Source organism: Trichosurus vulpecula, chromosome 1 (assembly GCF_011100635.1).
Source record: "Trichosurus vulpecula isolate mTriVul1 chromosome 1, mTriVul1.pri, whole genome shotgun sequence".
NCBI lineage: Eukaryota > Metazoa > Chordata > Mammalia > Diprotodontia > Phalangeridae > Trichosurus > Trichosurus vulpecula.
Genome location: NC_050573.1, coordinates 263,381,335 through 263,669,692, shown reverse-complemented (window position 1 = coordinate 263,669,692; position 288,358 = coordinate 263,381,335). Strand labels below are relative to the sequence as shown.

General features: G+C 36.0%; 1 protein-coding gene across 1 annotated transcript; it reads right to left on the bottom strand.

Annotated features, from left to right (window-relative positions):
• Positions 1–73,430: 73,430 nt before the first annotated feature.
• LOC118836753 (gamma-1-syntrophin-like) lies at positions 73,431–271,134 on the bottom strand. The gene is made up of 13 exons (XM_036743949.1): positions 271,028–271,134; positions 267,437–267,490; positions 248,878–249,012; positions 225,872–225,928; positions 210,090–210,147; positions 207,264–207,307; positions 207,108–207,149; positions 113,009–113,111; positions 109,406–109,488; positions 80,610–80,740; positions 74,441–74,570; positions 74,026–74,085; positions 73,431–73,484 (listed from the first exon to the last, which is right to left on the bottom strand). The coding sequence occupies exons 2-13, from the start codon at positions 267,461–267,463 to the stop codon at positions 73,431–73,433; spliced, it is 924 nt and encodes a 307-aa protein (XP_036599844.1). The 5' UTR covers positions 267,464–267,490; positions 271,028–271,134.
• Between the last annotated feature and the right edge of the window lie 17,224 nt (positions 271,135–288,358).

Below are 288,358 nucleotides of genomic sequence, written 5' to 3'. Positions count from 1 at the left end.
GGGGACTGCTTTGGAATTAAAGAGGAGGAAAGATATTTGAAAAATTTAGATCCCCCTCAGAAGTCACTGAGCAAACAAAGCATAATTCAGTTGTTTGCATGTTCAATGGTATCTATTCGCACCATTATTAAATTTATTATGTTTCCTGGAACCCATTTTTCTAACGGGTTAGAATTCCTCCACACATTCTTTCTTGGCTTTGTGTACCTATATTCACTCATCCGTCACTATATGTATTATTTTTCAAACTTGGCAAGCATATCACTCTGTTTCTTCCTTAGTATTTCAATCCTTGTCCTACTCCCTTCCCAATGTCCTACCCTTTGGATGGACTGCTTCATACTCTCAGTGCTCTATCCCACCACTTAGAGGTGATGGTAAATGAGACAGTGCCAGGTCTTCCATAGCAAATAGTCATGAAATTGTAGGGATTCATTCCTTCCTCACCACTCTATCCCCACCATTATTTTTCCTTTCAGGCAGTAGTTAAAAATGGATATGCTTAAAAGTTATCTGTCAGTTTGGATTTCCATCAAATAATCACTTTTAATACTTTAAACAGCTAATTCCATGTTCATTCCCTAGTTAAATATTATATTGATGTGTTTCCTGTATTCAATATAGTGAAAACCTCAAGGATTAAATAAAATAAATGAAATATTTTATTCAGAAAACATTACCTTGAGAAAATTTTTAAAAAGCTAATTATATCAAATAGATATATGATTATGAATTAATTTTACATGTATATTTTAAATTTGTTGCATTAAAATATTTGATAGTCCACATTATCATTTTAATGTTTTGATTAAAAATATATAGCCTATAGAGTTCTAGAGGAATAAAAATAACAATAACAACAAAAATTATAACCATCTTTAATAGTAAAATAACTTAAGTGGTCAAATTTGTAATTCAATAAGTCTATGTTGAACTTAGTTAAAAGACATAAGGTCAAAGGTAGTGGTCGATTACATACTATCCAGAATTACAGATATATAAAGGTAATTATGCTTAACCATTCATTCTATGGTGGACACTTTTCATACATTTGGTGAATCGATCTTTACTTTTGTAAAAATCATTCCAACCTTCAAAAATTTTAAATTCTAATAAGCTTAGAAGAAACATCTATGGAAACAACTGAACATTTCTATGGACCAAGGTAGGTCTCCAGTCAAATGCTTATTCTTAAACCTAAATCCCACAGTGGAGAACGTATGTATGTTTTTCTACTTTCTTCTCTGAAATTTCATTTTTTTGATAGTCTATTAAGTAAAAGCTAATCAAAACAAAACAAGACCCCAGCTCATATGCTGTCCCAGGTTCTAATAGACTATTATATTCCCATGGTTTGTAATTTTGCTTTCATCTGCTTTCTTCTGCTTCTGCTTCTGCTTCTTCTTCTTCTTCTTCTTCTGCTTCTTCTTCTTCTTCTTCTTCTTCTTCTTCTTCTTCTTCTTCTTCTTCTTCTTCTGCTTCTTCTTCTTCTTCATCTTCTGCTTCTTCTACTTCTGCTTCTTCTCCCTCCCCCTCCCCCCTTCCTCCCCTTCTTCATCCTCCGCCTCCTCCTTCTCCCCCTCCACCTCCTCCTCCCCCTCCTTCTCCTCCTCCTTCACCTACCCCTCCTCTTCCTCCTCCTTCTCCTCCTTCTCTTCCTTCTCCAGGTTTGTTTGTTTTTTAAGTAAATCTATTGTTTGCTAATCTAAGGTACCTTAAAAAAATCTGACATTGTTGGCTGACAGTCCCAAAAATCTCCTTGATTATAATTTTAGATTATTGTATTGGAAACGAATTAAGAAAAATACTATTAATTTTAGGCTCTCAAACTATCAACATGTACAGCATAAAATTATGATTTTTATCCCAGTAAGACTCTAAGAGACAAGAATCAAATGTCAAAATAAACAATAAGCCAGAAGGTTAAAGAAGCAAAATCTCAAGAACGGTAATATACGTGCTTACTGGGAAGTGGGAAGTTATTTTATCATTCTTATAGTAAGAAAACTTAGATTATCTTTACTTAATGAGCCATAGTTATTAAAATAAATATAAACTTTTTAAAAATACTGAGAGATTCTAATTGTTTAATAGGTAAACCTTTGCTCTTAATCATCAGTTAGGTGTATATCTGTACTAGTTAATACTGGCAAAAATATCTTAATAATTCAAAGTTGCCATTTTGAGATAATCATCTCATTTTAAAATGAAGTTGTATCAAAACTATGTTAGATTTTTGTAATAACATGCATGGTATTTATTACCATAATCACTAGCCCAGGGCACTAGGCTCTGAACTCATATAGACAAAAACAATTCATTTATTTAAAAAAAATAAAAATTATTATTTAAATTTACTGAGGACAAAATAATGAAAAAGAAAGCTTCCCTAATCTTCAAGGAGCTTACTCAATGGCAAATTTAAAAGAGAAAGTTTTAAAAGAGAAAGATTGAAAATTAACATCAGTGAATTAGACCAGATTCTAAGATTCTAGAACATATTTTTCAAAGGTTTATGATATGTACTCAGAAAGGGTAAACACTATAAACTAACTGGGTTCATCATGACATTTCAGCACTAACCTCATTTATATTCTACATGTGTCATCTAGACTGATAGTTTAAGACTTCAGATAAATATACCACAAAGTATTTTGTAACTATATTCTTAATAGAATGGATTGATGTGTATTAGACTAGAATTGGAGACAACTAGGTGGCTTAGCAGAGTGAGAGCTGGGCTTGGAGTGAATTCCCTGAATTCAAATCTGACTTCAGACACTTATTAGCTTTGTGACCCTGGGCAAGCCACTTAACCTCTGTTTGCCTTGATTCACTGGAGAAGGAAATGACAAACTGCTCCAATATTTTTTCCAAGAAAACCCCATGGACAGTTTAGCCATGATAGTTAGGTACAACTGAACAACAAGAACAAGATTAGAATTAGGTGATTTAGAAGTGCTTGGATAACCATAACCAAATATTATTGACCAATAAATTCATGTCAAACGGAAGTCTCTAGTTGAGTTCAACAAAGTTATTTTTTAAATAAAAATTATTTGGATAGATGACAAAGACTAGTGCCTTGGTATGTTTAGCTTTGAGAAGATAAAGAGTTTGGAAAGCAAGACAACTCTGAGTATCTGAAGAGCTGTTATACTGAAGAAAACCTTGTAATAATAGGTGATATTTGTAGAGGAATAGATTTAGGCTAAATACAGTGCACTTTTAAGCTTTATTAGCTTAAAGGGGAGAGGATCCTAATAAATACAACTACTTAAGAGCAAAATAGACCACTTAAAGAGGAAGTATGATCTCACTCAGAATTCTTCAAATCAAGTCTAGAATTTGATTTGTTTGAGATGGGGAGAAGGAATTTTACTTAGGAGTGAATGGGGCTATATGCTCTGATTTCCCACTTAACTCCAGGTTTCTATAAAACTATCTTGAATTTTCCTTCAAGACATTAACTTCAGCAACATTTAAAATGGAGGAAAACATCAAAGAAGGATTATCTGGATTACTAATTCAAGGTTCTAATATTTAAGGTCCTCTATTCAAACATAAAGGAGGGGAATCCTACTAGCACATAAATCTAGATCAAGTCCAATTTTGTGAGGTCTAAACATAAGCCCAACTTTACATTTGCAACACTTTAGTCCTTAAAATTTGTTGCTAGTATAAAAATAATTAATACAATGCATAAGTATGTCTAACGGAAAAAAAAGAATATGTTGCAAAGCAAAAGATGAAAAAAATCAAGCACCTTATTTTGGCCATAAATTACATCCATTACTATTATATTGTACCATGTTATATTATGTTATGTTATATTATATTATACACATATTAAGCAAATGTACTTGGTTTTCAAGCATTTTTCCATCTTACCTGCTGGTTTACAGGGAAGTTTCTGTTGATTTTTTTAATCTGTAAAAAATAAAAAAGAAAAAAAAAATATCAAAGCTTGGAAAGACAAAGAAAAAAATGGTACATGGGCACAATAATGTTTCTGGAAATGATATGCACAAATGGTACCAATATTGTTAATGCTTATAATGAAAAGATGCAAATACTTCTCTGACAATTAAGAGAACATGTTTTAAATAATATCTACCAACTGTTTTTTTGTAAATGTAATCGCCTTTAATATTAAATACTGTCCCAGTTCAAAATTCACATGGAAATATTACAGCAGTATTTATTTATGCTGCCCTGAGGGTTATTGGACTAGTTACTTTATTTTTCTGGTACTTAGTTTTCTTCTCTGCAAAATGATGGGTTGGACTAGATCTCCATTGTCCTTTCTATCATCATTTTTCTGTGGTCCTTTGACTGGGTACAAGAATCATTTATAAAAGGCATGTCAACAGATAAAACTGCTTGTTGATACTTTTAATCTAGAGAATATCAAGAACATCTTTACAACTCACATTTAAATGTTTTAAGTATAAAAGAGAGCAAAAACTGCTGGCACTTATATTTATTTTTTCTAAGCTATACCATTCTGCTATTTTTGACTCTTAAGATTGCAGAGGAAATAAGCAATCTAAAAACTGGAGGATAAAATATGTCCATCTATATACTGTCAGTCAGACCCCCAAATAGAATATAGCATTTACACTAAGCCAATTTAATATATGACATTTTATCACAACATAAGCTGAATCTTCTGAGAAAACATCACCTATATTACCTGACACCTAACTAAACATTTCCACCAAAATGGCAATACTTGAGTATTAATTTAAAGTAAATCCCAAAACACTGCTGAAGTTTAATGTAAAATGTCTTGCACTAACTCTGACTTTTTTTTTTCCAAGTCCTCTACTGAATCTTCAGCATAATGTAGAGGTAAGTATGGATTCATGAAGGATGTGTCAGATTAGTGCCAGCTCTCTCAAGTCCCTAAGTTGGAAAAATTTTAAATTTAGACATAGCAACGGAATATTGTTTTAGGATTAACCTGCTTAATTTCATAGTGGCCAATCACTGGAAAGTTGGCTACCAGATGATTTCTTTTTTTCAACAGGAAGGCAATAACATAGGTATCGACTATGGAATTAAGGGAGTACCTACATCAGTGGGTTGTTTTTTGTCGTTAAGTACGAGGGATTCTTTTTTTAATTTCCATGTAGATTCTATAAAAATTGCACATGATACAATTAATAGTACTAAATATTTTCTCATAATAGGTCTGATCTGATACATTGTAATAATTTCTCAAAAGAATTTTACAATCATAGATTTGAAGGTAAGAGTGACTTTAGTAACTTTTTAGTTCAATCTCCACATGTTATTTATGAAGTAACTGAAGCTCAAGCGTATGTAGGTGGTGCAGTGGATAGAGTAAGAGGCCTATAGTCAGGAAGACTAATCTTCCTGAGTTCAAATCTGGCCTCAGACACTTACTGTGTGACCCTGGGCAAGTCACTTAACCTTGTTTGCCTCAGTTTCCTCATCTGTAAAATAAACTGGAAAAGGAAATAGCAAACCACTCCAGTATCTTTGCCAAGAAAATATCCAATGAGGTCACAAAGAATCAGACATGACTGAAACAACAAGCTGAAGCTAAGAGAAATTAAGTGACTTCCTCATTTCACAAAAATTGCAAAGTTTTCATGGACAACTTTGCTAGTATATTTTCTAGAACTTAGATACCAATAATTTAAACAACATTCAAGAGCTAAGACAATGGTAAACATAAAGAAGTGAGGAAAGATGTTGTGGAAATAGATAATCAGCAAAGTATTACAAGAAAAATTAAGCATAGGAATGAAGTACTAACATAAAATTAGGGTGGGATAAATAAATCTAAAAAGGAATATGAAATAAAAAAATGAAGGAAAATGGAGATCTAAAATTCATAAAATTTTATATAAGTAGAATAAACAATTCAGTAAGTGACATAATGGATGAGGGGAAAAATATACTGTATTGTATTCAAGAAAGATGTAAAAAAGGTGATATAATAAATGAATCAATATGAGATACTAGAACAAAATTTACTATGAATCAGGTGAATCTGGATTAAAGCAGGGGTAGCATCATGTTATCACCAAAACTTTTTTTCAAAAAAACCTCAATTTCAGTGGAGATAAACAAGGAAACTCTTATGCTTAAAGAAATAGACAATTAACTAATTCCATCTTGAAACATACATTCATTATATGGCATAATAATTAAATTCATTAAGGATAAATGAAATTATTTTTAAAGATACAGATTGCAATACAATAATTATGAGACTTTAAAAGTTTCCTTCTCAGAGTTTAAAAAATGTCTTGCAAAAAGATAAATCAAAGAAAAATGATGAATTTAAGAACAGTGATAACTTAGAGCTTAAAGCCCTAAGGAATGTTATGATTAGTAACATCAAACAATATAAGTAGATAAAGGGGTAAATTTAAATATGATATAGATGATACTTAAATTTATAGATTTACTGCTATCGCAATCAAAGTACCAGATGAATAACTTGATACAGAAATGTAAAGTAAAAACAACATAAATTTGGAAGAGATCTAGAATCTCAAAGGAAATAATACTAATAAGGTAGGAAAGGATGAATGGCATATCTAGGCATCAAATTATCATGTAAATTAGTAATCTTCAATATTATTTGATATTAGTTAAAAGAAAATTATATCAAAGGAAAATCCAGGACAAGGAAGAATCAGAAGCAAATAAATTAAATAATGTAGTGTTTGATGAATAAATTGCTTAGGGAATAACTATTTATATGTCAAGAATTCTTAAGAAAAAATGAAAGCTAACTAGCAGAAATTAGCTTTATTTCAACGACTTGTATGATAAGCCACAATTAACTCATTTATGTGATATGGGCAGCTAGGTGATGCAGGGAATAGAGCAACATCAGCCCTGGAGCCAGGAGGACATAAGTTCAAATGTGTCCTCAGTATTTACTAGCTATGAGACCTTGGGCAAGTCACTTTACCACAGTAGCCTCCAACAAAACAAAATGATAGGTGACCTAAATATTAGTGCTCAAACCATTCTTTTGCCTAACCGTGAAGTTTAATAGCTTTTTCATGAATAAAATTAAAGAGAATGGGATAAGAAGGGAAGCAAAAGAGTGGAAAAATATTTTTGTCAATATCTCTGATAAGGTTTAGCTATTTTAAATATGAGCAACTGACAAATTTATAAGACCCAAAGTCATTTCACAATAGCAAAAAAGTAAAAGGATATGAACAAATTGTCTTCAAAAGTCTTGCAAACTATTAACAATAAAAGGCAACATTACTCTGAATCACTACTAAAAATACAAATTAAAACACCTTTGATGCTTTGCTTCACATACGGCAAATTTGCACACATGAAAGAAGGAAGGAAGAGCTAATACTGGATGTTGGAGTTATGCATTCTATTCTAGAACTCAGTTTGGAACACATTAATTTACAATTTAATCATGAATTGTTTTTTAACAATTTTGGAAAGTAATTTGGAATTATAAGAAAGTGAATAAAATGTCCATGACCTTAGGCATATACTTTAAGATGATCAAAGACTAGAAAAAAAATAGAACTCATATATTCTAAAATACAGAAAAAAAAAAAAAACTTTTTTTGGTAGTAGAAAAGTAGTTAAAACCAAGTAGATAATCATTAATTGGGGAATTACATTTCTTTTTTTTCTTTTTTATTTGATATTTTTTAGTTTTCAGCATTGATTTCTACAAGATTTTGAGTTACAAATTTTCTCCCCATTTCTACCCTCCCCCCCACTCCAAGATGGCATATATTGTGATTGCCCCACTCCCCAGTCAGCCCTCCCTTGTGTCACCACACTCCCCCCCCCCATCCCCTTTTCCCTTACTTTTCTGAAGGGCAAGATAGATTTCTATGCCCCATTGCCTGTATATCTTATTTCCCAGTTGCATGCAAAACAACTTTTTTGAACATCTGCTTTTAAAACTTTGAGTTCCAAATTCTCTCCCCTCTTCCCTCCCCACCCACCCTCCCTAAGAAGGCAAGCAATTCAACATAGGTCACACATGTATCAACCCTTCCACAACACACATGTTGTGAAAGACTAAGTATATTTTGCTCCCTCCTATCCAGTACTCCTTTACTCAATTTTCTCACTTGACCTTGATAACCTTTTCGTGCTTCTCTTGATTCTTGTGTTTCAAAGTCAAATTTTCTATTCAGCTCTAGTCTTTTCACTAAGAAAGCTTGAAAGTCCTCTATTTTATTAAAAATCCATATTTTGCCTTGGAGCATGATACTCAGTTTTGCTGGGTGGGTGATTCTTGGTTTTAATCCTAGCTCCATTGACCTCTGGAATATCATATTACAAGCCCTTCCATCCTTTAATGTGGAAGCTGCTAGATCTTGTATTATCCTGATTGTGTTGCCACAATACACTATTTTTTTTTCTTTCTGGTTGCTTGCAGTATTTTCTCCTTGATCTGGGAGCTCTGGAATTTGGCAACAATATTCCTAGGAGTTTTCTTTTTGGGATCTTTTTCAGGAGGTGATCTGTGGATTCTCTCAATTTCTTTTTTACCCTCTGGCCCTAGAATATCAGGGCAATTCTCCTTGATAATTTCTTGAAAGATTATATCTAGGCTCTTTTTGGATCATGGCTTTCAGGTAGTCCAATAATTTTTAAATTATCTCTCCTGGATCTATTTTCCAGGTCAGTTGTTTTTCCAGTGAGATAGCTCACATTGTCTTCCATTTTTTCATTCCTTTGGTTCTGTTTTATAATATCTTGATTTCTCATCCAGTCACCAGCTTTCATTTTCTCCAATCTAATTTTTAAGGTAGTATTTTCTTCAGTGGTCTTTTGGACCTCCTTATCCATTTGGCTAATTCTGCCTTTCAAGGCATTCTTCTCCTCATTGGCTTTTTAGAGCTCTTTTGCCATTTGAGTTAGTCTATTTTTAAGGTGTTATTTTCTTCGGTATTTTTTTTGGGTCTCCTTTAGCTAGTCATTGACTTGTTTTTCATGATTTTCTTGCATCACTCCCATTTCTCTTCCCAATTTCCCCTCTACTTCTCTTACTTGCTTTTCCAAATCCTTTTTAAGCTCTTCCATGGCCTGATACCAATTCATATTTTTCTTCGAGTCTTTTGATGTAGGCTCTTTGACTTTGTTGACTTCTTCTGGCTGTATGTTTTGGTCTTCTTTGTCCCCAAAGAAAGACTCCAAAGTCTGATTCTGAATCTGGGTCTGTTTTAGTTGCCTGTTCATGTTCCCAGCCAACTACTTTACCCTTGAGGTTTTTGTAAACGTATGACAGCTTGTAGAGTAGAGAGTTCTTTGTCCCAAGCTTTAAGGGCCTTGTGCTGCTGTTTTCAGAGCTAATTCTACACAGCAAGCTCAACCACACCAGCAATCCTCCTCCCCCAAGAACCGCCAACCCGGACTGTGACTCAGATCCAATCAGGCTCTGCACTCCCGCTCTGATCTGGCACCTAATTCCTCCTACCTGTTGGGCCTGGAGCCAGAAGCAACTGCAGCTGGAAGCAGCCCCAGAGCTATACCACTTCCATGCCCCCAGGCCTAGGGCCGACCACGCACTCCTTTCCCTCCATTCTAGCATTCTACCCACTAACCTTCTCTGTCATCTTTGGCATTTGTGGGTTGAGAAGTCTGGTAACTGCAACAGCTCAATGATTCAGGGCCCTATGGCCTGTTCCTCCCGTCTCCTGGTCTGGTTGGTCCTGGTGTGGCCCACACTGCTCAGCTCCCCTCCCAGCTCCATGTGATATACCCTTCCCTGCGACCATCCAGGCTTTCCTGAGCTGAAGCCCTGATTTACCTCTGTTATTTCATGTATTCTGCATCTCTAGAATTTCTTCAGAACCATTTTTATAGGTGTTTGGAGGGACCCGGGGGGGAGCTCATGCAAGTCCCTGCTTTCCAGCCACCATCTTTACTTTGTACCCCCTAATTGTGGAATTACACACCAAGTTTTGGTACATGAATGTAATGTTTCACTTTCTGAGGTAACTTTCATGCCTTCTCTAAAGCATCAAGACGAAGAACAAATATGTCTGTCTAAATGTGTAAAGAGAGATTTTTTAAAACGTTATTTCTGTACTTTTATCAAACATAAGCTTCTGTAGAGGATATTGGGGCATATACTGTGAGGGTATTTTCTTATGGGTAACTGAAATACTTAAATAAAAGCAATGCAAATCCTCAAAAGTATAAATTTAATAATGAAGGCAACAAAATAACAGCAATATTGCTTACTCTTAATAGCAAATGTAAATCCAGTTCTGAAAACACTGATATTTTCATATTGTTCTATGAACAGATATCTCTAAATGTCCATGACAGCTTCATTAATTAAGAAAAAAAAGTTTTAAGATTTACAAGCACTTTTGATACCTTCTCACTTAATTCTCACAACCACCCTGTGAGATAAGCACTGAAGTTGTTATTATGTTCATTTTACTGATAGGGAAATGAAGGCTGAAGTTAAGTGACTTGATTAAGGTCACACAGCTAATCAATTTCTAAGGTGGTATTCTAACCTGTGTTCTAGGTTCCAAATAAATTACTTTATCTACAATGCCAGTTGTATCTCATTCAAAAGAAAAAATGTTTTACATTCTTAATGAAGTTATATTATTAAGATGAACAAGTATAATGTTATGGCAAAACAAAAAATTATTCTTACCTTGAATAACAAAAATACAGTGCTCAATGGCTTGGAGAGATGAGATGAAAAAGAACACAGTCATCATAGTTTATACCACAATGCTTATGGAGTATAATACTGAAGCTACCAGTCATGGTTTTTGTTTGTTTGTTTGTTTGTTTGTTTTTTTGTTTCTTGGGAAGTAGGCTGAAAGTGATTGAGAAATCATAGGCAAAGCATTAGCCTATAAATCTGAAATGTATTTCTCCTGTCCACGTTTACTTTCAAAAAAAGAATTGATGTGCCTTAGGAGGGAAAAAGAGTCGGTGGTATGAGATGGTGTAAATGAAAAGGTTTCAAAGAGAACAGAGTACAATTTCTCTTAATTCTTACAGTAGAAAAAACAAAATGGAAAATAAATTCTATATATGTTTTCTTTACTCCTGCTCTTTGAGGGGAGAAGCAGTATGTTGCAGTGGATAAAACTTTGCATTTGGAGGAAGGAGGAACAAGGTTCATATCCTACATCATTATGTCTGTGACCCTTAGAAAGTTACTAATTTTGTACCTCCACTAGCTAACTGTAAATTGAGGGTCTGGGATGCAATGTCCTCTAATGTCTCTCTTAGTTCTAAATCTATGGTTCTATATGGGCATGGATTATGTCTTACATTCCATTGCATCCTAACAGTAGCCACACTATAGAATCACTCGCAATCAGTTTTATCATCCAGATGATTAATATCCACATTTTCTTGAATCAGATTGCTTACATCAGTTTCCTCTGAGCTCCAATAGAAAATCCAATGATGCTGCCAAATAGTCCCACTATGTTAGCTCATGTAAGAGATTTCAGGGGTAACTATTAGAAACCACCTCTAAGGCCTTTCTTCCAAATCCTATACCTTCTTTCAAGATAACTTCCATTTCATCAATATTGATTTTAAATTCTCCTGAAAGTATTTATTGCTCTTCTCAGGTTTAGGAAAGCTTCAGACAAGAGCCAAGACTGGTACAATGAAGGATAAGGAGGCTAAGCGTAGGGAGTTAGTGCCGACCCCAGGGCTGCTCGGACACTAGCGCTTGGCCTGTTTCCTGGGTAATACCAGACAGGCTTAGTAGGAGTTGGAACGGTAGGCGCCCGGAGGAAAGACTTCCATCCCTAGCAGCCCCCCTTAACAGCCCCCCCCCCCCCCCGGTTGCTCTGGTAGCCATCCTTTCTCATGCAGGCAGAGTCCATTCACCAAGGACTCACAAGCCCAGTAGGAGGAACCCAGCTGGCCATTACCGAATGCTCTTGAACCAGTGCCTAACACAAACATGCTTTAATTAATGGGAACTTCTTGGATATTTTACAAGGGCATCCTGCCCCATGCCTCGCATAGCTCATACAGTTCTGATACCAGTTTGTATCCTGCCCGAGCCTTCCCATGCCTCTTTAGATACTGTAGAACAGCACTCCCCTCCTGTTCCCAGCCTTCCCTGTTACTGTAGAACAGCACTCCCCTTCTGTTCCCATACTCCTATGGAAACCACCTTACCACAGCCCCAGTTTTTCCCATACGCTTGTAGGCAACATAGTTTATAATAATCTAGATTCTTCCCACCAGATATCACTACTTACATCTAATCTAATCCCGCCTCCGACACTTAATAGCTGTATGACCCTTGATAAGTCATATGACCTCTTAATACCCTCAGATTGGGTTGTTTGCATTGCATGACATAGCTTTTTTCCTCATTATCTTTCTTTCTCCTGGCTGTTTACTCAGTTTAATCTTTGCTTTACAAACTTGGTAGTCTGACTGTACACTGAAAAGAGATCCAGGGATGACTCTCACATCAGAAATGACTTTATTCCTGTCTATTAAAATACTTTTACAATATTTTTTCTTTAATTTTGGCATATCCTCAGTTAATTTATTCATTTCTCAACAAAGCATTAGTGATATAAAGACATAAGGCTTCTGTGTACACTGAAAATTTTCATGGTTGTTTGGAGGTGAATATGGGAGAGTTGTAGTAATTTACTGCATACTCTGCTATCTTGACTCCTGGAATTTGGGCATCAAGTTTTTCATCAACAAAATAAGCAAGATGGACTAGAGGGCCACTAAGGTCTCTTTCATCACTAGATATGATCCTGAAACATTTCTCATAAAAAATTAAGTGTAAAACAGAGCATTCCTATTACTCATCTTTAATATAGTTTTATAAATCTTAGTAACAATTAAAAGATTGTTTGATGGATTAAAACCTTTGGTTTCTTTAATTCCTATTTGACCCATGCTTTCTGCTATATTTCTTCCCATCCTCATCTATTCCTCCTTTAACAACTAAGTCACTAGGTGTCAAAACATATGTGGATTTAATTTGTAAGGTCTACCTGAAATATTCACTGAATTTCTCTGTGTTTACATCTTTGCAATTAATATTAATGCATAGGCAATGATTATTTTCAATGAGATTACAGGTTCTTATTTTTAAAAAGTAAATTCTAAATTATTATGTTTAATGTTTTTGCATTAGCTTGATGGAGAAAATATTTTCCTAGATAAATAAGCAAATATTTTTCTGCTGTTTATAATTTCTTATTTGTAATACATTGTAAAACTACATATAATTATATAATTATAGATAATTGATCTTTTAAAAATAACTATGTAATTTTCCAGTTATTTTTATAGAATAATGATTTAATTCCCCAATATTTTGTTTACTAAACACAAATTCATGTAAATATATGCAAAGAGATTTATTTGTGTGTTACTGAAATAATCCCCTCTACCCAGTCTGACCTTCCAGATTTTGCTTCAGCTGCAGGCTCACCCTGGAACTTACTTGAGCTCCTGAGGCCTTCTGAACTTGGAACACCCTTTACTCATCAGAGCTCCCTGTCCTCATTGGTGAGTTTCTCTTGAGGACTGCATTTTGGGCAGGGGCTAAGACTGGTCAATAATTATTCTCCTCTTGGCTCTACTTATGACTTTGCTGAACTTGTTTGATGCCATTCTCCACCTCCTTTAACCCCTACCTGTCAAGTTTGACAGGATTGTTTTGTTATAGATGCCTTACATTGTCGATCTCGATGGTTTGATGCTTATATATTTCATACTATTTTTATTATTGTCAAAGGCATTTTTTTTCAAATGGTTTTCCTTGATTCTTTTTGATGCTGTACAGAAATACATATTATTTTGTGGATTAATCTTATAGGCTGTTATTTTAACAAAGTTTTTGCTACCGCAATTCATTGTTTGTTAACCATTTTGACATTACTAGATATGCAAAATGTATCACCTACAGAAGTGGTTATTTAAAATTCTTTGTTGCCAATGATTATTTTAGTTTATTTTTTGTCTTTTGATTGTTACTAAGATTTACAAAACTGTATTAAAGGAGTAATAGGAATGCTCTATTATATACTTAATTTTTTCAGGAATGTTTCTGGATCATATCTAGAAATGAAAGAAATCTTAGTGGCCCTTTAGCCCATCTTGCTTATTTTGTTGATGAAAAATTTGAGGCCCAACTTCCAGGAACCAAGATAGTGGAATAAGCAGTAAATTGTTGTAACTCTCCCATATTTACCTCCAAACAACCATAAAATAGCACCCAAAATATATTCTGCAACAGCAGAAAAAGCAGGAAGACAGGGCGAAACAATCTTTTAGCCCAAGGAACTTGGATGATCAGCAAGAAAGGTCCATCTCATTCATGTAAAAGGAGAACACATTCCAGGACAGGAAGCATCCCAGCAATCCAGCAGCAAGCCGCACTGCAGCAAACCAGTGGGAGACCTTGAGCCCCAGTGTGGTAGAGAAGGCAAATGCCAACACTAGCACACACCATTTTCTTTAGCATAGCCAAGAGAACCAGCAGACTCCAGCTGTGAAAATCACCATATACTTCAGTGTAGCCTCTGGGAAATGCAGAAACATCCCCCCACCCAGGCCTCGGCACACAACAGACACCACCACTAGGATGCCAGCTCAACATTAGGCAAGGTGCCAGACCCCTATGGCCTCTAGTAGTACTAGGAACCCCTCAACCCCAGCCCCTCAGCACCAGACACAAGGGTCCCCTGGGGGCCTCAGGGCAACAGCAGTGCAGCACCAGGAAAACAACCAGGGCCTGAAGCTACCAGTACAAAGAAGCCTGAGGCAGTGCCCTTTCCACTCTGGGTGCAGATTTCAAATTTAAAAGAAATGAAAAAAGTAAAAAAATATAATGAACAAAAAACAATGAAAAAAGAATATGACCACAGAAAGATATTATGGTGACAGGCAATACCAAGACAAAAACTCAGAGGAGAGCAACAAAGTCAAAACACCTATGGGCAAAATCCCAAATTAAAATAGGAACTGGTCTCAAGTCTAGAAAGAACTCATAGAAAAACTCAAAAAGGAAATAAAAATCATGTAAGGGAGATAGAATAAAAATGGGAAAAGAAATGAGAGTGATGCAAGAGAATTATGAAGATGGAGTCAACAGCTTAGAAAAAGAAAACAACTGCTTAAAAAGTAGAATTGGCCAAATGGAAAAGAAGATACAAAAATCCACTGAAGAAAACATCTCCCTAAAAAGTATAATTGGCCAAACAGAAAAGAAAGTATAAAAGTCAACTGAGGAAAACAACTTTAAAATTAAAATAGAGCAAGCGGAAAGTAAGGAATCTTGGAGACTTCAAGAATCGATCAAATTCAAAAGAATGAAAGAAATGGAATAAAATGTAAAATACCTCATTAGAAAAACAACTGACTTGGAAAATAGATCCAGGAGAGACAACAGCACAATCATCGGATTACCTGAAAGTAATCATCAAAAAGGGGACATGGACAGCATCTTTCAAGAAATTATCAAGAGAAACTGCTCTGATATCCTGGAGCCAGAGGGAAAAATAGGCATCGAAAACTGATCACCTCAGGAAAGAGTTCCCAAAATAAAAACTCCAAGGAACATTAGAGCCAAAATTCAGAATTATCAGGTCAAGTCAAAAATACTATAAGTGGCCAGAAAGAAACAATTCAAATACTAGGGAGCCACAATCAGGATTACACAGGACTCAGCAACTACAATATTAAAAGATCAGAGGTCATGGAAAATGATATTCCCAAAGGCAAAGGAGCTAGGACTACAACCAAGAATCACTTACCCAGGGAAATTAACCATAACACATGAAGGAGGAAAAATTGTCATTCAATGAAATAGAAGGGCTTCAAGCTTTCGTAAGGAAGAGGCCAGAATTAAACCAAAAATTTTATCTCTAGTATCAAGACCCAAGAGAAACATAAGCAGGTAAAAAAAGAAAAGAAAATTTAAGGGATTCAATAGAGCTAAACTGATTACATCCATATATGGAAAGAAAAACTATCACTAATAGTACCATTAAAAGCAATATATAAAGATAGAAGGTATGGGTAGAAGATGAATTTGAGAAAATAACATCTTTTAAAGAATTAAGGAATTAGGAAGAGGAGTACAAAGGGTGCAGAGAAAAGGGAGAGGTCGAATGGGGTAAATTATTTTACATGAAGAGGCACAAAAGACCTATTACAATGGAGAGAAAGATGGGAGGGTGGGTGGTGAGTATTGCTTGAACCTTATCATCAGTAATGGCACAAAGAGGGAATCATATACCCTATAGTTGAATATAGAAATCTATCTTACATAATGGGAAAGGAGGAGGGGAGGAGATCAAGTAAGGGGGGCAGAGTACTGACAGAAGGGAGGGCAGATTAGGGGATGTGGTAGACAGAAGCACAAACATGGTGAGGAGGGAAAGGGTGAAAGGAGAGAGAGGATGAACAAAAGGAAGAATAGGATGGAGGGAAATACACAGGTAGTAATCATAACTGTGAATGTGAATGACATGAACTCTCCAATGAAACAGTATTGGAAAGCAGAATGTACCAAATATTAGAATCCTACAACATCTTGTTTATGAGAAACACACTTGAAGCTGTGACACACACAGAGCAAAGTTAAGGGACTGGAGCAGAATCTATTATTCTTCATCTGAAATACAAAAAAAAAAAACCCAAAACAAAACAAAACAAAAAACAGGGATAGCAATCCTATTCACAGACAAAGTAAATGCAAAAAATAGACCTAATTGAAAGAACCAAGGAAGGAAAATACATCTTGCTAAAAGGTACCATTATCAGTACTAATCATATATGTACCAAGTGGTATAGCATCCAAATTCTTAAAAGAGAAGTTAACTGAGTTACAGGAAGAAACAGACAGCAAAACTATACTAGTGAGGAACCTCAACTCTCCCCTCTCAGAACTTGATAAAACTGAACAAAAAAGAAACTAAGGAGGTAAAAGAATATTAGAAAATTTAGATATGACAGACCTTTGGCATGATTTAGACATAAAGGGTAACACCAAAAGTAAATTAGTCTACCTGTCAGAATTCATGACCAAATGAGAGATAAAGAATACTACAAAATTAAAAAAATAAATAATTTTGATTATATTAAAAAGCTTTCGTGTACACGAAACCAAAGCAACCAGGATTAGAAAGAAATCAGAAGCTGGAGAACAACCTTTACAACAAGCATCTTTGATAAAGCCCTCATTTCTCAAATATGTAAGTAAATGAGTCAAATTCAAAAGAATACAAGCCAATCCCCAATTGATAAATGCTCAAAGGATATGAACAGGCAGTTTTCAGATGAAGAAATCAAAAGTATCTATAGGCATATGAAGAGATACTCTAAATCACCTTTGATTAGAAAAATGCAAATTAAAACAACTCCGAATTACCACTTCACACCTATCAGATTGACTGAAATGACAACAATAAGGGAAAATGATAAATATTGGTGAGGATGTGGGAAAATGGGGACACTAATGCACTGTTGGTGGAGTTGTGAACTGATCCAACAATTCTGGAGAACAATTTGGAACTATGCCTAAAGGGCAATTAAGCTGTGCATAACTTTTGATCCAGCAATACCACTATTAGATCTATATCCCAAAGTGTTCATAAAAGAGAGAAAAGGACATATATGTGCAGAAATATTCATAGCAGCCCTTTTGTGGTGGCAAAATATTGGAAATGGAAGGGATGCCCATCAATCAGAGAGTGGTTGAAGAAGCTGTGGTACATAAATGTAATGGAATATTATTGTACAATAAGAAATGATGAACAGGCATATTTCAGAAAAAACCTGGGAAGGACTTGAATGAAATACGAAGTGAAATGAGCATGACCTGGAAAACACTGCCCACAGTATCAGCAGCATTGTGTGATGATCAACTATGAACGACACAGCTCTTCTTAGCAACACACTACAAAGGACTCACGAAGGAAAATGCTATTCACATCCAGAAGAAAGAACTGATGGACTCTGCAGATCAAAGGGTATTTCTTTCACTTACTTCATTTTTCCTCCTCTTTTTTTTCTTTTTGATCTCTTTCTTCTTTCACAACTAAGACTAATATAGAAATATTTTTACATATTAAGACATGTATAACCTATATCAAATTGCCTACCGTTTCTGGAAGGGGGAGGAGATGGAGGGAGGTAGGAAGAAAAATTTGAAACTCAAATCTTGTAAAAATAAATGCTAACATTTTTCTTGACATGTAACTGGGGAAAAAATAAAATACTATTTAAAAAAAGAAAAGTCTTATTTCTCAAATATATAGAGAACTGAGACAAATTTATAAGATTACAAGTCCTTCCCCAAATGACAAATGGCCAAAGGATATTGATAGGCAGTTTTCAGATGAAAAAGTTAAAGCTATTTATAGTCATTGAAAAAATGTTCCAAACCATCTTTGATTAGAGAAATGCAAATCAAAATAACTCTGAGGTACCACCCCATACCTATTAGATTGTTAGTATGATAGAAAAGAAAAATGACAAATGTTGGAGAGAATGTGAAAAAACTGGGACATTAATGGCATTGTTGGTAGAGTTGTGAGCTGATCCAACCATTCTGGAGAGCAATTCGGAAGAACGCCAAAGGGCTATAAAACTGTGCATACACTTTGACCCAGAAATACCACGACTAGGTCTGTGTACCAAAGAGATTTGTTTAAAAAAGGAAAAGCATCTATTTGTACCAAAATATTTATAGTCGCTCCTTTTGTGGCAGCAAAGAATTGGAAATTGAGGGCACGCCCATCAGGTGGGTAACTGTTGAAAAACTGTGGTCTACGATGATGATGGAATACAGTTGTGCTATAAGAAATGACAAGCAGGATGATCTCAGAAAAAACCTGGAAAGACTTACATGAACTGATGCAAAATTAAGTTAGCATAACCAGAACACTGTAAACAGTAACAGCAATGTTCCACAATGATCAACTATGAATGACACCTCAGCAATAAAATTATGTAAAATTGTTCTGAAGGACTGACTCATGATGAAAAAATGTCATTCAACTCCAGAGAAAGAACTGATTGAGTCTAAATACAGAATGAAGCAATTTTTTAAATTTCATTTTCTTTTTTTAATCTGTTTTCTTTCACAACATGACTAATAAGGAATTGTTTTGCATGACTGCACATGTGTAACATATTAAATTGCTTGCCATCATAGAAAGGGATAAGGAGAGGGAGACAGAGAATTTAGAACTCAAAATTGTTTAAAATGCAACAAATGTTAACTTTTTTATATTTGATTAGTAAAAAATTGAAAAAAAAAGAAAAACTTGAGGCTCAAAGACATTAAGTGACTTTCCCAAAGACAGTCATATAATAAATAGTTAAGGTGAGTTTTGAACTTGGGCTCTTTTATTCCAAATTTATTACTCTCTCTTTTTTGGCCCCTTCATGACTGGTCAAACATTATTCCAGGTGATGCCTAACTTTTTGGCTCTCGATAACATATTGCTGAAACATCCTAGAGGCAGTCACATGTCGTTGTTCAGTCTTGTCAACTCTCTGTGACCCCATTTGAGGGTTTCTTGGCAAAGATACTGGAGTGGTTTCCCATCTCCTCTATTTTATAGATGAGGAAGTAAGGAAATAAGTTTAAGTGACTTGCCCATGTTCACACAGCCAGATTTGAAATTGCAAAAATGAGTTTTCCTGACTCCAGGCTTGGCACTCTATCTACTGTGCCACCACCACAAGGACAATCACACAGAGGCAATCACATAGCTACTACTTTATACTACCAAATCTCAACTGAGACCTCTCTCTGTCCTCATTAAATGGTACCTTCCTTCTGAGCCTATCCCCAATACATTCTGCTTAGATCATATCTCTCTCTCTCTCTCTCTCTCTCTCTCTCTCTCTCTCTCTCTCTCTCTCTCTCTCATTACACTATAAGCTATTTAAGATTAGGGGATATTTTCTTTGTTTGACCTTTTTTTTTCTTTTCCCTTGTACTTAGTATAGTGACTGTCACAGACTAGGAGATTAGTAAAAGCTAGTTGACTGACTGAGCTGAACATAGCAAAGCAGTGCTTCTACTACTCTTTTTTGACTCTAGTTCACTCACAAAACAGATATTTCCAAACTTGTCCTTATTCATCAATGCAACTCCTTACATACCTTCTCATCTGTAGATATCAATTAGTATTTTACTGAGTAAATAAAGGAAATTAGCCCTGAGCTCTCTTTTTTTTCCTCACTCTACAACTGAAAAAAAAAAAACCAACCAAACCAAACCAAACCAAACCAAACCATCGATCATTCTCCAATTTCTCCTCCTTCACTATAGTCTCTGATGAAGATGGTGGTCCTTATCCTGCCCAAGGCTACTTCTACCCTTCATCTGATCACTTTTAATAGTCTCATGCAGAATTCCCCTACAATTATTCCTTATTTCTCTCTAATTTTTCATCTGTTCCTCTCTACTGTGTACAGATATGACCTTCATGCCCAGGTCTCTGCTATAAACAAGAATAAACAATAAACAATCACACTTTACCATCTCTTTAATTTATCATCCTAGATATCTCCTCTATCTCCTTGCTAAATTAAAAAAAAAATTATGTACCTCATTGCTTGCTTCCTCCAACTTACTGAAATTTGGCATCTGACCTTTTAATTTAATAGTAATAGTCTTTCTTCAAAGCCAGTGATGCATATCTTCAAATCCAATGATCTTTTCTCAGGTCTCAGCTTTCTACACCTCTCTGTAGCATTTGACCCTCTTGGCCCCTCTGGATCATCCCTGTTCCCTAGGTTTTCATGACACTTCTGTTTTAATTTTCCTCCAATCTATCTAGACTCTCATCAATTTCCTTTGTTGAAGCCTTATCCTCGTATCACTCCCAAACTGTGGGTGCACTTCGGGGGTCTGTCCCTCTCCCAATATTCTACCAGTTGCTAAATCTTGTTGATTTTATCTCAACAATATTTCTTGCATATTTCCTTTCTCTATATTCACATCACCACCAGCTTAGTTTAGAGTCTCATCACCACATGCCTGGACAATGTTAATAAATTTATCCCCCATTCATTCCATCTTCTGCAGAGCTGCCAGTTTGATATTCCTAATATACAGTTATGACTGTGTCACTCCTCTACTCAAGAAACTTTTATGTCTCATTTTTGTTTCATTTAAAACCATTGCCAATCTAGATTCACTTACTTATCTGTACTTATTACTCATTACCTATCATTACTCACTTATCTATTCATATTTATTATTCATTACACTACGGTGGTCCAGTCAAATTAACTAATTGCTGTTCTTTAAATACCGCATTCCATTTCCCACTGTGCTTTTGCAAAGGCAATCCCCAGAGCATGGAATGAACTCAATCCATACCTTGTCCACTTAAAAATTGACTTTATTCAGAACTAAGCTTAATGACCACTCTCCCCATGAAGCCTTTCTTGATTCCATCAGCTTCTACTACAGAGATTAATTTAGGGTCCTTGAAATTTATTTAAATATTGTTTTTTTTTATAATTGTATTTTAAGTTAAATGGTTTCCTTTGAAATACTATGTATTTTATTTCACACAAACTTTTTTTTTTTTTGGAGAAGTGCATCTCCTTCAGCAGACTACAAAAGTCATCCAGGAGACAAAAAATAGTTAAGAAATCCTTAGCTAATATTCTCCCAAAAATACACCCCAGAAAATATCTCATGTATAATTTTATATGTTACTTATTTACTTATTCATTTATATACTGGGATTGTACATTATATTTAATTGCATCTCATAAGTACATATGAGAGAATTGTTTCATCTGTGTCTTTTCATCCCAGTGTTTATCCCAGTGACTGTGATATAGAATCATTGGTTCACAGATGGAGAGATAGAAAGCAACACAGAAGTCATCAAGTATGGCCCTTTCATTTTACAGATGAGAAAACTAAGCCTCAAAGAAATTTAAAGTCTTATTCTGTTATAACATAGTTATCATAAGGGGTGGGATTTGCACCCAAGTCCAAAGCTAGTGTTCCTTTTGTTACTGGTTTCCAAAATGTGTTGAATTAAAAGATTTTGGTTATTTCATGAGACCACTCATGGTGCTCATTTGGCTGGATACAGAATAAAGAAAGAGGCATCAGTCTATCATCATTTTCTTCTTTGTGCTGGGTGAGTGTTAAAAGTAGCAATGCTTTATTCCGTTAAGAAATACTTATAGGTCGACCGACTTATTGATCAGTATAAAGCAACTTTCAGGATGTATTATTACTCTGAATATGATGTTTTCAGGGCCATAATTAATTTATTTAATGGTTGAGGTTGAAGACAACTAACATCTCCCCTCAAGTTTTCAAGTATTCAAACTGATTCAAAATTCCTTTCGGAGGAAGAAAAAAGTTGGTACTATTCTATTCAGACTTCTACTTTCATGCAGAAGTGAGCTGGCTTGCTTCCTGGGAGTGAATATTAAGCCAACTCCCCAAATTTTATAATAGGTTGTGAATTGTCTACCTTCCAATGTATAGTATCACAAGTACATGGATCTCTCTTTAAAAAAAAGAAAAAAATTGAAGCTTCAGGTATTTAACAGAGGATTCAAGTATAAATTGCATGAGAACGACTATTTGTCAAAAGCTAAATCATCAGGAGGCAATGGACTTGGACCTTTTCAGTTGAGTTTGCTATAGAAATGTGGATAATTTTGAAATTTTATCACCAGCTTTTAAAGATGATCCATATAAGAAATGTGAATTTGAAGAATGCTCATATATCTGTTACAAAGGTATAGTTGAAGGCATTAACTAGCTAAACTCTGATAAAATAATTTATAAGTGGAATTCTCCAAAAATTCTGTGTCAAGAAAACCGTGTTTCCATTAACTCAACAACAATACTTGCATAAGCTAATTATTTGCTTTTTTGTCTAATTTACCAGGAAATTCAAAACTAAAATCAATAGTCAAATATAATAGCTATCTCATTCTAGGTGACTGGTAATACCTATTTCCTTATTCATGTTCATTTTCCCCGTTTTGATTTTCCTACTTGAAAACTTTGCTTTAGATTCCTTTGGGACACAGGCAGGATATACTGACTTTCTCCTACAGGATTCTCCTAGTCTATTCTCAACTCTATATTATACCCTTAAATTATATTTATGTGTTTAATTATTTGGTCCTAGAAAGAAATTTAGAGGCCATCTTATTCTGCAAAAGAAAAAAAAATGAGATTAAAGACAGGTTTTTACCTACTTATTCATATGCTGATAACGTTTCTAAGTTTGGATTTCTATCCAGACCTTCCAGTCTCTATATCCAGAACTCTCCCCACTAGGCTACAATGCAAGACATAATATATAATATATGATGTGAATATTTAGGGTGTTCTAAAAGTTATAGCCCAGTTTTAAGTTTTAATAGCTTGGAATTTCCTATACTGTCTTTGCCTACCTCTTTTAAGTTTTGTACACTACTTTACATGAATTATCTTTTTCAATCATAATAACCCTGTGAGGTAGAAGCTACTTTTATTCTCATTTTCTTGATAAAGAAACTGAGATCAATTTCCAGAGATGTTAAATGATATGCTTGGAGTCACATATCTAGTGTCTAATACAGGATTCAAACTCAAGTCTTTCTGACTCTAAATTATGTCTTTTATCTGCCACTCCAATTGGATTTTTAATGTTTCTAATTGTTCACATCAAAAAAAAAATTGTATCAATTGGAACAATATAAGTGAAGAATTAAAGTTGACACCTCCCAAAATATTAAACTGGTCAATATTACTTCATTAGCATTAAAATAAAAAGCATGCCCTAAAATGCCTCCTTTTAAATTCAATTTAATAAAATTTGTTTATTAGTACCTAGTGTATGAAAAGAGGTAAGGGCACATAGGTAGAAATAGTATGCCTTTAAGATATTTTTTGCTGTATATTTTGCTATAGGGAGAGGAGATATAACATGCATGGATAAATAGTTACAAAATAATTTGAGAAAGGAAAGAGCATTAAGGACTGGAATGGGAGGGGGCATAAAGGAAGGTTTTAAAGGATTCATGGGGGCAGGAACTCTTACTTTTGTCTTTATATCTGCAGAATGTTTCACATCTAGCATATAGTAGACACTTAATTTCCCTCACCCCACATATCCAAATAATTCTTAAATCTTGACAATTCTCCCTTCACAATATCTCTCAAATCTGACTCTTCTCCACTTACATGGCTGCTGTCTTAGTTCAGGCTCTTGTCACCTCTAATCTGGATGATTGCTGCAACCTAATTAATTTTCCTGCTTCAAGCCCCTTACCACTTCAGGAAATCCTATATACTGCTTCAAAAGTAATTTTCAGTAAGCACAGATCTGAACACGTAATTCTTCAATTCAAACAAATCCATTGTCTTTCTATTACCTCTGGAATTGGGGTATTGTGTGTGCTCAGGCAAGGCTAGCACTTCTGGTATGAGGGCTGCCAAGCCCTTTTCAGGGCTGCTTCCCGCCCCTGGTATCCAGCTGATCCTCCTCACTCTCACCTGTGGCTCCAAGATATTATAGTATGCACAGTAGCCACACCCTGGTAAAACATTTCATAAGACGGGGTAAACCAGGTTGAGGGCAACTGAGGGGTCTCAAACCCATCAGTAAGTTAGGCAGGTGTCTACCCCAAGCATGTGAAGATTTCCCCTGGTGGAATAGGTAGGTGAGAACAATTCATGCCCATGGCCATGAAGGCAGCTAAACCAGGTGCTGTGGAGCACTTGGAGCTCGATTTGACATCGAAGATACTAAGATCACCCACATCCTCGGCCATCACCAGTCATCTTGACTCTGTCCTGCCACTGGACTGTGAGGACTCTGGAAGAGAGAGTGAGGCTAATGACTTTGTGCAACTCTGCCTCATTTAAATACAATTTATGCATGCATAAAAAGACAGCACCCATACCATTTTACCATTATAGCTATCTCACAGTCCTGTGGTGACAGGCAAATGATGAAGCAGCAGATGCAGATACACTGCGAGCTGTAGTCACAACCCTGCACATAGACAACACAGGCCAAAGGGTTGTCTTCTCACTGGAAGCAGCAGTGGGATTCAGGAGGCCCCTGAGTGTCTGAGTAGCCTTTTTAAGAATTGCACTGCTCACCTCTTGGTGTGAGGAAGGGGCTGGAAAAGATGCCTTAAAATTGTCTGCTTGCCCAACCCTGGCTTAATTTCTGTGGCAGGTAGAGATCCCACCCTGCTGCAGTTGAAACACAAAAAAAAATGTACAAAAACTTCAGCAAAAAATGATTCCAGTGAGTGGAATCAACTCACCATTGGCACGTGGAATATGCACATACTTATAGATAGCACAAAATCCAATAGACCTTAAAGATGAACAGCTCTTATTGCAAGAGAAACTCAGCAGGTATTCCATACAAATAGAAGCCCTGAGTGAACCAAAGCAAATGAAAGCCAGCTTACTGAAATTGGAGGTAGATACACCTTTTTTCGGGAGTAGCTGCAGTGAAGGGGAATGCCACAAAGCTGGTATAGGTTTTGCAATCAAAACTAATCTAGTCAACAAATATGTAAGAAAAAGGAGGGTGAACAGACTCATGACAATGTAGTTGCCACTTGCAGGAAAATGCCATGCACCATCATCAGTGCCTATGCTTCCATCACGACAAACCATGATGAGGTCAAAGAAAATTTTAATGAAAACCTGAAGACCCCTATCATCAGTGTGCCAAAAAAGGAGAAGCTTGAAATTCTGGGTGACTTTAATGCTAAGAGTAGGCACAGAGGAGTAGACATGACAGGGAGTCCTTGGGAGGAATGGAGTTGGAAACAGCAGCAGCAGTGATCACTTACTACTGAAGACCTGGCATTTCATGACCTCATCACCAGCACTGTCTTCCATTTCCCTAAATGCAATCAAACTTCATGGATGCACCCTCACAGCAAACACTGGCATTTAATAAACTGTATGATTGTAAGGTGAAGAGACAGACAGGATGTGAGGGTAACAAAGGCAATGAGTGGCACAGAATACTGGACTGATCATAGATGTATCGTCTCCAAGCTACATATTTGTATTCAACAAAAGCATCAACCCCAAGGTAAAATGACTACCAGAATGTCAACAGATTAGAACTTTTCGCTGAACACTGAACATTTGTTGCTAACTTAGAGGGAAAGTTGAGTCAACAAACAGTTGTCAACAGTGGAGCAGAAAAGGAATGGGCAGCTTCCAGAGATTTGGTATACAGCACTGCATTTGCTCTTCTGGGTCAGAACACTTGTAAACATCAAGACTGGTTTGATGAAAATGGTGGGGAAATTCAGGAGTTGATAAATGAAAAATGAGAACTGCCCAGGGTTTAACAGCCCATCCCTAAGAAGTCAACATTTAATTCTGACAAAAATAAAGTACAAGTAAAGTGTAGAGAGAGATGCAGGACTATTGGCTCAGTAAAAAGACAGATGAAATTTAGTTTTAGGCTGATAGTAACAATCCAAAGTGCTTTTATGAAGCCGTGAAGACTATTTTTGAGATCTATGGTGAATCTCAACTACTCAATGCTGATAGAGATACATTGATTAGTGATAAGGACATGATCCTAGTGAGATGGGCTGAATACTTCCATAACATTCTCAATAGACTGTTATCAATCAATGCTGAAGCCATGACCACTTCATTGAAGTTAATTCCTCCCTAGCTGAACTTCCAATTGAAGAAGAGGTTTAGAATGCCATTAGGTTCATTTTGTGTGCCAAAGCATCTTGTGCTGATTCTATTTCAGCTGAGATTTACAATGTGTGTGTGGGAGGAGGGGGGTCCATTGCGCATACAAAAACTGACTGAAATTTTCTGGGTTATATGAAAAGTAGAGGTGATCTCCAAGGAGTTCAAGGATACCTCCTTAGTCCATCTTTATAAAGGTAAAGAAAATACATTGTCTTGTGATGGTCACAGAGGTGTGTGTCCCTCTTAGTCGTCACTGGCAATATTCTTGTCAGAGTCCTCCTTAATAGGCTGATCTTTCACCTGGAACGTGATCATCTACTTGGGAGCCAGTGTGCCTTCAGAAAGGGCTTAGAACAGTTGATATGGTACTTGCTGCCTGACAACTCCAGGAGCAATGCTAAGAGCAGAACAGAGGTCTGTATACATTTGTAGATCTGACCAAAGCCTTTGATAACTGTCATTTGTGAGGGTTTATGGAAAATTATGTCAAAATTTGCCTGCCTAGCGAAGTTTATAAGTATTGTATGTTAATTTCATGATGGGATGCTTGCTCAGCTTCTGGATAATGGACAACACTCTTACACTTTCCCAGTCACCAATGCAGTGAAACAAGGCTGCATCCTTCCTCCCATGCTTTTCAAGCATGATGTTTAATCCATACTGTCAAATGCCTTCAACAAGGGCAAATTCGGTATCAAGGTCAGCTACCACACTGATAGTAAATTCTTTAACTTGAAAAGGCTATAAGCCAAGATCAAAGTAGAGGGAGTGTTGGTTCATGATTCTTTGTTTGCAGATCATTGTGCCCTCCACACAGCTTCTGAAGCTGAGATGCAACAAAGTATTCAATTCTTTGCTGCTTATGCTAATTTTGCCCTAACAATTAACAGCAAAAAAACACAGGTGCTCCATCAGCTAGCACCACACCATCCATATATGGAACCACTGGTTACAGCAAATGGAGAAGTTCTGAATGCTGTGGATAAGTTCACTTACCTTGGCAGTATATTTTCTAGGGATGTACACATTGATAATGAAGTTGACACAAGCATTGGCAGAGCTAGCTCAGTGTTTGGGAGACTCTGAAGGAAAGTGTAGGAGAAAAGAGGTATTAGACTGACTACCAAAGTGAAGGTCTACAGAGCCCTTGGGCTGACCTCATTGTTGTATGCCTATGAAAAATGGACAGTATACCAATGCCATGAAAGGAAATCGAATAACTTCCATTTGAATTGTCTTAGGAAGATTCTGACGAAGACCTGGTAGATTAATATAGTAGACACTGAGGTCCTTTCTCAAACTAAACTACCAGGCATTCAAACCCTACTGCAGAGAGCCCAATTCCAATGGCCAAATGTATGCTTGCCAAAAAGACTTTTATGGAGAACTCATATAGGGCAAGTGCTCACACGATGGTCAGAAGAAGCAATGCACGGACATTCTCAAGGTCTCTCTTAAGAACTTTGGCATCAATTGCATTACATGGGATACATTGGCACAGGACCACCCAACATAACATGTCCTCATCAGAGAAGGTACTGTTCTCTATGAGCAAATCAGAATTGAAGTAGCTCAAAAGAAATGAAAGATGCATAAATTTGGAGAAGCCACCCCAAATGTTCACGTGAATCATTTTGCCTCACCTGTGGGAGAACATTCTGAGCTTGTATTGGTCTAATTAGCCACAGTCAAACACACTGTAATGTCTCTAACATGATGTCATTTTTGTCCTCTTCTAGAATAAAGGACAACCAACAGCCAACTCTAGAATTACATATAAATTTCGCTGTTTAGCATATGAATATAGCTACCACATCCTAACTTGCCTCCCCAGTCTCATTGGATATTCCTCATTTTCTAAATTCTGTTATCATACAAAACTGCCTTTTCTATGTTCCTCACTCAAGACAGTCCATTTACTATCTCTGTGCCTTTGCCTTTACACTCCATCCTTACCTCAACCTCAGAGAGTCTTTTTGTTCCCTTAAGAAACACCTTAGTCACCACCTTTTGCACAAAATCTTTCCTGATCACCCAATTGCTGTCTTCCTTCACAAACTGTCTTGCATTTAACTACTTTGCATGCATATTTTTATTTATCATATTTATATATTTTCAGTGTACGCACACACATATTTATAGTCATCCCATTAGACTGTAGACTCACTGAGAGAAAGGAATGCTTAATTCTTTTTGCTTTTGTCCCTAGCCCATAGCAAAACACCTCATAAATAGTAGGACCTTAATAAATACTTGCTGATCTTTCAACTGTCCCCATAAAAAGTTTTCTCTTTTTTTTCTTGTCGTTACTGTGTTGGTGGTATCTTCTAAAGAGAAAACCCTTTTCTTGTATCCATAAAAAAGTCTAGAGTTCATATTACACTTGAGTTTGTTTTGTACATTTACAGAATATGAATAAGCCACTAAAGGCCTTGGGATAATCAATATTGGCAGTATAAATGTCATGGTGTTTGCAAGATGCTTGTTCAATAATTATTGACTTGATGATAACTTGACAATGCTTAGAATTTTTTGTCGCGTTTTTTGCTCCTGACTCAATATTTTCAAATTCATATTTATAATTGTTTTCTAATGGTAAAAGTTGAGAGAACATTGTCTAATTTACGTAACACATAATTGGACAAAATTTCGCAGGGGTCATTTTTGGGTGGTAGATAAGTTAGAGCTTCTGTTAAGTATGATGGAATCACTCCTGTGGCTGAAAAGCAGTCAGCAAAATCCTAGGCAGGTGATTCAAGTACCACTGGGAATTGTTTGAGTCAACAATTATGGATATCATCTGTTGTTGTCACTTTCCAGTTTTGCCAAGAAGCTAGATTTTCAGTGACTTTCTTTGATATAATCAGGTTGTTGTTAATGATTATAAAAGTGTACATGTTTTCTGTTTTGCATTTGAACCAATTTGTATTTTTGTTATCTGGGATTTGTTGCAACCACATGGACAATCAAAAGTTCTCCACGATTGCTCCATTTGACGGTTCCTTCATATCTGAAATCTTTGATTCTCATGTGTTTGTAGTAAAGTTTTCGATGCATTTCAATTTTTTTTATTCAATTCATTGCCCTGCTTTGACACCTCATGCCACATTAAACTTTTAATTTTTCCTTGAAATTGTCAATCATGGGAATACAGAATTTTTAATCTGCAATGACTACAATGAATCTATACTTCATGTTTCTTTTTACTTCCCTTTATTAGGGTGAGGCTGAGTTCAAGTTTTCTACACTTGTTACCTACTAGATTGCTAACGCCTTTAGACAGATCTTCAACAGCTTTGCCAAATCTTTTCTTCAATGTCAGTTTATGATATCTTTAATTAAGGTTATTAGTTGATAGCTCCAAATTTTCTTCCCTGTACCTTTTTATTTTTACACTAGCAGGGGATTCTATATATACTTTTTGTCTGGGTGCAAAACACTGAAGTCATTTTTTAAAAAATATTTCATATCTAATATTATTTTTAAATGCTTTTTTTCATGATAGCTATAGCTAACATCAACTTTGCTAAATGAATCCATGTCCTCAAATTAAAAAAAAGTTTTTTTTTCAAAATTCCAATTTATTTATGCTCATCTTTTCAAAATCATATATGTCATTGGCATATTTTTTTTCTTACCCATCTTACTATTAGGTAGAATTTCTGGAGATTGTGTTAAATGCTGATTTTTAATGATCTCAGGTTATTCCATTTTTCTTCCCTTCATAGCTTTGTAGGTTTTTCATTTCAACTATTTCATCTACTCTGGGCCTAGAGATGTGATTATTTCTTATAGTTGTTCTGTATGTCTTCAATATATAGTTATATGACCTGCAATTGAGATAAAATTATTCCAAAGCACTTGGCTATAATTTGTTAGTATGTGTTTCCAATTGTGTTAACGATATAATGGTAGTGTATAATAAAAAAATATTATCTTCAGTCCATTTCTTGAACACTCATGATTTTCCTGACTTTGTAGTCATTACAAGCTGCACCAAAATATTTCCAATATGTTGAGCATTGATATTTCTGATTTGTAAGTGTATCTTGCCTTCTTGTGGTAACAGAACATGAAGACCTACCAGTCACTTTGCTGCCCTCCATGTTAAACTTTCAAATTTGTGTGTGTGGGAGTTGTCTTGTGTGGTCTGTCCATTCTTGAAGGGAACAATGACATGAGGAACATGATGCAATGACTTGCAAGCAAATTGGATTTAAGTGAAAGAGGGCTGTGCAAAGTTACCAGCCTCCCTTTTTCCTCTGGAGCTATCTGAGTCCGGTGGCCAGATATAGATCAGGACAACTGGAGATGGCCCAGGATCCAGTGGGAGACCTTGGTTTGTCAAACTATCGTCATGACAGTTAGATAAGGGCCAGGTTGAAAGCCTATGCCACTTCATTTATTTCTTTGGCTCTTATGAATAGTAGTATCACACAAAACAGGGTGCTGACTGAATCAGTGGTATCATAAGATGCCAATATATTAGTGTTTCCAGTTCCTGCCAGGCCTTTATAGCTACTATGGTGGTCCAGGGTATACAAGTCCCTGCCACTCATTAGCCTGACTGACATTTCTGGCTGACACAATTGGCCAATGTCATCCTCACCCTCCATCCCAAATTTCAGAGCAAGAACAATGAATTTGGCTTTGGCAGTGTTAACATCATCATCATCACCTCACCACTACCACCACCACCATCATCCTCATCATCATTTTTGCTTTATGTGAGTTAAGTGAGGAAGATTCATTCTCTGGTCTAAAAAATACGTAAAATTATACCTGTATGAATTTCTGCATAATGTACAATAGAGACTGCTCCTCAAAATGTCTAATCTTCTAAAAATCATGGGTAGACAATCTGCAAAAAGAAGCTTTCTCATAATAGCCATAATAAAAAGACTTGACAGAGATTAAACATGACAGAAGTCAATGTCTCACAGAATGAATTCCCACACAAAGGAGATTTCCCAAAACAAATTATAAACTGTGATCCAAAGCTAAAGGTATCATGTAACTTTGAAAGGCATAAGCTTCATATGTGTTGATATTTTTTTTTCCTTTTTTATAATAGCAGGTGACATTTCTAAGCTTTTGGAATAATACCTAAAAGGTAGATGTTTTTATTTTTATTTTTTATTTTTTGGAGGGAGGAAGGGAGGGCAATTGGGGTTAAGTGACTTGCCCTAGGTCACACAGCTAGTAAGTGTGTTGAGTATCTGAGGCAAGATTTGAACTCAGGTCCTCCTGACTCCAGGGCTGGCAATCTACTCACTGTGCCACCTAGCTGCCCTGATGTTTTGATTTTTAAAATGGATCTTTTGTATACATACACACATACATACTATATATGTATATATATGCATATATATGCATATATATAACATATCACTATCTGAATGCCAGGTTTGTAGATTTCTGACATAATTGAGTTATTAAGAATACAAAATATAAGTGTATGTACAATAATTTAATTGTAGCACAGACACTAGAAAATTTCGTATATAACATTTATATTTTCATTTTTACATTAAATCAATCACATTTCCTACCCATATTGTATTGTTTTTAACATCATACAAATGTGGAGAAGGTGTCCACCATCTCTGTCACCACCAAAGCCAATTAATGAATGCCTTCCACTTATGAGCAGGTAAAGCCAAAAGCACTGGCAACAGAAACATGAAACCTATTTTTCACCATCACCACCTGCCCATTGAACCACATAGATACTGCCAGTCACTTAACCTATGGTTGCCTCAGTTTTCCCATCTGTAAAAATGAGATTAATGATAGCACCTACCTTGCAGAGTTGTTGTGAGGATCAAATGAGATTACATTTGTAAAGTGCATGGCACCAAGTAGGCACTCTATAAATGTTATCATAATTCTTTCATCACTAAGTTCTTGGCATTATCAAAATCATCAATATAAATGGAAATGTATTTATCACTGCCATTAAAGAAGATGCAATATCATCTACTCCTCCACTGCATGCTAACTTCCACTTGCATTTCCATTTCACTTGCAGCTGAAACCTACAAATATTGTCTCTCTTATTTAATTGAAATCTTCTGGAAAACAGGGACATACTTTTATCTTTGTATATCCAGTACTTGTTACAATCAAAGCACATACTATGTATTCTTAACATAAATCTTTTCATTTATCCATCCTTTCATCCATGAAGGATATGGTTGAGGATTTTTTTTGGTGGGGATACTGTATTGGAGTACATTTTTTGTCATTTTTTTAAATCCATAGAGTGTTTATTTTGAGTCCTTGAATCTGTTAAAATGAAATAATTTTAAAACAGTCTCAGGATATATATTAAGTCTCAAATATAAAGGGCTAAATACCAGGTAACTCAGCCATCACTCCACAAGTTCCAAAATACATAATCTTATCACGCAACTAAATCCCTGTGTATTAGGCACCTCAAAATTAAACTGAAAAAATGTTATTACCTTTTAGATAAAATAATGTCAACGTATTTTCAGTGAGATGAAAATATCTTTGATAACATGATAGGAAAGGAAAATATAGCCTCTTAGATTTTTTTCCCTTCACAGAGAGCCACAGTTTTATTACTGAATGAAAAGTGTTGAAAATACAAAAATCTCAATATGTTTATTGTTTGTTAATTGGAAACAAATGATTTGATATAAATATCTTTCTTCCTTACACATAGTAAACCATTTTATATATTATAAACAATGCCTCTTTGCCTGGTCTCCCATTTAACAGTATAAACCAGGCATAAAAGAGGAGATATGCTCAACAAAGTTTTTTACCACTGTCATGAAAGATGTAATAGGTAGTGTGGTAGAATCCGAAGACAAAGGGATTTAGATTTCAATTTGGATTTGGAAGCAATTTGCTTCCCTTCTCCCATCCATAGAACTGGGGCTTATGGAAAAGCTGTCCTAACTTTTTTCCCAGGTTTAAATCTTTGATATATATGTCCATGAAGTCTTGCAAAAAATACAAATGGAAGAGAGATTCCTTATACATGGTGAGATTCTCCAAGTACCCCTATTTCTGGATAAGCATTGTGCTGATTATATTATAACCCAAAACTCTCTCTTTAAGAGATGTAAGATCAGTCACATTTAATTAGAAAGGCATGTCACCTGAGAAAAATCATTTGACTCAATAATATCTAATAGCCAAATTATGGTATGAATTTGGATTGGCATTTCATTGAGTTAGTCAATCATTATAACTTGAACTGGCACTGATGACAGACAATCAACAACAATGTCTAGAATGTACAAGAGGGAAAATGGCTAGATTTCACTTGAGGAACTGGGTATTGTTTTCAATGATTCTAAGGTGTTCACTAATTCAGGGAAAGGGTCTTTCCCCTTATCTTTATAACACCAATTATCTCCATTGATGGAAATTTGACCATTAATAGTGAAACACCATGATCTCAGTAGAATCAAATATACAGGTTGTCTAAAAAGCAGTAGAGAGATGGGTGATAAGTTTATATAGGCTATAATGCATTAACAATGAACTCATTTTGAGAAATACCAAATAATACATCATCCAGGAGCTCATGAGGAAAGGAAGAAGGCCAGTCATGAAATTGAATATAGAGAGAGGATTCTGGGAAGATGATAGAGTAGGTCAGAAAATTCCAAGCTCTCAAGATTTCCCCCCACAAAGACATAAAATAGCACCTTAGGGCAAACAAAATGTAGGTAAAAATAAATAAGAAATGGGGCACAACAGGGGTCTTCCTGGGACAATTTGAGATCAGAAGAAAAATCCCAGGATTAGGTTTGGTCCCTGTGAAAAGTAAAAACCTCCAGGCTAGAGTACACTTTAATAACAAGCAACAAGTCCTGGGGTCAGGTGGTTTGGGAGGCTTCCTCAACCCCAGTCACAGGAAATTTACTTCAGGATAGTGAGGGGAGGTGGACATTTGGGACGGGTAGATGTAGGGAACCTTTGATGACAAGGAATGCCGGGGTGGGGGGAGCCAAGATGGCTCTGTGAAAGGAAGGAACCTCTCACAAATTTTGTCAGATACATCCAAAACAGTGAATCTGAGCAGATTTGAGAGAGTTAGAAGCTACTAGTAGACTGAGAGGGGTAGGAGCACCAGGCATGTACAAGGGCACCAGACCAAACCAACTGGGAACAGCAGAGGAATCCAGCCAGCACACTGCTCTGGAAGAGCTCTGGTAAGCAAAAAGCCAGGGCAGGAACAAGCCCAGGGTGGAAGTATCAGCTATGCCCTGATTGAGCCCCAGGCCTCTCAGCCCAGGACAGAAGTCTGTCAAAGCGCAGAGCCTGTGGCCACAGGAGCAGATAGCCCGGAGGCCTCCAACCCACAGTCTAAAGGTTTGAAACTCACCTTCTTGAACTTCCAGGAGCCATGATGTCCAGATAAAATGGCTCTCATCCTTCCCTTGAATAAACCTGGAGATCACTACCTCAGGAGAAACAGAGGAGCTGGAAGAGGAAATTCAGTAATGAGAGAAATTGGGGGGCCTTTCCTGTGGTGGCAGAAGGGAAAGGAGACTAGTGCAGGAAGAGAGGTGTCCTAGTAGTCCTCAACTCAGCAGAACAATGAGAATAACTGAGTCCCAAGGTGTGGAGCTAACTAATGTCAACACCAGGATCCTAGACTTGGCTTTGCACAGCCAGGGGAAGTGGCAGACACCAACACAGATAACAGCTGAGACCATCCCTGCTGTAGAACATTACTGGGGAAGAGGAGACTCCCAGCAGCCAGACTACCTCTCCCCCACACCTCAGGAAACCAGAGGCCATAGAACATAAAGACAGTGAGCAGGCCCACAGATTCCAACACAAGAAACTTGGGACAGAGCCCCCTGAACCTCAGAAACAGAGATCCATTTGAGGAGCCAGGAGGAAAAAAAAACACCTTGAAAAAACATGCTAAAAAGCCAAAGACCATTGATTCATATTATGGAGACAGGGAAGGTCAAAATACCAGTTCAGAAGAGGATAGCATGGACATAATGCCCACATCTGAAACCTCAAAAGTGAAAGTGAACTCGTCTCCAGACCAAAAAGCATTCCTGGAAGAACTCAAGGAGGAATTTAAAAAACAAATTAGGGAGGTAAGAGAAAAAATGGAAAAAAAAAATTCACTGAGGAAAACAAATATTTAAAAAGTAAAATCAATGAAATGGTTAAGGAGAATCAGAACATAAATAGAGAAAATGTCTCATTGAAAAGTAAAATCAACCAAATGGAAAAGGAGATAGAGAAGATAAAGGAAGAAAACAAAATATGAAAAAATTAGAATTGGGCAAGTAGAAGCTAATGACTCTATGAGACATCAAGAATCAAACAAAATCTAGAGAATGACAAGGAATGCCAGACTCAGCTGTGCTGCAGAGAGCAATGGGGGTGAGAAGGAACTAGCCCATGCCCGGTGAGTACAGAAGCAGTGAGGCAGAACACCCCTGGCTGTGGGCACTTGCAGTAAGTTGGCAGTTTGGCTTTGTTTCCAGGCTAGAAGGGAAAACTAGGGACCTGGCACAGGTGGTGCCATCCTCCATATCCCAGGGCTAGAGGTGATTACAAAAATTAAGCTACTACCACCAAAAAATGCACAGGCAAAGGAAAAAGAATCCAACCTTAGGAAGCTATTATGGGAACAGAGAAGATGAGGGTTCATCTTCAGAGAAGGATATTTAAATTAAGAAACCCCCTCCTACCCCAAAGACTAATATCAAATGGTCATCTGCCCAAAAAGCATTCATAGAAGATCTTAAAAAAGACTTTAAAAATCAAATGAGAGAGATGGAGGAAAAACTAAAAAAAAGAATAATCTAAGAAAAACAAGATTATGAAAGGAAAGTCAACCAATTAGAAAAGGAGATTCAGAATCTTAAAGAAGAAAATGATACCTTGAAAATTAGAATTGGGCAACGTGAAGCCAGTGGAATCAAAAGAGATCAAGATATAAATAAACATGAATGAAAAAATAGAAGAGAAGGTGAAACATCTTATAAGAAAAACAACAGATCTGGAGAATAGATCAAGAAGAGAAAAAAAATAATTGCACTAACTAAAGTTATACTCGAAAAAAGAATCTTGATACAATAATACAAGAAATAATTCAAGAAAATTAACCTGATACACTAGAACAAGGGGGGAAAGGAGAAATAGAAAAAAAAATTATTGATCATGACTTTACAGAGATCCCATGAGGAAAACTCATAGGAATATTATAATCAAATTCTGAAACCCCCAGCTCAAAGATAAAATATTAAAAGCAACAAGAATAAAACAATTTAAATATGAGAGTGCCACAATTAGAATTACACATGACCTAACAGTGTAGACATTAAAGGACTGCAGATCTTAGAACACTATATATCGAAGAGCAAGAGCACTGAAGTTCTGGCCAAAAATATCATTCCCAGCAAAGTTAAACATAATCCTGAGTGAAAAAATGGATATTTGATCAACTGTCAGACTTTCAAGACTTTGTTAAAATAAAACCTGAGCTACAGAAGATTTGACATACAAGAGCCAAGAGAGACATAAGGTACATACCAAAGACTGATTACAAGGAATCCAAAAAGGACAGACTAGTTAATATATAAATATTATTTATACATGTTTATATATGTATATATGTATAATGCAAAACATATGTCTAAGATTCTTATAAATCATTGGGTAGCTCATAAGAAAGATTGGGGTAAACCTGAGTATGATATGAGTTTAAAAAATAAAACCACTTACGAACAGCTAAAAAGAGTAATTATTTTATACAAATTAGGTGTGAGAGGAAGAATTGATACAGGGGAATTAGGTGGGGGAGGAGAGATAATAGTTGCAGTAAACTACTTTCATCAGGAATGGGTTTAAGAGGGAACAATATATACACATTTAGAAGAGTATAAAAGTCTTCTAAATTCAGAGGAAATAAAGTGGTAAGGGGATAGGGAGGGAAAGAAGATAAGGGAGGGATCTCTAGAGGGGAGGATAATGGAATAGGTTATAGGTAGCAATAGAAGGGTGTTTAGAATTATGGGAATGAGAGCATAGGTGAGGCATCCTTGGAGGGGGGTAGGCAAGTAATAGGAAGGCAAGGTACAGGGTAGAAGTAAAGTAGAAGAGACGGGAGGGATAGAAAACAAGAGATAGGCACGAACATAAAAACAAAGATCAGGGGTAGAATGTGTTTGGGAAAGTATATGTCTATTTGTGTGTATATATATATATATATATATATATATATATATATATATATATATAGAGAGAGAGAGAGAGAGAGAGAGAGAGAGAGAGAGAGAGAGAAATAGAACAGCACTTAATTGTAGCTGAAGGGGAGCACAAGAGGAAAAAAAAGAACAAAGTAAAAAAGTCCACAGCAGAGAACAAAAGAAAACTTTTGGCCTGAGGAGGGAATAGCATACATACCCAATTGGGTATCTTACCCCACAGGAAAGAAGAGGGAGGAAGATAAAAAAAGGGGGGGGGGATGATGGAGGGGAGGGCAGATGGGGATGGAGGTAATCAAAAACAAACACTTTCGAAAGGGGACAGGGTCAAGGGAGAAAATTCAATAAAGCGGGATGGGTTGGGAAGAAGCAAAATATAGTTAGTCTTTCACAACATGAGTATTGTGGAAGGTTTATACATAATGATACACATGTGGTCTATGTTGAACTGCTTGACTTCTTAGGGAGGGTGGGTGGGAAGGGAAGAGGGGAGAGAATTTGGAACTCAAAGTTTTAAAAACAGATGTTCAAAAACAAAAAAAAAAGTTTTTGCATGCAACTAGAAAATAAGATACACAGGCAATGGAGTGTAGAAATTTATCTTGCCCTACAAGAAAGGAAGGGAAAAGGGGATGGGAGGGGAGTGGGGTGATAGAGGGGAGGGCTGACTGGGGAACAGGGCAACCAGAATATGTAGAAATGGGGAGAAAATTTGTAATTCAAACTCTTGTGAAAATCAATGCTGAAAACTAAATATGTTAAATAAATAAATTTAAATTAAAAATAAAAAATAAAAAAATAAAAAAGAAAGCAACAAAAAGATGGACAGCTCTCAACACCATGTGTAGCATTTATCATACAGTCTTTTTTGAAACGAAAATTTATTGTTTCATATCTTGAATCCTTGCTTATGGTCTGCTATGCACATGACATTCTCCTCCACCCCTTTACTTTGTGTTTAAGTTCCAACATTTAAGTTTATGATATGTTTTGGTTTCTTTTCTCTATTCTGTACATGTGTTCTGGTATTTGAGTCTAAAATAAAATTTATTTAAAAAATTTAAAAAGAAACTGAATGTGAAGCAGGAAGTCTGAGTCTTGTCTTGTATTTAAACAAATAGCAAAAGACCAGAAATAAATTTTTAGTTCCTGGGGTAAAATCATTTTGCATACTGAAAAGACTCTTGAAGACATATATAGGGAAGAATTTGGATAAGGATTACACAGGCTCAAAATTTATGGATAGGTTGTGTAGTAGAGGAAGTACACACAATGAGAGGATCACAGATCCAGACAAATCTTGAAATAGCAATACTAATATTAATAAAAAGTCTTTTTTCATGCCTTAATAATTCACTAAATACACATTAACCTAAATAGTATAATGATCAGGATATGGGAGGCTGATAATATGGGCTATAGATGAAAGCTACAAATTCATAATAATTCACTATTGCAAAAGCAAATGAAAACAAAATAAGGTCATTAAGATAAGCAAAGGAAAGCAATGTTCATGTTTGGGAAAATGAGGTATCAAAAACCTTCTTTCACAGAAACTAATAATATTCTTGAGGATTCCATTCATTGCGGGGGTAGGAGGGATTAAAGTATTCCAGAGTGGCATATACCTTAAACTTTAGAGATAGGCCCAAAGGATGATCAAAGTCTCAAGGGAATAAAATAAATATGCTAGAAGAAAGGTACTAAAAATGAGGGCCAAAGTATGGCCTCTAGAGAAAAATGGTTTTGGACTATTAAATTCATATTACAAAGGCAGCTTTATCAGCAGCTTGCAGAAAGAGTATATTGTCCACAGTGGTGCCCAGAGGTAGATATTATTATTAGTTTGGTGAATTTGTTTCTTTTAAAATAAAAATTTCTCACTTTCTTTCCAAATCTATTAAATAGTGTTGGCCCAAATCCCTCTGAGCTTGGGAGAACTGCTCTTAGCTTCCATAATGAAGATTTATTTGCAAAATTTCTTAAGATCATTTTTGTGTATGTATGTATGTGTGTGTGTGTATGTGTGTGTGTGTGCTTTACTAATATCTCCAAATTTTGCTCAGACTTAGTACAAACATTCACCACATTGCATTAAACTTATTCACACATCTTTTCAGACACTAAAAAATTGAAATTCAAAATAACAAAGAGGGGTAGAATTAGAAAGACACAGGTTTAAGGAAACATGTTCACTGCACTGCTACTGCTTACTGGGAACATAGATGACGTTGTGTAGTAACTCAAAGTAATAAAAGATATAAAAAGTTCAACAAAGTTCAAGAAATTCAACAGAGTTGATCTTTTACTTAACACCCACTACTATATGCCTATTATATGTGAGGAATTATATGTGAGGAATTATATGTGTAGGCACTCCTTGCCTACAATGAATTTGCAGCCACTTACTGAAGATGAAATACAGACACAATTGTATTGGAACAAAAGATTAATTCAGCAAGTGCCATGAGAAAATTTGAGAAGGAATCCCTCTTACCTGAAGAAATCAAGGAAGACTTGATGAAGGAGGGTTAGTACTTGAGCTGAAATTTGAGTTAAGAGAAAGAATTTAATAGAAAGAGATGTTGAAGAAGCATATTATAGGTAAACGGATAGAGGCAGTAGAAGGTAGAGAAGGGATTAACTCAGTTTGTCCTGAATGCTAAATGAAAGAGAGGTATAATATTGGAGACATAGAAAGGTCATAAAATAAATACTACGGACTTAATATTTTTTTCACATAGGCAAAAGGAATAAAATTTTTGATCCATTGACCAATGATAGAGTCAGACGTAATTCTTGAAAATTGTAGTTACACATACTATGCCACTTGACACCTGAAGTTAAGAGAAAGTATGAAATAAAATTACAAGAAAATAATATAGATTTAATTCTTAAAAGTTGATTGATATACATGAAGTCATGGGGTAATGTATTCAAAACATAGCAGTCATCCAAATAAAATAGTGAAACCTAATTTAATTGTTCATATATTTAGAAAATCAGAGAAAGCATTTCTAGATTCTCTTTTATGCAAATTGTTTGCAAACAACCATGCTTTCTTAGAAGCAGGTGTGTAATTTTCTTTAATTTTCTTTCTTTATATAAAGTTGCAACACCTCGAGGCATTTTTCTGAGATTCTTGTGTGATTAAACATTCAATGTAAAGTAAACACCAAAGAAGGTGAGATATAGAAGGGTGGAAGGAAGAGGAAAGTGTTCTCAGCATTGGATCCCATTTATCAAATTCAAATATGTTCATTTTCTACAAATAATACTGTGCTCCCTTGAAATCCACTTAAGCAAAATCAAGCAGATGCTACATTTTAAGACTACAACATCCTGCAAAATTTAGGGAATTTATAATGTAATGAAAATATTTGAATGATTACAATGACAGTTGAGGATGCTAGAGTAAACTGTTTCTTAGAAGAAACATGGTAAGAAACAAAGTATAATGATGTCTATAATGATGTCTCAAAATGCCTTTAGAAGAAAAAGATAAAATATGTTTAGATTTCAATGAAAAGCTTTTATTGAAACAGACAGTTCATATATGTTAAAATTTTAAATTTCATAAATGATTTTTTTACAGAGGCAGCAGGGAATACTTTATCACTTAGAATTTCTGGTCTCATCATAGATCATTTGGTAATATCCTGCTAAACATCCTTCACTGTCCATGCCTTCTCAGCCTGTCCTGAAAATCTTCCCCAGAGGATCCACCCAACATATTGTGGGGCTTCTTCCAAATCTCTTGACATTGTGTGACTACCAATAAAGCACACAGGCTGTCTATTGATTACTATCACTTGGTGGCTGAGCTGACAATCATCTTTTATCTCATTCATTTCTTTGATAATATCTTATTTACTGCTTCTCCCATGTAATTATGCATTAATGAAACAGCTGCAAGGATTCAATCCTTAAATTCAGGCAATTATAGGATTTAAAGTTGAAATGGATCCTAGAAATCATTTCGTTCAATCCTTTTATTTTACAGATGTGGAAACTGAGGTCTAGAGTCTTATTCAATGTTACCAAGGCCACTTTTATCAGTTTGGGGATTTGAATCCAAGTCCTCTAACTTCACATCTAATGTTCTTGCTACTATAAGATAATGTTTTCTTCTCCTTTAAATCTTCTCTCAAGGGGAGCATAGATTTAGATATGGAAGAAAACTTAGAGATCATTTATTCCAACCCCCTCAGGTGAGAGAAACAGAGAGAGAGAGAATGAGAGAGAGAGAGAGACAGAGAGAGGGACAGAGAGAAAGAGAGAGAGAGAGAGAGAGAGAGAGAGAGAGACAGAGAGAGAGAGAGAGAGAGACAGAGAGACACAGAGAGACAGAGACACAGACAGAAAGACAGAGACACAGACGGACAGAGACAGAGAGGCAGAGAGAGAGAGAGAGAGAGAGACAGAGAGAGAGAGAGAGACACAGAGAGACAGAGAGACAGAGACACAGACAGAAAGACAGAGACACAGACGGACAGAGACAGAGAGGCAGAGAGAGAGAGAGAGAGAGAGAGAGAGAGAGAGAGAGAGAGAGAGAGAGAGAGAGAGAGAGAGAGGGAGGGAGAGAGAGAGGCAACTCGTAAAATATACACAATAAAAAGTAGAATTAGAATTTGAACCCTGCTTCTCTCTATCCTCTCCATTCTATGCTGTCACCTCACTAAGATGAGTATCCTTTCTAATTAAATTAGAAATGAAATCAGGATATATTCTGACTAATTTTATATTATAACTTAATAAACTCTGATCAAAATAATGACTTATGAGGTTTCATATTATAAGCAGGTTTAAAAATGAAGATATTTAGCATCCTTCACCCCTTTGTTTTTATTTTTTCACCATTATTGACATTACAGAAATAGGTTACTGATTATCATTTTGTATTTTTGTCTGTCACATAAGTGGCTCCAGCCAAAAAAATCTCAACACTTAACTGCTAACTTTCTGTTGATAAATATTTCTGAAATTAGCCAGGCTGACACCACACGCAATAATGAAACTTGGAACACTGGGCAAAATCTAAAGAGAGGAAATATGATATGCATAAATGTAAGTTAAAAAAAAACCAAACCTTGCAAGTACAAGATGGAGAAGATGAAGCTCCAAAGCCATTTATCTAAAAAGGATTTTAGGGATTTAGTTCTCACAAAGCAGTGCATTGTGGCTACCAAAAAAGCTAATGTAGTCTTGGTCTGCATTAAGAAAGGCATAGCTTCCTGGCATAAGGAAGTGATATCTTGCTGTTTTTTGCCCCAGTCACATCACATCAGAAATACTGAGTTCATTTCTGGGAAGGACATTGATGAGCTGGCAAACATCCAGAGGAGAACAACCAAGCTGGTGAAGGTTGTCAAGATCATGACACATGTGAAACTAATGAAGAAACTGGGGTCATTTAAATTGGAAAAGAGAAGCTTTAGTAGGGTCATGATGGCTATCACTTCAAGTGTTTGAAAGTGTTGTCTTATAGAAGAGATTATGTACTTTTTCAGCTTAGCCAAAAAGGGAGAACTAGGAACAGAACTACGGAAGTTGTCCCATAAAGGCACATTTAATTTTTATTTAATGAAAAGCTTCCTAACAATTATAAATATCAAAAGTACAATAAGTTGTCCTAGGAGGTTTGAGGTTTTGTCTCATTGGGAATCTTCAAACACAAGATAACGACTTGTCATATAATTTTGGAGAAAGAATTTTTGACCAGGGACAGATTCTATCAAATGGTTTGTGAGGCCAGGTCTGCCTCTGAGATTCCATGGTTCTGTGAACTTCTTGAAGAATCAATAGTGGTAAAGTCTCCAAACTATCATTTTATACTCTCATAATCTGGTAGCTTCAGTATCAAGTCAACTTCATAACATACTACCTGAACTTGAGCCATCATTATCTTTTTCTTCACCATCTGAAGCTTGAACTAAGCTCCAGAGACCTTGGGAATTTAAAAAAAAAAAAAAGATGAGCTTTTACCTTATCTTTTCCAGAAGCAGGTCTCTATATGACTTCTACACAATGCCTCTGCATCATTGCTCCCACTCTTTCCACTTCCATTTTATTTATTTTCACCATTAGAAGAGTAAATGTCCTCTTTAAAGGCATAGATCATCTCTCTCTCTCTCTCTCTCTCTCTCTCTCTCTCTCTCTCTCTCTCTCTCTGTGTGTGTTTACAAAAGGCAATGATGAATGTCTATGGGAGTTTGTGTGTTTCGTATCTAGGAATGATTTACATATGATTAGATTAATATAGATTGTCTCTCTTTGGAGAAAGATTTTAGTCTTTTCTACTGGAGGGGTGGAGGACAGGGAGGATGAAGTAATTGCGCAGATTGATTTTCCTGGATATGTCTCCAGGTATTCAAATGTATTTGGTCAATCATACAAGCTTAGTTTAATAAAATGGTCTTAAGGAAACTATATAAATTTCATGATACCAACTGTTTTTATAGGAACTTTTGCCAGATTTCATAGAAACAGAGTTGATGGCATCCCAGAAACTACCTTCCATAACTGAAAAAAGAAAAAAAATGTGCACAAAACTAAATCTATACCTCAGATATGGTCTCAGAAAGGAAGGGTACACCAGGCCTTTTCAGCTTCCTCACTTAGGAAATTATGACTTTTTAATTCAATCTTATAGAGCACTTGTCTTTTTAGTTGCCCTATCACATACAGTTGAATCACATTGACCTTGTAGGTCACTAAGATTATGAGATTTATTCACATGAACTGCTGTTTTACCATGTTTTCCTGAATTTGTGAAGCTGATATTTTGGATCTATGGGTACTTGTCTCCCTGTTAAATTTCATCCATTTGATTAGTCTTACTGTTCTAGCCTTGTTGCTGTTATTCAATTGTTTCATTCGTATCTTCATGACCCCATTTGGGGTTTTCTTGGAAAGTTACTACAGTGGCTTACCCTTTCCTTCCCCAGCTCATTTTATAGATGAAGAAACTGAGGCAACAGGATTAAGCAACTTGTCCAGGGTCACACAGCTAGGAATTGTCTAAGGCTGGATTTGAACTTAGTTCTTCCTGACTTTAGTCCGGCACTGTCCACTGCACCACCTTTGTTCTAGCTCATTGAAGTCCCTTTTAAAGCAGCAGAGGCACACTCACAACCAAACTTCTCTTCAACCTCTTCCATGAATATAAACCCAAAAGTCTTGGGAATGGGATTGTCCTTTAGGTCACTTGTCCTCCTTCCAGTCCCAGCCCCATAGTCATCACTGAGGAGTAAATTTGTCCTGAAGAAGGGCTCCTGCATTTATTGCTATGACCAACACTAGCTATTAATGAAGCATTACCCAAAACCAGATAAGTCTAAGTACTATGGTAGCGGGGCATCCCTCCAGACCTCTGGTCATCCTTCTAGTGCAGCACTCACAGTCATCATTCTAGGATACAACCCTGTGGAGATATGATCTGACAACTATGACCGTTGCAACCACATTATCAGTAGATGATCCAGAAAAGAAGATTCTTACCACCAACACCTTGACCCTTTCAAATAGTTGAAAATCAAAAATGAACATAATTTTATCAGTAGAATACATTAATAATGCTATGATATTGACTATTTTGTTTTCTAAATACTATGGGAAACTTCCCTCCAACTTATAGCTGAAACCTTCCACATGTGTTGTCTCTGCCTTTAGAATGTGATCCTTCTTTCCTGGTTCATCATGCACATTATTTTGCACAACCTATCTCCAAACTGCCCTTTCAAACTCACTAGAAGATGTAAGGGTCAAATGAGATAAAATTTGGACAGTATTTATCACAATGTCTGGCATATAGTAGGTCCTATACAAATGCTAGCTATTATCATTATTATTACTCTTCCTCCCCGCCCCCCCTCTCCAGCAATCCAAACAAACTGATCTCCTCTTTGCTGTACATGGCACTGCTTTTGTACTGGCCTTCTCCCATGGAATGTATTCCCACCTTACCTCTGCCTCAAAGAATCAGCTAGCAAACATTTCATATACTACTATATGTCAGGCACTGTGTTGGGGATACAAGGAAAGGCAAAAGACAGTCTCTATTCTCCAGGAGCTCAAATTCCCATAGGGAAGACAACATACAAATAACTATGTACAGACAAGACTGATGTAGGATGAATTGGAGATAATCAACAGAGGGAAAGCATTAGAATTAAGGGAGATCAGGAAAGGCTTACTGTAGGAAGTTGAATTTTAGCTGGAACTTGAAGGCAGTCAGAGAAACCAGGAGGTGGAGACTGAATCCCTATCTTCCTTTTCGATTTTGCTCATGGACCATCTGCTGTTCCCTGATCTTACAAACTTCTAGTCCCTTTTTTCTCTAACTACCTTGTATTTACTATTGTGTATGTTTGCATGCATCAACTTCATATTTATGTTGTATGTATATGTACTTATCTCTCTCATTCAATGTAAACTTACTGTTCGTAGAGAGTATTTCATTTTTTTTGTACTTGTTTCCCCAGTGACATAATAGCCATTAAATAAATCTTTGTTGGTCAATTACTAGCTAGCATTTATAGAATGCTTTGCAGTTTACAAATCACTTTATAAATATTTTCATATTTGATGCTGACAACAACCCTGAAATTTGATGCTACTATTATTCCTACCTTACATATGAATAAACTGAAGTGGAGAGGTCAAGTGACTTACCCAGGGCCACATAATCATCCACTAAGTGCCTGAGTCAGGATTTGAACTCAGATCTTCTAGACTCAGATCTAGTGTTCTATCAATTATGCTACCTGATTAGTGAGTTTATTTGGCTAACTACTGTGAATAGAAATCCTATCCCTTGTTTGATCTTTTCCCCCCATAAACAGATTTTAAAAGTTCCATTTTCTTGCCCTTAGCATCAGTTGGAAAACACAGCTAATTCAGGTACTTCTCTTTCTTTACACTATTCTTATAAGACCATGGTACTCTTTAAAAATCAAAACAGTTCAATGAATTTACTGTGAAGCCACATCATTCTTATTAGATGGTTCTCTCTTTTCCTTTCATCTTAAGAATTTCTGCTTCATGCTTGTGTTGTCATGATTTCCTTTTCCTTTCCCTCTTGGACTAAATTGCATTGAATATTACACAATTAGATCATAGCTATATTTTTTTCCTTGGATGTTTGAAATATGCTTTCCCAAATTTAGAATACCTTTTAGGTTATGCCTGATTTCCTCTCTTATTTTATCACAACTTTATGAAGAAGTTTTCATTTGTTCCTATGATTGCCATCATTTTAATTTCCACCGAAACTTATCAGATTAGTCATACTAACATCCTCAAAAGCAGTTCTCTTTTTGGTTCCTTTTGAAAACTGAGGTTATCTTTAAGCCAATATCAGCTACATATTTTGAGGGAAGGTGGGAATTGGAGGAAGAAGGGGAAGGAAAGGGGGAGGTAGAAAGGAGGAAAATTAAGGGAGCAACTCTCTCATATACTTCCATGACAATAATTCTCTCTCCTATTCTCCCACACCCAAATATTGTTCATCGTTATCCTCCTTGGGTTTCTCAATTTTCTCATGTGAACATATTTTCTTCCCGCATAATGCTACTCCACCTCCCATTCTACTTATCCTGATTCTTTTGAATATAGTATATATTTCCAGAGCCATAATCTGGATATTAGGCTTATCTCACGAAAACTCAAATAGCTATGATGTCAAACTTTCCTCTGCAAAGGGAATATTAATTCCAGCCTGCTCATGACCAACAATGCTGTTTTCTTTCAGAAAAAAAGAGCCAAAAAAGCCCCCCAAAAACAATTAAAAAAAAGGTGCCTATGGGTACAAGAGATGGATTTCTTCTTAAATACTGTCTCTTAGGGATTTGTAATCCATTCTTCTGCTTTTCTTCTAATATTGCACCTGTTACTCTATTGTACCTGATATGACAGATCTATGTGCATGATTTTGTCTCTTCTGTTCTCATTTTAGTTTAAAGCTCTCTTGAGCATAAGACTTCAAGTAAATATATTTTTATAAGCCCTTTTTAGGTATACTTTATCCCTGAACATGTGTACATATATGTTTTAAGTTGTGATTCAGTAACACAAAGCCTTTTTCAAATATATTATCTTCATAGCTAGATATTCACTTTTAACATCTACTTTTCCTTTTAAAGTCCCACTAACTGCAGTCAAAAGACCTGAATCTCAATCTTATATTAGGATTGATGGTTAGTTCTCTGTGTCACTGTGACCTTGGGAAAGTTCTCTGTGACCTTAGGAAAGTCACTTACCCTTCATCACTCACAGCTTTGTCATTTGCAAAACATGGGCATTGGACTAGATGGCCTCTGACATCTCTTCCAATTTTGGACCAATGGTCTATGAAAATATTATCTATCCATCCTAAGGTTTTGAGATTTTTGTTTTGTTGTTTAGTTTTTTATAAGGGGTTGGTGCCGACCCCGGGGCTGTTGGGACCCTAGCACATGGCCTGTTTCCTGGGTAAACCAGACAGGATTAGTAGGAGTGGAACAGCAGGCACCTGGAGGAAGGGCCTCCACCTTTGGGAAGCCCCTATAGTCATCCTACACATGCAGGCAGAGCCTGTCCACGAGGGACACATGAGCCCAGAAGGAGGGACCCAGTTGGCCATTACCTAATGCTCTTGAACCGTTGCCTAACGCAGTGCTTTGTTACTTTACTTATTGGAACATCTTTGATACTTTACAGGGACATCCTGCCTCATGTCTCACGTAGCCCATTTAGCCTGATATCATATTGCAACATGCCCAAGCATTCCCATGCCCTCATAGATACTGTAGTGCAACATTCCTCCTCGTTCTCATACCCCTACAGATACTGCCTTGCAACAGTCCTGATCCTTCCCATACCCTTGTAGATACTGTAGTGCAACATACATTGCAACAATCCAGATCCTTCCCATACCCATGCCCATACCCATACCGAAACAAAGTGCAACAGTATACCGGTACTGCAACATTTCTATTCTTTCCCACTGCAACATTTCTGTTCTTTCCCATGCTGTCATCATCTTAATCAGTGGCCACTTGCTTATGCTCACGTAGTGCAAACCCTATAAAATGGATGATTTCTCCCAATAAATTGGAGCTGCTTCCACCTTGACTCCCGCCTCATTCATCGCGTGCTGAGACAGGTCCTTGGTGGACAAGGACCCCCAGAGGAGACCATAACAGTGTTTCATCGAGTTTTGCTTTCTTATTTTCTTCCAGCATTTCATAATCCTTAGCATTATTTTCTTTGTTCCGTCCAGTAGCATTATTCTTCTTCACATAAGTCAAGAGACTTCAGTGATGGCTGTCAGATTTTCTATGTCTAAGAAGGTTCTTCTTCATTACAGATACTCCATCGCTTATGGCAGTTTGACCAACATCCATCTCTGTAAACCCTATAAAGAGAGTCACCAGCTAGTGATACTTCTTCTTCCTCTGACCATTATTGGATGCTTTATATTCATTCAAATGATTCATATTTTGGCAAAACTCAATAGGAATACTGTTATTTCTCTTACCATCAGATAGGTGTTACAGTGTTTATTGTGTTGGACTTGAAGTCAGGAAGAACTGAATTTGAATCCTGCCTCATGCTCTTACTAGTTTTGTGACCCTTTAGATTTCAAGGTCCTTGAGGGTAGAGACTGGTTTTTTCCCCCTTTAATTGTAGCCTCAGCACTTAACATAGTTACTAGCACTCAACAGCAGTTAGTAAATGCTTCTTAACTTGACTTAACTTGATCCTGGGCACATCATTTGATCTCTCCCTACCTTGTTTCCTCATCTGGATAATAGGGAACTCAAAGGACTATTGTATCAAAACAGTTAGCATATGTAAAGTATTTTGTTAAATTTGTAAGTGCTATATAAATGCTAGCTATTATTATTATAAATAATATTTAACAAATCTAAACATAAAACAAATAACATGAAACATAATTTTAAAAGAAAATAGTTATTAAATTAAAGATTGAACAATGTGAACAAAATTAAGATCTACATGACCTCAATTAGAACTTGAAAAATGTATTCAATCTAACCAGATTTTGTTTCTCTAATGTCCCAGTAACCATTTCTAAAATATGCATTATCCATGAAGACAAAATAAAATAAAACAAACTTTAGGATATTAAGAAAGACCTCACATGGATTTGTGTATTTAAGACTATTCAAAGATAGTACTAGCTTGATATTCAAATTTCGAACGTGTTTTGGGGACTCAAATTTTGTCCTGTGTTTATTTTGGTGTCTCATCTTTATTGAATTTCTATCTACCTTAATATCACTTTTCATGCCTCCTCTGCAACATCTGTAGTTGATTAAGGTATGATTGAAAATACAACACTAGACCAACTGAAATAGTAGGAAGGGCAATCAAGACAGATTTACTTCCTGCCATAATATCTGTGAAAGATATTTTGACTTTGTGTCTATAAAAATGACTTTATTTTTTTCCTGACATCAGAAACAATGGTGAGAAGAATATAAAGAGATTCAAGTATTCTTTTTTCTTACACATTACCTTATTTGGTATTTCAATTGCATTTGTTTTCCATAAATTGTATTAGTCCCATTTTCAAGGTTTAATGAGTCATAGCTATGAAGTAAATTGACTCACTTTGACTTTGAATTATGAATTTCTAATGTGAATTGCTTTTTATTATTATAACTATCACTGATAATAGGTTATTGACACGAGGAAGGTGATGTAGTACAATGGAATGGATATTAGACAATCATTTCACCACTCTGGGCTGTAGTTTTCTGAAAAATGAAGACTTGAAGTAGGTGATCTATAAAGGATCCCTAACTCCCAACTTCCGTGTTAGTGCTAATAGTCATTACCTTGCTTGGTCATTTTGAATCAGACACTTAATCTGATGTTTGTGTAAGGCAGCTCCAAAATCTACCCTGTTCCTCATTGTGCCAGAAAATGTCCAAAACAAATTAAAAGCCCCATATTCTTTAATGGCTTCAAATATTGGAAAATGTAACCTTAGAAAAGAATATATCTATTAATGTATACAGAACAGAGATATAATATGGTATAGCACTTACGGAACCAGACAACAAGACTTAGATACAAGTATGACCTCTGATAATTACTGGATATATATGTGTAATTATGGTCATGTTACTTGAATTCTCTATGTTCTTTCTAAGACTATAATCATTGGTCCTGTTCCTATGCCTACATACAATGGCTTTAGTGCTTTATTTATTCATGTATATTGCTCTCAATACTTACAAAAGGTTTTTTTTTTAATTTGATTCCTTTAATCTGAAAAATATTTTTTTTGTTTTTAAATTAAATTTATATATAATATATATACACACATTGTGAATATTATGTATGTATAGATGTATGTATATATGTATCCTTCCCCTCCCATACCAGAAAGACATTTCTTGAAACAAAAAAATAAATTAAAAAAAATAAAGACAGAAACAAGTAATTCTGTAACATTAACCAACTTATCAAAAGACTGACAGGAAATGAAATTTTTCATGCCCACAGTCTTCCACTTGGACAAAGAAGGGGAGAGGAGTATATTGCTTTATCTCTTCTTTGAGGGCAAAGCTCAATCATTATAATTACATAACAGATTCTATTTTTTTTCTTATTTGTTTACATTGTGGCAGTCTTGCAAATACTATTTCCTAGCTCTGTTTACTTCACTGGTATTAGCTCACATAAGTCTTCCCATGATTTTCAGATTTCTTAATATTCATTGGTTATGGTGCAGTAGTTTTCATGTAACAAAATTTGCTGATCTATTCCCCAAACAATGTCTACCTACTTTACTTTCCATTTTATTTTATTGTTTTTACCACACAATATGTTATTAGGAATATTCTGGTATGTATGGGACCTTTTATTCTCTCTATGATTTTTTTCAGGCATATACTTAGAAATGAGATCTCTGCATCAAAGGATTTAACATAAATTGACTTAAAATGAATTAAATAGATCAAGGAAAAGACTACACAGAGGGACTACTACAATGTAAATGAACGACAGTTACAAAAAATCAACAAGAAATGTTGTGTAACTTTAATGACCGTGTTTGACCACCATGAAGAGGTGTGAGAATATAGATCTTTCCCTTCAATGTAGATATGTGTGGGGGGGTGGGGTATGAAAATGAATTGCTATATATAATATCAGACTTGGTTGATTTGTTAATTTTTATTTTTACCTTTTTTGTTTTTTTATTTTTGTTATTGTTGGTCTTATGAGGAATGGTTCTCTGAAAGAATAAGAAGGCAGATATATTGGTAACTATAAAAATATAAATATTTCTGCAACTTTTTTTAAAAAAAATCTTATTACTGCCATTCCTTAGCTATATTAGAAAAAGAAAAACGAAGCCTCCCATTATTTTAATCATTTAACAGATCAGTACAATATATTATTTATACATAGCATTATGAAGCATGACTATAATCTAGCATTTTTCTCTTCAGATCAATCCCCAAAGTCTCTCCACATCCAGGCAACTTAGCCTCTTCAAATTATTAAGGATTTTTGTTGTTGTTTCACTTATTAACCCCGCTGAGTCCATCTTAAGGTAATTTCAACCCCAGAGGATGTAAATATCACTGTAGGCAGATGTCAAACAATTGATAATACAAATTTCAGCCAATTACCTGAGCAAAAAAAAAGTGCATGTCATGGTTATTCTTTTATTAACTAAATGTGCCAGGAGGAAAAATGTGATTTCTAGATTAAACCCTGAGGTGTTTAATAAATGTAGAAAAACAATGCTATCAAGTCAATCTGAGGATAAAAGAGAACAAGAATTAAAATCAAATGGAACAGCCAAGTTTGGAACCAATTTTGAATAACAACAGTTTGTCTTTTACAACCTTCCTGTTGCTCTCTGTAATCTCCGGACTTTGAAATATTCATCTAAATCTAACATTTTGAAAAACCTAGTTCATGCCATTTTCTTGTCATTGTGATTCAGGTGTGAGGAGTCGGGGGAGGGCCAGAAGACAAGATTAAAAAAAAATAAGTCTACATTCTCCCAATCTCACCTCTATTCTGATTGGTATTATTATAGAACTTCAAAGTTAAAGTGCTTTAAAGAAGACTATTTAAATGTATTTTGAGCAGTGCATAACAGATATCTCTAGAAGTAGGCTTGAAACTGCTAAAGAAATCATATGAAGTCATTTCTACTAATTTTATTAACATTCTCATTTTCCCTTATCTTTGTTCTCTATTCTTCTATTGAGAAGAACTGAATGGGCAGTGGAATGCATAGTAATAATCCTGAGTTAGAATCCTGCTTAAGCTTCACACTACCTCTGAAAGAATTGGGCAAGTAACTTTCCATCTCTGATACTCATTCATTTTTTTCATCTTATTTTTGAATAAGTACAAATTGTGCAACTTCAGAAATACATAAAAGCATTAAGAACTTATATAACATCTATTTACCTGTTATTTCTTAGGAATATAAAATAATTTATAGAGTTAAATCAAATATTGTATAATATTAACTACAATTATATTTTCTTTGGATAAAATATGATTTTCTGTGTGTGTGTTATGCAGACATCTCATTTTTTTTAACATAAAAAAATAAAAAAAAATATGAGCTTGGAGATTTCTAGTCAAAATGCCTTTCTGAGAATGGAGACAGAGAGAACAGATTCCCTTCCTCTAGCCAAGGGAAAAAAAAACCCTTAAAAATTGTAATAGAATGAATTATCAATAAATCTATTGGTAAATTGCATAAGTTGCTAGTTTTACCCTAGAACTTCACAGCAAGTCAACAAAAAGCATATAGACAAAAGAAAAAAGCAATACCAGCAAAACCAGCTTTGACACTTAGGCAGAAAAGCCAGGAGTCTCCTAGCTAACCAGAGAGAGTTATGAACTGCATATATGTCTCCCAATGCAGCAAGAGTTGGAATCCAAAGACAGTTCCAGGATGGTTAGAAACCCACAGTGGGGACCCAGTAGTAACCACCAGTATGAGAATAACAGTGCTCAGACCAGGGCATCACAGGAGTATGAAGTAGCTAATATTCTCTCAAGAAAAGCCATAGAAGTCCTTTAAGGTGAAATGCTCTGAACTTCAAAGATCCAGGAGGAAATAACCCCGCAAGTTGGAGGCTAGTGCAGGAACTAATTCACCAAGGTCAAGACCAAGGAATCCTGGCTACTTCACAAAACCATAACAAGAGATAGAGCCTGGCCTTGGCACAAAGTCCTAATCTAGGCACTGAGATTAGAGTGATGGGTAAACTGAAGAAGACAACAATCATCATAAAGATTTATTGTAAATCCAAAGATGTACCCCCAAATCCAACCTATGATTACAAGGTAACACCATAACAATTATAAGCAGAGACTTAAATGAAAAAAATTCCATAAGGACTACATATATAGTGATATATATTGAGTGGTAAACCTAGAGTCAGTAAGATCTGCATTCAAATATGATCTTTATGTAACCCTTTATAAGGCACTTGACCTTTGTCTACCTCAGTTTTCTCATCTGTAAATATGGTAGCACATACTTCTTAGAGTTGTGTTTAGGATAAAGTGATATACACACACACACACACACACACACATATACATAAATATACACATAGAGAGAGAGACATACATACATACATACACATATATACACACACATACATATACATATACATACACATACACATACATATATACATATATATGTGTGTGTATTTATATGTATGTATATATGCATATATAAGTATATATTTGTAAAGCACTTAATAAATCTTAAAATGCTATACGAAATGCTAGCTTTTAATAACCAAAGGGAATTAGATATGGGATTAAAAATAAATAACAATTTTGGAGGAAAGAATTTGAAGAATAAATACGTTAAAATGGAAAGTCATAAATCTATCCTAAGTATCAGACTCCCTGAAAACAGGAATAGGTTAAACAGAAATCAATGACTCCATGAACAGAAAAAAAAAAAACAGAACAAAATAAAAGCATTGGAAAAATAGCAAGTTGCAAGATTCGTGATATCAAAAATAACAGAGCTGGAAAACAGGTCAAGAAGAGATAATTTAAGAATCATTAGACTCCTTGAAAACCATGTATGCTCTATTTCAAGAAGTTATAAACGAAAACTTCCTAGATCTTTTAGAACCAGAGGGCAAAAGAAAGACAGAAAGAATTGACCAATCATCTTCTGAAAAAAAAAAACTGCAAAAGAAAAAGTTTTAGAAATATCATAGCCAAAATCCAGAGCTTCTACTTCAAAGAAAAAATATTGCAAACATATGGAAGACAACAGAGGAAATTTAGGAGGCAGCACAGACAAGAAAGACAGTTTTGAATGGCAGGTACTGATTTTCTTAATAAACATTTTAAAAAACAAAATGATATAAAATAAAGCCTCATGATTTTACATACAATGTTCTTTTTATACTTTTTGTGTATATGGAAATGATGGGTTTTGGTGCTTAAGTTAAAAAAATTATTTTGAAATTTAAGGAAGAAGAAAAATAACAAATTATTTGAACTTTATTTCTACCAAAAAAATATGGAGCAGCCCCTGTAGGGGCTATTTCCTCTACCCTGGACTATTCTTGTTACAAGTTTCCTTGTTATAGTGAAATTATGGAACAGGAAATCTCACAGTATTTTTCCATATTTTCAGTCCCTGGAATCTATGTAGAACTTTATCTCCTACTATTGAAGGCAATTTCATAACTGTTATACCTGTTTTTCACAATACCTTTCTGAAGTAGCTAGAGATATCATCATCATCATCATCACCACCATCACCAACTTTTAAATAGCACCTTATATGAAACAGACACAATGCTAAATTTTTTTTTATAAATATTCATTTGATATTCATAATATTCACTTGATCCTTATAACAATCTTGTAACATGATTGTTGTTTTATAGATTGAGAAACCAGAGCAAAGAGAAGTAAAAAGATTTGTGGCAAGTTTCACAGTTAGTGGTATAATATGACTAGAATCTAGGCCTCTTGAGTATTGATGCAAGCATTTTCTAACTAAAGTAACTTTCATCTTGGAGTTGTAGCATCATACCACTACCAATTTGTGTTCCTGTCAGTTATTCTGAACCAAAAAGTTCTATGGGCAAATGTTTATTCATCAGTTTGGTAGTTCTCTTCATTAAGGCAATTGGGAACCTCATCTAAATGCTAATAGTAAGTCTCAGAGACTTGTTTGACAAACAAAGGGTATAAAGATACTTACCAATGGTCAAACAGGAAGTTTCAGAAACAGAATTTGAACACAATTCAAGTGTAGAGTACAAATCAAGTAGTCTATCCATGGCACTATGTGGTAGAGATTCATTTATTTAGATAGTTTCTCAGCTCTTCTTAAGACAACTGGAGATTTCTTGGGATATTAGAAAGCTTGGGTTGAAAATCATCATGTTAATTTACATTCCCTTTTCTTAAGTCACTATATCAGTTAGATTAGCTAAATTGAATATTTTAGAGCATTAACCCAAATTTCTCATTTATATTCTTTTTTTGATCTTTTTTTTGGAGGGGGAAGGGCAGGCCAATTGGGGTTAAGCAACTTGCCCAAGGTCACACAGCTAGTAAGTGTATCAAGTGTCTGAGGCTGGATTTGAACTCAGGTCCTCCTGACTACAGGGCTGGTGCTCTACTCACTGTGCCACCTAGCTGCCCCTCTCTAGTTTGTATTCTTAAAGGTGTCTGTCATAGTGTGATGAGAGATGTAACAATGTAATCGTAAACCTTTTTTGAAATCAAGTTTTATTATTTAGGAAAGTGAGTAATGGAAGGAAATGAGTACTCATATAATACCTACTACGCGCAAGGAACTGTACTAAGTACTTTTTACTTATACTCTTTTAGGTATGTACTGTTATCCCTGTTCTAATTTTGAGGCAAAGAGAGGTTAAATGACTTGCCTATGGTTACACAATTATTAAATGTCTTAGGCCAGATTTGAACTTAGGTCTTCTAGTGCTTTGTCTACAATGCCACTAACTCTCTCTATTTAAGACTATTAATAAGAATACAATGCAATGAAAAATTCAACTTTCAAAAAAGGGGTCTGTTTAATTGTCTTTCATGTTAGTGTAGAAGAGACCCCAGTCTCCCGATGGCTATTACAGAACAGCACTAGCTCTGAAAGGCTCTATGATAAAAAGCTTTGTTTATAGCCCTGACAATAGATTGTCTTTCTTTAAAGAATCAGCCTAGCTACGCATGGAGTTTCTCATCATGAGTAGGCTGGCCATTAGTTTACGAATTCTATCACTTTTGGCAAACCATGAGGCAATCCTCCCCTCCAAAATCAAAGGTAGGGAATTTAATTTTAATGTAGCAGTGACATAATTGGTATGATAAGGATTATAGTCCTATTTTACTTTCAGGCAAACAAAAATATACATTTTCCATATTAGTTATCTTTTGATGCACAAATTTGCTTTGATATTTTTATATTACATTTATGCCTAAATTATTTTATTCTTTCTGGAACCATAGAATAAGTATGAAAAAATTGAGAAAATATATATACAAGGTGGAGAGTGGTGACTGTAGTCCAAATGTGAGTTTAAGAATACGCATTACAAAGGAGATTTCTGTAAATGTAGGGATATTTCTATATGAGTTGATATACTAACATATACACATAATACATGGATATACATATGGAGAGGGAGAGAGAGAGAGAGGGAGAGAGAGAGATTGGTTGATTGGTTGTTGTCCTTCATTCTCAAAGAAGACCAAAATGACATCACTATGCTACAGTTAAGTTTTGGGGCAGCTAGGTGGCACAGTGAGTAGAGCACTGGCCCTGGAGTCAGGAGGACCTGAGTTCGAATGTGACCTCAGATGCTTGACATACTTACTAGCTGTGTAATCTTGGGCAGTTAATTTAATTAACCCCAATTGCACTGCCTTCCCCCCTCAAAAAAAAGAGTCAACTTTCAATTTGTCGGACTGTGACTGATCAGACCAATACAATCTTGGAATGCTCTACCACAGGTTGGGCACAAATAGTCCATGTGAACATTTGGGGTGGATTTTCTAAATTTGCACATCCTGCATTTCCTTTGAGCTTTTTCAATTCTGCTTTGCTCATAGAGCACAGCACCTTCTCTTATGCAGGCATGCCTTGCTGAGTGGTCCTGTGCCAGTGTTTCCCATATCATACAATCAATTCCAAAGTGCCCAAGAGAGACCTTGAGAGTGTCCTTATATTGCTAGATAGAGATAGATGATACTTCCATTCCCAGGTTAAAAATTAACAAGTACATGTATACATGTATGTACAAACACAAGAGCTTCTATTCTGCAATAATTTTGGCTTTTTTGCATGCCTGATCTTTAAAAGTTTTTCTTTTTCACTCAACTAGGCTTCCCCTTCCCACATAATTAAATATATAAGATTAACATCCTTTTGTGAAGCCATTTACAGTAGCTGGTTTCTCATTTATACTCTTTACAATAAATGTACAATCTTAAACCCTCCCAACTTGGACCAACCTTGCTTTTCAGGGTTGGGAATCACATTTATGTAGCATCTATATACTAGGCATATATATGCTAGGTACCATGCAAAGTGGTTTGCAAATGTAATCTTGTTTTATTCTTCCCTACCTGGGAAGTAGGTGCTATTATTTTCCCCATTTTTCAGTTGAAGAAATGGGTAAAGAGTCTAAATGACTTCCTTGGTAAGAATCTGAGGCCAGATTTGAATTCAGATCTTATGATTCCAGGTCTAGCACTTCGTCCACTATGCTACCATGTTCCTCTTATGATACCCTCAAAGATCCAAGGCATATATTTAGAAGAGTCCCCTTCAACAATTAAAACATTGGAAAACAAAGCAGAGACTAAAAAGCAAAAGGCTAAAGCACTACCCTAGAAATGGAACCCAAAAAAGTACAAACACCAAGCTATGAAGCATATATTTTATTCCCAATGGACATCTATGGGTTGGGTTGCAATGAGACAATACAACATTGGAAAAGATGCTTCCTAGAATTTAGGGGGATAAAAAAACATGTATAAATTCTTATTGGGTGCCTGGCACTATGGGAAATGCTGGGGGAATAAAGAAAAACAAAAAAACAAAATCTCTGCTATTGGCTAGTTCCACAATCCAGAGGTTAAAAGAAGATGTTTATTCCATTTACTTTGGCAGGTATACTAACTTTCGAATGTATTTTGTGTGCCTCAAAATCTATATGTCCACAGCAATCAGTAAGGGTGATCATTCTTAAAAGTATTGCAAGATGGGGGACCTACTGGCATCTCATCTAGATTACTATAATAGACTTCCTAATTCATCTTCCTACATCTCATATCTCCCCTTTTCAAATCTTCCTCCACAGTTACCAAGTAGATTTTCCTAAAATTCGTTATCTGACCATGCCACTCTTCTCGAGATGATTGAGTGATACCTCATCACCTTTGAGATAAAATTCAAAAATCCCTTCTAGGATTTAAAGCTTTATGTGATCAGATTACACTTTACTCCCCCTCACCTATTCTCCACTCTATAATGGGTATACTATTTGTCGTTTCTGGTATATGACATACCATCTCTCTCTCTGTCTCTTTTTAGCGGCTATCCACCCATATCTGGAATCCTCAAGCCTATACTGCTGCCTCTTGGATTCCCTAATTCCAAGTTTGGCTTAGCTCAAATGTCATTTTCCTCAAAAGGCACTTTCTCATTCATTGAGTTGTTAGTATTTCTCTTGTCTTCTCCTATGTTTTTTTTTCTAATACATTCTTTATTTACTTCTCTGTGAAATACATTGTTATATCTCTCTAGTGGACCATAAACTTCTTGAGGACAGGATCTGTCTCACATTTGTATCCACACTTAGTATAGTGTTTAGAGCATAGCAATTTGTTGTTGTTCAGTCATCTTTCAGTCATGTCCAACTTTTCATGACCCCATAGCAAGTGCTTCATAGTTATTTGCTGATTGGTTACAGTTTAAACTGATAAGAAAAGACACCTTATAATGCCTCTTCTTAATCTCCACTGAAGTCCTATTTTAGGGCCTTACGTGGAGATGAATCTTGTTCTTCAAAGTTTTTCTAGGGACCCAGAGTCTAATGCTGTTAAGCTGAACAGGCATGAAGTAGTTGTTAATTCCCTGCAGAAAGATAAGAAGAGTCCCACAACTTGTAGGCCATCAACCCTTCATTTGTACCTTTGTAAAGCTTTGACATTTTCATATATTTTAGACATTTTTCCTATCTTAACTTTCTCTGCTAAAGAAAGAGAAAATTCCTTGCATAAAACTGATCACCACATTTCCCCAGTGAATAAAACTGAATTACTGTGGTACTCTGTAATAAATCCCATGAGATCACATGAGCATTCTCCTGCTAACTCTACAATTATTTTATGTCACCAGGGAACATCTTGAATGATATATTAGGTCTCTTACAAACTGCTTTGAAGTAGTGAAATTTTTACTTTTCTTACACAAACGGCAGCTTATAACATCTGTTTATGTTAAAGAAAAACAGCTAGGGAGAAGATCATTTCCTCATTTGCTCTCATGGATGTATGTATATGAGACACACAAATGGGGCAAAATGAGTTATTAGTTAAATAAATTCTAAAGAAAAAGACATTTACGGATCTAAGACTTAGCTGCCTATGAAAATAAACAAATGAGAGTTTTGATAGAGATGCTTGATCATGCCACTGATCATAACAAATGACTAGATTTAAAAAATGCAGGTGATATATTTCTACACATAATGAAGTGGGTTGTTTTTATTTTTGTTTTTGTTTTTGCACTTCATGACACTTAACTTTGAAAAATCTATTCAGACCAACTTAGCATAAAATACCAGCAAATACAAATGGAGTAATAGTTAGTAGCAATGAGATAAACCTGAGAATCACAGAATTTCAGAGCTGAAAGAAGTCTCAGATCATTTAGCCCAACAAATACCAAAATAATCACATCCCCTATGTGCAATCACCCAATCTTTACTGGAAAACTCCTAATGAAGGGGAACTCAACATATGCTGATGTTGCCAATACCATATTAGTTTCTTTTTTTTTCCTCTTTGATATAAACCATAAATGCATCTTTTTGCAACTCACACCCTACTGTTCTTAATTCTGCTTTTTGGGGCCCCATCAGTCTAATCTATCTTCCACGTGATTGGCCTTCAAATACTTAAAGATGGCTATCAGTTTCCCCTAAGTCTGTCCTTCAGGCCAGACAGCTCCATCTCCTTCAACTGATGTCAAGGTCCTTACTCATCTTGGCTCTATGCTGCTGGATGCTTTCTAGAATATCAATATCTTTCCAATGTTCCAGCTCTGACTCAGGCAGAGTGCAGCAGGATTCTCACCTTCTCAGTCTGGGACACTGTGCCTTTCTTATTGCAGTACAAATTCAAACTAGCTTTTTGGACTCCTGTGTCACATGGCTGACTTATATTGAGCTTTCAGTTCACTAAAAGCCAGAAATATTTATGGAGTGCTCTGTGAAGCAGAAATATTGATGAAATACAATGTTGTATTTGTAAATTGACAAGGTTCAAGAGATCAGGCCTGCCTGATCTTGCCATTATTTATTATCACTTTTTTCAATGTCCTTTAAGATGAGATAAGAAAACATTATGAAATCAACATAAAAATCTTGAACTAAATAAAAAATGAAGCATGACATTTCCTCATATAATATTCATGAAAAATCTTTTTAGCACACATTCAGTATTACAGCAAGTATATTTCCCCCATAATTAGAAATATAAACCTATCTCTATCCCAATGTTATGTATATACATATATGGCATACTAATATAAACATATCAATCAATGGCTATAAATGGTTTTTTAAAATATGGCAATAGATAGAGGAAATAGCAATTTATCTAAATTCAACTATTATAATCTAATTGGCTTTCCTGCATCCAGGCATTCTATTGATCTTTCAAGATGGCACAGAAACCCCTTTCTTCATGAAGATTTTTCTAATTTCTTCAATGATATATTGAATCCTGACTGTGATTACCCTAAGTACTTCATTCTTTTATATAATTTATTCTATCCTGAATCATATTGTAATTTTTATGTACATGTCTTATACTACTTTACAGATTACAAATTCCTTATAAGAGATGTCTCTCCCATTTTTGTATGCCACACATATGCTTACTAATGATAGGTATTTGGCTAATATTTGTAAAATTGACTTGAATTGCATGGGAAGGAATTGGATAATTTCTTGGGGAGGAACAATGAAGATTTTTTTCTATATATTTATAGGATATTTTGTACAAATTTTGGAGAATAAAAAGGAGAGAATTTGGGGATTAATACAAATCATCTTCCCTGGTACTTTATTATTTTCTTGTTGTATGTTTTAATTTTGTTTGGTTAGTCTTTATGAAGTCAGAACTTCATGACTTCTTTGTGAAGTCAATGTGAATTTTCTGTGATTACTGTTACTACAACTAATAATAGTACTTGAGATCTATGCAGTTCTCTATAATTCAGAATGATTTGTAATCACTAATACTTCACAACATTAATGGATAACAAAATCAAAAGGATATGTAATTGCAGAATAAGCAAAATCAGAAATGTTAACTAAATTTAAAAAAAATTGTGTTGCTATGTTATCATAATATGGAAATGGCTTCTCAGTAGCTCAGTTAATTGAGAACAGTGTATGCTTTCTGTCTTTGGTCAGATTCTCAGAGAGATTTGCAACACTGGAGGAGTCTAACCATTACAAGTGTGAAAAGCCAGCAGTAAAACTGGGCTTGTGCTTCATGAAAGTGTACAGATGGAGCAAGTATTTGCATCTGCCACATTTTCTTTCTACATGAAATGCCTTGGCTTTTAAAAATTGCTGCCAATTGGAACATTGGGTTATACCTGTACATAAATCTCAAAGAATTAGAACATTCATCAGTATGCCCCTAGGGTTTTGGGTCAATATAAATTTAGTACTAAGTAATGAAAGGAAAGAGGTGTTGAGAATTGTGTATATTTCTCATTTCATGGTAGATTTTAGAAAAAAAGATATATAATAAGTGACTCAGCAATATTCTTCAAAGTAATGGGCTTGATTCTCCTCTTTGCAACAGAGTGATTACATGTTATGGACTCTTTAAAAAAAACATTATTTTTATTGTAGCACAAACATTTTAACATACCAAGAAGAACAAGAAAATGTATAAGAAAATATCAATCTTTCCAATATACTTTAAAGATATATGTGTACATTATGTTGAATATATGTAAATTATATTTATGTTTATATTAATATGTGCATATATTTAAGAAATATATGTATATAGAGATTGATTATAGGTAGATAGATGGATAGATAGATAGATGATTTACAGATAGATAAAGTGAGGCAGCATGTTGAAATTAATACAGAGCTAAACTTGGAGTCAAAAAAAAACCCCTCAGATTCAAACCTCACCTCTGACACGTGTAATCAATAAACAGTAAGTACCTATTAAGTGTCAGCTTCTAGGAATACAAAGAAAGGCAAAGGATAGTCCCTGCCCTCAAGAAGCTCATAATTTTGTGAAAGAACATAATACATTAAGAAGAAAAAAAAAGTTAAGAGGCACAGGGAGGAGTAGATAGGAGGAAAGGGACCCAGTTGTGGGCAGGGGAATGGAAGAGCAAAATAAAGTCCCCCAGGAATACAATCAGGTGGGAGATAATGAGATAGCTCCCCCCCCCCCCCCCCCCCCCCCCCCCCGTGATCCCTCCTTAATTGGAAAACCTGGGAGGATCTCTCTCATATCCACCTTCCACACTCTCTAATAAGAGAGAGGGATTGGCTCCAGGGCAAGGAGTACTGAGTTGGTGTGAGTTATGGAAGTTATTTGATTTTTCAGGATGATGAGGTTTTGGAGAAAATTATAAAGACCATGGCACACATGGCACACATATTGACTGTATGGCTGTGGTTTAGCCACTTAATTTCTCAGTACTCTAGGAAACTCTGCAGGGCTATCAGTTGTGGAAAAAACTAACCAACTTGCATTGGTGGAGGCAGTTACTGTATAGTAGAATCCAATGCTTGTTCCCTATTTTCCCTTACCTGACTAAAATATTAAATTTAAGAAGGCGCAACAAAAGTATTCATTTGTCTCCTGTTCTTTATTTCTTTTGATTTTCTTTTCTGTATTTCAAAATGTTATATTGTTGGTCTTTTTCCATATCTCTCACTACCCACTGACCACTCTTGCCCCCAAATAAAAGCTCAGTAAATAAATGGTCAAAGAATGTGAATAATTATGTGGTATAATGACTTTCTGCTTCACCTGTCCTAAGAAATCTAGATTGTTTCTTTTAGTTACCTCACCCTCCCATTTAAACATAGAGGAATTGCTTAAGACATAATTTCCTGTCCTACACAAAATTTGAGCATGTTCCCTCTGGGGATTCACATTAATGGCAGAAGCAGCATCATGAGCTTTGTGACACTAGAACAGTGAGATATCTATACACTGTGTTTTTTCTCACTGTAAGAACCTATTATCTTGGGAGGCCACTTACCTTGCCGAGGTGAGGAGAACTTGCCCCAGACAAGCAGTTAGGAGTGAATTCTCCAACACCAACCTGCTCCATTCTGATATTTCCTATATTTCCCCTCTATTTGGGGTTATGTCCCTGAGCTAATTCCAGTGTGCTACTGTTTAGTAATACTGTACCCATGCATAGAAAGAGAACCATATCCCTCCATGGAATTGTGTCTGTCCCTTAGGTCTTACCAGAGGAGAAACTACAAATAGGTTATATAACTTTGTGAATATCCCAGTTACTTTAAGTTATTTCAAAGTCTGTGAAAGACATTAGTTGTTAGAGGCTCAATTAAACAAACAACATATATAAAGGTATGTTCTAGAAATGAATGAACTTGTTTCTGGGCAGACTCATTTGATGACTCTGTGGAATTATCCTAGATACACTCAGCTACTTCAGAGTTAAAAATCAATTTATTGCATTTTACAATATGTACTAACAGGAATTTTTCAGAACTGAACAAGCAACAAAAGAAACATATTATCTACAAATAAGAGAGATATTTAACACTGATGCCAAACTGGCATCTAACATTAATGTTTTTAGTAAAAAGATTGTGTGTTGTTAAGAATATTCATTTTCTAATAAAGTTTGATTGGGAGAGTTAAGAAGTGAGATGTTAGAAAATTGAGTACAGGATAGTTATGCAAACATGGCAGGAATGGGGGGGAAAGGGTGAAGTAAGGAAACAAACAAAAGACAGGCAGACTACAATGAAATAAGATGATGAAAAAAGTAGGAGAGCTTGAGGACTTCCAGGAGCCAAGATGGACCAGTAAATCATTGTAACTCTCCCATATTCACCTCCAAACAACCATAAAAAGCACCACAAAACAAGTCCTAGAACAGCAAAACCAGAAAAAAAGATGAAATAAAACAATTTGGAGCCCAAAAAACTTGGAAGATAGGCAGGAAAGGTCAGTTTCATTGGGATAAAAGGGAAGCACAGTCCAGGACAGGAAGCATCCTAGCAAATCAGGATGAAGTCCCACTTTAGCACAGCAGCAGTAGATTCTGAGCCTCAGTGTGATGGAGCAGGCAAACTCTAATAGCAGGACCCTCTACCTGCCTCACCATAGTAAGAGAGATAGGCAGACATCAGCTCTGACAACCACCATGTGATTCAGTGTAGCCCTGGGCAAACAGGCAACCTCCAGCAGCCAGATCTCCATGGGCTTCAGTGTATCCCCAGGGAAATGCACAAACACCCCACCAGCCTCAGCACATGCCAGACACTAGCACTAGGATCCCAACATAGCACCATATAAGCTGCCAGACCCCTATAGCCTCCAGCTATATAGGAGGCACCAACCACTGCCTCCACCACCAATCCCCTCAGTATCGCACCAGACTTTAGGGTCCCCAATGGGCCTCAGGGCAACATAAGTGCAGCACCAGGGAAAAAGCCAGGGCCTACAGCCACTGACACAGGAAGCCTGAGACAGTGCCCCTTCCACCCTGTGATCAGAGCCTTAATTTAAAAGAAAAGGGGAAAAAGGGTAAAAAAACAAGATGAGCAAAAAACAACAAAAAAGGAATCCATTTATTATGATGACAGGGAAGAGTAAGACACAAATTCAGAAGAAAATAACACTGTGAAAACACCTATCGGCAAACCTGGAAGAAAAAGCAGGAAGTGATCTCAAGCCCATAAAGAACTCACAGAAGAGCCCAAAGAAAAGTTGAAAAATCATACAAGAGAGGTAGAAGAAAAATTGGGAAAAGAAATGAAAATGATGCAAGAGAATTATGAAAAAAGAGTCAACAGCTTAGAAAACTGCTTAAAAAGCAGAACTGGCCAAATGGAAGAGGAGATACAAAAGTCTACTGAAGAAAAAATCTCCTTAAAAAGTACAGTTGGTGAAATGGAAAAGAAAGTAGAAAAGCTAATTGAGGAAAACAATACCTTAAAAGTTAGAATTGGGGAAGTGGAAGCTAATGACTCTATGAGACTGAAAGAATCAATCAAGTACATTCAAAAAAAAATGAAAAAATGGAAGAAAATGTAAAATACCTCATGTGGAAAACAACTGACATGGGACACAAATCCAGGAGAGACAACATCAGAATCATTGGACTACCTGAAAACCATGATCCAAAGGAGGACCTGGATAGCATCTTTCAAGAAATTGTCAAGGAAAACTGCCCTGATATCCTGGAACTAGAGAGCAAAATAAACATTGAAAGAATCCACTGTTCACCTCATTCCAAGGAACATAAGAGCTGAAATTCAGAACCATTGGGTACAGGAAAAAAAAATACTAGAAGTGGCCAGAAAGAAATAATTCAAACATTAGGGAGCCACAATCAGGATGACACAGCACTTAGCAGCTATAACATTAAAATATCAGAGGTCATGGAACATGATATTCCCAAAGGCAAAGGAGCTAGGACTACAACCAAGAATCACTTACCCAAGGAAATTAAGCATAACACATCAGGACAAATAATAGTCATTTAATGAAATAGGAGCATTTCAAGGTTTTATAAGGAGAAGACTAGAATTAAACCAAAAATTTGATCTCCATTATCAAGACCCAAGAGAAGGATAAACAGGTAAAAAATGAAAAAAAAAACCATAAGGAATTCAATAGAGCTGAATGGCTTACATCTCCACATAGGAAGAGTATGATTGTGATTTTTAAAAATTGTATCACTAATAGTAGAGCTAGAAGGAATACACATAGAAGTATGGGTATAAGGTGAATTTGAGGGAATGACATAAAAATTAAGGGATGAGAAAGAGGAGTACACTGGGTGCAGAAGGAAAGGACAGGCAGAATAGAGTAAATTGTTTCACAGAAAGAGGTACAAAAAACTTGTTATAGTTGAGGAAAAGATGGGAGGGTGGATGACAGACATTGCTTGAAACTTTCATCAGTATTGGCTCAAAGATGGAATAATATACAAAATCAGTTGAATATAGAAATCTATCTTACCCATCCAGGAAGCTGAATGGAGGAAATGAAGTAAAAGGGAGGGGGACTGATAGGAGGGAGGGCAGATCAGATTTGGTTGTAAGCAGAAGCAAAACATCAATAAGGAAGGGTAAAAGGAGAGAGAGGACAAACAGGAGGAAAAATAGGAAGGAAGGAAATACACAGTTAGTGTATTTAGTGTATATAACTGTGAATGGGAATGGAATGAACTTGCCCAAAAAACAGAAATGGAAAGCAGAGTAGAACCAAAATCAGAATCCCCACAATATGTTGTTTACAAGAAACACATTTAAAGAAAAGTTACACACATGAGTAAAGGTAAGGGACTGGAGCAGAAACTATTATTCTTCAACTGAAGTTAAAAAAAGAAGGAGTAGCAATCCTGATCTCAGACTAAGTAAAAACAATGACAACCAAAAAAAAAAAAAACTAATTAAAAGGGATAAGAAAAGAAACTTCATCTAGCTAAAAGGTACTACAGACAATGAAGCAATATCAATATGCACCAAGTGGTATAGCATTCAAGTTTTTAAAGGAGAAGTTAAGTGAGTTACAGGAAAAATTAGACAGAAAAACTGTACTAGTGGGTGACTTCAACTCTCCCCTCTCAAAACTTGATAAATCCAACCAAAAAATGAACAAGAAAGAAACTAAAGAGGTAAACAGACTACTAGAAAAGGTAGACATGACAGACCATTGAAGAAAACTGAATGGGAACAGAAAGGAATATATTTTTCTCTCAGCAGCACAGGGCACCTGCATAAAAATTTACCATGTACTAGGGCATAAAAACATCAAAATCAAATGCTGAAAGGCAAAAATATTAAATACATCCTTTTAGGATCATAATGCACTAAAAGGTACATTCAACAAAGGCCAGTGGAAAGATAGATTAAAAATTAATTGGAAACTAGATAATATAATCCTAAAGAATAAGTGGGTCAAAGAACAAATCATAAAAAAAAAACCAATTATTTCATTAAAGAGAATGACAACAATGATACAACATACCAAAATTTATGGGATGCAGATAAAGTAGTACTTAGGGGAATTTTTTTTTCTCTAAATGTTTACATCAACAAAACAGAAAATGAACAGATCAGTAAATTGGGCATGCAACTAAAAAAAAAAAAAAAGAAAAACTAGAAAAAGAACCTAAATTAAAAATCCCAAATTGAGTTCCAAATTGGAGATCCTTAAAGTCAAAGTTGAGATTAATAAGATTGAAAGTTAAAAAAAAAACTATTCAGCTAATAAATAAATCTAGGAGCTGGTTTTATGAAAACACCAATAAGATAGATAAACCATTGGTTAATTTGACTTAAAAAAAGGAAGATGAAAACCAAATATCAAGTATTAAAAATGAAAAGGATCAAATCACCACCAATTAAGAAGAAGTTAAAGTAATCATTAGGAAATATTTTGCCCAATTACATGGCAATAAATCTGACAACCTGAGTTATATCAATGATTATTCATAAAAAGGAATTGAAAAATTTATGAAAAATTACCCAGATTAACAGATCAGAAAATAGAAAGCCTAAATAATTCCATTATAGAAGAAAGACATTGAAAAAGCCATTAATGAACTCCTTGAGAAAAAAATCCCCAGAGGAAGATGGGTTCACAAATGAATTCTACCACATATTCAAAGAAAAATTAATTCAAATACTGCATAAACTATTTGGAAAAATAGGTGAAGAAGGATTCTTACCAAAATCCTTTTATGACACAAATACGTATTTGACACTTAAACCAGCAAGAGCTAAACCAGAGAAATAAAATTGGAGTGGGGGGGGGTGGAAGGGTAGAAATGGGGAGAAAATTTGTAATTCAAACTCTTGTGAAAACCAGTGCTGAAAACTAAATACGTTAAATAAATAAATTTAATTTAAAAAAAAAAAGAAAAGGGACAGGGTCAAGTGAGAAAACTGAATAAAGGGGACAGGATAAGAGGGAGGGAAATATAGTTAGTCTTTTACAACATGACTATTTATGGGAGTGTTTTGCATAATGATGCATGTGTAATCTATGTTGAATTGCTTGCCTTCTTAGGGAGGGTGGGTGGGGAGGGAAGAGGGGAGAGAATTTGGAACTCAAAGTTTCAAAAGCAGATGCTCAAAAAAAAACAAAACGTTTTTGGCATGCAACTGGGAAATAAGATATACAGGCAGTGGGGCATAGAAATTTATCTTGCCCTACAAGAAAGTAAGGGGAAAAGGGATGGGGGGAGGGGAGGGGCATGATAGAAGGGAGGGCTGACTGGGTAACAGGGCAATCAGAATATACACCATCTTGGAGTGTGGGGGAGGGTAGAAAAGGGGAGAAAATCTGGTGGAAATTAATGCAGAAAACTAAAAAATATCAGATAATAAAGTATGGAATTAAAAAAATGCAAGAAGAAAGAAAAAAACATGCACACCCTTTGACCCAACAATACCGTTTCTAGGGCTATATTCCAAAGAGATCAGACAAGCAGGAAAGGGACTCATATGTTGTGTTGGTAAGCAAAATGGCTTTTATTTTCTTTGAGTAATTCAGTGTATTTCATTGAGCCTTACTAGGTGCTAAGCCCCAGGCCCAAACCCCTATTAGGTGTGGAACCTGTGTGTGTGTGTGTGTGTGTGTGTGTGTGTGTGTGTGTGTGTGGATTGGTGACTGGGGTGGGGCCCAAGGTGGGGCTGGCTAAGGGCAGGTGCTAACTGCAGAGCCATGCCCATCTTGGGTCTTACTAAGTACTAAGCCCCAGGCTCTGAACCCTATTAGGTGTTAACCTAACCTATGTGGATGTGAACCTCCCAGGGTCCTAAGGGGAGGGGATAACTCAAGAACCAATCACCAGAGCCTAAGTTCTGGTCATTCAGATGATGCTTGATGATGTCAAAAACTCTATAAGTGGAGACAACACAGCTTGGAGATTGAGACTTCTTGGAGCCAGAGACAGCTACAGCCGAAGCTGAAGATAAAGCCAAAGCCAAAGGAGCTGAAGAGGCAGGAGCTGCTGGTAGTAGGGCTAACCCATGTGTGGACTGAGGAGTGCTGAGCAAGGGCTTGAGGCCAGTGGGTAACCTTTTTACTGGAGGGGGGGAAGCACAAATATGATTTGGTTTAATGCCATCATGTTTTTCTGTAGCCTCCTTGTTACTCTTGTGAGGTAGACTTATTGGGCCTAGAAGCTTTTGACCAAGATATGAAAATGCGGACACTGGTTCGTGGATCTGCTACTTTGGAGCTTGAATAAATGCTTCAATTCTTCTGCCTTCTATTTAGAGACTTCCTTATATCCTGTGGTTCTGAACCATTCAGACATATATATGATTATCTTTGAAATCATAAATTCTGCCTTCATAATATGTATATACGAAAATATTTATAGCAGCTCTTTTTGTGGTGGCAAAGAACTGGAAATCAATGGGATGCCAATCAATTGGGGAATGGCTAGACAAATTGCAGTATATGAATGTAATGGAATAATATTGTGCTATGAGAAATGAGGAGCAGATGGACTTCATTATAACCTTGAATGACTCATATGAACTGATGCTGAGTGAGGGGAGCAGAGCCAAGAGATCAATATACACGATTACAGACACATGGTATCTGTAAGGACTAACTTTGATAGCCTTGACTCCTCTCATCAATGCAAGGTTCAAAGACAGCCCCAAAAGACTCATGATGGAAAAAGCTATGCATATCCAGAAAAAGAATTATGGAGTCTGAATGCAGATGGAGGCACACTATTTGCTGTCTTTTTTTCCTTCTTTTTTGGTTTCATTTCTCCATTCTTATGATTCATTCCATTGGTTATAACTCTTCTTTACAACTGGACTATTCTGTAAATAAGTTCAATGTGAAGGTAAATATAGAACACACATTGGATTACATGCCATCTTGCAGGGAGGGAGGAGGAGAGGGAAGGAGAGAAATTTTGGAACTTGAAAACCTAAGAAACTGAGTGTTGTAAACTAAAACTAAAAAATAATTTAAAAAAAATGACTCTGAGGTATCATCTTACCTCTATCAGACTGACTAATAGGACAAAAATGAAAATGGTAAATGTTGGAGAGTATGTGGGAAAATTGAGGCATTAGTGCACTGCTGGTGGAGTTGTGTAGTGATCCAACCATACTGGAAAGCATCTTGGAATTATGCCCAAAGGGCAAGCAAACTGTGCATATCCTTTGATCCACCAATACTACTAGTAGGTCTGTATCCCAAAGAGATTATTAAAAGGGGGAAAGGACCTACATCTGCAAAAAATAAATAAATAAATTATAGCACCCCATTTTGTGCTGATAAAACATTGGAAATTGAAGGGATGCCCATCAGTTGGGGAGTGGCTGAACAAGGTTTGGTATATGAATGTAATGGAATACCATTGTGCTATAAGAAATGATGAACAGGCAGAAAAACCTGGGAAGACTTGTATAAATTGATGCAAAGTGAGATGAGCAGAACCAGGAAAACATTATACATAGTATCAGCAAAATTGTGTGATGATCATCTATGAATGATTCTACTCTTCTAAGCAACACAGTGATCCAAGACAAGTACAAAGGACTCATGAAGGAAAATGTTATCTATATCCAGATAAAGAACTGAAAGACTCTGAATATAGATTGAAGCAAATTTTTTTCACTTACTTTATTCTTTTTTATGTTTTTTCCCTTTTTGATCTGTTTCTTCTTTCACAACTGTGACTAATATGGACATGTTTTTCATGATAGCACATGTATAACCTATATCAAATTGCCTACCTTTTTTGGAAGACAGGAAGGGACAGAGGGAGGGACAAAAATCTGGAAGTCAAAATCTTGTAAAAATTAATGCTAAAAATTATCTTGATGTGCAATTGGGAAAAAATAAAATGCTGTTAAAAGAAAAAAGTAAAACAACTTGAGGGGATTCATTATACTTGGCCCTAACCTGTGATGTACCTCTGCCATGTTATTTATACTGGTAGCAACAGAGAGTATCAGTATCTCTTCAGAATTTTGGCTATGAGTGCCTCCCCTTCTATTTCCTTTTTCTCTAACCTTTCAAACATTTATAGACCCCAACCCGTAGCACATAAAACTAATAAATCTGCTAACATCATCTTGAAATTCTTTACTATAGGCATAGCTCATTTTATTGTGCTTCACTTGATTATGCTTTGCAAATACTGTATTTTTTTAATTGTAGGTTTTTGGAAACCCTGCTTGAAGGAAGTCTATTGGCACCATTTTTCCAATAGTATACGCTCACATCTTGTCTCTGTGCCACATTTTGGTAATTCTTGCAATATTCCAAACTTTTTCATTGTTTTATTGTTGTTCAGTCATTCAGCTGCATCTGAGTCTTCATAACTCTATGGACTATAGCACACCAGGCCCTTCTATCCTCCACTATCTCTTGAAGTATGTGCAAATTTCATGTTTGATGCCTCCATGATGCTATCTATCTGTCTCATCTTCTGTTGTTCCTTTTGCCTTTTGCCTTTATTCTTTCCCAAAATTAGGGTCTTTTCCAATGCATCCTGTCTTTGCATTATGTGGCCAAAGCATTTGAGTATCAGATTTAATATTTGATCATCGACCATCCAATAAGTAGTCTGAATTACTTTCTTTAAATATTGACTGATTTGACCTCTTTGCTCTCAATCAACAGCAATTAACATCAAGAAAAAACCTTCTACAAACAAAAAGATTACAACTTGGTGAAGGTTGAGATAATGGTTAACATTTTTTAGCAATAATATATTTTTAATTAAGGTACATACATTGTTGCATAGACATAATACTATTGAACACAAGTCTTCAGCACCACAATTCAAAAGTATCAATTCTGTGGCACTCAGCTTTCCTTATAGTTCAACTTTCATGGCTATATATTGCTCCTAGAAAAACCATAGCTTTAAGTATATGGACCTTTTTAGGTAGGCAAGGTGGTGTCTCTACTTTTTAGTATTTTCATTATTGTTATCTCATTTATATAACCTATTATCAGAGATCTTTGATGTTACTGTTGTAGTTATTTTTGGCCTCCACAAACCACACCTATATAAGAGGGTGAACTTAATTGAGAAATGTTACATATGACCAACCAGCTATTCCACAAATGTTCTGCTTCTCCTCTAGCCACAACAATATTGAAGAATATTATATAACCCTTGTCAATAAAGCAACAGCAGAGTTCGAGAAGATTGACTTCAATTTTGGAAGAAGTTCTGATGTGGGTAAAATGCTATCAAACAGCGTCACATGCTCCAGAGACGTTTTCCATGAACGGGTCAAGCAATGTGGCAGACTTCATTGTTTTATTGTAAGAAATTGCCACAGACACACCAACCTCAGCAACCACCAACCTGGTCAATCAACAGCAATTAACATCAAGGAAAAACCTTCCACAAACAAAGAGATTACAACTTGGTGAAGGTTGAGATAATGGTTAACATTTTTTAGCAATAATGTATTTTTAACTAAGGTACATACATTGTTGCATAGACATAATACTATTGAACACTTAATAGACTACAGTATAGTATAAACATAATTTTTATGTGCTCTGAGAAACTAAAAAAATTGTGACTTGCTTTACCGTGATATTCAGTTTATTGCAGTGATCTGGAACCAAATCTGCAACATCTTGAAGATATGCCTGTACTCGAATTGAGAAGCATATACTTAATTGTATTTAATGAGCTCAGTAAGCATAAGGGTAGATACATTGAGCCTAACCAATGCACTCTTGCTGGCCATGTGCTGGTACCTTGTGGAGAAAGTACTTTGTTCTGAACCTGATAAAAGCAGCTAAGATAGCCTATAGTAAAATGATAACCCTTTCAATAAGTTATCCAAAACAGCCCCAATGATAGACTTGACTTGGATTTTCTGTGGAAGCTCCAAGCAATATTTATGTACAGTTATGTCTAGGTTGAGACCCAAGAGAATTTTATAATAGCTCTCATTCAATTTCATTGGGAATTCCCTAAATCATTTAAGTTCATACTTACATTGTGCTTTGTGAGGTTTGAAATATTTGTTGCTATTGCTTGTAGCCAGTCAATGCAGTCTTCAGCAGAGAGACACTGAATTATTCCACTGCAAACCCCATCCACAGCAATTACTTGAAATGCATTCTGCCTGTAGATATATCATAAGATCAGATAAGAAAATAATGTTATTTATCTAAACACTCATCTCAGTAAGACTTGTTGAAAATATTTTCTTCCTAACAACGTAATGCACACATTGTGAACTCACATCTGATTACTGAGCTGTTTTATAAATGCCTAAGTTTGATAATGGAACAGTAAAGGTAAATCTAGGCAATACACAATTTCAAGATGGTAGAAACTGTTCTTGAAGGAAAAAGAAACATTTGGCACCACTGGGGTGAGAAGTGTTAATTATATTCATAGCAGAAGTCCCAAGAAAATTTAAATAACTCTAATCAATACAGAATTAATCATGCAAATTTACACAGAAAGGATATGCCATTATTTTTGTCTACTTTTGGAACCACTGGTTGGTTCTAGTCTCGTCAGCTACTTAGTAGAAGAGGTCATTGACATGATGATTATGGGGAGAGACCCAACTACACTAATCTAATAGAATCGTAGAAGTGCCATATTTTGATCTGGAAAGTGACCTTAGAGATCATCTCCTCTAACCTTCTCCTTTTATAGATAAGGATGTAGTTCTTCTATTTACTACTTGATCTTGGATAAACTGCTTAATCTTCCTGGACCTCAACTTGCCCAACTGTAAAAAGAAGAGGTTAGACAGGGTGATCTCCTAGGTCCCTTACTGGTATAAAAATCTACATTCTGTCCTCTATGCAAAGTTTGTGATTTTCAGTAATGAGCAAAGTTTTCCTTAGAATGAAATGAGCAGTGTCTAAGTACTCCTTATGGGCTTTCATTGATTATTTAAGAAAATGAAATGATCCTCTTCTAAATTGCTTATGAAAATGTTGCAGAATTCCAAGTTACTCCCCACAGCTTTAATGATTCCATTTTACATTGTGCTTTTGCATTGTTTGGACATAAGCTAGGCACAACAGAAGTGAGAGACACTGAAATGAATGGAAACTATCCAAGCCTTTCATGCCTCTCTGTTCCACTATGTGCATTTGCCACAGCATATTGGATTGCATAACAAACCACGTTTAAGTTCCAAGCAATTACAAAGCAATGGAAAACTTCTGCCGTTCAGTGTTCAAAATGCTATAAAAGTTGTACACATTTCTCAGTTTTCAGTAAACATCCTTTTTGGCTTCCACCCTGAAAAAGCTTTGGTGTCTGTAGATCCATGGATATTAGATATTATTTCATTTCCCAAAACAAACAAATAAAAATACCCACAAAGCATATGGTGGGTACAGAATGCTTCATTAGGCATTCTGCCACTCTCTTCCTCTTTGTGTTCAATTCATAGCTTATAACTTGGGAGCACAGTGAAACCATTGGAATCTGAGACTGCACACTTATCCAAAGTCCATTTTGTTTTCACGTGAGTCCTGGTTCTAATCTCCTAGACTTCTGTTTTCTGATTTTCCCTTTATAAATCAAGTATACCTGTGCCCCTTATGAAACCATATTAAACCCTACCTCAGTGAGAAGTAGACAAAAATTCTTTTTTAATATAATGTTCTTTCGAATATATGTTAAGGCAAACCTATGTGTAGCCAGAAGAGGCTCTAAGAAGCAATAACTTTACACAAGTTTCTTGGTTTTAATAACAATGATCAACAGAGTGAGACATTTCAAAACAAACTTCAGAAGTGAATTCATCAGTTTGTGTAAATATACAGGATGTTCCTAAAGTCTGGACACATAGGCAAAAATGCATATTTTCAAGAAATGAAATTTTCAACATTTTAAATAACTGGAATATTGACAAATAACATCTTCAGTATGATTCCCATCATTTTTGATGCAAAGGTTGATGCGCTTTGCAAGATTCATGTGAACTCGATGTAATAACTCCACGTTGCCATCAATTTTAGCACATTGACTCTTTATGTGTTTATGCATCCAATCAAGTGTGTTGCATCTGTGATTTTCATTGAGTACACCTTTTCCTGTAGCATACCCTAGAAAAAGAAGAGGCTGAACAACACAGAGTCTTGGGTGAAATGATTAATGAGATGTTAGTGAGATTTCCTACGTGTCCAGACTTTAGGGATGCCCTGTAGAACTAATTGATGCATAGTAATATGGGCATTTCTCACCCCTCTGCTAAGATATGGGATTCTTAACCTGGAGTTGATGAACATAAAAAAATCTAATAATTTTTCCCCAAAGACTTAGTTTTCCTTATAATCCTATGCATTTTATTTTATGCATTTAAAAAAATTATTTTGAGAAAGGGTCCATAAGGATCCAGATTTTCATAGAGGTCCCTCAGATAAAATGTTATCAAATTCTGGGTTAGTAGAATTAGGCATCATGTAATATAAAAGAAAGCATATTTTTTACAAATTTTAGCCTTTTGCAAAACAAATAAATCTGTGCAAAATGACTTATATTATTAGGTAGTAATATCTGATTAAAATAATATTCATTTAGATCAACCTTTGCACTATTAAACTATATATTTACAAATATATATGCATGATTTCCTAGATATAAATAATTTCCAAGTAAATTTATAACTCTTAAAAATCATGTTGGACTCTTTATCATTTTTTCTCATTCTTTGAATTAACTTTCTATACTTAGGGGTAAATCCTTTTGCATATGCTAAATGAATTATTTCAAATATTTCTTGACTTATTTGTGGTGTCTGGTCCATATGGCTTTTTCACATGACTAGATGGGTTAAGATTCCTGAAAGTGAATTCTTTTACCACATTTTCTACCACATAATTAGGCAAGGTAGGTAAGTCACATAGCCTTGTGTTTAAACCTCCTCAAGTATAACAAAAGTACAATGGTCATTTCCCACATCACTGCTATCTCCTATGCTACGCTCAAGGTAGTGTTGACTGGGCATGCAATTCTCCCACATTGTGAAGTACTATCTGGCTTATAATTTTCAAAGATTTGTGTTTACTCTTCAGAGACAAGTGTCACAAGAGGGAAAAAAGATAGATGTTTGCATTTAATTTTAAAAAGACAGAATTATTGTACATGAAGTAAGCAGGGATAGTTAATCTACTTAGTTTCCTTTTAGTTTATGGGACTCTTTCTGAAATCAATATCTTCCATTACCTATTTATTTAGTGGAAAGGGGCATTAAACTCTAACAAAATTTGCTGTCCTCTTGAGAACACTCAAACTGTTTTATGATTCTTGGCTTAAAAAGAAATATATTTACTAGAAAACAGCTACAAAATTAAAGTGTAATGGAAAGTGTAATTTTGCCTTTATATTTTTATTCCCCATTCTTTTTTTTTTTAAATATTGCTTTCAAATCCCTAAGGATTCTTGCTTATGCTTCTGGCAAAAAGAATTACTCTTAAAGACTGTTGAATTTCACAACAATTTTCAATAATTGAACTCCAAATTGTAGTCATTTTCTAATAAGTGGACTGGCCTACAGTTTGTAGGCTCTGTTCCCCCTTTGAGGCAGAGCCATACAGTACTGATCTAGAAACATAATGTTGCCATTTAGTAAGTTTAGCCCAACCTTTAGACACTAACTAAACATTATGGTTTGAGAACTGGTTATTAAATCATTATTGGCATAATTCAAATCAAAATGCACTCCATAAATTTTCAGAGGTCAGCTCTTTTTGGTTTGGGAGGGGGTTGGGAAGAGGGCGGAAGGTCAAGATGGGAATCCATTATCCACTGAAGGGCTATCTAGGGTTATGTTTGCCATTACAAAAATCCTTCAGTCAGCTTTATCCAGCATTTACATGAATGAAGAGCTAGCTATAGAAACAAAAGTCTCCATCTGTTTACACAGACTTTTATAGATAAACACCTTTCTATGAGTACAATTGCAGTTAAAACTTCCTGAATTTAATTTAATCCTTGTGGAGGGAGATTTATTCTTGAAAACATATGGAGCATATAAGTTGGTTATCAACATTCTGGCCTTATTTTAAAAATTAGATTTGCTTCTGTGTATGTTAATATAGCATGTGAGTAAGTATTATGTAGAAGCTAGATGTCTTGCCTTAAAGTCAGAAAGAGCTGGAATTAAGGTCCGCCTTCTAATTCCCTTAGCTGTGTGACCTTTGGCAAGTCACTTAAACTTCCAGTGCCCCAGGAAACTCATGCAGTCTGGAGTTCCCTAAGCAGCTTCGAATGAGCTTCTGTGAGGAGGTTTTCTACACTGGTAATTAGCATATGCAGATGAAATGGCATGATTCTAAAAAAATCATTGTGTCCTTACTGATATTTATATGAACAAATCTTCAAAAATGTAGTAATAATAAGTAATAGCTACTATTTACATATCACCTTCTTTATGACAGGCACTATGCTAAGTGCCTTACAATTATTATCTCATCTGATCCACACAACAACCTTTGGATGTTAGTGTTACTATTATGTCCATTTTACAGTCAAGGAAACTGAGGCAAACATATGTTAAGTTATTTGTCTAAGGTCACTCAGATAGTTAAGCACCTGAAGCCAGATTTGAATTCAGGTGCTCCTGGTCCCAGGCCCAGCATTTTATTCACTGTACCATCTAGTTGCATCTAAATGTAGTATAATAATCAATCATATATAATATCATGAAATTTAAAAATAAGATTCTACCTAGCTCTATATAGTTTAGTGTTCTCAACATTCAAATTATTTATTCATAGGGTGGAGGATTTTGATAAATTTTGATTAATTTCTAGATAATTTTCAATGATGTTTGTAGAGTTATCAATAGAAAGAGAAGATATTTATAGAACTGGACATGAAGTTGGCATTAACTTCCCTAATTTTGGGGGTAGCTAGGTACCACAGTGGATAGAGTTCTCTCCTATAGTCAAAAAGACTCATTTCCCTGAGTTCAAACCTAGACCAGACACTTAGTAATTGTGTGACCCTGGGCAAGTCATTTAACACTATTTGCCTGAGTTCCTCACCTATAAAATGAGGTGGAGAAGGACATAAATAACCACTCTATCATCTTTGCCAAGAAAACCCAAAATAGAGTCACAAAGGGTTGGACATGACTGAAAACAACTCAACAACAACAACAAAAAATCCCTGACTTTACTTATTCAATATTTTTTGTTTGTTGCTATCTTTTTCTGCTAAATTTTTTATAACTTATAATCAATATGTTTGAATATCCTTTTCACACCAGAATTATTTTTCCTTTCACAAAAAGAAGGAGGAAGGAGTTTTCTCTTTACTGAAGAAAAATATCTACATCAGAGCCAAGTAAATGTAGGGCCAGAAAGATTTCTTACAAACTGAAGTCCTTTTCAAAAACAATATGCTTTTTAAGTCATGTCCAAGTTTTTGTGACCCATTTGGGGTTTTCTTGGCAAGGACACTGGAGGGGTTTTGTCATTTCCTTCTTCACTTCATTTTACATTTGAGAAAAGTGAGGCAAAAAGGATTACATAACTTGTCCAGGGTCATGCAGCTGAAGCTGCATTTTGACTCAGGTCTTCCTGACTCCAGACTGGACATTCTGTCCACTGAGCCCCCTAGCTTCCCCTTAATAAGGCACAGCCTCCCTCCATAGAGATTGAGTAATTCCAGAGAATCCCTAGTGAGTGTGGTGCAGTGGATTCAAATGGGTTCAAATCTTGCCTCTGATATTTACTACCTATGTGACTTTGGTCAAGTCATTTAACCTCCCTAGGACTAAGCTTATTCATCAGTAAAAGGAGTGGCTGGTACTAAATGGTCTTTGAGATCCTGTGCAGATATAGATAATATGGTCATTTAAAAAAAAAGTGTCTCCCCATCCATTTAAAAACAAATAAATGACAACAACAACAAACTATGCTCTCAGGTCTGCACAATTGCCTGATAACTCTTTGGAGTTCAGATTGTGGTTAATCCTTATATTTAAGGCTAGCTTTAAAAATAATCAGAAAATTTTTCAAAATAGTTTCCATATTCTATCACGATAGTGAAGTTAGGTAAGATCAGCATGTAAACATTCACTACACTTACACACACACACACACACACACACACACACACACAGAGGCAACAGGTTTATAAGCATATTTTCTTGTCAATAGAAAATTAATATGGAGCCACTCACCGACACAAATCAGATCCAGGGAGGTACTGGGAGAAACGGGAGTGAAGTAAGGGGATTAATCGAAGGTCACACCATCTCTTTTCCCATCTCAGACCTGGTGAGGTTGGCCATGAAGAGCATGATAATGTATCCTGAAAAGAATTCAGAAGCTCACAAACCTTTCCAAATGGGTAGTAATGAACAAATGTATTACTGTATACTTTTTGAAATTCTATATCACAAACATCTCTCAATCTAAAGAAAAAAATGTTTCTCTAAAGGATTAGAATGTCTGTTATACACTGGTAGGAATGTAGCTGTAGGTAGCAATTTGTTCCTCATCATTTTATGAAACAATGAAAAATGATTAATTTTATCAAATAATTCTCAAATCTATATCAGCATGATATTTGTGACATGAAAATAAGAATTAGTAATATATGACTGAAACTATGAGAAAATTCAATATTACTATGAAACTCTCACAATGAATATTTTAATAGCTAAGATTTTTTAAATCTAAATCTTAAATTAATTTCTTTATTACTGGTGTTTGTTAACAAATCACAAATATTCCCTATATCCAGGATCTGTAACCCAGGGTCCCTGACCTTCTTTTTAAACAATATTTTGATGAATGTATTTCCATAGAAATGGATTCTTTTATAATTCTAAGTATTTAATTTTGTGTTTAAAAAAAAAAAAACAACAACCATGCTGAAAAGGTTTTACCATAGGTTTCACCAAATTGCCAAATAAAAAAAGAATCCTGGTCATATGATTTTCATATGATTAAAGATTATTATTAAGTCATTTCTTAGATCTTTGATCTCTAGGTCTTAGTCCCATGATGATCAAAGGAGGAGAAAATATTATAGGAAATGGAGGACAAAAGAAGCCAGAACCAAAAATAGTAAACCAATATAACAGAAAAAGAAATAAAGAAACAGGAAAGAAAGAATGAATGACAGAGAAAGGTAATTTAGACTTATAATAGGAGTGGCAGCTCAGAAGAAGAATGGTGGAATTAAAATTGTTAAGCAATCTACACAATAATACAGCCAATACTAAATCCAGTAAAGCTAAAGTACTATTTTGGTGCCTCTTGAGAACAAACTCTGGGAAGTCCTATATTAAGCTAGAAATATTTCCCTATGGCCCAGGTTTAGATGGTATGTCTGTATATAATTCTAAGTGAACTTGTCTTCTCCTTCATTAAATCAAAGCTCTTTGAGAATAATATTTTCTTTTCATTCTTTGTATCTCTAATCCCAGGGCAGCAGGTGGCCCAGTAGATGGAGTGCCTTGCCTAGAGTCAGGAAGACCTGAGTTCAGATCTGATCTCAGACATTTAATGATTGTGTGACCCTGGGTAAATCATTTAACTACGTTTGCTTTGGTTTCCTCATCTGTAAAATGAGCTGGAGAAGGAAATGTCAAATCCCTTCAGTATCTTTTGCCAAGAAATCCTGAAATGGAGTCATAAAGAGTTATATGTGATTGAAAATGACTGAACAACAAAAACAAAATTTATATTCTGATACCTAGTACAATTCTTGCAACATCATAGGCACTTATTTAATCAATGCTTCTTGATTAACTGAAGATTTTTTTTGATACCTTATGAAGATACACTGAAAAGGCCAAAGTCACTATCCACATAGGTAGAAAGGATGGCTATATGCAAAGGAATCACATATCCCTGAAACACTGAATTAGGGGAACTGAATTTGCCAAATAAATTTGAGATAAAATTCTAGTTCTTGAATATTTTTAATGATACCTATAACAATAGATCTTAAAACAACCTTGGAAAAATTTTTTAAACTTCTTTCTTGTATACTGGATTTACCAGGTATCCTGTCATGGCAAAATAAAACTAAGAATTGTTGGAGGGTTTCTTGGTTTGATTCTTTTTTTTCTGGAACAGTTTTTTTTTTCTTTCATTTATATAGAGAGTTCTCTATATAAATTGAAGCTTAGAAAGCTTCTGTCTCCCAATGTAAACAGGAGTGTGCTTTACCATTTATAATCTCAGAATGTAGTCTAGAGACAATGAGTACATAGAGAGGTAGGCCTAGTGACAGAAAGACCTTAGTTCAAATTTGGCCTTGGATATTTATATCTGTGTGACCCTTGGCAAGTCACTTAACATCTCTTTGCCTCAGTTTCTTCAACTGTAAAATAAGGATAATAATAGCACCTCCCTCCCAGAGTTGTTGTGAGAATAAAATGTGATATTTGTAAGGCATTTAGTAGAGTGCCTAGCACATAGTAAGCATCATAAAATGTCAGATATTACTATTATTATTATAAACTATTTCATCCAGTATAATGCAGCCATTATCCAGGACTTAAATCCAGTTCATCCTGATTCCAAGATATGCCTTTGTGTCTTAAAAATACAGATAACAATATAGATATAAATATTTATATAGAATTTTAATTCATGCAGAGGTATATATTTTTAAAAAATATTTATATAGCTATTTATATAGAACTGATAATTATATAGAAATTTAAAAGTTTACAAAATATTTTTCATGGGGAGTAGAACCAAGATGTTAGGATAGAGGAAACACTAAATCTAATGTCTCCCAACATTCCCTTCCAAACAACTTTAAAATAATGCCTTAAATCAAATTCTAGAGTGGTAGAGCCAACAAAAAGTTGGGGTGAGACATTTTTCCAGCCAAAGACAAAGAGAGGTCTTTGACACTGGAGAAGGGTCTGGCCCAGAGCAAATGTGGTGAAAACACCAGCTGTGAGCCTTGGAGGTGGAGACAACAACAGCAGCAACTGATTCTGTAGACCTCTACCCAGAGATGATAAGCAGACTGGACAACTGGTCAGCATTAGAGTACAGGGGATCCCTCTTTAAGCACTGAACATAGGACAGGGTGCTATTTGGCAATTCCATTGCACATACCCACTTCCAAGTAGCATTTCCAAGGAAGAGAGGAGCACTTGCTACAGTAAGGGCAAAGGATGCCTAAGGAACAATAACGTTTGCAGCTTCAGGGGATCAAGGTCTCTTCCTGTGTAAGAACTGGAGTGCAGACCAGGAGAGCAGTGACCACACCTCTGCCCATATCACACCACCATGGAAACACTGAAAAATTCCAATTCTCCTGAAATAGCTTTGAAAACAGCAGTGTGAAACAGCCTGAAGTTTGGGACAGTGCTCTTCCCCCATGATGAGAACAGATACAATTTAAATATAAATTTCAAAGTTCAGAAATAGGCTGAAAAAATGAGCAAACAATAAAAAAAGACCATGAAAAGCTACTAACATGACAAGGAAAATCAATATACAAACTTATAAGGAGACAATGCTATAAGCAAAGCTCAAAGGAAAAAAAAAAGTGAATTGGACATAAGCACAACAAGAATTCCTGAAGTAGCTAAGAAATGATGTTCCAAAATCAAATATGAGTGATAGAGGAAAAATTAGGTAAATAAATGAGAGCAAAGCAAGAAAATTAGGAAAAGACAATTAACAGCTAGGAAAAAGAGGCAGAAAAAAATACTGAAAAGAGAACACCTTAAAAAAAGAATTGGTCAAATGGAAAACAGGAAATGGAAATAAAAGCTCACTGAAGATAATCACATTTTAAAAATAAGAAGTGAGCAAATGAACATTAATGACTCTGTGAGGCATCAAGAAATTTTTTAAAAAACAAAAAAATGAAAAAAACAGAAGAAAATATGAAATATTTTATTGGAAAAATAACTGACCTGTAAAATGGATCTAGGAGAGACAATTTAAGAATTATTGTATGATCTGAAAGCCATGATCAAAGAAGGAGTCTAGACATCATATTAAAAAAAATTATTAAGGAAAACTACCCACATATCCCAGTACCAGAAAGTAAAATATAAATTGAAAGAGTCTACCAATCACTACCTGAAAACTCCCAGGAATATTATAGTTCAATTTCAGAGCTCCTGGGTCAAAGAGAAAATATTTCCTGCAGCCATAAAGAAACTATTCAAATATAATAGAACCACAGTCAAGATCACATAAGATTTAGCAACTACTACCTGAAATGAATAGATAATTTGTATTTTGATAGTCCAGAAGGCAAAAGAGCTAGGATTACAACCAAGAATAACCTACCCAGCAAAACTGTTTATAATCCTTCAAGGGGAAAAAATAGACATTTAATGAAATAGAAGACTTTGAAGTATTCTTGACAAGAAGATCAGACTTGAATAAAAATTGTGACTTTCAAATATGAAACTCAAGAGAAGCATAAAGAAAGTAAACATGACACAAAAATCATAATGCACTAAATCAGGTTAAACTGTTGATATTCCTATATGGGAAGATGATATATGTAACTTCTAATAAAATCATCATTATTAGGACAGTTGGAAGAATTGTACATAGACAGAAGATATGGGAGTATGTCAAGTATTTTGGAATAACATAAAAAAATGGATGGTTGAGACCAAGGGATAACCTGGGAGAAGGAAGAAATGAGAGGAAGTATGGGGAAAATTAACTCATGTGTGCAAAGAAGAGCTTTTATAGTGGAGCAGGGCAATGATTAGAGATGGGGGAATGCTTAAACCAGGGGTAGGGAACCTGCAGCCTTGAGGCCACATGTGGCCCTCTAGGTCCTCAAGTGCAGGCCTTTGACTGAATCCAAATTTCACAGAACAAATCCAATGATGGGGATTCAGTCAAAAGGCCACACTTGAGGACTTAGAGGGCCATATGTGGCCTTGAGGCTGCAGGTTCCCTACCCCGGCTTAAACCTTACTCTCGTGGTAAGAAGAAGACAAATTTATATTGCACTCAATTGGGTACAGAAATCTATTTTACCTAACAGGAAAGTAGGAAGGAAAGGGGATAAAAGAAAGAGGGTGATAAAGGAAGGCATGGTCAGAACCAAAACAGACTTAGAGGAGGGACAGGATAAAAAAAAAGAGAGAGAAGGACAAACAAAAGAAAATAAGATGGAGAGAATCAGACAGTTAGTAATGATAATTCTGCATGTAAATTGGATGAACTCACCCACAAAATAGAAGCAGATAGAATAGATTAGAAACCAGGATTCAACAATATGTTGATATAAGAAACACACTTGAAACAGAGAGGCACACAAAGTCTTAAAATAAGGAGCTGGAGTACAATCTATTATGCTTCAGCTGAATTATAAAAGTGGGGTAGCAATCATGATGTCAAATAAAGCAAAAGCAAAAATAGACCTAATTAAAAGAAGAAACAGGGAAAGTATATCTTGCTAAAAGGTATCATAGAACTTGGAGTAATATCAAAATGAAATGTATATGCACCAAATAACATAGTATCTAAATTATTAAAGAAAATGCTAAATCAATTAAAATAGAAAATAGACAGTAAAACTGTACTAGCAGGGGAATCTCACTATTCTCCTCTAAGAGCTAGATAAATCTAATGATAACATAAATAAGATAAAAGCTAAGGACATGAACAGAATCTTTAAAAACAGTTTCATGTGATAGAACACTGGGGTAGGAGGGAATGAATGGGAATAGAAAGAAGTATACCTTTTTCACAGCTATACATGGCACCTTCACAAAAAATTGTATTAGGGCACAAAAACATCTTAAACCAATACAGAAAATCAGATATATTAAATTCACCCTATTTAGATCATAATGCAATAAAATTACATTCAATTAAGTGCCATGGAAGCATCAATTAAAATTAATTGTAAAGATAATCTAATTTTAAAGAATGAGTGAATAAATAATAAAGTGAATGAGTGAATAAAGAACAAATCCTGCAAACTACCATTAATTTCATTAAAATGAATGACAACAAGAAGACAAGATACCAAAATTTGTAATCAAAAGTAATCAAAGCAGTACTCAGGTGAAATGTTATATCTTTAAATGTATATAACAATAAAAGAGAGAAAGAGTGTATTGATGAAATAGGAATACAACTAATAAAAGTAGCAAAAGAATAAGTTAAAGACCCCAATTGGAAATAATGAAAAATCAAAGGAGAGATTGACAAAATTATAAATTAAAAAAAAAATATTGAGGGGGGCAGATCCAAGATTAGAAGCAGAGGCCTGCTTGAGTCCTTCCCCCAAATCCCTCAAAATACCTGTAAAAATGACTCTAAACAAACTCTAGAGCAGCAGAAGCCACTAAATGACAGAATGAAACAGATTTCCAGCCGAAGACAATCTGGAAGGCCAACAGGAAGTGTCTATCACACAGGTCTGAGAGTGCAGTGCAGCACAGACAGGCTGGAGCAGGCCTCAGGTCACTGAATCACTAGCACCTGAGGCAGTTTCCAGACTTCTCAACCAACAAATGCCAAAGACAGCTTCAAAAGTCAGTGGGAAAGGTCTCTCACCTAGGAATATTGTAGCCAAATTCCAGAGTTCCTAGGTCAAGGAGAAAATATTACAAGCAGCCAGAAGGAAACAATTCAAGTATTGTGGAAACACAATCAGAATAACACAAGATTTAGCAGCTTTTACACTAGAGAGGGCTTGGAATATGATATTCCAGAAGTCCAAGGAGGTAGGATTAAAACCAAGAATCACCTACCAGCAAAACTGTGTATAATACTTCAGGGAATAAAAAAAGGACATTCAATGAAATAGAGGGCTTCCAAGCATTCTCATTGAAAAGACCAGAGCTGGCTGAACAGAAAATTTGACTTTCAAATACAGGAATCAAGGGAAACATGAAAAGGTAAACAGGAAAGAGAAGGCATAAGGGACTTATTAGAATTGAACTGTTTACATTCCTACATAGAAAGATGATATTTGTAACTCATGAGACCTTTCTCAGTATTAGGGTAGTTAGAGGGAATACACACACATACATACATACACACACACACACACACACACATATATATATATAGTGTGCGTGTGTATGTGTATGTGTGTAGGTATATGTATATTTGTATATACATATATATATGTGTGTGTGTGCATACATATATATACAGACAGAGGGCATGGGGTGAACTGAATATAAAGGGATAATACTTAAAAAATAAAATTAAATGTTGAGAGGAATATACTGGGAGAAAAGAAAGGGAGAGGTAGAATATAGTAAATCATCTGACATAAAAGAGGTGAGAAAGAGCTTTTACAATGGAGGGGAAGAGAGGGGTGGGGAGAGGGAATAAGTGAACCTTACTGTCATGGGATTTGGGTTAAAGAGGCAATAACATACACCCTCAATTGGGTATGAAAATCTATCTTACCCTGAAGGAAAGTGGGGGGAACTGGATAAGGGGAGGGGGCGAATAGAAGGGACAGCAAATTGGGGGAAGTTGTAATCAGAAGCAAACACTTTTGTGGAGGGACAGGTCAAAGGTGAGAATAGAACAAATCAGGGGTGGGACAGGATAGGGGGTAATATAGTTAATCTTTCACAATGTGACTGTTATGGAAGTGTTTTGCACGATGACACATGTATAACCTACATCCAATTGCTTACTTTCTCAAAGAGGGTGGGTGAGGAGGGAGGAAGGGAGAGACTGTGGAACTCAGTTTTAAAAACGAATGTTAAACATTGTTTTTACATGCAACTGGTGAATAAGATATACAGGCAGTGAGGTATAGAAATCTATCTCTCCATACAGGAAAATAAAAGGGAAGGGGATGGAGGCGGGGGGTAAGAGAAGGGATGGTTGTTTGGAGGAAGGGGTAATCAGACTGCATGCTGTCCTGGGATGGGGATAGGGGAGAAATAAGGAGAAAATTTGGAATTCAAAATCTTGTGGAAGTGAATGTTGAAAACTGAAAATAAATACATTTTTTTTAAATTGAAATAATTACTAAAACTAGGAGCTGGTTTCATGGGAAAAAAAAAGGTACAGATCATTATTCTATCCAGAAAGAAGAAAAACAAATTACCAGTATTAAAAATAAAAAGGATGAAAAACCATAAATGAAGATGAAATTAAAGCAGTTATTAGGAGGAGTTATTTTGCCTTATTATATGTCAAACTGACATTCTAAGAGTAATGGATCAATATAAAAAAATATAAACTGCCCAAATTCATAAAAGAGGAAGAAGAATACTTAAATTACCCTGTCTTCAAAAAAGAAATTGAACTAACCATAAATGAGCTCCCTAGAAAAAAAATCACCAGGACCAGATGTATTTACAAGTGCATTTTATCAAATATTTAAAGAAAAAAATAATTTCAATACTGCTTTGTTCAGTTATTTCAGTCATGTCTGACTCTTCATGAACCCATTAAGGTTTTTCTTGGCATAGATCCTAGAGTAGTTTGCCATTTCCTTCTCCAGCTCATTTTACAGATGAGGAAACTGACGCAAATAAGATTTAGTGACAGGGTGTCATAGCTAAGTGTCTGAGGCCAGATATGACTTCAGGGGGATGAATTTTCCCGACTCTAGGCCCTGTACTCTAACCTCTATACCACCTAGCTGCCTGAAATACTATAAAAAACTATTTTAAAAAAATATGTAAAGGAGTTCTACCAAAATCCTTTTATGATGCAAATATGTTTTTGGTATCTAAACTTTGGAAAGCATAAATAAAGAAAGAAAACTGTAAATCAGTTCCATTAATATCAATACAAAAGTTTTAAATAAAATACCAGCAAGAAGATGGCAGCAATATATCACAAAGATCATATACCATGACCAGGTGGGATTTATACCAGGAATGCAAGGATGGTTCAATGTTAGGGCAATTATCAGCATAATTGACTACATCAAAAACAAAAACAGAAAAAAACAACAAAAATCATATGATTATTCCCATAGATGCAGAAAAAGCTTTTGAAAAAAAAATACAATACCCTTTCATATGAAAAACAATGATGAGTAGTATGTATCTAAAACCAAGAGGAAGCATTAGCTGAAAAGGGGAAAAACTTGAAGCCTTCCTAAGAATATCTGAGGTGAACAGGAATGTTTATTTTCACCACTATTATTCAATATTTTATTAGAAATGCTAGCTATAGCAACAAGACATGAAAAAGATTCATAAAATTTTGTTTTGTAAATTCAATTTAATTTTGTAAAAAAAAAAAAAAAAACAGCTAGGTACTACAAATTCCACTTTTTCTCCCTTTTGAGTTACTCAAAAATGACTTCTTTTAGGGCCAGGCAAATTGACTTATTTTCCTAGCTTTTAATTAAATTCTCAGTGTAAATACTAGATTTTATATGCAAATGAATAGAACTTGAGGTAATTTATTTCCATTATATTTTAATAAACTTTAGTCATATTGCAATTCACTTAGGGAACATTTTTTTTCTCCTTCTACCTGTGGCAAACTAATGGCACATGTATGATATTTGCAAAATACCACTCCATTACTTTAAATAGTATCAAGATATTTTTTCCGCTATATCTCAGCAGTTAAGTCATTTCCCCATGGTATACTTATACCAAGAGCGAGCTAGACAAGCCACAGAGTATAAGTTTTAAATGGAGAATTTATTAGCCGGCGGCCATTTGGGGTTCAATCCAAATCAGAATGGGCAGGAGTTGGGGTGAAGAGTCATATTTATACAGAAAAAACAGGGTGCAGTGGTTAATTATCTCTTGAAATTTATGGGCCAGGTCACAGGGTGGTCTGGGGGAACAGGAACAAAGGTCCTGACAGATCAAAGATTCTGACAGGTCATCCTTAAGTGGGATAATCTTATCTATTGACATTCCTTGGAGGAGTCATGGAGCCCCAGGGACATTTGCTAAATGCCAAAAGGTCTGAGTCCATTCTTTCTTATGCAAAAAGGGATTTTTTTCAGGGGCTGTGGGGCAGGGGTCTCCTTAGCAATAACTGATTTCTCCAGCACCACACTTATTCTTGAAAAATTCAGAGTGCATTTCCATCAATCAGTGCCTATCAAAGCACAAAGAATACTTAGTTAAGATTCAAGTCATCATGAGTTTTAAGTGGGTCAAGTCTGACTTTGATCAGTGAACTGTTGACATTGAGTTCTTATTTTTTGCTTGTCACCAACTTTTGGGGATAAGATTAGCAATAGAATATTTTCCCCCATAGCTGCTGAATGTCTTACAAGTGTAAATTCTGTTCATTATCACAATCTGTACAATTGAGGAACTCACCATTTTCCTACATTTTAAATGTCATTAAAATGATTACTTGGATTTTTGAGGTTCTTTTGTAATTAACACAAATAAAATCCTTTAAAATACAGCGTTGAGTATAATTCTGAGCATAATATTTGAAATGTTAGCTGAGAGCAAGTATTAAAAAAAGGAATTTTTGAGGCTAATCTGAATCTCATAAAATGAAATGAGTCCAAAACATTTCTTCAAATATAAAATTCTAATACATGACTTCAAAAATTAACTGCTTATAATCAAGATAGTGGAAGCATCAATTGATAGCAGTTTATGTGAAAACAATTTGAAAGTATTAGGGGACTGAAACCTCAATATGAATCCTAACCCTAAGAATCAAAAGAGACATGAATCAGTCACAGAGCTAATTAAATTATTGGCATCATCATCATAGCTAGCTTTTATATAGCACCATAATGTTTGCAAAGTGCTTTACATATGTTAACTTATTTGATTCTTATGACATAGTGCAAGATGGGTATTATTGTTATTTCCATTTTACAGATGAGGATACTGAGACTCAGAAGTGAATTTACTTACCCAGAATCACAAAGCTACTTAAGTATCTAAAGCCACATTTGAACTCAGGTCTTCCTGACTCCAGGCCCAGTACTCTTATCTACTGTCACTTGACCTTCTTAATATAGATATCATCCAGATGGGGGTGATATGAAGGAATTAATTGATTGATAAGGCTCTATTAGTAGGTATCATTTATTGATAGATAATTTAGAGTATACACGTATCTTTGCAGGAAGAAAGCAATCGTAAGATTAAGTTAGATATTATAAGACTTTTTCTAAAGATTCAGTTCCTCTTGCAGTCTTCCTGGATAAGTTCTCTTTATCTTGAACTCCCTAAAGTAAGATCCCCTTTGTTAGTCAATCTACAAGTCCCTTAAGAAATAACACTTCTAATTGCAAATGTTACAGCTGCAGGGCAAAATTTCTAAGGTAATCTCTATTCTATAGAAAAGTTGATTGACCTGGGCTCAAATCCAATAGAACAACAGATTTAATAGTTGTCCCACCCTAGAAATGCCCTATTACACCCAGACACACCTACATTCCAAATGTTAGCCATAATGCCAAATTGTGTTAGGAAACCCCTTGGGTGGGTGGAGGTGGTGGGGAGAAAACTACTCAGATGATCTGTCTTATCCAACTGAATTATGTTCAAAACAAGTTTCCTAAGATTGCTGTAATTTGTAATAACTCTTTATCCATTATAAAAATAAGCTCTGCAAATCATGCCTTTGTCTCTGACCACTGAGAAGTCAGCAGAATTGATTTGATTGCAAAGGCTACCCTTGCAAATAAATCACTATGCTCAGAAGCTTTGTACCTCAGACTTCTATTTCAAATATTAAATCAACAGATTGTCCCATTGTATTTTGTCTCCTTAAAACCACGTGCAGAGTATTCTGTTCCTTACTCCAACCACACTTTAGAGATCACGTTGATCAGATGGAGACAATCCAGAGGTGAGAGGCCAGAAGGATGAGGGCACTTGGAGATCATAGTTTGAAGAGGATTTTTTTAAATGCAATGGACATTTTTAGTGTGGAGAAGAGTTAAGTAAGGGTGCACTTGGAGATCATGGTTTGAAGAAGATTTTTTTAAATGCAATGGACATTTTTAGTGTGGAGAAGAGTTAAGTAAGGGTGAATATGAAATTATTTCCCAACATTTAAAGGATTGTCATGTGAAGTAAAGTTTAGGCTTGTTCTGGTTGGCTCTAGAGGGGAGACAGGTACCAATGGCTGATAGCGAAAAGACAAATTTACCCTTGATGTGAGGATGAATTTCCTAATAATTAGAGTTGGGTAGTGATGGAATTGGCTGGTTCACTAGGTTATAGGGTTTGTTTGTTTTTGGTTTGTATTCATTTTTGTTGGGCTCACTGGAGTTCTTCAAATGCTAGCTGGTTTACACTGTAAGACATGTTGTAGAGGAAATTTTCTTTCAAATAAATGTTTATTTCACTTACTTCTGAGGTCCCTTTAAACTCCGAGAACCTGTGTATGATTTTATGTGTGATTTCTAGGTTCTTTTATGCTTTTGATCCCATAATCATTTGCTAGAAATTGTTCTGTCAACTGTCTTAATTGTAGAGATTGTATTAACCTGCATTAGTAGAAGAACTTTATTTATTGGTAGTTACCTATAACGTTAAAATCTTAGAACCAATTCCAAAATTTCAATGACACAACATGATAAGAAAAATATGGAAGTACTTTGGAAAGAAGACACTATAAAAATGCATGCAACACATAAACAATACTAATTGACAAGGATGACTGGTGGCGATGAGAAAATTTGCAAGCCATAATTGGTAAACTTAATTAAGATTGAAACATTAAAAGATTCACCATTTTCTTCTTTAATATAAATTCTCATGGAATTCCAACTGAATTCCCTGTGTTTTGGAAGGAATACATATTTTATTTTATAGTCCTGCAAATAAGATGCATAAAGTGATGAGTAACTTCTTATTTTATCACCATATGGGGCCAAGGTTTTTCCATTTATAGCCATGTTAAGAGAAACAAAAAGCTCTAGTTTTCTGTATAGAATATTTATCTCAAAGCCTTCCAATAACCCAAACAAAATGAATTAGCTTTTCTGTTCCTTTGTGGCAGACAGATTAATGGTATGAATTGCACCTGGCATAATGTCATCACTCAGACTTTTTTTTAAGGACTTCTAACAAAAGCTGAATGCTCTTCCACCTCATATGTCATTATTGTTTCACCTTAACAGGGTGGATGGTGAAAAAAAATCATATCAGATCACGTATTTTGTTTTAAAATAATCTTTTATCCTAAATCCTGGCCTAGTCCACGCCAAAATCTCATTGGATATGCTTTATGGGAATTTTCATGCTGACACATTGAAAAAACATCAATGAAATTGTGTTAAGGACTTTATATTGCATATACTGATGAAAAGTCAATGGTCTTGAAGGCATACTGTTTTTGTTTTTTCAGGGTCACAGAATAAAACTGTAGCTGTCATTTATATACCACTTTAAGGTTTTCAATGTACTTCAGAAACAACACTTCATTTTATCCTAAGATAACAACAAAAAGATAAAAAGTCCTGAAAGAATGATAATAAATGATGCAGGTTCCATAGCCACTATTAGGCTCATTCTACAGATAAGTAAATAAATATAGAGAAGTTAAGAGACTATACCATGGCAATACAATTAGTATCAGGTGAAAGATTCAACACCAAGACTGGCATTCATTCCATTACACTGCACTCAGTCTCTATTCTTAGTCATATTCCTTTCCACTCAGTGGTTCTACTACTATCTACTAACAGGTTTAGCAACCAGTTATTGAACTGCTGCACTGGAGAATGTGGATCAAAAACTGAACATAACTCCCCCTCTTCTTGGTTAATTGAGCACTTCTCGTTTCATTTTGTGTTAAGCATTAGCTGACCAATTAAAGGCTCTTCTTGCCATGCTCCCCACCCCAAAGACCACTGCATAAGAACAGCCAGGGTGATAACATCTGTTCAGGGATACTTCAAAGGTTCCCTGATTTCAGTTATCAGCTTGGTCCTTAAGGTTACCTAAAGGTACATAATCAGTAGCTTGGGCAACCACCCCTCCCACAATCTCTTTAGCCTGAAGCCTTCCTCCCTCCCTTGTGGTTTAAGTATATATAAGCATTGTCTTTTTGTTCCTTCTGAGAGTCTCTGCTTGGGGAGGTGGACTCCCTTGTCATTGCACTATGTAAGTCTCAAGACAAGCTTGATACTTTGAGGTCTCCTTATTTCTGCATCACCCACAGTTGATGGCAGTGGGATTCAAGGTGGATGAAGCCACCATATCACATCAGAGTCACTAACCAGGACCATGCTGCACTATACTGACTTGTAAATCATCTGCTGTAGTGATGGGAATCAGAAACTGGGTGAGTAGAATTTATTTCTATTAGGTTTTGTTTGAGCAGTTGATATTCCGCTGGAGGGTCAGAATTGGCCAATGCTTTTTGATATAGGAATGACTATACCCTCAGTCTCATCAGCTGGGGAAGAGGTTTGGGCTAGATTTAGAAAGTACTTTTGTACTTTTTTTTTTTATTTGACTAGCAAGTATTCCTTGTTTATCTGTTTTGTGTTTGATTTCAGTTTCTTCAAATTCTCTAGGGGTATTGCGAGTTGGTCTCTTGTTTGAAGAATTTTCTGCCCTTGCACTGTGCATGAATTTGTTATCATACCTTTATTATTTTTCAGGCATAAACTAGCCACTAATTCTAGCACTACAACTGGTAGCAGCAGACACAAGGCTGGCTTGAGCATGGCATTATTGTGATAGCTGTCTTAATCTGTTAGGTTAACCACTGTTAGGGCTTCCTGGGCTTCATTTAGATTTCTTAGTTGAAGACCAGGTCTATGTCGAGGCTCCCAAAGAGAGTCGTACTCACTTGGCCAATTTGACTGAGCTTCAGTGGAAAGCAAGAGAGGAGGGACTCAGCCAAACCATATGACCCCTTGAACAGGGAGACCTAGAGCAAGATTAAAGATAAGATTTCTCGTAGCCTATGAAACTACTATCCTGTCAGGGCAATGAGTCTGCTATCCCAACTGCAGGGCAACTCTGAAATCATGTCTATGTCTGGTCTGACTTGTTTCTGTGTACCATATGTCTGGTGTTATACAAATGGGCTTAGACCAATCTAAGCTGGATATCCACCGCTACTGGCATTAGATCTACCAGGGTTGAGGAATTTATGGCCTTCTAGGTCCTTGGGTATGTACGGCCTTTTGACCGAGTTCAAATTTTACACAATGAATCCTTTTATTAAGGGGATTTGTTCTGTGAAGTTCGGATTCATTCAGAGGGTTGCACTTGAGGACCTAGAGGGTCTGGACTCATTCACTTAGTATGACCTTTAGTTTAGTGAAGGAAATTTGTATTTGACAGACAGTGAAGTGGGTTTGATGGTCCTTCCACTTCAGAAGTTCTTTAGCACATTGTCTTTTTTTATCTTACAGAACTTTGATGGGGAACATTAAAAAAAAAACAAACAAACAAACTACAGTGAGACAGTACAGAAAGTGAGCTGAGAAAGATGGAAAAGACTAATGAAGTCTCAAAAATCTCTTCCAGCTATCTGTAATATTAAGCAGGTTATTAATCACACTGACTTTTTGATTATACTTTCAGTGGAAGATAAGGAGGAAAACTAAGATTCTTTCTTTCTGTCTGCCATCATAATCCTGGCTAGGATGGAGCAGAGAAAGACAGATAAGAAAAGGAAAAATACACACACACATACATACATACATACACACACACACACACACACACACACACATTTTATTACCCTCAAGAGAGTGGGTGTAGTCCTCACTGGAACATACACTGATACAGCTGCAGGAGCAGGGGTAACCATTCCCTCCACTCCTGCTAGAGTTATGGTTAGTTTACAATCTTTATTTTTTACATAGTTTTCCTAGGTTATACAGTTTATATAGGTAGGATAATAAGGATACAGAAGCAAAAGTGAAGTTAATTGGATTTTCCTTGTCTTAGTTTAGGATTAAACTACATTCTTTTACTTCCCCTACTTTCCCTCTCTAACATATGAAAATTATGCAAATCAGTAGGCCTGGACTCTTGACCAAGACCAGATCCCAGACAAGCTTGAACTGGTTCAAGCTGTTTGGCCTCTCTAATTCCCCTGACTGCCTTCTTAAAAAGCATGAGCATGCATACAAGCCTCTGACCTCTCACCTGACTGACCTTGAGGCCTGGTTTCTGCTAAAGCTGGGATGGGGGAGGGGGGAAGTACACCTTTAGTTCTGTGGAAACAAAACTCCTCCTCCCATTTCTTACAAAAGTTAGAGTCTGCACTGACAGTGTGAATAGAGGGTTGAAAGTCAAGGGTTTGGAATTTTAGAAAGAGTTCTGCATAGCTGTTTTTGTATTTCACTGACATAAGGAGGATTTGAGAAACTTTTTAGAGAAGTACCTGTTATCAATTTTAGATAGACAACATTCTATCAAGTTATAAAACATTTACCAAATGGAAAACATAGAAATAAATTTGCAGCATGAAATTATTAGAATTAGAACTTTAACATGTCATTCCCCAGCTTCTCTCAGAATTGATAAGATCTTATGACCTTACCTGAATAGAAAGTGCCAAGGAACCTCACAGACAAGAATTATTAGAAGGGTTTACTCCAATCCTTAGAGTCTCATGCATTCCAAAAAGAGGGGGATGGAAATGTGAGACTGCCACCATGAATCTTTGAAAGTAAGCTAACTGAAAGAAGTGGACTCTAAAATTTAAAGTTCTTAATAGTTTATGGCTCTTTGGAAAATTTCAGATTTTGAATATTACCATTAGTGACCGTAAATCCAGATTTGATTCGGCTGAAGTTTGTCCTGAAATCAATGTGGTCTCATTATCAGTGAGATGTGTTCTCTGACGTTAAGGGCTATTAAAGGGTCCTGGAAACTTGTCTTTTTGAGTTGCCATATTTTCCAGAAACACTGGAAACAGAGTATGTAGGAGTCCCTGAATGTGTCCCAGATGAAGCCCTCCCCCTTCTGCTGTCACCTGACATAATTTCTTCTTTGAAACTGGATTCCCTGTGTGTCCTTGAGAGGCAAGACAGATGCCAACCAGTCTTTGCCAGGCTGGGGAAAATGCTTGTGCAACTGGGGACCTTTGCAGATAAGTAGACCCTTCTATCTCCACAGCCCTAGAATTCCCAAGGGAAAAAATGCGGCTTTTGCCATGGTCTTGCTCCTTCTCTTTGGGAGGGGTTACTGGTTACTGTACCTTTCCCCTCCAGTGACATGCCCCTTCCAATTTTCTTCTCCTTTTGTTGTACTGTCATAAATATGCAAACTTCTGTAAGGACTGTGAATTCTTTGGGTTCCACATGCATGTTAATTTCTCTTGTAATGAACCTGGTTTTCACATAAGTCTGGACATTGTGATTTGCCTATTGTCACCTATAGGGATAATGGTGCTAAATCAGTACTTAATGCAAAATATGATATTTGTCATTAAGGCAATATGCTTGGAAACTGCATGGATCAGGAAAACCTGAATTTAAATTCAATCCCAGACATTTATTATCTGTGGACACCTAAGTCACTTTATGTCAGTTTGCCTCATTTTCCTTATCTGTAAAATGGGATAATAATAGTACCTACCAACCAAGATTGATATGAGGATCCAATGAGATAAATTGTAGAGTTCCAAGCACACTGCCTGGCACCTGGTAAGTGACAAATAAATGCTAGCTAATATTATATTAAGTGTAATTACTTTATACTGCTTTTTGAATGTGGTTGCTTTAGAATGCCAAATTGACAATGGTATAAGAGAATTCAGAAATGCATTCAAATGAATTGATATTATCTGACTGGAAAAAATTTTCTGTTGTGTTTTTAAAATGAATAATTTTGCTTATGTTATTGTTAGGCTTCTAATTTTTCTTGTATTGTTATTTTGTGGAATCCATCATATAATAAGTTCTAAAAACTTGAAACATGATACCCTTAGAGTGTTACAATTAATACAAAAGTAACTTTTCTTTTGATCTGGATGCTGTTAGATTGTGAGTTCAGCTGTTAAAGAATGTGGTCACAATGTTTGAAAATTTAAATATTTAATTGGATTTATTTTGCTTTCAAGTTGGCAATAATAATCATTTACGGTTTGGGGGAACAAGTAGCAAAGACTTCTTAAGTTGTCCTTATCTGTTAGGTTTCTTTAGACTTTCTATTCAAGTAAGGTCATAAGATCTTATCAATTTTGAGAGAAACTGTTGATAGCATGCTACAAATTTCTAAAGCAATCAAGTTTGAGAAACTAGGAGCACTCCCAGTCAAAGTGGGCAGACTTGCAAGTTTGCATATAAGAAAGAGTGAATTTTATCTGAGATTATTTGATCATCAATTATGAAAATTATGAAATAGTACCTGTTAATGAGTAATATATAGCAAAGTTACATCTTTGAGTCAACTTAGCAGCAATAGACCTTAGATTCAAAGATTTCTTTATGTCTTAGGGTTAATAGGCAATACAGATTGGAGTCATAATGTGGTCAGAATTTTTCTGGGGTTGTTATGTGAACTATCATATATTCACCACATGTGAGAAACTCCAGAACGTGGTCATTCTTAATTTATAAATGAAGGATAAACACAACTCCTTATATTTACTCATTGTTAACTGTTAGTGCAACATCAGAAAAAAATAATAATAACTGACTCCTAAGCTGTGATTAGTGAAATTTTGCTATTTGAGGTAAAATCTCTTGGGACTGTATTTTGATATTATTGTGAATTTTGATTTTAGGTATGTCTGAATTGTCATTAAACCACTATTAAGTCCACCATTCAAGGGGACTTCCATGTGCTGTCCCAAAGGAGTACAGACCGAAAATGGATGTCTGTGTCTAAGAAAGTTGGAGGGACAACCTTACATAGGAGTACGAGCCTCTTGACTCAGTTTCCCCATTGTGCTATTTCCTTTCTAAACAGGAAATATTCCCATCTGGCTAATTTTGAGCCTGGCTATTCACAAGATTTGTGAATAATGTGGAAATTTGATGCATGATTGACTGTGAACTTATGACTCTTAACCTGGAATCAAAAAGAGAATTGCAGAATGTCCAAGGGAAGATGTTTCTACTATGTCTTTGGTATAGTTCATGACTTTGGACAACTGAGAAATTTTGGGGATTCCTTATTGCCACTGGGAGGTCCATTTATTTTGCTGGTTGTGTTTCTTCCCTGAAGCAGTATCATTGCTGTCAGACCTTGCTAGCTGCAAATGATAGTGCTATTCTTTCTTGTCTGACCTTGTGTCTGTGGGCAATATTCATATAGACTCTCCTGCAATAGTTGTAGCTCTTGGTGACTGTAGTCACACCTTTCAGTTTCCTCTTCTTCCTTCGGCCAACTCTCATCCCTTGCCTTTGTCCACCTACTTTGTAACAGCTCAGGCACCTTTCCTGGAACTTGAATAGGCCTCCTGGACTGCTTCTAGACTTTTCTCCAGCTCTGATCCCTTTGGGTATACAAGGCCAGATGGTGTGTGATACCCTGTTCATTACTGTCTACATAGCTTCCTGAGGTCCACTCTGTGGCTCACACAAACCAAAGGGTGGTGGTAGCTGAAATCCTCAGGGATTGGGAGGTCCTGGGAGTAACTCATATAGTGAGACTAGTTTGCCAATAATATCATTTTTGCATGCAACATGTCCCAGGAAAAAGAGTAAAAACTGACTTGGTGGCATGACAAAAACCTTGGGTCCCCTTTGTCAACATAAGTGTCCAAATGAATTTCATTGAAATGCCACCATGGAAAGGGTATAATTGTGTTCTGGTATTAATAGACTCCTTTTCAGGATGGGTAGAAGCCTTTCCCTGTAGGAAGACAGACACTCCCACAGTAGCCAAGAAATTACTGACTGAAATTCTAGTTGATCATGATATGTGCCCACCATCTCACCACTTGCCTCTAGTGCTCTCTACTCAATATCATGGTGCTACACTTGTAACCAGCTCTAAAGCATCAAGCAGCTGCTATGATCCACTATCCTTCACTGGATTCTGGTTCTAGGAGAGTTATGAAGCTATGAGTTCTACTACCTCCCATATCCTACTCTCAGCCCAATTCTCTTCCCATTGTGTGGGATGAAAGACCCTCACCAATTAGAAGTTAATAAGAAGCCATCTCAGGGTGGGAACAGAAATAAATTTTATTCAGTTCTTGAGAATTGGGCATCCTCTGCTAACACAGAACAGAACCAGCAAAGGAGGTGCTTTATGAGGGGCAAAGCACCAATAATTGTACCTAACAGAAGAGAATTCCTGCCCATCTCTGACCCTTCTCTACAATCTGAGCCTGAAAGCTAGACAAAAAACCTGGAAATTGAGTCACAGAAACTCCAATTCCCATTCCCTTAGTTAATGATTACAACTGAGGTGACATCTATAAATCTAAAGAAGGAGAATAGGATAAGGGGAGGGGGAGACCCTCTCCATTCTTCTACAGTATTTTTACAGTAAAAGAAAGCTGGTCACAGTGACCCTATTCTTATTGAGCAAATCTTTAAACTGGAACCAGAAGAAAGAACAAAAAGTTTCAGGGTAAACTTTCCCAGAGGCTGAGCCATCAGATTCTCACAGCCTCAGAATTTTTCCACTTCCCTATTTCTCAATTTTTAAACATTTCTTAGTATAGATATAGATATATATTTATACATATCTTCCCTGTGAAGTCTTCACATTTTATTTACCTCACGCACCATCAATCTTTGCTTAATCTTTACTCTCCCTTAGAATAGATGTTACTGCTTAAGGCAGGGCTGTCCAAAGTACAGCCCACAGGCTTAGAAAGTGACATAAATGCTTGAACTAAAGCATTTGTGTCAATTTCTTTGCTTGTGGTGGACACAGACAGGCCACATGGGGACACAAGGACCATGTTTTGGACAGCCCTGCCTTAAGGCATAAAAAGGTGGGGAGGAGAGGATTCTGGATTATAAATTGACCACAATTCCCTCCATCTTTGTTAGGCATTATCTCAATAATTAAAGGACCTCCTTACTGTCTTCTCATGACATTAATCCCTCCAGAAGAACATCCTGCTTGACAAAATCTGTTCAGGGAGAATTCAAAGGTTCCCTGATTTCAGAAATCAACTTAGTCATTCAGGTCAAGGTACTAATAAACCAGCTCTTGAAACATCCCCTCCCAATCTCCTTTTGCCTGAAGCTTTTCCTCCCCTTTGTGGTTGAAGCATCAATAAACTTTGTCTTTTTGTTAATTAATGGAGTCTCTTCCTGCTTGAGTGGGGCTTCCTTGCTATTGAACTCAATAAACTCCCAAACAAGTTTGATAACTCTGGGGTTTTGTTATTCCTGCCTTACCTACAAGAATTATTCAGGAGCAAGGCCAAGCCCTTCCCCCCAAACAAAAAAAAAAAAAAACAAACAAGGTTGCTTAGGAAAAAAAATACAGTAATTTAGACTGAGAAAGAATAGTTTTATTATTATAAAGAGGCTAATGATCTAGAAAGAATCTAGAAGTCTTCGTGGGAAACAAGTGCTTCATTATTTATAATTAGCATCTGGGTCCAAAAGAGGTTTCTCATATTTTGTTACTTCAGGGAGAATTAAGTAAATCCTATCTTCCATCATTGCTTTTGAGCATAGCTGGCTGCCATTTTCCATAGAAGTACTAACTGCTGGGCTTTTGCATTCTTATATTTCTTAATTTATCTGTGTATCCTCCTGAGTGTCCTACAAATAGTAAACGCTTCACAAATGTTTGTTAAATAAGAGAGTGAATGACATTGCATAGAGGAGAAAAGGAATCCTAAGCCCAAAGGACTAGCCCAAATGGAACTAATCTCTGGAAGTCATATTTCCACTGACAACTCGTTTATTTTATACAGCAGAAAAAGGCATGCATCTGAGCACATATTTAGGGCAGTGTTATGCATTGTAGAGAGTGCTGAATAAATGCTTGTTGAACTGAATTAAATTCAAGTGAAGCAATAAAAAATGACATTTGAAAAGACTTCAGCACACCTTTCCCACTTTTTTTTTTATTATTTAGCTACCATTTTGGAAAAGCTGGAGGAGAGGAGATTTTGTCTTTGTACATGGTAAGAATGTACTTTAATAAATGGTTCTAAAAGAATTGATTTGTTTTGGAAAATGTTTCTTTAATTACAAAAACATACTTTCCTTTGACTTTATATTTGAGTCTAACTATTATGTACTATAGAAATATACTTTCCTTTCCTTGCCTCACATGGGTGACATCTTTTAAAACATTAAAGGAAATCTCAGATGCACTTCAAACAAGGGAAAGGAAATGTGGCAATTAGTAATGAAAGTTCACTAAAATCAAATTTTAAAAAAAGAAGTTAAAAAAGAACTAGAAAAAATGAAAGACAATAAAACATGCCATCCAAGGAGCTTGGTGGATTATTTTCTTTTTCAGAAAAACATTACATAAAGAATAGACTGCTAGACTCAAACAGAAAGATAAAGACAAGTTCAAATCCTTCCTCAGATAAGATAGCCAGTTTTAGAGCTGGAAAAAACCGCATTAGTCATCTAGTCCATCACTCTTCTTTTACAAATGGGGAAACTAAGTTCCAAAGAAGTGAAGTGACACAACTGGGGTCAGAGCTCCTAAGTGTCTGAGAGTCCAGTCTTCTATCCACTAGCAACTTGGGGTATTCAATAGGACTACCATCTCTGGTGTGAGGGCTTACCAAGCCTTTTTTAGGGCTGCTCATCCATATTTGGTGTCCACCTGATTCCCCCAACTCACCCTTGTGACTCAAAGAAGCAGTTGCATGAGCAGTGGCCATACACCAGTAAAACACCTCAGCAGAAATAGGCTCAACCATTCGGGTTAAACCAGATAAAGGATGACTAAAATGCCTCAAACCTGTTGGTGATTTAAAGGAATGGCTACCTCAAGCAAGTGAAGACTTTCCTCAGTGGAATGGGTGGGTCAGAACAATTTGTTCCAACAGTCATGAAGGCAGCCTAAGCAGGAGCTGTGGAATGAGTGCTTAGAGCGTGGTTAGTCATTGAAGACACTGAGGTCATGCACTGCATCCTGAACCATGGCCAATCATCTTGACTTTTGTCCTGCCACTGGACTTTGATGACTTACGAAGAGAGTGTAAGGCTGATGACTTTGTGCAACTCTGCCAATGATGTCACTGGTTCCCTTTGAAAATGGATAAGCGACAATAGCAACTACTTGCCTCAGATTGAACACCCAATTTGTGCTCAGACCTTTATAAGATTCTGGGGGTCATCCAAAAAAAATCCCATACTTTTTGTCCTCAAAGAACTTACAACCTCCTTGCAAGGCACAAATATGAAAAATGAAATAAGAAGAAAACTATGTGACTTGCAAATTTTAAATCACTATGGAACTGAGAGGTGGTCATGTCAAGAGGATTAGCAGAGTCAATAAGTGCCATAGAATGTCAGAGCCTGGGGAAACCAGTGTCATACCCTTTGGGGATAGTGAGATGGAACTTGACATATATCTGAAAGAACAAACACTATCTGGGTAAGGAGAAAATAGTTTTCACATGAGGGAACCACAGAAATGGGAATGAGTATGATGTATTTTCTCAGGAAATGAAGAGGCTGACTTGATTAGAGTGAAGAGTTCAAAATTTACTGCTGTACCTCATTCTCTCAACTTCTAAGCATCCATTATGAATGAATAAAAAAGAATATTAAGCACGATGTGCCAAGCATTGTAATAAGTGCTAGGGAGAAGAAAGACAGAAAGAGAGAGGAGGAAATAGAAATAATAAGAATGACAATAGATGATGATGATGATGATGATGATGGTGATGATGATGATGAAGAAAAGCAGTACTTATTCTCCAAAAACTTGTTATATCGAATGGGTTGAGATAACACAATAGGGGAGTGGTAGCTAGGGAATACTGTTTTGTTCTGGAAAGTCACAGGAATATAAAGTCAATTGACAGGTCCTTTCAAGAAGCAATGGTAGGTTTGATTCCTGTTCCTAGAACAAAAGGTGGAAATCAGGAGAGGAGCATTATGTGTGTAGTAACTTGGGTGGAAGATGTCAGTGAAAAGTCCTGGTTTAGGGCCATTGGACAAATAGACATAACGGGATGGAACCAGCACAACATGATTCCAGCATTAAAGTTCTAAAGCTGAATGACTTAGCTACTCCAGGATATTGTCTCTGGAGGTCAAATTTAAAGGGTTCAGTATAGCTGGAAGATAGTTTGAATGAAATGAGATTAAAGGGCTAAAGTCAACTACGTCTGGTGGGTTCTCAATCACCAAGTTAGCAAACCACATTATGCTGTCCCACAGCCTCCTAGGAACCTGCACCAACTCCGAACAGCCCTGCCTACAGTAAATCAACTTCATTATGACTTCCCCCTCACTCCCCAGCAATATATACATATATATACATACATATATATGTATATATACACATACACATACATATACATACACATACATACACATACATATATATATATACAGATATATATATATATACACATATATATACATATATATACATATATATATATACACACACACACATGTTCCATTCACTTGGAGCTATGTGCTCCAAAGTGACAACTAGTCATCTGATTATACATTTTTCACAAAAGTGTTCGTGGTTAGTCAATGTAATTATTAGCCTTCTACAGTTATTTGCATTTTTATAAGGATCTGCTGGAGTCTCAATGCCAAGAGGAGAAGTCTCTGGTCATAAAGCTGAATTTTTACAGCAGCTTGTGAGATAAATTTTGGTAGCAGAGGCTTTTGCTAGTGTTCCACAAAGCACACCAAAAAGGCAACTATCCACTTCAACTACATGTGAGGCCATTAAAAAAATCAAGAAGCATTTTATAATGCTTCTAGGTAGCAGGCATCTAGCTAGTGCTGGGAATACAAACACAAAATAAAAAAAAATCCCTATTTTTAAGGAGCTTATATTTGGGGAGAGAAGATACACACACACACACACACACACACACACACACATATATATATATATAGAAGTAGGGCAGCTAGGTGGTGCACTGGATAGAGCACTGGGCTTGTAATCATGAAGATCTGAGTGCAAAATTGACCTCATATACTAGCTGTGTTACTTTGGACAAGTCACTTAACCCCTATTTGCCTCAGTTCCTCATCTGCAAAGTGGAGGCACAATGGAGAAGCAAATGGCAAAACACTCCAGTATATTTGCCAAGAAACCCTCAAATGGGATCATAAAAGTCAGACACAACTGAAAACAACTAAACAAAAACAACCAAAGTTGAATTAGCTTTTACCATATATGCAAATCCAATGGTTGTGATAATTCATTTTACTATAATATAACATAAGGAATATTGCAATTAGCAAGTAATTAGTTCTCTATTAGTTCCCCATATTGAAGATTTCTTAATACTAATGATGAGATGATTCGTGCATTTTCTTCTGGATTCTGAGAGAGATGAGAGAGTGGATAGAGTTTGGGATATTAAAATGAAAACTATAATGTTCACAGGGATTGCACTGGCTGAATAGTTGATTATTTATCTGTAGATTTTCTAGCTCCAAATGACAGTTCAGTATTATGATCTTACTTGCAAAAAGAGTTTGTAATTCAGATTTGTGGAATTTAAAGAAATCTAACACTTTAAAGTACAATTCAAAATATTATGTTAACATACCGCCCTCTCATTTATATCTGTTTATAATTTAATAAGAAACAATTCCTTCTATTTAATGGCACACACAAATAGAGAGTCAAGGTTTATATGCACTAATTTTCTGCACTAAACTCGCATCAATTCAGGTAGTTCCTGACAATAAAATGAAAGTGGGAAAATCCTCTGCAAAGTTCTACTCATATTAAAAGGATTTTGATGAGTCTGAGGATATATAGATCTTGAGGTAAGTATTCAGCTTTCAAGCCATAACAATCCCTGTGAGAAATGTATTTTCATTGTTAAATGAGAAAAGTATAGACCATGAGCAAATATTTAGAATCATAGAATCTTAAGGCTAGAATGGGCATTTTAGATCATCTTTATCTGTAAATTGAAGGGGGTGCATCAAATAACTTCAGTGATCACTTCCAGATTAAAATCTAAGATACTTTCACCTGATCCAATGACCTCATTTCACAAAGTAGGTCAAGAGAGGTCAAGAGAGACTAAGTGATATATGTTCAAGGTCGCATAAGTGGCTCATGGCAGAGCTTCAGATAAAATCTAGATACATGGCCAAACTTCCAGATATGCTAGTACGTTCTGCTGTGCTTTGTAGAGGGGATGGTGTCAGTAGTTTCAGAATTAACATTTAGTAATCCTCAAGATACATGTCACTCTACTCTTAAAAATAGCTTAGACTAATTATCCAAGTTGTTATGCCAGTCCAATCATATTTCATATCATTACAATTGTAGTAAATTATAATTTCCTTATGGAGTTTGCATTTATGGTAAAGCTTCACTCACTAGGGATTTATTAATATGTGTTAATTAGTGACTAAAGATATTTGCTGGGATAGTTTTCAGGCTCAAATTCTAAAAAATACATATTCAAAGATTATTGAAGAAACTTCAACTAGGTAACTCAGAAATTTTTTTTCTTCAAGTATTTCTTTTCAATTATAGGAGAATCTCCTTGTTTTCAGACTATTTCCAGTTCAGGATAGATATGTTTCAGTGTCATAAGAAGACTGAAGCAAAAATATGATTCTTACTTAGCTAATTGGGATTGGGCAAACATTTGTAAGAAATTAGCTTTAAAAACCATGTTTGGGGATATAATTATATGATTACTCTGTAACAGCTTTATTAATATTATTAAATTATTGTTTTCCAAGTCTATAGTAATGATTATATTTGATTAGTTTTTATCAAAAAAATCTCTAAGTTTTAAGACGCTCAATCCCTGACAACCTCTGATGGAATTCTTAAGTAAGGTCTGTTTTGTAGAAAACTTTTCTCTAATGAGGAATAGGAAAATCACAAGAACTTGGTCAGATTTGCCTAGAAAGTGATGTCCTCTAGTATGGAGAGAATTATTCATTCTGTGTCATTTCCACAGGCAGAAAGTGAGCATAGGACCAAAAAGGGTTGGCACAGAAGCAATATTGGTCTCATTAGAGTAAGGATTTTGAATTATTTTTGTGTCATGAATCCCTTTGGATGTGTAGTGAAACTTATGGACTCATTCTCACAATATCTTCAAAAGCATGAAGTAAAATACACTGTATTAAAAAGGAAAACAATTAGATTGATGCAGTTACAAAAATACTTTTAAAAACAAGTTCCCAGACCCCAAATTAAGAACTCCTACATAAGAATTAGTCTCAAAGGAACTGAGCTATCAGCCAGGACTGCAGCTAAGAAAGGATGATAAGAATATATTTGCCTGGTAGCATACACAACTAATGCAAAGAATGAGGTAGAGAGAAAATTGCTCACATATGTTTGGCAGACTACATACTATACATAAGTACTCTATAGGGAGAAGACTATCACAGGAGATACCTGGAAGTTCATAGTTAATGATCCAAGCTAAGAACCAGTAGTAAAAACTGTGGTCTCATATGTCTATAAACAAAGTGTAAATTAAGGGACTAGAGTTTTCAGCCCCACATTGATGTTTATTAAGTATAATGGCAAGATGAAATCTTAAATGTATAAACAAGATGATCTGTACTTGGTGATTTCAGGGGTGTAAACTTCTTTGTATTTAAATAGTTTGAAAATTTCATTAGTGAAGCAGTCTACTAGTGATCTAGTCTACTGGTGGAGGAATCCAAGTGCCTAAGTTAATGATTCCAGTTTGAAACGGAATAAGTCTTTGTTGAATTATGGCTGCAAACTCTTGTAAGTATTTTCTTCTCTTATTTGGATATGAACTCCTGAGAACAGAGACTGTTTTGATTTTTCTTTTTGTATCTCCAGTGCTTATCATGATTCTTCTTTGCAAATAGTAAGTGCCTAATAAATGTTTTTTTTTTTTATTATTCATTCATCTGTTCATTCATATAAGTGTGGGCTACTATACCAGTTTTTATGTTACATGTTAATAATAATTTAGCATTTTCACAGAATTATTTCTGAATTCTACAATCTGTGCCCACAAGTATCATTTAATGAATATTCTTTGAATTGAATGGAATCCTCACACACTAGAAGGGGACCAATAATTGGTTAAAACACTGTTGAGTACATTGTCAAATTAAAAGATTCTGATTGAGCAGCTTTATTTTTCAGCTCTGCACCCACAGTACATAGGACTATCTTCCATATGATAGGCACTTCAAAATTATTTATTAATGTGAATTGAATTCAAATTAAAGAGCCAGTGTCTATAATAGAGAATGAATGAAATCCAATCACCAAACCATTTAAATGACCAGAACCACTCATGAACATAAATGAGTAACTTTTATTTTGAAACCTAAAGAATGACATTAGATGTGGATTGTGGAGAGGCAGTGTGTCCTAATGGCTAGAACCCTAGAGAGAGGAGCAAGAAAGACATTAGCTCAAGTCTGACCTGTGATTCATAGTGACTTTGAGACCCTGGGCAAGTCACTTAAACTCTCAGTGCCTTCAGCAATTCTATAAGACCATAAGTTTCAGAGAAGGGGCTGATCTACATGAATAGAGATAGTTTCCTCATCTGAGAAGTCCTCTTATTAATGCAATAACAAGTGTAGTCACCATCACCTTATGTTCCTGTATTTCTGAGGATGTGTCACAAAATCATGACACCTCACAAATGTGGCACTAGAATTTCAGACTGTACATTAATGGATTAAAAAAAAAATTTCATCAGTGGCAAAACTTTTTGGTTGGCATAGTTAGTAAGAAAATAAACTTAGGAAACATTACACTTTTGGTTCAGAAATTGCAGATATATTGTTTAGATGCCTGATATTAGAAAACCTGTTGAGATGCTGACTCATGAAGAGCAAAGATAACAGCAATACTTGGCCTATTTCTTTTTTCCTTTCAGCTTGTTGAGCTACAGATACATATAGAATAAAGCAACCAATGACTTAAATCTTGATGACTCAGGATTAGTGAAAGTTCTTAGCTATAGATTAAATTTGATTCTTTAGTTGTTCTTTTATTCTTTCCTTTATGTTTTATTCATGCTTCAGGCCTCTTACCGTATTGGTAGGATGGTAGTTGAGATGCAAACCACTGTCACAAAGGGGAGAAGATGTGCCACTGCTCTGGTCACTTGGAGCACCTACAGGAAAAATAAAATCTCTGTAATCCAAAAGCTTAAAATAAATATATGTATTTTTTATTTCACATTTCTCATTGGCACACCTAAATATACTTTTAACAGTGTAGTTAATGATCTCAAGTTTCCTTCAAGTCAACTAAAATCTCACCATTTGCAGGAAGCCTTTCCTCCACTGCCACTCCTACACCCACTTCATGCTAGTGCCTTTTCTCTGTGATTATCTCCTACTGATCCTATATTTATCTTGTTTGTACATAGTTGTTTGTATATTCTCTCCCCCTTCAGACTGTGAGTTCCTCAAATTAGTGTATAGCCTGGCACATGGTAGAAAATAAATGCTTGTTGACTTTTGGCAATGAATAAATAAATTACTTCTCTGAAATCAAAGCAAAATATTGAAAATTGTCTATATTGCTTAAGAGGGAATAGATTTTATTTTTTTCCTGAGAGATGTGATCTTTTAGTAGTAATATTCTTGTATATTCCTATACTAATTCTACTACCCAAGAGTCCTTTCAGATACTTTACCCCCTGCAGTATGCTATTTCAGAGAAGACGTTTTTTATAGGCCCACTCCAGCAAATGAGTTAATAGGGAAAGTTTAATTTCTATGTATTAAAATGTTCTTAGAATATCCTATCACTTTGAAGTAGCATTTGTTAACTTTTTGTGTGTGTATCATGGGTTCCTCAGTATCATGGTTTTAAAGGCATAAAAATATAGACAAAGAATAATGTTAAAATGCGGTTTATCTATCTTTCTAACATCTATATTAATTTATAAACCAGGTTAATGGACTCCAGTTTAACAACCTCTGTTTTACAGCTGTACTTTATAGACAAGGGCCACAATTGAGATTCCAACTTGGCATCTATAGGTATTCTCTATGACAGAATATGGAAAATGTCCAAAATGAAATTCTATTACCTATTTGTGCTGGGACATGTGGTAAAGGGTTGGGAGAGGAGGGATGATCTCATGCAAAAAAAAAAAAATTCCTGATGCAATCTATATCAATACTTGTGGTTGTGGTTGTTGTTTTAAAGGCTCTAGAAGCAGCCTTAATTTTTCTAATAAATTTAGTTCACTGAAATGAATGGCAAGTTTTCAGATTTAGATCCTCTCTCTATTAAACATAATAGTAGGTACCCTATCTACAATGTTGGATTTAATGCGAGTGGGTGAGGGGCAGGCATTCTTAGCGGTTTTGTTCTCTGGATATTAGAGCACAGTAGCTGTCATAAAATTAGTGTAGTAAGTAGCTGGCTTTTTTAGATTACCTTTCCTCAGTCCGCTGGATATCTCCTGTGGTAATTCTTAAGATTCTTTCTGGCTAGAGGGAACAGTGAGTGGAATGTTAGACTTGCAATCATGAGGCCCTGAGTGTTTAATTTCTACCTCAGATGCTTACCAACCATGTGATCCTGGGCAAATCAGTTAAACTCTTTCATCCCATTTCCTCATAAAATGGGGAAAATAATAGTTCCTACCTCACTGGGTTGTTCTGAGGATCCAATTAGATAACATATTTAAAATGTTTTCCAAAATTTAAAGTGTTATATAAATGCTAGCTACTATTATTCTAGGATTCCAAGCCTTGCTCCAGTTGATTCGGCTTTTGTTGGGTAAAGTTAAAACCTAAGCTTCACTTATGTAGTACTTCAATCCACTAATAATCCAATAAACATTTATTAAGTGCCTAGTATATGCCAAGTACTGTGCTAAGTGGAGGGATACAATCAATAAATAGGAAACAGTTACTGCCCTTAAGGAGTTTACTATGGGGGGGGGGGCAGCACACAAAAGGCAGGAAAGGTGGGAAGGGGTTTCCAGCAAAGGGGCATCTTGTTTTGTGGAGTTGAAACCAGGTAAAGCAGTAGATGCAGATGTAAGTGAGCCAAAAAGCACAGTTTCTGCCTTCTATAAAGGAAAGCATTGGAAGAAGTTTGGAAAATACTCTAGGAGTACTCCCCCATCCCATATTCCATTCATTTTTTTTCTTTTTGAAAAAGATCTTATGAGATTTATGTAATTAACAATGTACTGTTCTACTCTGTTTTGATTCAATTTGATAAATGGTATTAACTCATATGTACTTTTCATTTAAAAGATGGTACTCCTCCAGTAAAATTCTCTTCTAATTCTTGATGGCATAGAAGTGACCCTAGGTTCTTGAAGGCAATGCCAAGGAAGTCCAAAATCTGGCAGGGCCTAACAAATTAGAAAGGCTTTGAGAATGAGATCTGTTAATCAAGTTCAGTATGAGTCAGCAGTGTGATGTACTGCCAGGAAAGCTATCTTGGACTGCATTAAGGAAAGTAACAGCTTCCAGGAAGAGTAGGTGATTATCCCACTGTCCTTTGCTCTCTTTGGCCCCAGTCTGGGTTATTGTGCTCAGTTCTAGGCACCATGGTTTAAGAACATTGAGAAACTGCAGTGTCCAGAGCAGGGTTGGTAAAGAGGAAGCCATAAGATATGAGGATTAATTGAAAGAAATCACTATTCTTAGTCTAGAGAAGATTCAGGAAGGAAATGCAAATATTCTTCAAGTATTTGAAAGGTTGCCAAATAAAGAAGTGATTAGACTTTTTCTAATCAGTAAACAGCTGAAAGAGGAGCAATGAGTGAAAGGTAAAATTTTAGACTTGATGTGAGAAAACAAACAGACAGACAAACACAAACTTCCTAATAACAAACACTTTCCAAAAGTCAAGTGAACACACACACACATACATAATATGTTCACTGAATTCTTTTACCACTCTGAAATTCTGCAGTTCTCTGAATTAACTCTGTTTCTATTATCCAAGAACCACCCTTGACTTAGATCATCATTAAGAAGAAGGCAGCCAGATCATATTTTTTTTTTGGTAAGTACAAAGAAACTCATGAGATATGGAGGAACTTTTATCATCATGGGTGAAGTGGTGGTGAAGCCACTAGTGAGCAGCCACTATTGAAATGATAGGTCATTTAAAGAAGGAAATTTTAGGTTCTATTTTTATTTAACAATTTAGGAAAGGAAGGATGAAATGAGGCAGATAAAACTAATTCCAAAACATATGAAATAATTGATTGTAATTACAAAGAGTCGACTGCATCCTTCCATATCCCTGCTAATGAAGGGCAAGTAAACTCACAGTTTTCTTCATTAATATATTCTTTAATAAGATTAAAATTTAAGAAACTTTAGCTCAAAGAGATCTTTTAACAAAATCTCCTGATTGGAATTTAAATGGAATTATAAATTGGATATGTTAGCTATGATTTACATTTTTTTTCCTATCAAAACCTGGCATGGGAAAGTGTCTTTAAATACTCTGAGTTCTTCCTGTGGCAAAGATAGCACCTATTACCTTCCCCAAAATGTTAATACAGCACCTGGTGATATAAAATGTTCACGCACAGACCACAATCCTGACTTAGAAAGAAAGATGCCAATCAATGTCAGAAGAGATGTTTGAAAATGATAGAATGAATGATGTAGGCATTTTTCTTTCCATTTATTGTAAATGCTTACATGCACAATCTTCATTCAGCAGCAGTTTGAGGAAAGCAGGTGCTCTTTTTAGGAATGACACAGTGAGGGTCACTTCTTCGCCTGCATTCCGAAGAACCTGAACCTGAAGAATGAATGAAAATGATGAAGTTAGAACTGGATTCCCAAAGCCTTTTACATTTTACTCCAACACTTCAAAGTGGTTTAGCTTCCCTCTTCATCTATCCCTTCTTCCCCTACATAAAGGTTTCCTTCCTTGTTCTTCCTTCAACACGAAGCAGAGAATGATAGGAAATGAGGGAATACAAAGTTTGCTGGTGCAGGTGCCAGGTGAACAAGAGGCTTCTTGCTCACAGCACTACCATTGCTGTCACCTGACATTTACTGAAGTCTTGCTTGGTTTATCATTACATATTGGCTAACCTGGGAGTTTATATGAGTCAGATAAAATTTAGCTCCTATTTTCAAGGTCTTTAGAGTTAAAAGGAAATCACTAAGGGCACCTGCAAATGCATTTAATAGCAATAACATCCGTTTCCAGTTATTTTACTAATAAATCCATTTATTCCCATTTCCAGTCTAAACACAAACTATTACTTTGATGTTTGAAAGTATCTTTTTGGGCATTTATTTCAACCTTTTGGACCGGACTTGTGCTTTCCTAATTATATGAAATTCCCTGATATGCTAACTTCCTATACCAATGCAGGTAGGTATTTACTCTTCACCCTGTTCTTAGAGAGCTGACTGAGGCACTAAAAGCTTGAGTAGGTCACACAACTACCTCACGTGTCAGAAGTGGAGGTTTAACCCAGTTCTTCCTGACTCCAAGGATACTTCATTATCCACTTCTTATTCTTTATGTACATAGATGATAAAAATTATACATTTGGCATTTCCATTAACAAATCAAGAATTTCCTTTTCTGGAGACATATCTGCTGTCTTAGAAGACTAAATTTAGTTCCCATCTGCTCTAACCTGGACTCCTGCAAGAGTCTTCCAACTGGACTCCCTGCCTCAAGTCTATCCCTGTACCAATTCACCCTCAGCATAGATGCCAAAGGTTTTTTTTTTTTTTTACTCCTAACATTGTCAATTCTAACACCAATGGCTCTCTATTACCTATAGTATCAAATACAATTACTCTTGTAATGATTTAAAGTTTTCCATAGAGAATAGCAGGTCATGTGATCAGTATTAGTACAAATCACTTTTTCTATAACCCCTTTATTTCTAACTCTAAAAAACAGAACAAACAAAAAGAATTATGTACCAGTTTTAGAGGAATTGCTGAATCCAGAGAACAAAGGGATAATGTTGAAAAGATAAAAACCTTCTGATTTAATGCTGGTGAACACTAATTCTTAAAATGTCACTATCCTGAAGACACACAACTGACCTCTCTCATTTTGTACCTTGGGTCTATCTTTTTTAAAATTATTTTTAATTTATGGAATAAAACAAGCATTTCCATACGATGGGATAATAAAAAAAAACAAAGATGATTGCACACAAAACTGCAAATCTATTATGTACAACTTACTACTTTTTTTAAATATATAATAAAGTTGCCATGCCTTGGATTTATCCTAAGATTCTCTCCTTCCCTGATACAAAAGAAATTCTGAAAGAATCTCTTATTTCCACCCTTGTCCAGTCACATGTAACTGAAAAGGAAGGGTAGAAAGGCTAAAGAGCTTCTGCCTTCTGACAGGGCATTTAATTTTTGGAACCTCCAAAGCTTTAACATTTTTTTCTTGAACATCCCTCCATGTTTCCATTCATTCCACCAAAAAAAAAAAATTCAGACTCCGGATCCTCCCAGGCAGAGAAAGAAAGGAGACCAATGAGCATGGCTATATTTGGCCTAAAGGAAAACGAACTCAAATCAATGTGGGGCCAGTCATGCTCATACTCCACTCCCCCACCCCAGGTTACATGAGAAAGAGACACAGGATGGAAAACCCTATAATCCCCAGATTAAGGAGATTGTGGCAACCCTGTAACTCAGACAAGGAGGTATAAACACCAGCAAAAAGGAAAGTGATTAATGGAACAGTTTTTTGAAAGTTTGAAACACCAGAGATTTCAATTGAAAACAACTTTATACAAGTCAGGAAGACTAGAAAATTTGCCAATAGGGAAGATCCTGAAACAAAAAAAAAAAAAAAGAATTCTATTTCTTTGAGTAATTCTTTAAGGAGAAAACAAAGTTCTCCAAACAAATATTAATAAAGCAAAAGAAATAGAACCAATGCTTGAGGAAATAACAGAGTCCTGTGGAATACCAAATAAAAAGAAACTCCACAATTGTTCAGAAGAGAACTGAAATCCATAAAGTAAATTAGAGTGAAAATATTGGAACTTTCAGGTCTCAATGTGTAATTTTAAAAAAAAATTCCACAATGGAGAGTTTCTTTACATAAATCAGAGATTAGCAGGTTTGGAACATAAAAATATGAAATACAGAGAAAGTCTAGCAGAAGAAAAGTAAAAGGCAAAAAGAAAAAATCTGATCCTAAAACAGTAAATAGTAAAAAAATAAAAACTGCCCATACCTTTTGAATACAGAAAGCAAAGCACTAATTAAGCACATTCACAAATCATTCTTCACCTCAAACTCCAAGACATATAGTAGTTATATTTAATAATTTCTAAAACAACAATAGCTAAAGGGAATATTTTGTTCCCTTGAAAACTATACAATTACCCTCCCTAAAGCAAAGATTACATTTTCTGCAGTACATTTATGCGGCAACTATGATGCAGTGGATACAGCACTAGGCCAGGAGACACATAATCAGACAGGACTGAATGACAATAGCAAAAAGCAAATCCTCCAAGCATCCAGGAGATGGAGATAGAGAGTGTCACAAAATGCAAAATAGATAATTTTGATTATGTTAAATTGAAAAGTTTTTGTACAAACAAAACCAATGTAACAAAGATTAGGAGGGAAGCAGAAAATTGGGAAAGAATCTCTTACAATCAGTATCTCTGATAAAGGCCTCATATCTAAAATATACAGGGAACTGAGTCAAATTTATAGGAATACCAGTCATTTCCCAATTAAGAAATGGTCAAAGGATATGAACAGGTAGTTTTCAGAGGAAGAAATTAAAGATATCTATCGTCATATGATAAAATGCTTTAAATCACTATTGATTAGAGAAATGCAAATCAAAACAACTCTTAGGTACCACATCTCTCCTGTCAAATTGGCTAACATGACAAAATAGGAAAATTATAAATGCTGGAGAGGATGTGGGAGAATTGGATCCAGCCATTCTGGAGAGAAACTTGGAACTATGCCCAAAGGGCTATAAAAATGTGCATACCCTTTGACCGAGCAATACCACTTCTTGGGCTGTATCCCTAAGAGATCAGACAAGTGGGAAAGGGACCCATATGTACAAAAATACAGCAGTTCTTTTTGTGGTGGCAAAGAATTGGAAATCAAGGGGATGCCCATTAATTGGGGGATGGCTAAACAAATTGTGGTACATGAATATAATGGAATACTATTGCGCTGTAAGAAATGAGGAACACAAAGACTTCATTATAATCCAGAAAGACTTAGATGAGCTGTTGCTGAATGAGGGGAGCAGAACCATGAGATCATTATATATGATTACAGACATACAGTATGTGTAAGGATTAATTTTGAAAGACTTGGCTCCTATCATCAATGCAAGGTTCAAAGACAGCTGTAAAAGACTCACAATGGAAAATGCTATGCATATCCAGAGAAAGAATTATGGAGTCTGAATGCAGATTGAGGCGAACTATTTGCCCTTCCCCCCCCCTTTTTTTTGTTTTGTTTCTTTCTCATGATTCATTCCATTGGTTATAATTCTTCTTTACAACTGGACTATTATGCAAATAAGTTCAATGTGAAGGTATATGTAGAACCTACATTGGATTACATGCCATCTTGGGGGGAAGGGGGGAGGAGAGGGAGGGAGAGAAAGTTTGGAACCCCAAAACTTGTGGATCTGAGTGACATAAACTAAAAATAAAAAAAAAATTATAATTAAAAAATGAAAGAAAGGAAATTCACCTAGTCAACAATCCTAGTCAAAAACAGCAGCAACAACAAAAATATTGGAGGGATTTGAATGCTATATTCCAAAATGTAAATGAGGTCAAGATGCAACTCCATATGACATGCTTTGCAAACTTGAGCCAATGTAGGTAATGTAGATAAAATGTTGATTTAAAAGAGGAAAGGGATAATAATTTTTTTTAAAAGCCATTAAAGAAACAAATGCCAAAATATTCATATAACTTGTGAATGAAAAAAATAATTTAAGAAAATCATAGTAGGAGATGGATAGTAAAATAAAACATCAAATATTTCTAAAAACAAATGCATGCAGAATGAAAATGAGAAGTGAGAAAAATTATACTTTCAATGAGTCAAAAATGACAACAATTGCAATCTTGCTATTAGAAAAAAATAAAAATTTGTGATGTGAATGAAATGAAGTTGTATTTTGCCTAAACGAATGATTCAAAATGAATTTATACCAACATTAAACATATGTGTGAAATAGCAAATAACCTAAATTCATAAAGGGAAAGTTAATTGAATTGTAAAATGACATAGAGAGTAACATAGTAGCAGTTTCTCCCTCAGAGGTAGAAAAATCTAACAAAAAGATAAAGGGTGAAATATAAAACTAAACAAATTACTGGAGAATTTAGGACCAAAGTATTTTTGCCAACTTCTGAACAGAAATGATAATATCCATTTCTCAGTATCACATGACATCTTCACAAAAATAAAACACAATACGGCACAGATAAATTTTAGTGAAATTTTAGAAACAAAAAAGAAATATCTCTTTTATAGACCATATCACAGTGAAAACAGTAATTAAGGCAAGGATTAAAACAAAAAGACCTAAATGAAGAGTTCAATAATTAGGAACAATAATTAGGTCAGAGAAAAAAATCAATTGTCCTTTAAAGCACGGCTAAATGGTCAATTCTTAACCAAATAAGTGATATAAATTATTATTGAAGACATAACACATTGATTACATAAAATTGTAAAGCTTTTGCTTAAACAAAATTAATACAAGTAGGAAAAGAAGAAAAAAGGTAAACTGAGGGAAAATCTGGGCAAGTATCGGGAACATGTAAGGCCAAAAACTATTCTCCAATAGGTAAAAAAAAAAGTGATATGAATGGTTTTCAGAAGCAGAATTGAAAAGTTTTCGTAACCATATTAAACTTTGCTTGAAATCACTAATAATAAGAGGAATATAAGTCAAGATAATTCTGTGGTTTCATCTCATATCCAATAATTGGCAAAGATAACAAAAGATGGAAATAATGTTGGAAATTATGTGGAAAGATAAGGACACGAGTTGGTTCTAGTATAATAGGATATAATTTGTAATTATTCTAGCAAAGTGTATATCAACTGTGTATGTCCTTTGACTCAGATTATACTGCTAGGTGTGCAACCACAAAAGAGCAGTTGCAGAAGTAGGGGGCCCATGTAAATTAAAATGTTTATCAAACTGTTTTTGTATTAGTAACAAAGAACAGAAAGTGCAGTCAATAACTAATGATTGGGGAATTGTTAAGGGTTATAGTGATTTAATATAGTATTACTTTAATATGCTATGTGAAATGATGAATCAGAATATAGAAAAGCATTATAAGACTTATGTGAACTTAGGCAAATGAAAGTAAACAGAACCAAGAGGAAACTATACACAAACACACAAACATAGATATAGATTACATACATACACATAATGTATACATTTATAACAGATAACATATAAATTAATTATACAATAAATAATATAGATATGTAAAATAAACAATATATAAATATATTATATGCTATAATATATGAAGAGAGATAGATAGATCGATAGATAGATATATAGATAGATAGATAGATAGATAGATAGATAGATAATGAGTTCAGCAACAGAACAGGAACAGGAAAACAAACAAAAGTGAATGCTGCAAAGTGGCAGTTACCAAACTTGACCATAGGCAAGAAATATGGGAGAATTAACCTCCCCCTTCTTTGCAGAAGTGGGGTGTATGGGTCTGGAATATTATAGTTGATATCAGATTTTTTGATGTGTTGGTTCATTTTGTTGAATTTTTCCCTCCTTTTTTATTCTTTGTTATAAGGGATGCTCCTCTGGGAGAGAGGAAGAAAATTATACTGGGGAGTTGGGGGTGACATTAAAATGGGCAATATTGGTGGCAATTTATATAAAAATGAAAATTAAAGCCCTCCAGAACATTACCCCAATTAATTTTTTTGTTGTTGTTCAATCATTTTTCAGTCATATCCTATTCTTCATGACCCCGATGGGGTTTTCTTGGTGAAGATACTATAGTAGCTTGCCATTTTCTTCTCCAGGTCATTTTACAGATGAGGAAACTGAGGTAAAGAAGGTTAAGTGACTTACCCAGGGTCACACATCTACTAAGTATCTGATGGTCACATTTGAACCCAGGTCCTCCTGATCCTGGTTCAACCCTCTATCCAGTGTACCACCTAGCTGCCTTAATCCATCTTTATAGTTTCATTTTATATTAATGTTCTTTCTGTACATTGTCATCCCACTAAATTGGCCTTCTTGCTTTTCCAATGAATGAACCATCTCTGGTATTTGTGCTTTTTACTAGCCCTCCCCCATACCCAAAATACTCTTCCCTGGATACTGTGGCATCTTGGAATCCATAAGATTCTTCCAGGTAGAGCTTTTAGATTGCCTTTTAGACTCCCTTTCCCTGATCCCTATGATTCTAGTGCACTCCCTCTCAGAACTATATTTGCTTCATATATATTCTGTATATATTTATATGCGTGTGATGTTTCCATCAATGGAATAGAAACTCACTGAAGACAAGGATTAGCACAGGAATTAATAAATACATGTTGACCAACTAAATAATTGAACAAGGTAATTTCCTAAACATATTGTGCTTAACTACAATAGTTCATGAGTTTTCTGGAAGAACCAATGTGAACATTTATCCTTAGCTACAAAGTTGGTATCAGATAGTACTTTTTTTTAGATTCACTAAGCCATATATATTTCCATCTGTAGGAAAAAAATAAGTTTGGCTGCTTTGAACTTCATTAAACTATTAGTAGCATTTCATAAGGCACAGTAAAGCTGAATTCCAGTTCATCCTTGTGATTAGAAGTCCGTGATAAACATTTTAGCTATTGGGCCCTGAGGCTTCTTAGGCAGGTAAAATGGAGACTAAATCTCTCTGCCCACTGATTCAGTTTAAATAGCAATCTAAAACTGTTTCAGGTATCACTCTTACAGTGGTAATTTAAGTCATGAGGTGAATTTTTTTATTTTTTTGTAGGGCAAGTCAATGTCTAGGAGGTTTGTTGTCAGCTACATACGTATAGTAAAGGCATGAATTTAGGTCAGAGGGATGGCCTGCTAAGTTTTTATAATCATTTAGTTTAGCATTTATGCTCATTCAAATCCATTTCCATGTCCAGAGCCAAAGTTTTTTTGTTTTGCTTTGGGGAGGGTTTTGGGTGGAGAGAGACAAATATTATGCCCCAGTGACTATTTTGAAGTTTATTAGAGTGAACCTAGACTAATTTGAGTGGGGTACAGATTGTCCACCAATCTAAAAACAATACTCTAATGTTCCATCTGAATAAGGAAGGCAGAATGGAGTTTAAAAGAAATGAATACTTTCTAACCTTAAGTCTGAGAGAGGATTGGAACAGAATGTCAATCATGTTGTCAAGAAGAAATGAGCTCCAAGATAGCCTAATGCCTATGGACTCTAACCAGCTACGTAGGTGTTCTGTGTTCTCTAAGAACTCAGTCACTTATGGGAAAGACTATTAGAGCTGACAGATTCCTCCCTTCCTGATGAGAAGGCAGCTGAAGTTTCTTTTTAGTATGAAGACTGCATATGAGAAGGCCCTTCTTTTCTAAAAGAGATGAAACTGAGTCTTTGAGGCTAAGCTAAAAGAGTTAAGTCAGTGCTCATATTTTTATGGGGAAGAGATATTACTTTAGGTGAGGACTTGAGTTTAATTCTAGATGTCAAGTGGCAGTGAGCAGAAGAGATGGCACATGCCTAGGAGATTAGCAGAGACATAATGTGACAACCAAGATGCAAGCCCACGAGAGAGCTGAATATAGCAGAGATCAAGCCCAGAAAGTGATTACATCACCAGAAGACATCTGTGGTCCTGCAGCTTGAGAAATACACAAGTATTCTTGCCATATGTTCCTTATGTCTATACTTCCATGGGTGTGCTTTAGACACATGTATAGTGAACTCACACATTTCCTATGTATATATGTGTGTGTGTGTATGTGAATATATGTGGGCATACACACAGATATATTTATACACACACTCAAATATATATTCAATCCTCCCACTGATAGTGGATATTTCTATGAAGATGTACACCGGGGGGGGGGGGGGCAATTATGGGGGATATTATCCTTTTGTTACTTAAAAAAAAAAACAAAACCATTTCACTAAATATCTTTGGTTTTAACCAGGTTTGTTCATTTGTTTTTTTTTTTTTTTGCTAACTAGTGAAAATAGAAATAAAAATATATCAGGGGCTTGTGAATCATGGTTTGGACTGATTGCACTTCCACAGAGTATCTCGAGTTTGAAGCAGCTTCCCTGGGTACCTCACATTTGAAACAGGGATGACCAAGGAGGTACATATGAAATACTAGGGAAGATACATATTGTCTCCAAAAAATCTTATGCTCCAACTGAATTCGGAAGACAGTATGAATGGGTTTCTTAAAGTAATTAGAAATCATCAAAATTTGTCATTAAAGATTGTACCAATTGCCACCATGTAAAAAGTTTTTCAACTAGAAATGACAAAGAGGTTGAAGGGATGTGATTATTTTTTTTGCTTAACTATTCATTGTAGCAATTAGCCAGGTTAAATCCTTAGACTTCTCTGATGAAAATTAAAAAAAAAGGCTGAACATCAAAATTATTTCTTTAGTACAATAGTAACATTAAAGCATTTGTGAACATTGAGGGGCCATTGCTTAATCATGAATTTTCTTGCTCCCCTCAAAAGAATTCTGAAACATTGTGTTTCATCCATTAACAGATGAGAAAATCTGAAATATCTCATTTCAGTAAGAATATTATGGTTATTGACCCTTGTTATTCAATCTAAATTACTCTTTCCCAAGTTGTTTAATTCCATGGCCTTTTTTTCTCAGTCTTCACACTTTCTGATCTTGCCTGAAGTATTTGACAGTGTTCAGAACCTTCACCTTGTCAATAGTCTATCTTCCCTAGAATTCTGATACATTATTTATTCACTGTTGCTTCTCTTCCTTCCTATGGCACAACTCCTGTCTGTTTCTTTTGTTGGATCTATATCAACATCACAACCCCCTGGCTTTGGGTATATGACACTGGCCTTTTCTTGTTCTTTCCCTTCTGTTGCTACAGTTCAATCAAGCAACCACATCCGAATCAGTGGATTTAATTATAATCACTTTGTAGATTTCATCCTGGATCTACAGATGCAGACTTAGAGTATGCCCAGAGCTTCAGTCCTGCATCACTGTCCATAGGAGATTTTCACTGGGATGTCCCATACAAACCTCAAACTCAATGTCTCAGACAGGATTCATTATCTTTCTTCCTAACCTTGTTACATCCTTTTCAAAGTTCCCTATTACTGTCAAGCAACACTATACTTTCTGTTACAGTCTTACAACATCAGCATTATCTTCAACTCCTCCTCTCACTCACCATGCATATCAAATCAGCTGCCAAACCTACCTTCACAACATTTCTTACATCTGACCTATTCTATCCACAAATACAGGTATCACACTAGACCAGACCTTCATTATTTCTTTTGGGGCTCCCAAACTCAAAGCTTATCCTCTACACAGCCAGTTGCTTTTTTAAAGTACGGATTTAATCATATTACTCCCCTACTCAATAAACCCCACGAGCTCACTATTACTTCTAAAAACAAATATAAACTCTCCCATTTGGCATTTAAAGCCCTTAACAACCAATTCCAGCTACAGAGGCTGATGCCTTTGTATATTTATTAAAATTACTCTCCTTCACATACTCTATGCTCTAGTTGAACTGGCATTTTCATCGTTCCTCATACACTCCATCCCATTTCCCATTTACATATATATATATATATATATATATATATATATATATATATATATATATATATATATATATATATATATATATATATATATATATATATATATATATATATGGACTTTCTGGTGCCAATGCCTGTAATGAAGTTCTTTATCACTAAATAAGGTAGCTATTTTAGTTCAGTCCTTCAAGATACAGCTCAAGAACTGTCTTATTTGCAGCCCTTCTTCATTCTCTAGCTTCTAATACCTTCTCCATCCCAAATCCCAGCATGTATGCTTGGTATGCTTTTTGTATACGGATACTGTCTCCCAAGCTAGAATGTAAGATTTTTGAGGGTAGGGGCTGTTTAACCTTTTTCTTCATATCCTTAGCACTTTGTCCAGCATATAGTAACATAGTAGGCATATGATGAGTTTTGGTTAATGGGCTGAAGTGTTGTACTCATTAGAAAATAAAAATAACATATTTACATGGTATTTATAATTTATTACCCCATAGTCCAATATTTCTATTTTTTAAACAATAGAAATAATTAATTTTATTAGTTTTTTTTCCTTAATTGTTGTTCTTAATGACCTCTCTAGTGTTTATTTTGTTTAAAGTACTGTAAAGCTGTCTTCTTTTTTAATTGACTGTTTTATTTGGCTGTTTGTAGGATATGTCATTGTGGGTTGAAGTTAGACTCCTGTGATTTTAGAATGTACTATTCTGTTCCCTTTTACAATTCTTTGTAACTACAAAATAGTCTTGTGTGTGTTTGGCAATTTCCTTGCCATCATTACCGCTTACAAAATTGATTGACCATTGAATAAATTAAATTTAACTATTATGTATCTTGAGATTTGAAGTATAAGGTGTTTTTTTTGTACCGTCAACAATTTTTTAATTCAATCAATTGATTCTTTGTTGTCTCTACTTAGAAATTCTAGACAGTTTTCTTGTATTATTTTCTACATTATGTGATTCCAATTTTTTTTTCATTTCCATGTGTTAAGTGTAAGACTCATGCTGGCACTCTGTTAATTCAGACTGAATGTTGATATGAAATGAGGTACTTATAGCTACAGTTAACAAGAGTGTTGTATGTGGCAGAGCTGAGATTCAACGAGTTATCCACAGTCTAGGACCAATGCTTTTTTCACTATACGATGTTGCTCACCATATACCACAATGCTTTTCCATAGACAAAATGATGTATAAATATGCATATGCATAAATATCTATTTATATTATATTTATATCTCTGTGATGAATATAGTGAGATATCCCATACACAGTTAATTTCCCTCTTCTAGTCAGTATATTTATATCCTGTTATTCAATCATCATTTATACAGTACATAGTACATATAAAAAAATCTATCTACTATACATAGTGAATTGTGCTAGGATCCAGGTCAAATGAAAAGATTAATAAGACATGGACCTTGATATCTTGGAGCTTATAATCTAGAAGAGGATGGCAGAATCAGAAATAGATATAATTCAAATTGGAATACTGTAAATAAATAAGAGAGTTGAAGATGAAATACTAGTAGCTCAGATAAAGTTGAAGTCATAACCGGTGGTGACTTTAGGAAAAGTCACATGTTCAGAACAGACATCATGGAGGTAATTACCTTTAAGGTGGGTCTTTAGGATAGGTATGATTTCAAAAGATATGTTTTGGTGAGGGAGGGGGCATTCTAGATATATAACAGTGTAAGCAATATGGGATAATTACAACTCATGATTGGAGGACAGTGAGTTGTCCAGTCAGACTAGACACTAGAGTATAAAATGAGGAGTAATATCAGTTAGAATCTATTATAATTTCTACATTTTGTACCAAAGCTAGAGATCATGGAATGAAATATGATAAAAATAAAGTACCTTGTAGCAATATCAATTTAATTTTCCTTCTGCTTAGCCATATTAAAGTGCAGTGCTTGATCTAAATAGGCTTCAAAAATGCCAATCAATGCAGAAAACAATAGATCTTTGTATTTGACATGCTTAACGAAAGGCCATGTGGCTTAGTTGGAGGCACTCAGGGGAGAAGGAAGAGAAGAAAACAAGAAAAATCACTAGGACAGCATGCCTGTATGCTTACATTGGTGATACAATGAATATCTTCAAACAACAAGGGCATTGACTCCACTCACATTATGGTAGATGACTAATGATTCCAAAGTGGAACTAGGAAAGGGCCACAATGAGATTCAACCAAGGACATCCCCAGGGAACCTTGGGAATAAGATCTTCTGAACAATCTAAAAGAGAGTATTCTTCAGAGAGAATCTATGATGTATCTGGAATTCTGGGGCAGCTTCATGATCAAAGAAAGTTGATCTTCTCAGGGACAAAAACAGATTTGAAAAAGCAGCTTAGATTTTTTTGTTTTGTTTTTTATTCTTGATGATTTTATTTGGGGGGGGGGGGAGAGAGGGAAGAATCCTGAACAGAAGGTTAGATTGTTTCCTCATCCCTGAGAGAGTGAAACAACAATCAACTAAGACCTAAGAGGTTCCTAGACTAAAATAACCATTTCTGATGTGAGATTCCAGAGTAGGGGAAGGGTCAAAAACCATGTTACCATTAAGGAAGAGAGGGCTTGACATGAGAATAAACAGTCTGATCTACAAGATATTAGGAAAGTAAAGAAGGTTTTTAGACTATACTATACATCAGGATAATAATATTACTTCATAAAATGAGATTTCCATTGGCAGAAGCTGGCAAAGGTGCTGTCATTTAGTACAAGCAGAAATCTTTCCTTTCAGAATGGATTCATGAATGGAAAGATCCATTGAAAAGTAATGGATTCATCAATGGAAAGTAAGCAGAAGAGACTCTTTCCACCATAGATAAACCGTATCTTCCTAAACCAGATCTCTTGCAAGCATATGTTCCAACCTCCTTTTATAAACGGTGTAATGTTCTGATAGTACTAAGTTCATTTACTCAATTCATGAAGAAAAATTTTTGTGGTCCAGGAAAGTCAAGTCAAAACAGGGTAGAGAGCTGTCGTTTAAGGCAGAAAGACTTGGATTCAAAGCCTTCTTCTAACACATGTTGGCAGTGTGATCCTGGGTAATCAATTCACCTTTCTCTAATAAGGGGTCTACCTGCATTGGTACAGGGAGACTCCACACCTGAGAGTTCCCCACGCCAATGTAATAAAAGGTCCAATTCCTGTCTATTTCTTTTATCAAGCTTCAGATTTTCTCTATTTGTTGTCTTATTTCCTGTCTTGAATATATAAAACTTGAACATGTTCAATTTGAAGTTCTAGGTTTCTGTCAGTCAAAATGGCCTTACTTGGTAAAGGAGGCAGGTCTAGTAAAAGTGAACAGTGAACACAGATCCTGCTTCCCCTTCCAAAAGCTATGTCAGGTGGGCAGGCACATCACTAACCTAGACTAGGAAAAACTCTAAAAATACCATACCAGTTGAATCAAATTTCTTTAATATATACAGATAATTATAAATCAGAAATAAAATATGTGCTTTATTGTTTTAATATAAAAATTTCTTGTGTCATAGATATTAATGATTCATTTGCTTTTTTTTAAAAAAAATAAATTACTCTGCATTTAAGGTATATTTATCTAAAGTAGTTTCTTAAAATGTCCACATAAAATTATCCACTGTCACTCTGAATTTAAAACACTATTCTTGGATTCTAGATGCAGAAGTAAGTACTTCTTGAATAAAGGAATATTGTCAAGTAGCTAAACATTCTGATCTCAGAGTATTTGCACTAATGATTGGAGATCTGGTTCTAAATAGATATAGTCTTTGCACTAAAGAGACTCAGGCACTGTTGGAACCTGGGAGGTTGGAGAGACATTATTTTTCTTCAAAGAAAGTTCTTCTAGGCTTGATAGGGAACCAGGGCTCTTCTTGACCTTTGTTTTAAAAAAAATGTCTAATTAAGCTATTCTAATTTGAAATAATCCCAATTCTATTGGGAACTATTTAGAAATGTAATCACAACTATTGCTTGGCTTACACAGAGTGAATATTATCATAATTTCTTAAACATTAGCTTATTTGCTATAATATTTCATAATTCTTGAAAAGATGATTATTAGAGCCTCCTAACTAGTTTCCACTCTAACTCATTTCTTAACAAAACAAAAATAATCTTAAGGAACAGGACTGGTTTCCTTCATATTAACCCTCAGCTCAAAAATTTTCAGTGTCTCCACATTAGCTCTAGGATAAAGTGGAGACTCTTAAACCAGACGCTTAAGATCCTCCTTAATTTGACTCCAGTTTACTTTTTCAGCTTTAGCTGTAATGTCTTCCCCTTCACTAACTGTATTTTCCAGCCAGTTCAAAAATTATGGGCTATTTAGGAAAGCAATATGGAACAGGAGAAACAGTGCTGGCTCTCAAATTTGAGGAGCTGGACTCAAATCTGTTACTCTCTTTTAATTTGATCTTGGGTAAGGCAATTAAAACCTCTAGGCCTCAGTTTCTTCATCTACAAAATGAGGATTTTAAAGTACATAGTCTCAGAAATCTCATCCATCTCTATATCTATGATCCTGAATTCAATGCTTCATCCTATGCCTTCATTATCATGCCACATACCTGATATGCACTCTCTCCTAATTTCTGCCTCTTAGAATTCTTGTCTTCCTTCAAGGTCCAGTTCAGGTGATTCCTCTAAAAGTAATCTCTGATCCCACCAGGTGTAATGTGTTTTCTTCCTCCTCAAATTTCTTTAATTTTTTTTTTAAATCTGTGCATATCATGGTAGAATATAAGTGCTTAGAGAATTGGAACTGGTTTTTGACCTTGTAGTACAATGCTTTGTGCATAGTAGAGTTCCTATTTCTCTGAATGGCTAACAGTAGTTCTACATACTTATTCAAGATAAAACTCATAGGAAAAAGTCTAGTCTCCTGATCTTAAGTGTTTGCTGTCTCTACATCAAGAGTCCCAACGTGTTAAAACATAGTATACAAGCTGCTTGAGTGATTCTATTATTTTCTTTTCCCTGATACAATAGAAAGAATAATAAAAGAATATAAATGAAAATTGATACTGAGTTTTTTTGGGGGGTATTTCTCAGATTCTTCAAAATTAATTCAACATAGTTTGGAGGCAACACATAAAAAAAGGTCACATTGAACTTTTGAGTAAATGAGAACAACATTTATTCCTTGTGATCTTGACACTGCAGTATGTAATTATCTCTGCAATGGATAAAGTGGAATTTTTCTTCCCATCAGGTAATTGATCTATTCTAGGCTCTAGGCATCTTTTTTTTTGCAGACAGAAGCAAATTTTTGTCTTTTCTAAACTTTTGAAATAATTTCCTATATCATTCAAGATTTTAAGATAATGTTAACTGCTTTCATAGATTCACTAAGTTTTCTGGCTGAAGAGAACATCTTGCCTTCCCTAGACCCATTTCCACTTTACAACTGAGGCCCAGAAGTGACTTGTCCAGGGTCACTTGGCTAGTGACAGAACTGAGATTTTAACTCAAGTCTACTGATTCATAATCCTGAGATTTTTCAGTCCTCCATATTTTCCATAAATGATTTCTCTACTGAACATAAAACTTAAAAGTGATGATCATATAGGGTGACTAAAAGAGATCAATGTAGGAATGGATGATATGCCTAGATGGTTTATTCAGACATATTCAAAGTTTTATTTATGATTAAAGATACTGAAATAATGCAATCTTTGGAAGCAGAAATAAATAATAACCTCAGAAATAAAATGAAATGAAAAATCACTATCTCACTCTGTTCAAAAAGATTTTTAATCAGGCCAGTGCTGGGTTGTTTCATCATACATTACATGCAAAGCCATTCAGTAATGAATCAAACTTTATTTAGAGGCATAAATGCTTCCCAGTAATAGAGCTCAATATTCATAGGAAGAGGAAATGCCTTCAAGTAATGCTATTAAAAGCAGATCCCTTTGATTTTTTTATCAGAACCTACTTTAATATCTTTAATATGTCTAAAATATCAATCCCTAAAATATATTGAAATTATGAGTGGGATTCATTAACTACAGTGATGACTAGAAAGAGCCACCAAGTGAAAAAATTCATAAAATAATTTTGTGATGCTCTTTAAACATAAAAAAAAACTTTTTATAAAGATTGTTATTCAAATGTTACCATATTAAGGTTGTTTTTATTAATTTCCCTCAAACACTCTGATCCATAGTTAAATTATTCAATAAAGTGTTCAATATAGAAGTGCATCTGCCAAGAACCTCAAGAGACAACTGTGTCCAACTCGGTTCTCTATAATCAGCCACTACAATAATCCACTCTATGATCAGTTGCCTCCAGGAAAGGATAAATATTTCCTGAAAACTTTTGCCATTCTATTTCAATAGGACTTTATTCACCTATATTGTCACGACATTTCCTACCCAAATCTCTGTTTCAAATGTTATTTAAACCTTATCTTTCTTTAATACAAAGGAACACTGAAGCTCAGGACTCTCCTGATGGTGATCATAATATTTTAGACAGTGTTACTTCTTTAGACAGTATAGACTTCTAACAACACTGATATTATAGGATACTACCTTTTTGTATCCAGCCACATAAAGAATTTAAAATGAAAAGGGGCACCAAGAAAATGCCAAGTAAGTTTCAAAAATGTTTTGAACCATGTATCAAGCAAAATTTTGATAATGTTGGCTTTTTTCTCCCTCAAAAAACAAAGGAAAACTGCTATGGAAACAATCTGAATTTGAAAAAGAACTATGCATTTTCTAAAACTGTTGATATTTTACTTGCTGCTCTGGACTTTGGTTTTGTGTCCAATTTTGAGAAACACTTCATAATTATTGTATTAAATGTGTTCTCCATCCAGGATTGAAGTTGATAGACCTCTGTTCTTGAATAGGCTGTAATGGTAAGATTAAGAATTTTATACTTGAAAATTCCTTAGGCAAATACCAAATTCCCAAACTTTCTAGTTATTCAGAAAGGATAAGACCCTCAAGTAAAAAAGCATTGTGATTATTCTTTACCCCTTTGATATTTCAATTGTTCTATGATTTCATGGATATAGGTATCCCTTCCACTGGTACAAACTGTGACCCATTTATGCTAATTCATATGTGACTTTTTTCTACAAAATTCAATAAATGCTCCATTGGCAGCTTTCCAATTAGTTGGGAGCCTTTCTTTCAAACATCTGATATTGGCAGATTCCAGTGGAGCAAATATGTTGTCCATGAGTTAATCTTTATTCTCCCATATGACTATCTCATACTTTATTTTTAAGTTCTCCATTCTATGGTATTCTGTGCAGTATTTCTCCTATAAAAATTCTTCATTGGTGACATACTGTAGTCTCCTGATATTTTTATAATCTTGAAAATCCCTTCCAACTCTTATTCTATGATCCTTAGCTCAATGGAACTTGGTATTATTTGCAATCTTTAGTCATTCATGTGACTATAAAGATGTCATATACTAAATAATATGAGTGCAAATGTCTATTTGTTCCTTTTTAATTTGATCAAATATATCTTTAATAGGTGTGTATATTCTCATAATTTGTAGATATGGAGAAGTAAGCATACAGATCAGTAATTATTTGTAATTTTCCAGTTACTTTTTGTTAAAGAAAAATGCTTGATTTTTTCCCCAAGCAAATATCCTGAGAATCTCTCAGCACTGTTACAATTTTGTGACATCATGGATTTTGAAGCATAATTGAACTTGGCATGCTTTTGGTCTCCATAATATGTAGGCATAAGAAACATGAACATTCCTTACACTTTTGGCTATCATTTTTTACTCCTAAACCATTTTTCAGCTTATTTTTCAAGATCTTACCCATGCCTTCCTTTGAATTGATCTCACCAATACTGACATGTACGTTGGCTTAATTTGAAGGATCTGTTGGAGTTCTTTATGGAATGTTTCTATACTATTATGCTCTAAAGTAGATATTGGTGGATGAACTTCAGTTATTGTGATTTTGTTTTGCCGATAATTATTGTTAGTCTTATGATATGAGATAATAAATTTTTTTGCCATGAAATGGTGTTTCTTGTTTCCTTTGGATGCATTAAAACACATTTAGAAGCAACTCTGCCATTTTCCTTATTTGCTTTTCTACAACTGTCCATTCAACTACAACTTCTCTTTAATTTTTGATTTTATGAATAACAAAATGCATTATTTTTAATTTTTTATTATTATTTTTTTTATTTTTAGTTCACAACACTCGGTTCTACATAATTTTGAGTTCCAGATTTTCTTCCCTCCCCCCACCCCAAGACAGCATGGAATCCGATATATCTTCCACGTATAACTTTGCATTGAATTAATTTACACACTAGTCAAGTTGTGGAGAACAATTATGACCAATGGAATGAATCATAAGAAAGAAGAAACAGAACCAAAAAAAACCCCCAAAAACAAAAGAGAGAAAAAAAGGGGGGAAAAGGCAAGCATAAAGTGTGCCTCAATCTGCATTCAGACTCTATAGTTCTTTCTCTGAATGTAGATAGTATTCTCCATTGTGAGTCCTTTCGAGTTGTCTTTGCACCTTGTGTTGCTGAAAAGAGCAAAGTCTATCAGGGTTAGTCCTTACAGAATCCATATATCTGTGGTTGTGTACAATATTCTCCTGGCTCTGCTCCACTCACTCAGCATTATGTCTTGTAGGTTTTTCCAGGTTGTTATGAAGTCCGTATCATCCCCATTTCTTATAGCACAATAGTATTCCATTACCTTCATATACCACAGCTTGTTCAGCCATTCCCCAATTGATGGGCATCCCTTTAATTTCCAATTCTTAGCTACCACAAAAAGAGCCGCTATAAATATTTTTGTACATATGGATACTTTTCCCACTTGTGTGATCTCTTTGGGATACAACCCTAGAAGTGTTATTGCTGGGTCAAAGGGTATGAACATTTTTATAGCCCTTTGGACATAGTTCCAAATTGCTCTCCAGAATGGCTGTATCAGTTCACAACTCCACCAGCAATGTAACAACAAAATGCATTCTTATAAGTATTAATAAGATTCAATTTTCCATTAGCATGTCCATCTTCTTTTTGGTTACTGGAGAAGGATTTTACAGGCTCACCTGTTTAGAGGATCAATAACTAAGTGAATAGTTGTAGCTGCTGTAAGTATAATGTAATTCTTTGTACTTCTGCCCACTTTTTCTGCCTCTGTTTCTGCCATTCTACAATTTTACCATAGAAAGGGAAGGCAGGATTTCAAAGGAGTAAAGGCTATTTTGTATTTATCTTTGTTCCATGATTTACCATAATCAAAAAATTCATTTGCCAGGTGGCCAGTCTACAAGTGTTTAGTTTTTTCATGTTTAGCTAAGTTTGTCCTCAGAAAATAGATATGGTTGGTTGTCTTCAACAGCAAGCACTAAATGATCATAATCAAGCCTTTCCAGGCTTTCAAAGACCAAATGCCACCTTTATGTCAAAGGTCTTAGGATACTATCCTACCATCCCTTAAGCTGTCATCTTATAGCTCTCCTCACCCTTATGTACACATTCTTATATATAAAAAAAGTTATATAGAGCTGCTTTCTCTCAATCACTCCTAATTTCCTTGCAATCTGGCTTTCAATATCACTCAACTGAAGCTCTTCTCTCCAAGGTTACCAATGATTTTTTTAAGTGCATAGACCAAATGTCTTAATGCACTTCTTCTCATTCTTGATTCCTCTGCAGCATTTGACACTGTTAACCCTCTACTGACTATAACGAAATAATGTTTTTGTTTCCTTTGGCTATATTATTGCCCTCTCCTAGATACCCTTTCCTCCCTGGATTTTCATAACACTGCTCTACAATGATGTTCCTCTTGTCAGACTATACATTCTCAGTCTCCTTTGAAGAATCATCATCTTATATGCATGAGTATACCCCTGGGACCTAGTCTGAATCATCTCTACAACCTCTTTCAGGCATTTCATCAATAACCATGAATTACATTACTATTTCTATACAGGTAACTCTCAGATCTATTTAGGTGAGTACATATATACATAGCCTCAGATTCTTTTCTTGCTATATGTGCCAAACTACCTATTGGACCTCTCTATCTACTGTCATATAGATATTTCAAACCCAACATATCAAAAATGTAACATATTTTCTTTTCTCTGAAACCTTCTCCTACTAACTTCCCAATTTCTTTTCATAGCACAACTATCCTTTGGTCAACCAGCTCTGCAACCTCCATGCCATTAACCATTTCCTCTCCCTTATATCCATCCAATTTTGCCACCACCAATATATCTTTCTTAAATAACATTTTATTTTCCCAATTGCATGTAAAACATTTTTTAACACTCATTTTTCAAAATGTTGAATTCCATCCCTTCCTTTCTTTCTGAGATTTTATAGGTTATATGAGTTCAATCATGTAAAATTTTTTCCACACTACCAATATGTCTTGCATCCCTCCCCTTGTCTTTGTTTACATGGCTACCACATTAGTTAAGACCCTCATTATCTCTCACTAGGACTATAGCAATAGCTGTAATTTAATGGTTCTCATTTGGATCTATGATAAAACACATTTTTTTGATTGATTTTTAAATCACTTTGTAGTCTGGTTTCACTCTACCTTTATAGCATTATTGAATATCACTCGCCTTCACACTTTGCAATCTCATCAGACTGTCATGACTGTTGTCCTTATACTTGACAGTCCATATCCTGTTGCTGTGCCTTTGCATATATTGTCCTTCATTCTTGGAGTGCATTCATTCCTCACTTCCACTTTGAAGAATCCATAGTTTCCTTCAAAATTCACCTTAAGTGTTCCTTCTTATAGAAAAGCTATTGTAATTATATCAGTTGCTAATCCCTCAAATGAAATTTCTTTGCATTTAATTTTCTATTTACATGTCATTCCATCCCCAGCCCCTCGTACACCCCATAGCATACAAGCTCCTAAATTGCAGAGATTCTTTTTTATATCTTTGGAACCCCAGCACATCCAGTCATATCCAATTTGGCAAATACCATCCCATTTGTCCACACTTGGAAGAGCAGCCTTATAGAACAGACCTCTAGAACCCATGCCCCCAGCCCATGGTAGAATCAATCCACTAAGTTTTGTAATTATAATCCTGAATCTATACTGTCTCAATTTCTGAGTGAGTACACTCAGAAACTCACCTATCCCATTATGTAGCCAGCCCCAGATTAGATGATGTTTCATATCTCAATCCCTCTCTGTTTAACATCTCACTTTCCACCTACTGCTTTTGGGACAGAAATTAAGTCAATGCTACTTTTCTTCAGTTAAGGACACATCATTTCATTACCCTTTGGATTAACTGACCATCCTAGTTACTTGCCACACTAAAATTCCTTTCATTGTCTAGCATTCCCTTTACTATGTTGTCTACCCCTCTTAGAATGTTGTCTCTATGAAGGCAAAGACTGTCTCTCATTTGTAGTCCTATTTCCAATATTTAGCAAAATATCTGGCACATGGAAAGCATTTAATGCTTTTAAAATGCATTAATAGGTGCTTAATAAATGTTGAATTGAATAGAATTTCATTATATAATTCAATTATGTACTAGAAACATCATTATTGGTGAGGATGAAGGAGATCAGAAAATAATGTGATGTTCAAGTTGAGTGACACAGCTTTATTATCTGTAAAATGAGAGGAAGAGATGATGTCTTCTAGTAAATTTGATGACCCTATCATTAGGTGGGAATTTAACAAGAGAAAAGAAAAAAAAGGAGGAAATGTTAGGCATAGGAAACAGCATGAACAAAAACTCCGAGGTAAGAGATCACAATGGGGGAAATGAAATTTAACATCAAGTCATAGTCTCCATTTCCAATTTTACCCATGGTACACAAAGGTAGCAGGCTTCAGCATCATATACTTATGTAGCAGAAAAAAGAACTGAAATATATATATATATATATATATATATATATATATATATATATATATACATATACACACACACACACACACACATTTATTTATTTATTTATTCTAGGAAATTAGTTGGGAGAGAAAGAGAGAGAGAGAGAATGGATATGCCATAGTACTTAATTGTAAAGAAAAATAAGAGGAAGAATGTTACCTTCTTCTCCATTAGGATTAAATCTACATAGTATTAAAGAACATAAAAGATATAAAGAGAAAATTTGAGATATAAGAGTTCTAAGGTTCAAAATCAGTTAACTTTATTAAAGAATCAGTTAGAATGGCTTGGGATGTTCTAGAAGATGAACCATTTCCCCCCCAAAATTCATAACCATTGCTCAGAAGTTCTAGGGCTTCTTGGAATTTAGTTTAGTTTAGTTATTAAGAATTTGAAATATTCTAGCACCGATTTTCAAATAATATTGATTATGCTAACAAGCAACTGGATACATGGAGTTTCTGCCTTTTAACACAAACTAAGAGGTACAGACTAGCAGCTGGACAGAAGAGAAAAAACCATCATCTGTTGTCACTTTTGAATAGCAGTGGGTGCTAAATGGCCCCATGAACCACTTTTAAGGTTTTTTTTTTAAAGAAACAAATTTTAATTGGTGACTACAAAGCTTGATTCTGGGAATTAAAATGCCAGAATATCTGGGCATATAGTTCATTTTTATCCCTCCCTTCCTTCTATACTCTGATCCTCCTCCTTATTCCCCCCCATACATAGTTTATGTTTTTGAACTCAGAGATTTACCTTCTAAAGTCAGTGGAGATGATAGTGCCCATTAATTTCAAATCAATGTAATATTCAATGATGTTGGAACCTGAACAGAGGATAGGGACTAGATCTGTGGTTACTTCTGTATAGGAAACTCTGGGATGAGGAAATTTGTTCTGAAATTTAAAATCTAATAGAGCTTTTCTGAGGCACTAAGAATTTAAGCTTCTTGTCCAGGAACATGCATTATGTATCAAAGATGGAGCTTGACTCCAGTTCATCTTGGATCTTAGGCAGCCCTCTATTCCCTATACCATACTATTTCTTATAACCCACAAATTTTATATATATATATATATATACACACACACACACACACAATTATTTAGCAGAAGTGGGAATTAGAATACATTGAAATGGAGAAAAGGGTGAAATTATGGTTTAAGCCAATAAAAGGTGCAAAATATGAGCAAATGTTATTTATAAAGCTCAACTATAATGAAATAATGCTTAAACATGTATGTTCACCAGTAATTGAAGCCTTCACCATTATTCAATTGAGAACAAATTATTTAAGTAGAATACAATCTATTTGCACAAATTCTGACAAGAGTTTTCTTTTAAGTTGGAAGATAGATGAAGACATTTAACTTTCAGTATTCCATTTAGATGTTATCACATGATTCAGATTACAGATTTGGCTTGGTTTTTATTTTAGGTTACCTTGAATTCTAATTTATTTCTTAGTAATTACATGATAAAAAATATATGCCTATAGTAATCAATCATGGTAAATAATCTATTTTAATCTGGAGTTCAATCATGGCCCTAAATTATTTCTACATAAAAACATTCTTCTAGAGATAGAGCTTGTTTGTAATTCATGCAACATGATGATCACCAAATATTAACATTGAAGCTCACCCTATGGGGCAAGGGAGTGATCCAAAGTGCCAGAAGTATCCTGCATCATATTTTAACTCAATTCAATTCAGTGGATAGATATTAAGTAATTTTTATGAATAAGCACAAGGCTAAATGCTAGGTATTCAAAACCAAAAGAAAAAAAGGTCTTTCCCTCAAGTGGTTCATATTCTGTTGTTTTTCCTTCATTTTTGAAAGAGGATCAATGATATCCATGACTATATGACTCACACACAATTTAGATTTAATTGAGACAGAGTTGCACAAAGTCGTCAGCTTCATTCTCTATTCCAGAGTCATCAAAGTCCAGTGGCAGGACAAAAGTTAAAATGACTGGTGATGGCCTGGGATGCAGTGGATGACCTTGTTGTCTTCAGTGCTTGACCAAGCTCTAAGCACTCCACAGCACCTGCTTCAGCTGCCTTCATGGCAGTTGGAACACCCATCCATTCTACTGGGTAGAAGTCTTCACATCTTTGACGTAGACATCCCCTTAACTCAACAACAGGTTTGAGTCCTATTGATTATGCTCAACCTGGTGTATCCCCTCTGACAAGAGGATTTTAGTGAGCTGTGGCCACTGCATATGCTACATCTTCAAGCCACAGGTGAGAGTTGGGTTTAAGGTGTTCACCAGAGGTGGATAAGCGGCCCTGAAAAGAGTTTGATGAGCCCTCACACCAGAGATACTAGTTCTCCCTGAACACCCTATATCTCCTGGTTCATATTCTGCTATTTGAAGGATAGAACATGTATAAGAATAACTTTTTTATTTGTTTATTTAGTATTTTATTTTCCCCTAGTTACATGTAAAAATGATTTAAATATATTTTTTAAAACTTTGAGTTCCAAATTCTCTCCCTTCCTCCCTCCCCAACCCCAACCCCTCATTGAGAAGGCAAGAAATTTCATATAGGTTATATACATTTGTAGCTATGCAAAACATATCCATAATAGTCATGTTGTGAAAGAAAACCAAGACAAAAAAAATTCAAGAAAAATAAAGTAAAAAATATTATACTTCAAGCTGTATTTAGACGCCATCTGTTCTTGCTCTGGGGATGGGCAGCATTTTTCAGAGCTGCCTTGGATCATCGTATTGCTGAAAATAGCTAAGTCATTCGCAGTTGATCATCTTATAATACGACTGTTACTTTTTACATGGGACATTTCACTTCGCATCAACCTATTCAAGTCTTTCTTGGTTTTTCTGAGAGCATCCTGCTCATCATTTCTTATGGTAAAATAATATTCCATCATAATATCATGCTATAACTTGTAGTCATTCCCTAACTGATGGGCAGTCTTTGACCCCCCCAAAAGGGCTGCTATTCTTTTGTACATATAGGTCCTATTCTTTTTCTTTCTTTTCTCTTTTGGGATACAGACTTAGGAGTGGTATTGCTAAGTTTTTTTTTTATTTTTTTTATTTTTTTAAATTTAAATTTATTTATTTAACATATTTGGTTTTCAGCATTGATTTTCACAACAGTTTGAATTACAAATTTTCTCCCCATTTCTACCCTCCCCCCCCACTCCAAGATGGCATATATTCTGGTTGCCCTGTTCCCCAGTCAGCCCTCCCCTCTATCACCCCCTCCCCTCTCATCCCCTTTTCCCTTCCTTTCTTGTAGGGCAAGATAAATTTCTATGCCCCATTGCCTGTGTATCTTATTTTTTAGTTGCATGCAAAAACTTTTTTCTTTGAACATCTGATTTTAAAACTTTGAGTTCCAAATTCTCTCCCCTCTTCCCTTCCTACCCATCCTCCCTAAGAAGTCGAGCAATTCAACCTAGGCCACACATGTATCATTATGTATAATCCTTCCACAATACTCATGGTATGAAAGGCTAACTACATTTTGCTCCTTTTCAACCCATTCCGCTTTATTGAATTTTCTCCCTTGACCCTGTCCCCTTTCCAAAGTGTTTGTTTTGATTACCTCCACCCCCATCTGCCCTCCCCTCCATCACCCCCCCCTTTTATTTTATTTTTTTATCTTCCTCCCTCTTCTTTCCTGTGGGGTAAGATACCCAACTGACTATGTATGGTATTCCCCCTCAGGCCAAATCTGATGAGAGCAAGGTTCACGCATTCCCCCCTCACCTGCCCTCTCCCCTCCTCCCACAGAACTGCTTCTTCTTGCCACCTTTACGTGAGATAATCCACCCCATTCTATCTCTCCCTATCTCCCTCTCTCAGTATGTTGCTCTCATCCCTTAATTTCATTTTATTTCTTTTAGATATCTTCCCTTCATCTTTAACTCACCCTGTGTCTGCTCTCTCTCTTTTACATATATATATATATATATACACATATATAAACAGACATATATATTTATACACATACATACACATACATATACACATAGATATATACATACATACACATTCTCTTATATATATACATAAACATATACATATATATGCATATTCCCTTCAACTACCCTAATACTGAGGTCTCATGAATCATACACATCATCTTTCCATGTAGAAATGTAAACAAAACAGTTCAACTTTAGTAAGTCCCTTGCAATTTCCATTTCTTGATTACCTTTTCATGCTTCTCTTGATTCTTGTGTTTGAAAGTCAAATTTTCTATTCAGTTCTGGTCTTTTCACTGAGAAAGCTTGAAAGTCCTCTATTTTATTGAAAATCCATATTTTGCCTTGGAGCATGATACTCAGTTTTGCTGGGTAGGTGATTCTAGGTTTTAACCCTAGCTCCATTGACCTTCGGAATATCGCATTCCAAGCCCTTCAATCTCTTAATGTAGAAGCTACCAGGTCTTGGGTTATTCTGATTATGTTTCCACAATACTCAAATTGTTTCTTTCTGGCTGCTGGCAGTATTTTCTCCTTGATCTGGGAGCTCTGGAATTTGGCAACAATATTCCTAGGAGATTTCTTTTTGGGATCTATTTGAGGAGGCGATCGATGGATTCTTTCAATTTCTATTTTGCCCTGTGGCTCTAGAGTATCAGGGCAGTTCTCCTTGATAATTTCTTGAAAGATGGTATCTAGGCTCTTTTTTTGATCATGGCTTTCAGGTAGTCCAATAATTTTTAAATTATCTCTCCTGGATCTATTTTCCAGGTCAGTGGTTTTCCAAGGAGATATTTCACATTGTCTTCCATTTTTTCATTCATTTGGTTCTGTTTTATAATATCCTGATTCCTCATAAAGTCACTAGCTTCCACTTGCTCCAATCTAATTTTTAAAGTAGTATTTTCTTCAGTGGTCTTTTGGACCTCCTTTTCCATTTGGCTAATTCTGCCTTTCAAGGCATTCTTCTCCTCATTGGCTTTTTGGAGCTCTTTTGCCATTTGAGTTAGTCTGTTTTTTAAGGTGTTGTTTTCTTCAGTGTATTTTTTTGGTATTTTTTTGGGTCTCCTTTAGCAAGTCATTGACTTGTTTTTCATGGTTTTCTCTCATCCTTCTCATTTCTCTTCCCAATTTTTCCTCTACTTCTCTAACTTGCTTTTCCAAATCCTTTTTGAGTTCTTCTATGGCCTGGGGCCAGTTCATGTTTTTCTTGGAGGCTTTGGTTGTAGGCTCTATGACTTTGTTGTCTTCTTTAGGCTGTATGTTTTGGTCTTCTTTGTCACCAAAGAAAGAATCCAAAGTCTAAGACTGAATCTGGGCGCGTTTTCGCTGCCTGGCCATATTCCCAACCAACTAACTTGACCCTTGAGTTTTTCCATGGGGTATGACTGCTTGTAGACTAACGAGTTCTATGTTCCACGTTTGGGAGGGAGGTGCCAGCTCTGTCAGACCCTCACTGCTCCTTCCCCAAGAACCCCCAACCCGAACTGGGCTTAGATCTTCGGCAGGCTGTGCACCTCTGCTCTGATCCGCCACTTAATTCCTCCCACCAGGTGGGCCTGGAGCCAGAAGTAACAACAGCTGTAGCTGCCCCACCTCCGCTGCCCCCGGGGCTGGAAGCCGAACCATGAACTCCTTCCACTCCCACAGCTTTTCCCACTAACCTTCTCCACAGTCTTTGGTGTTTGTGGGTCGAGGGGTCTGGTAACTGCCGCAGCTCACTGAATCAGGGCCTAGGGCCCCCTCCGCCCGGCTTCTGGTCTGGATGGTCCATGCTGCTCAGGCTGGGTTCTGCTCCACTCTGTTCCCAGCTCCCAGCTCCCAGCTCCGTGTGGAATAGACCTCACCCAGAGACCATCCAGGCTGTCCTGGGCTGGAGCCCTGCTTCCCTCTGCTGTTCTGTGGGTTCTGCCGTTCTAGAATTGGTTCAGAGCCATTTTTTATAGGTTTTTGAAGGGACTCAGTACCGGAGCTCACTCTAGTCCCTGCTTACCAGCCGCCATCTTGGCTCCGTGCCCCCCCCCCCCATTGCTGTTTTATAACCCTTTGGACATAGTTCCAAATTACTCTACAGAATGGCCGAATCAGTTCACAACTCTGTCCAAAGTGCATTAATGCCTCATTTTTCCCACATCCCCTCCAAAATTTGTCATTTACCTTTTCTGTCATATTAGCCAATCTAATATGTATGAGGTAATACCTCAGAGTTGTTTTAATTTGCATTTCTTCAATCAATAGTGAGTAAAAGTATTTTTTTTTTAATTTGGCTATAGACAGCTTTGATAACTCCACCAGAAAACTAATTATATCTTTTGATAATGTATCAATTGTGGAATGGCTCTTATTTTTATAAATATGATTCAGTTCTCTATGTGTTTGAGAAATGAGGCTGTTATCAGAGAAACTTGCTTTAAAATTCATTTTCATAGTTACTATTCCTAACTATATTTCTCTCCATCCTATCCCACCCAGTTTATTCTGTGCTCTCCCTTTCACCTTGTCCCTCTTCAAAAGTGTTTTGCTTCTGACCACCCCCTTCCTTCCCCAATCTGCCTTTCCTTCTATCACCCCCCAACTTTTCTTATCCCCTTCTCTTCCTACTTTCCTGTAGGATAAGATAGATTTCTATACCCAATTGTGTGTATATGTTATATTCCCTTTTTGAACCATTTTTGATGAGACTAATGTTCACTCACTCCTCCTCACCTCTCCCCTCTTTCCCTCCACTGAAAAACCTTTTTCTTGCCTCTTTTATGTGAGATAATTTACCCCATTCTACCTCTCCCTTTCTCTTTCTCCCAGTACATTCTTCTCTCACCCCTTCATTTTATCTTTTAAATATCATCCCTTCATATTCAACTCACACCTGTGCACTCTGTCTATATACACTCCTTCTAACTACCTTAATAATAACAAAGGTTTTATGAGTTAAAAATATCATCTTCCCATGCAGGAATATAAACAGTTTAAACATGTTAAGTCCCTATAATTTCCCTTTCCTTTTTGCTTTCACATGCTTCTCTTGAATCTTGTATTTGAAAGACATTTTTTACTCAGCTGTGGTTCTTTCATCAAGAATGCTTAAAAGTCCTCCATTTCATTGAATATCCACTTTTTCCCAGGAAGGATTATACTCAGTTTTGCTGGTTAGGTGATTCTTGGTTGTAATTCTAGCTTCTTTGCCCTCCAAAATATCATATCTAATGCTTTAATGTAGAAGCTGCTAAATCTTGTGTTGTCCTGACTGTGGCTCCACAATACCTGAATTATTTCTTTTTGGCTGCTTACGATATTTTCTCCATGAAATCTGGAATTTGGTTATGATATTCCTGGCAGTTTTCATTCTGGGATACCTTTCAAGAGTTGATCAGTGGATTCTTTCAATTTTTGTTTTATTTTCTGGTTCTAGAACATCAGGGCAGTTTTCCTTGATAGTTTCTTGAAAGATGATGTCTAGGCTCTTTCTTTTTTCATGGCTTTCAAGTAGTCCAATAATTTTTAAATTATCACTCTTGGATCTATTTTCCAGCTCAGTTGTTTTTCCAGTGAGATATTTCACATTGTTTTCTTTTTTTTCTGCCTTTTTTGGTTTTGTTTTATAATTTCTTGATTTCTCATAAAGCCATTAGCTTCCATTTGCTCCATTATAATTTTTAAGGAATTATTTTCTTCAGCGAACTTTTGGACCTCCTTTTCCATTTCACCAATTCTGCTTTTTAATTCTTCTCCTCATTGGCTTTTTGGATCTCTTTTACCATTTGGACTAGTCTGGTTTTTTTAAAGTTGTTATTTTAAGTACTTTTTGTGTGTCTCCTTTAACAAATTGTTGACTCTTTTTTCATGATTTTCTTGCATCATTTGCATTTTCTTCCCAATTTTTCCTCCACCTCTCTTACTTGATTTTCAAAATCCTTTTGGAGTTCTTCCCTGGCCTGGGATCCATTCATGGTTTTTTTTTAGAAGTTTTAGATGTAGGAGCTTTGACTTTGCTATCTTATTCTGACTGTATGTTTTCATCTTCTTTGTCACCATAATAACTTTCTATATTCAGAGTTTTTTTTTTCTTTTATTTGTTTTCCTGACCCATTAGTTGACTTTTAACTCTTTGTTAAAGTAGGGTTCTGCTTCCATGGTGTAGGGCACACTGTACCAAGTTTCAGGAGTTTTGTGAATCTGTTTTCAGATACTTCTAGGCACCTGTAAGTTTTCAGTTTTTCCAAGGTGGCATCATCTAAGGAGAGGTGTCTGCTACTCTCTTGGACTGTTCTCTCATCTATGAGTGATGACAAGCTCTCTTTTCTACCCTGGCAACATGACGAGGGTTCCCCCGCCACTGTGGCTGCAAGCTCTGTTGTGCTAGTGCTCCTCCTTGCCCTGGGACTGCCACCCAGAACTGCAACCCAGATCTGAGTATGGGCAAAGCAACAAAGTCCTGCATCAGTGCTAAACAAAAAGACCCCCCTAATCTCCTTCTGGCCAGTTGTTAGACTACCTTACTCTCTGTGGGCTGAGAGCTCTGGAAGCTGCTGCTGCTGATTCAGTCATTTCCAAGGACTGCTCCGGTTTTGCTGGGGCACAGTCTGTGCTGGCTGGGCCTGTGTTGGACTCTCTCACTCTGGTGTAACATGTCTTTCCTGCTGAACTTCCAAGTTGTGTTCAGCTGGAAATGTGTTTCTCCCTGTCTTTTTATGGGTTCTGCTCTTCTAGAATTCATTTAGAGTCATTTTTAAAGGGATTTGGAGGGATTTGGGGGAGACCTTAGGTGAGTTCCTGCTTGTACTCCACCATCCTGGTTCCACCCTCGAGAATAATTCTAAGAGTACTTATGGATAGTGAAGAATGAACCATTAGATATAGTGAATGGGTCAGATTTGAAGCTAGAAGGAGCCTCAAAGGCCATCTAGTTCAAGTTCCTATTTCAGAGAGGTGGAAATTGAGGACCAAGGAGGTTAAATGACTTGCCCAAGGTCACTCAGATAGTGTCCAAGGCAGGAATTGTACCAGGTATTCTGATACCAGTGTCAGTGTTTTTATTTTTATTTTTCCTATTGTGTGCCTATAAGGAAAGAGGAAGATGGAGGCAAAATGAGGAGAAGGAGGAGAGGAAACAGACATGGAAAGAGAGACAGAAAGACAGATAGACAGACCAAAAAAGAGATGCTGAAAATAGGAGTGAAAAATATAAACAGAGATAATTTATCTTGAAAGAAGAGAAGGGCAGCTTTGTGGTCATACATTGGAGCCAAAGTAGAGAGGGTGAATCATAATATTATAATATTTACAATAACTGGCATTTTTATATGCTTTTAAGATTTACAAAGTGCTTCAAAAATATCATCTCATTTTACCCTGACAAAAACCATGCAAGGTAGGTGCTATTTTTCCGCTTTTACTGATGAGGAACTTGAAGCCCAGAGATTAAGTAACTTGCTGAAGATCAAACCACTAAGAAGTATCTGAGGTTGAATTTGAACTTTGGGACTCTAAGTTCATCACTCTAACCTGTGTAGAGAGGATATGAGGTGCGGAGGGGGAGACTCAAGAAAATTTATGGCAATTGGCCTTAATTTTGACAATTAATTAGGAGGCAAGGTTGCCTGCTAAGACATGGTCTATAAAGAGAGACTAGACCCAACTGCTGCAGGAAGTATAAGAGAGAATAAATCAGATACAAATAAAAGGAATGACATGCCTCAATGAAGGCCAAATCAAGATGATATATCACGAGTTTGTGCTGGCCTCAGTCATAGCATCTGTATAACTTTGTCCAACAACTTTCAGCAATTTGTAAGCAGGAGGGGAGAGAGTGGGTAGTTCAGAGTTGAAGGTAGTACACAGGAAGATGCTTCAGTAAATATTTGATCGGAAAAGACGTTTCGTGTAATAAGATAAGAGGGCCAAGAGATTATCATACCAAGTATGGCAATGGTAGCTATAAAATAAAGGTGTAAAAAAAAAACCTCAAGTGTGAGCACATCATATAGAAGTGATTCATGTGGAAGTAACAAGCATTCTTAAAGTGCCTACTATATGCCAACCACTGTGCTAAATACTTTGCAGATATTATCTTTTTTGATCTTCACAATAACCCTGTGATAGGTGCTATTATTATATTCATTTATCTTCATTTTACAGTTGAGGAAATTGAGGCAGACAGAAGTCAAATGACTTGTCCAGGGTTAGACAACTTGTGTTTGATGCCATATTTCAATTCAGGTCTTCTGACTCCAGGCTAAGCACTTGATCTGCTGTGTCATCTGGCTGCCTGGGAGGTTATGGACAAGAGTCATGCAGGATAAAGAAGTGTGGCTGAGTTATAATCTCTACCATTGCTGTGAACACTGAAGTTTTGAAGTATAAAATTCATGTGTGATCTCATTTTGCCCATCTTTCATTAGTAAATAGTATCTTGTCTATGGTTCCATTCTACATGAAGAGAAGTAAAAGAAAAAAAAATATGTATATATACACTAAGGAAATAGATTGATCATGATTGAAATACAATTTTTAAAATTGCCATTTGACATTTCCAGAACTCCTTCTACACATGCTGAGTGTGGGTAAAATATCCACAAATTTATCAGTTCCCTTACACTTTTTCTGAATGATAAATCTGATATGTGATTATTAAATACAAGCATAGATAATGAACTGCAACTTTAATTGCTTTTCATAAAATATTTATTTTTCCTGATTTAGCCTTTTAGTGCTTATTTGGGTAAACAGTCAAAAACAGCTAGGCATTTTGCTAAATAATTTCTAAGTTCTACCTAAAAGAACACTTAGCAGTGAAGAATTTAGTGGAAATTTCAGAAAAACACATTCAAAAACCTGTCTCCTCTTTTATTACTCTTAGAAAATTGCATAATAGCTGTATATGAACAGGGAAAATAGAGAGCTAATTCAATTCTATTTGACAATTCTTTATGAAGTACCTACTGTGGATGGAACACTGTTGCTACCCCCACTTCAGTCAAGTATAGTATACCCTCCTGTACTAAGCTATTTAATAGACCTAGCAGGTACTTATCCCCTTCTCTTTCTCTCTCTCTCTCTCTCTCTCTCTCTCTCTCTCTCTCTCTCTCTCCCTCCTTTTTCTCTCTCTCCCTCCTTCTCTCACACCCATACAGGTGTGTGTGTGTGTGTGTGTGTGTGTGTGTGTGTGTGTGTCTATAAAATATACATTTACATATATACACATTTATATATATATATGTGTGTGTGTGTGTGTGTGTGTGTGTGTGTGTGTGTGTGTGTGTGTATGTTGTTCCCTTTTAGTTGAATCTGACTCTTCATGATCCCACTTGGGGTTTTCTTGGCAAAGACCCTTCTCCAGATCATTTTACTGATGAAGAACTGAGTCAAATAGAATTAAGTGACTTGCTCAGGGTCCCACAAGTAGTAAGTGTCTGAGGCCGGATTTGAACTCAGAAAGATGAGTCTTCCTGACTCCAGCTCTATCCACTGAACCAACCACCTGTTCCAAAGATTAAAAGCTAAGCTGTCATAAATTGTCAGAGGAAATGCCTTCGTAGGCTTATGTGATGATGATAGGAGGTGGGAATGGGGTTGAGGAGTGGGCAGAAAAGGAATATTTCTTTCTCACCTCAGGAATGAAGAGACTTTCTATATGGTTTTTCTCCCAATTTCTATAGAATATAAAGTTATCATTAATACTTAAAACATTCCTCTAAAAAGGAAGTGTTCTTTTTGGATGATTTATAAAGTTGTAAGACTCCAGCCTTGGTAATGACATAAAAATATCTTTCTGAAATTTACTTGTTCTGAACATTACATAGAAAGAAGGTTGAGGTGATCTTTCAGCTTATCTAGGTGAGGACTAGGCCACCTCTCATTTCACTCCCGCCCTTTTCCAATATCCCTTTATGCGTTGTTTCCCCCTATTAGCATATAAGGTCCTTGAAGACAGGGACTATGTTATTTGCTTTTATACATATTACCAGTAATCAGTACATTATGTGGAACACAATAAGCATTTAATAAATGCTTTATCTGTCTATCTTTGCAAGTTGGTATGGATCTTAGAGATGATGTAGTCCAATCCCCTCATTTTATAGATTATGAAATTGAGACCTAGAGGGGTGACATGACTTTTGCAAGGTCATATAGTCATTAAATATTGCAGTGAACTTTATCTCAGGGTCCATAATTCCTAATTTAGTGTCCTTATCACTATTTCATGTTGCCTCTCAGTGACACAAATAGAAGCCTCCTCTCCCCTTATAGGCAAGCTCATGAGGGCAGGACAATTGACTAGGACATCTCCCAGAACAAGTAAAAGGATGGAATTAAGGCAACCTGATAAAACCCTGGACCAGGGGAGTCTGGCCGAAAACCAACAGAGTACCAGGCAGATAATCTGCCAGTAGGTAGCAGAGATCTAATAGTGAAGGCAGGACTCATATTTCCCAGACTGAGATTAAGATATGTCAGCATTCCAGGTCCAGAGTGATTGAGATATTCTTCAGGGAGTTTCATTAGGGACATTTGGAGGCAAGGCTTGGCTTTGGTCACATAAAGTGAGTCAAGAGTTTAGTTATTAGAAACACATCTGAAGTCAGTATAGGATGGGAATCAGCATACTTCATGAATTTTGATATTCTTCCTGCCTAGGGGCTGGATTGATCCTAAAACCTGGGGCATAGTTGTGCCTGCAGGTAGGACTTAAGCAGCCCCAGTTTTAGGAATTGGGTTAGGGAACCAGACATAACTTTACTAGATGCATGGAACAGGAAAGTAGAATGGCAATTTATTGATATACGTTTGTGCTTAAAAACAAAGCAACGGGAATGTGTCAAGAAATTATTGATTTTCCTAAATGCATAGAATTTTTGGAAGAAAAGTTATACTTTAATATTCCTTTCATTTTTCTTTGTGGCTTCAAATTCTTTCCCACCCTACCAACCAGAGCAGGTGCTAAGTGGGCCTTTTGAGTCCTGATGAAGATATAGCAGGAAAGGAAATATACATTTGCTTGCATGGATATATACTATTGTATTTATATGAATGTATCTACATACATACATGCTGCATGTGTGCCCATGTATATGCACAACTGAAACAACTGAACAGCAATAACAAAATGTGCCAGGCACTTTGCTAAGCATTAAGGATACAAAAAAAGGCAAAAGACAGTTTGCGCCCTCTTGGAGCTCATAATATACCATGGATCTCATAATCTAATGTGAAATCAGGAGTCATTAACATGAACCCAGAGTATGACAAAAATTTGCCAGCATCTCCAGGAAAAGTTTATGATATTCCAAATGTCAGAAAGTTAATTGATTCAATGTCTGTCATGGCTTAATATCAAATGATAAGTATCCCAAATTTAATTTTCTATACCTTGGCACACAAATTCAATACAATTCCAGGATAAACCCTTGCTTCCAATTAATTATCCAAACCTTTTAATCCTGGTGAAGCAAGTTCAAACTCCAATTTGAACTTTATGGTAATGGCTTTTAATTGATTTTGGCCAATAAATCAGCAAGCCTACTCATATGTAAAGCACTGTGGTAGGCAAGATTGAGGGATACTATTAGGTATGGCCTTTGCTCAAGAAACTTAGAATCTAATGAGGGAAAAATGACATATCTGAAATTTTTAAATAACAATACAACACAACATGAAACCAAGAAAAAACACTGTTAAGTCCTATTTGATTTTTAGCACTAGGGGAGCTGAATGTTGGAGGAATTGTTAGAGAATGCTTCAGGAAGGAGTGAGACTTCATTAGGCTTTAAAATATATAACACTGAGATTAGGAAAAATAGGGATTGAAGAGGGCATTCTCAGAAGATTGTAGTGCAAAGGGAATTGTATTTAGAGTCAGAAAACCTGCTTTCATATCATGGCTCTGCTACTTATTCATTTTATGACCTTGAGAAATCTTTAATTCCCTGGTCTTCAGGTTCCTCATATATAAAATATGACTAGGGGCACTTTGGTATTGTGAATAGATAGGGCACTAAGCTTATAATCAGGTAGATACAAATCCTTGGTTCAAATCCTACCTCAAGGATTTAGCTGGATAATCTCTGTTAAGTCATTTAAACTCTTTATGTCTCATTTTCCTCATGAGTAAAATGAAGAGGTTGGAACTATAGGCCTAAAAGGCACTTCCAGTTCTAAATGTATAATCCTATAACCAACAACCTGAACAAAGACATGAAGATTAGAATGAGAATGGTTAGCCATTCTGGATGGTGTGCGAAAAGTAAAAAGAGGGAAGCTTAGAAAGTTAGGTTGCCTCTAGATTCTAGAGGGCCTTGAATGACAAACTAAAGAGTTTGGACTTTATCCTATAGGAAAGAACAGCCATTGAAATAAGTAGTGACATAATAAAAGTCATGGAATACCACAGGGATCATGGTGGGAGAGAGTAGGTAATATGAACAGAACCAACAAAGGCATTAGAGGGCATATGGTAGGTGTGAGCAAGTCATAGCACATTACAAATGAAGAACTGTACAGGTTAATGGGAGGAAAAAAAGATGGGCAAGTTATAAAGAAAGGTTGAAAGATAACTAAAGGAAAGCATATGACTTCCATAATTATCCAGATAATGCTAAGCAAACTGTAGGAAGGTTCCCATAACATTAAGTGGAATCTTGTATACTTATGGGAGACCATAGATGAGAGTCACACAGTTATACACATCAGTGGATGAGCACCCAATGACGTAGTTTTATCACTGGAGGAAATACCCACAAGGTGAAATCCTTGATCCAGTGAAATATCCCATTGGGCATGAATGTGCATATAGCAATGGAGATAAGGAAGAATAACAGAGAATAGACTCCAAAAAAAATCCAAGCAAGACTGAATGCGTGCCCAGACTAAGTTGGTAGTGTGGTAATTATGCAACCTCAAAACTGGCCAATAATAATTGATATATAATTAAATTGTTTGCCTTCTCAAGTCGGGGGGAAGGATGGGAGGAAGGCAATTTGGAACTCAGAATTTAAAAAAAAATCATTGTTAAAAATGTAAAAACCAAGGTTAATTACTAATTTAAATACTCTTTTTTCCCCCTCTGATGAACATTGTGCTTTATTAATACTGGCAAAATTGTGGTAGAAAGAACTGGAATAAGAAGAACTGAGTTCAGACCCATCATATACATTCTTGTGAAATCACAAGCAAGTCATGGACACCTCTGAACCTCATTGATAAAATGAGGATAGTGATACTTGTAGGATCTCCCTTAAAAAGTTGTTATTATGATCAGATGCAGTAAATAAAAAGTGTGCTAACTCTAATGTGTTTATAAAGGGTGTCCCAAAAGTCATAGTGCAGTTTTAAGCTCCTAAAGTTTTTTAAACATGCTGAAAAGCAATTTGCAGCAGGTTGTAACTTTAAATGTGCTTTGACATATTACACCACAGATATGAGGTTCAGTACCCATTTGTAGAACATAATTTGTTTTATAATTTTAGGTAAGATATAAATTGAGATTTTATTCTTCCATCTTTTTTCTATGAAGAACTCTACAATGAAGCCACTATGGCTTCCTTGCTATTCCTTACATACAACACTACACCTTCCAACCCTGGTCTTTTCACCCGCTGTGCCTCATGCCTCGGTTGCTTTCCTTTTTCACCTCAGCAAACTGGCTCACATCAATACATATCTCAGATCCCCCGTTGCAGGAGGCTTTTCCTGGTTTCCTTCCCAAATCACTCTGCTAAAGTCTTCCTCATAAGATTATTTTCTATTTACCCTGTATTTTTTGTGTATGTTTTTAAGGTTTTTGGGGTTTTTTGGGCATATTTTGTCTCTTATTCAAATAAATTATCATTGAAGGCAGAGACCTTGTTTTTGTCTTTCTTTGTGACTCCAGTACTTAATACAGTAGTACCTGGCTTACTGTTGTTCAGTCATTCAATTGTGTGACACCTGTGGACCATAGTACGCAAAAGCTGTCCATGGGGCTTTCTTGGCAAAGATATTGGAGTGGTTTGCCATTTCTTTCTCCAGTGGATTAAGGCAGAGGTTAAGTGACTTGCCCAGAGTCACACAGCTAGCAATAATCTGAGGCCAGATTTGAAATCAGATATTCTTGACTCCAGGTTATAGTACATAATCCACTTTGCCACCTAGCTGCCTCTAATGTACTGCCGACTATATTATATATTATATAGCTTCCTGCTATATAAAATCATGCCATCTAGGCAGCATGGTGGATTGAGGGCAGGTCCTGGAGTCAGAAAGATTCATATACCTCAGTTAAAATCTGGCCTCATACACTTACTAGCTCAGTGATCCTGGGCAAGTCACTTAATCTTGTATGCCTCAGTTTCCTCATCTGTAAAATGAGCCAGAGAAGGAAATGGTAAACCATTCCAGTATCTTTGCCAAGAAAATGCCCAAAGAGGGTCACAAAGAGTTGGACATGACTGAAAATGACTAAACAACAACCACTATATAAAAACAACATATTAATATACCAACCTAAGAATAAAATGAGGGTAAATTTTATCCAGGAATCAGTTTGCTTGAGATCTAAAACTCACCTCTAGTTCAGGAGCATTTACTTTTGGGGCACACTAGGGTCTGGCTTGGAAAGTTAGGATTTCTAGATCTCATTTTGATAAGTTTTTGAACTGTTCTGAATTTGGTTATAAAGCATTGAAAAACAGTAGTTCTGAAAATTTCTGAGCTTATGTTTGAGGAACAGCAGAAGTTGTGAAAAGGTCACATGTCAAACTGACTTATTGGTGAGGCAGTGGTATGCTGAACTTCGGTGTCTGAGAAAGGGAATTGAAGGCTCAAAAATCTGTCAGAGTTGGAGTAGGAAGTATATTTTGACCAAGTCTGATAATTTCATAATGACATTCTGAATGAGTAGTTCTTGTGCTACATACAATCAGAGGTTAATAGTTGTTATGAATTATCACTGTCAATTTCAATGTGTTTACATTCACGTTGAAGCTAGGGAGGTTAAGAAGGAAGTGAGAATGGCATTTGTGTGAATAAGGAAATGAGAAACAGAGTGGTCATCTGTGCAGCGGTCACTCAGTGAATTCTTGTGTTGTAACACCTGCAGCTTATAAACAATTTTTGTACTATAATGTAGGAGTCATGTCTACATTTTTTTTAACCTCAAAGCCAGAGACCTTGTATCTCCACCCTAGATCTATGTTGAAAACTAAGTAGGAATGGAAAGATAAAGTCTGTTATAGCCCCTGGACATGAACACCTTGATAGCTCTTCCTCAATGCATTATACCCACCCTCCCATCCACTGGACAATTCCACTGTGTAAATTACTGCTGAAACATAAACTTTGATTTACCAGAAGAGTGAAGTTAGAAGGGAACTACGGCTCTATTCAAAACTCACAGGCTTAACATGCTTTCAAGGCTACAAAGTTTTTTCCTCACAAAAATTTGTGAGGCAAGTAGTACTTTAAGCATCACATTTTATAGATTAGGAAATTGAGACTCAGAGAGGTGATTCACTTGTAAATCACAGCATTAGTGACAGAGAACTAATAAGTTTTTTGACTCCTTTATTCAAGACTCAACTGTTACCATCTGTCTATCAATGCAACAAGATCTCCTGAGGAAAGTTTCTCCTTAGGGTTGAAATAAAGACTGTGACTTGACAGGTTGAATCCAGATGCAATCACATGCCTAGCCATTGATAGGACCTTCAATGCTCATTGACTCTTAGAGTAAGGAGATGGATGTGGAAATCACAGACCATTTTCCCTTGCCTTCAAAAGTCAAAATTCCAAAGTCTAGCATCAAGGAACATCAAATCATGTCTTAGTGGATTGGCAGAGATAATGTTCATGCCAAAGTGCCCCACTTTCCAAATATAGTAAGAAAAAAATCCCTGATTAATTACTTTGTGCTGAATTAAACAAACATAGTTTTTGCTTTACTGAAATCATATCCCTCCAGTGTACTATTACAGGCTAATAATTTCAGTTGACTCTCAAAGAAAGGAAAACACCATAAAGTAGAATGTTAATGGCCACTTGGCACCAGTCACTGATCGTGGCAATATCCTCTCAGCCCTTACACTCTGATCTTTATACAGCAGAAATTTGCCATGGTTTCTCTGTAGCTCTTTTGTATGTGTATAAACACATGTGTATATGTATATACATGTTCACACATATGTATCTGCTTACATATATGCATATATGTATGTACATATATGTTTTTCGCATGTTTTTAAATATTTCATAATTAGATTGTGTGTGTGTATGTGTATTTGGCTGTGACAGTAGTAGGAAAAATGAAATAGTGAATGTAGTAGAACTTACTGTTCTTCTGCAGTTCTAGTTAAGTCAAGAAGTCAATAACCATTCATCAAGATCTTACTATGTGGAAATGACTGCACAGAGTTCTGAAAAATACAACAAAAGGCAAAAACAGACCCTGCCCTGGGAGAACTCACATTCTGATGGGGGTGCTAGGGTTCTTGCTATCTGATACTGCACAATTTACCATTCTGAGCTTATCCCATGTGGCTACCCCTTAGCCCTCCATATTCAGCCAGACTGGACTCATTTCTGATCCCAAAAATTGCTGGTAATTTTTTGACTTCATGACTCTGATCTTCACCCTCTTCCCCTGACTAATTACTAAGTATTCTGTAAACCCCAACTAATATGCCATGAAACTTTTATTGATTATCTAGTGGGTAAAACTTTCCCTTTAGATTTCATATAAAATGTTTGTTATTTATCTCTCAGATATACTTATCATATAGCATCATGTATTATAATTTTCTTTCCTTGTGTTTTAAGCCCTGCTTAAATTATTAGTTCCATGAAGATTAGTAACTACACATATTTAAATTTTATATTTCTTCCAGGGAGCACCAGAGTGCCCATCAGGAAAATCAGGTGCTTAAGAACAAAATAACAAAAGAAAAAATAACTGAAATTCAGGTTTTCTGGTAGCTTTTGATTTCCAGGAGTGTTTTTGACAAAGGCTATTATATACTTAAACACTGACAGTTTTATACAATGTTCCAGTGGAAATTTTTGCATGTTTTTCTCGCTTCCTCCCTTAATCCCACCCCCATCTTCCCCCAAGAATACAGTTAGTTTATAGATAATTTTGCTTTAATGATGGAGTGGGGTTAGGAAGGGAAGAATGGGTAGATTGGGAATATGATTTGTTCTATTTATAAGAATATTTGTGTAATTTTAATGTCTGTTGCTATACCACGTTTTGCCAAATAAATGTTAATTATTGTAGAAAACAAATTGTCCACCAGCATACATTTGTTCATTCATATATCTGCAAGACATTGTTAAAAACTGGGATATCTGTAAATATCTAGGCTATCCAAGCAATATCTAAGTAGCTATAATATTTAATAGATTCAGATTGCTCTACTTCTCTTTTCCCCTCCTCCATTCCTCCTGTCTTGGTTTCAGGCAGTGGTAGCAATACAACCTCTCAGGCATGGAAGGATAATAATTTTCCTATCACTTCTCTCCTAGATTTTGTAGGACAGCTAGAAAGATGTTATGTTCAGCTATGCTTTCAGCTGTATGGTAGAACTAGGAGAATTCCTTTAGGATACACTCAGTTAATTAATAAATTTCTAAAAAGAATTCTTGAGCAGCTACTATATGCCAGCAATGTTGAAGTTGACATATGTGTGGGGAGAGGTAAATAGGGGGGATTCAAAAGAGACATCCAGGGAATAGTCAATCTCTACCTAACTACACTATGTACTGTGAGGGCAGGGACTTTCTCTTGCAGAAATTTGTCTATTTCCTGGTGTTGTGTTCACAGTAACTACCTAATGAATATTTGTCAAATTGAATTTGTTGAATCTAGTTGAGAGACAGAATTAACAAGCATGAAATAATTAGAGAAGATGTAATGGGTGGGTCATTTTGATAATGCATAGTGTTGTCAGATACAGGGCAGAACACAATCTTTGAAAATGAAACAGATTAGAACTGATGGGTATACAGTGGTTATTGAGGCCTCTAACTCCCATCCTCTGACTGTTGGCATTCAATTTTTTAATAATATGATGGCACCACATAAGCAACAGCCCTGAGGCATTTTAGCTGTGACCAGGCATATCTCTAAGGGATACATAACTGAGAGCCACATGCACAGACCTCTAGTTCAGTTTTGGACCTTGTCAGAACAGGTAGATCTTCTGAGACATGATGAAACAACCTGTGTCTCTATTTGCCTATGCTAGAGTACTTAGAAGAATCCTCCAAGGATTCTCTAATCTGAGTGTAGAAAATCAGTTGTGAATTAACTCTCTCTTGCTCTTGGACTATAGGAGAGGAGAGAGGAAACAGGAGACAGCACAAATGGGATTTCTACTGCCTGGGGATGTTAGATCTAGGACTGAATAGAATGTGCCATCTTACAAGCCATTCATGTTTCTGTTTTTACTATGCATTTATTAATCAAATGACACTGTGCATTTAGATTCATGACATGATTACAGGTGACTAAACTAAGTAGCACACAGAAAAGGCACAGGAAAGAGTGGGGTATGTAGGTTGAAGCTAAACCAGACATTTAACATGTTATACTCCTGATACATAATAGAAAAACTCTGGAAATTCATAATGTGGGAAGCAGTTGAGTGATAGTCCTATGGCCAGGGTTTTCATTATTGAACAGGAGCAGGTACAGGTCACAAAAGACCATACTTGTTTAACATATATCAGTTTTAAACTTAAAGGCAATATAGTAAAGAAAAAAAGAGAAGGGAGTAAAAGAATGATCATGGAAGATGTAGGCACTGAACCTGGCATTTAGTTATTAGATAATTATTTCCACTCCTAGAATGTTATTTCCTATGATTCCTTTATTACAGACAGCTCTCTAAAGTTGGATTGAGGGAAATGGGGCATTCTTACTTCACTTAGAAAAAAATCAAAGATTCCCTACATGCCTTACAAAAAAAAAAAAAAAAACTTTTGTCTTTCAGTCCCCACCGCTTATATTCTCCCTATCCTTTTTTCCCTATGGAAGAGTAGGGAATGAGATAGAGATCATGAACTTCAATTTTTGGGGTCTTTTCCCTCCTTTTCATTTTACTCATGGTAAAACCTTTCAACCATAGACAAGCATAGCAATGGGTTTTATATTCTTCCAAAGAAATCTAAAGAAAGAAAAAAAAGACAGAAAAGAGAGGCAAAAAAACAGACAGCAAGAAAGAAAGAAAAAAGAGAAGAAGAAAAGAAGAAAGAGAGAAAGAAGGGAAGATAAAAAGAAAGAAGGAAAGAAGGAAAGAGAGAAAGAAAAAAGAAAGAAAGAAAGGAAGGAGAAAAATAAGGAAAAGAACAAAAGAAAGACAGATGGAAGGAAGAAAGAAGGTAAAAAGAAAGGAGTAAAATAAGACAAAGAAAAAAAGATAGACAGAAGGAAGGAAGGAAGAGAAAGAAAGGAAGGAAGAAGAAAAATAAGAGGAAGAACAAAAGAAAGAAGGAAGGAAGAAAAAGAAAGAAAGGAAGGAAGGAAGAAGAAAAATAAGAGGAAGAACAAAAGAAAGAAGGAAGGAAGAAAAAGAAAGAAAGAAAAAAAGAAAGGAAGGAAGGAAAGAGGGAAGGAAGGAAAGAAAGAAAGAAAGGAAGTGAAGAAAGAAGGAAAGAAAGAAAAGAAAGAAAGGAAAAAAAGAAAGGAAAGCAAAGTGAATTTGCAGGTGAGAGACAAAAGCTGAATGCTTCTCTATAATTACATCCTAGATGATGTCTCATTCTGTTTGGGATCTGAATGGCAGTGCAGCTGTATTAGCAGAGTACCTGCAGAGCAAAATTAGTGGCCTGATGTCTTTCTTTCTTTCTGTAAAATAACTGTGTCTGACTTCCAGAAACCCAATTCTTTTCATTTTTACTGGAAAACTCAAACCTTCAGACATCCTTATCACTTATTATGAAATAAAAACCATCCACTCTCCCTATCTGGGTGTATCCCAAATCTCCTGGAGCCTTGTGATGACCCCTTCTGACTATTTCCATCTCTTCTCCTCCTGGGCTTAGTCAGACAGGAGATATACAAAGAGAATATGTCTCACCACTGGGAAAACAGTGCATTTTCCCCTCGTTCATTTTGTGGGCCAAACTGCCTTCCCTCCATTGATTTCCCCTGCTCATTGTTTGTCTGATCATTTATTACCTGTTTGCCACTTTTGGACCTTACTGCTTCCTTTCACCCCTGAAGGGGAGGCTTTCAAGTGAGACTATGACTGTGTGTAGATGATGTGAAAACAGGAATAAAAAGGTAAAAATTCAGTCAGTCATACAAATGCTTTATATACACATGGTGAAACAACCAGATGTTCAGAAACTCTCCAAAGAGCGATTTCTTTTTTCATCTTTTCATATAGATATTCGGTGTCTTACAGACTCAGTCTGTAAGAGGGGATGTGTTTATACTTATAACTGTGTAAGAACCAACTGTGTATGGCAAATATATGATCTTGTGGGTAACTGCAAAGGGAATTAGAAATAAATAAAGGGCTGGTGCAAAGGTTTTCTCAGAATTCCACAGCTGAACAGGTAATTAGGCATTACACAGTGAAACTTTTTCCCCCATTTTATACTAAGTAAACTGAGGCTCAAGAAGGTGATGTGACTCACTAAGACTACATAACAAATTAAAAGCAGAATCATATCTAGGACCGAGATCTCTTCATTTACAGCCCAGGTGTTTCATTGGTCTTTAGGGCTATTCAGGGTAGCCAGGTGGTGCAACAGATAGGGCGTTGGGCTAAGAAGCAGGAAGACTTATCTTCCTGAGTTTAAATCAGACCTCAGATACTATCTGTGCAAGTCACTTAACCCTGTTTATCTCTGTTTCCTCATCTGTAAAATGAGCTGGAGAAGGAAATGGCAAACCACTTCGGTGTCTTTGTCAAGGAAACCCCACATGAGGTCATGAAGAGTTGGACATGACTAATTAGCAAAACAGTAAATAGAGCTATTCAATCTATTTACAGTAAAACTTGAGCATTCTAGCAATATGAGGCCATGAGACAGTCACCTATATTTAGAAAACATTTCCATAAAAAGAACATTTACGGTTTAATTGTCCTTAATGCAAACTCAAGCCAAATGACTGTCAAAACCCAAGAGAAATACTTAATTAGAAAGCTCAAGATTCTGGAGACCGAGAAAAAAGTACATTTGGAAAATGATGTGAACATATGTAGAATAGCCAGGTTACTCTCCTATTCCAGGAATAGCTAGATATTATTCCATAGTGATGACAACAAAATATTGGATAGACTAGCTAGCCCCTTCACTTGGAGGCATTTGGGACATACATACAGTGATAAAGCAATTAATGAATAATGCAACTCCTGAATTTAAAGTAATTCTATTAGCCCCTTAGTTTTTAGCCTTACCTGTTAACCCTAGATCAATGCATTTGTAAGAGGCATTAGCTCCCTTTGTCAGTGGCAGGAGAGAAATCCATAGGAGAAAATAACTTCAGGCCCCACCATCCTCTTGTCTAGAAACAACTGTCTTCCTGGATTTCCTTTCACCAGAAAAAGCTGGCAACCTCAGGGTTACAAGGAAGCTGTGCTGAAGTCTTCTTGGACCTTTCCTGTATCTATATTTTCAAGTAGTGAATATTTTATTAAGTAAATTCTTTACTTAGCTTTAGGTAGGTCTTGCTAGGGCTTTTATTCACCTCCTAGTTGTGCTTCTGCTTCTACAGCCTCTTTCCCCATGAATTAGTTGCTTTCTCTCCATGTATCTTCTCTCTAGGTCTGGGGCCTCCTCATCCTGAAACATCCCACCACCTGTAGTATTAATGTAATCAAAGATCTTCCTCACCCATTCAATAGTCATCAAGAAGGTCTAGGTGGGAAAGCTTGATTATATCTTTGTCTGTAAGTAGGCCTGAAGCCTCTACTTACTAGGTTCTAAGCCAATTTGGGCATGAAGCCTTCAGAGCCCTAAGGGCAGTTGCTAGGACCAGAGCCATATGTGCACTGAGTTCTAGTCAATCATGAATTCATCCAATCAGAGACCTGAGTTCTAGCCAGTCATATGCCAACCAAGACTGTGTATAAAGACAGCCCATAACTGAGCAGCAGAATCTGCAGAAAGTTACAGGAATTAGAATACAGCCCAAGGAGAAGGAGCAGGAACTTGGAGTCAACAGAGTTGCAGAGAAAGGGCTGAATGGAGAGTTAGGATTTATGAGTGATTGTTTACAGGAAGGCCCTAGCAGAAGGGAAGGTTACAGGCTCACTTGGTTCCTTGTTATAACACTGTGTTATAATTTCCTTGTTGGTATATTGAGGTGGGCTTACTGGCTTTGGAATATAATTATTACTATATTGAATTGGGGTTATTGGTCTTGGATTTTATCCTCTGGAGTCTAAATAAATGTTATACTGCCTCTGCCTTCCATGTAGAGAATTTTTCATACTTTGTGATTCTGAACCATTCAAACCTGTTCATGGTCAACCTCGAGGTCATGAATCTTGCCTTGCTGATAGACCACCATGCCAGCCCCATTTTCACATGCTTCCATGAATGTACCTTCTCCTCTGCCTCACTTGGGTGCTTCCTGTTATATACTGTCTTCCCTTGTTAGAACATAAGGTCCTTGAGGGCAGAAATTGTCCTTTTGTTTGTATTTCTTATACAAAATCCTTTAACACTGTGCCTGGCATATAGTAAGTGCTTTAAAAACACACTTGTGGGGGTGGAGTCAAGGTGGCAGAGTAAAAGCAGGGACTTGCTTGAGTCTCCCCCAAACCACTCCACATACTTGTAAAAATGACTGTAAACAAATTCTAGAGCAGTAAAACCCACAAATGACAGTGAAACACATTTCCAGCCCAAGATAACCTGGAAGGTCAACAGGAAAGGTCTGTTTCAGCAGTCTGAGAGAGCAGCCCAGTCCAGGCCAAAATGTACCACCACAGAGCAGGCCCCATTCAACCTGGAGTGGGCCTTGGGACTGAATCACTGGCAGCTTTTTCAAAGCACAAATACAAAAGACAACTTAAAAGGTCAGTAGGAAAGGTCTGTTGGACCTAGTTGAGGAAGAGTGTGTTCCAGTCCTAGGCCCAGGGCAGTGACTGCTGCCTCTGGAGCTATCAGCCCACAGATAGTGGGGAGATTAAGTGGCTGATCAGAGGTGGATTGCAAGGATCTCTTTGCTGGTGACGAGGCAGGATTCTCTTGCTTTGCCCATGCTTAGACCTGGGCCACAGTCCTGCATGGCAGTCATGGAGCAAAGAAGAGTACTGGCATGGCAGAGCTCATGGAGGTAGAGGAGTTCCAAGGCAGAAAAGCGTACTTGCAGTCACTTGAAGACCAGAGCACAGTCCAGGAGAGGAGTAAACACCTCTCCTTTGATCATACAATCTTGGAAGAACTGGAAATTTACACATCCCTAGAAGTATCTCTGAAAACAGCTGCCCAAAACCCCAGAAGCATGAGATGGTACACCCTCTACCCTGGAATCAGAGTTCTACCTTAACAAAGAGTTAAAAAATCAAGTAAGTGGCTGGGAAAACGAGCAAACAATGGAAAAAAACCCTCTTACTATTGAATCTTACTTTGGTAACAAAGAAAATCAAAGCTTACAACCAGAAGAAGACAACAAAGTCAAAGTTCCTACATTCAAAGCCTCCAAGAAAGAAATATGAATTGGTCTCAGGCCATGCAAGAACTCAAAAATGATTTTAAAAATCAAGCAAGAGAGGTAGAGGAAAAAATGGCAAGAGAAATGAGAGTGATGCAAGAAAATTATGAGAAAAGAGTCAACGGCTTGCTAAAGGAGACCCCCCCAAAAAATACTGAAGAAAATAACACCTTAAAAAATAGACTAACCCAAATTACAAAAGAGCTCCAAAAAGCCAACAAGGAGAAGAATGCTTTAAAAAGCAGAATTGGCCAAATGGAAAAGGAGGTCCAAAAGCTCATTGAAGAAAATAATTCCTTAAAAAATTACAGTGGAGCAAATGGAAGCTAATGACTTTATGAGAAATCAAGAAATTATAAAACAGATTAAAAAAAGATAGAAAAAAGTAGAAAAGAATGTGAAATATTTCAATGGAAAAACAATTGAGCTGGAAAATAGATCCAGGAGAGAAAATTTTAAAATTATTGGACTACCTGAAAGCTGTGATCAAAAAAAGAGCCTAGACATCATCTTTCAAGAAATTATCAAGGACAACTGCCCTGATATTCTAAAGCCAGAGGGTAAAATAGAAATTGAACAAATCCACTATTCACCTCCTGAAAGAGATCTCAAAATGAAAACTCCCAGGAATATTATAGCCAAATTCCAGAGTTCCCAGGTCAAGGAGAAAATATTAAAATAAGCCAGAAAGAAATAATTCGAGTATTGTAGAGCCACAATAAGGACAACACAAGATTTAGCAGCTTCTACATTAAAGGATTAGAGGCCCTAGAATATGATATTCTGCAGGTCAAAGGAGCTAGGATTAAAACCAAGAATCACCTCTCCAACAAAACTGAGTATAATCCTTCAGGGGAAAAAGTGGATATTCAATGAAATAGAGGAATTTCAAGCATTCTTGATTAAAAGATCAGAGCTGAATAGAAAATTTGACTTTCAAATACAAGACTCAAGAGAAGCATGAAAAGGTAAACAGAAAAGAGAAATTATAAGGGACTTATTAAAGTTGAATTTTTTACATTCCTACATGGAAAGATATTTGTAACTCAAGAGACTTTCTTCAGTATCAGAGTAGTTGGAGGTAAAATACACATGTGCATGCACACACACACACACACACACACACACACACACACACACACACATACAGAGAGAGAGAGAGCAGGGTGAGTTGAATATGAAAGGATGATATCTAAAAAACAATATTAAGGGGTGAGAGATGAATGTACTAGGAGAGGGAGAAAAGGAGAGGTAGAACGGGACAAATTATCTCACATAAAAGAGGTGGGGGCAGAGCTGAAAGGGGATGAGTGAAGCTTACTCTCATTAGATTTGGCTTAAGACAGGAATAAAATACACACTCAGTTGGGTATGAAAATCTATCATACCCTATAGTAAAGTAGGGGGGAAGGGAATAAGAGAGGGGAAGATGATAGAAGGGAGGGCAGATTTGCAGAGGGGGTTATCAAAAGCAAACACTTTTGAGGAGAGACAGGATCAAAGGAGAGAATAGAACAGGGGTGGGATAGGACAGAGGGAAATATAGTCTCACAACATGACTATTATGGAACTGTTTTACATAACTACACAGGTATAAACTATATAGAATTGCTTGCCTTCTCAATGAGAGTGGGTGGGGAGGGAGGAAGGGAGAGAATTGAGAACTCAAAGTTTTTAAAATGAATGTTAAAAATTGTTTTTACATGCAACTGGGAAATAAGATATACAGGTAATTGGGTATAGAAATCTATCTTACCTTACAGAAAAATAGAAGGGAAGGGGCATAAGAGAAGGGGAGGGGTAATAGAAGGGAAGGCAAATTGGGGAAAGGGGTAATCAGAATACATGCCATCTTGGGATGGGGAGAGGGGAGAGATGGGGAGAAAATTTGGAACTCAAAATCTTGTGGAAGTGAATGTTGAAAATTAAAACTAAAATAAATAAATTACTTTTTAAAAAGAAATATAAAGGAACATCTAAAAAAATAAACCTTGTTGCCTGTCTTTCTATGGCTCTGTTCCTTAAAACCTTGTTTGGTGAATCATAGATTCTAAATATATTTCCATTTTAGAGAGGGAAAGACTGATATTCTGCCAGGTTCAGTGACTTCATCAATGTTTTGTAGCTGTTAAGTGACACAAAAAGAAATAAAATCATGTTTTCTAACTTCAAGAGCAGTGTTTTTAAAGAAGAAAAGTTAAAATTATATCAATTATATGCTTTAAGGTTTACAAAATATTTTCCTTATAACATCACGTTTATAATAATATGATAACCCTTTTCTCAATCTGGACAATGAGGCATTGCCCATGGTCACATAGCTAGAGAATGTCAAAGTCATAATCTGAAACCTGATCCCTTCTATAGTTAAGTCTAACATTCATTCCACTGGCAATGTTGCATCTCTTTCTCTCCATGAAACAAAGAATCAGAATCACAAATTTTCAGAATAGAAAGGACTTGAAATGCCATCTTTTCATATTGTACTGGTACAACTTACCTGACAAATGATAGTACAGCCTTTGCAGAAGAAAGAGGAGACTATTAGCTTCCATGACAGTGCCCTCAACATCTGTGTGATATTAGTTGTTAGGAAATTTCTTCTTAACATTAAGCCAAAATTCACATCCCTGAAACTTATACCGTCTGTTTCTAGTTCTGCTGTCAGGACCAAGCAGAGTATATTAAATCTCCTTTTCATGATACAGCCTTTCAAATACTTGAAAACAACCCATAAATCAATTAATCAAGATTTATTTAGTGTCTGCTATGTGGTAGACACAATACTAGACACTGAAGATTTGAAGGCAAAAGCAAAAATAGTCCCTGCTCTTAAGGAGTTTGCAGTCTAAGAAAAGCAAATGTGTGTGTGTGTGTGTGTGTGTGTGTGTGTGTGCATGCACATGCGTGTGGTGTAGTATCTTTGAAGGGAGGACATTAGAATTTGAAGGTATCAGCTCCATGCAGAAGAACATAATTGAACTGATTCTTAAAAGTAGAATCTTTGAATGATGGAGCTGATGAAGGCATGCACACTAATCATGGGGTACAGCCATTACAGAAGTACAGAGGTAACAGGGTAGAGAAGGAGGAACAAGATAAATTTGGCAGGACTAAAATACATGTGGGGGAAAATAATGGCTAATAAGGATGAAGAAGTAGAATTGAATGAGGTTCCTGGATATGACCAGAAGATACGGGAGGAAAATAAGTAGGGAAATAAGAAAGTCATATTTGCACTTTGGAATATCACTCTGGCAGGAAAGATTTGAGATAGGCACACTTTTTAGAAGGTTACTGCAATATTCCAGGTAAGAGTTGATAGGGACCTGATATAGAAGTGGCCATCATATGAGTAGAGAGGAGGGGTAAGTGTGTTAGAAAAGAGAAAATTTGTTGATTGTTTGGATATATCGAATGAATGAGAGTGAGAAGACAAGAATCAAGGGCATGAATCAAAGAGAACATGAGGATAGTGGAACTCCCTGCAAAAATAGGAAAATTCAGGAAAATAGTGAGTTTTAGATTTTTTAAAAAGTTCAATTTTGGATATGTTGACTTTGAGATGACTATATGACATTTAGTTTGTAAAGACTGTTAATCAGCCAGTGATAACTCTGACCTTTCTCCTGAGTTCTGGCCCTTTAAAAGATGTCTGAAGACTCTAGCAAAGCAGCTGGCTAGCTACAAGGCTCAGCTTCAACAAGTTGAGGCAGCATTATCTGGGAATGGAGAAAATGAAGACTTGCTAAAATTGAAAAAAAAAAACATTTGCAATAAACTTGGGACTGGAACTCAGGAGAAAGGTCAGAGTTATAAATATAGGTCTAACAGTCATTTGCATAGAGATGATGATTAAAAGCTAGTGAACAGATAACATCGCTGAAAGAGAATACGGAGAGAAAAGAGAAGAGGGACTAGGAAAGAGCCTTGGGCTTTCTCTAAACTTAAAATAATATTATGGATGATGAAACAGTAAGTAAAAAAGAGGAAGTGTTCAGAAAATCCAGAAATTGGATCAAAATTGGTCAGAAATTGGTAAAAAGCGTCAAATGAATCAGAGAACTCAAGAACTCTTCTTGAGACTAACCATATTTACTTGCTTCAATTAATCATGCTATGGTATGATTTACACCTATTTTATGTAGCTTGGTCTAGTTTCCCTTTAAGAAGGCAGGAACATCTTCCTTGAAATCCCCATAATATAGTTTCCTTGATACCTGAAGCATAAAAGGCCCTCCTCCAAGGGAAGTAAGTACTGGAGATTTTATTAGAATTCCCATTGCCTTGTGTGGCTGGTTTCTATGGTGGATTCAGAGGTGGGAAGGAGTAGCCATTTTATCTGAAATGCACTCTTTTGTGACTCAGCAATCATATATATTTTTTATTGTGTTAAAGAATCATTTTATTGTCTTCATATATTTTAAGCATTTAAGTATTTCACTGCATTCTAAATCTGAGCATGAATCACACAACTTGCCTGAATTAGGTCAGGCCCAGAATATGTCTTATAATGCAGACTCAAGACCCTTCATCCTCTTACTAGCTCTTCTTGAATGTTCTTCAGTTTGTTAATGTCCTTCTTAAAATAATTGGCTTCTAGAATATAACATAAATTTTCAAATATGTTCTGATTATTGTAGGGCTCAGCGGGATTATCATCTCATTGTGACTAAATACTATAGCTCTCCAATGAAAAAAATGTAAACAAACCATTTTATGATAGTAAAGAGCTAGACATGCGTATATGCAAATAAAGTTGACTAAACCAACAATTTTGTAGAACTATCACGAATACATTCTAACCCAACCACAAAACACACTGTAATATTTATCCAGTTACCAAATTGTTCCTTTAGAGGTAATTCTTTTCTGTGACAATATTTTAAATAAATTGTAATTTATAGTTCATATTAGTTAATAGTTTAGTTTATAGTTAGTACTTTAGAAAACAAATTATTTAAAGTTTATTTAAGCCAAATTTTTCTGAAACTAATTCAAAATGTTAGGAGGCATAAACCTATCTATATAAATATCTTTAATATTAGTGGTACAAATTTGTTTCTCCTAAGATCACATAGAGACCTTCACATTTGTGATAGTTTAATATTGAAAAGTCCTTTTATTAGTTACCTGGAATATTACTCATGAATCTTAAAGATATTTTAATTGCCTATATTTCAGATAAAGAAAGTACTTGGTAAAAATTAGCTCTTATTGGTGATTATCTACTATAATGATTGGAATATATTTCAAATAAAGAAAATCAATATTACAGTAGTCATAGCAACAAAAGAAGAATAGATTACCTCAGTATATTTGACACAGTTCTGAACTCATGGCTTATTCGTATATTGCAAATATATCAAATGTGCCCAGGTCTAATAAGAATGCTAACGTATTTGATATCTAAATGGAAGATTATGCTCTTTTTTTGAAACAGACTACAAATATAATAATGTCAAGTACAATTGATATAAAATTCAGTATTTTTGGGGGAGATATGTTAAGCTTAAATTTTTATATGGTTTCTTAAAAAAGGAGTTGAACCAAGACCTTAATAACTATAACCATATACCATATCTCTATAATCAGAACTATATCTCTAAGTATAATTATAACTAAAACTACAACTATACCTATAACTATATAATTACATATAAAATTATATATGTATGTGTGTATGCATATATGTGTGTATATGTATGTGTGTATATATATATATATGTATATGTTTATTGTGTGTATGTATAAAGCCCCAAGGTACATCAATAACTTAATATAGATTCAGTTATTTTTTTCCCAATTAAAGTCCAGAGCAATTGGTTTCATGGGTTTATATTTTGATTTTCTTCCTGCTATTTTGGGAAATTAGTAATGCCAATTAGTAATGGAATCCAGGACACTTAGAACTGTCCTACTAGAGGAAAAAAAAAAAAAAAAAACATCTACATTTTTCCCTGACCAGTGAGCAGAGATTGACCCTTTTGCTTTATATTATACTCTGAAAATATCTCATATGGCAACTATGTTTCCCATTTTGTCTGCTCCTCTACAGAAAATACTTGTTTAGCAATAAAAATCAGCTTATTTTTATCAGGAGACAAAAAACCTAAAACATTAAAAAGTTCAAAACAAACGTAAACGAGGCTTAAAAAAACCAGGAAACCTCTTTGATTTACTGGCAATGGTAAGAAAAGAGGTAAGGCTAATGAAGAATGGATAAATTCTCTGGATTCCAACAGCAGACATAATCAAACAGCAGATTTTGTCCCAACAGATCACTCCTTAATAGGATCATTGAGCTAGACAAATCTTCAGCTGCTCAGGATTATAATTAGTAGGATTAGCTGTATCCTTCCCTTGTGGCATCATATCTTTAATGTGCTGTAAATAGTTCATAACACAATAAAGATGTAAGAATAATATCAAGTTTTGCATGTTGCTGTATATGTGTTATCTCATTTGATACTCACAGCAACCCTGTGAGGGAAGTGTTACTTTTAGTTCCACCTTAAACAAGGAAATTGAGGCTGAGAAAAGTTAAGTAACTTGATAGTTAATAAGGGTCTTAAGTAGATTTAAACTCAGGTCTGTCTTCCTGACTCTGTATCCAACAATTTATCCACAGTGCCACATATATTTTGATTTAAATTGTATAAAATCCTTTATATATAACAGAATTAACATATCAGCATGATTGGAAGACAATTGCCCATTTTATCCTAGTTTATTATTAAAAATATATGAATCTTCCAACCATGATGGCTGGATGAATGCAATATAGAACATCTAGCTCTTCGATGAAACCTTAAAGTTTACATCAGATCGTATAATGATCAAAAAATCCAATGAGAAACTATAGTAAATTATATTTTCCACACTAAAACTGCAAAATAGAAAAGCATAAATAAGAAATCCCTCCTTTCCTTGCCACTAATGCTAATATCGACACAGAATAGCCTTCCAGATTGATCAAAGAAGGGCCAGGAACACACCCAGGCAGCAATACTGGGTGTGGAAGCATGAGTAGAGATCTTCCATGAGAAAGCCTCCAGATGGTCAAAAAAACTGAGTTTGGTGAGAAATTTATAATGTGAGGTCCTGGAAAGTGTTGGAGATTACCATCAGGCAGCAAACAGCATGGGGCTATACAGCACTGAGAGCAAAGCAGTGGCTCTGAGGCCACTGAGATTTAAGAGAAGACCCTGAAGATTCAGCATATTGAATCTCAAATATCTGGGGGTGAGGGAGGGAAGTTAATATGAGAAAGTAGAGGGTAGTACAATAATCCAGGGGCCAATTTTAATCAAAATAGGGCAAACCCCTCAACCAAAAGTCCAGTAGGGGACAGAGCCTGACTCTGAAAAAGGAAAGGGGACAAAAGCCCTGTTTCAGAAACTAAATTTGGAGAGAAGAATGAATCAAATACTGATGAGTGTAATGAAAAATTATAAATCCAGCTGTGTTTCCAAAAAGGAAAAAACAAGTAACTATGTAATAAGCAGAACCTCAAATGGAAAAAAAAAGATTTTTCCACAAGGACTAAACGAATATTTAGAAGAGAGGGAGGGAGAAATGAGGAAATAAAGTTCTGGAGAAAAGACTTAGGGGAATAAAGAGCTTAGAAGAGAAAGTGGCAAACTGTACCCTAGAAATAAAGTTCTGGAAAACTAGAATAGACCAAAAAGAAACAGTGAGAAATATAAGAACAAAATAAAAAAAGACTGAAAAAACAGATGATGTAATATACATGATTCCAAAAGCAATCCAGCTTGAAAACAGGTCAAGGGCTAATTTTTACCATTGGACTCCCTGAAAATCATGACTAAAATACTCTGTAGACCATATTTCAAGACATAATGATGAAAAATGCCTAGGTCTATTAGTACCAGAAAACAAAGTAAAGAGAGAAAGAATCTAATTCCACCAAAGGAAAACCAAATGAACAGCCCCAGGAATGTCATAGCTAATACTCAATTATCTCACATCAATGAAAAAAAAATGCTGAAAAAAATCTAGAAAGCATTTCAAATATCAAGAAACTAATGAAAGTATTACATAAGAACTTGCAGCCTGTACTAAAAATGAAAAGGAAAAAAGGATATACCCTCCAAAGTTGCTTATAATCCTACAGGAGGAAAAAATGGAATAGTAGACTTTCAAGCATTTCTGAAGAAAAGATCAGAGATGAATAAGAACTTTGAAATACAAACACAGGAGGCCAGAAAATACTCGTTAAGCAAATACACATCAGCAACTGGAAAGGGTTCTATGATGAAGTAGTGCTAATATTAAAATAGGTGAAGAAAAAATCATGTCTCCTCTGAAATTTAATATCTTCAAGGGGTACTAACAGAGTTAAATAAAAGGTGGTGGGGGGCTGAGGGTGAATTAGTTCTGGTCTAGGGGGTTTAAGGAGGAAAATAGAAAGAAGGGCAAAATGAGCTACATTAGTATAGACAGAAGGAAGAAGAAGGTGGACCTTACTATTTCTCCTAATTGAGTACATAAGGAAAAACATAAACAAAAAATGCAGAGAGTAATGGGGGAGTAGTTATCAAATTAGCCCCACTCTTAACTGAACTTCATAAAGAAGGTTAAGCACACATATACAGAGTTTGGCATAGAAAGGGGAAACAAGAGGGCATGTTGGGGGAATTTTAAGATAGAGGATGATTTCCAGAAGGGAATTGTTACAAGCTAAAATAAATTTGATTTTGAAAGGAGAAGTAAAAGGGGAGGAAAAAGAAAATAATTTAGAATCTAAATAATTAGAATCTGTTTGCCTTAGGCAATAGGAGAATGGCTGAACAAAATGTTCAAAGAATTAGGAAATTATGAAAGAGACAATTGAAGAAAATCTTGGATGGTATAATCTGAAATATAGTGAAATAAATAAAACTGCAACAATTTATATGAGAAGAGTAATGCTGTAAATGAAAACAACTGAAAGATTTAAGTACTCTGACCCAAGCAATGGCCAACCATGAATCCAGCCAACCTATGAGGAAGCATGTTACCCACCTCCTAAAAGATATTTGATGGACAAAAGACATAGAAAAAGATGTGCATTTGGGGGCATGACCAACATTTGGGTTTGTTTTTATTGACTATGCTTATTGTTACAAGGGTTGTTTTTTTCTGTTTTTAATTGAGCAATAGTGATGTAAAAAAAAAAGAGATGGCACTATGATGTTTTTTTAAAATGCACAAAAGAAAACATAAAAAAAAACTTCATAAGGCAATACACACAAGCAGAATTTTTTTTAAATAACTTGCAATATTTACTGTATACTTTTTTCATGCAAGAGGTATGTTTTGTGTGGAATTCTCTTGTGTTCTGCTGTGTATGTAAGAATCCATTTTTTTTTGCACATTCTTAGAATTTTGTAAAGATGCCTCCAAATGCATGTAATCATAGCAGAGCCCTATGCCCAAAGGTGGGGAGATGCTACTAATACAATTTTTCTTTTAACTAACTTAAGAGAAAATGCTCTGTAATATGTAATATTCAAGGGAAAATTTCCTTTTGACTCTACAAATCATACAACCCTATGAAAATATACTCTGCAGTAGAAAAGGGATTTGTTATTGCTTTTTGTTTTTTGGCAAAGATACCAGGCCTTTGACTTTATTAACATAGAAACCTCTCACTGAAGAAAGTCCCTCTATCAATGCAGATAAACACCTGTTCCCGTTTATAGTCTCATAGAGTTATCTGGGAAATGAGAGGTTAAGTGGCTGCCTTGGAACATATAAGGAGTCAGAGAGGAGACTGGAACCCAGGTTTTCCTGACTCAGAGTACCATGCTCTTATGCAGAGTTCACGTAACCTCTCTAGGGGGAAAAAAGGTGACTGGCTTTCATTTCAAAATTATTTCTCTGGGTATTAGAATAATATTTTATTTGAAATGTTACCATTATCGTAATGTGGCCAGATCTCCAGTTTCTGTGCTCCTAAGCAGGCTAAACTATTTTTTTAATTTTTTATTTACTATAAAATGATGTGACTAAAAGCTTTGACTTTGCTCTCATTACCTGTATGCTGAAATATCCACATATATTCTAAGGAACATTCTTTTTCAGCTTAGTTATTTGGCTGGCACCATGGTCATAACTTATGTCATTTGAAAATTTTATGGTGATTATTATATTGACAAGGATGACTGTGTCAAAAAAAGAAGAATAAAACAGTTTTATTGTAGATTAGTAACAGTGAACCTCATGCTGATATGCCAGTTAGTCACAGTATCATCAAGTCATACTGTAAAAGGTATTCTTCAGAAATTTTTTTTTCTTTTTTTCATGAACATACTGGTGCATGAGTCTTCTCCTAGGTTATAGCAACACATGGAATGCTCTATTTGTCCTCTCTTGTCTACAGTTTTATGCTTCCTACCATCTTCCTTTAAAGTAACATATCAAACTCTATTTACTAAATTCATTTGGAGAGAGGGTGGCTGGTTTTCTTTGGGGGAGGGGTGGTGGTATCAGAGGAAGGCTCTTCTGACCATGAAACTTCTGTGACTTTCCCTTCAAGTTTCATAGCACATTAATTTTGTAAAACACTTTCCTCATACATTATTTTGGTGTATCATTTATTACTCCAATCTATTAATTTTTCTGAATTTATTGTCCTTTATGTACACTCCAGATATTGTATAATTTGGAACAATGATTCACCTAATATTAAGCTTTTTGACAATGATGCCCAAAGTGCTGCTTCTGCAAATAGATTTGCTGAAGAAACTTACCCACTTATTGTGCCACCATTGCTCTGAGAGAATGAAACAAGAAGACAATGGAATTTTAACTTCCTAATCCCTTTCCTTAGAGATTAATAGAATCATACATTATTAGAGCCGGTAAGAGACCAGTTCACCTAGAACAGCAAAATCTTTCTTTTTCTTTTCAATTGAAGACAGTAAGGCCCAGGATTCTGAAGTTAATCTCCCAAGGTTATACAACTAGCCATCAGAATAAATGAAATCGGAAAGTGGAACTGAAGTCTCCTTATTCCTAACCAGCACTTTGGCTCTTTCTTCTACATTCTACCACATTATATGACTGAATACAAATGGAAAGGCTGGAAACAAAGGCATAAGCTCACTAGCTAGTTATTGGATAACTGTCTCATTAGTATAGACAGTTTCTAGGTGAAGGTTGGCACCTTCTTGGCAACTTAAAAGTTTAGAGAGTTTTCCTAGAGTACAAAGTAATTAAGTGAATTGTCCCCTGTCACATAGTCTACATGGTCAGAGGTCAACCTTGAAGCAACATCTTCCTGTTTCTCAGGCCAGCTCTCAATTAACTACGTCTAAGATCTACTTGTACTGACTTTGGCATAATCATTATTAATCAACTGTACAAAGTGAGTTATATAACTATGTTCCCTAATCGAAGTCTGACATGTCAAACCTAAATCAATGCAAAGGATATAGGACTTCATAATATAGACAAGCTATTACATAATGCATTTGTCCAGTGTTCTTAACTTTTCAAAACACTTTCATACTGCTATGTGTATATTGCTATACTCAAAGATGATGCTCCTCTTGTGGTAGCACTCTATACATGTTTATAAATGACACAACTCTTGAATAGCTGATAGAACAACTCCCTTTGTACACGTGAAGATTGTTCTTTGCCTGTCCTGTCATTCCCAGTTTTCACCTGAAATTCTAGCTCTTAGATTTGGCACTCACTTGAATCTTCAGCTCAAAAATCCTCTTATGAATTCATGCCAGACTTATCTACCTGTTTTTGTTATTTCCCTGAAGTCTACAAGCTTTGTCAAATACCGTAGGCTGTGCCTTGGCATGCTTTAAGAATAGATCTGCTCTCTTTTGTTTCTTGTTACTTTATCTTCCCATATCATAAGAAATTGAAAATAGAGAGATTTTGCTTTTCCCAGTTATTTCTTGAAATAGAGTACAATGAATCTTGCTTCAGGACTCATAGCCCATCAAGGTACCACCCAGGAATTGTGATGTCACATTTATAAATGTGTGTCGCATTTATAAAATTTTTCCAAAAACTGGATTTGTCCATGGGTACATGTATCAAACCTATAAGGAGTTTAAATAGAATCACTATTCCTTAAACTTAAAGCTTGAGTTGGAGCATGCCATGCTGGTGCCAAAACCTAACTTCTAGAATTAAAAAAAGATCTGGTCGAGCTAAGATATCTGAAGTCAGCTTAGTGTCAATAGAAGCATATACAATTGATCACCAATATCATGAATTGACCAGTTTAAGATTATTACTTATCCCAAGAAATTCACATATATGTGACAATCCTATTATTATTCTACCATGGGGAAAATGACATGTACAAAGATTAGTTAAAAGGTAATGTATATACAGTAAACTGATAGTCAGTCTGGTAGAGTGGCTCAAGTATTAATCTCAGAGTCATCATGACCTTCATTTAAGTATCATTTTGGGCAAATTCTGTCCTTGTGAAGTTGAATACATGACTTTACTTCTCAGTACGGTAGACAACTTTCTAAGAATGTTTTGCCTCCTAGTTGCTGATTTGAATTCATAGTCAGAATTTTCTCATCGGGAAGCTTCGTGTACTGATGAAAGGCATTTTCTTGAGCTGTTACTTAAAACTATATCTCATGAACCATTATCAATGTATTTCCCTGTGAACAGTAAGCCAAAAGACAAAAAGAAAGGCATTAACTGAATGGCCATAGTGGAAAAGGTAGGAACAAAACAAGAAGCTGGGTTACACTCTTCTACAAGTATACCCAGCATCAGTGGGGAAAATGAAAAGACATAAAAGTCACAAAAGGAAAGCCATGGAATACCTATCATCAGAGGGTGCACAGGGAAAGATGTACATGTAGGAAACATGCAGTCAAGATATGTGTAAGAAGGTATGTGCTGTGGTGCTGCAGATAGATTCCTGACTCCTCTGCACTTTGGTCTTAAGTCTCATACAGATGCTACTGTGACATTCAAGGCTACTAGGAGCTTCAAGATTTTTTTTTGTGGGGGAGAGGCACTGGATGTTACTGGATTCATATTTGCTCTTTTCTCAACCATATTCAGGCTCAGCTGAAATCTTTGTGTAGAGAATTGCTATCCTCCTTTAAAAAAGCAGGGATACTTACATCAGTTTCCCCTCCAAGTAATGTACCTAGTATGTAGGTACCATGTAGGTTTCTCTAAGGAGAGGAATGAACAAATAAATTCTCTCTCACTAGAAATTCAGTCCTTATGACTCTAAAACTCACAAAGTCTTGGACTTGGCATTATCTCACAGGAAAGGTTTAAAGTTGATGCTATACCAGAAATCTCTTTTTTCTCTTAGGATATTAGATTCTAGAATATTTCCATCTAGGGAATTAAAAATCTTCCCTCCTCTGTCCAGAAGGTTTGGATTAAAAAAGCAATATTCTTGCATTCTCCACTTAGCCTGCATGCAAACACAAATCTTCCATTCCCATATGGTTCTGCAACATTACCATCACTGCTTGGGTTTTTTGGGTTATTTTGGAAGGGGTGGCAGTGGAAGGAGACAGTGGAGTGAGAAATCCCATTTCTTCAAGAGAAGAAAGGATGAGAACTGAAAGCATGACTGTAGTGAAACAATCTTGTTTTTATAGGCCATGATCGGTGTAGCTGATTCTTAGTCACCCAGTAACTAAGAATTCCCTTTGACCCAAATTTGTCTGGCTTCATACTAATTTCACAGGTGCACTGAAAAAACTTTTTCAATTTAGTTAGTGAGCAACAATGACCCACATCCAGTTATGTTTTCAGATTATTTAGGAAATTCCTTAACTTGAGCAGGGACTTCCTTGGCCTACTACTTTTACTTTAGGAAAACACAGGAAAGTTAAATCAATTTAAAGTTTTTCACTGTTTAATTTCAAATTTCCAATACACTGGAACCCTTTGAGACTTTGGTTTGCAAAAACAGTAGTAGCACTGAACTTAAAGAATAACTATCATATCAGGCTTTGCCTGCATTCAGTTCCTATGACATATCAAATATGTGCAAGAAAAACAACTGAGATATCATGAGTCCTATAAGTCTATACTTAAAATTATAATTAAAATATTCAAGTGAGATAAAGGACTAATTTGTTCATACATCTAAATAAAATAATGATAGAATCTGAAGCTGCGAAATGACTTCTTGCTTTTTAAAAGTGCAAAAGAGTTGAGCAAGTGCTGATTAAAATATAGAAGTATCATTCAACTCCAAATGACTTTGTAAATCCCCACACAAAATTAAATAAATATCTCTAGATCTGAAAAAATAACATTTTAACACAAACACCCCCACATTAGAATTACAGCTGCAGAACTTGCTTGCTAAATATTTGTTTATGCATATTTTAAAAAACTGTTTGCACAACACAGAACAAAAAACCAAATCACTTAGAACTGTTTACACTCATTCCTACCATATACTGTCATTTCAGACTATTAGTGCATCATTTAAGCAAGTTATCTTTAATTTTAAATGCCATCACCATGCCGTGCACATTAAGTACAATATAAATATTCTGATACCATTAGTTGCATTGTCGATGGCACTCCACAGATTAAGTGATGTCAGCATTTCCTTGTAGAAGCTGTTTTGAAAGGGTACCAACACAGCTGTATGCTGTCTTTCCTTGGGAACTCTTTTAACCATTTAAAAATAGCTTAGCAACTTCCATATCCAAAAGATAAAATAACAAGTGAAAGTTGTTTGAGGACATATGTTACACAGTTACTAAGTCTGGGAAGCTAGAAATATTCTTATTAGTAAATTGAATAATAATCAAATTTCTTTAGACAAATCCCCAATATGCCCAAAGAACTACAAAACTTAACCCAATTGGCAAAGGAGTCCTCAGACTCCAAAGGATACACAGGATTTTTGCTAGAGGTTCAGCTTTTATAAGAAAAGATCAACTATTCTAATAAGATAAAACAAAACTTAACCCAATTGGCAAAGGAGTCCTCAGACTCCAAAGGATACACAGGATTTTTGCTAGAGGTTCAGCTTTTATAAGAAAAGATCAACTATTCTAATAAGATAACACCAAAGTTATGCCTTTACCACTCTGCTATAAAAGGCAACTAGCCAAGATGTACAGAACCAGCTCTAAGGGAAATGGTATTGTAAGAGATAGCGATTACTATTCACCATCTCCCCTGTGGACTTCCTTCTTTTGTATGTATGCTTTTCCATTTATTCTCCTACTCCACTAGTCTCAGAGAAGCCCAGAAACTCCAATTATCTTGACTCCCCTGCCTCTATTGCTCGGGACTTCTGTACCCTCCCCCACTCCTTCAAACTTAGAATCATAAAATTTTTAAGTAGATGGAACCTTAGAGATCATTTAGCCCCAAACCTGGGAAATTGACTGGGAAAAAGAATGTTTGCCAAGGTCACAGAGTTACTTACAGTTTAGAACCTACTTCTACTGATTCCCTAACCAATGTTCTTTCCCAAACAGATGCCTCTTAAACTGCTTCGTATGTAGGGAAGCTAGATGTTACAGTGGATTGAGCACCGGGGATGGAGTCAGGAAAACCTGAATTCATATCTGGTCTGTGATACATGCTAGCTGTGTGACCTTGGGCAAGTAACTTAACTTCTGTTTGCCTCAGCTTCCTCAACTATAAATGGGGATAATAATAGCACCAGCCTCTCAGGGTTGTTATAAGGATCAAATGAGATCAGAATAAAGCACGTGGTACAATGCCTGGCACAGAGGAAGCACTATACACATACTAGTTGATGTTGTTTTTTGGAGTGGAGAGAGCTGGGCAATTGGGGTTAAGTGACTTGCCCAAGGTCACACAGCTAGTTAGTGTGTCAACTATCTGAGGCCAGACTTGAACCCAGGTCCTCCTGACTCCAGGACTGGTCCTCTACTCACTATGCCACCTAGCTGCCCCAAATGTTGTTGTTAATGTTATTTACCATTATCTCAGACTAATGTTAGAAAACAGTCAAGAAACTAGACTATGGCAATCCTGCCCTTATAATAGCGCCTATTGGAATGTCACCCTGAGTATGGTTTGAACTCATCTCCCTATGAACATTCATGAAAAGTTACTGTAGTTTTCAGAATCCTTTGGAGCATTCAATTTTGGCTTACAGCTGTGAAATGAAGCTTTGAAAAGATCCCTATCACAGTGGGTTACAGACTGAATACACATGCGCACAAATACAAGGGTGCAAATACTACTACAAAAATGAAGCAATTTGAAAAAGCATGCTAGTTGGCATTCCCATCAATCTTTCCTCTTGGTAAGTAGGGGTTTAAGCTTTTTTCCTGAGTGGTCAGCTCACTAACCATTCTGAGTCTTTGGAGAAGCAATACATGGTTTCCCCTACTAATTAAGATGAAAACCTCTGGTAAGATGAACACTTTCTTTTCTGAGTAATAGCAGGAGAAAGCTGCCATTGCGCCCATATCTATTATTGCTGTGGTTTCCATAGCAACCAGTGGCTGATTTAGTGTGAGAAAAGGGAGGCATGGTAAAGACATTTTGACAGATAGATCGGGGTAACAATTTGTCACATCACTGGACAAGTCTACTCTGTCTCTACTTTAGCTTCATAAACTGTAGAATAAATAAATATGTCTATAACACATAGATTGGACCATTGAAAATTGAGCATGGGAAGTAAATTATCTCTACCTTGGATTAGAATGAACTATTACACCTACATTACTATACCAAAATCAGAAGACTAATTGATAGTGACAAGAAGCACTATTAAAAAATTAGCAAAAGAAAAAAAACATTCTCCCTTTCATTTGCTATCTCTTTACATGAGAAACTCAAAATGAATTTTAGACATCTTCCGCAAAAGTAAATTACATTTCCTTGGCAAGTTGTACCTAACTGGATTCCCATTTTATATCTATGCGGTGACTGCACTTTCCAAAACCAAAGTTTAGGCACAGGATCTAACAATAGACGTTCCTTGTGAAAAGACTTTCTAAGTGTACTTTCTTTTCTTCAAATTGGCACTGTTCCATATTTGGAAAATTGTTATCTCCATTGTATAACTAGGAAAATGACATTTTTCAATGTCATTAAGGAATTTCTCCAAACTAACCCAGTAGGGCTACATTTTTTTGCTAGAAATAAATCCTTTCGTCCTCCTCTTCCTCTTTTTCTTTTTCTCATTTTCTCTTCTCTTTCTCTTTTACTCTCTCATTCTCTCTGTCTCTCTCACACACACATACACACATACTCATACACACACACACAAAGACACACACACACACACACACACATATATATATACATATATATATTTGCATATCATATACACACACAGTCTCCACTTATGTTAAATTCAGTTTACTAGCTCTCTCTGAAAAATTAATAATATATTATTTTTAACCTGAAAATTTTCCACAAATATGGTAAATAGTCGATTGCTGTCAACATCGCACAGTCCTTAAAATCAAACTAATGACAGATAGTATCTACTTTTGACATTTTCTCTTGTGTTACCAACATCATGATACTGCTTTTATCTGTGTAAGAACAACTTAAATGCTAAGTTATTTTTGGACAGGAATCATAGCTTTTAAAGAATAGCTCCTTTCTTTAACAGTCAAATAAAAAAAGGCTGTGGATTTAAAACTTGATAATCAGAAGAAAATATTATTGACTTGTATTTTTATTTTCTTGTCTCACATAATATTCATTTACAATGGGAACAGGGAGGAGTCTAATAGTTCTTTTTAACAGAAAAATGATGCTTTCAAGGAAACATCCTCCACTATGAAATTCCAAGGTGTTCACTATGTTTTTTCCTCTCTAAGGGAGAAAAAACCCTACCTTTGAAACAAAATTAGAAAAAAATGTTTCAATATAACTTGAGTGGAATTAAAAATAGAATGTGGACATTTGTTAAAATATGTTGCCAGAAGGTATTAAGCCACTCTTTTGCTTGTCTTTTAACATCATTTCCTATGAAAGAGAAATATTTAAATTATAATACATATATTACACAGGTTTGGGCCTCAAAAATTTGCCTTTCCTAATTGTCACAGTATTAAAAGGCATTTTTTCTCTTATTTCTTTAACTTTTTTTATAGCATGTTATTGTGACAGATAGTTACTCTAGAGCAACAGGCTAAGCAAGAAACGATTCAAAATAGTCATGTGTTACAGGTCCAACTATGTTGTTTAATAGAGAGGATTATCTCCAGTTGTTTTTCTTTTGTTTGTTTGTTTTATTTTGTTCTTTGCTTTCCAATAGTAACCTTTTTAAAAGGAAACTGGAGATTAACTGGAAGTATGATAATAGTCTTCAAAGCCAAGGAAGAGCTGTTACAGAGAGGTAGACTTGATTTCAGCAAAAACTTTTTTTAAGCTTTTATTTAGTATTTTATTTTTCCTCAGTTCCATGAAAAAATAATTTTTAACATTTGTTTCTAAAACTTTGAGTTCCAAATTCTCTTTCTACCTCCCTCTCCACTCCAACCATGCTCACTGAGAAGGTAAGCAGTTCCATATAGGTTATACATGTGTAATCATACAAAATACATCCATAATAGTCATGTTGTGAAAGAAAGCAAAGACAAGAAAAAAACAAGAAAAAATGAAGTAAAAAGAGTGTTTTTCAATCTGTATTCAGACATCATCAGTTCTTTCTCTGTGTGTGGATGGCATTTTTCATCATAATTCCTTCAGAGTTTTCTTGGATCATTGTATTGCTGAAAATAGCTAAGTCCGTCACAGCTGATCATCTTACAATATTGCTGTTACTTTGTACACAGTACATTTCACTTTGCATCAGTCCATGCAAATCTTTCCAGGGTTTTCTGAGAGCATCCTGCTCATCATTTCTTATAGTACAATATTATTGCACCATTAGCACATAACACAACTTGTCCAGCCATGCCCCATTTGATGGGCATCCCTTCGTACTCCCAGAAAAGATCTGCTATAAATATTTTTGTATGTATATGTCCTTTTCCTTTTTGTTTTTTATCCCTTTGGGGATACAGACCTAGTAGTGGTATTGCTAGGTCAAAGATAAGAATGATTTTATAGCCTTTTGGGCAAAGTTCCAAATTGCTCTACAGAAGGGTTGAATCAGCTCACAATTCCACCAACAGTGCATTAATGTTTTGTTTTTCCCCATCCCCTCCAGCATTTGTGATTTACCTTTTCTGTCCTATTAGCCAGTATAACATGTATGAGGTAGTATCTCAGAATTGTTTTAGTTTGCATTTCTCCAATCAATAGTGAGTTGGAGTACTTTTTTTTTTCATATGGCTATAGATAGCTTTGAATACTTCATAGGAAACTAATCATATCTTTTGATCATTTACCAATTGGGGAATGACTCTTCTTTTTATAAATTTGACTCAGTTCTCTATATGTTTGAGAAATTAGGCCTTTATTAGAGAAACATGCTTCAAAATTCTTTTCATAGTTATTATTGCCATGCTTCCCTCCATCCTATCCCCACCATTTATTCTGTTCTCTCTCTCCTTTCACCCTTTCCTTCCTCAAAAGTGTTTTGCTTTCCACTACTCCCTCCCCTAATCTGCCCTCCCTTCTATCACCCCCTTTCTCTTATTCCCTTCCACTCCTACTTTCCTGTAGGATAAGATAGATTTCCATACCCAATTGTGTGTGTATGTTATTCTTTCTTTGAGCCATTTTTGATGAGAGTGAGGTTCACTCATTCCCTCTTACCTCCTCCCTCTTCCACTCCAGTACAAAAGCTTTTTCTTGCCTCTTTTATATGTGATGGTTTACTGCATCCTACCACTCCCTTTCTCCCAGTACATTCCTCTCTCACCCCTTAATTTTAATTTTTAGATATCCCTTCAAATTAACTCACACCTGTGCCCTCTGCCTATATATACTCCTTCTAACTACCCCAGTAATGGGAAAGATCTTATGAGTGAGAAGTATCACCTTCCTGTGTAGGAATGTAAACAGTTTAACTTTATTAAGTCCCTTATAATTTCCCTTTCCTGTTTACCTTTTTATGCTTCTCTTGAATCTTGTATTTGAAAGTCAAATTTTCTATTCAGCTCTGATATTTCCAGCAAGAATGCTTGAAAGCATTCTTCTTGAATATTCTTTTTTGTTTCTCCTAAAGGGTTATACTCAGTTTTTCTGAGTAGGTGATTTTTGGTTGTAATTCTAGCTTCTTTGACCTGGAATATTATATTCCATGCCCTCCAAACCATTAATGTAGAAGCTGCTAAAGCTTGTGTTATCCTGAATGTGGCTCCACAATAATTGAACTGTTTTTTTCTGGTTGATTCCAATATTTTCTCCTTGATCTGGGAACTCTGGAATTTGGCTATGATATTCCTGGGAGTTTTCCTTTTGGGATTCCTTTCAGGAGGTGATCAGTAGATTCTTTCAATTTCTGTTTTACCCTCTGGTTCTAGAATATCAGGGCAGTTTTCCTGGATAATTTTTTGAAAGATTATGTCTAAGCTCTTTTTTGATTATGGCTTTTAGGTTGCCCTATAATTTTAAAATTATTTCTCTTGGATCTATTTTCCAGGTCAGTTGTTTTTCCAATCAGATATTTTAAGTTGTCTTTCATTTTTTCATTCTTTTGGTTTGATTTATTGTTTCTTGATTTCTCATAATGTCATTAGCATCCATTTGCTCCACTGTAATTTTTAAGGAATTATTTTCTTCAGTGAACTTTTGGATCTCCTTTCCATTTGGCCAATTCTGCTTTTTAAGGCATTCTTCTCCTCATTGGTTTTTTGGACCTCTTTTACCATTTGCCCTAGTCTGTTTTTTAAGAGGTTATTTTATTCAGTATTTTTAATGTGTCTCCTTTACCAAGCTGTTGACTTGTTTTTCATGATTTTCTTGCATTACTCTTATTTCTCTTCCCAATTTTTTCTCTACCTCTCTTACCTGATTTTCAAAATCCCTTTTGAGCTCTTCCATGCCCTGAGAGCAATTCATATTTTTTTTTTCCTTATAGGCTTTGTCTGTAGGTGATTTGACTTTGCTATCTTCTTCTGAACATATGTTTCTATCTTCCTTTTCACCATAGTAAGTTTCAAAAGTCAGAGATTTTTCCCCCTCTTGTTTGCTCCTTTTCTCAGCCCATTAGTTGACTTTTAACTTTTTGTTGAAGTAGGGCTCTGCTTCCAGGGTGGAGGACACCCTGCCATAAGCTTCAGTAGTTTTGTGCAGGTGTCTTCAGAGATACTTCTAGGGTCCTGTAGGTTTTCAGTTCCTCCAAGGTGGCATGATCTAAGGAGAGTTGTTTACAACTCCCCTGGCCTGTGCTCTGGTCTATGAGTAACCACAAGCCCTCTTTTATGCACTGGTACTGTAGGGAGGGTCCCCCTTCCACTATGGTCACAAACTCTGCTATGTGGTACTCCTCCTCACCCTGAGATTGACACCTAGGACTACATCTCAGATCCAAGTATGGGCAAAACAAGAGAGTTCTACTTCAATGCTAGCAAAAGCACCCCTGTAATCTCCTTCTGAGTAGTTGTTCAACCCCCTTACTACCTGTAGACTGGAAGTTCAAGAAGCAGCAACTGCCACTGCTGATTCAGTCCCTCCCAAACAGTCCCACTCCTGTTTTGCTGTGGCTGGGACTATGCTGGCTCAGCCTGTGCTGGACTGCGCATCACTCTCACCCAGGTGTGACAGATCTTTCTTGCCAGCCTTCCAGGTTGTCTTTGATGTCTGTGGGCTGAGTGGTCTGGAAACTGCTACTGCTAACAGTGATTCAGTCACCCTGAGACCTGCTCTGACTTTGGTGGGGTCCAGTCTGCGCTGGCAGGGCCTGAGCTGGATTGTGCTCCTCTCTCACCCTGGTGCAACAGACTTTTCCTGCTGACCTTCCAAGTTGGCATGGGCTGGAAATTAGTTTCACTCCATATTTTTGTGTGTTCTGCTGCTCTAGAATTTGTTTAGAGTTATTTTTAAAAAGTATTTGAAGGGTTTTGGAGGAGAGCTCAGGTGAGTCCTTGCCTTTACTCTGTCACCTTAGCTTTGCTCCCTCCAGTACAATCTTTGTAACAGAACTATCCATAAGAGACAAAGACTGCTTTGACAAGTAAGAGATTCCTACATGGTGATCTGAAACAGTAAGGCAATAATAACAACATAGATGGTAATTGTCAAAATGCCTATATAGTTCTGTATTGCAAAGTATACGAGACTCTCCACATAGAAGGTAGAAGAAGTCAACCATTGATTCAGACACCAGAGAACCAGATCCCACAAGCCATTTACCCAATCTATCAGAGCAGTAAAACATTCAATAATATCACAACATGGAGGCTTGCCATCCCAAAACCTCTCTGAACATCTGCTGTGGTCTTCCCCAAAACAAACTCGCAGTACAGCTAAGTCAGCCTGTTCAGTTCTCTCTCTCTCTCTCTTTCTCTCAGCATTTTCTGTGACATAACTTCTTTTTCCTGTCAGGAAGCTCCTCGCACCATGTAACTTAGGCTTTCTGTGATGTAAGCAGGTCACATGGCCTACTAATGGGTGGGAAAGATCTTCAAATCAAAATTGCTAATATATGATCTTAGAGTAGAGGCTATATAACCACTTGTTTGGTAGGTTGTAGATGATATTCTTTTTTTAGTTTTGGACAATATATTCACCGAACTCTCTTCCTCCCCTGCCATGCTGTAATCACATTGTGTATTTGGCTTCTTTCTAGCATGTCTTGAAGAATCTTGGCATACTTATCTAACACCATGATACATTCTTGGTTTTAAATTTCACAATAATTGAGGTAATTAATGAACTTTTGGCAACTCCCTTACACTGATGGTTTTTAGTAAACTACTTCATTTCCTGTTCCTGTCTGCCATTGAAACCCTAGGGAAATGCTAAGGAAAAGAATCCCAAAAAAGTCAGTGATACATGAACAACTGAAACTTTGGGAATTTTGTATTTTGGAAAGGGAGGAAAAGTGAGCCTAGAAGAGACTCAAATCTATAGTTAGACAAATGTTTTCATGGATAGAAGAATAAGGTTGTTAAAAAAAAAAACAGATGGAATCTCATGGAAGATTTAAATAGAGAATAAGCAGAAGAAATGATGAGATAGAAGCTAGAGACATATATACAAAACAATGAAGCTGAAATATTATCACACCAAAGGAAATGAATTACATAAAGAGGGAATGAAATTAGGTTGAAAGAACTGTTCAAGCAATTTATTTTCAAATGTTAAATATATTACCTTTGAGTCCTATCTGTCATTGCTTGAACATTTTAGGATAGGCAAAAAGAGGTACAGTAACATTAGGTTGTCCTCCAGGGTCAATATTTGGATCTGAGATAAATCAAACCTGAAACTCCTATATGGATAATCCAGGAAATTAGTCAAGAATGATTGGAAGAGAAGGATAAAGATTTACTTAGATGTTGATGAAAGGAAATGTGTGTGTTGGAGATAAAAGAGGGAAGGGTAAATCATCTTCTAGGTTAATTTGATTCTTTGTTGTTTGTGTGATCTTAACAATTTAGTCATGTCATACTGGTGCAGACCCAAACCCAACCATAAAATCTTCCATAGATATCTACCCAAATGTTGGAATCCTGCTGGCTCTAGTAATATAGATGATACTAATGTGATCCTCAGTCTGTTCTTCCCTTATCCTTGTTATGGGACAGGACCCACTGGCCTTTCCAGATGTATGGTGGTTTATACTGCTTTTACTAACTTTTAGTACATGGCATTTCATCTTACTTAGACCGACCGTGGGCCTGTCCCTTGGCCTCTGGTTATATAGAATTTTGACTCAGAAATCTGAGATCATGGGTCTCCCTGATTCATTATCATAAAGCAGTACCCTATGAAGATTTTGACAAAAATAATGGACCTTCGGAATGGGAGTAACTCAGGAATGCGGTAAACACAGAAAAGCTCCCCCAAACGTAATCTAAGCTTATTGCCTCCTTTTAATGAAAAGATCTTCAAAAACTTTTCATATCTATGGATGTTCATTAAAAATTGAAATTTGTTTATTAAACATAGATGTTTTTCAAGGATACTTTTAGTTTACCCATCCACAGTACGTTTCTTCTGAGACAAGAGTTCTCCAATGAAAGGTGGCATCTAATATCTCTTTGTGGTACTGATTATTAGGAAAGATACCCTATAATTGAAAAAAAAATCTATTTCATTCTCTCCACTTCTCAAACAATTATTTGAATCATTTCCATGTTTTCTTTTTATAAAAAGAAGTCTCTCCATTTTGTGTGCGTCACAGAAGAGTCATTGGAGCCTGATTCCTTCTTAGCTCAGTGAAACATGTTCTACATTCTAGCATTTTAGTTTAATCCTTTGTTGTTCCAAGGTTAGGAATTTAATTTCATTTATTGAGACTAGTGGGTATTAAGGAGTTAAGTAGTTCACCATGGGAGTCAATGGTATTAGTATTTCCTGTCCTTAGCCATTGTTATAGCAAAGATTTTTTCCTCTCAATTTCTACTGTTCTGTGATTATTGTTATTTTTGTTGTTGTTGTCTGTTCCTGGACTATTCATGGGAGGTGGAAAAGTGCCAGAAGCTACCTAATACTAGTGTGATATTTTGTGGCATCAGAACCAAGCAGGGAGGCTTGTGGGAAAGGAAGAGGGGGTTGGGAAATTCTGACCCTTCTATAAAGGTAAGCTCCAGGAGGAGGTTTTTTCCTCCACCCTCTAGTCCTCCAAACATAGCAACTGAAGGTACTGAGGGAGTGTTCAGCATCAAAGCTGAAGCAATCTCCATCAAGATGAGATTTCTGGTCATGAGCAAATGCTGAAGGAATCAAGGTATTTATAGAGTAGAGCCCACAGTCCCTTCATTTCCTACCACACTAAATCTTTCTTAGCTAAAACTTGAACATGGCCTACATTTAATAATATATGTTTAGGATATGTCTGCTATATTTTCCTCTTTTTAAATACTGTGCTATTATTTAGTAGCTTTACTGCTATGGGAAACATTGGAATTTGGTACAGAATAGTGAGGCATCACAGTAATTTTGCCATTGACACTGGAGACATACAAGAAGTCCAATAGTCCAGGGAGATCTATGTATAGGATAGCTATTATGGAATTCAATTGACAATAAATAAATAGACAGATAATAAATAAATGGATGAATGAATGAATAAGTGGATGAATAAATGAATGAATAGTAAATAGATTAATGAATGATTACCACTTATATAGCACTTTAAGGTCTGTAAAGTGTTTTTCATGTTATATTTGATCCTTATGATTACCCTGTGAAGTATAAGCTATTATTATCCCTCACCTACAGAGATTAAGTAACCTGCCTAAGATCATTGAGTTAACAAATGTCTGAGGCAGGATTTAAAATCTGGTCTTTGGAATTCCAATCCCAGCACTGTATCCTCTGGGTCAACTAACATAAACTACACTATGGACTTATGGTATGATGCCTTAAGAGTTCTTCTGCTTCAGGAGTCTTCTGTTCCAAATAGGTCAGTGTTTTTGCTGTTTCTTTACATGCTCCCTGGCCCCACTTCATAATACCAACAAGCCATTCAGATACAACCAAATAGACGTAATAGAAACAATGGGGAAAGAAAGATTTTTGGCTATTGCTGAGATATCTGCAGGAAAAAAAAAAAGATCTAAATTTGGAGTCAGAGAGTCTGGGCTCAAAATCTTAGTATGCCACTTTGTACCTGTGTGACCTCTACCAGGTCATTCTATGTTTCTGAGCCCCAGTTTTCTCAGCTTTGGATTTGGTGTCTTCCACATCTAAACCTATGCACCTATGACCTGAGTTTATGAAGAAAAGACAGATAAATCAGGAAGAAGGAAGACAAGCAAAACCAATGCATGGACTGAAGGTAAGGATTGCCATATTGGATTCACAAAGAAAAACTATTTCTACTCAGATTATTTAAAGGTAACAACTATTAGCAGTCCAATAAATTTGTAATCTAAGAAGTCACAGTGTGGCCCCATCCCCCTTTTCCTCTATTGTCTCTTATTCTACTCTTCTTCTCTCAAAAATTGTATTGTAAGATTCCTATTTCCAGTTTACAAATGAGTACTCAGGATGTAGAACATAAAGGCATATATTTAAAGCAGAAAAGGGTCTTATAGGTAAGAGAGTCCAACTCGATCATTATAATTATTATTTCTCCATCTAATGCTGGCTTGCATGTTAACCTCTTTATGTGCCCCCTTGTCTCATCTCATCTTGTGATGATTACACAACAAATACGAAATAGTATTTTTGAGAGGTGTTATAGAGAAAAGAGCATAAGATCTAGGACCAGAGGACCTGAGTTACAGTCCTGGCATTACAATTACATGACAAGCCAAACTCCTTTTCCAACAATAATGCCATTACCCATTCAACACAGTTATAAGTCTTATAGCTGGTAAACTGTTAGGTAAGTATGAATTTACAATAGTAATTAACATAATATTGAAATAATAATTATTTCATTACTTATATCTTAGCAGGGTTCTTTAACTTGAAAATTCTTGAAAAACGTTAATGAAGCACAGATAAGCTTCAATCCAGCTTCAGTATTGCTTTGGTGTCAGGGAATGAGCACTGGCTATAAAGCCAGTGAGCTTAGGTTTAAATCCCAGCTCTGCTCCTCACTTTCCTGGGACCTTAGACCAGTGACTAAATCTCTCTAAAGCTCAGTAACCTTATTTATAAATAGGGGGGTTGGGTTAGGTAACCTCTAAGATTGTTTGCAGATGTATATCTATGATCGTGAAATAAATTCCAAATAAAAAGAATCAAATTGAAGAGAATACATAGAATAGTTGGTCAATTTAAAAAAAAAAGTGCCTATTATGTGCCAGGTACTGTGCTAATCACTGATGATACAAAAAGAGGCAAAAGATGGTCCTTGTTTACAAGGAGCTTACTAATCTAAGAACACCAAATACTCCATGTTTGTCTGGGCATGGGGATTGCCTATACCAATAAAATAGCATAGGCACCAGAAGAATGTAATGCCCTTAGGGCAAGGAATGTTTCTTTTTGTATTTTCATCCCTCTAAATTTAGCACAGAGTATTTGGTATTTGATAAATACTTGTTGAATCGATGAAGAATTTACTCCCCCATGCCTATATTTTTTCATCCTGTCCAACTCCTATTCACATTTATCATAAGTTTTCATAGAGAATTTTCCCTACACATTGGAAGACTTCTTACTGTTATATTAATATGTCTACTATACATATACATATCTTGATTTTCTAATTTTTGTTCATGATTCTTATTTCCTGGCTGGTCCATTTCTTTTTCTAGTCATAGATAGATAAATATAGATTTTTTGATACATACAGATGTTTAATAATACATTTTTTTACTTGTTATTTTTAATGACAAGTAATAAGAAGGGCATCCATTGATTTTTTTTCTTCACCCACTTCAAAATAATTACCTTTGTGAGATAGGAATGATCAATTAAAAAAAAGGTGAGCAAGGTCTGTTTATCTCTTTGAATCGATCAAAGTCATTTCTGAAGACTTAGTCATGACCTAAGGAATATAAATAAAGGGAAAAGCTATCCCAAAACCACACGGAGATTCTGAGGCTGCTCTGGAAGCAGAGAGATAGGAATGGGGAAACAGAGGTGAGCCAAGAACCAGCAACCACAGGTCAGCCAAAAAGAAGAAGGGAATCAATTCCTTATACATATAATAGATCAAAAATTTACGTCTGGCCCTAATGCTGAGACAAGTTGAAGAAAATAAAAGTTTAAAAATGTTCCTCTTAATGAACCAAAATGAAGTCGAACTATTCTTTTTTGTTTTGTCATGGGGAGTTCAAGGCAGAATTTATAGCACCATGAAGTTAAAAAAAATGAGTTGCTGACCATTTCTCAGGTATTTTTAATATCTCATCCTAGGAGTCCTACTAAGGGTATCTTAAGAAACATCACTATGATTCTAACAAATAGCTATTTTATTGAAGTTTAACTCAAGATTTTGCTTTCATGGTCTCCCAGTATCAATGATACAGGACGAAATCAAATGACTCCATATTCTGGCTATTTTCTGGCTAAATTAGTATGGATTTACATCAATGATGACAAAATATTTCATTAAATGTGAATAAATTCACCAAGCACAGTGCATTTAGCATATTTGTGGTTGTTAAACATGGAGTGCTTGGAAACATCTCATTAGTTTTGCCTTTGTCAGTTAGTCATTTAATTAGATTTATGTGCCAGGCACTATACTCAGTGCTTTACAAATATTATCTCACTTAATTCTCACAACTACCATGGGAATTAGATGCTATTATATCCAATTTGTAGGTGAGGAAACTTGAGTCAGACAAAGGTTAAGAGACTTGCCTAGAGTCACACACTTAGTAAATGTCTGAGTACAAATTTGAACTCAGGTCTTCCTGATTCCAGACCCAGTGTACTTTACTTACCATACCACCTAGTTGTCTCCCTCCTAATCAGAAAATTAGTGAGAGAGGAAAAAGAAGAAAATGAGTTCACTTTTGGCCTGTTGATTTTAATGTTATTATTTTGTTGGTGCTTTTTATTTTATGAGTATGCTATGCTCACAAAAGAAGCATAAGGCAATTTTTTTTAATTTAATAGGATTTGCAGATATCTATAAAACAGTCACCAGTTTCTTGGTATGATTCAACTTACCACAGGATCATATACTTAGAGTTTAAAAGGACCTTGTATGCCAGCTACTTTAACACCTTATTTCACAGATGAGGGAACTGAGACACAGGGAGTTTAAGTGACTTCGCAAGGTCATAAAAGGAGTAAATGTTTAAGTGCTTAATATAATTTAAGTTTGCTGACTCTAAAGTGTTTGGTTTTTCCCCTGTACCATCCTCATCTGCATCATCATTATCTTCATCATCATCTTCACATAAAAAAAATCCAATAACAAATCTCCTTTATAGAGCACTTTATCATTTCCAAGACACTTTTGATGTACATTACTCTATTTTAATCCTCACTAAAATCCTCTTAGTTAAATATACAACAGGGCAAGTATTGAGGAATTTTAAGGTTGAAGAAATTGAGTCTCAGAGAAAATAAGTGGCTTATTCAAAGTCATAAGGATAGTCAGTGGAGGACCCTAAGTTGGAAGCTACTGCTTTTTCTCCATTATCAATTTAGTGGAGAAAAGCATGAATTACATTAATTCTACATCCTTTCTTCGTAAAAGGCATAGTCCAAGCTCATTTATTTTCATTTATGACAAGAAATCTGCTGGGTAAAAGGTTAAATTTCCTTTATTCACATGTAGAATTAGCTATCATTAAGGTTATTCAATGTTATTCATTAAACCCCCTTCCTCTTCCAACCCCTTGTAGAAGGATGCTACTGAACTAGGCTTGATAAACAGCTGCGTACTTGAACTTATTCATTGGAATCAGATGAGAATCTCAGAAGTGCTGTCAAAATCCCAATGCCATTATTTTAAATATTGTACCATATTTCCAGAACTTAAGTTGAAGAATTGGTTGTACTTGAAAATTTCTGTGTAGAACAAATGTTCTTTTATAAAGCTCACTGCCAAGTCAATCAACATTGAAAACAAAAGATGCAGTTTACATTTAGATCACTGGGTATGCATTACCATCTATTTATGTTCAAAACATACCCATGACCATTTATAGATGCATTGATTGTTGTGCACCACAAGACGGCATATAGGTGACATCTTTGTCTTATTTATATGGCAGCATAATATAGTGGATAAAAAGCTGTCCTTGAAACTAACAAGAACTGGGTTCAAGTCCTATCCCTAACACATTCTGGCTGAGTCACTTGAACAACTCAGTGCTCCTCTCAGTGCTCCAGGGCATTCTCTAAAATTAAGTTGTAGAAAAGTTGTTGACCTGTATTGGCAGAAATAATTTCCTCACTTAGAGATTCCTTAAACTAATGAAATCACAGCTCTAATCCTGATCCCTTATTTAGACTGGCATTCTGGTATAGTGGAAAGACCAATGAACTTACAATCCAAATATGTAAATTTGATTCTTTTACTATTTACTAACTTTGTGACCTTCATCTAGTCACTTAACATTTCTGAATTTTCTGTTTCTCTTTGCATAAAACAGAGATAATAAATAATTCTATTGTTAGTCTTAGAACACTGCAGGTTTTGGAGAACTGGAATTGGAATCACTCAAAGGTTACAGAGACATGGGTCATAAGCATACAGCAAAGGTTGCAAACAGGGAATTAGGAAGCAGAGTTGCATAGAGGGTATCATCAGAGATATATATGGGAGAAAATGGACTGGTCACATGGCAAAAATGAGAAATGACTAATATACCTAATGCTACTTTGGCATCCTTGTGACGTTAGGAAACTTCACAGAAGTCTGGTGGCTGTTGTATTGTGAATTTATATGAAGGCAGGGATAAATGTAGCACCATTAATCTCCATATAGTTGAGTTGCTAGACTTAGTTTTGGAGGACCCCCATTGTGGCATCAGAGATCCATTGAACTCCTGGCTTGTGCAGATAAAATGAAATAATACATGGGAACTATTGTATAATTGTGAGGTTCAACATTAGTACAATTACTATTACCATCCAATATGAGTTATCTATTTTGTTCTTTTAAAGTAATTAATTTTTTAAATAAAAATTGACTTTCCCATCTTCCTTTGCTCTTCCCCAATTGAGAAAGGAGATAAACAAAACCCATGTTATAAACATGTAGTTATATAAAACAAATTACCATATTGGCTGTGGACAGGAGAAAAAAAATATTCCACATACATAGCATTTTTCATCATGAATCCTTTGGAATAATGTTTGGTCATATTGACCAGTATGTTGATCTTTCAAAGATACTTGTCTTTATTGTTGTGATCATACAAATTATGCTCTTGTGTCTAAACATTTCATTCTACATCACTTCATAAAATTACCTCATGTTTCTTGGAAACACTCTTCTTTATCATTTCTTATCTCACTATACTGTTTCATCAAATTCATGTAAACATAACTTGCTCAATCATTCCCTAATTCATATGTCTCTTTCATTGAAATGAAGACTCTTTCAGAGCAGAGTCTGTCTTACCTTTCTATTTGTATCCCTGTGCTTAGCAAAGCACTTTACACATTAAAATAATACTTTATTTTTTCATTTATTCATTGACTTGAAAGAAAATTTAATTGAACCCTTTTGAGATCAGCATCCAAGAGGGAATAGAGGAAAGAAGGCCCCATACTGAGCCTTGGGTTAACCTTATGGTTAGGAGACTGGGTAAAGATAATGACAGAGCAAAGGACACTGAACAAATAAATGTCAAACTGGTAGGGACTGAAGCAGAAAAGAATCACTAAATCCCCAATAGGAGAGTGCAAACAAAGATGGAGTGGTCAAGAGCATCAAATGCTTTAGGAAAGTCAAGAAGGATGAGGACTAAACATTTAAATGAAATTGGAAATTAAGAGATGATCAGTAATTTTTTAGAGAGCAATTGTAATTGAGTGTCATGGTAGGACATTACAATATAAAGAATTTAGGACTGAGAGAACTGAAAGCAATAAGCCTATAGAATATAGATAAAGGATTCTAGCCATTTGTCTGTGAATGGGTGGAAAGGAATAGGATGATCACTCATAATTACACACCAAATATCTTTTTGTCATCCTCTCTGCTCATCCAATTTACCCTCTAAACTACCGACTGTTGCTATTCAACCTGTTGCTACACCCTTCAGACCACTAAATCTTACTATTCACCTGGTCTTATATCCTCTAGCTCATAAATCATGACATGAGGGAGTTAACCTTGTGAGACTCTGAAACTACTGTCCTGATTTCACAAATTGCTCTGTCCTTTTCTTCTATTTTGTACATTCATTTCTACATTTGAAGTGAATTAATATTAATTCATCTCAATAACTTCCTAAATTTCCATGATATAATTAAAGATATGTGGGAATTTTAAATATCGAGGGTGAGAACTACTTGAATGAAAAGTTTGTTCGTTACATCTCTAGATAATAATACATGAATTTGATAGAAAAATAATACTCGCCTTACATTTAATGATAATATAAAAGATTTTTGAAGCATTAAAAAAATCTTTGCACTAATATACAAGAAAGGTAAATAGATTCCTCTGTCCTAGCAAACCAATATGTTTTTAGGACCACAGAGAGACAGCATGAAAATTTGGGAACTCCCCCACCAGACATCAAGAATACTGGCTTCCCTTGTCTTGAAAGTGCACAGTTGGGCAACGATGCTTATGTAAGAAGTATAGCAATATTTAATAATAATAATGATAATAATCACACATTCATATTGAGCATTGGGTTTAACAATAATAATTGTTATCTATATAGCATTTTAAAGTTTTTTAAGCACTTTAGATACATTATTTATTTGTAGTCTCACAAGAACTCAGTGAGATAGGTACCATTTCATAAATTTGTCATCATTTTACAAATTTGGAAGTCAAACATTAGAATGGTTTCCTGGCTTAATATACTCAGTAAGTATCAGATGAAGGATTTGAACCCAGGTCTTTCTTTTTTAAAGTATAGTATAGTGATCACTATACCACACTGCCCTCTCAGTACTTTGCTAAGCACTTTTCCCACAAGAACTTTTTGAGATGGGTATGTGAGCATAATTATTTCCATTTTGCAGATTAGGAAACTGAGGCTCAAAAAAGTTTGCTACATGATAACATAGATGATGTCAAAGGTGAAAAATAAAGTTTTCTCCTGATCTCAAGCATAGCAGACAATTCAATAAACATTACAGCCTCTCTCTGTATCTGTAAGTTTAAATATAAACCTTTTAAATGTTTGTTGCTATAGTACAACATATGCTTTATCTAATCACAAATGTGTGTCAACTACTACAATTAAATAGAGATACATAGAATTATATCTCCTTTCTTTTGAATGGGCCTAAAAACATGGTATTACCTTCCATTCAGTTTCAGTTGATCTCAAGATTCTCTGCTTCCTCTTTTAAATCATATACGTACTTCCTTATGTCAGCACCTCTTCTCTCACTTTTGCCCTTTAGCTAACTCTAACATTCACCTCTTCTTCTATGGCTCTTCTTGCAATATCAGTACTGTGGATTTAAAAAGACTTCATTCTCTACTGCCATCTTAACATTATCTTATCATAGCTCCCTGTCAGCCTGCCTGACCTTTAATCTCTTTTTTTTTCAAATCTCAGTTCATATCTCTTTATTACATTGCAGAAGAAAAGTGAAAATAGCCATATCTAAAAATGTCATATTAATCTCTACTTTCATAGTATAGTTTTCAAATCAAAATCATGCAAGATGGTGTGATAAAATGTATGTTTTATATATATCAAAGCAAATACAATTTCAAATGTCTCCCATCTTTTGTTGAATCTGTAATGGGATTCCATATCCCTGAAGAGGATTTTGCCCTCTCTCCTTTCTTGAAAATTTATTAGAAAACTAAGGCATCTAAGGAGCCAAAGAGGAACAGTAAATAAACAGAGCAGGCAAAATATTTCTTCAAAATTCATAGGGAAACCTATTCCAAGTATGCTATTTGTGGGTAAGAGTATTGACTAGATTTAGAAGACCTAAGTTTAAATCCTGCTTCTAATGCTTATTACCTGTTTGATCTTGGTCAGGTTGTTTAACCACCTTCGGCCTCAGTTTCCTGATTTGGAAAATAATTTGGTGGGACTAGACAACTTCTGAGGTCCCTCACTCTTCAGAGCAATAATCCTGACATCTCTGAATTATTTAAATGACAGTATCTTTGCCAAGAAAACCCCAAATGGGGCCATGAAGAGTTGGACATGACTGAAATGACTGAACAACAATAACAACACCTACGATACTATTAAACTACACCCGAATCTCATATTGTCTAGCCAGAAAATTGTTTATGCTAGTTACCTGAAGGATTCTAGCTAAGCACCTAGCAACCAAATCATCAAATCAGGTCAGCGTGTAATACTTTGCATTTTTGTTGTAATCAACTGTTGACTTTATTTTTTTGTGTGTGACTAAATTACAGGACTCAGAGTTGTCCTGGCTATTCTATCTTTCACTGAGCCTACTTTTAGAAATTGTGAACTAGAAGGGATCTCAGGAGGCATTGAGCCCAGGTCCCTCATTGCACAGATAAAGAACTGAACCCCCAAAATGTGAAGTGTCTTTTTCAAGGTCACATAGATCTTCAGTAGCCAAGTTCAGATTTAAACCTATAGCCTCTATTTCAAAACCCAATGTATTTTCTACTATATTATGTTGATCAGATTTCTAATAAACTTACCTCACCATTCTTAGATACTCTCATTTTCAAGGATCTCTATTAAATCCACCTAAATCATTTCAAGGCATAGCCACATTATAGAACTCATAATCAACTGAAACACTCCTAAGCTCCTAAAATCAAGGAATTGACCTTCCTAATTACAATGCCCTGTCTTTTAGCTTAAGCTCTCCTTTTCCTGATGGTGTTTTTTGCACTTTTGATTTCCAGTTCTTGAAACCTTTCTAATTTTGCATATTGATATTTAGCCTTGATCTCAAAGCCTGCCATTTCAATTCTAATTTTTTACATTTACTCTTGCTATTAATTCCATCTCTAGCCTCCTGTCTCCCTTGGAGAAGTTCCACTTTACATCACTGCTCTGCATCTATGGCTGCCTCTCTCTGTACCTCAGGGTAAACTGATTACCTCTAATCTTATCACTATGCAGCTGACTCAGCCTGGGATACTCAACCTTCCCAGCTCCCCTTAATCTCCTTCCTCTTCAAAGTGGAAGACTGGAGGGTAAAACACTTAACTCTTCCCAAAAGTTTCCTTTATGTAAGACAGGAATTGGACTTCCAGATGACTCCACTTTCCATCTGAAACTTTGCTAGGTTTTAACCCTATAGAGTAAGATGTACCCTTCTCTGTTTCCACTTGCTTTTGTGTTGTCTTCCCTCATTAGATTGTATGCTCCTTGAGGGCAGGGAGTCTTTCCTATCCTTATTTGTACATCCAGAGCTTAACACAGTACCTGGAATATAGTAGGCATTTAATAAACATTTATCAAACTGAATTGAATATATATGTTATATCTCTGCTATCTTTTCTGTGTCTTTAATCTTTCTCTCTTTTCTGGTTCCTTCCCATTTCCCCCCAAACTCACTCAAGTCTCTCCTTCTCCAATACCTATTCAAGCTACTAACTCCTCTCTCTTTTCCATGTCCTGAATGCCTTTTTGAAAGTATTTTTCCCTTTCTACTTCCACTTTCCTACCACCCTTCCAATCTTGTAATTTAGCTTCCATTTCCATCACTCTACTGCTGAACTACTCGCTTAAATGTCACTGACGACCTTTTGAGTTTTTAATACTATCAGATGACCTCTTATCACTCCATCCACTTTCTGCAGCATTTAACCTAGTCTTTAATGTTAAATAATCCTCTTCGCCCTGACCAAGAAGTAGGGGTGAGAATAGGAATGGAGCTTGGACTGAAAGTTTTCCATCACCTAAGTTCAAATCTCTTGGGGTTGGTGGATAGGTTAAAAAAAAAAAAACATGGCAAAAATGGCCTAAGTAAAGGGGCAGCAGCATCAGATTGATTGGTTAGTTAAAGCTAGATTTGGTTGCTAAGGCTATTGATGCTATCTATGTCAAGCTTCATAAGAAGATGTTGGTGTCTAAAGGGAAGAGTCAAACGGATTTTATGTAACTGGTAAATGGGCTAATGTATTCAATATCAAGATAACATAAATAAGTTCTGCACTGAGCATAATCTATACAATTTGCAGCACTCATTTTCTTATGCACATTTATGTATGTATTTATGCTGGTCTACTCCTCCTTTCAAATGCCCCTTAAATTAGTTATAGCTGGAGAGCTCCCACTGCTACCAGCAGTTTTACTTTCTATGGAAAGGACCATCCCTAAGAGGCAATGGATTTTTTGCAGAATTGAATCTGTTACTTTGAAAAGAAAGTATCACTCTTTAAATAACACCCATAGCACACTAATAAAAGACACCTAAGTATTTATAATGGACTAGGATCTTGTTTTTATGGTTCAAATCATGGTTTATTAAGAAATAATGACTTCTAACAATATTACTTTGCACATACATCCCCAAACTGGGCTGTAGTAAAGGCTTAAATGATTTCATGCATGATTTCTTTCAGTGGTAGTACATACAAAGGAAAACAAATGTTCTGCGATGATTATTCCTCTTTAAGAAAGTATTTATCAATTAGATTTTGAAGACCTATTTCCAAAATACTGAAAACAATGTAATTTTTACAAGTTAAGCAAAACATGATCTCTAAGTCAATGATATTTCAACAACTGTTAAAAAAAATCTAAATGATTTCCCTGTCAAATCTGTACCTCTAGTATGCTCCCCTGTGACTCATAAAATACCCAATGTTTTTCTGACACATACATTTATGTTATGTTATTCTTGTAGTGGTCTTTCCTTCCAATTTAAAAGTAAAAAAAATGGATTTTGGACTTCATGCACAGGTTTTATATTGAATATAAATTATACACAATTAAAATGTCACTGTTTAGCACTTACCCACAGTTTGCTAAAAAGGGAAATATTTTATTTTCATGGTTAGAATGTTATTATATCCTCTCAAATAACTCTGCTGCTTCTTCTGCTTTGCTCTTGCAAAGAATTAGAGAGCTCTGTGATAACCATTTACTTTAGCACTTATTGGAAAATCATGACTTCAGAATTAGAGTAATAATTATTAGTATTTTCTGTACATCCACTGGGAGATCCCAACACCTTTGGAGCCACACTATTTAGGAAATACTGTTCAAGTTCTTGGAAAACAAAACTAAGGAATAGCCTTTACAAGAATTATTGAATTAATATCTGGCGCAAAAATCAAATTCAAACATTCTTGCAGATTATTATCTTTTGTTTTTATATCACCTAGATCTCCCAGTAGCTTTCCTTCTCTACATTCTCACAGAGAGCCATCCTGTATAACAAAGAGTATTTTAAAAAGAAAGAAAGAAAAGACATAAAGATAAAAGAAATCAACCCAATGGCCAAGAGATCAAAAAATTGAAAAAAAATTACAGATCTGTAGACCTACCCCCTCTGCAGATTAGTTTTCAGTCTTCTCATGGCTTTTCTTTGGGACCATGATTGTTCTTTGTAATTCTGAAATAATGACTTTCAATTATTTTGTGATTGTTTTTTTTTTTAATTTATATTCTTGTAGTCATTGTATATATTGTTTTCTTGACTCCATTTACTTCATTTTGCATCACTTTAGGTAAGTCATTGGATCTTTGTATTCATCATTTCTTACATCATCTTCCACAATTTACTTTACCATGTCCTAACCCATTTGCTTCTAATTCTTTGCTACAACAAAAAGTGCTGCTATAAATATTTTGGTACATATGAGAGCTTTCTTCTCATCAATGACTTGAGTCATATGCCTGACAGTGGAATCTCTGGCTTAAAAGCAATGGATGTTTTACTCATTTTAATCACATAATTTGACATTTGTATGCAGAATGATTGCACTGATTCATATCACCACTAAAAATGCTGTAATATGCCAATCTTCGTACAATGGTGCCAATATTGACTGTTGTCATTTTTACCAATTAGCCGTTTATAAGTTATAAATTCAAGATTGTTTTAATTTGAAATTCTCTTACTATTGATTTGGAGCTTTCTTTTATAAGGTTATTAAAAGTTTGTGATTACTCTTTTGAAAATGATTTATTATTATCTGGCCATTTGTCTGATAGGGGATGATTTTTAGTTACAAAGACATAGATATTAGATTATATAGAGATATCCACCTCTAAATACAGATATCAATAAATATTATATAGATATAAATAGATGATAACATAGATGATAAAAGTATAAATGAAATAGATACAGATGATATAGACATAGGTAGATATAAATACCTTTAATTTAATTATAGCTGGATATAGATACATAAATATAGATTTCAACATACGTATTGATATAGATATCTGCGTATTGTCTATATCTCTTCTACACCAAATCCTTATCTGAGAAACTAGTTACAATTTTTCCTCATTTGAATGCTTTGCTTCTTAACCTAGATTGATTCATTTTGTTTGTGCAGTTTTTCAATTTCACATAATCAAAGTCTTTTATTTTATATTTATTCATTACATCTACCTCTTATTTGATTACCAATATATCTCCTATACATAGCTATGAAAGAGTTATCATTTGTTTCTCATCCATTTGTGTGTGTGTGTGTATGTGTGTGTGTGTGTGTGTGTGTGTGTGTGTGTGTGTGTGTGTGGTATGTTCTTTACTATTAAGATCACATATCCATTTTGGATTTATTATAGAATAAAGTATAAGATATTCTAAGCCAAATTTCTAACAGACTGCTTTCTAGTTTTTCCAGAAATTTTTATCAAATGGGAAGTTCATCAGTAATATATGTTTTGGTCTTTATTAAGTGATGAATGGGGCAGTTGGGTGACTTGGAGTCAGGAAGACTCATCTTCCTGAGTTCAAATCTGACCTCATATTTACTAATTTTGTGACCCTAGCCAAGTCACTTAACCCTATTTTGTTTATCATTTCTAATTTTCATAGTCTTTTTGTGTTCTAATTTACTTTTCTCTTTTAATTTTCAGATTTTTGCTGATTTTGGATTTATTTCTTAGATTTCTGAGTTGTAAGTACATATTAGGTTTGTATATCCTCTCACTTTCCATTGTTAAGGAATGTTTTGCAGGATTTTTTTATTTACTTCAGAAAATTACTGTTCCTGCAGCTATTTTGCAGAAATTTTGGTAGGTTGTTTCATCATTATCATTTTGAATATAACCCCTGTCCCAAGGCCTATTTCTATAGAATTCTCTTTATTCATGTAGATGAATGCTCTGTCCTGGTGAGGGCTGGGGAAGACTTGGTGGGAGGAGGAGAGTTCCAGCTTTCTTCAGTCTTCTTCAGGGCTCTTCAGGCTTCATGTTACATCGGGTACTTCTGGCTTCCAGCTTCAAGAAGGAAGGTGGAAGAGGACAACTCTACTTCAGGTGGCTGAAGGAAAAGCCTCTGGGAAGACATGAGAGTCATTGCAAGTTTCCATCATGTCTTTATTTCTAGCTTGCTAGATTAGATACTTTGGAAAGTTTCCCTTGGGTGAGACCTAGAACTCTTTCTTGGCTGAACTAAGTTTTCTCATTCCCAAAGGAGAGCTCCTTTACTTTGTATTGTGTGATATGTTTTCTGCTATGTGTACCTTCTCTGATTTCCATTTTGGTACTATTTCTTCACTATTTTTATGTGTTCATTGTGGAACTGCTATTTGGTGGAAAGGGTCAGTCAGATATCAAGCTTGGTGCCCTCCTTCCCCCAATAATGAAATAATGAAAACCAATCAGAAGTTAGCTTGAACCCAATCATATCCAGATCAACAATATGTAAGGGAGCAGATAGATATAATTCTAGCCCAGTATCCCCCCTCCCTGAGCAGAATAATGTCCTCTGACCCTAAATTTCTGCTCCTCCTCCTGGTAATAATGAGTCTCCCTTGGAGAAGGGTCAGGGGAAAAGAGGCTAGAGATATGCATTTTGTCCCCCTTCATGTCACATATGGACATCTGCTGCATGTGGGGGAGGGGAATAGGCCCTCACCACATATGGGCCTTGCTACACATGTAGTCTCCTTATAGTTACATTTAAAATGCTTTATTCAACTTTATTAACATATTTTGTTTTTCATATCAACATAATTCTCCCAGCACTCCCTTCCCCTTCCCAGAGAAAGCCATTCCACATAGTAAATATGTTATTTTTAATGAAAAAGGAGAGGAGAAAAAATCAGCCAAACTCATCAATACATTGAAGAAGTTCGAAAATATAGTCTACATGTACAAACCTCACAAGACTATAAAGGAATGAGTGTGTGTGTGTGTGTGTGATTGGGGGGGTGTGCGAAGATGGTCTTTTAATATCTTTTCTTTGGGGCTATTGTAGAAACAAAATCCTAACCCTTTCCCCTATGAAACTGAAATTTGTTGTTTGTTTTTTTCCTTAAAAGGTATTGAGACATTCCTCAGGACCTTGATGGCTCAGAGTACTAAGGGATCAAACTGTTGATGTCATTTCACTACATTACAAATCAGCCATAAGGAGAAAGGTTGTGACAGATGCCTTTGGTTGGTGAATGTGGTGAATGTTGGTGAATCTGTTCAAGCATTCCTCAGCGCATATTCTCGGTGAATATTCTTCAGCAGGGGCTAAGCAAACTTTTTTTTTAATTAACTCTTGAATGACCGGCAAGGACCTAATTTTGTTCCAATATTGTCCCTGAATTATGATGGAGGGGCCTGGCTTGAACCAAGCCCACACTAGCTCAGAGGCCATGCTTATTGTTTGCAATTTTGCAACATTCTCATTTAATTATTTTGTGATCGTTCTTTCCTTCTGCACTATTGTAGTCACTGTACATATAGTTTTCATAGCTCTTCTTGATTTATTCTGCATTAGGTCATATAAATATTTCCATTCTTCTCTGTATTCTTTACATTCTTTTATTTTTTTACAGATCTTTATTTATGTTGTGAATTTTTATTTTTGCTTTTCTTGTACTATGATTTTAACTCCCACCTTTATGGGTTTACCTGATGCACAGTCGATTTTGTTTGTCTTTTATTTTTATTCTTTACTTGTCTTTGTTTTGTTTCAGCCATGTTTCTTGCAAGCAACAGATTACAAGCTTTTGTTGTCTTATCCAATTGGTAACTTTTGTTTTATATTTTTACATCTATTCCCGTTTAAAGTTACGTGTGTTACGTAAATGTTTAACAACTGGCATTCTGGGGACAAATGTGCCCAGGACACAGTTTTATGTTTAATCTCCATCATTAACATTTTCTCCATCACTTTCTTAAGTCTGAAAGGGAAATCAAGGCTTGATGTATGGCATTTCCTGATTTCCCAGGTATAAATACTTGCACTGGAAATTAATAATCAGCTCTTTCAAGTCAGTCCAAGCCAGCTCTAGCATACATGAACATATATGTATGGGTCTTTCTGTGAAAGTGTGCCCCAGCATGTCTGGCAATGCTACAGAGATAGAAAATTGTTGCTTAAAAAAATAGATTAGTTTTGTGTAAAACTGTTTCTTAAACTAGATATCTTTTTGAATCATTGACTTTGAATAAGAAATGCAAGAACTTTTTCCTAAATTATCTCCATACAATGAATAGTGTACCTTTTTTTTTCTGTCCATGGTGGCATAGTCTTAAAAGTTCAATAACCATGACAGCCCCACTGAGGAAAATGCTCGATTTGTTTATATAATAATCAGGGAAGACTTAATGAAAATGCAAAGATAGATCACTATTGGAAAGTCACAGATCACAAATACATAAGTGTATTAGTGCCTGCATTTCTGAGCTGTTATGCTTAAGTCTCTTAGTGGGGGTTTAACAAAAAAGAGTATGTTACAGAGGATCACATATAATTTGTAACATACTCCCAGACTCCTTTTCTCTGAAACAGAATGAGCCCAGCAAGTTTTATTATTAGTGTATTCTAATCTTTTATACTTCACTAATCTGCTTCATCGCAATTTTTCTAAGCATGCTGCCTACCTCTGAAAAACAAATTACAAACACTATTCCATCTAACAGCATGTGGTTTTAAAACAGATCTGACTATTCCCCCTTCCTGGATAATGAGTATAAAGCCTCTTTGTACTTACAGCACAGGATAAAGTTGAAATGTGACTTTAAAAAAAAACTTATGTAATTCTATTAAAAATTTACATATAAACATAAACAGGAATCAAGTTTGGTTGGCTATGTGAAATTCTTTTGTTTTGTTTCTATGTGCAAAAGGAAGATTTATCTATATTATTCTTGAGAACTGAAAAAGAGTGCTTGGAATCTTTGGAATCTTGCTTTGGAATCAGGAAGACCTACCTGGCTTTTTAAGAGTAGCTAGGTGGTGCAGTGGATAGAATGCAGGGCCTGGAGTCAGGAAGACTCACCTTCCTGAGTTTGAGTCTGGCCTCGCACACTTACTAGCTGTGTGACCCTGGGCAAGTCACTTAATCTTGTTTGCCTCAGTTTCCTCATCTGTGAAATGAGCTGGGGAAGGTAATGGCAAAGCACTCCAGTATCTTTGTCAAGGAAACTCCAAATACATTCGCAAACAGATGTAACTGGTTCTGTGATCCCAACAAACAACTTCACCTCTCACTAGCCCCAGATAACTGTCTCTGACATCAGTTAAATAGTGCATAAAAATAGTGCATGCCAATTGGCATTAACAGAGGGAGTTTCTTACCAAGAGCATCATATGTTGATGAAACAAGTCTAGCAAGAAAAATGATAATTGAAATTTCTTTCTTTTATTATCATCATTAAATTTAATTTTATGGTCTTAATTAAAATGTAGTGCTAAGGTTATATCAGCTTTATAGAACATCTGTTAAATATTAAGGTTTAATTTTTTTTTCTAGTAGGTGCTTGTTCTTCCCCAGGAGATACAGTTTTCTTAAAAGGTTATCACCTTTTCTTTTTATGTATTCTTATATAATATGTATTATGTTATATTATATATTATATATATCATATTATATATTCTTATACAAAGAGGTCAGTAGAATTCAGTAGGATCTACTTAAAGGATCTCCTTAGAGGCAATGTACCTTGTAAGCCAATTGGTTCTGCTTTTGTTGAATTCTCATGGAGTCAATCCTTTGAAGGTAATGATTCCTACCAACATTTCATATAACCAGAAATTCCTGATTCTGCCACTGGGCTGTAGTCAGTATAAATGACCATTCTGCCAGTTTTTGTTTCTCTAACATGTTATTCCATTTAATGTCTAGACCCTAGGTTGGGTGCTAGAAGGAATCTCTGAGGCCATCTAGCCCAGCCTTCTCATTTTGTTGTTCAGCCATTCAGTACTATCTCACTCTTTGTGACCCTGTGGACTGTACTGTCATGGGATTTTCTTGGCAAAGATACTAGAATGATTTGCCATTTCCTTCTCCAATGGATTAAGGCAAAACAAAGTTAAGTGATTTATCCAGGGTCACACAACTGGTAAGTTACTGAGGCTGCATTTGAACTCAGGTCTTACAGTCTCCAGGCCCTGTGCTCAGACCCATTGAGTCACCTAGCTGTCTCCTCTTCTCATTTTTGTACTTGCGGTTGTTCAGTTGTATTTCAGTCATGTGTAACTCTTCGTGAGCTCATTGGGGTTTTCTTGGCAAAGATAATAGAATAGTTTGCCATTTTCTGCTCCAGCTCATCTGATGAGGATGAGGAAACTGAGGCAAACAGGGTTAATGACTTGGCCAGGGTCACACATCTAGTAAATATCTGAAGCCAGATTTGTACTCAGGAAGATGAATCTTCCTGACTTGGGGCCCAGCACTCTACCCGGTTCCTTTGCCACCTAACTGCTCACTTTATAGAAAAAGCAATTGAGATCCATACAGGTTAAATTATTAGCATAGCTTCACACAAGTAAAAAGACAACAAAGGCATTTTTAAACACAGACCCCCTGACTCCAGAGTCATGCTTTTTCTACAGTAATACTATCTAAATTTACATGGTAACATTCTCTAAATCTTTCCATTAGAATGGTGAGCTAGGTTAAACCCCAGCATGTACCTCCTGCCCTTCCATACACACACAAAGAATCAACAGGAAGCTTTAACCTCTTATGCCTGAGAGTATGCCTTACCCCACTTCTGGCTAAATCAGTAACTAGCAGAGATTTCTGACAGTCTTAGATGATATAAATAATCCCACTTAGGTTCCAAAGATATCTAATGAGGGGGAAGGGAGAGCTAATGGAATGCTTTATAGAGTCATGAAAATACCATGATATTCCTTCCAAGAAGTTATCATAGCATGATGATTACAGAACAAGAAGGGGAATCAGAGATTACCCAATCCAATGTCCTCATTTTACAGAGAAGGAAGCTCAGAGCAAGGAAATTATGTGACTTCAGAAGGTCATACAGATAATACGCATCAGAAGCAGGATTTGAACCTAGTTCTCTAGACTCGGTACTTTAGAGGAAAGAACTGTCTCTTCCATATGTTTGAGGACATCAATTTTTGTGTTCACCATATTTTAACATAGAGATGTTATAAGGACTCTTCTGAAGCTAGAGAAAAAGGAGACAGTGTCAAAAAGGGTAGCATGTTCAGAGGCTGACTAGAAAGAGAAGAGCCTATATAGGAAGAAAGGAGGGGCAAATGCCATAGAACACATTATTCTGTTTTCCAACTGTCTTCAAGTAGGAAGGAAGGATCTAAGCATTATATATACTTTTATGCCTTCATCAGCATGATCCCATTTGGGGTTGATATTGTAGAAAGGGATTGGTCTCAGCTGTTTGTACTTATGAAAGTCAGAGGACTGGGTTCAAATCTTACGTGTCACACTTACTGTATCTGTGACCACAGATATGTTATACACCTCTCTCAATTTCAGTTTTATCATATGTTAAATAAGGGGGTTAAATGAGGTTACTGCAGCCCTAAGGCTATGATTCCATGGTCCCATAAACTCTGAAATCCCCTCCAGATATAAATCATGTAGTCATATAAGATCGATAGTAGGTCTGACACTGAATTACTAGAGATGTAATCAGAGGCATATTGTTAAATGTTTATCAACCAAGTCTCCCCCAAATTGAAAAATTATATGTTTAAACTATATTTTTAAAGCTACATTGTTAATATTTCTTTTTCCTCCATCACCATCTTAGATCTAGTAATAAGCAACAAAATAATTCAAGTCTTGATTTGTAGCATCTGAGGATCTACCAATCAGCTCCAGCATATCCCTACCTATGATAGACTCGGGAATAACCTCATCTCCTAACAGAACTCAAGTATTTATTTTTTCTTAGGAGAAAAACTTCAACAACAACGACCCCCAAAGACAGAGTAAATTTTGCCCCATCAAGGTGTTTGGGGGGAGGGTGAGTTGTTGAAGACACTTCCGTGATTGAGCCCTTAGGGCAATAAGGAAATTATGAAGGATTCACAATACTATTGTTATTGGAGTATAGGAAGGTAACATAAATGACAGCTGTGGGCAGCCCCCAAAACTATTTGCAGGGAATATCACATAACCTGAGAGAAACCTAAATGTTTAGAACTCTTATTGACTCTAGGGATTTATATTACTCTTTGGAGTATGGGAATTTTCACAGATTTGTTGAGACAAATAATTACTTACCTGTGTTTTTCTAATTTTTATTTAGTTTTCTTATCTAAGCCCTAGGCTTCAAATAGGGAGTTTGTCTCAGAAAACAAGGGGGTCCAGGCATATTTCCTGCTTTTCATGTGCACCAAGATCAATGAAAAAAATCCTTAAATTCTACTGGAGCCCTTCTTTTCACTAGAATGTCTGAAAGAAGGGTTACAGACATGTAATTTATATAGAATGTCAACTTGTTAATAGGTAATTACATATATAACATATAATGTTATATGTAATGACATGTAGTTCTTGTTTTAACATTCTTCTATTGATTACCATGGGAGCATGAGATGTGAGAATTAACAATTGCAACTGAGCAGTTCTGCTCATAATTCCCAAAGGTTTATGGTGTTGAATTTGGCATTGGGAAAAATCTAGGATGACATGACCTGAGATCATTTGTCCAGGTGCTGGCCCTTGACATTATATAGTTCCCACTTTGGATAGCCTAAGCTGTGACCCCCATCCTCTCCAGCATTCCAGCCATGCTTCTGCCTCCTTCACCTATCTATGTGACCAGACCAGATAGATGGACCCTAATGATCCTGTCTTTCAGTGTCCTCACCTAATACAAAAGTCAACATTATTAGAAACTCTCAGGGGAAAAATGTTTGGCTTCCAAAGTTACTTCCTGCATTTCACTTTCCCATAGTAATGACCATGAGAATGTCATGGTTATGAGGAGTGGTGCTACATTCATATAAATACATATATAGAGAGTGAGATAGAGAAGACTTATGTTTGTAACATTTATCTGTCTAATTTTGTTTACAAAGTTTCAACAGCAAGAACTATGTCCAACCTATGGTGAAAAAAAATCTCAAATGTTAGTGACATCCTCGGTGGCTGTCAATCCTTTTGGTCACTCCATAAATATCAGCTGGTGAAGAACAGTTCTCATTCAGCAAGAGGTAAACAATGGTTGATGAGCATAAAAAATGAAGCAAATGTTCACAATAAACAATTCCAAAGATTAACTTTTAAAAATAGTCATATGCTTCACTTGAGAGTGCACCAATTTGAATCTAGAAGGGCAGAAAAAAAATCAAGACATCCTTGCAGAATGGAGGTTTTGCCAAGACATTGGACAAATGATGCATCTCTTCTGAATGTAAAAGAGTTTCTTCAGTAATGTATCAAACACATATTTATACAAATGCTCCTTCATTAAGAGAAATAAAAGCAAGCTTACCACTTCTTCATGTCTGCATTTTCTCACATTAATTCCATTAATCTGCAATGGGAAAAAAATTTTAAAAAGTCTTTCTCTGCATCTTATAAAGTAAGTTTGTATTTTTTTTGAGGGTAAACTGTGCCAAAAATATATGTACCTACTATGTTAACATACCTGAAGAATGGCATCCCCTATAAAGAGCAGTCCTGATAGTTCCGCTACAAATAGAGAAAAACAAATTATTCTTGCACTTTTGCCTACGTGAATTAAAGTTTTGACAATAGGATCATACATCCAATGCTAGGAAACAAAGCAAATAAAAATTCAGAGCCCATATAATCCAGTCTTTTTATTTTATAAATGAAGAAACTGAGGGACAGAGATATGGTGGGACTTACAAGAGGTCACACAGGTGGTAAGTGGCAAAGCCAGGGTTCAAAACTAAATCCTGGAGCTTCAAATCCACTATTCTTTTCACAGCATCACAATGAATGCCAAATATAATGGACCCAAACTAATCCTCATGAAACCAAACTAAATATTTCTAACTAAATATGCATCTAGAAAATGTTTTCCCAAATATGAAATATGCATATAGATATTTACTTATATTTATGTGTCTCCTACTTTAGCTCAACAGAGTATTCCACAATGTCATTAAAATACAAAATGATTCTTTGACAATTCCCTTTGGATGGGAAAATCAAGTTCTCTACCTCCTTTGTAATTCTTAAGTGGTCTTGTCTAAGAAGATTTCTGACACTTGTTTCTAATACACTGACTAGAGAATTACCTTCAATATTTCTTTTTAGACATTTAATTTCACTGATTTTCAATCTAAAGCAGAAAAAGTATGTCTAAATATATAATAACTGAACTTTGTTTTAAAAAAAAATAAGCATTAGTTAGGCTTAATGGTTAAGAAGGCTAATTTAAGCTTATAAATTCACAATCAGTCCCCCAAATGGATTGGGCTTATTCACATGGTAGAGAGTTCTCCATGACCGAAATTCTCCAAGTGAAACCAATTTAACCATATTTTAGAAGACATTTACATCCATTTATTAGTCAGATTAGATGATCTCTGTGGTCCCTTTTAATGCTGAGATTCTATAAATAATATTCACGCCTGCTTTTTGAATGAGACAAGATATGTGAAAGCTCTTGGAAATTGTGAAATGTTCCATTGATGTAACTGAAATAGGTGAGAGTGTTATGTAGTGGGAGAAGCTTTGAACTTGGAGTAAAAAGCCATGGCCTTGAGTCTTGTCTCTGCCACTCTGTAGTTATCTACCTATTTATTAACTAGGGAAAATTCACTAGCCCAGTAAGGATGCAGGTTCTTCATCTATGAAATAGGGTCTTTGGACAAATTGACTTCTAAGGTCCTTTCTAGATCTAAAATTAAATGAGCCCTAAATAGGCACTTTTCGTTGGCTTTTTGTGAAGTGATTTGCTTCCCATCACACTTTTGTGTTGTGTCCTTATATCCCACCTCTTTTTCTCCAAATAAGTTCATTTAAAAATGCTGAAAAAATGAAATTTGAAAATAAAGAAAACAAAAAAGAAAACAAAAATAGGGGCAGCTAGGTGGTGCAGTATTATAGAGCACTGGCCATGGAGTCATGAGCACCTGAGTTCAAATCTAGCCTCAGACACTTACTAGCTATGTGACCTTGGGCAAGTCACTTATCTCCAACTGCCAGGAAATAAAGGAAGGAAGGAAGGATGGAAGGAATGAAGGAGGGAAGGAAGGAGGGGAGGGAGGGAGGAAAGGAAGGAGGAAGGGAGGAAAGGAAGGAGGGAGGAAAGGAAGGAAGGAAGAAAGGGAGGAAAGAAGGGAGGAAGGGAGAGAGGGAGGAAGGGAGGGAAGAAGAAAGGGAAGAAGGGAGGAAGGAAAAGAAGGAAAAAGAAAGGAAGAGAGAAAATTAAGGACTTCTCCATTTTCAAAGAAGAGGCAAAGGCAAGAGACATGTATAGGATTTCTGTATACCCACATGATGATGGGACCAGGAGGAAACAAAAACAAAAACAAAAACTATAAATACAATGGAAAGAAGAATGGCCCTGAAGTCAGAGCATGTAAGTCAAATCTTATCTCATGACTACTACCTCTGTGACATTGGAGAGATCACTTAATCTTCCTGTACCCAAGTTTCTTTATCTGTGAAATGAATGTCTAGACTGGAGACTAAAAGGCATCTGAGGTCCTCTCCAGTTTGAGATCTTCACTCTTACAGTTAAGTGATATATTAGACAGAGTTTTGCAAATGGAGTTAGGGAGTACTGAGTTTGAATCCTGCCTCAAACTTTTACTAGCTGTGAAAGAAACCCAGACAAATCACTTAAGCTCTTTCAGCCTCAAATTCCCCATCTGTAGAATATAGATGATAATAACACTTACCTAACAAGACGGTGAGGATCAAATGAAATAATATACGTAAAGTGCTTTGCAAAACTTAGAATGCCATATATATTTAAGCTATTACTATAAAAAATATAACTTTCTCCCCAAGTGGTTTGCTGATTGGCATTTCTTTCTTTACACCATCTCTAGCAGGTCATTATTTTAATGAATATGTTACATGAGAAGACTAAAAACCACTTACTGTGTACATAGCTCTAGGGAATTTGCTGAAGTGGGAAACAGAAAAGGTTTCTAATATAGGATGATGCTGGGGAGGGAAAAATAATGGTTGTTTCCTTGGTTTGCCAGAGACATATGAAAAGGCATTTGATACTTTGATTATGAAGAAGGGAGCTTGTTCAAGTGGACAAGGGTTTTGTTAAAAATGGAGAAAGAGAAGATCTAAGTAAGTCCAGTGATTTACGGGAATGGAAAATTAGCTTATATTTATGGTATTATCCATAAATTTTATAACATCCATTATTAAAAGAAGACATGCATATTTAGGTTTGATTCTTCTTTTTTCCAATCATACTATAAGAACTACTTAGAAAGCAGTTAGAGTTACTTTATAATGCTACGTCAACACATACCTCTTTGTTCTTTGGAAATTTTTGAAATTACAACTGGAATGTTATGTTCTGCTCCTCCCTGAAAAAAAATTAAAAAGTAATTTAATTGATTGTTTAAAGGTTTAAAATACATTTATAGCTAAGAAAATTAGCAATTAGTTCACAAAATCCATTTACCATGTTTTCAGTGAGCAAGTGGGGAATGAAACAACAAAATATTGCCCTCCATATTTCATTAATACGTATTAGCAAAATTACTTTTATATAATATCAGATAGAATCAAAATAGCATGTTAAATGGACATTGTGTATATTTTGAGGCAGAAATACAAATTATTTTTCCTATAGTTGCCTGTCACTTCCTCTTAGTAATTGCTTATGAAGGTGCATTAACTAATTTAAATTACAAGATTACTATATTCAATTTTGAATGAATTATATTGATTCAAAAAAAAGTATTTCATGGTTCATTTGAATTTCATGACTAATTGCTTTAACATTTCAATATGTGTATGTACACTGTCAAAATCATATAAAAATAAAATGAATGTTTTATGATCAAAATAGCAAAAAATATATATTCAACAAATTAAAAGCAAACAAAAAAAGATCGGAAAGCTATTTTTTTTTACATTAAATTCTCTCATGGAACTTCTGCTAATCAGTTATGACTCTGATGTTGAAAACAAAAGCTGACCAAAACAGATTAAACTGCATCAAAGTAAAAACCAGGATTATGAAAAACCGTTGAAACATTTAATAGAGGAAGGTTGAAATTTATCATTTACAAAATGAGATTTTCCTATCTTCCAGAATTCAAGAGCATGCTAAGTATGATTTTCCTCCAAAATAAAAATCATTTCAAAACAAACCTTTCTTCTTTAATAGGAGCAATAGGACAAACATCTGACACTGTGTTCCTATTTAACTTTATTAAGCTTTATGCATGAAACTCCCTCTCATAAACAGGAAAGAATTCCTGAAGGGCTCAGTTTCTTTTAATAAAACCCTTAAGAATTATGTATGGGTTGCATTGGAAAGATTTGCCAGAAGACCTTCCCTTTGCAGAAATTCCTTCTTCAGGTTACACAGGTGCTTCACAATTCCATTAACTCTATAAGTGAATTGAAATTTACAGTATTACAAGGATAGTTTATGCAATGCTGCCTAAGCATCCTGAAATCATCTCCCCAAAACATCAAGCATATGTTCAGAAGGAAACCTTGATGATGGGTTATTACTCCTTCCTGATGTGCTGATAATGGCATTTTCCAAAATAATCTGGAAGAGATTCATCACTAAAATTCACTTTCCACTGAACTCCAATATTTCATAACACTAAGTGTCTAAACTTAACTTTGCTGCTATTTCTTACATAAATTCAGGTAGTCACCAACTTACTCATGGGTTGTATTCTAAGAGTTCATTTGTAATTTGAGGTTTTAAATCTTAGAACCCATTTTTATCTATGGAAACAATATAATAAATTGTGATTGCATTCACAAGCCAGACCAGAAACACAATTTTAGTGCTAAGTAATACAGCAGTTTAGAACTATTCATATTAGTCTGATAACAGGAGCTCACTAGGCTTATTAATAGTACCTTATATTGGGAGTGATGGCCAATGCAGTGTCAGATGGATGAAGAGTTGAAGGAGAAGAAAAAAAAGAGAAAGATATAGAGGCAAGAGAGGAAAAATAGTAATAAGATAAGGATGATGAAGGGAGAATGCTTCTTCCTCTTCCTTTGAGTACAGGGATAGCACTAGGCAAATTTTTAAAATATAGCTAGCTCCTGATTAATGACAATAATGAGAATTGTTCACATTTGCACTGCATATTTCCATTGGGCTGGAACCAATTACCATAACTGCATAATTATAACTTTGAATAGTGTGAATTTGAACATATTCAACCACTTTATGGGATTAATTTTTTGTACAAATTGCTACTGAGCTGTATTTTTTATGTTTCCTACCTCATTTTTTTTCAGTTTCTTTCCTATTTCTTAAAGTTCCCTCTCTTTATGACAGCAGTGTCCCCATGTCACTCAAAGTGTCTCACTGAGTGTATTCTCCTATTCATGCCTCACTCATCAAGGTACTCCGTGCTTTCAAATCACCTACTTTCCCTAACCCAACCAATTCTCAACGTAGGCTGGTATAGTAGCTGGACTGGGAATGAGAAGGCAGGGTAAGAACCCCACATTAGTCAGTCACATTACTTAGTAGCCAAATGACCCTGGGTGACCAGTTTTGCCACTCAGTCCCTGCTCAGTTCTTAGATGGAAATACTATCTACTTATCTGAGTCATTATGAGAAAAAAAATGTTTTTAAAGCACTTTATAAATATAAGCTATTGGTATCATTCCCTCAACACAGTTTATATACACTAGATTCTAGGAAGAAAACTTTTAGATGCAACTAATTTATACTACTTGGTGAATGACTACACAAAAGAGGCCAATTAATTAATTAAGACATTCTGCTGCTATCTTTTTTATCACTCTACTACCGGAATGTAGTTTATAGGACAACAAACTACTGTGTGTGTGTGTGTGTGTGTGTGTGTGTGTGTGTGTGTGTGTGTGTGTTCTGTTTTATAAGGCAGTGTTGCCAAAAATCAAAAGCAAATACACTCTACGGTCACTCTGCTAATTATCCTCTCAGTATTTGGATGAGCCGATCCTCAGACAAAAGATACAAAGATCATCATTAGCTTGGTATCTGAAGCATTTCCAGCTTTATGTGTTCTACCAGAGCTTCATAGCATTTAGATGAGGTTTTGGAAAAAAGCTTTAATGATAATTATCTCTACTATGAGAGATATTGCTGATTTTCAAAGGCTTCCTTGCATCTTCTACCTCTGACACCATATATTTTTCTAAGATAATTAGTTCACAGGATAATAGATTTAAAACTGGAAAGAAGTCATCTATTGTAACACCTCATTTTACAAATTAGGAAATGGGCCCAGAAATATTATGTGATTTGTCAAAAGTCACATACATAGTAAGTTGTAATGCTTGGATTTGAATACAAGTCCTTCTGCATTCCCTATGGTGGAGGAAAGTTGGGGATGGCAGCAGTCATCATTTATGTATGTATATACCATTTATAAATTGAAGGATACTTATGTATTTTTTTTTAATTTTGGCTGTTCACTTATTTTTAGCTGAATCTTATTTTTCATTGACTTCTATTATAAAATACCATGAAATATTTTATGTAGGTAGCCCTTTTTAGAACTTTGTTTTAATTTTCCCAAATTGTTGGCCTTAATACCTATCCCAGGAATAAATCATGCTCATGTCATATTATTAAACTTGGCTTTCCTCCTATACACCTATGTATGACACCAGAGGTTGTCCTCTACTGACACAGCCTTTAGATGAGGTTTTGGAGAAGGAATTCAATGGAAATTATCTCCATTATGATAAATATTCTTGATTTTCAAAAGCTTCTGTTCATCTTCTACCATAAATATATATATGTTCATATATATATATATATATGTTCATATATATATGTTCATATATATATATGTTCATATATATATACATGGATGGTAGAAGACATAATATCTATAATAAGATATATATCTCTATAGATCTATCTATCTATCTATCTAAAAGTTAGGCTGCTACAGCATGCTTCCCAATAGATGCTACCATATAGTCCAGAATCATTATCATATTAAAACCACCATAAGGTTAATGGTTGGGATATGAAAAATAATTATGTCCCATTTGTTATTTCTGTATGCTTAGAATCCCATTAAAATTTTGATGGGAGACCTACACTTTCCCAAAATATTTTAGAAATATTCTTTTCACATGATCAGTCTTGATTTTCCTATAACACAAACTATTGCACAGTAAAGTTTTTTTTACATTTAATATATAAAATAAATACTATGTAGATTATTTTAAGAACCATACATATATGTGTATGTATATGTATATATATATGTATATGTATATATATATATGTATATGTATATATATATGTAAAATATAGTTATTGGGCAGTTTTAATACATTAATCAACTTGTTCAATAAAAGGTGAGGCTTTTCTTTGTAGTTTCACACACAAATCCCATACTGCTTATATTTGCCTGCTTTTGTACCATTAATGTAATTGACCTTTTTTGCAACTGACATTAATCCCTAACACTCAGATCTCACTATTTTGACTCGTTTACTTCCATCATTATAATTTGCCTTGATTTTAAGGCACTAAATCCACTTCTTAGTGCTTGGCTATCACAATCACTATGGCTATGCTGTAATATTGTGAACTAATGATGCTATTTTGGGGTACCTCTCTTTTTCCCATCTTTTTGATGAATACAGCAAGATATGGACATAGGATAAAGTGAACTCTGTCATTAGAAAAGATTACTTAAGGATTAAGAATGCAGTTTACCAAGTTACAAGAAAAAATAGTACATTCTTACCTAAACCTCTGAATGGAGGTATCCCTATTCCAAGTAATCTGCCAACCTTATCAACTTAATTATTAGGAAATATTTATTTTTTACCTTCTTTGTGCAATACATTATGAGGGAGAGAAAATAATGAATTGGGTTCTAAGTCCTTATCCAGGAAGAGGAAGTTTGGTGTCTCATGGACAAAGATATACCTGCAAGCAGGACGTATCAGCAGAACAGTAACCTACGGAACAGAGCAAATGAAACTATAGCTGAACCTGCATGTCTTCCTGTATGCTACTTCATGTGGTATAATTGCCATATGCTCCAGATTTTCCAGTACTGTCTTGATTTTCAGAGGCATGGAATATTAGAACTACAAAAGATCTTAGAGATAATCTAGTCCAGCCCCTTTAAAATGAAGAAAGTGAGGATTGTTGAACTCAGAGGACTTAGCAGAAAGTCACATAGCTAGCTAAGAAAAAAATAATGCAAGATTCAAACCCAGGTCTTCTAACTCCAAGTTCAGTACATGCTTTTCACTACACTACACTGCTTACAGAAGAAAAAAAAAAAAGAATGTACTTTAAGTGAGTCTCTATAATAATAATAATACCTGTTCTGAATTTTGTTTGGAAAAGCTCAGTCACCATACTACTTCCTGTATACCTCAGTTGTCTGTTTTTGTTGTCATTTGTTTTGCAGCTTAAATTTCAAACCACAAAATATAGGGATTTCTTTTTTCTCAGATTGTTTTCTAGAGGGGTTGATGGAAAACTGATACACAAAATGGTGATGATGATAAAGGTACACAGCATCTTCAATTCTTCAGTGCCTAGAGTTCCACCTAATTCTGACACAAGCAATCTAGTCACTTCTTCCAATGCATAGGTTTCATCAGTAGCATCCCCATATTTCTTCCCTTTCCATCTCCTTATATTTACCCATTGGGAATCTAATCCTGAAATCCCCTGGAAAAAAATTCTGAAAGGAAGATATGGTGGGCTTCATTTAGAGATGTAGATGAAAGGAGGAAATGGAAATTATTGGAAGGAGCTTTATTTATGGAAAGAAAAGTGATGTAAGAGAAACAGTCTAGACATTAAAATAATCAAAATAATGGGCAGACCTCTCAAGAACAAAGATGAAGATAGTGTTGCTGAAGAAGACTAAGATCTAGCTCTTCTTATACAACCAAGACTATCAGAATTAACAATTTTGAAGTCTTTGTGAAACTTTTAACTTCCTCTTTTAAAAACATTTTTGCTCTCTGTTTCTGCAAATGTTTCTAGTAGGAAAAGCCTTAAATTTTTTTTTGAACAAAAAGCTCTATGAGTTTGCTTCAGGGACAGAAGAAGGAAGTTGTAAGTCTGTGCTCTGTCATATGAGAGGAGAAATCTGAATTGGAACAGCAGATAGGGACAATAGAAAGAGATCAGATTACTTCATGGAAGAAAAGAAAAGCGCTTCCTGGGGAACTAGCCAGGACTGGAGTTTGTTTCTTTTAGAAAAAAAATAATAAATTTTAAATAACTGACTTACAAATAAACTTTTGGAATATAGTTTATTTATTTATAAATTGGAGACTGCATATAAAGGTGAGGTTTTTTTTTTGTAATTTGTTAGAGAATTTGCATGCATTCAGTGAAAAAGTTTAGCAATTGTGCAACCCCCACACATCCACAAAAATCTGTACTATAAGGTGATAATGCTAAAATCTTGTAGCCCATAGGAAAATATCACAAAATTGCCAAAATTATTGCCTCGCACAGAAAAAGGGGATATATCAAGTTTTTTTTAAATGCTAGAATGGATATTTGACAATTATTCAAATTGAATTTTTTACTGAAAATTTGTTGGTTCCTCTAGTGGTCGTTTTATCATCCATAAGTGGACAATGTATCATGGTTAGAGCAGTAAAAAAAAAGTTAATCTTTATAGACTATTTAAATATGGTATATAGGGCTTTTAGGTGGCACAGTAGACAAAGTATCAGCCCTGGAGTCAGGATGACTTTAGTCCAAATCCATCCTCAGACAATTACTAGCTCTGTGATCCTAGGCAAGTCACTTGACCCTGTTTGCCTGAGCTCCTCATCTGTAAAATGAGCTAGAGAAGGAAACAGCAAACTGCTCCAGACTCTCTGCCAAGAAAACCCCAAAAGGGGTCATGAAGAGTCAGACATGACTGAAAAACAACTAAACCATAACAACAGCAACAATAATATATGGTATATTTTGCAACACCCTCAGTATCTTTTTTTGTCATTTCACCTCCATCACAATTAGTAGAGGAGGGCCACAGAGGAAAGTGGCTACTTTGGGATTTTGTTTTCATTTCTTCATTAAGTGATATTTTATCAAATGGAAGCCTGCTGGTATTGAGTCTTTCCATTCTGGAACAACAGGGACAAGAATTGCCCAGGAAAAGCAGTTATGGATGAGTTGAGATTTGCATTGTTGGAGGAAATACTGTTTACATGTAGGATCAGAGTTACTGAAGTATCATAGTGTGAACTTGACTGTACTTTGTATCTGAATGGCTCAAATAAGTGCTTTATTCCTCCATACAACACACTCATCATTGAGAGCTGAGAACAGGGATTATGAATATAGTTGTAGTAGTATATTCAATATTTTAAGAAAATACTTCTACCTAAATTATATTTGGTTTTATTTTAATATTGCACAAAATTTTAAAATCTTAAAACAAAATCAATTAATATAGATTTACAGATATATGAAATCCAAACAATTCTATTCCCATTTCCTGATTTTACACACTCCTTTCTCTATCTCTGATTGTGTCTTTTATTGTCTCCATCTCTCTGTGTTTGTCCCTCTGTCACTCTCTTGGTCTCCTCTCTGTCTCTGTCTCCATCTCTGTCTGTCTGTCTGTCTGTCTGTCTCTGTCTCTCTCTGTCTCTTCTGTCTGTCTGTCTGTCTCTCTCTCTCTCTCTCACACACACACACATACACACACACACACAGAGCCAACTGAGCTATCTACTTGGTACACTGAATTTTTTTTTCTTGCAATGATCAAGTAAACAAATGTTAGTATCTTGGGACTTGAATTTGAAATCCTGTCATCTTAGAGAGTCACAATCATTGCAAAGAACTCTTAATTGGATATTTTAGAGAATGAAAGAAAGTAATAAAGGGAAAGGAAGGAAAGTAGCTAATTTTGATGACTTGAAAGAGGAGTGGTAAATGTAGTTTAAAGTCCCCCTATGTCCTTTGCCATTTAAAAAACACTTTAGGTCTAATGATAAAATATTTTTTTCATTTTTACCTGTCTTCATTTATACCCTACCAAATTTCATTACTTGTATAAAAAGTTATGGGTATATTTTCTTTTTTGTCAATTACATTTCCAAATATATACCCCCCTTCCCTCTCCAGAGAGTCATCTCTTACAATGAAAAATTTAAAAGAAAGAAAAACTAAAGTAAGTCAGGAAAACTAAGCATCATATTAACAGTTACTGATAGTCTATGCATTCTTCCACACTCATACTCATGAACCTTTTGAAAGAAATAAGGCATGACAAGATGCAGTGTGGCATGGTAGAAACTAGAGGTTGAGGACCCCAGTTCATATCCCACTTCTGGCACTTAAACCTGTGTGATCTTGAAAAATTCATTCTACTTCCTTGGGGCCCAGTTTCCTCCTCTGCAAAATGAAGGAGTTGGAGTAGGTAACATATTAAGTACTTTTTGGCCCTAGATCTGTGATCTAGGTCAATAATCTCATTGCTTCTTTGGAGCCAGGCTTACCTACCTATTTTTTTAAGAACTCAGAATATTAAGTACATTTTGGCTTCTCTTGATGAATGTGGTTATGGGAAAAGATATCTGTGATTCTTTAAATAATTTAATAATAATTTAAATAATTTTGGAAATATTAAACTTATTTTTGAAAGATGAAGGAAAATGTAATCTATATTTTAATAGTGGGAAAATCTGGATTATATATGAATGTTGTGACTCTTTTCCCAAATACTTTTAAACAATCCCACAATCTTCCCTTTTACATCATTTTACTTCCACAAATAAAAAATTCAGTCTTTTATTAATAATATTTGCTGACAGACCCTCTAAGAAATGACAATTGTAATTAGTTAGCTAGTGAGAGTGAGAAGAAAAAAAAAGAAAGAAAAATCATATTTTAGATGTTGATTCAGATTGCTTGAAGCAGTAATAAATGTCTCCAAGTAAAAAAATAAAAGCTAATATGACTTTAAGATTAGAATACTTTAAAAAGTAAAAGTACTTTAATCACAGATGCCTGCACGTTTGGACTTACAGAAAAATACTCATACCAGTGAAGTATTGCATGAAGGTTATTTATGTGGAGTCCATAGCAACAAGGTAGAGAAGGACCAAATTCATGCCATGTTAAGAATAGCTAAAGGAACTCTCTAGCTTGAGAGTCAGAACACTGGGCAAGAGAATGAATCAACAGCTAGCGTTGATGATTTGACAGATTGTCATATGGAAAATGTCCTGTTGGCTGCTACGTGACACAGTGAACAGAGTTCAGAATCTGGAATTAAGAAGACTCATCTCCCTAGGTTCAAATGTGGGCTCAGATATTAGCTGTGTGACCCTGGGCAAGTCACTTAACTCTGTTTGAGTTTCCTTATCTGCAAAATGACCTGGAGAAGGAAATGGCAAAGTACACCAGTATTTCTGCCAAGAAAACCCCAAATGGGGTCACGAAGAGTCAGACATGATTGAAAAGACTAAATGGTAACAATGACATATGAAAAAGACATGTTCCTTTTGACACTAGAAGATACAGCTAGCAACAGTGTGAAGATGCTGAAAAGTGGCCCATTTATGGTTGGCATAAGGAAGAACTTTTTTACAATTAGAGCTCTAAAACTGTAATGGTCTTCTTGGGAAGATGGTGGGGCTCCTTTTACTTGATGACATTAAACAAGGACTGCATAGACATGTCAAGTATGTTTTGACATTCGACCTTTTGCATATATGGGTTGGACTAAAAGACCTCTGATGCCACTTCTGACGTTAAAAGTCCCAGAATTCCCAAGTGATTGTATCAGAGGGCAAGCTGGCCTATTTCTTGCTCCTCATTGCCACTTGCAGAATTTTCCTCTATCATCACAAAGCAATCCCTGCTTTGAGGGTTCTCTCTTTATGAATTTAATACCCAATCCATACTTGGTAGCTCTTTTCCACTAGCCCCCAAAACATTCTCCTTCCTTTCTCAATAAGTTCAGTGCTTATTTTTTATTCTCCATCCCTACTCTAACTCCTGGTTTTATGTAAGGGACTTCAAAATATATGTTGATGTCCCTTCAAACGTCCTCACCAATCCACTACTCAACTCTTAAGACCTATTCTATTCCACCTCAATAACACACAGTGATGATTATACCTGTCACCCAAAAATGTTTTAGTCTCATGATTATGAATTATTCCTCCCAAATCAATTCTTTGTTCTCATTTTGATCTCCAATCTATTCACCACTCAGTACTTTCCAGGCCATTACCTATGTTTTGACTACAATCTCTTTTCTTTCCCTATCTCAGCACCTAATTTAACTTTGTCTTACCCTCTATTCTTGGATCTCTTATTCCTCTTTTCAATAAATGCTCACATCTTGCCAAAACCTAATCCTGGATTGCTCCTAATCTTCTGCCATCTGCCACCTCTGCTCCTAGTCATGTGCTGTTGAATGGCCTGAAAGAAGTCATGCAACTATCCTAGCTATACCATAAATGCTTGTTATCTAATCAAATAGGACCACGGTCTCCACTATAAATAATTCCTTTTTTACTTCCCTAGTGAATTCCATATCTCCCTCACTATAACAACTGTTCCAAGCTGCTCCATATACTTCAGATCTCTTATACCATCTCTCCCCAAGTCTCCCAACTGAGAATTTTCCCAAGGAAATAGAAACCATTCAGGATGAAGTCCCTCTTCTCTTCTTTGCTTCATATCACAATCACTTCACATCATTCTCCAATATCTCTTCCTTTACTCTGGTTTCCGGGGGAAAGTTGCCCTTTGTTTTTTTTAACATGGTCTGCCCCTCTACATTTACCCTTGAACACATCCTTCCCATATTGTCAGCCACATTGGTTATTCCATCATCACCTTCTCAACTCTTCAATCTCTCTCCATCTAGTCACGTCTTGCTGCTGAGAAACATACCGAATTATCCCTCATCCTTACAAAAAACCTTTACTAAATCCTAATACCCTCATTGGCTGTTATGATTTATCTCTCCTCCTTTTCTCAGCCAAATTCCTTGAAAAGAGTTGTCTACTCTCTTTGATCTATGGCTTGTCTCTCACCCTTTTCTAAGACCTCTGCTTTATTTGACTTCCAATCTCATAATTCAACTCAACTGCTCTTTTCATAATTACCAATATCATTAATTGCCTTTTCTCAATTATCATCTTTCTTCATCTTTCATCTGCATTTGACACTGTTCACCATCCTTGTTTCCTGAATACTCTTTCTTCCCTGGGTTTTCATGACAATGCTTTCTCTTGGCTCTTTTCTCTGAACAACCCTTCTGAGTTTCCTTTGATTTATTATCATCTAATTCATGTCCACAAACTGCTGGTGCACCTCCAAACTTTGTCATGGCTCTCTTCTTTTTACATTCTTTATTATCTTGCTCAATGACCTTATCAGCTAACATGGGTTCAATTATTACTTCCATTTGAATGATTTTCCTATCTATACATACAGACCTAGTCTTCTGAACTCAAAACCTATATTACCATTTCAAACTGGATTTTGTGTAGACATCTCAAACAACACTGTCAAAACAAAACGAATTTTCTTTCCCCATAAACCTACAACTTTCCCAAACTTCTCTATTAATACTGACAGTGCCAATATACTCCAAGTCACATGGGCTCACAACCTCTATATTGTCTTCAATTCCTCACTTATAATTGACCCCAGAGACCCAAGTCATTGCCAAACTTAGTCATTTTTAGCTCCCCAACATTTTTAGCACACACACTATTTTCCCTATCTATTACTCTAGTTTAGGCCCTTTTTACCTCTAATCTCCATTATTGAGAACTGTTTCTAATGAGTTTCCCTGCCTCTGATCTCTCCCCCTACACAGATGACAAAATGAGTTTTTCTGAAAAATAAGCCCTCCTCTTTGCTACTCAATACAAACTACTGGCTTCTTGATACATGTAGGGTCAAATATACATCCCTCTATTCAGTCTTTATTGTCTTTATAACCTGTCTTTATCCTATCTTTCCTTTTCTCTTATGTATTACTCTCCTTAATGCTTGTGATCCTATGACTGGAGAATGTCCCTGAAAGTTAGCTAACTCATCCTGAGATTAAAAGTTTAGTAGTATAGTATGGCTCAGTGTAACATATAAGTACACTGACATATTCAGGTGACATATTCATATGAAAGAAATTTAATATGCTTGTCATGCATGTTAACCAAGACATTTTTAAAAATATGTTTAAGTTCTGCCCTTGAGTTTTTTTTAATATTCAGATTAAATGATTGTTAAAAATGAAACAATAATGTCCCTCCCCATAGCATGCCACAATCTGGCCACATTTTCAGGTAAATAATTATCATTTCTCTTGGTCAAAGAAATAGCTCTTATTGATGGCTTCTGTTTTTAAAATGCTGATTTGTATGCAAAATCTTAACCAACTATCAAAAAATATGAAAGTTATAAGGTTATTTTGAAACCCTAAATTAGGCAAAGAAATGGGTTTTAAAAAATAATCACTTCTTTCCCCCCAAAATAATACTCTAATGTTTTCAATTTCTTTATTGAGAATCATACTATCATACCCGCTTTGAAGAAAATATCTTATGTTTGACTTGAAGTCAGGAAAATGTGAGCTTGTCTCCTTTATCTGATAATATTTAAATTTATGACCTTTTGAAATCCTTATTTTCCTGTGAAATGTCCTTCCTTATCCGTAAAATGGGACTAATAAAAATCTATTGAAACTACTTTATAGGGTTGCCGTAAGGCTCAAATTAGATAATATACACAAGATGTCCTTCAAATCTAAAAGCACTCTATAAAGTTTAATAATAATAATAATACTAAAAGCATGTTAATGTGGAAAGAACACTACCCCTAGACTTGAAGGACATGAGTCCTGATCTCACCCATTACTTTTATTACCTGTGTGACTTTGACAAATCACTCAGCATCCTCAGACCTGTTTTTCCTCAGCTACAAAATGAGGGAATTGGACTAGGTGGCCTTTGAAGTCCCTTCCATCGCCAAATCTACAAAGTTTGTATTACACACACACTTCAGGCTTGAGATGGTACGTAGAAGGAGACAGAACTCCTAACTGCTTAAGATAATACTGAGTATGACACTGCATATTTAATGAATAAGGGTGATACATGGAGAACACACTAATGTTGATGAAGACAATGACAGAGGTGGTCAAGAGAAGCAAGCATGGACTTTTGAATAGTTACTGGAAACCTCCAAGTTGCAGACATTTAGGAGAAGTCTCTTGCCTCCCTACCCCCAACTACACACACACACACACACACACACACACACACACACACACACACACAAACACACATATCTTAAATTACAGTGCTTATAACCACAGAAATTGTTGAAAGCGGAACCTGCCCCCCCCCTTTAGTAGAGTCACTTCCTCCCTTCTTGGTCAAGATGAAGTGTTTTATCTTGCTCTTAGCCAAAGATCTCCTTTGCTAGGGTATATTCTTTGGTGTATTTTAATCTATATTCTCATCATGAATGTCCCAGCCTTTTCATTTTCATCTGGCCATTTTCTGTGTAAGTCCGTTATCTACAACATGATATTAGACTAATTGTACACATAATTCCTCCACCATATAATGTGAAAGAGGGGTGGTGTAAAGTACTTTCTCACAAGCTATATTTCCTAATACATATGGTAGGATGAATCAGCATGATCTTGATATGTGTGGCCAATTGATTTTAAAAAATACAGAATTACATACACTACAAGTTATTGAAGCTTGAGATATGTATTGACACAAGAAGTGCAATTGGATGGTGTGTGTGTGTGTGTGTGTGTGTGAGAGAGAGAGAGAGAGAGAGAGAGAGAGAGAGAGAGAGAGAGAAAGAGAGAGAGAGAGAGAGAGAGAGAGAGAGAGAGAGAGAGAGCAAGAAGAAGAACAAGAAGAAGGAGAAGGAGGAAGAAGAACAGAAGAAGAAATGGGAGAGGGAGAGAGACAAGTTTTATCAGTTATATACTGAATGTGAGGATACTGATTTTATAACAAAAATCTACAGAGAGAGGTTGGAGGAGGAGGAGGAAGGGGAGAAGATGAAATGGGAGGGGCAGAGAGACAAATTTTATAGGTTATATAGTGAATGTGAAGATGTTTTTACAATATAAATCTACAGAGAGGTCAGACTCTCAATACTTGAGACAAATACCATTTCCCATTAGATTTGCACATCTGATTATATATCATATAACTTGAATACTTTTTAAACTTAATCTTTAAAAATACTGAACTATAAAAACTGTGCTGTTAAAATGTTTAGTACATTTAAAAATTTTTTAAATTAAATTTAATAAATTTTTAAATTAAAAAATGCCTTGGTTTACTTCCACATTGTTTTATTTAAGGCCCAGTTCTTTACAACAATAAAGTTATTCTGAGATTCTATGGGACCTGTGTTAAAGGCACTTTAAATTGAAAAAAAAGATAGAATAACATTCCCAAATGGTGTGTATATTATGATAGCTTAACTAGGTAAAGTGGGAAGAATGCCAGGGCACATACAATTACTCTTCCAAAATAAGTCAATCATTCCCACAGAATTTTATATGGTGACTCAAACTCAAGTGGTATATTCTTTTCATATACTATTTAAATGCCTCCTCAACCTTCTTAAATGGATTTGAGCATATCAGAGCAATTAAAATACATATCCTTGCTGCATAAAAAGGACGTTCTTGTGTTTAGCTTGAAAGAAAATCTGAGCAGAATGTAATTATTTATTTCTCATGAATAGAAGACATCTGTTATGTCAAAAAAGAAAGTCAAAGCACCAAGTCAAATAAAAAAAAATAATTCCACCCAGCAATTTTCTTATCATGGGCAACACAAGGTAACTACACATTAATCTTCTTTCTGAGTCACTTTTATAAGGTCAGTTAAAATCACATATTCACCCAAATAGTAGTTTCATTTTGCATTCATACCTTGAATCTCTTTTTTTTATTCCTTGAGATATATCCTTAGTTTTTTACCCATTGCTATCATAATCTGAAGATGACTAGGCTGAGAAGATGGGAAATTAATTCCTTTTTGTGTATATCTAAAAAGTTGAAATCAGGTATGATTGTTAGTGTTTTCTGTCTCCTCAGATTCATTGTGCACATATTTACCTTTTTAGACACTACATGCCACAAAGAGAATGTAAATTGCCTGAAGATAGGAGTTGTTTACTGTTTAACCTTTATATCCCCAGCACAAAACATAAAGGTGCTAGACTTTCAATAGGATAGGGACTAAAGAAATGTTTTCTTTCCTTCCTTCCTTCCCTCCTTCCTTCCTTGGACACAAAGTACCTGATTTTGTTCTCTTTAATACAATATTAATATAAGGCTACTACCTGTCAAATTTTTTTCCAAAGAAAAGGGGGATAATAAACTACATTGATGGTTATATCTTTTCTAAATGAATATCAGAAAAACAATAGCACCTTCAGTTTTATTAATGAATGAAAATGAATGAATAAATGAGGGTCATCTGATCAAATGTCATAATATTTATAAAGCCCTTAGTGTAATGCCTAGCACGTAGGAGGTACTATACAAATGAAAGTCACTTCCCTCCCCATTCCCTTCCCCTTCTCTTCATATTCATCAGAGAACTGTTACCAAACTCTGACTCTCCTATGCCTTTGCCTCTGTAAGATTAAATTTTAATAAATTTTAAACCCATAGTGAGAAAAGTACCAAATACAATTTCACTTCCATATCTTAATGAATATAGACCTTTTTGGAGATGCCCACCCCTTGTTTTACCCACTGATAGATACAATCTTTGGTATTTTCATTGACTACAAAGTGATATATAAAATGCTCTGGGATTTAGAGCAGGAAACAAAGATGGAATCCCATGCCAGATGCAGGTACAAATCCCAACTATTTTTTTTCTCAACTCAGTAAAAAGAGATGTTTTATCTGATATTTTGGAATGTCCAGCCCAATTTGACCCCTAAGCCAAATAGGAGGGGGAGCTTCATAACCCTCTCATCTGCTTTCTTCTTTATTCACAAAAATAAAATGCATGATAAGGCAGGCACTATAGCATGGCCTATGCGATGATAGACTGAAATGACATGCTACCTTTATGCTTAATCCAAATCCTCCTACAGTTTGTCTTCTAATGGTCACCGTTCTTTCCTGAAAGAGAGGGTTTTTTTTAAAGTGGTTAGTAGATTCTAATACTGTACTTACATTCACATTTCTATTCTCTCTCTTGGTTATTTGATCATAATAAAATCATAGTTTAGATTCTTGCAAATAAAAAGATTAATTTTTAAAGTTAAAATGAAGCTAATAAGCTAAATCTTAAATTACTGAAAAATGATTAAATTGTTTTGTACTTTATAGTGAAGGAAAAATTAAGCTTTGTTCAAACCATTTATGCTCATGTTTCAAAATCTAAAGCTTCTCAAGCCTTCTCATTATGTCATGTTATTGCATTTCCATGATAAACAAGGCTAAGAGGCTCATTTTTTGCTTATAATCAGCTATTGATTATCCAACAATAAAGACTACTTATCATCAAAGGGTACCCTATCTACCACTATTTGATAAAATTTCAACTTTGGATGGTAAAGATGAGCCAGTAAGGAGTCAAGTCCAGAGGTAGAAGTAGTTGAGGAAAATGTTTATATACTTCCAAATGCATTTCTGTATTGTACGTATTGTAGCTATAAGATGTTAGAAACAGGGGAATTTTAGGCACAACTTCAGCATTTTAAATAGTAAAAACTGAAATCCAATGATGTTAAGTGACTTACTTAATGTCAATTACCTGTAGTACGGGCAATATAATTTCTTATTGAAAAAATAGTAATGAACCTCTAATTCTATTTTAAACCTAAATAAAAATGATTTTTGAATGTATTTTTAATTCTATAGCCATTTTTATTCTTCAAAAGGCAAGCAAGCATTAACTGTATACTTGAATTTATATCATCACAGGTAATGTGTGGTCCCAAATACATATGAACATACTTCTACCTACATATCCCAGCTCTTTTAAACAAACTGTATAATAGAAACCTTAAAGATAAGTTGTCAGGAGTTTCCTAACTTTCTGACATTCTGAATTATTGAGTTACTATAGCTATAAAGAGAACATGTGGAATTGAAATCTTCCATCTCAAGGCAACCTGAAGCCTCTTCATCTGTTCATCCTTGATCTCCCAAGTGAACTTTCTTCTTTGATAAGTATTTTCAGGTTAGTTCTAGATGTTACATAGACTTAAGCATTTTCTTCTATTTCAGCAAGAATTTTTTTCCCCTCTCATTGTAGCCCTGGTTCTACAAGCACTTTCAGAACAGATGACATTTCAAGAGACAGACTAAGAAAAAGTAAAAACAGACTTTTGTTTTCAGTAGCTCATGAGCACAGGCTAATTATTCATTATATTTTGGCAAATCTGCAGGTTTTCTTAAACATGAGCTAAGCTACTTAGTTTCCATTTTTAAAAAAATGAATAAGGTCTTAAGGACAAGGTTATCATATTTGAAAGTAAAGTTTCTTAAACCTCACATAATCTATACTCAAACTATGACTATTTTTACATAAAATTTCATTTCTCCTTGGCATAAGACACAAAAGATAAACAGAGGTAGATTTTTATCACAATTAATTTGTTAAATAGAAAACATTCAGCAACAAATATATCTGACCTTTTAGAAACTATCCTACTAAATAAAAGCCTAAAAATGACTTCTTTATTTTTACAATCATTGTTCTATCATGCCTTGTTTAATAAATTCATCTTAAGCCCATCTTTGTAAATACAGGAAGAGGGGAGTTATTTAAAAATTAATTCAAAAAGATTAAGAAATAAGATGAATATTTTCTTTAAATTATAAATAATTTAGCACACTGCCATGTAGTTCTTTAACTAAACTGTGATTTTCAACTCAGTCTGTCTGTAAGTATGGTTGTGGGTGTAGATTTTTTTTCTAAAACTCCATGTATATATAGTATATCTAGCCATGCCTCAAACAGAACATAATTAGATAGATATATAAGTGTATACGCATATATGTACATATACATATACATACACACACATAGTCCAGTCCAATTTTAAAGTGATTAAATATTTATTATGAAGTACCATTACATTTAGTAAGTTAGACATGAATTCAAGGCAGATAAGGCACAGAAAGCCTTTAAAGAAATAACCTTTAATTTCTTCTGATCATGAATGCATGAAGAATTATACATGAGACACAGTACAATCTATATCCAACAGAAATATAAACAGAAAATGAGGTGGATCAGTTATGATGTGTTAATGTGGGATAACCACCAGACTGGTCATGTATTGCTCTGGTTCCTATATTAGTTGTTCAGTCCACAAGGCTTTCTTTATCTAGCATTTATCATGTTCCTACAATATGTCAAGTGCTGAAAATACAAAGAAAGGCAAAAAAATAGTCTCTGCTCTTAAGGAGCTTATTTTTTGAATGAAGAAGATAATATGTAAATAACTAGGCACATACAAGAAATATACAGATAATATGGAAGAGAAGGCCCTAGGAGCTAAGGTAGATCAGGAAAAGATTTCTTGAAGGTTTTATCTGGACAAGCCTTAAAAGGAGCCAGGGAAACTAAAAGTTGAGATGGAAGGAGCAGAGAATACTAAGAATGGGAGATAGCTAGAGGAAAGGAACAGAGATGAAGTGTCACGATCAAGGAACCCTAAGTAGGACAGTGTAGCTGAAAATTAGAGTATATGGAAGGGAGAAAAGAGTAAGAAGACTAGAAAGTTAGGAAGAGAACAGGTTATGAAGAACTTAAAATGCAAAAGAGATAAGTTTATATTTAATTCTTCAGAAAATAGGGAATGACTGGAGGTCATTGAGCAAAGGAGGGACAGACCTACTCTCTAGACAAAATAATTTTGGCAGCTACTTGGGTGATGGCTTGAAGTAGGGACACTTGAAATAGGGTGACTCTTTAGAAGGCTATTTTAACAGCTCAGATCGGGGAACAGCTCTGTGAGCAGAGAGAAAGGAAAACGTATGGGAGATGTTTTAGAGGTAATAAAAGGTGAGTGAGAGTGAATTGTTCAGGATGACACCAAAGGTTGGGACCCCAACTGGGTGACTGGGATGATGGTACCATCAGCAATAGGATAAGGAAGCTCAGAAGAGGGAAATGTGTGGAGAGTAAGATCATAAATTCCATTAAAGGAAATCCAGTCTGTCCAATTGGCAATTATAGTTGCAGGACTGAACTTAGGGAAAAAAGACTAGGGCTTACTATATGGAACTGGGAACTGAATAGAGATGACAATTGAAGCCATTGAGCTAACAAGATCAAGTGAGATAATATTGAGGGGAAAAAGGAGAGAGTTCAGAACAAAGCCTTGGGGGCCCACCCGAGGGTAGTAGGCATGATATGCATGAAGAACCAGCAAAGAAGATTAAAAAGTGGCCAGATACTCTAGAGGGAAACTGAGAGACAGCACTATCTCTCACACTCTCTCTCTCTCACACACACGCACATGTGCACGCATGCACACATAAGTAGAAAGGAAAGAATATATAGGAGAAAAATTATTGACCATACCAAATATTTCTAAGAGTTTAAGGAGGATGAGGATTGGGAAAATATCATTACATTGGAAATTAATTAAGTCATCATTAAAAACTATGGAGAGGGTAGTTTCTGTTGGCTGATGAGATCAGAAGCCAGACTGCAAAGAGTTTAGAAAATAGTAAGGGGAGAAAAAGCAGGAGCACTAATTATAGATGGCTTCCTGAAGGAACTAAGCCATAAAGGAGAATCAAAATACAAGATAATATTCCAAGCCCTTTGATCTCTTAATGTAGAAGCTGCTAGATCTTGAATTATTCTGATTGTGTTTCCACAATACTCAAATCGTTTCTTTCTGGCTGTTTGCAGTATATTCTCCTTGATCTGGGAGGTGTGGAATTTGGTGACAATATTCCTAGGAGATTTCTTTTTGGGATCTATTCGAGGATGTGATTGGTGGATTCTTTCAATTTCTATTTTGCCCTGTGGTTCTAGAAAATCTGGGCAGTTCTCCATGATAATTTCTTGAAAGATGATATCTAGGCTCTTTTTTTTATCATGGCTTTCAGGTAGTCCAATAATTTTTAAATTAGCTCTCCTGGATCTATTTTCCAGGTCAATGGTTTTTCAAATGAGGTATTTCACATTGTCTTCCATTTTTTCATTCCTTTGGCTCTGTTTTATAATATCTTGATTTCTCATAAAGTCACTAGCTTCCACTTGCTCAATCTAATTTTTAAAGTAGTATTTTCTTCAGTGTTCTTTTGGACCTTCTTTTCCTTTTGGCTAATTCTGCCTTTCAATGCATTCTTCTCCTCATTGGCTTTTTGGAGCTCTTTTGCCATTTGAGTTAGTCTATTTTTAAGGTGTTGTTTTCTTCAGTATATTTTTCAGTATTTTTTTGGGTCTCCTTTAGCAAGTCATTGATTTGTTTTTCATGGTTTTCTCGCATCCTTCTCATTTCTCTTCCCAATTTTTCCTCTACTTCTCTAAATTGCTTTTCCAAATCCTTTTTGAGCTCTTCCATGGCCTGAGACCAAGAATCACCTACCCAGCAAAACTGAGTATCATGCTCCAAGGCAAAATATGGATTTTCAATAAAATAGAGGACTTTCAAGCTTTCTCAGTGAAAAGACCAGAGCTGAAGAGAAAATTTGACTTTCAAACATAAGAATCAAGAGAAGCATGAAAAGGTAATCAGGAAAAAGAACAAGAAAGAGAAATTGCAAGGGAGTTACTAAAGTTGAACTGTTTTGTTTACATTCCTACATGGAAAGATGATGTGTATGATTCATGAGACCTCAGTATTAGGGTAGCTGAAGGGAATATGCATATATATATATATATACATATATATATATATGTATATGTGAGTGTGTATGTTTGTATATATGTACTTGTATATATATATATATATATATATATATATATATATATATAGAGAGAGAGAGAGAGAGAGAGAGAGAGAGAGAAAGAGAGAGAGAGAGAGAGAGAGAGGGAGGGCACAGGGTGAGTTGAAGATGAAGGGAAGATATCTAAAAGAAATAAAATCAAATTAAGGGATGAGAGAGGAATATATTGAGAGAGGGAGATAGGGAGAGATAGAATGGGGTAAATTATCTTGCATAAAAGTGGCAAGAAAAAGCAGTCCTGTAGGAAGAGAAGAGAAGGCAGGGGAGGGGGAATGAGTGAATCTTGCTCTCATCAGATTTGGCCCGAAGAGGGAATACCATACATACTCAATTGGGTATCTTACCCCACAGGAAAGAAGGAGGAAGAAGATAAAAAAGGAGGAATGATAGAAGGGAGGGCAGATGGGGGTGGAGGTAACAAAAAAAACAAACACTTTCGAAAAGGGACAGGGTCAAGGGAGAAAATTCAGTAAAGGCGAATAGGTTAGGAAGAAGCAAAATATAGTTAGTCTTTCACAACATGAGTATTGTGGAAGGGTTATACATAAGGATACCCATGTGGCCCATGTTGAATTGCTTGACTTCTTAGGGAGGGTGGGTGGGAAGAGAAGAGGGGAGAGAATTTGGAACTCAAAGTTTTAAAAACAGATGTTCAAAAACAAAAAAAAGTTTTTGCATGCAACTAGAAAATAAGATACACAGGCAATGGGGCATAGAAATTTTTCTTGCCCTACAAGAAAAGAAGGGAAAAGGGGATGGAAGGGGAGTGGGGTGACAGAAGGGAGGGCTGACTGGGGAACAGGGCAAACAGAATATATGCCATCTTGGAGTGGGGGGAGGGTAGAAATGGAGAGAAAATTTGTAGTTCAAACTCTTCTGAAAATCAATGCTGAAAACTAAATATATTAAATAATTAAAAAAGCTGAAAAAAAAAAGAACAAGAAACCACAAAATAAAAATACAAGATAATAGTTAGGGGATGGTAGGATAAAGTTAGCCTTATGTTTGGTTTTGAAACCTTAAAGATGGGGAAGCATGCTTGGAATTTTACATAGGAGGGAAAATGCCCACAAATAAAGACTGAAAATAAAGGAGAATAGAGATGAAAGTTGATGGGGGAAATCTGAAGGGTATGGGGATCAAGGGCATTTATAGAGAGCTTGGCTTTGGCAAGGAAATTAGTCATTACTTCATCTGAGAATGAAGAAAGAGATGGTAGGGTGAGACATCCGAGTGATGTGAGATGAATTTGGGGAAAGGAGAATTGAAGGTTACTATGGTAGGCTTGAGGAGAGACAAGAAAGTTTGGGACAGGAGAGTGGGCTAGTGAATCGATCAGGGAAGAACATAATTTTAGAGTAGGGTTAAATTTGATCACAAAGAGGTAGAAACAGGGGAAAGAGGAGAATGCAATTGAATGCAGGGGTGATGGAAATGCTGAGGAAGAACTAGTAGAGGGAATGGACATGTAACAACCACTAGACTAGTTTTTCTTTTCCTTGCAGGAAAATATTATGTCTCTGTTGCTGGGTTCATTCACTGTTGGCCTGGGTCTAATAGCTTGCTCCTCAGTGCTGGCTTCTTACTAGACTCAGCCACTGCAATCACTGGCAGACTGCTATAAACTCTAATTGCTGAACTTCTGATGGCTCTGCAAATCTTTCAAAGGTCAGAAGGTAATAACCTGGTCCATTCCATCTCTACAAACTCATTCACCCATCATAAGAAAAGGGATGAAAGAAACAGGTGCCATGCTCTTACAATCAAATGACAGCTTAGTTAGGGAGATAAAGCAGTTATAATCCTTGCTACTGTCCCTCTCCCACCTGAAGGCACTCAATAGCTTTGTTTATAGCTGGGGGGGGGGGCGGTGATGCAAAGAGGGTTAAAGGAGGAGCATATTAAATCTTTTGAATGAAAAATCAGTTGCAGTTGCAGTTCCACCAACAATCCTTTAAGCTCCAAATCCAACTATAAAACTCCTTGTCACTTCACAGCACTACAGTTACTCATTGCTCAGTATATATCTATATCTATATCTATATCTATATCTATATCTATATCTATCTATCTATATACATATATGATTAAAACTAAAAGGAATTGTGTGTGCTCCACATAACACATCAGAAAGGGTATGTGTTTGCATGCTTTCAGACTGGGCCTTCATTGTCTAGTCCCTCACTATATATGGACCTGTAAATGCTGATTTTTTAGGAGTTTAAAGTGATTTAATAAAGAAAACAGGTTTTCCTACATAGTATATATTCATTCTCTTAATCAACAAATATTAATTGAGATCTTAAGAGTTACAAAGCACTATGCTCAGCATTGTAAGGGATATTAAAAATGTAAGACATAGCCCTGGCATTGACAAAATTTATATCCAATAAATTCTTATGTAATTATGATTCTATTCAATGAAAATTCAGTTCCATTTTTCTATTGAATCCAAACGAGATTTTCATTGGTCTAGAGAACACTAGGTAAACAAACTCTAGCAATAAAAATATGAAACTTACAGTCTTTGAGAGCTGCCTGGAGTATTAAGATGTGCCCAGTGTCACAAACCTAGTGGGTACCAAATGTGGGACTTGAGCCCATGTCTTCTTGACACCAATTTATCTCTCTACACATTATACAATGATACTTCAACAATTCCTATAAACTATAGAAAGAAGTACCCTAAGTAAGAGAGAGAAACTAGTTTAGTGCCTGGTGAGCTAAATGGTCATCTTTATTCTCTTGAAACTGGCAGGAACTCTTCTCTCAGAAAAATTCCTCATTCACTAATAGCTACTGTTGGGCTGCATGAACTATTTTCTTAACTCTTATTCTGTGGATAATAAATAAATGATTGCTTAAAATAGAACCAAGCCCAGTGGTGCAGTCAGCTCAGGCAGAGAGCATCAGCAGTATCAAGATGAAGTTTTCAATCTGTCAGAGAAAAATGCATCTTAATTAGCCAATGTCATCACCCAAATTACCTAGAACATCTTGCATAGCAATAATTAGCATTGAACACATCTTGGTCAGTTAGTTTTGTTCCACAGATGATTTTGTGCTGGCACACTGATTTCCTTGGATGGCAGCCGGTAAGCATACCAGGGTTATCAGAGATCTTTTTTCAATGCTCATTCTCATTTCCTACAATCCTAGCTCCAAAATTTCAGGGCAGAGAACATTTAGAACATGTTCCAAATATAAAAATATAAAAGAGCTGATGCAGATTGTCTGGTAAAGACTACAGAGAGTCAGCAAAAACTGTTGAGACTCTCAGAAAAAGAACTTATTTCAATATAAAAAAAAGCAAATAGAACTACTCCAATTCATGCTCTACAGCTTCAAGACATATATAAAGCATGGATTTAAATCAGATCATACTTGCTGATCTATAAACATTAAAAAAAATCCTTCCCATTGAACACAATCACTTTTTTAAACAATTATGAAATATAAAATAAATCATAAATACTTCCTTTAAGATCAATTCTTCTCTACCGATCCCAAACAAATTATGTCAATGTCCCAAATTCTGCTTTGTATTTCATATTGATTTCTTTGTGTTTAGTGAGTATATGTTCATGTTAGCTCACTGAAGGACCAAGGTATGTCTCTAACCCCTTTATACTCACTTCTCCTCATTCCTTTTTGCTTTCCAAGAAGAAAGGAAAAAATGGGGTTGCCAACATTATCTATGTTGCCCAACTCATCATTCAGCCTATGCCTGGGAGCAGGATTGGAATTGTGTTTAGTTAACACATGTAGGATACTGCAAGGACTGTTGCCTGGTAACAATGCACATAGTATTTTGGTAAACCAAGGTCTAGTGTCTATCTATACTGTAATGTTTCATCACAATTTCAAGCTAAGGGTACAAAGCACATGTGTGCATGTATGTGTGTGTGTGTGTGTGTGTGTGTGTGTGTGTATGTATTCACACACACATGAATGAGGGAATTTTTCTATAATACTTTTTAACCTTTTAGAATGAGAAGGTTTAAATTCAAGAGGACTAATAGCCTGTAATATTGCTTTGGATCGATCATAACATCCCAGAATGCTATAAACAACACTGGAGATCTAGGTCACATCTTAGTTTACTCATCCCTAAAATGGGACTTGTTGACTTTCTTATAAGACTGTTGTGAAGATGAAATGAGATATCTATTTGGAAAGACTTTGCAAACTGTAAAATACCTTTATGAATGTCAAATACCTAAATGAACTATCATATCTGTGTTCTTATTCCTCAAAATTAAAATATTTATTGTCTTTAATCACACTTATGGTTTTGCTTGGTACTATGCAAATAGTATTACATTCCAGACCACATTCTTTTCCTTTAGAAGGGTATGATTTCTAATAGTCATCACTGATGCACAAGAGACATTACAGGTATAAAATATGCATAAGATAGCTTATCAATCTATATTTAATCTATATTTCATTAATCAGTTTCCTTAGATACATGATACTCATAATCTTCAGTATATCCCTAGGCTCCTTAACTCTAATACTATATTAGGAGCACTTCAATTGTAAGCAATTATCATGAAAAATCCTTTGCATTCACAATACATTCCTGATGAAGTATCACTTCCTAATCTTAACAGAAAATAAATTATTAATGTACTTCACATTTCTCAGGTATAAAAATCACTAAAGAATTTCTGTCTCTGATGCTATGTACACATAGTGAAAAGAGACAGAAATGAGCAATTAACCAGGCTATTTATTCTTTCGTTCAACAAACTTTTATTTGAATGCCATATCTTTTTCAGGCAATGGGGTAGTCAGTGTTAAGCTGCTCTGATACTTAAAAGCTGTGTGATTTGGGGGCAAATCATTTCATCTCTTGGACTAAGTGTTATCATCTATAAAAGAGGTTGGAGTAGATGACCTCTGACTTCCCCTTGAAGCTCTAAAGCTGTGAGTCTTGTTCCTATGCACACTAACCTCCTTGTATGGACAGGCAACGTTCTAAAGAATAGCCACATTAAAAAAATGTTCTCAATCACTGATGATTAAAGAAATACACATTAAAGTAACTTTAAGATTCCTTTTTATATCATTGACAGGTAACAAAAAATGAGAATGACACATATTGGAGGGACAGTTACCTTCCCCTCCATACCTGCTGAAACTGAGATCCTTCATTGTTTGTAAATTGTGGCTCTGCCTAGCTGCCCCTGCAACAAACTATGATAGAAATTTGCCTACAAAACATTGTTTCCAAGCATTTTTAACACAGTTCGATAGTACCATTCAGGTATTTCTTTTTTTAAAAAGTTATTATTTTTAGCTTAAGAAACAGTAAGCTCAAATGAGTGACGTAATGGCCCTGAAATGAATTGTAAGTGACTTATAAATAAACCCATCCTAGTAATAGAAAGACAATTCAGCTTTCACATGTGTTCTAGTCAAGGCATATCTTGTCAGTACCAGCTGATGTTCATTAGTGAACCAATACTGTGTGGGCAGAACAGGCTTGAAATATAGACAGCCCCCAGCATTCCAGGAGCAAATGAAGCATTGTGTACAAATCTCATATAGCCCATGCCAGTGCTGCTGAATCACCAGGTTTGCTTGGCCTTCACTAGGTTAATTGATTAATGCTTTAGGTCTGATTCTTTTTCATCACTTTTCACCAGTGTTCCTTTCCCCTGCTGTTATGATTTGATTCTTGTTAAACAGCTAGGAATTAGACCGCTCAGTGCTTCTCCCCTCCCACCAAGCCATAGCCCACAGTAGCAATCAGAATTTGCCAGGTCCCTACACCCCATATCTTACAGAAATTGTACCCCACAAAGTTTCTGTGATAGTGCTACTATTTGCCAGGGTTCCCCCATTCTGCTGCAGCATGGAATAAGCTAGTAATAGAAGAATCCCTGAGTCATAGGTTCATCATAAGGAACCAATCCGCTATTAGAGGTTCTCCTTCCTGTCACCAGTGGATGTAAAGAAGAGTCACTGACTGAAGATGTTGGTCCACTGCACTTGTGTCCATCAACTTGCTGCTTCAACTAGAGTATCCATTATGAAAGCCAGAATAATCATTGTAGCAACACCTACTGGGCTATGCAGGGTGGCTGCCTTGATAAAGAGTGGAAAGAAAGGTGATTTAGTAGCACCTTGTATTCTTGGGAATCTTGTCAATCAGAACAAGCAGAGACTTATTTTCTCTCCAGTTACTCAATTGATTTCTGTGTATGGCCAGTTTTCATCTAATTAAATAATAGTTCACAGTTCTAAAACACTTTTCTTACGTGATTTCCTTAAAAAAAACTCCTGCTATCATCCATTATATAAATAAGAAAAATGGCTTAAAAAGAATACCAGAATTACAAAATTTCAGAGCCAGAAGGGATCTCAATGGCTGCCTCATACAACTTCTGCCTGAAAAATATTTCCTTCTGTCAATAAATAGGTAAAACAGCATGCATTTAAATAGTACTTTATGGTCTGCAAAAATACTTCATATATACAGACCATCCCCAAAGTCTTAGCAGAATTTCAATTGATAGCTTAAAATTGCACTAAGATTTTTAGGACACCCTATATTATATCATTTGAACCTCATAATATTCCTTTGAGTTTAAATGCTATTATTATCTTCATTCTACAGATGGGGAAACTGGATCTGAAAGAGGTTAAGTGACTTTTCCAGAATCATAAAAGAGTCGAAGTTCAATCAATGTCCTTTTTACAAGGCAGCCAACTTTCATAGCAGCCTTCACCTTGATAATAAATTACCACCTATAGAAAAATTTCTCATTTTATAGACTATTCATGTCTACTAGAAGTCAAATATACTTTGGAGTTTATGTATGGGTATCTCCCTATCAGATCTTTACTGCTAGAATCACTCACATGGAGAGCCATGGTGGAAGAGGTAAAAAGTTTCTGATCATTTGAATTTGATGTTACTCAGCAGCTATTCCTCAAAACTCGCACTGTCTAAAACACCCTACTTTTCTGGCAAGAAACCCAGATTCCAAGACTATCTCAGTAAGGTAATCACCTGTTGTTGCAATAACTCAAGGTGGGGGTGCTATATCAATTTTCCTTCTTCAGTTAAAAAGCAGATCATGATATCTCACTGACTAGAAAAGTTATATTTCCCTTACCTCAACAAAATATTGGAGTTCAGGAGCATTGTCCCAGTACTATATAATGGAAAGAACATAGATGTTAGAGTAAGATGACCTGGGTTTGGATCCAAGCTCTGCCTATGGAATCTTGGAAAAGATCTTTCATCTCTCTCTGTATTTCTCATATGTAAGATGAAGAGGTTGGACTCAATGATCTCTATGATCCCATCTTTGAGGTCACACAGATGTCTACTTTGGTCCCATGCTTCAATTGCAGAAACTGTATCATTACCTAGATTCCTGATATCCTTTAAGCTGGAAAAGTCCATTGTCCTGACTCTTCTGTACTTAGCAGCATTTACAATAGGACCTGGCACAGAGGATGCAACTAATAAATGCTCATTGACTCACTGACTCGCTTGCTGCTGAATGGTCAAGAAAGCTGTGCGGCAGGATATGCATAATCTCTCTTGCATTATCTTTCTTTGACAAGAACACAGGCCCTTTCTGCCAAGCTCTGTTCCGTCCTATGGAAAGGCAAATGTGGAAGAAGAAGGAGGAGGAGGAGGAGGAGGCGGAGGAGGAGGAGGCGGAGGCGGCGGAGGAGGAGGCGGAAGAGGAGGAAGAGGAGGAGAAGGAGGAGGAGGAGAACAACAGGGAAAGACAAAAGAAAAAGGAAGAAAATAAAAGAAAGGGGAGATAACAGCAACCAGCATTAAGCTTTCTTGTATAGTTTAGCATAGAGCAGAAAAGAGGCTTTACATCCTCTTGAGTCTTAACCAATCATGCATAGGGTACCACAGTCTTTGAACCCCTTAAAAGGCCCTCCCCCTCTCAAGTCTAGCAAACTGATCATAAAATTAATCAAGGGACTCCACGAATCCCCTGATCAACCCACTTTATTCTCTATCACACACTTCATATTATCTATCTATACATGTCATACATATTATGTATGCATGTATATATGTATACTTATGCAATATGGCAGACACTGCAGATGGAAAATGACAACAAAATTTAATAATAAGAAGACATCTAACTTGATTGTCTTTGGCATAAACATTTCAAAGTACTTTCAGTTTCCCCAGGCTTCTCCTTTTCACAAAGCCCATCCTTTTGAATACAGTTTTTTTTCTGTAATATTATATGCTTGTGAATTTTGAAACACCACTATCTCCAAAGAATGAAAATTTACAATGAAACAAAAGTCAATGGAATTGGGCATAAGGAGACTGCATATTTCCAATGGTGATCTATGAATAAGAAAAGATTTAACATATCTGTATATATGTATATATACACACATACAGATATGTTTATGTATTTCTACATATATTTGCATATATATGAGTTGGTCAGGTAACAAGATTTAAAGAACAATTGATAGGCAGTCTGAGTAGCACATTTGTGCTCTCAAAATGTAAAAAAGGCCCAAAAGATCTCTACTATTTGAGGTTAATAGTCAGTGGAGGTTTTATGGAATAACGTGGTCAAGTATTGCACAAAATAAGAAGGTGGGAATAGTTTGTGATCTTCAGTAATAGGATTACCTGCTCTGATGAGACAATGGATCCTTTGAATTGCTGAAGTGTTAAAGGGAAATACAATAATTTGTTGGTTGAGGATAATGAGGCTCATAAGTAACCAATCAGTTAGAAGATTTACTCGACTTGGGGAGTCAAAAGGCCAGGGCTTAAATACCACATGGCTCTGCCACTCAGTAGTCATAGAAGTAGGAAAAGTCACTTAAGTACCATGAGCCTCATTCCCTATCCATTAATAAGAAATGCTAATATTACACTATATAGGGATGATTATGAGGGAAATGCTTTGTAAATTCTAAAGAGGGATCTAAATTTATTACAAATTATTATTATAACTAATGTTTTTATTTGGGGTTATTTAATTAACAGAGACACAGGTCCAACTTTTGGATGATAATAAATTGCTGATCTAGTACTCTGTCAATTTGAGCAATTCATTTCACTTCTTTAGCCCTGTTTCCTCTTTTGTAAAATGAGGGAATTGAGCTAAATTATTTGTAAGGCATATCCCAGCTCTAAATCCTGTGAACCAATAAGTTCTACCCTTACCCTCAATACCTACTTAAGAAAATCTCTTATTTGTTGTATCCATTATGTGATGGTCTGGAAATAGCTGGACTACCCTGTCTCGTGCCATCTAACCAAGAAGTAGCAGCATCTCCTAACTAATAAGATTAAAAGCAATTGTTACCTCCCCTTAAATTTCCCTCTGTTTACTTTTCATATCATGTAATTGCTATCCAAAATCATATGTTTTGTCCCACGAAGTTGATAATCAAAGACTTATATTGGGCTTTTAACAAAACCTATTTCTAGAACTTCAGAGCAATTTCCCTGAATAATTTCTTGTAATATTATATCCAAATTTTTTTTAATCATAACTTTCAGGTAGTCTGACTATTCTTGTATTGTTTTCCTCAATCTGTTCTCCAGATCAGTTGTTTTTCCTAATGAGATGTCTCAGATTCTTTTCTCCAGTTTCATTATTTCTTAGTGATCTATAACATCATTTGATTCCATTTGCTCAGTTTTCAAGGAGTTACTTTCTTCCTTAAGATTTTGTATCTCTTTTTCCAATTAGTTAACTTTCTTTTCATAATTTTCTTGCATTGCTTTTATATTTTTTTCCTAATTTTTCCTCATTCTCTTTTATTTTATTTTTGAATTCCTTTTTAAGTTCTTCCAAGATTTCTTTTTGGGCTTGTAACCATTTGACATCACTCTTTGGAGTAAGAGTGGCCTTTTTTTAACCTCATTATCTTCCTCTGAATATGAACCCAGATCTTTATAGCTATCTATGGTCAGGTTCTTTTTCCTGTGCTTACTCACTAACCTGTTCTATTTTATTTTTAGCAGCTTATTATTATCATTAAATATTAATTCTGAGTTGTGGGTAATATTGCCTCAGGGCTCAGGTCCTCCTTACTGTTATGTCTAGAGCCTCAACCTCAAGGACTCCTCTTCTCTCCTAAGCTACACTTAGTTCCCCCAGCCATGCTGTTACAAAAATGTTCTTGTTTCCTGTGATACTGCTTTCACAGGGCTTGTGCTCACTCCTCCTTGCCCACAGCCACAGTCCAGGATCATATCTTGTCAGCACCACTAAGCCTGACTTCCTCAAACAGCAGGGGGTCCTTCGGTCTTCCCTCACGTAGTCTGCTGGTTTTCAGATAAAAGTTTGTGAGGTAAAAGTTCCTGAGGTGAAATTTCTTGAGGCTGTGAGTGAGGTGAAAATTGAGGTGAAATTTCCCCGGGACCTATTCAGATTTGTGACAGAGCTGCTCCATTGTCAGCTTTTTATTGATTCAGTGGAATTGGCCTGGAGGTGTCTGTAGCTTCACTCAGGCCAAACTTCAGGTCCCTGGAGGTCATGTCTTTTCTGAGGTCCTCTCAAGTTGTCTAAGAGGACCACACTGCTTTACCCCTTTATTTTTGCTTCTTTACATTCATTTCATGGCGATTCCCTTTCTGTTTGTGCAGGAAGTCTAGAGAGCCTGGAAATCTCCAACTTATTCTACCATTTTCCCAGAATGCTTTGGCTATATCTGGAATGCTTCTGCACAATTTGTTTTGGTATTACCTAATACATGTATGGGACAGCTAGGTGGCACAGCAAATTAAGTTCCTGGTCTGAGGTCAGGAAGACTTATCTTTGTGAGTTCAAATTTCACCTCAGACACTGTGTGCCTGAGCAAGTCACTTAACCCTGTTTGCCTCAGTTTCTTCATCTGTAAAATGAGTGAAGAAGGAAAAGGCAAACCACTCCAATATCTTTGCTAAGAAAACCTCAAATGGGGCAATGAAGAATTGGACACAACTGAAAAAAAATGAGTGAACAACAATATAAGCATCATGTGTGAAACTAGTCAAGCTTCCTCATAAAATGGTTTATAAGCTTCACATTACACAGCAAAGAAATAGTAAGCACCATGCTTGATACTGATTTTAACCACATAGCCCTTCTATAAATACTTTGTCACTAGTACATAGAGTATCACTAGATTTTATTACTTGAATGGTTATTCCTTCTTTAGGAGGAACATTGAAAGAAAGGGTACCTTGATACCAAAAGTTATTCATGTCTTTCCACAAACTGACTGAATTGTTAGGGCAGGGCTAGAGGAGGCTCACTCTCTAACCATCAAAATAAAGTGAAGCATATATTGAACAAAGGGATCTGACCTGAGGTAATGGAAGAGGTGCTGGTGTTGGAGGTGGAGTTGGAATCTTGACATCACATTCAGTAAATCATTTCTCTTACCTTTCTTGTGAGATAGTGGTTTCAACCACATTAGATGCCTTCATAGATGACCTTATAAAAATCTGTTGACAGATTGTTGTATATGTAAGAGTTGGAGTGGATGGCCTCTGAGGTCCATCTTGACTGCGAGAGTCTTTGATTCTGTTTGACTAGGTGATTGTTATCGTCCCTCCTAGCTTAAAATCTTGAAATCCTATGTTGCTGTTTGTCATCCTGATTAGAAAATGCAAATGTTAGGGGGCAGCTAGGTGGCACAGTGAGTAGAGCACTGGCCCTGGAGTCAAATCCAGTCTCAGACACTTGACACATGTACTAGCTGTGTGACCTTGGGCAAGTCACTTAACCCCAATTGCCTTGCCAAAAAAAAAAAAAAAAGAAAATGAAAATGCTCAATCAGCAGAAGAATGGTTCTTTTCTATTGTGTGCACAATGGTACTACCTGGATCATGGTAGTGATGGTTTTTAGTGAGATATAGTTTTGTAAAGGGAGAAATTTGGGGCATTCTCCCCTCTGAGGGAGGACATGTGGCTCTATAAATACAGGCCTAGGTACTTTGCCTCACTTAGAACTTGTTTCATCGTTTTAAGCAAAGGGATTTGGAGCCAGGTTTTGGAGCCAGCTCAAGATGGATGCCCTGAAGAGCAAGCAGTCATCTTTGGCAGTGACCCTTGGAGCCCAATCAAGTGGTAAATGAGACAAGGAATCATTCAGCCACAATGCCACCTTTAGATGTCAACTTAGTGATATTAATACAATGAATCAAATGGGCTAAATTTAAGTCTACTTTCCCAGGAGACCAAAGGTAGCATAGGAGACAGTACACCCACAAGGTATTGGGGGGCAATGTGTGTACTTTTATTCTTGCCAATGGTTCTGAAGTAAATATTTCTTTGTAAAAGCTAATGGATGCTAGGCAGTTAAATGGAATTAGGGCACTAGTCTCTGATAACTAACTATGGGGAGAAAAATCATCTACAGGGTGCTTATATGTAAGGCAGTAGAGAAATACCCAAAAACCCCTCAGGGAAGGTAATACGTATTTATTAAGCACTTACTACTACATGTTAGAAATTGTGCTAAATGCTGGGGATACAAATACATGGAGAAAGAAAGATAGCCTTTGCCTTCAAGGAGCTTATATTCTAATAGTGGAAGTCAACACACAAAAGGCCATCCCAAGGACCCTGTAGTAAAGATATACCTAGTTTGATTCTGAAGGAGTAGGCCAGAGAATACTTGTTCTGTGTGTGTGTGTGTGTGTGTGTGTGTGTGTGTGTGTATGTGTGTGTGTGTGCGTGTGTGTGTGTGTGCGTGTGTGTGTGTGTGTGTGTGTGTGTGTACACATGGGCACATGGACCCATGATTTCAATTGCCTTTCAGGAGACAGAGGATAGACTAATGAATAGAGAGCCCTGCTCAAACTCAGGAAATTCTTGGTTTAAGTCATGCCTCTGACACATGTTTAATGGCTCAGTGCTCCAGATAATTCTGCTAATCTATGAGGTTCAGAAAGTGTATTGATCTGTATTGGTAGAAAGAGTTACCTCATTAGGAATTCCTTCTACAAAAAAAAATCACAAGAACAATCCAGAAATCTAATCCAATAAACATTTATTAAGCACATATGATGCACCAGGAACTGTGTTAAGCTCTGGGGATAAAATTAATAAAAATAAAGATAATCTATACCCTGAAACAGCTATAATCTAAAAAGGGAGACAACACACAAAAGGAGACAGGAAAGCTGTGGTGGGGGAGTTGTATGAGGGGGTTGGGAGAGGAGGGAGGACTCAGTGCCAGGAGGTACTATGATCCATTGAGTTGAAAACAGTCAGAGTAGCTAGATGGCTCAATGGATAGAATGCCAGGCCTGAAGTCTTCTTCCTGAGTTCAAATCTGGCCTCAAACACTTGCTAGCTATATGACCCTGGACAAGTCACTTAACTCTCTTTGCTTCAGTTTCTTCCTCTATAAAATGAGCTGCAGAAAGAAATGACAAACCACTCCAATATCTTTGCCAAGAAAACCCCAAATTATATCACAGAGTCAGACATGACTGAAAATGACCCAACAACAAGGGAGCAGATGCAAGGTGATGTGATTTGGACAGTTCAATTTCTGCCCTCTATAAAGGAAGGCATTGGGAAGCATTTGGTACTCTGCCCTCCAGACCTCCCAACAAAGGGGAGAGAAAGTTGAGGGAGATGCAGTCAATAAAAGTTTGAGTTATCAGTTTGCTAATGAGATTAGAGGTGATGAGCACATGCTGGGAGTAGCATCTTGCTGCATGGAGTTGAGACCTGGCAGAGCAGCAGGTACAAGATGGAGTGAAAATAAATATCAACAGTGCAAAATTGTAGCCTCATTTATTTATTTATTCATTCATTTGTTTGTTTATTTGTTTACTTATTCATTCATTTATTCATTCATCCCTTCATTCATTTATCTATCTTTTTATCTATTTATTTTTGCCAAAAGCAGCATTCAATATCTTTTTCTCTTCATATTTCTAATATCATTTTGCTTGGATCGCTTTTCAATATTTCAGATTTAATTTATTTGTCCTTTCTTCATTAGATTGTAAGTGCCTTGATATCAGAGGTGTGGCATAACTATCTTTTTAAACTTACTCACTATCACAATGTCTGGGGCATAGGAAACAATTTGTAGTTCTAGTAACTGTCCCTTCATAAAATGAATAATGTTCATAAACTTTTTAGAAGATGTCTATTGCAAGATTTCATGTATATCCATGAGATGTTGAGTTAATTAACCTGATTAAATCCATAAACATAACCTTCAAATCTAGACATTATTCTTACCCTTTCTAATGATAGATGTTAGTAGTATACATTATTGGTGATTTCCATTTGCACAGGTTTTTTGGACTAGTACAATTGTACAAGTAAAGGCTATTTGAAATTCTGGGTTTGTATTGCCATTTCTTTCTAATTAAAAGGACTTCTGCAGTAACTGAGTTATGGCTATCTGTATAGATTTCACCAGTACCAGATGTTCTACCAGATGAGATTGGTTTCATAGCACAAAATACTTCAGGTTATGGGATGGCACCAATCCTACAACATAAGTCACCTTTATCTTCAAGAACACATTAAGGCCACAGAGGTCAAACTGAGATGACCAATTAAATACCATACGAAAGTGCATTGCCCATAATTCTAGGATTCCCAGATGTTCAATGGTCAGTTTTCAACTTTGTAGAGTAAGGAAGCAATGGCTGAATACCATGGCCCATCAATTGCTTTTAAGCCCCCAGAGAACTATTTCATGTCATTATTCTATAGCTTGCTGAACCCAGTTGCCAATTCCACCTACCATATTGCTTATATGGATTGCATGCCAACTAGTTATCATTCCATCATCAATCCAGGTCAGCTATATGTCATATACATGACTCTAGTTTATTGTGTGGTGCCATCATTTTAATGAAACAGATCCTGGTATCTCTGCCTCCTTTAGCCAAGTTTACTGAGCAATACAGATGTTTAATAGTTTGAACAGTTCCCTAGCTTGGTGTTTCTTCAAGTGGATTTAGAGTTTGATACTTTGCCATCACTGTACTGTGACAGCTGGCCTCATAAAGACATGTAGATAAGAGCAGAAGGAGGTCCTGAAGGAATATGGCATTAGATGGGTCATTTTTAATAGGTGGAATAAAGCAAAGTAGGTGAAGCTAGGTGGCAAAGTAGACAGAGTGCCAGGGCTGCTGAATCAGGAAGACTTGAGTTCAAATTTGGCCTCAGTTATACATATATACACATACACACACACACACACACACACATACATACATATACATATAGACATATATATATACACATACACACATATGTATACACATATACACATATATTCATATATACACATGCACACATATATACATACATATACATATATACATATATATTTTATATATGTGTGTGTGTGTGTGTGTGTGTATATATATATATATATATATATATATATATATATATATATATATATATATATATATATATATATATATATATGTCAGGGCTGTCCAACCTTAAGTGTTTATTGAAACAATAGACAATATATTTTGATTTGCTATTTAATTGAGAGCACTGCAGTAGCTCGACTTCATTTACTAAAGCATTTATGTAAATTTCTATTCTTGTACGTAGGCCTCATATATCGCACTGCAAGCCACACGTGTGCCACATTTTGGACAGCCTGGATATACGTTATATGTGTATGTGTGCATATGTATGAATGTATATACACATTTATGTATATATAGTCAAAATGGTGGATACACACATATATATACACACATATGTATACATACACATATGAGTATATATACATACGCAATACACATGCATATAAGCATATGCATATATTTATATGTATGTTTATGTATATATTGTGTATGTGTGCATCTCTATATGTGTGTATATAATAATATATACACTATATAGTATATATTTGCAGGCTGCAGTCATCAGGATATAGTAGCTTTAGAAACAGTCTCTGTCTTTTGACATTTATAAGCTGAAAGGATTCCTCAAAGGATTAGGATAGTAAATATCAAATTTCACAGTCATCATTCTGTTGGGAAACTTCAGAAATGGACAGAATAATGTGGACCTTTACTGCATCTCCCTTATTCATAGTTGCAATGGAAAGCAATAGAAGTAACAGAATGATGTCTCTTGGTGTGCTAGCATGGCTTCAGCTTACCAGGGCCTTCTCTGGCCACCCACATCTGTTTAGTAGCCTCTGGGGTCTGATAGTATCAATGATTTGGGGAGGGCAAAGAAAGGAGTGGAGAGCTCTTGATATAAACAGTTGAAATAGTTTTTCCTTTAGGTGTCTTTTCTCTGTTTATGTCAGGCAGAGGAGAGTATGTTGGCTGTGCAGTGGTGAGTGAGGAACTTGTAGTCCCACTCCTGATATTATCATTGTTCAAAGAGAGAGGAGAAATTGCAATATCTTAAGCTATTGATTTGATGCTTTACAAACATAACAGGTTGACTTCTCTGTCATGGCTTTTGATCTAAGTTTCCTCTGTTATTCTGAGCTCTCCTCATTTTTTTGTTCCATTCTCCTTAACATGAAGACAAAACTCACAAATAAACAAAGATTTTTTGAGTACTGGACCTGCCAGAGTGCATGCATTCTAGGCACAAGCTAAAATAATGTTGGCTTACATCAATCATGCAAGTCCAAAACATTGGTCTTACTTTGTGAGAATACAAAATAAATTCACCACTATCCTGTCACTAAGATGGAGGAAGAGTAGTCTTATGGGATTTCTCTAATCAGCTTTGACAACTGGAGCACATGATTCAAGATGATTTAAATGGTCTGTGACAAAAAGATAGTTAACAGTCTGTGAAATGTCCATTATCCTTAGTTGGAAGGATCCTACTGATTTAAGACCTTGCCTTGGTCCCACTGGGCATTAGAGAGCAGGCAAACACTAGTTCAACAACAAGCAACAAAGAGCAATCAATCTGAGGTGAAACTAGCAATGTTTTATGAATGTGTTCTGAATAGCCAAAGGGGGCAGGTTAATCAATAGGGCAAGACAGAGCAGGTCATTCAATGTCCCCTCTTTAATAATATTCTCCAAGTAGATAGGGTAAGCCTTGTGTAACCAGACTCTAGAGTCATGCTGTACAGACCTGTAATAATTATAGTCCATCCAAAATGACAATGTGGGCTCTTCTGTCTTGGAGGGGAAAGAATCATGAGCTCTGAACAAGCGGTGGCTATGCGAATTGGAATTGGACTTTGGATTTGTAGGAGCAGGCTCAGCGCTACTCATCCTTCCTTTCTAAGCAAGGGGAATCCAGGATGTTTCCTTAGACTATAATTCCCATAAGCCTATTTAGCCATACTCTGGAGCCTGGTTAAACTCAGAAAATAAAGCCTTTCTATGTTACATTGGGTAGAATTTGGCACAAACATAACATCACATTTTAAAAATGAAAAATATATGATAAACAAGAGATCTCATGCTGAGTGGTCAATTCTTTTTTAGTCAATAAAATTTAATTTGAACTAGTGACATATTTTAGGCCTTTAGTTTGATTCTAGGAAAATCTAGGGTTTGAGATAAAATTCACAGTCCTTTACTGGACTTAATGTCAATGTGGTTTAATGTCAACTGTAGTTTAATGTCAACAGAAGAAAACACTACAACTCTGACATCATTCTGTCAATGACACCTATGCAATTATTCATATGTGATCCACTTGGGAAAATCATTCACACAAGGTTCAGTGACAGGCTACATATCAACCTCATGCTTCACTGAAAATGAGTGAAGCAAATTGTCTGAACACTGACTTCAAAAGTCAAATGTGATGGCAGTAGAATACCAGTACCAGGGCAGAATAACCCACATATTGTTCATGCAGGTCCTATGGGAAATGGAAGGAGAATTTGGCATGTCATCTGAATAGTTTGTGGTGACTAGAGGGAATGAAAGCCACTCTATTTATGTAATAAAAATAAAAGATAATAGAACATCAGATTGTACAACAGTCCTTGGTGTTCAGTTCTAGGTCAAAACTGGTATTATGTCAGGGGAAGTATTCTTTTTCTTTGATTTAACAAGAGGTACATATAGGCAGTATTTTTATGTAGTTCTTGCAGGTAAGGACACATTGAGCAAGTTCTCTGCATAGATTGATCTAAAAAAAAAACAAAAAGAAAAACAAAAACAAAACTTCAACAGAAGAAAAACTACTTACACCAGAATAGAAAGGCTCGCCAGACACACATATCACATCCTGCTCCTGGATCATCAAAATATCTTTGGCTAGGTGCAGTCGCACTTTGAAAGGTTCCTGATTACCATCCTGCAGCAAACAAATTCCTGTCTTTGTCTTTAGTAGGAAAAAAAAGGAAAGAAAGAGGGGAAATAGTATGCTTAGTTTCAGATTGTTATTTCAATGGCCAAATTACATTCAAACATCAAGGATAAATAGCATTTGTGAGCTGGGCAAATAACCTGATGAATCTAGGATTAAAGCTTTAGCAGAACTTCTTCTGCATAAAGAAAGAGAAAGTAACCATTTAAATTAAAGTAAAGCTATGTATGAAGAAATTGAGTTTGTGAGTTAGAAAATGAATAGCAAGATTATTTGATAAAAATGAGAATTTTGCCTCCAGTTTTCCTAAATAAAATGAACTCTAAGTCTTTGTTTTGAATGTTTTTTAACTTCAGGGTACAATATAAGACATGAATTGTTTTTCTTGATATTACTCTGGTCCTTCAGTAGTTACTCATTAACTTTTACACAACTATATGCAATGGAAATATAGAAGGAAACTGATTTGGAACATTTTTCATGGATCTGGGCATGAGTATTTTGTCTCCATACGCAGGGGCACATGTCCTCTGCCCCCTTCCTAAAGGGCATAAACAATCTCTGTAGAAAGCAATCTGTTGACTCATGCCCTTTAGCATGGGGACAGATCATATGTGTCCCTCTCCACAAAGCCAAAATATTTAGGTCTAGCTCTATGGAAAAATTTCAATCCACCACTACCACTAACACCACCCCTCATCCCACCCCACTCCCACAGGAAAAAAAAAAAGATTAAAAATGATTGAGCAAATTGGTTCCATGGGGAAGAAAGAGACAATAAGGTAACCACTTGTTTGAGACATATTAATTACCTACCCTGATTCGTTATTTTGTTGTGGAGGTGATTCTGAGTTCTTGAGGTCAATGCCAAAGAATTAAAAGCTCTGTTAAGTCCTACCAAGTTAGCAAAGTTTTTCAATGTGGACTTAGCACAAGACTATCTTCCAAAGGATCAGTCTATCTAGGGTGGATAAAGTCATCTTCAGAAAGTTCCCTACTAAGTAACAAAAAATTTTAGCTACATTATGTCACTGAGACCAATAATTAAGGCATGAAAGAATTTTGTCCTGCCTCTGTAATAGAGGAAGTAAATGTGCTGATGAAATCACAGATCCTTGAAGTCGAAGAATAAATCACTAAGCCAATTGTTTCTTTTAATTTTGGGTGGGGGGGGCTCTTAAGTCTTTGGTTAACCCAGCTGCATAGAATACAAACATAAACTCATAGCAAATAATTCACTCAAACTCTGCCACTCCAAGAGATCCTTATAAGAATCAAATCTAGTGATAAACATATGAGATAAAATATGGCGTTTGCATCATATAAGGGTACAGGAACTGGGGAGGGTATTTACTCAGTGAGTGGACTCTTCCTCTTAATTACATAATCACTACAAAGTTTGAATCACTATAAAGTAGGAAGTCTCCCTCAATCTTCCTTTTAACTTACACCTTAAAATACATTCTCACTGTATCAAACACTATAAGGTAAAACATAGAGTGAAAACATGATAACTGGGCATAAAGGGAAACCTGTTCCTATCATTTCTGGTTATCTTTAAATTTTAGAATTTCTACATGAATTGTTTATCTCCTATTACTTATAGCATCTTCTTTAAAAAGTTCAGTATCCTTATATATTTATTAAGAAAAATCATAAAATAAATGATTAATTCTATTTAAATATTCCTGGAAGTGAATCCACCATCATTTTGGCCAGAGGCTAACAGCTTCTAATGTCAGCAATTATGTCAGAAGTTTTCTAGTACATATTCTTCATTTTGCACATAAAGAAATTGGGGCCCAGGAAAGTAAAATAACTTGGTGGATATATATGTTACCTAGTTCCCTCAGTATAGACCATATAGACAGTATACATCTCTCTCTTGAAATGTTCCTCTTTTTTCAAAGCCCACCTCAGATAGCATCATGATGATGCTTTCCCTGCTAGATGTAATCTCACCTTCTTTTGAATGACTTGGGACATTGTAGCTCCTTTAATTTTTGTTTTTTGGTAGTTTCAGTAATGCCTGACTCTCCATTACACCATCTGAGGTTTTCTTGGCAAAGATATGGTAGTGATTTGTCATTTCTCTCTCCAGCTCACTTTACAGATGAGGAAACTGGGGCAAAAATTTAAGTGGTTTTTTCCAGGGTCACACAGCTAGTAGTGTCTGAAGCTAGATTGGAATTCAGGAAGATCAGTCTTCCTGACTCGAGGCCTGGTACTTTATCCACTGTACCACCTAGCTGTCCATGACCCCGTCAATACATTATACCTAATAGTCTGTCACAGCCTCAAGGAAAGGGATTCTATCTTTTTTTTTTCTTTAACCCACAGACCATGACATTTGCCGAATGTGACTTGCCCACAATAATTGAAATAAAAGACATCATCAAGTGGATGTATCACCAGAGAAGGGAACTGGCTTATCAGGATGGAAGAATGATAGATAGGAAACAAACAGCCTGAATGCTACACTACCACACATGAAATGTTAATAAAAAAATCAGACAATAGCTTATAGGATATTAGGTGGATCCTCTATGGAACATTTGTTCACACAATTGCAGAGACAAGAATTAAATCAGATAAAAAAGTTTGGAGGAGCTATGATTTGCAGTGTTAAAATGATTACCCACTCCAACGAAATGACAAAGCCACTGAAGTACTGGACTGTAAATATTCCCAACATCTACCACAAGACCTTGCACAGAGTAGGAATTCAACAAATTTCTTGAATTATAGTGAATTAATAAATGAGATTTGTTGAATTTAATATAAATGAATACTTGAATAAGCTGGAAAACTGATTTTTATGCATTTTTGTAGGGGAATATCTCTTCACAATGCAATTTGTGCAGAATATCAAAATAGATTGAAACTAGAAGATGCCACTGACACAACGTGTACAATAAATGGGAAGTTCATTTTTGGTACATTTACTTTTCTTCCATATGGATATGAAGCAAAAAAATGATCCATGTACCCTTCTCATTTTGACAGTATTTTGAAGGATAACTCACTTAAATACATAGCATTATGTTATTTTTGTAATATTTCTGAAGCACAAGTATATCACATCACTTTCCTGTTCCAAAATCTTCAGTGAGGGTCCATTATCTTACCTTGCAGATTCCTTACTCTCTCTTTCAAAGAACATGTATGGACTGACATCAACCTAACATACATCTCAGAATTGTCTTTCATGCACTGTTTGTTATACCCAAATTTACTACTAAGCATCTTGTCTTCTCATTGTGCCATCTTCTACTTCTAATAACTTTCACATTGAAATTCCATGTCCAGAACAGACTCACTCCTCATCTCCACATTTTGAAATTCTACCATTCTTTTAAGGACCTGCTTCAGTCCTACCTTTTCACTCAGGAATACCCAGATATTCATATTCATATCCATATTCTCTCTCTCTCTCTCTCTCTCTCTCTCTCTCTCTCTCTCTCTCCCCCCTCTCTCTTTCTCTCTCTCTCTCCCTCTTCCCTTCCTCCCTCCTTCCCTCCCCCCTTCCTCCCTGTCACTCTGCCTCCCTCAAATCACATTCTTTTTTAAAAAGTTTCCTATGTACTGTCATAAAAACAACTTACTTTCACATGCTTAACAACTTTATTATATAAAGTTTACATAGTATTTTAAGGACCACCAAGTAATTGGGAGTATCTTACCCTCTTATTGAACTATAAGCCTCCTGAGGAGAGGAACCAAATTATTTTTTTTCCATTTTTGCATTCCTAGCACCAAGCAGAATAATTTGTAGGTGTATAAAAATGTTCATTGAAATAATGAATGTTGTGTAATCTAAAGGGATGTGAGATGAACTAGGGAAGGGTAGACTCACCACAGTGTAAGTCAAAACCCTGCATTAAATACTACTATGTCCAGGATACTGTATTAGATACTCAGAGAGATGCAAAGTTTAAATAAGTAGTCTTTATTCTCATGGAGTTTATAGTCTAGAAAAGGAGTAAGAAACAAAGGCAAATAAGTATACAACACAGTAATACATGATGAGAACATTAGTGATATGCAAAACAAGGGGATGTGTGAGGTTTGATACCAAAAGTTGTTATCAGTAGGAGGGTTCAGAAGGGAAGCCTTCTTTGAGGTGTCAAGATTTGAGTAAAAATTTCAAAGATGGATATGAATTCAATGGCAAAATCAATCAATAAATCAATCAATAGACCTTCATTAAGTGCCTACTATGTTCCAGGAACTCTACTAAGCACTGGAGATACAAAAAGAGGCAAAAGACAGTTCCTGCCCTCAAGGACCTTACAATGTGATGGGGAGAAAAATGCAAATATTACATATATATGTATATATGTATATATATTATATGTATAATGATGATGAATTAAAAATAATTAACAGAGGAAACCCACTAGAATTAGGAGGGGCTGGGAAAGAATAGATAGAATAGATAGGATTTTAATTGAGACTTGAAAGGAACCTAAGGAAGTCATTAGGGAAATTGAGGAAAGGTATTCCACACATAGAGATTAGGGAGAGAAAATGCCAGGATATAAAAGATAGAATATTTTGTTTGTGGAATAGCTAGAAGGCTGGTGTCACTAGATAAAACAGTAAATGTAAAGGAGTAAAGTGTAAGAAGGCTGAAAAGATGGGAGAGAGCTAGATTATGAAGGGCTTTGAGTACCAAACACAACATTTTGTATTTTATCCCAAAGGTGATAGGGAGTCACTACTGTTTATTGGTTGTGGGTGTGGGTGTGTGACATTCTTGGACTTGAGTTCTAAGAAAAGCACTTTGGTGGCTGAATGGAGAGTTGAATGAAGTGGGGACAGATTGGAGACAGGCAGACCCCCCAGCAAGTTATGGAAATAGTTCAAGTGTGAGGTGATGAAGGCCAGCGCAAGAGTTGTGGCAGTGTCAGAGGAGAGAAGGGGCGTATTTGAGAAATATTGCAACAGTAAAATTGATAGACCTTAACAGCAGATTGGAAATGGGGGGGGGGGGAAGAGAGATAGAGAAAAGTCAGGGATAATTCCTAGACTTTGAGCCTGAGGAAATGGGAGGATGTTGTTTCCTTCCACAGTAATAAGGAAGGCAGGAGCAGGGGAGGGTTAAACAAGTGTGGGTGGGGGGAGGATGAGTTAAATTTTAGACTTGTGATTAAGATGTCCACTGGACATCCAGTTTGAGATGCTTGAAAGACAGTTGAAGATGTGAGACTGGAGGGGGCAGAGAGGTTGGGGTAGGATACTTCATCAACTGAAGTAATTTAGAGGGAAAAGAGAAGAGGGCCCAGGACAGAACCCTGAGGGGTACAGTTAGAGGGTACAATCTGGAGGATAATCCAGCAAAGGAGACTGAGAAGGATCAGTCAGGTAAGAAGAGAACCAGGAGAGAGTGGCATCCTGAAAGCCTAGAAAGAAGAGAGTATCAAGGAAGAGAAAGTGATCAACAGTGTCAAAGGCTGCAGAGAAGTCAAGGATAATGAGGATTGAGAATAGGTCACTGTATTTGGCAACTGAGAGATCACTAGTAACTTGGGAGAGACAGTAAAAATTGAATGATAAGTTTGGAAGCTAGATTTTTAGGGGTTAAGAAGAGGGTATGAAGAGAGAAACTAGAGGCATCTATTATAGATTTTTTTTCAAGGAATTTAGGTACAGATGATAGAAGAGATATCAGATGACAGTAGGGATAGAAGAATCAAATGAGGGTTTGTCAGGATTGGGGAGACATAGGCATGATTGTAAGCAGTAGGGAATGAGCAAGTAGTTAGGAAGATATTAAAATAAATGATAGAATGAGGATGACAGAGTAGGCAATTTTTTTAGAGGAGATGGGATGGAATGGCATTTCCTGAACATGTAGACAGGTTAGACTTGGCAAGAAATAAGACAACTTCATCAGGTATGAAGAAAGACATAGTGAGAGAAGGCATCTGGGTGATAGGAGATGAGAAAGAAGGGAAAAGAGGCAGTTAATATCAAACGGCCTCATTTTTTTTTTATTTTTCAGGTAAAATTTGAGTCAATTATTGTAGCAGAGAGTATGAGGTGGGGGGAGGTGGGAGGTTTGAGGAAGGCTGAAGATGTTTGGAACAACCATTGTGGAGAATGGAATAGTGAGTTGGATAAGGGAGGTATAGTAGGAATCCCTAGCGGTAGAGAGGGCCCAGTTGAGATTGTGTAATGTAAATTTATAGTGAACTCAGTAAGAATGGTTCTGTGATGTTCTCCACCTTTATTCAGAAGCATGTGTTTAGAAGGAGTGGCAAATGATATGAATTATCCAAGGCTGAGGCCTGGTTTTATAACTGGTGATATAACAAGGGGGCTAGGGGTTCCAGTGCTTAGCACTGTGACTGGAACATAGTAGGATCTTAATAATTGTTAATTGATTGATTGACTGAGAATGAGTGAAGGTGCACTCAGTACTGGCCAGGGTGTTCAGGGAAGCTATGTCATATGGAGGGAGGCAGGTTTCATCAGTAGATGGAAGGATTGAGAAAGAAAAATATTAAAAAAAAATCTATTGCCTGATATTCAAAGACCTTTTCAATCAGGAGCCATGCACCCCCACCCTCCCAACCTCCCAACAACCTCCATATCTAGTTTTATTTCTCATTATTCCTTCAATGAACTTTATGCCACAGTCAAACAGGACTATTCTATTACACCCCACCCCTACCCCAAATGTGCCCTGTATTTTCTTGCCTCCTTTCCTTTGATTTTGTTTTTGCCTATCCCTAGAAAATCCTGTTCCATCTTTGGAAACCTGTAGATCATCTTGCAAACCCCATTCCCTACCCAAGCACGTGATTCCTTATCCTATTCTCCCTCAACCTCCCAACTCAAAATTTCAACGAATCACTATCCATCCTTTACACTGTGCCCTCTGCAATGCCTGTTCCATGGAAAACAAACTTCGCTTCATCCTGAATCTTCACCTCTGATTGTATTGGGAAAGCTTCTAGCTTTTTCCTGTTACATATAATGCTTGCTGATGGTTTCAGATAAATATTACTTATCATTTTAAGGCAAACTCCACTTATTCCTATGCTCTCTAGTGTTTTTTAATAGAATGGGTGCTATGTTTTGTTAAAGGCTTTTGTTGCATCTATTGAGATAATCATATGATTTCTTGATATCTCATAGAATCTTTAGTTTTCACTTGTTATTCTAATTTTTAAGGTATTATTTTCTTCAGCAAGCTTTTGTACTTCCTTTTCCATTTGGCCAATTCTATTTTTTAGGGAGGTATTTTTCTCAGTGAATTTCTGTGTGTCTTTTTCCATGCTACTGACTTTTTTTCATGATTCTCTTGCATTACTCTCATTTCTTTTCCCAATTTTTCTTCTACTTCTCTAATTTGCTTTTTAAAATCCTATTTAAGCTCTCCCAGGAATTCTTTTTGGGCCTAAGACCAAACTACATTTTTCTTTGTAATTTCACATGTAGCTATTTTGACACTATTGTCCTTGTCTAAGTTTATGCCTTCATCCTCCCTTTCATCATAGTAACTTTCTGTAGTGAAACTCTTTTTATTTGCTTGTTTTCTTTTTTTTTTTTGACTTGGTGTTTCTATGTGAAAGTTCGGCTCTAGCCCTGCACTGTCACAAACTTTTTTTGTTAGGGCTCTGGGTCTTACTGCTGGTTTTCACTGGGCTTCAGCACTTAGCTTCTTGATGTTTCTGGAGGGTTGGCTTCCCTTCTGGCTTGTACTGGGGCATGGGGCCTCCCTTTTGGACAGCCCTGTGTGTGGAGTTTAGCTTCTGTTCTGCTCTGGGTGTGGGGCCCTGCTTCTGGGTTGCTATGGAAATAAGAACCCTCTGAAGTAGGTCCCAGGTGTGGGGTCAGGCTGTTGACCAGCCCCAAGGAGGGGCTTCACTACTGGTTAGCAGTGGGGTCAAGACCTCTCTCATGGCTTGTGCTGGAGGTTGCATCACTGGGATGGGGCCTTATTGCTCTGCACAGACTGCTCACTAGCCTAGGATGCTGCTGGTTTGCCATTGAGTGGGGCTTCACTGATGGATTACCACAGGCTTGGAGCCTTGGTACAGACCCCCTGCTGTGAGGCTGGCTACTACTGCTGCTGCTGCTGCTCTTAGACCTTGCTTTCCTCCCACCCCAGCAAGACAGACCTTTCTTGCCAGGCTGGTAAGCTGCTTCCCTGTGCCCAGATTAATTCTGAGGTGGTTTTCAAGTTGTTTGGAGGGGAATTGGGGAAAGCTTCAGAGGGTTCCTTCTTCACTCTGCCGTCCAGGCACTGGAAGTTCCAGGCAATAGATTTTAATTTGAATTAAAAGGATATAAGGAGACCCTGAAGGTTTTCAAGCAGAGGAGTAACAGTCAGATTTATGTATAAAGAAACTTAGTTTGGCAGTGATGTAAAAGATGGATTGAAAGGGAGACGGTAGAAATGAGAAAGCCTGTTAGGAATTCATTTTGAAAGTCCAATCCAAATATAAAGAATACTTGTGGTCATAGCTATGGGAACAGCAAAGAAAATATTAACGAATCAATCAATAATAATGATAACTAGCAGTTAGATAGTGCTTTAAGGTTTGCAAAGTGCTTTACAAATGCTGTGTCATTTTATCCTCACAAAAACCCTGGCAGATGGTTGATAATATCGTTCTCATTTTAAAGAGGAGGAGACTGAGGCAACCAGGGTCATACAGCTCATAAATGTCTGAGGAGGTATTCAAACTCGAGTTTTTTTCTGATTCTAGGTTTAACTCTCCATCCACTGAGACACTTAGCTGAACTGAATAGGATTTGAGGTGATCCAGAACTTAAAGTAAAAGGAGAAAAAAGAGGATAAGGATAATATTCAGTTTTTGAATATGCAAGGCTGAGTATGTGGTATTGTCACTAACAGCAATAAGGAAGTCAGAAAGAAGAATGCACTTTGGGGAATGAAATTTAACTCTGTTTGGATCATGCAGGGTTTACATTGCAGAATATCCAAGGGGAAATGCTTATAAAAGTAGGAGATGGAGGTCAGAAGACATATATTTTGTCAGTATGTAAAGATGACAGCATAGTCATAACTGTGAACAATGTCTCCATATACTTCTGCTACAAACATGAGAACACAGGATGTAGGATGCTGGAGTTCATCAGTTCCAAACCTTCTTAGTAGTCATTGTCTAGTCATTTTTTTCAGTTGTGTCCAATTCTTCATGGGCCCATTTGGGATTTTCTTAATAAAGATACTGCAGTATTTTGCCATTTCCTTCTGCTTAAGTGAAGTAAACATGGTTAAGTGACTTACCAGGGTCACATAACTAGTAAGTGTCTGAGGTCAGAAAGATGAGTCTTCCTAACTCCAGGCCTGGTAATTTATCCACTCTGCCATCTAGCTGTTCCTTCTTTTTATTTACACTCAAGGACATCAAGATCTATTGAGCTTGAACCACTGTGCCAAGCTTACACAGCTAGTTAGTTGAAGATCAGGAAATAGCCTCCAGGCCCTTCTATCTCTCAGACCAATCTCCTTCAAACTACACCATAATTAAAGTTTTTCTAAAAGCAAAACTCATCGTCACTTGAGGAAAGGGTAAGGTTTCCCCTGATATCACCATGTATCCATGAACATAATCCTAGATTCTTCCTAGCTAAGATTTTTTTCTACAGTCAGTCAGGCTTTGTAGTTTGGTAAAGAGGAAGGTAAATTTTTGAATAATGAGCAAATTTCCATGGAGGCAGTGGGGAAAGGACTGGAAAGGGAAGTAAGAGAGAATCAAAGACATCATTTTGATACTTCTTAGTTGTATGCATAGGACTGATCCTACATCACTTCCAACTAAGATCAAAGTAGAACAAAAAATTACTGTCTGGCATTGCTAATCTTGGTAAGGAGCCCCAAGTATCACTGCTTCCACTTTAGTGTATCTTCAATTTTCAATTATTACTTCCCATATACATTAACTGTTGTATCATCAGGGTAAAAGAGGAGGTCATTTTTTTCTTTACTCAGAAATAATTGGAAACAAGTGCCTTTCTTCTGAAATAGCCTCCAATTTGTCCAGTACATATCTTGTTTGAATATAATTGTTTGCATGTTGTTTTCCCCATTAGATTGTGAGCTTTTTAGGAGCAGGGACTATTTTTTACCTTTCTTTCATAGTAAATATTTAATAACTATTTATTGACTAGACTTGGTATGTAGTGTCATTCAATAGTTGTTTGAGTTGAATTAAGATAAATATATTTCAAAATAATTAGCAAAATATTCTATAAATTAAAGAAATATGATTATGCCTATCAATTTTGCATGACTCAAAAGAACATATCAGTCTCTGCCATTTACACTGGGGCAGATGAATAAAAACTTTTGGACTGAATAACCACTTCAAGTTTGTATGTTTTTAAAGTATTCCATTTAAAATATGCTTTAAGGTTTTGATGAATCTGTGCTCACATCAGCATGGATATTTCTTCCAGCAGATGAGACACCTAAATGTTCATGCTCTCGTCTTATGTGTGCCTCTTGTTCATGTCCTTCTACAAGTGCTCTTGGGTAAAGAGTGGTGGTTATTAAATATGATCTGAAATTAGACCTTCTAAAATTATGTGAATATCATTGGAATATACAGGAAAAGAAATGTAGAGATTTTTTTAAACTCTTAAATGCCATTAAAAAAGTCTATATGGGATGTTTTCTGAAGACTTCTGATTTTAATATTATGGGGAAGTCCAGGTGAGAAAACTCCCTTTATCAATGCAGAAAAACACTTTCTCTGCCACTTACAGTCTTGAAGAGTTGCCTGAGACACTGAAAATTTAAATGACTTTTCAGGGCCATAAAGCCAGAATGTGTGTCTTCCAGACTTTCAAGATGGCTCTCTATATACTATACTATGGCTGTGTCTCAATGCAGTTTTCCTGAACAAAAATTGTCTTTCTAATATTTCTAGTTTTTCAACAGGATGAAAGGCATATTTTGGGAGGAAATTTTCAAATTGCTATGACATATCACATTCAGGGCTGGAACAAAACTTTTATAAGAAATGCAAATGTGGGGCGGAGCCAAGATGGCAACTGGAAAGCTGGGACTGGCCTAGGGCTCTCCCCCAGGACCCTCCAAACACCCATAAAAATGGCTCTAAACAAATTCTAGAACTGAAGAACCCATGGAATAGCAGAGGGAAGCAAGACTACAGCCCAGGATAGCCTGGATGGACACTGGGTAAGGTCTATCCCATGGAGCTGGGAGTAGAGCGGAGCAGAGCCCAGCGTGGGCTGCGGCTGGACCAACCAGACTGGGAGCCAGGGCAGAACAGGCCCTAGCACCCTGAATTAGTGAGCTGTGGCAGTTACCAGACTTCTCAACCCACAAACACCAAAGACAACAGAGAAAGTTAGCAGGAAAAAAACTGCAGGGGACAGAGTGAAAGGAGTTCCTGGTTTGGCCACTGCCCTGGAGCAGTGGAGGTGGTGCAGCTATAGAATTACAGCTCCAGGCCCACCTGGTGGGAGGAAATAAGTGGCAGATCAGAGCAGGAGTGTAGAGCCTACTCAGATCTGAGTCACAGTCAGGGCTGGCGGTTGTTGGGGGGAGGAAGAGTGCTGGTGTGGCAGATCTTGCCATGTAGAAATAGCTTTACAGCATAGGCCCTTAAGCTTGGGACAAAGTACTCTCTACTCTACAAGTAGTCATACCCCCACAAAACACTCAAGGGTCAAGAAATTTGGCTGGGAACATGGCCAGGAAGTGAAAACAGACTCAGATTCAGACTCAGACTTTGGAATCTTTCTTTGGTGACAAAGAAGACCAAAACATACAGCCAGACGAAGTCAACAAAGTCAAAAAGCCGATATCAAAAGCCTCCAAGAAAAACATGAACTGGTCTCAGGCCATGGAAGAGCTCAAAAAGGATTTTAAAAATCAAGCAAGAGAGGCAGAGGAAAAATTGGGAAGAGAAATGAGAATGATGTGAGAAAACCAAGAAAAACAAGTCAAGGACTTGCTAAAGGAGACCCAAAAAATGCTGAAGAGAATAACACCTTAAAAATAGATTAACTCAAATGGCAAAAGAGCTCCAAAAAGTCAACGAGGAGAAGAATGCCTTGAAAGGCAGAATTAGCCAAATGGAAAAAGATGTCCAAAAGATCACTGAAGAAAATACTACCTTAAAAATTAGATTGGAGCAAGTGGAAGCTAGTGACTCTATGAGAAAGCAAGATATTATAAAACAGAACCAAAGGAATGAAAAAAATGGAAGACAATGTGAAATATCTCATTGGAAAAACCACTGATGTGGAAAACAGATCCAGGAGAGATAATTTAAAAATTATTGGACTACCTGAAAGCCATGATGAAAAAATGAGCCTAGATCTCATCTTTCAAGAAATTATCAAGGAGAACTGCCCTGATATTCTAGAGCCACAGGGAAAAATAGAAATCAAAATGATCCACTGATCACCTCCTGACAAAAATCCCAAAAAGAAAACTCCTAGGAATATTGTTGCCAAATTCCAGAGCTCCCAGGTCAAGGAGAAAATACTATAAGTAGCCAGAAAGAAACAGTTTGAGTATTATGGAAACACAATCAGGATAACACAAGAGCTAGTAGCTTCTACATTAAGGTGTCGAAGGGCTTGGAATATGATATTCCGGAGGTCAATGGAGCTAGCATTAAAACCAAGAATCCCCTACCCAGAAAAACTGAGTATCATGCTCCAAGGCACAAAATGGATTTTCAATAAAATAGAGGACTCTCAAGCTTTCTCAGTGAAAAGATATTGCAACAATCTGCCTAGCAACTGTTTTGTGGGTGAAAGACCAACACAAGCCCAACAACAAGCACTCTACCAGCACACTGCAAAAGCCCAGGTTCTTTTGATCTGCTTCACTAAGGAAAGCAATGTTAAGGGGTTGACAAGTTTACTTTAATCCAGCATTCACTTAGTTCAGGGGGAAAAGCCAGCACCCTGAACTTCAGAGCAAATACAAATAAATTACAAACATAGACAGACAGACCCAATACAATTCATAGTTACCAACATCTAGGTTCACCAAGGGAGCTCATAACAAGGGCTGGCCCAGAGTCATGTGCACCACCATAGCTGTGGGTAAGAGCTCCAAGCAAATGGCTCTGTCTTCTCTTCTTATACCATTTCAGACATCAATCCAACATCATCTGAATGACCAGAACTTAGGCTCCTACTATTGGCTCTTGAGTTAGCACCTCCCCTTAGTACCGTGGGAGCTTCACACCTGCATAGGCTTAGCACCTAATAGGGGTTTGGTCCTGGGGCTTAGCACCTAGTAAGACTCAATGAAATACACTGAATTAATCAAAGGAAACAAAAGCCAAACTCTTCAAGGGCACTTGGTTGAACTGAGTGCTAAGAGCCCATTTTGCTTACCAACACAAAAGACCAGAGCTGAATAGAAAATTTGACTTTCAAACACAAGAATCAAGAGAAACATGAAAAGGTGAACAAGAAAGAGAAATCATAAGGGACTTACTTAAGTTGAACTGTTTTGTTTACATTCCTACATGGAAAGACAATAGGTGTAATTCATGAGACCTCAATATTAGGGTAGCTGAAGGGAACATATGTGTATACACACACACACACACACACACACACACACACACACAAGGGCACAGGGTGAGTTGAATATGAAGATATGATATCTAAAAAAATAAAATCAAATTAAGGGATGAGAGAGGAATATATTGAGAGAGGGAGAAAGGGAGAGATAGAATGGGATAAATTATCTCACATAAAAGTGGCAAGAAAAAGCAGTTCTGTTTGGAAGGGAAGAGGGGGCATATGAGGGGGAATGAGTGAATCTTGCTCTCATCAGATTTGACCTGAGGAAGGAGTAACATATACACTCAGTTGGGTATCTTACCCCACAGGAAAGAAGGAGGAAGGAGATGAAAAAGGGGGGTTGATAGAAGGGATGGCAGATTGGGGGGAGGTAATCAAAAGCAAACACTTTTGAAAAGAGACAGGGTCAAGGGAAAAAATTGAATAAAGGGGGAAAGGATAGGAAGGTGCAAAATATAGTTAGTCTTTCACAACATGAGTATTGTGGAAGGGTTTTACATAATGATACACATGTGGCCTATGTTGAATTGCTTGCCTTCTTAGGGAGGTGTGTAGGGAGGGAAGAGGGGAGAGAATTTGGAACTCAAATTTTTAAAAGCAGATGTTAAAAAAAGTTTTTGCATTCAACTAGGAAATAAGATATACAGGCAATGAGGCATAGAAATTTATCTTGCCCTATAAGAAAGTAGGAGAAAAGAGGATGGGGGGGGAGTGGGGTGACAGAAGGGAGGGCTGACTGTGGAATGGGGCAATCAGAATATATGCCATCTTGGAGTGGGGGGAGGGTAGAAATGGGGAGAAAATATGTAATTCAAACTCTTGTGAAAATCAATGCTGAAAACTAAAAATATTAAATGAAAAAAAGTGGAAAAAAAAGAAATGCTAATGTTTGGATAAGCTGTAAGAAATGAAACTAAACATAGAGACTCAATAATAACTGAAGCACAGTCCATAACATGTACTGTTAAGTAATCATGCACTATAGCCTCAGCTATAAAAATTAACATGTTTACTTCTAGTTCAGAATATAGAATTTTTCAACCATGAAATCTCACAACTCTTAATGAGTATGACATTTCATACATTGTAGAATACTAAAAACAATATGAGTACATTGAAGTTAATTTCATGCAAGACACATAAAGCCAGATTTATATTTCATTACTTGACTTTATGCCTGCTGATCCCTTACCTAGAACTCCCTCTCTCTCCTCTCTACATAGCTAAATATTTGCTATCCTTCTGTGCACATTCCCCCTGAATTCTTCACAAGCCACTTCAGTCTACTGTGTTCTCTCTCCTTCCTCAGAAATGATAGCTCCAATTGCCCAAAATATTTATTAGATAATTAATCTTAGAAAGCTTCATGACAGCACCTGTATTGTTTATTTTATTGTTATTTAAATCAAATTCCAAAGCACTGATGGTAGCAATTTTCATATATTAAGCACTCAATGAATGTTTGTTGAAAAAAAAAAAACTAACAAGTTCACTGGGCTGAACCTGTTGAAAACTTTCTTTCCCCCTTTTCTGTCATTTGTAGTTCAATTATAAAAGGTGTTCCTAAAGTCTGGACACAAAGGAAATGTGGAGCTATTGCATCGAGTTCAAGTGAATCTTGCAAAGCACATCAACCTTTGCATCACAAATGATTGAAATCCAATTGAAGATGCTATTTGTTAAAATTCCAATTAAATAAAATATTGTTGAAAATTTCATTCATTTCATTTCTTGAAAACATGCATTTTTGCCTATGTGTCCAGACTTTAGGAACACTCTATAAGCTTTTTGATGGGCAGGAAACATGCCTGATTCTCTTTTACATCTCACAGTGCATAACTCAGTGTCTTACACATAGAAGGCATTAAATAAATATTTGCCAAATGAAATTTGATTTTCACAGTGGAAGATGGCAGTAAGCAAGCAACTGGACTTAGAATAGCCTAGTCAATATAACCTAGTCAATGCAAAGATAAAAGAAATTAAGGTCATGTCTACTACATGTTTAGAAGCAAAAACAACTCCAGCACTGTGATAGAGTAAAAAGAAGAAAGAGGACTTAGCATCAGAAGATTGGTCCTGTCATAAAGTGGTTATGTGATTTCCCTGATTCAGATTACTAGGTTTCAAGCTTTGTTGATGCTGCTGCCACAAGGTCTCTCTCATGCATCCTTTCTTATTCATCAGCAAGCATGAAACATCTACTATATTCCGGGCACTGCACTGAATGATAGAGACAGAAGTAGAAAAGTGAGGCAGTCCTTACAATGTTACTGCCTTAGTTCAGGATTTTATTTCTGTCTTGGCTAGAATATTATTTTCCCCTAACTGGTGTCCCAGACTCTACAATCCATCATTCATACAACTGACAAAATAATCTTCCTAGGACATGGAACTTACCATGCTACTCCCTGCTAAAATGTCTTCAGTGGCTTCCTATTGCTTTTCAGATGACATACTACCTTCTTAGCCTAGCATTTGGGGCAATTATACCATGCTGTCATGTGACTCTAACCTAGTTTTCCAGCCTTATTTCACATTGATACATTGGACATATTCTGTATACCAGACTAACTAGGCTATATACCATTCCACAATTTTATTCTGTACCTTTGGGTTTCAAAATATTTGAGGTAGCCATCTTCCATGATTGTAGTGTCTTCACTGAACCCACTGAAATCTTTCTTTTCCTTAAAATCAGCTCAGGTGACACCTCTTCCTTTATGAAGCCTTACATAAACCAATTGAAAGTGATTTCTCCCTCCTCAAATTTTCTCCAGGCATTTTGTCTTGATATTTCATTATCTATCACACTCTATTTTTCATCATATTTTATATTATGCTAATCTCCCCTACTTCTGGTAGATTATAAGGATATTATGCTTTTTTTAATCTTTGTGTTTCTAGCAGTGTTTTTCTCATATGGATCAGAAAATAAAGATTTTTTAGATTAAATTTCATTTAAATCAAAATATAATAAAAATATGCTGTAGTTGAGGTAAAATACTAAGGAAGTCACCATAATATAGCCTCTATTCCAGGGAGCAACTAATTTTTGAATATAGTTATATAAAAGAAAACTATTAACAGAGTCAGTTTCTCTCTCTCTCTCTCTCTCTCTCTCTCTCTCTCTTTCTGAAGTATGAAGATGCAATTTCATATGAGCTTTAAAAGTATGAGATACAATTTATGTTCAGAAATATTTTGATCTCACTCCTTTTCTCCAATATGAAATATGGTGTTTCTCTTTTAAACCAATAATTATTAAATTTCTAAGGATTCTTCACATATGCAGTTAAGATTTCACTTTAAGAGAAAAATGTTATGTTATAATTCTAAATTGTAGTGAAATTTAAATGTGAGATTAATATCCAATGATATGCAGATTATTGATTTTTCAGAAAATAAAGAAATGGAACAAGGAAAATTTTTAAACAATGTCTTAAAAGAGTAAGCTCTTATAAAAATAAAAGGACTTTGAATTTAAAAATTACAGATTCACTTGCACTTTAATTTCCTTTAAAAATCTTCACATTTTCTTCGAGCAATATTATCTGGACCTTTCTTTTTCATTTCTATCTCTTCAACTTCATGTTCCTTTTCATGTCCAATAGATAGAACAAACTTAATTTATGGGAAAATCTAAAGTTTTCATATATTTTCCATAAATTTAAAATAAAGTTTACTGCCTCCCCACTCAGGATATCCCTTTTTTACTTAAGCTAATTATTTTTGTGGGATGAAATTTAAGAATGTAGGGCAAAGACTAATTGTATTTCATCTTTGCTTGTAGAGATTTCATTATCCAGTGAACAATAGAGGACATTTTCCTGAATTCTTCATAAAATATTAATAATGAATTTCTTCTTTTAAAAGAACAGTCATTAAGAGAGCAGGGCTCTGTTCCCTTAACTTTGCTCAATTATAGACTACTGTAAACTTTAGGACATGAACTAAGTTTTATTCATCTTCCTTTCTTCCTCAGGGACTAGCACAGTACCTTAGACATAGACACAATATAAATGTTTATTGAATGAAGGAAAGAAGCATTAGTGCAACAAGTACTCTCAATTTTCTGCTAGTAGCCCAAAAGATGACATCTCTCTAAGGTGTATTATGAACAATTAATTTCAGCAAACAAATATTAATAATCCACAATTGTATAGCAAGTTTATAAAGGGCATTCCTGTGAAATTATTCAAAGTCTAAGTGTGATCTCTTCATTACACAGTTGAGGAAAATGAGGTTAAGTGACCTTCTAAAGGTTGCACAACTAGAATGGATTCGGAACCAGGACATTCTTGATTTTTAGTCAAGTGTTTTTACCATGATACCACTATACTAGGCTTACTTTCAATAAAGAAAACCCCGCTGATATCTTATTCTTTAATACTTTACAGTATCTATGACTTCATCAATATTGGTATTCTATTGATACAGATAACAACCCCTCTATATACTTCAACCTGTATGATTCTTGTCTTTTTTCTCTGGTAAATCCACCAAAAAGGATCTATAAAGGCTATATTACCACCATTTGTTTGAAAAGAATGGCTTTTCAGAATAATTCTACAGGGCATAATGCACATGTAAGGGGAACAATTCAGTCAAATCAGCAGTCTGATTGATAAATGTTGAAGACACATAGTTGCTTGGGCAAACACTGGTTTCTCCACAATGACAGGAAGGCAGTGTTACTTCAATGGCTCAATGGGCCAACCCCTTAGTCCACATTCAAACCTGCTACTGCTACAGTCGTGCAAATCTAGGCTGAAATGACATTTGCTTGTATTTTTCTTGAGGGAGGCTTGGGGGTTGAGTTAACAAAACAACAACAACAAAAACAATACAAATAGAACACAAACTCTTCACTTACCTCTTCACAGCTAGTCCTGAAATCCATGTGCTATGGCACAGTAAAGGGTATCGTCTAAAAAGATAGAGAGATAGTATGCCTTACTAAATTCAGCATTGGTGAGAACATGGAAGAAAACTCACAGGGTTGTAAAATTATAAAAAACAAATGTCATGGCTTTCTTGGCAAATTGTGTTTCTGACTACGCATAAGTATTAAGGACTCCAACAGTGTAATGAAGTGAGAGGAATAAGGAGAAAACACACCCTAATTCCTGGCTTGTATAAAGTATAACATCCTGATTTTATCACTGTGATTAAGAAAGTGCATTTGCACCCCCTCTCCACTCTATCAGGCATTCAGACATGACCTACTCTATGATTAACCTCTTCTTACAAGTGCTAGCTTATTTCTAACATTTATTTGGAAAGTTGTGTTTGCAGCAGGGAAAGAACCTTCAAAAGAGTAATTAAAAGTTGCTTTTCATATGGTTATCTCTTGCAAAAGGTTGACTAATCTTTTTTTCTTCTAATTAAAACGATGCATGCATGAATAATTTTCTCCTTGGACTTGAGATTTTATTCACAAACATTACTGCTCAGAGAAAACAAACCATTTATCAAGGAGGCTAATTTTCAGAAATTTCTCTGTCGTTAAGTACAGGAAATTACCTCAAATAGGATTAGGTAGAAAGCCACTGGTTTCACACAAGTGAATCCCACTATTACTGAAATGACAGGTCTAGGCCAAAATGAATCTCAAGGTACACTTAAGCTTCTGTAAAGTGCAGGTTTAAATAGGTTTGTTTTAGTTACAAGGTAAATTCAATGGACTACATTATTGTCATAGAATAGTGTTATACTGTCACTACAAAATACCTTTAAGACAAAGTATAGTAATTTAAAAAAAGATGTCAAAGCAAAATAGATGTTTAATTTCAAAACAGAAACCACATGGCAATAAATAATGCTATACTTATTTGCTCTCTTCTATAGCACCAGATGGATTAATATATCATATAAGGGATATAAGTAAAATAGGTTGAAATGTCTCAGCATTGTCATTGAACTGAAAAATTATTGGTGGTTCAGGGAAAAGGAACAATATCTTTTATTGATGTTCATTTACTTTCATTTAAAACAATGTGTACATCCTTTCCCATTTAATAAAAATAACAATAGCCATCATTTATGTAATGCTTTAAGATTTTCTGAGTGCTTCACAAATATCTCATTTTATCCTCACAGGGACCCTGAAGGTAGGTGCTGTTATTATTCTGATTTTACAGAGCAGAAAACTGAAGTAGTGGGAGTTTAAGTGATTTGCCCAAGGTAATGCATACAGATCATCTTTGTCTGAGGCTGGATTCAAACTTGAATCTTCCTGACTCCACTTCCTTTACTCTATCTAGTGCACCACCCAATAGTCTTCCATTACTGGGTAACAGAAAGAGATATTTAAAATCCTGAAAACTGTGCATAAACGACTGTAATAAGAAGTCAAATGGGTTTTAAGAAATTAAAACCCCAGAGATTTCATGTTAAGGTTAAAAGTAGATGTGAGCCATGCCCATATAAATGTAGTTTGGTTTTACACATGAGCTTAGTTAATAACAGCTCATTGCCCAATAAAAAGGCATTGATATCATTATCATACCTATGTAAAGAAAGCCTGAGACTTAAGGATTTCTTATATATCATAGGGAGAAATCTTAGACACTAACAGGGAATTGACTCTGAATCAAAGCCTGGAGAAAGTAAAAAAAAAAAATCCATTAATCATCAACCCATATTTTTTTTTTAAAATACAAAGGTAAGGAAGTCCCTGTCCTTAAACTTTTGACATTTGACTGCAGAGAATAACAATAAAAGAGATTAAAAACACCAGACACAGATAGTTTACAGCCTTGGGCAGTGAGTTCACTTACACAATAGATGATGTGACTAGGCACTCTTAATGATCTTTGCAAGATAATGCAAAATGGGAGAGGCTTTGTAGGATAGGAGAAGTAGAAATGCTGTTCTGATTTTCCCAAGAAAAGGGGGGGGGGGGTGAGGGGGGTGGGGAGGGGGTGGGGGAGAGAAGGTTGAAGAGAATAGAATCTGTAACAAATAGGTCATAGAGTTTGACTTCAATTTCTGACAACATTGTAGAATATATCATTAAAGGAATGCTTAATATATATAAAAATAAGCAGTGATTACAAAGAATCATCATTTTATTATCATTAATAGGTCACCCCAAACTAATAACACTTTTATAGAAGAGGGAAGAGGATGAAGTAAAGGAAAAAAAGGAGAAAACATTATATTGTGTTGAGAATTTTGGAGGGATGCTATAGATATGGTTTGACTTAGATATTAAACATTTGAGTTGGTTTTTCATGACATACTCATGGAAAATATGGGGAGGTAAGGGCTAGATGATAATAAAGCTAGGTGGGTTCAGAAGTAGTTGAAAGGCCAGACCCAGAAAGTAAACATTAATGATTAGATATCAATTTAGAAGGAAGTTTCTAGTAGAGTGCTCCAAAGATTTGTAGTTGATCCACTTCATAGACAGACAGATAGATAGATAAAGAGATAGATAGATAGATAGATAGAGACATAGGTATATCTATAGATAATATATCTAGATAGATGTATGTAAGAAATGGGGGGAGCAGTTTTGTTTCCACTGAGTTGAAATTGTCCCACTCCCCCCTCCAGCCCCCTCCACCCCCAGCTTTAGCAGAATGTAAATCAGGTGACTGATTAGAACTAGTTCTAGATCTGATCTAGCAGAGACCAGGCCTCAGGTCTGGTGAAAGGTTAGAGACTTGTATGCATGCTTAAAGGAGCCATTTGAGGAGGGCATGATGTAGGCAGTCAGGGGGTTGCATCTGGCCAATGAAAAACCTGGTGGGAGTTCGAAGTGGGGTTCAATAAAAGGACTGACGTCCGTCTGAGTCCTTGTGCTCTCTTGTACTCTGTTCAGGGGACATAGCCATTGATTTAGACTGAATAAATGTAAAATATAATTAAAACGTTCCTGGCTTCCCAATGAGTATTGTTTATTCCTACATAATGTAAGTATGTTTCTAACAATATAGATATCCCGATATACACCTACTTATCTATATCTAGATAATATATTTAGATAGATATACATATATCTATAGATAAAATCTAATCTATAATGATCTATATATCTATATCAGTATGTTTATATCTATTTTGTTCAGTCATTTCAATCATGTCTGACTCTTCATGACTCCATTTGGGGTTTTCTTGGCAAAAGTACTGGAGTCGTTTGCCATTTCCTTCTCCAGCTCATTTTACAGGCAAACAGAGTTAAGTCACTTGGCCAGAGTCACAGAGCTAGTAAGTTTCTGAGAACAGATTTGAATTCAGATCTTCCTGACTCCAGAAGTAGCACTCTATCCACTGCACCACCTAGCTACCCCTGTTTATATCTATCTAGATATAGTATCTATATCAATATCTCTCTGTCCATCTATATCTATCCATCCATCCATTCACATTCATCCATCTATTCATGCATCTATCTATCTATCTATCTATCTATCTATCTATCTATCTATCTATCTATGTAATGGAAGGAAGGACTGACCTTAGAGCATGCTCAGATTTCCCCTTTCTGGTAGATTATACAGTGCATGAAAAATATTTCCTTCTTATTTCCAATCGAACACTTGGAGCCTCAATGACTCTTCTTCAGACCAGGAGTGACTGAAGGGCTGGTACTGTGAGATGACAGAGTACTTTGGTTGGCGATGGAGCTGGAAAGAATGATGCTCAAGAGTTACTAAATAAGAAGTTTGTTCAAATACATAAGGATCAATATACCCCCACTTAACCCCTCTAGTGTTTCTCTTCCATTGAAGAATTCAAGTAATGAAGATTGCTGTGAGTCCTTTGGGAGGATGGGGAGGAGGGAGAGGAAAATTGAGTATTTTTTCCCCACTAGCTGACACAAATTTCTGAGTACCTAGTGTCTCTGTTTCTTTTGGGTTTATTCTTTCCTAATCTGGAGTGACTGAGCATTCTGAGATGGGAATGCACCACCAACTAGGGGGAACAGGAAATCCATTAAAACTATCAAATACCCCACTGATAACCACAGGTGGTAGCCACAGCATCCAACTCCAGTGAGAAATGAGCACAACAGCCAAGTCACTACTTCATCCAGCCTGTTAGCTGAGACATCATGCTTTGCAAAAAGCCAGCCCAGCTGATCCAGGCAATGACTCATCAATTGCTGAGGACACATATAAAAAGTGAAATGATAGGGAATCCACAAAGGGAGAAAAAATTCCCAGAGCCAGGAATCATGAGACATCTTTTGGCCTCATGTGTTCTCTACACATGTGCCTGTCTTCATTTGTATGTTAAGTTTGAGCCTTTTCTTACAAGGGGACTGTGTTCATGCTTTAGGCCCTGAAGAATTTTTTTTTGTAAACTTCTATCATTGTAATACATACTCAGTTAATATTCCACTGTAAATGCTGATTAATGTCAACTGGTTGATCAATAGTCAGATATTCAGGAGCACGCCAGAGCAGATCTCAAGAGCAATGTTATTAGAAGTGATATCTCTCAAGCTTATCCTTTAAAATGCTGAAAGGAGCAGTGGTATTCTGTCCTTTAGAAAATTAACCCAACAATGTAATGTGAGTTGGGCAAATGGTCTCAGGAGGTAAGAAGGAATTCTTAATATACTACCACCTTAGTACCTTGAAAGACAACTGTAAGACAGGTAACACTAGGACACAGAGGACTGCTAGCACAGGTTCATTCTTGATCTGGTCGGACAGGAAGGACAGGAAGACAGCTTCAGGGGGTTAATAATCTTACCTTATTCTAGTCTACATTTCTTAATGGGAGTTTGTGGATAATGGGAGCAACAACTTCTACAGCATTCCCTAATCACCCTTCTCACAGGTGCAGGTGAGAAGGGGGGCAACTACCCCTACAACTTGATGGGGTCAATCAAGACAGGCATAGTTTGTGCACACCCCTAAGTCCTCTTAAGCCACAATGGGGGCTGGCTGAGGTAAACATGGATTGCCTCCAAGCCTTGATGGAACCGATCAAGGCACACACAGCATTCCAGTTGTCCATTCAATCCTAAGGGTTCCCCATTCACTGACCAGCACCCACTTGCTTTATAGGGCAACGGACAAAGAAGGTATATTGCCAACAATAGTCTCACAAGTTTACATTATCTCACCATTATATCTCACTGTGCAGTTGCAGTGGATATTTACAATTTAAGCACAAATGTTTGTATTATATATCACTACATAACACTGTGCAAGTATGGTATAGATGTTTACAAGTCATGAGACTGGGAAATAGAGATTGTTATTGCTGTGGATCCTGGGAAACTAAACTCTAAGAAAGAATAACAAAAATCCACCTTACACACACTAAAATCCACCTTAGTTGAAATAACTCTGTACTGTCTGCTGTGTACACAAAAGGAGAGATCACTACTAATTTGATGAGACATGCTTATGATACTGGGTAACTTTAGAAATGGGCAGCTAAGTGGTGCAGTAGGTAGAGTGGCAGGTCTGAAGACTCATCCTTCCGAGTTCAAATCCAACCTCAGACACTTAATAGCTGGATGACCCTGGGCAAGTCACTTAACCCTGTTTGCCTCAGTTTCCTCATCTGTAAAGTGAGTCGGGGAAATAAATGGCAAAGCACTCCAGCATCTTTACCAAGAAAACCCCATGTGAGGTCACGAAGAGTCATACAAGACTGAAAACAACTGAACAACAGCAACAACAACCTGAAGTAAGGGGATTTACTTAGGAACTGGTTGCAGAGACACATAAGGAAAGAAGATCTCCAAAGAGGCAATGAAGAGAAATATTTTTTAAAATGAATTGAAATCCTCAAAAACATAGATTTATGAAGAAAGTCATTCCCATCATATTACTTGGCCTTTAATCTATCCCCGTCAATCTCCTTGGCCTACAAATCTAGTGACTGATATGAGTCGATCTCCCCCCTGGATGAGATCTTTGGTCTCTCTCTTTCTTGTGATGCTAAGGTAAAGTTGCTCCCAGCTGAAGAGCTTCACTTACTCTCATGCATTGTTTGTTATACTCCAATCTGTGGGGCATCTATAATTTCAGTTTGCTGTTTTGCTTGGATAAATAAGTTTATTTGCTATTCATTCTTTTTAAGTCTTTTATGGAACCAGAGATTGGTGGGAAGGGGCTTAACAAGTAAGCCTAATATCCCCACACCCCTCCTTGGAGACTAGGGGAATGACCAACCAATCTCATCTGTTCTGAATATTGGCCTGCCTATCCCTCTTCCCATAGCTAAGCTGCTGAATTTGAAGAAAGGGCCCTCTTCCTCTTTTCCTCAGAGGAGGGCCAGAGCCCAGATCATATTTATCCATGCCACCTATGAGATAAACATTTATATATTTATATGTGGACAGTGTACATACAGACATAGACACAGATACATGCACATACATATATAATGTGTGTATATACATGTGCATATACATATAGATACATACATGAACACATTTCTTTCTATTTCAACCAGATTTGTAATTTCATTGCTGTAGGACATGCCCAGTAAGAAATTTCTACCAACGTAGAGCTTCACCTGCCCTATAATCTAGTCTTGAAGACTTGCCTGGGGCCCTGAGAGTTTAAGTGACAAATCCAGAATCACACAGTCATTCTATGACAGGGGTGGGATGTGGCATCTTCCTGACTCTGAGGCAAATTTTCTATCCTTTACTCCATGTTGCCTAGCTATTACTATGTAATATTTTTTATAAATGAATTGAATAAAGAAATTGATTACATGATTATCAAACATGTGAAGGACACAAAGATGGGAGGGATACCTAACAGTGTGGATGAAAAAAAAATCAATATCCAAAAATATCACAATAAGTTACAACTATACGTCAAATCTAACAAACCATTTAATAGTGATCCAAAGTCTTAAGTTGTGTTTTCCAAATCAATTCCACAATGACAAGATCAGGGATGAGGGGAGAGACAACAATTTCTATGACAAATGTCTAAGTTTTATTGGCCTGCATTTCCAGTGAATCAACAATGTTTAAGGTAGCCAAGAAATCTGATTCAATCGTTGACTGCATTTAGAGAGCCATAGGGTCCAGGAATAGGAAGAGGATAGTCTCACTACACATTGCACTAGTCAGGGGGAAAAAAAAATGAGTGCCACATTTTAAGAAGGACAGTGAAACATGGAGAACATCCTGAGGATGGTAACCAATATAGAGAATGCATTCAAGAGTAAACCATGTGACAATTGTGTGAAAGATATAAGAAAATTAACCCAAAGAAAGAAGACATAGGGATGGGATAGGAGTATATATGTAATGGTGATAGTAATTTTTCAGTATATGAAAGGCTGTCACAGTGAAATGGAAAGAGAAAAATGGTAAAAATTGCAGCTTTAGGTTTGATATAATAAAACACTTCCTAACAATCATCTCAAAGTTAAATGGGGTACTTTGGGAGGTAATCGCTTCTCTGCCATTGGAAGTCATCAAGCACAGGCTAAGATGATCATTTATTGGGTATAACATAGAGAGATTCTTGTTCAAATATAGATTGGACTAGAAGGCCTCTGAGGCCCCTTCTCATCTGATGTTTCTGCCAGTTGAAAGTACTGTATTCTTTAATAGAAAAGAAATGAATTGCAATTTTTTGTTTTAAAAAAATCATTATAAACTTGTGGCATAGGGCTTATATGCCTTGCCAACTTCTAAAACAAAAACAAAACAAGTGTGTTAAATATAACTAGTGCAAGTGAAATAAAAAGAAACATTAGAAGGAAAATTCAGTATGTCCATTTTCATAAACAGCACATAAACTCTTTATGTCTCAATAAATAAGGTACATAAATATTCACTTTTTCCTGGTTTTGACTCATTTACCACCCTACCCAAAATGACTATTTTGTCATATTTCCAAGTGCTCATTCAGAAAAAGAATAACTAAGCAATTAAAAATGTGTCAATGACCAAGATAGCTAGTAGTTTTTATAGCTATAATAAAAATTTTTGGAGTGATTGTAAATGTCAAGAATAGAAAGCTTTTTAAAAAATACTACTCACGGAAAAGTAACAGTCATTTGTTACTTCCACTCTACTGACAAAAGCAGGATATTCAATACTATTAGCTTCCTTTGGACTATTCACATTTTTAAAATAATTTTTGTAAATATACTATTAAACATCAATTAAACCAATGAAGTTTGCTTTGCAAGTGCTTAACTTTATACACATGAATTTCAACACACAAAATGTCATAACAAATTTTGTGCACTTTTTTCTAAGTTTCCATCAGGTTTCTTAGTTTATCCTCATTTAGTTTTCACATGTTCATAGTATAGCATATATTCTGTACTTCTGGTTAGATTTTTTTCTTTTTCAAGTATTTTATAGACTTCCTTCCAATATTCTTTATATTCCTCATATTTATAAATCTTAATTCCATTTTAGCCATCTATTACATGAACGTACCAAAATTTTAGCCACTATGCCAATATTGCTAAACATTTACATTGCTTCCAGTTGTTTTTTTCATTTTTTGCAAATGTCCATAATGCTGCCGTATCAATCTGTTCATTCGCCTTTTTATAGATCTTACATACTATAACAGATTTTAATCATCCCCATTTAGAAGAGAAAAATTGACCTCTTCCTTATCATCTGACATACCAGTAAAATTATGAGTAGATTATCAGAAATAGGAATAGATTATAATAAGTTGCTGCAGCCAAACAAAACATACTTAGGAGGTTGTTTTCATACCAGTTTGTTCTCTGTCATTTCTAAAGTGACTGGCTATTAAATTTTTGTGTATTTCTTTTTCTTTAAATCAGTTTTACCTCTAGTTACCACCACTTCCATGCTTTTTCTTTACTTGAGGAAACTGATTCTATGAAATTTCCCTACATGATAATTTTAAAATTCACCTTCACAAAAAATAAGGTCACAAAGCTGAATGTGTATCCAAATTCTTCTGTCTTCTGAGTTATTTTTTTTATTGTAATTTCAATTTATATTGGGGGAGGAAAGATTGGGGCACATCTGGAGAGAATTTTTTTTAGATTAAACAATGTATTATAAAATCTAAAAAGCAAACATCTTCCTGTTTGTTGTCTTACTAAGAAGATATTGGTTATCCTTGGTGTTATATTTGGCGTAGTGCACAGAGTGCTGAATTTGGAACCTAGAAGATATAATTTCTAATTCTGCTTCAGCAACATCCTAGTTCTGTGATACTGAACATGTCACTTAATTTCTCTAATCCTCAGTTCCCTCATCTGCAAAACCGCAATAATAATAGCACCTAACACCTAGAGTTGTGTTGGTGATTAAGTGAGATGATGTATGCAAAGTGCTTTCAAAAACTAGTAGTATATCAAAATCCAATATTGTTATCTTCTTCCTTTTTATATATTTCTACGGAGTTCGGTTTGGGAATGAGTTGCCATCTTGTTATTATTCCATTATATCCCTTGTTCTATAGAGTATAGCATTTTTTTTTTGGTAATTGACCAATGTTTAGCATAGTACTTGGCATGTATGATGTGTTTTATAATTACTTGCTGACTCAAATTTATTAGAAGTATAGGGATATGATTTCATCTCATGCAGAAAGAATCTTTGACACAACTCTAACAGACAAGAAGAAAGGCTAGAGATTATAATGATGATGATGATGTTGATGATATTCCTGATACAATACAATATTGTACATACTAATTACAACTAAGTAGACTGGGAACACAATGGGGTATTGGTATACACACGTACATATGCTCAATGAATATTGATATATATGCATATATAAGGCATATATACATTTCTATGCATGTGCATATATGTGTATGTACAGGCACACATTCATGTATGTGTGTATATATTTTAAATTTAAATTTATAATTCATATGGGAATCCCAAGTGGGAAATTCCATTATGTGAATACACAGATCAATGAGATCATTTAATTGTTCATATTATAAGTATTACTTGCTTAATAAATAATACAAATAAAATTCGTACTTTCTTAGATGTTTATTTTTGAAAATATTCTGTGGCTTCCTTTGCTTAAAGCATCATATCTGAGTTTTCTAGGTGGGCTTATTTCCCACTTTTGATCCACAATATACTCTTCTTATTATAGAAGAGCAGAAGGAATAGCTTCCCAATCTTTTTCCAGAATTCCCCATCTCATCCCATGCACATATTCTACTACTTAATAACATGTTTTCCTCTTTTTGGAAGAATAAAAGAAATAGCTCCCCCATCTCTTTCTAGCATTTCCTCTCTCTCTCTCTCTCTGTCTCTCTCTCTCTCTCTCTCTCTCTCTCTGTGTGTGTGTGTATGTGTGTGTGTGTAGTCCTATTTTATTATCTATATTTGAGATATCAAGGAGAACTGAGTTTCTATATGCATAAATCTTTTGGAGGAGGTATATAATAGAGTTGATACCAATGATTCTAGAATCAAAATATAAGCATATGACCTGTTTTGTTTTGTTTTTTTTTTACCTTAGCATATCCAAGTTTACTTCTTTGGGGACCACATGACCTACCCTTCATCCATACAATATGGCAATGTCCATGTCTTTGATGAGAAATGTTTACCCTGCCTTTACATAAGTGACTAAGGATCACAATCTGAACAATTGATAGTCCAATGCTTTCTTATGTTGTAGAGGATTTAGCTTATTATGGAGTGCCTGCAGTGTGCTCAAATTGTACAACATCTATCATCAGTCTGCCCCTGCCCAGAGGTCTTGCAATCTAAAATTAAATCTAATGCTCGAAAATTAATCAGAGCTGTTGTCATCAATTATTTGGAGTACAGGTCCAATTGCTGTTGATGAAATTTCATGTCTGCAAACAAAATAGAACAAGAGAGCCAAATATGTGATCTCAGCGTGCAAAGCACTCTGCAGCTGCTTCTCCAGAAGGAAGTTCCATTGAGAGTGAATGATCAACAATGGAGAGATGAGTCTCTAAAATGGTAACAATAAAGGGAAAGGACAAGAAGGACTGATTTAGTTTATTTAAATGGGGAAAACAAAATAAACCAGGAGAAACTTATTGGACCAAATTTTTGTTTTATTGTATTATTTAGGTGATTGCCTAAAGTCTTTACTTGAGACCCAATGTTCAAATAGCCTCTAGAGTATTTTGTACTCATTATGGTAATTCTATTTATATGAGAGAAAAACCTCAATAAATTAGGGACAGGGGCATCTAGGTAGCAGAGTATGTAAAGCACCAGCCCAAAGGACTTGAGTTCAAATTTGGCCTCTGGCACTTATTAGCTGTGTGACTCTGGGAAAAGCCTCAAAAAGAAAAAGTGAAAAAAAATAAATTAAGGATAGATCAAGGGAAAATTTGAGTTAGATGAAATTAGTATTTTTTGGCTACATTAGAGTGGTAAGCCCCACCTCTACCCTCACGTAGCCTTCTAAATCTACCTCTCTTTGTACCCCAATTCCTCATACTGTCTTATAATCAATTTGCCTAAGTTTGTCATGATAAAGACAGCTCTGTGGTAGAAACGAATCCCTTTGAGTTTCTAAGAAGTTTGCTACTTTTAGGTTTCCAACATTGATGATGTAATGATTTCCAAAAGAATAAACTCCATTCTTATTGGATGTCTGCTGATCATTGGTAGTGCTAGATAAATGCTTATTTTTACATAGCGGGCACTATATAAATGTGTATTCCCTTCCCTTCCTCCATTTATAAAGCCTCAACTATGTGACAGACACCAAGCTAAGTGTTTTGTAAATATTATTTCATTTGATCCTCATGACCTTGCAAGGTAGGTGCAGTTATTATCTCAAGTTTACAGTTGAAGAAATTGAGGCATAAAAAGGTTAAGTGACTCCCTCAGGGTCATACAACTAGTAAGAGTCTGAGGTTGGATTTGAAATCAAACTTTGTTGACTCTAGGCCTAGCAATCTATCCATTGCAACTTCCTAGATGCCCCAAATGAAAGTATAGTGAGGGATCAAAGTATAATTGTTAAGTCATATAAAACTGAAAGAAAGTAAGCAGTATAATCACCACTGAATGTGAACGTACATGTGCTCACAAGTTCTTGTCTCTACTTCTCCACTTTGGTCCCTTTCGTTTCTTATAACTTCTGGCAAATTCAGCAAACTCCTTTTCTCATCTGCTTAGGGCTTAACTTATTTGTAGGTGACTAACTGGTTAACATCTGATAATTTAATTTCCAGTGTTGTATCAATGCCCTGATGCATTATTTTGGGGTTGGGAGGGAGGATTGAGGAATCTTTGCATTTTAAAAGAAGATTCTTGGTGGTACAAGTCTTAACCCAGAATAATAAGTAGCAAATGATAGAAATTTTAGTCACCATGACAGATCAATATAGTACAAATTTTTTTTTTGTTTTAAATCCAGCCAGTTAAAAATTGGAGGGGGGCGGAGCCAAGATGGCAGCTGGAAAGCAGTGAGCTCCCCACCGAGTCCCTCCAAAAACCTATAAAAAATGGCTCTGAACCAATTCTAGAACTGCAGAACCCACAAAACAGCAGAGGGAAGCAGGGCTCCAGCCCAGGACAGCCTGGATGGTCTCTGGGTAAGGTCTATCCCACACGGAGCTGGGAGCTGGAACCTGGGAGCTAGGAGCTGGGAGCAGAGCAGAGCCCAGCATGAGCTGCTCGGACCAACCAGACCAGGAGCCGGGTAGAGCGGGGCCTAGCGCCCTGAATCAGTGAGCTGCAGCAGTTACCAGACTTCTCAACCCACAAACACCAAAGACGACAGAGAAGGTTAGCGGGGAAAGCTGTGGGAGTGGAAGAAGTTCACAGTTCGGCCACCGCCCTTGGGGTAGCAGAGGTGGGGCAGCTACAGCTCCTGTTGCTTCTGGCCCCAGGCCCACCTGGTGGGAGGAATTAAGTGGCAGATCAGAGCAGGAGTACACAGCCTGCTGAAGATCTAAGGCCAGTCGGGGTTGTGGGTTCTTGGGGAAGGAGGAGTGCTAGTGTGGCAGAGCTGGTGCATCCCCCCCAAACATGGAACATAGAACTCTTTAGTCTACAAGCAGTCATACCCCACTGAAAAACTCAAGGGTCAAGTTGGCTGGTTGGGAATATGGCCAGGCAGCGAAAACACACCCAGATTCAGTCTCAGACTTTGGAATCTTTCTTTGGTGACAAAGAAGACCAAAACATACAGCCTAAAGAAGTCAACAAAGTGCAACAGCCTACACCAAAAGCCTCCAAGAAAAACATGAACTGGTCTCAGGCCATGGAAGAGCTCAAAAAGGAGTAGGAAAAGCAAGTTAGAGAAGTAGAGGAAAAATTGGGAAGAGAAATGAGAAGGATTTGAGATAACCAGGAAAAACAAGTCAATGACTTGCTAAAGGAGACCCAAAAAAATACTGAAAAATATACTGAAGAAAACAACACCTTAAAAAATAGACTAACTCAAATGGCAAAAGAGCTCCAAAAAGCCAATGAGGAGAAGAATGCCTTGAAAGGCAGAATTAGCCAAATGGAAAAGGAGGTCCAAAAGACCACTGAAGAAAATACTACCTTAAAAATTAGATTGGAGCAAGTGGAAGCTAGTGACTCTATGAGAAATCAAGATATTATAAAACAGAACGAAAGGAATGAAAAAAATGGAAGACAATATCAAATATCTCATTGGAAAAACCACTGACCTGGAAAATAGATCCAGGAGAGATAATTTAAAAATTATTGGACTACCTGAAAGCCATGATCAAAAAAGAGCCTAGATATCATCTTTCAAGAAATTATCAAGAAGAACTGCCCTGATATTCTAGAGCCACAGGGCAAAATAGAAATTGAAAGAATGCACCGATCACCTCCTCAAATAGATCCCAAAAAGAAATCTCCTAGGAATATTGTTGCCAAATGCCAGAGCTCCCAGATCAAGAAGAAAATACTGCAAGCAGCCAGAAAGAAACAATTTGAGTATTGTGGAAACACAATCAGAATAACCCAAGATCTGGCAGCTTCTACATTAAGAAATCGAAGGGCTTGGAATACGATATTCCGGAGGTCAATGGAGCTAGGATTAAAACCTAGAATCACCTACCCAGCAAAACTGAGTATAATGCTCCAAGGCAAAATTTGGATTTTCAATAAAATAGAGGACTTTCAAGCTTTCTCAGTGAAAAGACCAGAGCTGAAGAGAAAATTTGACTTTCAAACACAAGAATCAAGAGAAGCATGAAAAGGTAAACAAGAAAGAGAAATCATAAGGGACTTACTAAAGTTGAACTGTTTTGTTTACATTCTTATGTAGAAAGATGATGTGTATGATTCATGAGACCTCAATATCATCGTAGCTGAAAGGAATACACATATATATATATGTGTGTGTGTGTTTATGTATATATATATATATATATATATATATATATATATATATAAGTGAATGTGCATGTATGTATATATGTATGTATATATATATATAGAGAGACATATAGATATATATAAAGAGAGAGAGAAAGAGCGGACACAGGGTGAGTTGAAGATGAAGGGAAGATATCTATAAGAAATAAAATCAAATTAAGGGATGAGAGAGGAATATATTGTGAGAGGGAGATAGGGAGAGATAAAATGGGGTAAATTATCTCGCATAAAAGTGGCAAGAAAAAGCTGTTCTGTGATAGGAGGGGAGAGGGCAGGTAAGAGGGGAATGAGTGACTCTTGCTCTCATCAAATTTGGCCTGAGGAGGGAATACCATACATACTTAATTGGGTATCTTACCCCACAGGAAAGAAGAGGGAAGAAGATAAAAAAGGGGGGGAGGATGATGGAGGGGAGGGCTGATGGGAGTGGAGGTAATCAAAAACAAACACTTTGGAAAGGGGACAGGGTAAAGGGAGAAAATTCAATTAAGGGGGATGGGTTGGGAAGGAGCAAAATATAGTTAGTCTTTCACAACATGAGTATTATGGAAGGGTTATACATAATGATACACATGTGGCCTATGTTGAACTGCTTGACTTCTTAGGGAGGGTGGGTGGGAAAGGAAGAGGGGAGAGAATTTGGAACTCAAAGTTTTAAAAACAGGTGTTCAAAAACAAAAAAAAAAGTTTTTGCATGCAACTAGAAAATAAGATACACAGGCAATGGGGTGTAGAAATTTATCTTGCCCTACAAGAAAGGAAGGGAAAAGGGGATGGGAGGGGAGTGGGGTGACAGAAGTAGGGCTGAATGGGGAACAGGGCAACCAGAATATAAGCCATCTTGGAGTGGGGGGGAGGGTAGCAATGGGGAGAAAATTTGTAATTCAAACTCTTGTGAAAATCAATGCTGAAAACTAAATATGTTAAATAAATAAATTTAAAAAAATAAAAAAAAATCCAGTCAGTTTTCCTAAAATCACTACACACACACACACACACACACACACACACACACACACACACACTAAGCTTCACTGATCACATAATAATCATGTCTCCCTATAAATATGGACTTACAAAGCATTTATCCTCAAGTATATGCCCATAAAATTTAAATATTTACACATTATGATTTTGAATGTAAGGTATTCTGCCATAAATCACTGGATTAAAACAATTAAATTCTCCCACCTACTGCCTATGATATATTTATCTATCTTTCTATCTCTCTAATCTACCTGTAGGTAGCTACAGACATACACGTATATGTTATCTACATAGACATGTCTGTCTAAATATAGACATATTTCCTCTGGTATATGTATATGTATGCATATATACACACATATACATATATATATTTATACAAATAATGTAAGATTTAATCAGAGATGAACTTATATTTGTTAAAAATATTGAATATAATTCTCTAACCAGTGGGTGAATTACAATTTTATGGAAATACAGCTTTTGTGAGTGAGTTCCTCATCTATAACTGTGGAGAAAGTACCAAGTTATAGTCTAGCACTTGTAAATGAAATACCAGTATTGCCACAGACAGCATAGGCAGATGAGGTTTCGAAAAAAGAAAATTGATCTTGGAAGTTATTGGGGATATATAGACTTAGAACAGGCTCAGAGGGAGAAGAAGGAATAGAGGAGGGACATTTGGATGGGGTCTTGTCTTTGACTTGGGTTCTAATTTGGGCTTTATTACTTATTTAATCATACAAACCTGGATAAGCCAATCTATTTCTTTGGGTTTCAAAGTCCTTACCTGAAAAATAGAAATATTGCCTTTCATATCTATCACACTGTTGCAACAATCTGCTAGCAGCTGCTGTGGCAGTGAAAGACCAACCCAAGCCCAACAACAAGAACTCTGGCAGCACAGGTTCTTTGGATCTGCTTTACTAAGGAAACTAACATTAGTGGTTAATAATCTTATTTCAATCCAACATACAAACATACATGTGTCACTTACTCAGCTCAGGGGGAAAAGCCAGCACCCTGAGCTTCAAAGCAAATACAAACAGAACAAATAAATACAAATCAACAGACAGATTTCTGTCTGACAAAATCACAATATATAGTTACCAGAGAAGCATCAACATCTGGGTTTTCTTCAAAGCCGGGGAGCTCATAACAGCTGGCCCAGTGTTACTCACCACTCCTCCAGTGGCTCAGAGCCCCAAGGGAGAACGCCAACCTCTGGGTTTCTATATCTTGTTCAGGGTCAAAGGTGAGTCACATATTCCACTCACTCACTTGACCTAAAAGTTTCACAAAAATTTGACCTAAAACCATGTGGTCTAAAAGCCTCTGATGTCACAAACATGTCACTCAAACCCTGTAAACTAGGCTTTCCCTTGAGGCAAGGAGGTCATCAGGGACTCCTAATTTAATCAAAGAAACAAAAGTCAAACTCTCCAAGGGCACTTGATTGAATAAGTGTTAAAAGCCCATCTTAATTACCAATGTACTCCACCCCTTCCAGGGTCCATGGCCTAACAGAAATGTAAATTAAATGGCCATAGATCCTGGAACAAATAGAAGCATTATACATTGTGATCCAATCAAGCAGGAAACTAAAACATATCATTCACAGCAAAACAAAATGTATCATTCAGGGTCAATCCCAAATACTTGTTTACAATACAAACACCCCTAGGTCCCAGCAAGTTATTCTCTTCAATCAATCAGAGTGTCCAAGTAAAGTAAGTCTTGAAGGTGGGTCCTTCCCACACTGCTGGGGCAGGTTTCCTCCTCAGGCAGAGGCATGCTTTAATTAGCAATGTCCCAATGAGAACATAAACATCCAAATAAAGTTCTCTTGGGGATGTCTCCTTCTCCCCACACTGCCATTGCAGGCTACCTCTTGGCACCCAAAGTTCCAACTTAAAGAAAAAGTCCAAATAAAATTCTGTTGTGGTCCTGTCCTCCCATTACTGTTCCAGTCCCTGCTTCAAGTCCTGAGGGGTAGCTGGGCAATAAAGCCAACAGGTAGGGTCTCTGGGGGTCCAAGGCACTTCCCCTACCCCACCATAAATGAATCTACCCATCCTTCCTGGGTCCCAAGCAGCCCAAAGGGGAGGTAGCAAAAAAGGCACACTTAGCTCCTTGCTGCAAAGTTTCCATCTTGCCCCAGGGCTGAATTCCAAGCCCCTGGGTTCCTGATCATCTAGCTCTGGCTGGCCTCTCCTGGCTTCTGCCAGAATCCAGATCTTGATGTAGGTGGCTCTCCACCTTTGCATTCACCTCAAGGTCCTCAAGAAGGCAGTCAATATGTCCCCAGCCACCATCTGCCGGCAGTCTCACCCCATCAGAGTTGGCTCCAGGGCAGCTCACTGCTTTCACCCTTCCAAAGCTCCCATGCAAACAGTCCTCTGCTCTGTCTGGGCCAATATGTCAGCAGCCACCATTGGCTTTTTCTTTCTCCTCACCATCTGCTCCTGCCAAATATTCACAAAGGCCATTCTCTGATTTTTCTCTCAAGTCTATATGAAGGCAGTTCTCTGCTCCTGTTTCAAAACTCCTCATACAATATGATCTGAAAACATTCACCCTTTCAGCACAGTCCTCCGGAGCCAGGCTTATCAACTCAAGTCCTCAGAAGAGGGATTTCCTCCCAGGGCCCTTCTCTGGGATTCTGGGAAACCACTCCCATCATTGCCACTGACCAGTTTTCCTTCCGGCCTTTGTTGCTCCTGGGGCTCCATAGAACCATAGGCACCCCAAGTACAAAGAGTCATCCAAAACCTGGGAAACATTCAACCACCCCAGTACCCCAGAACACCATGAGATCCTTTTAATCTGCAGATCCTGCCATGACTACACCATTTGTTGCAGCATTTCAGCTAGCAACTGTTGTGCGGGTAAAAAACCAACACAAGCCCAATAACAAGAATGCTGCCAGCACAGATTCTTTTGATCTGCTTTATTAAGGAAAGTAATGTTAGGGGGTTACCAATCTTATTTCAATCCAACATATAAATATCATTCACTTAGTTCAGGGGAAAAAGCCAGCACCCTGAACTTCAGAGCAAATACAAACAAATTACCAAGATACATTGTAAACAGACCAAATACAATTCATAGTTACCAAGAAGGCATCAACATCTAGATTCACAAGCTGGAGGGCTCTTTACTATAGCTGCCCAGAGTCTCCATATCAACACTCCTCCAAGAGTAAGAGCCCCAAGCAAATAGCTCTGTTCTCTCTTTTTATACAGTCTTTGGATGTCATCAAACATCATCTGAAGGACCAGAACTTAGGCACCTACTATTGGCTTTGATCTTAGCAACTCCTCTTAAGACCCTGGGGGCTTCATGCCCACATTGGTTTAGCACCTAGTAACTAGGGGTTTGGGGCCTACTTAGTAGTGAAGATATTATCAGACCTCCCTTCATTGACCCCACCTGGAGCCCCACCCAAAGCCTATTCAAATGGGCAGGAAAGGTCTTCTCACTTACTGATTACTTTTACACACACCAAAATATTATGAGGCTTAAATGAACCAGTTATGTATAAGCATTTTGGACTCATAAAGTTTTACAAAGATTTGAGGTATATCAAAAACATGATTTAGGATAAGCCTATGGGAAATTTCTTCTCTCACATTAGAGGAGAACATAATACCCCTCACAGTTCAAAAAGAAAAAATCGAGATCCCAAAGTAATTAATACCAACACCATTACTAACTTGATTCAGGTGATTCTAAAAGTATTTTTTTAAACTGCTATTCACATTGGCAACAAACCACAAATCTCAACTTCCTGTCATTCAACATATTTGATATGTTTTCAATATAATATTTTCAGCCTGGTTTACTTAATATTTATGTGCATTTGTGTTTTTTGTCTGCTTAGTTTCCCACAATATGATTATACACAAATAGAAATGATTTTGGGGACAGAATTAAGTATTACATTCTTTGATCTAGCACTTTCAAGCAATCTCTCTAGCATGAGATTGTTAAATGTGTGTGGGGAGAGGAGGGCACCAAAAATAGAATAGATTTTCATCTGTTAAATGACATTATAGGTAAGAGGCTTGCCTAAAGACAAGAAGTAGAATCTCCTTCAATGTCATTCATCTCTGCCTCCTTCATGCCTCTACCCCCATCCTACACGAAAAGTGCCTTACGACCAACCCCAAATCTAAATTTATTGCACACTCTCCATTGTACATATGTAGTTCAACTTCCTTTAAGGTGAAATATAATACCAATTTAGCAGTATGCGGTAATCATCCACTGTAGTCCAGTACATTATGTATGGAAGAATATTATATCCAATTGAAAACGCAGAGATAATTTAGTCAGACAGAATGTAATAACCTATTTTGGATTTTTTCCAGGATATTGAAACTAACAGCCTTGCTCTTGTTAAAAAAAAAGTCAATGATTTTAATGACTGCATACAGTTAAGACTTAGTTTTAAATCTTTTCCTCTCCACAGATAACACTCAAGTTGGCTTAAAATCCTTAGATATTTCCCAGAGGAGTTTGGTCATAGGAGGTAGGGTAGGGGTTGTGGTGGTGGTGATATTATGTGAGTATAAATAGGTTTTGCAAAGAATATTAGATTTCAAGTAAGAAGACCCAGGTTAACAAAGTAGATATCCATAGATTGGATAAACAACAGATAAACAAAGTACAGCACTTGAACGTGATGGATTATTACTCTGCTGTGAGAAATAACAACTACAACCAACTCAGTGAAGCATGCTAGCACTTACATGAATTAATGCAGCATGAAGTGAGCACAACCATGAAAATAATGTATACAATGATGAAAAAGTAAACAACAAAAGAAGAAACTGAATATCGTATAATTGCAATGATTCAGAAAGGGGAAGAAAATATATCTTCCTCCTTTCTTCCTTTGTAGAGGTGAGGGCTATGTTTTCTGAACCATGAATTCACAATCAGTCTTGGATGATGGGTTGGTTATTTTTCCTAAACTCTATTTTGCCCCTGTTCTTCTTTATTTTATATTACAAGGAAAATGCTTGCTAGAGACATAAGGAAGGGAATGAAGGACGGTTAAAAATACCAAGATTCTTTTTTAAACAACTTGGTTAAAGACCTAGATGAACCACTTATCAATTGTGTGGTCCTGGTCAAATCATCTCAATTCTTTGTGTTTCACTTTTCTCATCCATAAAATGAAGTGATGGGACTTTAAGAAAATCAGGTTGCCTTCAAGTTCTGTCTCATACCTCACATATATTTTATATGTACTTTTAGATTTTAGTGTATTCTTAGTGGCTATTCAAATCATTGCAACTTAATTCTGAATATATTTAATACAATGTAATTAAATTTGATTCAATAAACATATTAAGAGCCCCCTAAGTACAAAGCACTGTGCTAAGCACTGGCATGATACAAATAAGAAAAAAGAAAGGCAGTCCCTGACCTCAAGGAGCTTAGCATTTAATGGGGGAAGACAATATAAAAAAGGAAGTACAAAGGGTGAGGTGTACT

Coding starts and splice junctions, on each gene's coding strand:
- LOC118836753 (XM_036743949.1), bottom strand. CDS start 267,463: ATGGATTTCAGGACTAGCTGTGAAGAG. Junction 249,013..267,436: donor TCAGGACTAGCTGTGAAGAG/GTAAGTGAAGAG, acceptor TTCCTACTAAAG/ACAAAGACAGGAATTTGTTT. Junction 80,741..109,405: donor ACTACCATCCTACCAATACG/GTAAGAGGCCTG, acceptor AATTCTTTTCAG/GATACATTATCATGCTCTTC.